Source organism: Lissotriton vulgaris, chromosome 2_1 (genome assembly GCF_964263255.1).
Source record: "Lissotriton vulgaris chromosome 2_1, aLisVul1.2, whole genome shotgun sequence".
NCBI lineage: Eukaryota > Metazoa > Chordata > Amphibia > Caudata > Salamandridae > Lissotriton > Lissotriton vulgaris.
Window position 1 is genome coordinate 1,667,855,663 of NC_141687.1, and position 238,267 is coordinate 1,668,093,929.

Consider the following 238,267-nt stretch of genomic DNA (forward strand, 5'->3'; position numbering starts at 1 on the left):
ACCATAGGTTTCACACCAGTTATAGTTAGGAATTCGCATTTAAAAAACCTATTAAATTCACTGAAAAAACCATAGGTTTCACACCAGTTATAGTTAGCTGGAAATTTTACTGACATAAAACCATTGAAATTCCCACGTTATAGTTAGTTGGACTCCCTATAACTTGCGCGCCTGCAATGCACTGCTGATGACGTCACATATTACATCACTCATGACCTGGTCAGTGACATCACTCATGACATCACTGATGACACCATCCTTGTGACAGAGTGACAGACCTCCTTTCAGTGTAATGTAACCCTTGAAACACATATTCAAACATAGAAGCTAACATTTTCAAAAAAATGGAGATACCCATACCAGTTACAACAACCAATTCAGTAATACCACCATCTATATACACATCCACTCATTCAGCAACAGTTCTATATAGTCACTCATACATATACTCACTCATCATATGCAGTGATACACATATACATCCTGTTACACACCGACAGTCTTCCAAAAGTTACTCACACACATACTCACACATGCAAATGAACTATTGAACATCCATTTATTAGCATATACAACTATACACACACTACCACCTTACTTCTAAGGAAACTTACATATACTTACTCTCTTAAACAGTCACTTATAGAAACACTTACTTATTTAAACAGGAACTCTTACAATCTCTCACTCTCACATATACTGAATTATATACATCAATACTCACATATACTAGATTAAAACATATGTTGTTACTGATAAAGACACTAGTGAGACAGTCATTCACTCACTAACACACACATATACACACTCATCCACCCATACAGTCCTGCACATATGCTGTCTTCAAAACACATACAGTGAGTCAGTCATTGATGCATCTATGTGCTAAGTAATACCCCCACCAAACCATACAGACACTCATACTGATACTAAAAAAAATCTAATAACCCATATACACACACATGTAGCTACTCCCCAACCCATGCAGCCACTTATACACAAAGTGAAACACTGATACATATATTTAAATATTTAAACATTACTCGCTAATATACGTATTCACTAAGATACACTTAATAAGCCAGTTAACCAATCAAATTTTTATTTTTAAAACATCCATTTACACACTTATTTAAACATTTATTCTTCCATCGACCTTTACATATACATATATAAAACATATTTATTTTTCAGAAAGACACACATTCACTGGATGGTGTAATCAGTGATGTCATGAGTGATTTCACTGACCATGTCATGAGTGATGTAATATGTGACGTCATCAGCAGTGCATTGCAGGCGCGCAAGTTATAGTGAGTCCAACTAACTATAACGTGGGAATTTCAATGGTTTTATGTCAGTAAAATTTCCAGCTAACTATAACTGGTGTGAAACCTTTTTCAGTGAATTTAATAGGTTTTTTAAATGCTAATTCCTAACTATAACTGGTGTGAAACCTATGGTTTTTTCAGTGAATATATATATATATATATATATATATATATATATATATATAACTCCAACTCTCTCACCAGGGCGGTCACAGCGCATGGGGGCAGACCCCCCATTATTGCATCCAGCCATAACTTCAATTCCGAGGAAAGAAGAACGCCGGACCTTAGACTTCAGGAACAGGCACTTTATTGAGCAATAGCACTTTATTGAGCACTAATGTGAACACTTTGAATGGACTCTAATACTTATTGTTCAAGCCTGCAAAACTACTCGTTTACTAATGAAAAGCAAATTTAAGAAAGGAAATGCAGTGCTTTAAAAGAAAGAAAAAGGAGACTAAAATTCGAGGTGCTTTATGGGAGTTGTATGAAGTCAAGACTACATGAACACTTAATGAGTCTGACGTGGCGCATAAATGACGTAGTTACGCCGCAAACCCAGATGCAATTTGCTCACCTGTGATCAAGGCTACGACGATAGCTGAAACGCGTAAGGAAACAAGCAAGCTGTTTATTGCTCAATAAAGTGCCTTTTCCTGAAGTCTAAGGTCCGGCGTTCTTCTTTCCTCGGAATTGAAGTTATGGTTGGATATGAGAGTCTTCGCAACATCGATGTACGCCGTGTCTGCCATACGCGTTTCGGAAATGAATATATACATATATATATATATATATATATATATATATATATATAATGTATTTGTGGGGAGGGAGATCCCCCCCCCACATCCCCAACTTACCCTAAATGCGTGATAAAAACGGGCTGTAAATTCATATATGTGGTAAAAACATGCGTGGTAAAGGTACAACAATGGTAAAAACCTTATTGTAAAGGCAGTTTCTCGCTAACAAAGCCGGATTTAGCCTAGAACAATTACACATACTGCACTAAATGTCCTACTCCTGAACAAGCTTAAAAAGAGATGGGGAAAACATTTTTTTTGATCTATGAATGGGAAGCTGTGCTCCGGTGAGGGATTTCTTCCACACAATGTGGTTATGGCCAGGTGTGGAAGAGCTTTGGGAGGGGCAGAGGGTGAGATATGTGTATATTTGGAGTACACATTAACACCAAACTGGTGCTGCTGTGTATATTGCCTCATGATATTCAACCAAGCTATAATGAAATGCTATGTAATTCGGGGGCTCATGTTCGCGCACAGGGATGTGGGAAGATTTTGGTAAAGTTCGTAAGTGCCAACGCTGATAAAAAGGATATTTAATATGAACTGGTGTATGGTTGCAAGTACATTTTGTGCAGCCCATATTACCTGGGTAATAACACAATTGGTATAATGCAATTGATGTAAGACAAAGATGTTATGCGACAGGCTTGCGTGAGCTGAAAGCTTACCTTCCTGCTTTTTGTCCACCCATATGCTTCCAGAGTAGATTCCCAAACAGCTGTCCTAAATTTAAACTATTGTATCCCCATGAAGATATAAAACCAACAACCCTTACACTCATGATAGTAATGCATGGAATTGATGCTGCTGTTGAGGTGTGGATTTCTGGCATACAATTCGCTACGTACTGATGGCATATCAGTAGGTCCAAGGGCTAGTACTCTTACTCCTGGATAGACCTAAGTAGCATTCTTTGGTTACTTATCATGACCAGTGGGATCCTTATCCCTATTGGTAGACCAGCATGATTTAACACTTGTCAAGTCCTTTGATTGTCACAGACTACCACATTGTCACAGACTACCCCATCCTAAAGATGTGGTAAAGCTCTCCAGAACACTTTTCCTACCTGAGCACAGTGACGTATACTGCACTGTTTAGTGTATCTCTATGAACCCACGCACCTTACCCAAGAAACTAGATTTAACATCCTTCCAATTTCACTCAGTGATGCACATAAAAGCTCTTTGCAGCCCCGTCAGGGGTATAATGCGCTGATGCACCAGTACAACACAGTAAGCTGAATTATTTTGCTCTCTTGAGTAGCTGTTGCCTGAACTATTATGTTTGAATGAATTTACTGTCTTCAGAACCAGTCCCTTTTTCCTTTTGTTCCCCCTTCTTTACTGCCATCTTTCAATCAGTACTACGAAATACACCTTATTCACTCAGTACTGTTATATACATATTTTCACCTAGCAAGATATTGGGCCTAATTCAACTCATAAACATTTCATATTTGCATTCGTTTGGGGTCATATGACCAAAACAAAGGTTTGGCAAATGCATCTTTAAACAAGATCACATTTTGAGCGAAGACTATCTTTTGCTAAAGCTGCCCCACCGTTTATGCACATGCACTTTATTGATCTCTATCCTGTGGTTAATGTAAGGCCACATGTTGTGTGTACACTGTACAAGCATTTTACAACTTCTACAATTGTGGTAAGGCTAGTGAGAAGAGGAGTTGATCTCGCCAATTGAAAAACCAGACAGGAAATGTATTCTTATTAAAGCACTATCTGGTCTCACGTAGCCCAAAGAATATTATCTGTGAGCTGTGTGCAATGTATTGTATTTTTACTTGTGCCTTTTATATCCCTACAGGCTGAAATAAATATGTTCGATGCATATGAGCTGCAGATTGTACACTTTGCATAGATCGACATCTGGTGTTGGGCTCGGATGATTGCATGTTGTTTTTGTCTTCGGCGAAGTCTTGCAGTCACTAGACCGGTGCCTCCTCTTTCGTTGTACAGTGGCATGGGCTTCGGCTCCATCGTTAGTTTTTTTCCGCCATCTGGTTCGGATGAAACATGCTGCGCTCCAGTTCAGAACCGTTTCCAGACCCCTTTGACGCGCAATTACATTCACCAACGGTTTCAGCATTCGTAAAATCCAACAGCAGTACAACCTGAAAGTAATACTTTATTAGTTTCCTTGCCTCAACTTCCCCTCCTGGAAATTATTCCTTATATTTAAATCAGGACATTAACCCTAACCCAATAGAAACACCAGATACAACCACCAATCCGTGTACACATGTGCCAACCGCTAGCAGACCATATAAGGTCCCAGCGACCTCAGACAAGGTTTGCTGGCCCGGGAGTGGGAAGCTGCTTCTCGTGTTCAGAATTTCCTAGGAGATAGACGGGCTCAATCCACACTTTGGACTTCTGCAGGTAAAGGCTTCACTAACTCGAAATCTAACCATACTGTTTGAATAGAACTTTACTCCCCCTGCTGGCCAAAACACGAAATGCACAGGCCCCAGTAAATACAGTTTAAACAGCTCACAGAAGCATCCTCTGATGTAGAATATCCCTGTTGCTAAGGGGTGCAAGGGGGCTAGCCTCACTGGCTTGTGAACACAAAAATGGAGGCTGGGATGCACTGTTTTAACAAACAGGTCTTAGCACAGAGCAAAAAAAGAGAAATTTGGAGGGAAAACAGATTTGTCACCAAGGAATGAGAGGACAAACTACAGAGGTTGGACTGCAAATCCCACAATTCAACACTTTAAATGCAAGCAATCATGGGCAGGGGAAAACCACAATTTTAAAACACAAAACAGGTGATAAAATATGCAATCACAGGCAGGTCAAAACTGCAATTTTAAACTGTAACAATCACATGCGAAATCAGTAATCGCAGAAAGGGAAAATCGTTTTTAAAACAACTTTTGTTTTGGGAAGAGACAGCACTAGTCTGTCTCCTTACCACTTCCTGGACTCTGCTCACTGCAATCTGGGGAACAGGTAGGCTGCAATTCACACGAAGGAGGAGAATGATTTGTGGTGCACCCAGCAAGGCCTTAAGGGGCCTGGGCAGATGTGAGAGGAGGGCTCAGACGTGCCTGGTAGCTGAATAGTCAACGGTCTGCTGCCCTGGGGGTGGGGGCTGGGCAGCTGCTTCTCCTGTTCAGAATCTCCTAGGAGACAGACAGGCTCAATCCACACTTTGGACTTCTGCAGGTAAAGGCTTATCTAACTCATACTGTTGGAATAGAACTTTACTCCTCCTGCTGGTCAAAAACCGAAGTGCACAGGCCCAAGTAAATACAGTTTAAACAGCTCACAGAATCACCCTCTGATGTAAAATATCCTTGTTGCTGGGGGGAGGGGGGACGGGGGGCTGGCCTCACTGGCTGTAGAAGAGGATTTTCTGCTAGAAACTTTAGCACAACCACAAAAATCTACTCCTGTCTTACCTATGCTAAAAGGCCTTATCAGACATGCTCCTGAGGTGTTTAAAGGTCCAGTCAAAGCCAGGGTTCTTAACCCCAGAGTTGATAAAAAATACAAAGCAGCTCCTAGTAACCCTATTTACATTAAGGGCCAACTTCCCCTAGATTTATTAGTAGTAGCCAATACACGTAAAAGGGCAAACTCCCAGGATCAAGTGACACACCACCTCCTGACAAAGGATCTAAACTGTTCGACGCATCAGGTAAACGTATGGTGTCTCAGGCTGCTAATTCATGGAAAATCGCAAACACACAAGCCCTGCTAGCAAGATATGACAGGGCCCACTATGACGAGCTGGAAAAGCTCATTCAACATCTTCCAACAGAGTAGAAGGACATAGCTAATGACCTTGTACAAGAAGGGAAATTAATTACTAATACCTCAATAAAATGTGCACTATATGCAGCAGACACTGCGTCACGTGCTATAAATACTATTGTGCTACTATATAGACACCCATGGCAAGAGGTGCAAAATACAATTCTAAACCAACCATTTGATCAAGAGCACCTTTTTGGACCTGTAGTTGATGCATCTTTAGAAAAAATAAAAAAAGATACAGAAACAGCAAAGTCTAGGAGAGCATTAGTCACCATCTGCCAGAGGGTCCTTTCGTAGCTCCTTTTACAGAGCAGGTACCAAAACTAACACATCAGAACACCAGACATCCTCCTATAAAAGTTGCAACCAAGGCTCTTTTTCTAGGGGATACAATAGAGGAGGTTACAGAGGTAACACCAACAAGGGTAGAGGCAGAGGTAACTACACCCTCAACTCCCCTAACAACAAACAGTGACTTCCCTACGCTTCCCCCGATCATCCCACACCTGTCGGGGGACGCATCTCACATTTCCTACCTGTCTAGAATTCCATCACAACAGACAGGTGGGTAAGACAAATTATCCAGTATGGTTATTGCCTGGAACTCACTTATACACCCCCAAACATTCCACCAAGACAGCCCCCAATGTCATTAGATCATCTAACGCTACTCAAACAAGAAGTCTTAGCAATGTTACAAAAAGATGCAATAGAGCCAGTTCCTCTAATTCATCAAGGGACAGGAGTTTACTCACTTTACTTCCTTATCCCAGAGAAAGGACGGCTCTCTAAGACCAATACTGGACCTCCATAGCTAAACTGTTACATTCATTCAGACCATTTTCACATGGTCACTTTACAACACGTGCTTCCACTACTGCAGCAAGGCGACTTTCTCTCCACTATATATCTAAAAGACGCCTACTTCCACATTCCAATACATCCCCCACAGGAAATATCTCAGATTTGTGGTAGATGGTCTACAGTACCAATTCAAGGTGCTTCCGTTCTGAGTCACCACAGCACCCAGGGTCTTTACCAAATGCCTCGCAGCAGTTGCAGCCCATCTCAGAAGACAACAAATTCATGTCTTTCCCTACCTAGACGATTGCCTTATAAAAGCAAACTCCCAAAACAGCTGTGTGCAAAACAGGCTTCAAACAATTTGGTTGCTTCACAACCTGGGATTCACTGTAAATCTTGCCAAATCCCATCTCCAACCGTCTACTATGCAACAATATCTAGGGGCAACAGTGAACTCTCACAGCCAAAGCTTATCCCAATCCCATCAGGATAAAAGCTGTACAAACACTAGTTCAAAGATTTCAACCGCAACACACTCTACCAGCAAGACTGTTCATGCAACTAATAGGAATGATGGCATCATGCATTTTTCTCGTTCCTCATGCAGAACTACAAATGCGCCCATTACAAGAATGTCTAGCACACCAGTGGAACCAGGCTCAAGGTCAACTAACAGATCTGGTGTTGGTAGACGACCGTACCAATCGCTCCCTGCAGTGGTGGAGCACAAAAAACATTTCCAAAGGCCGGTCTTTCCTCGAACCACTTCCACAGCTAGTACTAACAGATGCGTCGCTCACCGGCGGAGGAGCACATCTCAACAACCATACCACTTAAGGGTTATGGACCTCTCAGCAAAAACAATTCCACATCAACTATCTGGAATTGTCCGCAATCTCTCTAGCTCTAGAATAGTTTCAACCGCAACTCAACAAAGTTGTCTTAATCCGTACAGACAACATGACGGCAATTTATTACATACAAAAACAAGGACGGACACACTCTCCCCAGTTATCCCGTCTAGCACAGAGCATCTGGAGGTGGGCCATTCCGCGAAACATATACCTCCTAGCAGAACATCTACAATCAAATAGCGGATCTGCTCAGTCTTCAAATACAACAGATCCACAAATGGGAACTTCTATGGATGAACTGGCCAGGAAAATTTGCTTATGCTTTTCCGCCTCTCCCACTCATTCCATTGTTAGTGAGTAAGCTTCAACAGCATTCTCTTACAATGATCCTAGTTGCTCCAGCATGGGCAAGACAACCATGGTTCACAACTCTGTTGCAGCTATCAGTAGTGCCACATCAAAAGCTGCACCTCTCTTCCAAGTTTCTCACTCAGAACCATGGAGAGATAAGACCTCCAGATCCTAATCAGCTCAACCTAGCGATCTGGCTCCTGAAATCCTAGAGTTTGGATACCTCAATCTTCCACAAGAATGTATGAATGTTATCAAAGAAGCTAGACGCCCTAGAACAAGAGCGTGCTACGCTGCAAAGTGGAAAAGGTTTGTCATTTATTGCTCTAACAATAAAATTGACCCACTAGATGCTTCCATTCAAAACATCATTTGTTACCTTTTGCATCGTCAACATTGTAATCTAGCGTATACATCAATAAGATTACATCTAGCTGCCATAGCAGCTTACTTGCAGAACAGACAACATCTGTCGCTTTTTTAAGTTCCACCAATAAAAGCTTTTATGGAAGGGATTAAAAGAATAATTCCACCAAGAGCTCCACCCTCCCCAGTGTGGAATCTCAATATAGTCCTTCCCAGATTAATGGGACCTCCATTTGAACCTCTACACAAATGTGAATTACAATACCTTACTTGGAAAGTGGCGTTTTTAGTCGCCATCACATCTCTCAAGAGAGTGCGTGAACTCCAGGCATTAACCATTCAAGAACCATTCCTACACATTCATCACAACAAAGTGGTTCTTAGAACAAATCCTACTTTTCTACCCAAAGTAGTTTCTGCCTTTTATCTAAACCAGTCAGTTGAACTGCCAGTATTCTTTCCTCAACCAGACTCAGTGGCAAAAAGAGCGCTACACACTCTTGATGTCAAAAGAGCTTTGCTCTATTACATAGAAAGAACGAAACCATTCAGGAAAACTAAACAACTAAACAATTTTTTTGTAGCTTTCTCCCCACCTCATAAAGGCAATCCTATATCTAAAACAGGAATTGCCAGGTGGATTGTAAAATGTATACAAATATGCTTCCTTAAAGCTAAACGCACATTAACCATTACCCCTAGGGCTCATTCCACATGCAAACTAGTGGCATCTATGGCATTCTTAGGAAACATTCCTCTAGATGACATATGTAAAGCAGCAACGTGGCCACACACCTTCACAAAACACTATTGTGTAGATGTGCAAGCAAAACAGCAAGCTCGTGTGGGCCAGGCTGTATTAAAAACACTTTTTCAAACTACTGCAACAAATACAGGTAGCCACCGCTGAGAAGGATACTGGTATATAGTCTATGCAAAGTGTACAATCTGCAGCTCATATGCCTCAAACGGAAAATGCTACTTACCAGTATGCCTCTGTTCTTGACATGTAGAGCTGCAGAGTTGTACACGCCCTCCCTCCTCCCCGGATACCTCTATCTGATCCAGTATTATCTTAATTAGATACATCACGATTGGACACTCCTCTATTTCTCACTACTCCATCTAACCCTACTGGCAAAACAATCTAACCATGGAGCCGAAGCCCATGCGCACTGTACACCGAAGGAGGAGTCACCAGTCTTGTGACTGCAAGACTTCTCCGAAGACAAAAACAACATGCAATCATCCTAGCCCAACACCAGATGGCGATCTATGCAAAGTGTACAACTCTGCAGCTCTACATGCCAAGAACAGATGCATACTGGTAAGTAGCATTTTCCTTATAAATAACATTGAAAACATTTGGCCAGTGGCGTCACTAGGGTTGGTGTCACCCAGTGCGGGCAACTCATGGTGTCACCCCCTCCCAACTTACCCCATGAATCCATGATGGACCTCCTTGAGGAGATGTATTCATCTGTGCAGCACCCACGGAGGGGGTCCTTCTTCTTCTGGGGACTTTCCAAGCCCACTTCTCTACACGGGAGTCTAGAGCACTGCAGAGGTGTTATTCATCCTTTCATAACTCCTCCCCTTGCTCCATGGAGGCCATACTCAGAGTATTTCCCTGCTTGTTTTCAGTCTTCCCTGCAGGGTTGCCAGAATCCTGTCCACCCCAGCTTGCTATCACTACTCTCCCTGCTTCTCTTCCGTCTCTCTCGCTTCCCTTCACCTGCCCTCCAGTCTGGCATGACACCAACCCTAGTGACGCCACTGCTGCTGTTGTCATAATTCCAGCCAGAGCTGATGATGTAAAATAGAGGCATTCCGAAGCCTTGTCATAGCACATAAGGCGGAGTATCGAATTGTGCAGGCACTCAACATTCATGCTTACTTGCACACATCAAATATGCACACATTACTGTTGAACACACACCGGCAGGCATACATTTCACTAAATGCAGCACATATAAAATCACCCATATGTACAGGTCAACAAATATACAGCTGAACAGAGACTAAAAGCTTTTCTTTACAATATGCAGCATGAGTCATAGTGATATGCATGGAAGGGGACACAAGGTAATGTAAACAGGGATAGGGTGACGTACAGCGGAAATAGAAAGGACTAGGACTTACCCTCAGATGAGCCCCCTGTTTGATGCACATTACAATGTGCTTCATGATCGCATGGATTATTGTGCATCAAGGGTGCCCCCACTGTTAATGTTGAGCATGAGATCAACGCTGCCCTGGCCGCTGCACCACACCTCTCCCACTGCACTGAGTGGTCTTTACATGAGGGGATCAAGGCTGCATTCATCATGGAGGCCGATGGCGATATGAATTGAGGAAGCAAGCATGGAAAATCTGTCCACAACCGATAACCCCGCACCCCCCTAGTGACGCCACTGCTGTAATGTGCCCTGTAATGTGCCCTTCCGGAGTTGGCCCTCCTTAATAAATATCGCTGCCTGGGGGGCACCGTCCCAGCCAAGCGGTAGTCGACGCCAACATAAATGTTCCACGAAAGTGTCCCGTGGGAATAACAGTCCCCATCAAAGGGATCATTCATCGGCTCGTGGTTTAGGTAAGGGGCTGTTTAACCCATAACACCTTGGCTGGAGAAGAGCCGCTCCCTGGCTGTAAACAAGAGACGTGTGTAGGGAACGGTAGGCACTAACAAGTGTCACAGGCTGAATGTCCGGGAGGCCAGCAGAGCACCTCAACTTGCAGAATCTGAAGGAGCACACGGGAAGGTGGAGGGATTCCCAAAGCCCCCTTTTCATCCACTAACTGCAAGCCGGCGTTAAAGTGGCTAGAGGGTTTCAAGAGGTGAAAAGGGAGGGTCGTCTTAAGACGACCATCCCAGTAACTTTCCCCTACTGTGAAGAGCAGACACTGAACTCAGCATCGCGTCTGCAACAAAGCTAACAAAAGGGAGATTCCTGAAAACACCCTCAATATATCTGAGAAATACACCAGAGCCATGACTCCAAAAGCTTGAAAGAAGAAAACAATGTATGTAGTATCACAACCACGCTCACCCAAGTCTTACAAATAACTCAGTAGCGTGGACAGTATGCCAGGGGTCCTTGATGCAAGGAATGAACTAGGCAACATGGTTGCTGTTTTAATTAAAAAAAGGTCCCTGAGGCCTCCGGGTCGGCGCCACTGCACCTGCTGCACTAATGGAAGCTGTGCCCCAGAAATACCCATCATGTTTAGCAAGGAAGCTCACAGGAACCATAAGCATAAAAGGGACAAGATGTTAACAAATTCGTTTTTGAAACCACCCCATGCTGCGGTTCCACTCCATATTTATGGCATGTGGTATGAAATAAAGGCGTATCTGAGCTGCTGGGAAACGGCTGCACTGCTTCGGTTGCAACGAAGAGTTTGAGGCAATGAAAAAAGAATTCGCCTAAAACGCTGGCAATGTAAGGAGGTGGGAAGTATATTTACTGCTCATGATTCAATGAAACGTTTATGTCATTATGGGACAAACCGCAGTGACTATTATGACGAAATAATGAACTTGACCCAGAAAATATGACAAGTGAGGCTACAGAACGGGACGTACACAGCGGAATGTGTTAGGAGGCACTTTTGGAGAAGGTTGTTCGGGTGTGTGTGGAAGATATTTGGACTGTATGAAGTCTCTGCGGTACTGCAGTGTTTAAGTATAGATTCAAGCAGGCTGGTGAGTGACTACTGACTAGTATGCGAAGGTGAAAAGTTAACGTGCCTTCGGAAAGCCCCCACGCTCTGACGACCGGTCATCTTCAATGACAACCCTCGAGAGCGAGGAACAGACAATCAATCAGAGCGGAAGCGATCTTTTTGCAGTAAATAGTGCAAGTGAAAATGCTGCTGCATACAATGTAATTTAATGCTCTTGCACGTAGGGTTTAAATTGGCCGGACTTAAAGAAAAAACCCTCCCTGGAAGAAACCGCGGCCCTCACAGCAGTGCAGGAACCAAAGACTGCACTCCCAGAATGCAAGAGCCGGAGCGCCAACTGCAGTTCGTTAAAGTTCTAACTACTCACATATTGTCGGTTCTCCTTAGCTCTGGCGTGAAGCACGGCCCGCGCAGTTCTTAAATTTTAAGCATGTGATTGTGTAGTGCTGGGCGTGGCGCTGGGCAGTGGTGAAAAACGGTGGGTCCGGAAGCCACGTCACGTGAGTGACGTTTCGAACGTCTGGCCGTCGGCTGCGTAAGGTTCGTCAGACTAATATTTTTCATTTTGAAGGTGGACAGAGAATCTGATTCCCTGCAGTCGTTTGGAGATGAAAGGATGCTCACTGACTGTCACGGTGTCACCCCATGTGGATGGTGTCACCCGGTGCGGTCCGCACCCCCCGCACCCCCCTAGTGACGCCACTGCATTTGGCAACATTTTTAAGAGGACCGAGGTGAAGGAACGGGCCTGCGAGGGATGGAAAAAAGGTAGAGCCAGCACCCCATGCCTGAGAAGTAGGGGATCCGCAAACGATGGAGGGCCCTTGCACAAGCTTTAAAGAGGCAGTGTGAACGAGTCCCATTTTCCACACTGTTCAATGAGAGGAGGTAAAAGCAATTGTGCTGCACACTGATTGTAGTAACACAGTAAAAACACCACAAAAAGACCCCAGACCAAGTTGAAAAATAAAAGTAATTCATCTGGATAAAATAAGGCCAAAATTATAAAAATCCAATACATTGGTCGAGAGTTAGGCAATTTTGTAAAAACAATTGGGTCAAGGTGGTACTAGGTGTAAAGCATGAACAATCCAGTTAACTCAATTCAGCTGCTTTTAAAGGATGAATCTGGATGCAGTGCTTCAAATTCAGTTGGGCTTGTTTTAAAGCCCTTACGGTAGTTTCCAACTGATGGGACCTGACTGCGAGGGCCAACATTCTCAAGTAAGGTGAGAATAATGTTCCCACCGGGACCATTCTAATCCAAGATAATTAGTTCAAGTCCTTGCTGTGGCCCGATACGACCATGTAGTTTCAGGTACCAGGCATCTGTACGGATAAAATGGCTTTATAACCCCCAACCAAACCCCCACCGCACTCCCCTCCGTCATGTGTCTCAGCCCGGGCTGCTACAGCCTGTGCTGCTGTAGTATCAGCTTGTACCGCACTTGTATTTACTTCCAGTACACAACCTTTATAACCTATTTTTGATAGTTGTTACTGTCATGAATCAATTGGAGTGTACTATCTTTTAGAATTTGTTTTGTAAATTTGGTGTTGAATAGAGAGCAGTCCCCTTTACTTCCCACACTGGCACATTTGCCCTTCCAGATTGTCCGGAGTATTTTGTATGAATGTGTGTATGTGAGCTGAATGACTGTGATATGTCTGACTAGTGAAGGTGTGTTTGTAATTTTATCGTGCTGTGTCCAATTTTTCCTATATGCATCCGCAATATTTTGATTGAAATGATTCATAAGTTGCATTTTTTCAATTCAGTTGAATAAATAGCTATTAATTAGCATTACCCGGTTTTGAATTGATTTTCTTCTCTGGATGTCATTTAGTGTTTGAAATTATCATATCAGTTTTGGCATATCTTCTTATGTTGTCATATTTGCTCAGCCTTACTGATTAGAGCCAGCTCATTTTTGTTACTAGTAGTATCAGCAGGGCAGTCTCAAGTCTTATTCTCAGCCACACCTGAGATTTTCTCAGGTATTTAAAAGACCATTTACATATCTTTTATTATGTGAACTCTTAACGAGGCTTTGTGTTTTTTTACATTTGTTCCAGTACCCCCTGGGGCCCCACTCTGCCTATTACATTTGTGTTTTATTTTTACTGCCACAGTGGGAGAACGCATTTCGTGGAAATGTATCTCACAAGTAGGTATGCCACCTTTCCAAGAGAAAAATACCAGTAATTTGTTGTTGTTTAAAGAGTCTGCAAAGGCCTCGCATTCATGCTAAATAGGGCTGTAAATAAAACGGTATGTATTCATATGCAACATGACTTTTCTGTCTTTGTTTCCTTTAATTATTAGTTATGGATCAATGTAGCCCTAGAACACATTTAAACATGCCTTCTATTTATTATTTGCTGTTTGACGAATGCACAGGTAAGTGTTAAAAATACCGACTTGAGGTGATTTCGCTTATTTTTTAACTGGCTGGGACATTAAAATACTAGTGGTGTCGGTAGAAATACGGTGAGCTGACAACCGTAATTACAAGACTGAAAGTTAGTTGCAGGATCAGAAAATTATTTTTCCTCTACCCTCCATCCCTGATTGATGTCATCATAGCAGTAGTTTAATTTAGTGGTTACTGTGGCTCCCTGGGAGCCATGAAACCTAGCCAGAAGAGCTGCACACCAAGCACTTGAGTGCATTTAATGTTGAAGGGTCTGTTGGCTTCAGTTAAACTAATTTGACTGAAATGTATAATGTTGATGATTTGTAAGTGACATGCCTAAAGCTGTAAATGCATTGATTTGGAGCCAATTTTAGGAAGGAGACAGCAAAAATAAAGCTGTATGTGGTTTAAAAAATCGTGAGTCCCTCTGCTGAGACAGTTTTGTTGGCACATATGACATGGGTAGAAATGGAAGTGCATGCAAATATTCTTCAAGCACAGAAACACTTTGGCAATGGGCCCTACATTCTTAGGGGTGCTATCTAGCACTGTAAGTGGTATAAAAAAGTTTGAGAGGGTACTCTCAAAAGGGCATGGGAAAAGAAGTCGAACTAGGAATACTTTATTAGCGGCGCAACCTTAGTAATACGAAACTTCCTGTGTATATGATACCTTAATCAGCTCCATTCCAATTATTTTCAGAAAGAGAAATGCAAGCACTCCAGAGGCCGTGTTTACATACCACCCACCCTCCCAAAAAAGTAAAAGTGGGGAACCTCGGGCTATTGTCAATGGGTCAAAGGGAGCAGCGGGTCGAAAAGGTTTGGGGACCACTCGTTTAACTTGTATCTGAAACCCTATGCCAGCCATCAGTACAATGCTGAGTTACTCTGGTGTCTGGGAATACATCCTTCATTCAGACAACTTACTCCTCATTCTCACTTACACGCTCACACCCTGCACTTTCACACTCTCCCTGCACTTTCACACTCTCCCTGCACTCAGTGATCACCCTGCTCACCATGCACTCACAACATTCACCCTCCTCCTAGCCTGCACTCACACAAGCACACTGCTCGCCCTGCACGCACATGACACACTCACTTGTCACTATCACTGCTCACCCTACACTTGCAGCGATCACACTGCACTCCTGCTGTTACCCTGCACTCACATTGTTCATTTTCCTCTTACCCTGTACTCTCAGCAACCGCACTTCTTGTGCAGCTCACCGTGAACTCACACTTTTCTCCCTCCACTTATCCTGAAGTCACATGTGCACACTGCTTACCCTGAACTGATAGAGGGCACACTGCACACACACCACTCATCATGTACTCACGCTTTTTCACCCAGCACTTAGACAAGCACACTCCTCAATGTGCACTCGTGATATTTCCCTCACCTATCACTCACTGCTCACTCTGCAATCGCACTCAAACTAGCACATCACTCGCCATGCATTCATTCCTCCCACTCTGCACTTTCACCCACACCCAAACTCATGTGTCACATCACCCTCCATGTAGAAACTCCTCCCACTATTCTTACTGTCACATCGCTCGCTGTGCTTCGAGGCACTCCTGTCACTCTCACAGCTTACCCTTCACTCACTTGAGCACAACACTCGGCCTGGACTAACACAACGCAAACAAGCACGGGAATCACCCTGGAGTCACACCACTCACCCTGCCGTCCCAGGGACAAACCTCTCAGCCTGCATTCATATAGGCCCTCTGTTCATCCTGCCTGCGCATATGGACAATAGTCTACCAGAACTCATTGGGACACACCAATCACTTAGCACTAACTCCTCTCACCGTGCAATCCTCAGTCCCTCTCACAGATTCACCTTTCAATCTCACTGCTCACCCTGCACCACACACAGGCACACCACGCAGCCTGCATTACCCACCCAACACTCACTCCTCTCACTCTGCACGCACTCCTCTAACCCGACGCTCACATGGGCCCTCCACTCCGCCTTACCAACGACCCTTACCAACGACCCCGCCACCGCCAGAGCCAACCTTCACGAAGGGATGAAAGAGGTAGCCGAATGGATGAAGAACAGCCGCCTGAAACTGAACTCAGATAAGACGGAAGTCCTCATCCTGGGATCCTCACCCGCCACTTGGGACGACTCCTGGTGGCCCCCCGCCCTAGGCAGCGCACCCAAACCAACAGACCACGCACGCAACCTGGGCTTCATCCTGGACTCCTCCCTCTCCATGACCAGACAAGTCAACGCCGTCTCCTCGTCGTGCTTCAACATCCTGCGCATGCTACGTAAGATCTTCCGGTGGATCCCCACCGAGACCAGGAAGACGGTCACCCAGGCCCTCGTCACCAGCTGTCTGAACTACGGCAACACCCTCTACGCCGGAACCACCGCCAAACTCCAGAAGAGACTCCAGCGGATCCAGAACGCCTCAGCACGACTCATCCTGGACATCCCCCGTCGCAGCCACATCTCCGGACACCTGAGAGATCTGCATTGGCTCCCGGTCAACAAGAGAATCACCTTCCGTCTCCTCACCCACGTACACAAAGCCCTACACAGCCAAGGCCCAGGATACCTCAACAGCCGCCTCAACTTCTACGCTCCCAAACGCCAGCTTCGATCGACCAGCCACGCCCTCGCCGCCGTCCCCCGCATCCGTAGAGCCACCACAGGTGGACGGTCCTTCTCCTACCTCGCCGCCAAGACATGGAACTCCCTCCCCACCCACCTCCGCCTGACCCAGGACCACCTCGCCTTCAGGAAGCAACTCAAGACCTGGTTGTTCCGGCAGTAGCAGATCCCCCCCCTCAGCCCCCCCCCCCCCGGCGCCTTGAGACCCTCTGGGTAAGTAGTGCGCTATATAAATGCAATGATTGATTAATTGACTGTTCATGCAGCTCACCCAACACTCATCTGCACATTTTTCATCCTACACTCGCACCACTCACGCTGCACTTATTCACAATATTCACTATCTCCCAGCACTTACAAGAGCACACCTATTACTCTACATATAAAAAAATTGCACAACTCTAGTCATAGTCATAGGTTCTTATACAGCGCACAAATCACCAATAGGTCTCAGGGCGCTTGGCAGTAGAGAGGAAAAAAACAGTAAACAGGAGTCGAGTGGGAGGCTGAAATTACTTAGGAAAAAGCCAGGTTTTAAGGCCCTTGCGGAAAGCCCGATGATTGGACAGGGTCAACAGATGAGGCAGCTTTTTCCAAAGTAAGGGTGCAATATAAGAGAAAGCCCTGCATCCATTTCTCAAGGTCCTGGCCCGCGGCTGTACCAGGAGGGATTTGGAGCTAGATCTTAAGACTCTGGAGGGTTTGTACCAGAGAAGTTTTTCCGCTAGATAAGAGGGCCCTATGCCATGGAGAAGTTTGTGGGTGAGACTGAGGATCTTAAATTGACTTCTTTGACGCACAGGCAGCCAGTGCAGCTCTTTAAGACTGGGTAAAGAAGGAGACCTGGGGGGCAGGCCTAGCACCAGACATGCGGCGACATTCTGGAGGGTTTGCAGCTTGGTCAACAGGCACTCATTGATGGAGGCAAACATTGCTTTGCCGTTATCCAACCAGCTAACGATTAGTCCCTGAACCAGGGGTCTCCTGGACTCAAGGGGTAGCCATTGAAAAGTCTTCCGCAGTTTCCGCAATATTGCGTAACAGGTGCCTGAGACCTGGGTCACATGAGCTTTTATGGAAAGAGCACATTCGATCATTATTCCCAGATCACGCACCACTTCTTTCGGTTCGGGGCATAGTCCTAATTCTTGGGGCCACCTATCATGCGACCAAATTGTCTTTGCCTTGCCGAATAGCATAATCTCTGTTTTGCTATAGTTAAGCTGAAGTTTATTTCCCTTCATCCATTCGCTGATCTTGATCATGCACTTCTTGAATCTAGTGCGGGTTTCTAGGACATCTAAGCTACAGGTGATAAGCACCTGCGTATCATCCGCATAGGACACAGTGGAGAAGCCATGAGATTTTATAATGTTGGCCAGAGGGGTGAGATGCAGGTTAAATAACAGGGGACTAAGAATGGATCCCTGTGGGACCCCCACTGAGGGAGGGGTCCTACTGGACTCCAGTAAATTAACCTTTATATATGTGTGCCGGTCCGCAAGGTAGCTCTTAAACCAGGCTAGGGCTTTGTCTCTGACACCGATCTCCCACAGCCGTTGGTGAAGAATACTGTGGGAGATGGTGTCAAAAGCAGCCAAGAGATCTAATAGGATCAAAATTGCGGATTCGCCTCTGACCAGAGTGAGACGGATATTATCCACAACCTCCACTACCGCGGTTTCTGTGCCATGGGCCGCACGAAACCCTGATTGCGAGGGATCTAAAAGCGCATGGGCTTCAACAAAAGTGGCGACGCGCTTGTTTGGAAAGGTACTGGAACACCTAGTAAAGTATGGCAGTAGTGATATAGGCCTATAATTGGCCACATTGGTGGGGTCACTCGTGGGTTTTTTGAGTATAGGTTTAACCTGAGCTACCTTCCAACTACTAGGTATGGATGCAGTCTCAAAGGAAGTGTTGAAGATGTTGGAGAGAGAGCAAGCCAGAATAGGGAATATTTGATTGCACTTACGTGGGGCCAGCGGGTCGGTGGGTGAACCAGACTTCACTTTCCCAAGAGCTTCCAACACTTCTTCAGCCGTGGTGGGCTCAAACTCCTTAAGAGATGAACCCTCAGTGTATTCTGAGGTAGGGAAATTACGGGCTGAATCCTCTTCGACTAGGGAGACATCAGGTCCGGTGCAGCAAACGTGGAGTAAATCGACTTTATTTTGTTATCGAAGTGGGTTGCTAGTGCGTTGACCCACCCCAGGGTAGGGGTAAATACTGACTGATCCACATGCGGAGACGTAAACTCATTCAGTATTTTATGTAATTCTTTACTAGACGGCAAAGCTTTATTGATCCTATTGGTGAGGTAACCAGATTTTGTGACCTTTATGTTTTTTAAGTAGTTGGAGTGAATCCGCTTGTATTTCATACGGTTTTCCAGCGTTATGGTTTTCCTCCGCAACCTTTCCGCTGATCTGCTAGCGGTTTTCTCTATTTTCAGCTCCTCCGTGAACCACGGGGAAGCAATGGTTTTCACTTTTACTTTGGTTTCTGGAATTACCTTATCCAGAGTGTTCTTAATACTTGCTTCCAACTGATTGGCCATTTGGTCAATGTCATTAGGAGTATCCTTGGGCGGTTTAAAGTGGGTCAGGAAAGCCTCCGGCGTCAGTTTGCGCCAAGGCCATATAGCCCTGGTCTCTGGGGGCTTCATAGTCTTAGGCACATTGCGTCCGACAAAGCTAAATTTCACAAGAAAATGATCGGTCCAGGTCATGGGCTGAGGGGGTTCGCAGGTGAGGCTGGGCATGTTAGTGAAAATTGAGTCAAGAGTGTGCCCTGCCAAATGTGTGGGGCCTGACACCCTTTGCGTTAGTGCCAAGGTTTCCATAGTAGTAATCAAATTACAAGAGTCAGGATCATGTCAGGTTTTTCATTATCCAGTAGACTCCATAGCTCAAGGGCATGCTTGGGGATAGACCTGGTGTTTACATAAAGGGCAGAGAAAGATTTAGTGCCTGTGTTGCCCTTAATTATTTCGATAAATTTCCCTAGTGTAGGAGGTTTGTGACCGGTCGTGGGTTCTAAGGTGGCAGCAGCTTCAGAGGGTTTCCTCGTTAATGGGCCTGACATGAGTAGGGGGCTGAGATTTTTAGCCTTATTGTTGGGGTTAAGGGAGATTAGTTCCTGCCTTGAGTAACAGATCATGACAACAAACAATAATATCCTCACCTAGTTAGAAATTGTAAAATTTACCAGGGATCTGTGCGGCCGGCGGTGGGCGGCGTCCGGGCGCTGACGGGCTTGCCTTTGGTGCGCCGCCGGCGCGCCACTGCTTGCGTCCGCGCTGGAGAGGAGAATATGTAGGCAGAGGGGCGGGGCAGTTCAGAGTGACGCTGCCTGGTGCTCCGCTGCTTCCTGTCCCTCCGCTCAACCGGCACAAGCCGTGGCGGACCGGGGACACAGCAGCGGGAGCACAGAGAAGGTGAGTGGGCAAGCGGTAGTAATCACCGCAGTGCAACAAGTTAAAACAGAAAAGTGAGGTGAATTTTTAAAATCGGACGCAAAAGGGAACAAGTAAAAGCCCCAAATGGGACGACAGTCTAATCACTGGCGCTTAGCAATTCCCACCAATTCACATCCCCACAACGTTATGCGAGCAGAGTTACCACTAACCGCAAAATGCCGTTCTTACTGCCTTAACTCTAATGAATATAACCATATTTCCAAAGGCACCCACTGAATACCTACTCTTTTCGTAATCCTGGATGATACTTAATTTCATCTACAACAATGGGTCTGTGCAAGATGGGAGAGTGAACTGAGAATGTGGGATGGCACAAGGGGATGGCACGCGATCCTCAATCCAGCATCATACCCCAAAGCCTCACCCTTTGGGCTGAGGCTTTGGGGTATGATGCTGGACTGGGGATCATGTGACAACTTGAGCCATTCCTGGCTTTCCATTCACCACAATGCTTCATTCTGGGACTTGAGGCATTTTTCCATTGTAAGTTGGGTCTCAAAAACCTAAAAATGCAAAGTGTTGGATTAAATCCATAGCTGCCAAAATTCAAGCATTTCATAAGATCAGTTGGATGCTGTGATATTACACGTTAGAATGTGAATTTGTTCTTTTCCGATACTGTAACTGCTTGATCCACCACATGAAACATATAAGCCGGATGTATGATGTTAGCATGCACACTTTTACCACGCATACCATCACCACGCATTTTTTACAACGCGATACCTTTACAACGCATAGTGCTTTGGGTGCTGGATAGTGAATAGTTTAATTTACTATTCCAACACCAGTCCCCGTGGACACTAGGGAAGGTTATTGGATAGTAAATTAACCTATTCACTAGCCATTCCCTAAGTCAGATCGCCTCAAAGCGCTATGCGTTGTAATGGTATGCGTTGTAACAGATGCGTGGTAATGGTAGTGCGTGCTAAAAGATGCGTGCTAAAGGTTGTATACCATATAAGCCCTGTGCAGATATTTTAAAGTAGTGCACCTTTATTTCACATCATACTTGTAACAAACATTGACAAAGTAATTTATAATTATTAACGAATAGCGTATAGAGAATATGTTTTTATTAAGCTTCACTAAAAGAAAAGACCGATATAGCAGAAGTAGCAGGGCGAGCCTTTCTAACACAATAAAAGCAGATTGATTAATGGAAGTGTGAGTGGTAGTGTGTGTGAATGTGACAGCTCAAATCTATGAAAGAGTGCAGCAATAGATATAGTGAGAGAGAGAGAGAGTGTGTGTGTGTGAGTGAAAGTGTGTGTGCGTGCTAGTGTGCTGCTGGTCTAGCATTCTGGAGGTTATTCTTGCCTTATGGACAAGGGCGGCACTAATAGCATATGGATGGGAGGTGTTATTTATGATAAACTGCAGGCCCTGAAATGCTTCTAATAAGACACCATCATTGGCTGTAGGGACTTATGAACTGTCTAAATGAGAAAGCCGCTAACCTGGTCATACCCAGTGGCAGGGACATAAAACACACACCATCACACTGGGCCGAATGCCCTGACATGATACACACGGTAGCAGCCGAAATTTAAAAAAAAAATGAAATTTTCACCCACAACCATTGTATTTATTGCTTTGCAAAGAAACCATACACTGTTCGTTCTTGAAGTTTTGAACAGAACCCTTACGGGTTTTCAATCCATTTGTTGGTGTAGCTACCATATCCTGCCCTCGCTGCAAGCCAAGACAGTTGCTAAGACTCACTTGAAGAAATGTCCTTTAACCGCTTCGATGCTGATGACGAGCTCAGCTTGTCATCAGCCACGGGTGACGTGTGCGGATGACGAGCTGGGCTCGTCATGTATCGCGGTTAATCGAAAACAGCCGCACAGCGCAAAAATCACTGCAGCAGCGATGCGGTTAATAAGTGTACGCATTCCTGCAGCGTGTTAGCAACAAACGTGCTGATCTACGAAGTTTACGGACTGGTCCACATTTCCAACTGAAAGCTTGGTGTGGCCCCTGCTGGGACATGTCTGGGACCCCACTGGGAGGTATTTTGAAATAGGTCATTCTGACATAGGAATGACTATCCAAAGTCATGCTTCAATGAAATTATTCTAACAGCTATAATTAAAAAACCCTACTTAACACCATTACTGGTTAACCTTTTGTGCTATGGTTATATTTTGTATGATGTTTGCACTGAAAGTTTTTTTTTTTAATAAACTTTTTATTGGAATTTTACAAGTGGTACAAACAATCATATACATCACTTGCAGTGGTCTGGTATACCCTTAGGTGAATGATAGAAGAGGGAAAAGAAAAAGGGGAGGAGATAAGAGAAGAAACAATAGTATGTCCCCGCATATAGAGTATTGCAAATTCAGACTATGCCACACACATTTTTTTAATGGCATCTTTGTTATTTTTAGGGTCTCCCAAGATATGATTTTTTATGTCCTGAGGATGGTCTCGGAAACGCAAGAATAGAGACCGAAACGTCGACGATTGCTTTTTCTACCGGATAATAAATTAGATTGTAAATAGGTAGAAAAGCTTTTGCAATTGTTGTATAGAGAATTTTTATAGATCAATTTATTTGTATGTTCTCTTACAACGTTGTTTATCTATCATGTACCCTTGTAACAAATATTAAATCCGAATACTCTTTCATATACACCCTTTTTCTTGCTCTCTTTTGTCTCAAAAAGATCACGGTTCAGTGACAAACAGAAATTAACTTAAAAAGACATTTGTCACAGTTGTTGTGCATTAACGGCATCAAATATATCAGGTCGTACAATTGTAGATATTTAAAATAATATTCGAAACATTAAGACAATTAAAACCCTTGAAGGTTCAATTACCATAACATATCTATTGCCCAAACCCTCAAGGGTATATTGGGTTGCTCACTTTTGTGTACCGTATCAAGCACAGACATTGGTCTGGTGTGGGCCACTGTCACAAGTGGTTTTTTCTAGCTATATAACTAAAACTATATGTCTGCGGCAGAGACTTTAGCCTACTCAGAAGAGTATATTGCCAAAATAGCTGGAGGTCCTTCACTATTAGGCAATAAAACAACATCAATCCAACCAGCTCATGAGTCAGATCTTAATCAACTTGAGAGATTGAAAAAGAAACTTGTGAGAACGGAACTTCATGCGAAATTTCTCACAGATTGCTTAAGTGCAAACATAATACCAACAGGTTTGCAAATACGTAACATACCAATAATTTTCACTGACGATGAGGAATTCAAGACAGGTTTCAGCTACTCAGCCAACCGGTGCTCTCGCACCTGGATGGTGCTTAGTATTGAAACAGCTGCTAGACAAATTAAATTACTAACAGAGATAGAAGCTCTAGAGAAAAAAATCTTAGGTGATTCTACTATCACCAATAGCAAATTCCTTCTGGACAAGGTCCAACAAACAATAAAAGATTTTGAGGCATTTAATTCCCACAAAAAAACTGAAAAGCTTCAGAACGACATCAGGAGATATAATAAAGAACGCACATATCCCTATTTACAAAAGGATTTTTATGCCCCACAAAACACTAACCAACAAAACAGGGGTAGGAAAAGAATCAACTTCTCTGACACTATCTCTGAATCAGGCAGTGAAAAATCTATAGATAGCAACGCCCACCAACAGGACCAACAGGCGTCCACCTCTCGCCAACAGGTTTTTTTAGGACAGGACCGGAGGAACAACGGTCAACAACACAGACCGCAACAGCAATCTCAGAGGAGAGGATGGAACCGGAACCCTTATACACCTGGGTTCAGGAAAACTCGCAATCAGTATTACGAGTGGTAACATCTAACCAGAATATCCCTATTTTCAACCTCTCAAAGCATGTCTTATCAGAACAGGAAACAGAGGTCCTATCAGAAGGACTGAGTTTTGTTCCTACGTACAAAAATGATCTCTTTGAAACCAGACTTGAGATGTTCACATTTTTTAGATCCATAAGACTTAAAAACTACTTTGCAGATAACATCAGCACAAACAACAAGGGAACTACGGGTCTACGTAACCCGTCAACTTTTTATCCGCTTAATTCCATGGTGAAAAAAGAAGTCATAGCTTTCGAAAATACAGTACTGATTGAAATAGACAATCTTTTCAAGAAATAGATTCAGTACAAGTCCAATTTTTCTAAAGAACATCAAAAAGCCCTACGTAATCTCCAGTCATTAGAGGGTACGTTAATTAAACCAGCTGACAAAGGGGGTGGCATAGTTCTTTGGGATCGCTCTAAATATCACATTGAAATGATAAAACAACTTTCAAATCAGACGAACTACAGAGTGTTAACAACCAACTCCACACCACGATTGTCACAAGAAATCAGTACCCTAAGTAAAGAGGGTTTTGACGGCGTTTGGCTAAATGAAAAGGAGGCTTCCTTTTTGATTAACAAGACACCTACGGTGCCTGCCATATATCTATTGCCTAAAGTCCACAAGGACCTTAACAACCCCCCTGGACGACCTATTGTGTCCGGGTGTAACTCTATATTAAAACCTCTGGCACAATATGCAGATCACTTTATAAGACCATTTGCAACAGATTCACCATCATATATCAGAGATACAATGGCAGTCATCAATGAAGTTGAAAACTTTGACTTTGATCCCATGGTTGACATACTTGTCACCATGGATATAGAAAGTTTGTATACAAACATCCCCCAGCAAGAAGTACTTACTATACTTGGAGAGCTTCTAGATGGGAGACCAAGGCCACATGAGGTCCCCACAGATTTCATAGTGGAATGTGTACGCATTTCATTGTGTGAAAACTTTTTCATCTATGATAATACTTTCTATCAGCAATTAAATGGAGTGGCCATGGGGGCCGTTTATGCCCCCGACATAGCTAACATCTTTGTATCCCATTTTGAATCCCAGTATATCCACGATGTATCCAACCCCTTCCTGGGGAATATCCGGAAGTGGTTGCGATACATCGATGATGTATTTATGGTTTGGAAAGGCACTGATTTGGAATTACAGAACTTTCATGTTTGGCTAAATAACCAGAGTCAACATCTTAAGTTCACTCTCGAATACAATACCCATGAAATGAACTTCTTGGATATTTACATAAGGCATGATCTCTCTAATCGCCTATATACAAGTTTGTACACCAAACCTACATCTCGCAATACCCTCCTTAAATACCAAAGTCATCACCCTCAGGCCCTTAAGGATGGGTTACCATTTGGCCAGTTTCTTCGCCTTCGCAGAAACTGCACTCTACGATCAGATTATTTCGCTGAGGCCAAGAAGTTGAAAGACAAACTTAAGGCGAGAGGCTATCCGTCCAAACTCCTAAAACAATCCTTAAAAAGAGCCTGGTACAATCCCAGAGAAGAGTTGCTAAGAGTGAAAGATCGTCCCAAAAAAGAGAATCTAATCTGTGTCTCTACTTTTGGTACGCATGCAAATGCTATCAAGAGAATTATCCTAAAACACTGGAACCTGCTGGCATCGATTCCTGAGCTGGCTCAGAAACCACTCTTTGCCTTCAAAAGAGGTACTAATTTACAAGACCGTCTCGTGAGAGCCTATGACAGTACGAAAGACAATAATGTGGTTGATAATATGAAACAACTGGTACCTATTGTTGGACATCATAAATGTAGCAACTGTCAGGCCTGCCACACCACACAAACTGTGAAAACATGTAACATCAATGGTGTAAATTTTACATTAAGGTCATTTTCAAACTGCAACACCACTAATGTGGTGTATTGCATAAAATGCCCATGCAATTTGCACTATATTGGGAAGACAATTCAGCCCATAAAAAAGAGGATTCTGCAGCATCAATCCCGCATTAGATGCAAGGTTGAAAATGCCCCCCTGGTTGAACATTATTTGAGGACAGGACACGCCTTTAATCAAATGTCCTGGTGGGTCATTGATGTAGTCAAACCCACGAAGAGGCAACAGAATGTTGACCGGATTTTGACCTTAAGAGAAGGAAAATATATCTGTAATACCAACACGATAGAAAAAGGTCTAAACAGTGCTACAGAATGGCACTCCTTGGCTTGTCTGTGAATCCTGATGACTTATTTTGATGCATGAAATGTTGTCTCAAGATGTCTTCAATTATGCTAGTGTCCAAATTCCAAACAATTGTTTTCAACAACAGTAGTTGTAAACTGGTATGGATCCAGGAGGAATTTTCACTCTTTTCTTTGGATTGATCCGTATTGTTGTGGCACAGCTTATTGTCTACTTTGAACATCTAACATATATTATTTCCTTGATAATATATAACAATCTACTGAAGCAATTAATACTACTCAGTTGCCAAACCTATAAACCATGCTTACTGTGGAAGTTATAATTGGCCAATATGAATATAGACTGCTTTTTTCTATTAGATACAAATGGAGCACTGTTAGCAGTCTTTGTAGCCAGAAAACCTCTACGGATACTATTTGCCGGTTTAAGGACATCCTAACGATTTATGCACTGATGCCAGATAAAGTTTTCTTTGCAGTTATTAGTAGGGTTTGCGACTGTTTGGCAACCTTAGGTGAACTTTATTTTTAATTAGAGCCTGTGTAATTATGCAACGAAAAATTACAAAAATCTAACATTCTGCTTTGATGAACAGTAATTTTGCTATACTGTGTTCTTTATGTTATAAGATGAAGCTATACTTTGATTAGCAAGCTCGAATTGCATGTGAATTATATGAATTATATGTAAAATATCACCTTCCAAGATGGCCGCCAGTTTGCTATCAGACACATGGGGCCCATTGACAAACGATAGTCCTCTTTTGATCTCTAAATGAAAGTCCTCTTTTGATCTCCAAACGAAGCCCTTCAAAAAGCTTCGGGTTTCATGCATTCATTCTTGCTCCTGAACTGACTTGGAAGTGACGGGCTGCAGCAAATTAATTTCAGGTATTTGACAGAGTAGGCAATTTAGATAATTCCCCCCTAAATCCCCCCTACTTGCTTGGCTAAAATTCTATACTGAACCCTTAACTAATACACATTTTTGGTGTTTTTTAGTTGTTGAGAGCTGACTGCGATAGACTCAACGTTGTAACTACAAACGCCAGAATAATACGATAGGAGATTTTCACCAATTTTTTTAGGTATGTTACTCTCTGAATTAAGCTATTGAAAACCTCATAGTATCGGAGGTCCTACACTAGTAATTTAAATTTCACAGTTTTGTAGGCCCCCTACCATAACATTAACTTATGTGTTTTGATTAACTAAATCCTAACGGTTAATATTGGATTGGCCTGATTGAGGTACAAAATAAGATGATAGTGAGATAGACTATATTTGTTTAAGCGTAACACAAGCATAGGAATTAATCGCTTCTCTCCACCTGTCCACAGATATCTTATCTGCCCAATTCCTTTTCTATACATCTATGAAGTCAGGCGAATAAGGACTTCAAACAGGTATTTATTGACCATGCTGAGACAGTTTGTTCTTTGTCGCTTGTACGACAATGCGATCCATGTAGTGATGTTTCTTATAAATAAATTTCTATTCTTAAATTCAGTTGCTCGATGTAAAGAAATAGAGGTTCCCCCCCCCCCATTGTCTCCGGTTTTTTAGAAAAATTAGTATAAACCAGCATTTAGTAATTACACTGAGTGCTATGCCTTCAATCCTTTAGAGACTAATGTTCAGTCCCGGTTGTTTTTAAGTTATCTGAAAAACTAGCAAAGGACAGAGAGCAGTTTCATAGATCGATTTCATGGAAGACATATTTAACTTGCGGATGTCGATGTCAGTCAAAATATTGTCTCTAAGGCCAGTGTTCTCAAACAGACATTTCTTTTGGTTGTGATGCAGGTTATTCTACTAAGAGAGATACAATCATTTTGATTTATGCTGTGTCGCACATTACCACCATATTCAGAATTTTCGTGCTTGAGGTAATGATTTTTTATATATATACAAGACACTCTTTAAGGCTAAGACATCATTTTTGAAGCTCTAGTTTCAAGTAAATGCAATAAATAATGGATTACATTGTTCCAAAAGATATAGACCTTATTTAATAACTGAAATTGAGGTATTATTACAAATCAATGTTTTCTTGTAAATGTAACCACAGTTTAAGCATGAGTGACTCTTTATCCTTCTGCTTTGACAATCATGCAAACCACTTTGTTTGAAAGGTCATTTTTAAATCATTTAAGGCACTATATCATTTTGTGTTGAATCAGAAAACAATTCAATTGTGAAATAGACATATATACAATGATTGCATTTGATGGAAGCAACCATTTGGGATGTATAACTTAGATAATTCTGAATCAAATTCTAGAATGATATGTAAATAGATAAACAATGTATTTTGTTTTATAAAATATTGAGAGCTTAGGGTGTTATATTTTGATAACTGCTTATTTCCTAAGTATAGGATACTTAGATGTTTTTTTTAATGGCATCTTTGTTATTTTTAGGGTCTCCCAAGATATGATTTTTTATGTCCTGAGGATGGTCTCGGAAACGCAAGAATAGAGACCGAAACGTCGACGATTGCTTTTTCTACCGGATAATAAATTAGATTGTAAATGGGTAGAAAAGCTTTTGCAATTGTTGTATAGAGAATTTTTATAGATCAATTTATTTGTATGTTCTCTTACAACGTTGTTTATCTATCATGTACCCTTGTAACAAATATTAAATCCGAATACTCTTTCATATACACCCTTTTTCTTGCTCTCTTTTGTCTCAAAAAGATCACGGTTCAGTGACAAACAGAAATTAACTTAAAAAGACATTTGTCACAGTTGTTGTGCATTAACGGCATCAAATATATCAGGTCGTACAATTGTAGATATTTAAAATAATATTCGAAACATTAAGACAATTAAAACCCTTGAAGGTTCAATTACCATAACACACACAGTACAAAGCAAAAAACCACAACCACAACCAGGCGGTGCAGGAGCGGTCCAAACCCCGTTGTAGCTACCTTGGCTCGATCCGTCCGAGCAGTGAAAAGGATACTGGTAGGCCTTCTGGACCGGCCGTTCATGGAGGATTGCCGGGAGGGGGGGGGGGGGTAAGGAGAATGTCCAGGATCTCCCACATTCCTCTGGTTGAGGCCTTCCATAGAGAGTACTGCAATGCCAGACTGTCCGCGCCTCTCCGGTAAGGAATTCAGTTTAGCCAGGATTGAAAGGTCGCTTTGCTTGAGTCTTTCCAGTTATTCAGGACTGTTTTGACCGTAGCTGTCAGCAGGAGGTCCATAAGATCCTCGTCCTGCTCCGAGGCCAGGTCTGATCTTATACCCACTGTGACAATGGAGATAAAGTCCCTGGTCGTCTTGCGCTTAAAGATCTTGTCTATAAAGTCAAACACCCTTCCCGAGAAGATCTTAAGTGTAGGGCAGTGGAAGATTAGGTGTGCTTGGTCCCCTTTGTGTGTGTTGCAGTTCCAGCAGAGGTTGGTCTCTCTAATGCCCAGTTTGTGTAGGCAGTCCGTGGTGCAGTATGCCTTATAAAGGAGCCAAAACTTAGTTTGTGCTAGGACTGGGGTGATCTTGTTTTGTGTGGCTGAGTACCAGATCTTCCCCACTCAAGCTTACTTAGCTGGACCCTTAGCTGTTTGTCCGGCGTTGGGTTTGGGCGCTGATGTTTATAGATGCCTGATACTTGGTGGCCTAGTTTGTTTATGCTCTCTACGTATCGGAAGATCGAGGATAGTGTGTTGTGTAGTTTGGCCTTTGTTAGGGCTGCCTTGACTTTTAGAAATCTGTATAGGTCTATGTCCTCCAGTTGGAAGCTATTTTTCAGGTCCGAGAACGTGATGGGGCCCTGACCATTGTCTAATTGGTGCAGAAAGGAGATGCCCTTCTCTATCCATGTTTCGAAGTTGAGGCTCTTTCCCCTATATTTGATTCTGCTGTTTGCCCACAGCGACTCAGATTTGGAGCCCCTGATACTGATCCCCATTTTTTGTCTACTTTTTTGCATAGCTATCTTGGTGTTTTTGAAGATCTGTTTTGACGTGGTGGGGTAGGTGTTTGTTGTGAGCAGGGTAAGGGGGTGTCTATTGTTTAGTATGGCTCTCTCAACCTGAAGCCAAACTGGGGAGTATCCCCGCGAAGCGGACACCCACTGTGATCCCTGATTTGCCAGGAAAGCTAGCTGGTAGGTTTGGAAGTCTGCCAGATTTAGGCCCCCCTGTTGTTTAGGAAGTCTCAACTTCTTGATGCTGATCCGAGCCTCTTGTCCTGCCATATGAAATTTGAGATCATGTTATCTATTTTCCGGTGGAAATCGTCTGTTAGAAGGAGCAGGAGCATAGACGACCGAAACTTCTGTGAGGCTGTTTTGGAGTTGCTAGACAAGCTACCTCAAGGCGAGCTCATAATCGTATCAGGAGACCTGAACATCCCTTTAGACCACACCCTGGACAAACAGTCAACGACCCCATATCATAGCACGCGGTCAGACACACAACACTCCAAAATATTTGCATCAGGTTCAACCTCAAAGATGCATGGAGATTGCAACACCCTGACACAAGGGACTACACCTTCTATTCCTGCCCACTCAACTCCTACACCAGAATTGACTACATCTTGTTATCAGGGACCTACTAACACCTAATAGAACACTCAGAAATAGCCCCTAGACTAGTATCAGACCACTCTGCTATTAGCCTAAAACTAAGCGGAGACCACAAAGAAGACCACCTAGATAATGGCGCTATAACAAGGAAACCACCCTCAACCCAGAGGATAGAAGGGAAATAGAGACTGCCATAGAAGAATACATAAGCCACAACGATATCCTGGAGACCAGTACACAGACCCTATGGGAGGCCTTGAAGGCAACAATCGGGGGCAAACTAATAGATATCCATGCGAGAATAAATAAGATGAACATGCGTACAGACCAGCTAGAAGCAGAGATTAAAAAAACTAGAACACTCACAAGACCCAAAGAACGAAACTCTCCTTAATTCTCTCACAAAACATAAATAGGAGTACAATAAAATCCTGAGTGAAAGGGCGGGGCTCTGGTTCAACAAATGCAAAGCACGCATTCTGTGTGGGGATAATAAGGCAGGGAAACTTCTCGCAACGTACCTGAAGCACAAACGCAACCAGTGGATGATCGCATCAATAACAGACGCTAGGAACAAATCTCATATGAGTCACAAAGACATACTCCACGCCTTTCAAGAGTTCTATGCTGACACATACAGCTCAGGCCAAAGCTTTAACCAAGTAGAATGCACCAGATACCTAGCGAGCTTAAATCTCCCCAAACTTGGCCCCTCAGAGGCAGCAACGCTAGGGCAGAACATCACAGGCCCCGAGATTGAGAGAGCCATCTTCTCCCTTAAAAGGAATAAGGCCCCTGGCCCGGTGGGCTACTCAGTGGACTTCTACAAGACGTTCCAGAGACAACTAATACCTACTATGAAGAGGGTTTTCAATAAAACAACAAAGTCAGGGACAGTTCCCCCCCCCCCCCCCCCTCCTCCTCAATGGCGGAGGCAAACATAGTCATCCCCAAAGAGGGCAAGGTACATACTCTTCCAAAAAATTACAGACCCATCTCCCTAATTAATGTGGATTGTAACATCTATGCCAAGATCCTAGCGGTTGGGTTAAACTCTCTCCTCCCCCATCTGGTCAGTAACACCCAAGTCGGTTTCATGCGCAACCACTTAACTAGTGACAAAAAGCGCCTTTTCTGCCTCATCCTAGAGCAAACCGCCACTAAAACAGAGCCAGCATTGGCAATTGCCCTGTACGCAGAGAATGCTTTTGACAAAGTCTCGTGGGCCTTTCTGGAAGAATGCATGCGGGCCTTCAACCTTGGTGAGGCCTACATAAAGATGACAATGGCCCTCTACCAATCACCTTCAGCGATCAATGGCTCATAATCGGGTTCTTTCAAACTAAAGCAGGGGACCAGACAAAACTGCCTTCTATCGCCCTCTCTGTTCCTGTTGGCCTTGGAACCCCTTATCCAAGGGATAAAACTAAACGAAGACATTGCAGGGGTACAAATCTGAGACACAGTAGTAAAACTAGCTGCGTACGCAGACGACATCCTAATAGTATCCAAACAACCAAAACTGTTGATAAAGGTCCTCATGGGCACAATCACACAGGACTCCTCCCTATCAGGCTGCAAGCTAAACAATGACAAGTCTGAATGTAAACCCTTAAACATCCACTGCACTTGAGACGCGCTGGGGGACTCCGGTTTGAACTGGCTGAAAGGCAACATTAAGTACCTAGGCATATTGTTCGGAACGGACCTATACAACTCCCTACGCCACAACGAAAAAAACACTACTAGAAAAGGTTAAAAAACTTTTAGAGACATGGAGCTCTAAATTTATCACTTGGTGGGGGAGAATAGCAACCATAAAAAAGTTTATTTGTTTAATGTAAATTTTTACGTTTCTTATTTTTACAATTTTGAGGCTTTCTTTTGGGGGATGTCAATCTGTAGCATAGTGTCAGAACCGTTGAACCTTCTAACCCCTTGGCAGGCTCAGCCTGTACCTTGTCTAACTCCTGTTGGATGAAATCAAGAAAGAACTCTATGAAAGGCCACACTTGGAGTTACTGGTGGCGGAAAAGGACTTCCAAGATGGCTGCTGCTGAGTAGCGGTCTAGTTGTTCCTCACACACACACCGGGTTGGAATCTTGGCGAAGCGCGCTCTCTCTAATGAATGCACATTTCACTGAGGTGATTCTTGTGTTCGGGTCAGTTCCTCATAGCTCCGTGAAAATCTTAGATAAACAAATATATTGCTGTAAATGCTTGAAACACTCACCGCATCGTTTGTGCACGGCGCGAGTCCTCGTCCTGGCGCTTGTTTCCTCCTGACAAGTCGGAGATGTTGTGGGAACGCTCCGGTCCGTGACTCCTCCTGCCTCAAAGCTCTGGCTAAATTAACCCTTGAAGTACAAGAAAAGATGGAAAAGAAGAAAGAAACATTATTCAGCGAAGTGAAAAAACACTTGTTCTTAAAATGAAAAGACGAACAGTTTGTGAACAGTGACGTTAATGAGTATTGTTACTTACCTTACTAATAGCAGCGTTAACTACAGGAATTGATAATAAGGCATCATAAGTACCTCGATTAAAGCAAAAGAGAGATTGTTAAAATAAGACAATGACTTTAGAAGAATAATTAACTGAAAGTCTGTTCAACAAATGTAGCTACTGAAATAGTAAATAAACGAATATTACAGAGAAGTTTTATAAGAAGACATAATATTAAATAATTTACAAAGACAAGAAGGATAATACATCACAAGAAAAACCAAAAAACAGTCAGAACATTCAAATAGGAAGAGAGGCTAATGCAAGCGGATTAGGGTATTCCAGGTTTCTTCGGAGAGGACTCACTACTTGGAGTGAAGGAAGAAACTACTGGAAATCCGAAGGTCCAGAACCAGTCTCTTCTGTTCTTTATTGTTTTATCCACTCCCCCTTCCCCCTTTGGGGTTAATTGGAGACGTGATTATATCGGGCTCCGAGGAATCCTGGAGAGGGGAGGTGGGAACTTTCGTCTTCTGCTCCTGTGCAAGTATTTGGTAAGAGTTCCTGACAGTTTACTAGTGGTCTCTGACACATAGTGAATTGTGATAACATTTTTTTACACCATTTGAAAAGCAGGTACCGTGTTTTAATTAATATTTTCTGTCAAAGTGCCCAAATTACGTAATAACACTTAGTGTATGAATTTGGTGGGCATCGTTCCTTGTTTAAAAATCCATGTAAAAGAATAAAAACTAACCAAATAAATCATTTTCAATGGATGGATGATTTAAAACAGGATACTGGACAGGCATCGGAGTCCAGCAGAAAAGGGTATAGTTAATGTATAACCAACATACTTTATATTAGCCCCTTAGTTTGCCGCTGATTTGAAAGATGTTTATTTGTCTCATAAAATATAAGGAATGTTCTAGCTTGGGTTGTTAATAACATTGAAAATTGCAGCGTAATTTAGTATACAAAATATTCACACGTGGTAGCCATGGTCTTGTAGTTTTTTTTAATTTCTTTTTATTAAACAATAAAATCAACAAGGAAACACATCAGGTGGCATATGCATAGATATTCCAGGTTTCTCAATGACATTCCATACATACAAAATGTTATGCAGTTATGGCAGTAGGTGGATCAAGGGGACTAGTGCGCCTCTGATTCTTCTTGAAATGCTGGTGCGGCACAGACTTCGCCCCTGTAGTGGTTCCAAGCCTCCCAAACCTTACCCCACTTCCCTGGGCATCCCCTGGCAGAATAGACTGACCTCTCCCTAAACATACACCAATCTAAATCCTCCATCCATTTCTCAATCCGGGGAGGCTGGCTGGCTCCCCACAGTTGGGCAATATTACGCTTCGCTATTATGAATGCCAATGTTGCCCATTGCTTTTTGTATGTGTTTAGGTCCGTGGGTTCCCAGACATTCAGAAAGCATCTGCGGGCCTCTGGCTGTAGTACTATCCCCAGGACCACCCGCAGCGTGCGGTGAACCTCTCCCCAATACGCTTGTACACTTCGACAGTGCCACAGTGTTGGACAGGCCTCGTGGCCAGGCCGTCCCCTCCCCACATTGCGGGTCGCGGACCCCTGCTCCCCCTGTTCCCCGGACAAGAACCACCACTGCAACCTGCCGGGGTGACCCCCGGCCCTTCTCCGAAGAAACCCTGGCTCCTGAACCCCACCGTATCGGCTGGCCCAGGTCCCTTCCAGAACCCCGGTCTCCGGCCCAGCCGCCATTTTGGACACTACACGACCAGGCATCGTGGCCTCGGGTCGACCTCGGCCTCGGGCCCAGCCAGGCCCCGACATCGAGGCACCACCATCCACCCAGGGGGTGAAGAGACCACTTGGCAGGTCAATGGGAGAAGGAGTGTCGATGGCTCCCCTCCGCCAGGTGTCGATCGCCCCCAGCCTCCCCGGGCGCTGGCTCCACCCCCCTGCTGGGTGTCTGGACTCCCTCATCCCGGACCTCCCGACCTCCAAGTGCGAGGGTCTGTACATCAAAGGGCGCCAGACCTATAACTGGGGCACCAATCCTGAATACAAAATGAACAAGTGGACAGAGAAATAAAATACTAGCCTACTTGTTTCCACCACCACTAGATACGTATTAATTTTGACATATGGTACAACGCAATAGGAACACACAAAACTAAGAAGAAGTGTAGAATTTGTGCGAATTATGTTCCTATTGTGCCCTGGTGTTTACAGTATCTGGGTGGAGCAGGACGCCGACGCGTTTCGAACCCATTGAATAAGTTGAGGGTTCTCCTCAGGACAAGGATTGGGGGGTCGTTGTTGCTGTGAATTTAAAAAGATTGGTATCAATAGGATGTTGACTACCACCTCACTGAAACTGAAGCACTGTACATAAACATATGAGTACCTTGTACTTGAGATGTCAGGATACTCCCTGTGGGTATTCCCTGTGGGTAAGATGATATGAACCCTAATTAGTCACTTTGCCATATACAACACGTGGGCCTCCAAATGATCAAGGGAAGGTAGACACGTATCTTGATGGATACAACACTAAAAAGTGTATGGGGTGCCGATGTGCATAAAATCAAAGATTACGAGGATTATGCCTGGGGAGATAAACAACACTATGTATCAGTAACCAAACTCCAAGTGCCCTGGTTTAGTTTCGCACATGTAGCTGTCACTGCCACAAAAGGTAAAAGAGGCTCCTACCTTGTTGGGTAGACGTTCGTGACTATGCTCGAACTCGAGCGGCAGCCGCCGCTGTAGTTCAGAAACTGTGGGGACAAAGGTAAGCGGTGATCAGTAAAGGGCCGGGAAGGCGTTCACTGGCTCTCTATTAGAAACACCGGGATAGTGCGGGACTTACATTTTAGACGATTCAATCGGTCTGCACGTCGGACACACAAGCTGCAAGGAACTGGCAACGCGAGTGAGTTGGGGGCGTGTCCCGATCTTTTTAACGCGTAATGCGTTAGCAAAGGTATGATGGGACATGTAGTCCGCTGTAACGCGAGTGAGTAGAGGGGGGGGTGTCCCAATGTTGTAACGCGTAATGCGTTAGTGATGGTCTGGTTAAACATGTGGTCCGCTGAAACCCTGGCGCCCACGAGTACAATTGTGAAACTAGGATGGACATGATTCGGGAAGAGGGCAGCTGGAGCATTGTATGTGAACTAAATTGTCACTTCAAGGTGTCATGTATTTATGGCAATCCGACCCTTGTATGATCATATTAGGGGAGGCGGGGGTGACAGGTACATCAATACGTTTAGTAGTGAGGATATTTATAGACACATTAGCGACAAGCAGCAAAAGCAGACAACGGCTGCAGGCAGGCTATCTAGAGATTACTCAGTTCATTAAGATCATTCAGTCCCACCATAGCAGTGTTGAACCTCAGGATGAGGTAGGCCTCTTTCTGAGCGAGGCGGACATCGGGGTCCCCTCCAGCTCCCGGAGTATTCTTGATGTTTGCTAGGATTGTCCACTTCAGGTCATTGGATGAGTGTTCTTTTCGCAGAAAGTGGGATACCAGGGGCGCAGTCAAAACTTTATTGTTTATCCTAGATCTGTGCTGGATGATGCGTTGGCGCACCTCCTGGGTTGTTTTGCTAATGTAGACCTTTCCACAAGGGCACGTTATAGCATATACTGCGTACTTGGTCTTGCAGTTCGTGAAATTATTATGGCGCCAGAATTTTTGACCGTCCGTGAAGAGGGTTCCTTCTGTCGTCAGTGTGCAACCTGACGACAGAAGGAACCCTCTTCACGGACGGTCAAAAATTCTGGCGCCATAATAATTTCACGAACTGCAAGACCAAGTACGCAGTATATGCTATAACGTGCCCTTGTGGAAAGGTCTACATTGGCAAAACAACCCAGGAGGTGCGCCAACGCATCATCCAGCACAGATCTAGGATAAACAATAAAGTTTTTACTGCTCCCCTGGTATCCCACTTTCTGCGAAAAGAACACTCATCCAATGACCTGAAGTGGACAATCCTAGCAAACATCAAGAATACTCCGGGAGCTGGAGGGGACCCCGATGTCCGCCTCGCTCAGAAAGAGGCCTACCTCATCCTGAGGTTCAACACTGCTATGGTGGGACTGAATGATCTTAATGAACTGAGTAATCTCTAGATAGCCTGCCTGCAGCCGTTGTCTGCTTTTGCTGCTTGTCGCTAATGTGTCTATAAATATCCTCACTACTAAACGTATTGATGTACCCGTCACCCCCGCCTCCCCTAATATGATCATACAAGGGTCGGATTGCCATAAATACATGACACCTTGGAGTGACAATTTAGTTCACATACAATGCTCCAGCTGCCCTCTTCCCGAATCATGTCCATCCTAGTTTCACAATTGTACTCGTGGGCGCCAGGGTTTCAGCGGACCACATGATTAACCAGACCATCACTAACGCATTACGCGTTACAACATTGGGACACGCCCTCTACTCACTCGCGTTACAGCGGACTACATGTCCCATCATACCTTTGCTAACGCATTACGCGTTAAAAAGATCGGGACACGCCCCCAACTCACTCGCGTTGCCAGTTCCTTGCAGCTTGTGTGTCCGACGTGCAGACCGATTGAATCGTCTAAAATGTAAGTCCCGCACTATCCCGGTGTTTCTAATAGAGAGCCAGTGAACGCCTTCCCGGCCCTTTACTGATCACCGCTTACCTTTGTCCCCACAGTTTCTGAACTACAGCGGCGGCTGCCGCTCGAGTTCGAGCATAGTCACGAACGTCTACCCAACAAGGTAGGAGCCTCTTTTACCTTTTGTGGCAGTGACAGCTACATGTGCGAAACTAAACCAGGGCACTTGGAGTTTGGTTACTGATACATAGTGTTGTTTATCTCCCCAGGCATAATCCTCGTAATCTTTGATTTTATGCACATCGGCACCCCATACACTTTTTAGTGTTGTATCCATCAAGGTACGTGTCTACCTTCCCTTGATCATTTGGAGGCCCACGTGTTGTATATGGCAAAGTGACTAATTAGGGTTCATATCATCTTACCCACAGGGAATACCCACAGGGAGTATCCTGACATCTCCAGTACAAGGCACTCATATGTTTATGTACAGTGCTTCAGTTTCAGTGAGGTGGTAGTCAACATCCTATTGATACCAATCTTTTGAAATTCACAGCAACAACGACCCCCCAATCCTTGTCCTGAGGAGAACCCTCAACTTATTCAATGGGTTCGAAACGCGTCGGCGTCCTGCTCCACCCAGATACTGTAAACACCAGGGCACAATAGGAACATAATTCGCACAAATTCTACACTTCTTCTTAGTTTTGTGTGTTCCTATTGCGTTGTACCATATGTCAAAATTAATACGTATCTAGTGGTGGTGGAAACAAGTAGGCTAGTATATCATTTCTCTGTCCACTTGTTCATTTTGTATTCAGGATTGGTGGCTCAGCAAACGTTATATTTTGAGGCATAGCACAGTTGTTTTTTGTAATCACAATTGTTATATGTGTACATTGTAATTTTATGTATTGTTTTTGGTTTCAATGCATTTGTGTACTTCTGTGAATGTGGTGTGCATCCCTTGATGCCAAAAAAAACGTTTCAAAAAACTTTTTCATAAAAATACAAGTGATCAATCACAAATGGTTTGTCCGCCTAGCAATTAATTATACTAGGTGTGCATTTGTTTGTATTCATTCAGACTGTCCGGCACTTTCTTTTGTTTGGTTTATAAGAGTGGTCCAAGCCGGTCAGAGACAGGACCCAGCCTTTCCCTCTTCTCTGAGACCTATAACTGGGGCAGCTGCAGAGCAGGAAGGCAGTTGTATCCTGGAGTCGAGAGACACCGAGACAAACTCATCCTTGGAGGCCTGCTGGCGCTGCCGCGGCTCCTCTTCGTTAACGATCTTGAAGGCCTGCTGGCGCTGCCGCGGCTCATCCTCCTTCCGTGAACCATCTTGAAGGCCTGCTGGCGCTGCCGCGGCTCATCCTCTCGTGGACCATCTTGAAGGCCTGCTGCCGCTGCCGCGGCTCATCCTTTCGTAAACCATCTTGAAGGCCTGCTGGCGCTGCGTGAACAATCGTGAAGGCCTGCTGGCGCTGCCGCGGCTCATCCTTTCGTGAACCATCGTGAAGGCCTGCTGGCGCTGCCGCGGCTCATCCTTTCGTGAACCATCTTGGAGGCCTGCTGGCGCTGCCACGGCCCCTACTTGCGAACCCATCAGCTCGAGGATTGTGAGCTCCACACCTGCTACCCCCCGTACCTGTCCGGTACTGAGACTGTCCCGCTACCCTCTTCCCCAAAGAGACTAGAATTGGCAGGATCCTCGTATCCTGGTCCTGCTGTACCGTCAAATACCTTGCTTTAAGATACATAAAAGTGTGAAGAACTCATCCCTGTGTGGTGTCTATCTGTGGGGGGGAAGTTACCTGTCCGTACGATTACTGGAGAGGGCCCTCACCGGAGGCCTCTCCCCCCTGTACTCGGCCGACCCTCCGGGTCTCCGTCTAACACACAGTATATGTGCGAACGTCCCCAGTGCCCCACATCTCCTCTTACATTCTCCACTCTCCAAGCGTCCCATATGGACCAGACAGGGCCCCATGACATATGACCTGTGTAGTTTCTTGAGTTGCACCAGTCTAAGCCTCATCTGGATTGCCACCACCCGCGGGATGAAATCGCCTTGATGTGGTCATATCAGTTTGTTCCTGCACCAAAGCATATAGGACCATGTAGTACAACCTTTAAGGGAATGAGCTGTATCTCAGGAAATCCAGTTGAAAGAGAATTTCCTCATCATCTAGCTCCAAACCATCTTCGTTCCAGTGCCATATTATAACTAATGGGTCCTCCATATTATTTATGAGTTTCTTATATATCAGAGAGATGGTTTTCTTGGAAAGATGCCCGTGCAACTCTCTGTCCTCAAGGGGAGAGGCATCCGGGAGTGTCGTGCCCCTGGGAATGTGTGTGAGCAACAGATCTTGTAGTTTTTTTGCATTCAGCATCATAACTTTTTAGTGTTGTATTAATACGAAAGTACAAATTAAAGCAAATAAATTAAATGCACTTGGACTCGAGGCTTTTTGTGCAAGTCATTCAACTTTGGCTGTTCTTTCCTTACCCAACGCCTTGGATTAGGTTGTAAAGATTGCAGGAAGAGCACAGTTGTATGATCTGTGTTTCTGTTTCTAACCCCGCCTTTCAGTGCAAGTGTTACAGATAGCCACTAATCGGGCATTTGAGTGGAGAGAGCAATGAGGGAAGGGGTCACGTGTGGGAGCAGTTCCCAGTGGCTCACACTTGTGCCACAATATATACTGCTGTATTCAATGCACTTGTACAGTGCCTGTGCACAGTGCAGGCATGGACTTCACTGGTGACAGTGCACAGAGGGGATGCTTGCGAAAACATGAGGGAGCGACTGGTGGATCTGGGCCCATTTTAGTTGGATTTTAGCTCATTGCACACATGCAGCTAGTTCAGTTCAGATTTTCTTTACTCTGCATTCAGCAGCGGTGAGTGCTGTGAGACTGTTTTCTAAGTTGGAGCCTTGTGATTCCCTAACCAAAGCTGCTGGACAACAGACGTAGGCGGTTTATGGCTGATGGGAATTAAGATTTTGCTGTGTGCTAAACCGCTGCACAGTAAACTCCTGTGACTGGAATGTAGGAGAGTGTACTGCTCACCAGATGCATATTAGGTGCGGTAGGTGGGCACTGGCTGGGTGGCAGAAGTGTGGATGCAGTGCTTGAAAATCAGTTGGGCTCATTTTAGAGGAGTTACGGTAGCTTGAAACTGATAACACCCGGCCACGAGGGGAGCGGGAGCGGTATGGGTAGATTTGAACCACTCCCTCTTGGGCCAACAGTCTCAAATGCAGTTAGAATATTGTGCCCTCCAGGACAGTTATGGTCCAAGTTAATTAGTTCAAGTCACTGATACGGCCGTGGGCTGATATGACCAATTATTTGATTCAGGTACACACAAGCCAATATATGCCTCCCCAATGGTGAAGTGTTCCATGCACTGAGGTTGGGACCGCTTAGGTCCGAGTTGGTTGCTTAAATGCAAATGCACACTGATGTGGGCGTCGGCATATACAACAAAAAAAAAACCTTGCTGATCTGTAGAGGAATGGTCCTCCTCCTGCCATTGGGTGAGGGGAGGTGGCAGACGGATGGCAGAATGATTAAACACGCACTTTGATCCAACAGCTGGTACACACATGCAGCTGGCACTGAGTAGAAGGCACGCTCAAATTCCAGCACCGGGCTACGGAAGTGCTCATTCTAAATAAAAAAAATAAGTGCTACAGACACAAAATTCCATGATGAAAGTGCAAGCTGACAAGTCGGCCAAGGAGAATCCATTATCCAATTAGAAGCAACGTTTTTTAAAGGACATTGACAAAAGCCAATCAAAAGCTGGTAGGTAGGGGTCCAAAAGTTGGAGGCGGGGGGGGGGGGTCTAAGCACATAGACTGAAGGCAGCATGTCTCCAAGAGACAGTGCATGTGCTGCCTAGATGAGACCTAAAAAGGAGCAGTCTTGCAATTGAAAGCTTTCTTAACTTGATGGCCACCTAAGTAGAATAGATTTATATTAAGATGAGGATCTGCAATTAAGCATGTCTAGTGGAGTAAACATCTGTGGTGCAAACAAAAGGAGAACAGAGCCATGTGAACGTAAACGTGATATCAGAGCTAAAAGAAAGGGAACATTAAAAGTACAGAAGGGGCAAGAGGAAAAGATAAGTGACAGAGGAGAGGAAAGGCCAGATCTAAACACTGGCTAAAATAGGGAGCTGTAGAAAAAAAAGGGAAACCATGAAAGAGGAAATTATCAGTGATGAATTTAGTTAAGAGCCAAGGAGAAGTGTCTCTGGAAGAGCAGTGTCAGCTTGAGGTCTATGGTAGCAAGAGAGGTGGCAGTTTGTTGACGTGGGAAGAGATCTTCAAATTTTAGCTATATTTCTTGTGGAAAATTGTGCTATCATGCATTCCTTTTTTAAAGTTGGCAGTTCTAAATCGTGTTTCTGAACTGTGTCTAGACCCAGCAGACATTTTCCGCTTCGCTGCTAGGTATTGAAGGCTAGCAGTGTATAGAGCTGTGTGGGTAATGCACTCCATCTTATATAAATTCTGTGTTCTAAGGGTAGCCATTGAGGGGTTAGTAATGCTTTTTTGATGTGGTCATATCTGTTTGTTCCTGCACCAAAGCATATAGGACCATGTAGTGCAACCTTTAAGGGAATGAGCTATATATCAGGAAATCCAGTTGAAAGAGAGTTTCCATAGTCAGTCTTTAACAGAATGCTTTGCACTTCACAAATGTATATTCAAAATCCACAAAGTACTATGACAGTATGTTTGTCAGTACATATCCCATCTGTGTAACAATAATCTTCAGGCAATGTCATACCTTTGATTTTCAGGGGCAAAAGCACCTCCCCTCAAATTCTTGGTCCTGATTCCTTCATGTCCAAGTTGAACATGAGAAGGCCAAAATACAACCCAAACTCCACTGTTGTAATTATGGCCTTTGCCTGTTTATTTAATGCATTCAATGTTCCTTGATCAAGTTCACCTAAAAAAGTACAATAATCACTTGACACTTCATTCTACAAGGTAGCACTATCTTAACAAAAGTGGTCAAACTACAATGTAATTGCACATCACCTTCCTTCATTGTACGCGTAGTCATCAGCATAAGTGTTGCTGCATTGTTGGTCGTGAATTTACTTTTCCTAAACCTGATCTGGGTTGATGGGGTAAACACTAATAATTCTGCTAATTTCTGGAGTTCTACTGGTAAAACACAGAACGTCGACTTGGGCACCAACCCTGGATGAGCTGGAGGCTTTCGGTCTGACAGCAGGCCTAAAGGCAAATATTCGCAAAGCATAGGCCCTCAAACTGACCCTCTGGCCGCACACAGTAGATGCCTTACAACAGACTTCACCCCTTCAGTGAGCACCAACCCTATCCACTATCCTGGATCGGACAAATTGCAGCAATTAAGATGACAATCCTCCCTAGGGTTCTGTTCCTTTTTCAGGTTCTCACTGCTGAACCGCTCCTGGGGCATTGCGGTCGCTGCAGCAGGAGCTTAATCGATTGGTATGGGCCAACAAATGGCCTCGCTTCCGCAGAGACCTCAGTTACAGACCCCCAATTGAAGGAGGTCTAGGGCACCCAAATCTCTGTTGCTGCTATCTGGCTACCCAAATCAGGATCTTTGTGGAATGGGCCTCAGTAGAGTCAGAGAAACGCTGGCTGTTTATGGACTGGGTTCTGGCAGGGCAGCCCGTGTGGAGAATCCCCTTTCTCCCCAAACACGCCTGACCCAAAACCCATTTTCTCTCATCACTAAGTCTTCATTGGCTGCCTAGAATTGACTGGCGGTACAGGGGGGGCCTCACATCCTTCCCTTCTCAGTCAATGCCTACAGTTGGGAATCCAGACTTCACCCCGGGCTTACGCAACCCTTCATTTCACCTTTATAATCAAGCAGGCTGTATATCTATTGGCCACCCATTTGATCAGGAGGGTCCAGTCCCCTTCCAGTCAATATGCATAACCTCTGCGCTCCCGAAGTCTGAGCTCTGACACTACACCCAAATTTGCCATTGGGTGATGCACCCCTCTGTCTTACTGGAGTTGAGTGGTAGCTTACCCTCTTTGAATGCTGGCTGCTCTCTAAGACTTCCAATAAACGCCTTACCTCAGAGTTATGCCGCATGATAAGCCCTACTGCAGAGTTTTCCAAACCTTCTAGCCAGAAACCCTGGGATTCAGAAATAGGTAGAAGGCTGACGCTGAAAGAGTTTGGTGATATTTACTACAAGGCACGTTACACTGCTCTCAATTTGGATAGCATCGCAACGTCACCTATTGATATTTCACACCTCACTGACTGCACAAAAGTAACCCCTCTAGATCACCTAAGTACTGGCGTCAGTGTGGGTTCCCGGGTACCCTACTACATATCCCATGAGACTGCCTGAAACTCATGACTTATTGGTTGCAGGTACTTAACGCAATACCCACTTTGACCCAGAACTCGCCTGATTCCCCGCCTACATTATCTTGGTTCTCCCCAACGTATTCACCTTCCCAATTAAATCTCGCTGGGGTACACAGTTTGGATTGGCCCTGAGGGCTACCTTGCAGGATACTTTAGCACACTGGGGTATGGGGCACATTCCCACATACTTATGATGGCTACACGGAATGTGGTCCATACTTGGGATAGAACGCTCACTTTGTCCAACCAGGGTACTTCATTCCCCAAGTTGTGGGGACTATTCCTGAAGTTTCTGACGGCCGAATTCCACAAGCTTACCTGTCCAAAATAATTACGACTTCTTCGCCTGCCTGAGTCTCTCCCCACCACTACCCAACAGATTCCTACATTTATATAGGTTATCCTTGTGACAGTGCAGATTTTGTTTTCATGTGCAACCAGGTCAGGGGTTCGGAATGAGGGGAGGGACTTATGGGGATAACAATGCTCTGTGGCCTGAAGGGAATCAGGCCTTGAATAGCTGATGTATTATGTTTCATGACAATAATACTAATAAAGAAATTTAAACCACAAAAGTAGAGGCTCAGTTTTACACTAACTTCTTAATGAATCACCTGAGCCAGGGGTCTCCAACCTTTTCAGTACTGAGCGCTACTTATGTTCAATGAAACGCATTGAGAGCTACTAATGTTATTCGTGTTGCACAATCTCAATTTTTATATGTATATTAATTCAACCAAGCAAAAGCTTTCAGATTTTTTAAACCGCCTGCACACAGGTGAGCTACTCAGAGGTATCTGGAGAGCTACAGTAGCTCATGAGCTACAGGTTAGAGACCCCTTTAGACAATTTGGGTCTTGTTCCCATTAGAAAGATCTATTACCAACACAAGGTATTCTAGGATTAAGATCTCAGGACAGAAATAATATACAGTTTCATATTTCTGTATAATCGGCTTGAGATGAGCTTGAGTCACTTTATTATATGTTTTGTTGCTCTTCTGAGAGTAAATAGCTGTTGGCAAAAAAAATAGTGCTCCTATGTACTTTTAATGCAGACTTCTCCATCTGTGTTTTTCAGTTGAAAGAGTTCCATTAAGGCTACTTTGCATGGTCTTTATTTCTGGGCAGAAGAAAATCTATCTGCACGTTTATTGATCTCCAGATGCTTCTAATACGGCTTTTGTGAGGTAGTAAAACCAAACCCAGAATGCTGCAAAAAAATCAGCAAGTAATCCGCTTTCGAGGTCTCCTCTAGCATTTGTCAACCCAGCATACCACCATCTTCAAGAAGATTCGTTTTTGCATTTGTTACTCCTGCTTTCAGAAAGTATTACATGTTTTTTTTGTAAGAGATCAGCACTTTCAGTTCTGAGTGATGTTATTTACAGTAGTCAACCCTCACAGTTTCCACAGCAAATCTAGTTATGGTGGCTGCTTACTTTCGCATATATAGACGATTATTGTATTTTCCAATCTGATTGAATGGTTCGTCCATTCCACAGAAGAGGTTATTTTGATGGAGACACAATCCTCCCAACAGAGATTTCCATGTAAAAGAGAAGTCCTCCCCGGTTCCCCAAATCCGATATCTTTTAAAGGGCGGTTTTTAGCTCATCACTGGCAACTTTATTTCAGAGGCAAGTTCCAGTCTTGTGCAGTTAAGATTCAGTTTTAGTATACCTAGGTTGTGCCATGTTGTTTCTTTTGGGGAGCACAGTCACCTGCAAATTCCTAGTTGTCATGGTGTCATAATTATGGAGCTAAGATTGGGTGCCTAGAGTGGGCGAAAGGGGCAAAAACTATTGCTTGTTTTAAGCATCCCTTTTGCCCTTGTGAATAATTCTTACATCCTGGAGATATGGTTTTGTTTTGGCTCATGTTGGCTCACCTGGTTTAGGATGTCTGAAAAGGTACGTATTGAATCTTAGGGGAGACAGTGTGATGGTACCTGTATACAGAGTTCAAGATCTAGTCTGGGGGCAACCAACGCTGACCAATTCCAGGAAATATTTGGGTTGCTAACTAAACATCAATGCTTCATTGCAGGGTCGTTGCATTTGCTTCAATGAGATTACCTTGACCCTCACAATCAATGAATATCTTGAATCTGAGTTTGTCCTTCAAGTAGAACACTGTAGTCCCCAGTTGCCACTTCAAAATGAGAAGTGTGAGTCAGCAGCTTGAATGTACTATTTCTTGTTTTTAAGTTTTAGATCTAAAGTTTATTAAGTAGGGAAAGGGGAAATAAAACAGAAGTTTCACAAAATAATATAATAACAGTGTACTGAAAACATTTGAATAATAACAAGATAAAACAGAACATATTTGCAAATATAGTAGAAAACTGGATAAGGGCAGGATAAAAGAAAATTGAAAGGGCAAAAATAAAAGCACAGTTCATGTAAATGAAAATAATTGTAAACAGTAGTGGAATTACACAATGATGGAGTGGCACTATCAAACTTGTATATAGATGCAGTAGTGATTGGAAGGTGGTTATAAACAAAAACGAGTCTTTGAGTTGTGTTGGCAGCACGTGATGTCTTGTGAATTTTAAGCCATAATTTGTTCTATAAGGGAATAGGCAAGAAGGTGTGAAGATCTGCTTCCCATTGGAATTCTGGGGTTGATTTTTGTGGAGGAGGGCGAGAGGTAAGGTGGGTATATATACCAGTGGGGGCTCCTCCTCTAAGGCGGAGGAACATAGCCCACTGCTTTATGCAGTAAAAAAAGGGAAAACAAAATGATAATACCTCAAGGTTATTAATATTGAAATTTTTCATGTTGTGGCGTCTTTGTGGGGTGGGGCTGCTATCAGAGCAGGGGGCGGAGCGGTTTGAACTCCCAATGTGAGCATGAGTGATTGGCCAGCCCCCTTGCGCCGACCAAACAATCATGTTCACATAGCATGTTCTTCATGGAGGCTGCATTACAGCCTGAGTGGAGAACATGCCCACCCCTCCAGCCCTGGACATGGCTCTCAGACCAATCGCAATGCTGCATTACAGCATAATGATTGGCTACGGGGAGCCTTGGTGCTTTCTGTTTCCCCCAAGAAACCAGGAAGAGAACGCAGGACAGGTGGCGGCGGTCAGCCAGCCTGCTGGCTGGGAGGTAGGTGAGTATATATAGCAGGGAATATATACCAGTGGTGGCTCCTCTGCTAAGGCGGAGGAATGTCGGCCCACTGCTTTATGCAGTGTAAAAAAAAGGAAAACAAAATGATAACAACTCAAGGTTATTATCATTTTATTTTTTCGCGTTGCAGAGACTTTGTGGGGCGGGGCTGCTCTTAGAGCAGGGGGGGAGTGGTATGCGCTCCCTCTGGTAGCATGAGTGATTGACCAGTCCTTTTGTGACTGCCAAAGCCATGCTCACTTAGCATGTTCTTCATGTAGGCTGCATTACAGAATGCGTGGAGAACATTCCCACCCCTCCAGCCCCATGACATGGCGCTCAGACCAATCACAATGCTGCATTACACCGTTGTGATTGGCTGCATGGAGCCCTGGTGCTTCCTGTTTCCCCAAAGAAAATAGGAAGAGGGTGAAGGGGGGGGGGGGGGGGGGTGGCGGTCAGTCAGCAGGCCGGCTGGACAGTAAGTGATTAATATTCTTTTTAAAAGATAGGAGATTGGCAAATATAGATGCTGAAGGGGAAGAATATGAAAGAGAGCCTAGGTTAATTACCTTTTCCTCAAAACCAAACCATGAAAGTGTAGTGAATAAAACATGTCTAGTGTATCCGATCAAAAGCTTTCTCAGTATCCAAGGAAATGGATGCTAAAGAATGTTTTTAAGCTTTAGATTTACTCAGGAATTCTATGAAAAGCCTGGTATTGTCAGAGAGTTGACTACCTTTAACAAAACCAGCTTGTTTGCAACTAATTAAATTGGGGAGGAGAGGATCAAAGCATAATGCCAGAATGTTGGCAAAAATATTATAATCAGAATTGACTAAGAAATGTGTCTATAATTTTTGCATAAGTTATTATCTTTATTATCTTTTGATATAAGGCATATTGCGGCTTATTGAAATGTCCTGATAGCAGAATTGGAAGAAGGAAACAAAGTAAAAAATCAATGTACTTTAGGGACTAATTATTTAGCGAAATGAAGGGAGAATTCAATAGTAAAACCATTGGGCACAGGAGCTTTACTTTTTTTAATAGAGTGAATGGCACTACAAATATCATAAATTGCGATATCAAAATCAAGGGAAGAAAAATCAGTATTTAAATGTAATTCTTTATGAATAGAAGAAAGATGTGAGTTAATATCAGATTTTAGAGGATCTAATTCTGGCAATAAAGATTTTGATCGAATTTAGTAAATTTATTAAAACTATTGTTGTCTCTAAAAAGAGGTATGGAATCATCTCTTAGAATACTTTCTATTTTGGTTCACTCCTTTTTAATTTTAAGATAATTTGCTAAGAGTTTTCATCCTTTATTTTGACCACCATTGTATCTGGAACTAGATTTAAGGAGATAAGAATTAGCCGAGTCCATGGAATGTTTATTAAAATACAATTTGTCCTTAATTACATTATCTAAACAGTCTTAGATTTGGATATGAAATAGGATTGTTCTAATGATTTTATATGTTTCATAAAATCCAGTGCTTTTTTTAAATGTATTTTCTTTTTGGTGGAAACACAAGTAATGATAGAATCCTTAGAATCCCAAATAATTGGAAATTATAAGTCAGGAGATTCATACAAAGCAAAGAATGATGTTATAAAAGTATCAAAATGTTGTGTGAAAGAGGTATCCAGTAAAAGAGAAGTATTGAAGCACCCATGTCTAACTTTAGGGTGGAAGGGGAAGAAGGTCTAGCTCTAGAATTACTAGTGAATGATCAGAAATTTAAATGGTGCTTATCTCAGATTGTAAGATGTGTTGAGGTGAGGGTTTAGAAACAAAAATTTGATCAATCCTATATTGAGAGAAATGTGCAGGCGAGAAAAAAGTATATTCTTGTATACAGGGGTTGCAAATTCTCCAGGAATCAATAAGGAATCTTTTTTTGATGGCTGTGGTGAACTGTTTATGAATGTGCGAAGGGACAAAAAAAGACTTGGAGGCATACTCTAACAAGCATTTACAATGCAATGGTTTTGCCTTTGTTCAAGTTAGAGCTATTGGCATTGCTTTTGACATTCTGCACTCTGAAGCTCCACTCTGAAGCTCCACTCTGAAGCTCCACTCTGAAGCTCCACTCTGCTATAGAACATAGAATGAGTGCATTTGTTGTATTGTCAAACTACATTTGCATAGTAACATTTATGTTGTTTGTAAATAATAATGCAAAGACAAAATAAGGTTGAACTTTTTTATTTAAGTAAATATATTTATTATTGTAAGCAAATTAAACTGTACTGAAAATACTTTTACATTTTGTATGAAACATAATTTAGTTATGTTTTTTTAGTTCCATTTACAGTAAAGTTTTGTGTACTTTTTTTCAACTTATGGAAATATATCTTGTCCAAGCCACTTTTAGATGGATGCAGGCAGCTGCTTTGAAACTTCTTTAAACAACATATACAATGATGTGAAGGTCTTAGAATGCGATTGCATGTATTGTTGGAAAACATCAATAAGGCACTTGAGGATGTCACACCGAACCATGCATAAGTACAATATTGCACAGTGACTTTACTAGTTTGAAAAAACCATAACTTCTGAAGAATCGGAAGATTGATGTATAAAATGTTGCATGGATGAATGATGGATGTGTGAAAACGTGTGTGGATGTGTAAAGGATGGATGGATGTATGGAAGGATGAAAGTGTGGATGGATGCGGGATGGATTGTTGAAAGTGTGAATGGATGAAATGTTGGACGGAAGGACGGATAAAAGAAAATGTAGTTGGATGGATGTATAAAATGTTGCATGGATGAATGATGTATGGATGTGTGAAAAGGTGGTGTGATGAATGATGGGTGGATGGATGAAAGTGTGGGTGAATTGATGTATAGATGAAATGATGGATGTATGAAGGATGTATGAAGGATGGGTGGAAGAATGAAAGGATGGATAGTTAAAGTTGCATGGATGTTTGATGCATGTGTGAAAAGCTAGGTGGATAAATAATGTGTGGCTGGATGGATGTGTTGATGTGTGTATAGATTGTGGAATGAAATTTTAAGATGAATGTAGAAAATGTTGCATGGATGAATGATTGATTGATAGTTGAGAAAGTTGTTGGAAAAATGATGAGTGAATGGATAGAAGGGTGGATGTGTAAATGATGTATGTATGGAAAGCTGAAAGTGGATGGATGTATTGTTAGTAGAATGAAATGGTAGATGAATGTGATGGATGGATGTGTTGAAATGTATGTGGCTGTATGATGGGTGTATGGATTGAAGGGTGGATGAGTAAAGGATGGATGTATGGAAATGTGGAAGTGTGGCTGGTTGAAGGATGGATGAATAAAAGTGTGTATGAAAGGATGCATGGCACTGTTAGATGGATGCAGGCAGTTGCTTAGAAACTTCTTTAAACAACATATACAATGAAGTCAAGGTTTTAGAAAGTGATTTCACGTTTTGTTGTAAAACATCAATAAGGCATTTTAGGATGCCACTGAACTATGCATAGGAACTATATTGCATAGTGACTTTACTAGTTTGAACAATCCCATAACTTTCGAATAATTTGAAGATTGATGTATAAAATGTCGCATGGATGAATGATGGATGTGTGAAAAGGTGTGTGGATGTGTAAAGGATGGATGTATGGATGGAAGGATGAAAGTGTGGTTGGATGCAGGATGTATTGTTGAAAGTGTGAATGGATGAAAGGATGCGTGGAATGATGAAAGGGTGGACGGAAGAAGGACGGATGTAATAAAAGGGGGATGTATGGATGTATAAAATGTTGAATGGATGAATGATGTATGGAGGTGTGAAAAGGTGGTGTGATGAATGATGGGTGGATGGATGAAAGTGTGTGTGTCTTGATGTATAGATGAAAGATTGAATGGATGAAGCATGTAGGATGGATGGATGGAAAAATGAAAGGATGGATAGTTAAAATGTTGCATGGATGTATGATGTATGAGTGAAAATGTAGGTGGATAAGTATTGTGTGGCTGGATGGATGCGTTGATGTGTGTATAGATTGGGGAATTAATGTTTAAGATAGATGTGAAAAATGTTGCATGGACGAATGATTGATGGATCGGTGAAAATGCTGTTGGACAAATGATGAGTGGATGGATAGAAGTGTGTATGTGTAAAGATGGATGTATGGATGGGAAACTGAAAGTGTGGATGGATGTATTGTTAGTATAATAAATGGTAGATGGATGTATTAATAAAAATGTTGCATGATGGATGTGTGCAAATGTAGGTGGGTGTATGAATTGAAGGGTGGATGTGAAAAGGATGGATGTATGGATAGAAAGATGCAAGTGTGGATGGATGAATAAAAGTGTGGATGAAAGGATGCATGAAAGGATAAAAGGGTGGACGGATGAAGTATGGATGGAAGAAAACATGGCTGGATGTATGGATGGCTAAAACTTGCATGTATGAATGGTGTATGTATGTGTGAAAAGGTGCTGTGGTGAATGATGGGTGGATGCGATGAATGATGTGTGGATGGAGAAAGTGTGGGCGTATGGATGTATAGATGATAGCGTGGATGGATGAAGGATGTATGGATTGGAGGTTGAAAGGCTAAATAAAAAGTTGCATGGATGGATGTGTGAAAAGGTAAGTGGATGAATGATAGTTGATGAAAGGGTGTGTGGATGGATGTATATTTGGGAGAATGAAATGTTAGATGGATGTATGGATGGAGAAAATGTTGCATGTATGAATGATGTATGAAAAGGTGGTGGGGTGAATGATGGGTGGATGCATGAAAATGTGGGCGTATGAGCATTATAATGGGAGCAGCATTTCCAATGAACGTTGGATGTTTTTATGTTACCATTTTTTCACAATGTATAAGACAGATGAATTTGCTACATAACATCGAATGAGTGCATGTGGTGTAGCTTCTGTAAAAAAAAAATTTGCACAGTAACATTTTTTGCATTTTGCTCAATTTGCTATAGAATAATTGCATTTGTTGTAGTCTTTTTAAAGTAAAATTGTCCATTAACATATCTTATGTACTCTGTAAATAATAATGCAAATACAAGATAAAAAGCTTTAAAAATTTTATTTAAGTAAATATATTTCGTATTATTGTTTGCAAGCAAATTAAACTTTAATTAAAATACTGTATTTTTAGCCTTTTTACAGAATCATAATTTGAATATCTTCTTTTAGTACTTTTATTTACAGTAAAGTATTGTGTTGTTTTTTACAACTCATGTATTTTTCGTATGTATCCATTTTGTAATATTACATTTACATTTTTTGGCAAGATTGGCATTAGAGCTTCTTGAATGTCGTCAATGTCCGGTGGTATATTGAAGAAGTCCAGTAGAATATTGTTATTTATTTCTACAGATTGTAAATTTTCTGCATTATCAATATGTACATTTAGTGTACTGTGTTCCTGATTCGCAGTTTCTAGGCCATATATAGTCATATTTATTTCTTCTTCTGGTGGTTGTATTTTCTGTGAAGGAAAAAGAATTTAGTTAATTTCATATTTATGAAGTTCTTTTATTTCTTTTCTTGTGTTGACCTACGGAAAAATTTCTTGTTATATGCAGTCTTAAATAATGTTAATAAGTAGTGAAGATAGTTTAAGAAAGGATAGATTGTGAGTAGGTATAGTGAAAAGGTATAATATAGTGTGTATAATAGAGGATTAGAAACTGTTTTGTAATGTTATAGCTACTTTAGTAAAAGTAAGTTTTAATAAATAGTGAGTATTAGGTACTAGTTTTGTGTTTTAGAATAGTATTGTAAATAGTGATTATAGTTAATAGTGCAGTGTGAGTAGACTGAGTTATTAGTAGAGTGTGTATGATTTTGAGTGCATTGTTAAGTATTTTTGGAGTATTGAAGTTATTGGCGTAGTAGTATAAAGTTAATTTGAAAACTACCAAAAATTGTGTACTTAAGTGTTAGTATTAAAGTTATATTTGTAAGTGATAGTTGGGCATTATTAGTAAGTTAATTTGAAATAGTGAATGATATTTTTCTGTAATAGTGTTTTTTTATGGTGTGAGTAATAAAGAGAGAGTAGTTAAGATTGAGTCTGTCAAAGAGAGTTTGTCAGAGAGACAGTCTGTCAAAGAGAGACAGTCTGTCAAAGAGAGACAGTCTGTCAAAGAGAGACAGTCTGTCAAAGAGAGACAGTCTGTCAAAGAGAGACAGTCTGTCAAAGAGAGACAGTCTGTCAAAGAAAGTCTGTCAAAGAGAGAGAGTCTGTCAAAGAGAGATAGTCAAAGAGAGAGAGAGTCTGTCAAAGAGAGAGAGAGTCTGTCAAAGAGAGAGAGAGTGTGTCAAAGAGAGAGTCTGTCAAAGAGAGATAGTCAAAGATAGTCAAAGAGAGTCTGTCAAAGAAAGAGAGAGTCTGTCAAAGAAAGAGAGAGTCTGTCAAAGAGAGAGAGTCTGTCAAAGAGAGAGAGTCTGTCAAAGAGAGAGAGAGTCTGTCAAAGAGAGAGAGAGTCTGTCAAAGAGAGAGAGAGTCTGTGAAAGAGAGAGTCTGTCAAAGAGAGAGAGTCTGTCAAAGAGAGAGAGTCTGTCAAAGAGAGAGAGAGTCTGTCAAAGAGAGAGAGTAATAAAGAGAGAGTAGTTAAGATTGAGTAGTAGATTTATTAGTGGAGAGTATTAGTGAGTTTTATAGTAGTAATTAGTAGAATACATAGTATAGCTTAATCGATTTAGATAGAGAGTATTAGAAGCGAGAGTTTGAGTGAATTGTAATTAGTGAATATAGAGTTTGATGGTGTTTTAAAAAGTAGATAGTATAGATTGAGTAGTAGAGCAAGTTATTCATATTTTTATAATTTGTACTTACTTGAAATTGTGTATTCCTTGTTGTGTTTAACATTTTATTGTTGTTAAATTCATGCACTGTCAGGTGCGTCATCTTTATGTAGGATCCAATTTCTATGGGAAAGTCAGTGGCATCTCTCCAAAGAGTTATTTTTACTGAGTCCGTTGTATCTTTCACAGTTATTGATTTAAGTTTTGTATCTTGTCCAGCAATAACAATTGTTTTTATTTCTTCTTCCTGTAAGACAAAATTGGTAATAGAAATTAGAGAGAGTCTGTCAAAGAGAGAGTCTGTCAAAGAGAGAGAGTCTGTCAAAGAGAGAGAGAGTCTGTCAAAGAGAGAGTCTGTCAAATAGAGAGTCTGTCAAAGAGAGAGAGAGAGTCTGTCAAAGAGAGAGAGTCTGTCAAAGAGAGAGAGAGTCTGTCAAAGAGAGAGTCTGTCAAATAGAGAGTCTGTCAAATAGAGAGTCTGTCAAAGAGAGAGAGAGTCTGTCAAAGAGAGAGAGTCTGTCAAAGAGAGAGAGAGTCTGTCAAAGAGAGAGAGGGTCTGTCAAAGAGAGAGAGTCTGTCAAAGAGAGAGAGAGTCTGTCAAAGAGAGAGAGTCTGTCAAAGAGAGAGAGTCTGTCAAAGAGAGAGAGTTTGTCAGAGAGACAGTCTGTCAAAGAGAGACAGTCTGTCAAAGAGAGACAGTCTGTCAAAGAGAGACAGTCTGTCAAAGAGAGACAGTCTGTCAAAGAGAGACAGTCTGTCAAAGAAAGACAGTCTGTCAAAGAAAGACAGTCTGTCAAAGAGTCTGTCAAAGAGAGAGAGTGAGTCAAAGAGAGAGTCAAAGAGAGATAGTCAAAGAGAGAGAGTCTGTCAAAGAAAGAGAGAGTCTGTCAAAGAAAGAGAGTGTCAAAGAGAGAGAGTCTGTCAAAGAGAGACAGTCTGTCAAAGAGAGACAGTCTGTCAAAGAGAGACAGTCTGTCAAAGAGAGACAGTCTGTCAAAGAAAGTCTGTCAAAGAGAGAGAGTGTGTCAAAGAGAGAGAGTCAAAGAGAGAGAGTCTGTCAAAGAGTCTGTCAAAGAGAGAGAGAGTCTGTCAAAGAGAGAGAGTCTGTCAAAGAGAGAGAGTCTGTCAAAGAGAGAGTCTGTCAAAGCGACAGAGTCTGTCAAAGAGAGAGAGAGTCTGTCAAAGAGAGAGAGAGTCTGTCAAAGAGAGAGAGAGTCTGTCAAAGAGAGAGAGTCTGTCAAAGAGTCTGTCAAAGAGAGAGTCTGTCAAAGAGAGAGTCTGTCAAAGAGAGTCTGTCAAAGAGAGAGAGTGAGTCAAAGAGAGAGTCAAAGAGAGATAGTCAAAGAGAGTCTGTCAAAGAAAGAGAGAGTCTGTCAAAGAAAGAGAGTGTCAAAGAGAGAGAGTCTGTCAAAGAGAGACAGTCTGTCAAAGAGAGACAGTCTGTCAAAGAGAGACAGTCTGTCAAAGAGAGACAGTCTGTCAAAGAGAGACAGTCTGTCAAAGAGAGACAGTCTGTCAAAGAAAGACAGTCTGTCAAAGAAAGACAGTCTGTCAAAGAGTCTGTCAAAGAGAGAGAGTGAGTCAAAGAGAGAGTCAAAGAGAGATAGTCAAAGAGAGAGAGTCTGTCAAAGAAAGAGAGAGTCTGTCAAAGAAAGAGAGTGTCAAAGAGAGAGAGTCTGTCAAAGAGAGACAGTCTGTCAAAGAGAGACAGTCTGTCAAAGAGAGACAGTCTGTCAAAGAAAGTCTGTCAAAGAGAGAGAGTGTGTCAAAGAGAGAGAGTCAAAGAGAGAGAGTCTGTCAAAGAGTCTGTCAAAGAGAGAGAGAGTCTGTCAAAGAGAGAGAGTCTGTCAAAGAGAGAGAGTCTGTCAAAGAGAGAGTCTGTCAAAGCGACAGAGTCTGTCAGAGAGAGAGAGTCTGTCAAAGAGAGAGAGAGTGTGTCAAAGAGAGAGACTCTGTCAAAGAGAGAGAGAGTCTGTCAAAGAGAGAGAGAGTCTGTCAAAGAGAGAGAGTCTGTCAAAGAGTCTGTCAAAGAGAGAGTCTGTCAAAGAGAGAGTCTGTCAAAGAGAGTCTGTCAAAGAGAGAGAGTGAGTCAAAGAGAGAGTCAAAGAGAGATAGTCAAAGAGAGTCTGTCAAAGAAAGAGAGAGTCTGTCAAAGAAAGAGAGTGTCAAAGAGAGAGAGTCTGTCAAAGAGAGAAAGTCTGTCAAAGAGAGAGAGAGTCTGTCAAAGAGAGGGAGTCAAAGAGAGAGTCAAAGAGAGAGTCAAAGAGAGTCAAAGAGAGAGAGTCTGTCAAAGAGAGAGAGTCTGCTGAAAGAGAGAGAGAGTCTGTCAAAGAGAGAGAGTCTGTTAAAGATAGAGAGTCTGTCAAAGAGAGAGAGTCTGTCAAAGAGAGAGTCTGTCAAAGAGAGAGTCTGTCAAAGAGAGAGAGAGTCTGTCAAAGAGAGAGAGAGTCTGTTAAAGAGAGAGAGAGTCTGTCAAAGAGAGTCAAAGAGAGTCAAAGAGAGAGAGTCTGTCAAAGAGAGAGAGTCTGTCAAAGAGAGAGAGAGTCTGTCAAAGAGAGAGAGAGTCTGTCAAAGAGAGAGAGAGTCTGTCAAAGAGAGAGAGAGTCTGAAAGAGAGAGAGAGTCTGTGAAAGAGAGAGAGAGTCTGTGAAAGAGAGAGAGAGTCTGTTAAAGAGAGAGAGAGTCTGTCAAAGAGAGAGAGAGAGGGAGTCAAAGAGAGAGTCAAAGAGAGAGTCAAAGAGAGTCAAAGAGTCAAAGAGAGTCAAAGAGAGAGAGTCTGTCAAAGAGAGAGAGTCTGTCAAAGAGAGAGTCTGTCAAAGAGAGAGAGTCTGTCAAAGAGAGTCTGTCAAAGAGAGAGAGAGTCTGTCAAAGAGAGAGAGAGTCTGTCAAAGAGAGAGAGAGTCTGTCAAAGAGAGAGAGAGTCTGTCAAAGAGAGAGAGAGTCTGTCAAAGAGAGAGAGTCTGTCAAAGAGAGAGAGAGTCTGTGTATGAGAGAGAGAGTCTGTCAAAGAGAGAGAGAGTCTGTCAAAGAGAGAGAGAGTCTGTCAAAGAGAGAGAGAGTCTGTCAAAGAGAGAGAGAGTCTGTGAAAGAGCGAGAGAGTCTGTCAAAGAGGGAGAGTCTGTCAAAGAGGGAGAGTTTGTCAAAGAGTGAGAGTTTGTCAAAGGTGTAAGTATTGTGTGCAAGAGTTTTTGGTATATAGTGTGCGTGTAAAAGGGTGAGTGTTTTTTTTTTTCGTAAGCTTACCTCATCAATAGTCCCAGAAATGCTCATTAATGAGCGTAGTGAAGCTGCTTTAACTGTTTTTATCGGTGATATTGGTGGAGCAGGGGGTTGTAGGATATATTCTGCCTCCTGTATTATTTCTTGAGGTATAGATAAGGGCATCATGCGTGATAGTTTCGTTTGTTTCGTGATGATAATCACATTGTTTTTGGCTAAGAAATTGCGAATCATAATAGCTTGTCCTTCTTTAGTTTGCTGGTAAAATGGCTCATTGTAGCACGTTGCTTTAATGCAACTACTTTCATCAGCTAGAGCTAGATGATACATGACTTTGTGCTCTTGTTTAGCATTTGTATAGTTTGTTTTTGTCGAACATTTTATTACGTTGGCTCGGATTGTTTTTTGGTAAGGTTTGTTGTCTTCATGTTTCATTTGTTTGAGGTCTTGTATGGAAATCATCTGAAATGAGAGAAAATGTTAGTACACATTCTGAGCATAAATTTTTCCCCTTTTGCTATTACCTGTAATAAAATAGCATGTTAATGAAGTGGTTGCATTTTAAACTGCCACCCATAATGCTTTGTGATCACTATAATATGATTCTAATGTACCGTAGTGCATGATGTTGTCATTAGTATAGATGTGATCTAGTGTAGAATTGTAGTCTGTTGTGTATTGTTGTATTTTTTGCTGGCATTGAAATTGCTGCAGCATATATTCTAATAGCAAAGTTCTGTTTGGTGACATTTGTGTTAAATCTATATCGAAGTCTCCCATGATGACATATTTTGAATTTGGATACAAGTTAATTATGCTACTTAAAACTTGTAGTAATGTCTGCAAAAGTACATGTGGTGGTTTGTACAGTATAATAAATAAGTATTCTGAATCATTAAGATGCTGAGTGAAAAATAAAAAGTCAATTTCGTGTTGTGTTTGATATATTGGCGATAAAAGCATGTTTTTTTGTAGTAAATGGCAATACCATGCTTTGTGTGCTGGTTGTGAAATTTATCAAATAATACTAGGTGATATTGTTCTATTAAGAACGTATTCTTATCTGCTTTTCTAGTTGTGTTGATTTCAGTGAGGCATATAATATCACTGTTCATGATATTTTTGTCTGATTTAATAGCAGTGTAATTTCTTTGCAAGGACCGTATGTTATGGACAATTATATTACACTGTTGTCTATAGCTATCTAATTGTGGTACTGATATTTGTAATTGCATGTGTGTTCTTAAACGTGTCATTTCTTCATGCACTTTTGGATGTACAGCTATTTTGTCTTGCTGAAAGTTTCTAATGTATATGTTGTCTAAAGATTTAGCTCTGCTTAAAGCTACATAATGTAGATGATGTACTTTACTGTTGTTAAAGTGAATGTAAATGGGCTCAATTGTTTCTCCTTGTGTTCTATGTATAGTTCTTGCAGATGATTGTCGCAATGGGAATTGTTTGCGTATAATAGTTATAAATTTCTGTGTATATTGGAAATGCCGTGTAATAGCATGAATGGGTGTCCAATGAGGCAAAATATTACTGTGATATATGTGTTTGTTTTCTTGTCTTGTTAACTTGCCAACTGTTTCTTTATCAAAATTAATCCAAATTACATTTGGGCTGTTATTGATAGTTTCTACAAATTCTACTATACCTGTTGCACCATTTGTTAAACCATCATTGACATTTATATTGTTAGTTAAATCATATCTTAATTGCAATGCAATATGTAATATTGATGGCAGGCTCATTGTTTTAGTAGAATCTGTGGGCAACTGTTTGAGTATTTTTTTTTTTACTGCTTCACTTAAGTCTGCTGCAACTGTATCTATTGCTGTAGCTGTGTAAACTGGGTAATGGGTTATATGTTCTAATAAAACTGCATTATTTATGCTATTGACTTCATTGTTAGTTCCCATAATGTAAGGGATCGTTTTGCTAATGTTTTCAGGTGGCTCTATTTCTCGTGTTTTTATCTGTATAATATCCTCATTTGTTTGTTTCCCTTCTCTTAATCTGTTTAGTAGTTGAGCAAATGGCAAGTCATTTTGTTGTCTCATTATTTTAGTCAACTCAAATAACTTGAAATGTGTCTGCCATAAATTAGTACTTACTGGCCTATATGAATGTTTTGGGTTGTCAAATATGTATGGGTCAAAAACTGGCTTCAATTGGTAAAAGTCTCCAATTGCTAAAATAGATATTCCGCCAAAAGGGAGATCAGACATTTTTATTTCTTGCAATCTATTATGTATAAAGTTGAATACATTAGCCCCTACCATTGATATTTCATCAATTATTAGCAATTTAAGATGCATTAGCTGACCTTGGAGTGTGCTTCTATTCTCATGAGTTAGCTGTCTATGAGTTAGTGTTTGTGAAATAGGTATTTTAAAAGTACTATGTAGTGTTTGGCCTTGAATGTTATGTGCTGCTTTGCCAGTTGGAGCTGTAAGCAATACATATATGTTATCTGGGTTTTCTCCTGCTTTTGTATTGTAATAACGTACTAATGTTTGGTAAAGTGCTGTTATAAGGAAACTTTTGCCTACTCCTGCACCACCTGTACAAAATGTGTAGCATGGTGTTTCTTTTGTTTTAACCCAATGCAAATGATGATATATAAAGTTAAGTTGTTCTGCAGTTAGATTTTGCATTATACCATCATATTGTTCTTTTGGCATTATGTTATTGCTTACTGATTCTTCTCTACTTGTACTTCTAATCCCTAAATCAAATGATAGGTCATACAATGGGTTTTCATTATTTTGCACTTCATGGAATATGGTGTTATCTTCTTCTGTATCTATTGGTGGTAGCAATGTATCTAATATACTAGTTTCATTGCTATTAGTTGTTAGTTGTTTATTATGTTTATTATATTTATTATGGTTTGAATCAACTGCATTTTTAAGTTCTAGATAGCGTTCATAATAAGTTTCCTTGTTATTAATTATATTATGTTCATTTCGCCATGGGTAAAAAAGCATGAGCAATTCTCTATAGTAATTTTCTGAGTCATTTTTGATGTTAAATCTGCAATAGCGAATTACTCTTGCTTTTTTTCTTTTTATGCAGTTTGTTTCGTCTACTAAATTTATCTCAAGTTCTTCGTCATCTGAGCTATGAAAGTTATTTTCAATAAGGAAATTGTCATGGCCTGTTTCTTCTTTTCCTTTACATTTTTTCTTTTCATTATACATAGATGCATAGTCAGCTAATGTACATGTTTCTAATTTTACAGGGTGTTTACTATACCTGACTATAATATTATCATATTGTATTTTACAAGACTCATCTGGTAAAGAATTGATAGTTTCGATGTCTTTTAATAAGTATGTACGCTTTTCATTAGGACTTGTATTGATAAATACAAAAGATCTTGAACTTTTCCGTAAAGGAATTTGTAGTATTAGATATGCTGCTTCTTGGGCACTTATTTCTGTACAGTTTAAGAATTTGTTCCCTATATGCTTAAGTTGTTCTTTAATACTTGGATTGGCATGTACTTCTTTAGCAGCTTGGGCAATTAGTTTGCTCATTCCTCGCTGTGATTTACTAATGTATGAAACAATATACACAGCACATGCATATGCATCTAAGATGTATTGTATATCTATGTTTGCTTGCCATGCTTTCAAAATAGTTGGATTGTAGTTATTTATAAAGCATTCAGCTGGTGTCCTTTTCAAGAAAATAGTATTTTTTTGTATAATAGATTGTATACATAAAGTATATTGTTTTAGATCTATGTTCATTGAATGTAAAAACTGTTCAAAAGTATAATTTGAAAATTCTTGGCTATTTATAGTTAGATGTATTAGTTCAATTTGCTGTAAGAGCTCGTTATTTGTTTTGTCTAGCTCTATTGGTTCTAGTATAAAAGTTTCAGGCATTGGATATCTGGGATAATGATATTTGCATGTTCTTTTATGTTTGATACGGCAGTTTTTGGTATGGCCGTGTCTTTGTAGAGGTAGTAAAGACTCTATATCTGGTTCTTCTGTTTTTGCACATGTAACATACTTATTTATGAAAGTAGTGACTTCATTTCTATCAGAAGTTTCATATAGTGGAGCATTTTCTATCCATATTATAGCATGTATATGTGGTGATCCCCGTTGTTGGAATTCCACTCTATAAAAGTAATCAATAATTTTGCCAATTGGATTACTTTCATGCAATAAAACAGAATTAAATAATTTCCGAACTTGGAAGTCAAAATGTCTAGCACATGTAATGGGATTTTGCTGTATTAATTTGCATTTTGTTTCCCATGACATATTGTTAAATTCTTCTTTTGTGCATTCAGGTCTCTTTTCTGTACGTAATAATATGTTAATTAAGTGATACCATTTCGTTTCTGCAGCAGATAAAGTTACAAAAAATGTTGGTAATCCTAATTGTCTAATCATAGCAAAGAGGTCTTTTTTGCATTGCTCCCAATATGGTGGTGAACTACGGATAGTTTTAAGTATTTTGTATCCTTCATTATACTGCAAAATTGTATCTAATTTATTCTTTATGTCTTTGGCAGTTATAATGTTTCCATTATTAAAGTATTTCCTAAGAGATATAAATATTTTGCTCTGTAATTGTTTAATGTGTAATGTTTTTAATTTAAAGAAAAGATTAGTAACACACTTTGCTACTCTTAGATCATTACTTCTTACTTCTGATTGACAGATTGTGCTGTAATGTATTGGGACATGCCTTTCTTCATTAGTCGGCCTTCGTTTTCCGCAAAATATAGTTGGGAATGCCAAATATTCAGAATCTTTGTCTTCATACAGGCCTCTTGGTGTGTTATATTCTGCAGGTGCTAAACTTAAAATATTATTTGTTTCTGTAGTAATAGTTTCATTATCTAACATAGTATCTAAATTTCCTGCTGGAATGTTGTCTGAGGAATCTGACGTATTACTTGTATCTGAAGTCTCATCACAAGAATGTATATCTTGTGTTGTATAATCCCAATCTTTATTAATAGTGATTCCATATTCTTGAAACAAAGTGCTTGTAGTGGCTAAATATAAAGCTGCACGTTTAACTTTGTTTGGTCTAACATTTTCATAATGGGTATAAGATTTATAACTTAATTTCCTTTTTAATTTTATTGGAATTGTCATGTTATCATTAATTTGCCTTGGTAAAACAGTTACTGTTGTCATAACATCTGCAGGGACATTTACTACTGCACCTGATAGAGATTTTTGGAATCCACGTGGTAATGTTCTAATTTGTAAAAAAGGTATTCTTGGTGATACTAATCTTTCTTCTAAGTTATGCAAGTGTAAGACTGGTGGGATATCAGGAAATGTCATCCCATTATATACTGAACATGGAGGTATTTTGTCTTTAGATATATATGTGTAACATGTTCTGCATATCTCATTTGTTCTGTATTTGCTAATATTACATTCTATGAATTTAGCTCTCTTACTAATACTGTGTGTATTTTGAAGACTTTGCTTATGCCATAGTTGATTGCAAATAGTGCAAGTGTACTCGGGTCCATATCGTATTTCTTCCTGAAATATCCTAATTATCTCATTTGTTGTTTGACCTGCTATATGTCTATGATTAGGTTCATTCTCTTTGTTTTGTGTCCGTTTTCTTTTTCTATTACTGTTTATTTCTAGAATTTCTATATTGGTTGGTTGAATTAGTGATTCAACATCAGCTGTTAATGTGTTTATTATCTCAGTATTGTTAAGAGCTATGTGTGAAGGTAAATAACTGTCTTCTGTTACATGCAGTCTATTGTCCTGACTATTGCTGTTTTGTGTGTTTATTATTGTATTTTCTACTTGTAAGTTATTTGAAGGAATTTCCCCTAATGCATTTATAGATATATGTGTCGTATGAACATATATGTTTTTTCTAGACTTTACATTTCCTTGTTTATGATTCCGTTGTGTTTGGTGTAATCCTTTTTTGCTAATTGTTGTTATGTTCACTGTAGTTAAATCTAAAGTAATACTCTCAGAATTAGTAATTTGTTCTCTATTGCCTAACTTTAGGATGTATTCTATAATAAGATTAATAGAGTCAATTTGGATAGCAATACATGTTCCATTAGGATGTTGTATTGCATTTTCATTTTGGCTATGTGAATCAAATAGAGAGTATGTATGTATAGTTTTGAAGACTGAAATTATATATCTACCTATAGAGATCAATATACCAGTTTGTGAATTAATTGTAGAAGTTAATGCAGATATAAATTTACTATGTAAAGTTTGTGCTGATTTTGTTAGTTCTTCGCTAAAGCATTTTTTGAGCTTTGTAGAATAGATTATGTCATTGCTAACTATGTAATTTGGTAACTTTAGAGGTTGCATACAATCTTGTTCATCGACAGAGTGCATTTCAGTGTACAAAGCATCTCCAAGATTCATAATACAGTGCAAGTCTACACTATCCCAAATATATGCTGGTTTACAGTAGTTCTTTAGAATAGCAAATATACTATTTTGAAGACAATGTGTATAGTGAATAGTTTTATCACTATGTGTATTTTTTTCCTGTGGATGTGTGTTATGTAAAAAGGGAATTTCTTGTGGTGTTTGTGTTAAAATATTTGAATCTATATTGGTATTATTTGTGCTATTTTCCTTGTTCTGCAATGTGCTATTGTGTATATTATCATGAAGTAAACTGTCATTACTTCCAGTAATAAGTTTATATGTATTATAGTAATCACTTGAATATGTGTTTGTATGTACATTACTTGTGTTTATTGTTTGTTGTACATTTATGTGTGTGTTATTAATTACATTAGTAGAATATGTGTTGGTATTTAAATTACTTGCTGGTATTGTTTGTTGTACATTTATGTGTGTGCTATTAATATGTTGTCTTTCTGTGTTGCTCTTAAGTGTTTTCTTAAGTATACTTGCATATGTGTCAGTAGGAGTAGTCTCTTCTGGTGTATTAGTATATTGTGTTGTGCTGATCTGCTTGCTGTTCTTTTTAGATTGATTATTAGGCCCTGTTGTAGTGAGAATTGCACAGGAATACGTACTAGTACTAGGAGTATTATCTAAAAATGCTAATGGCTGTTCCTTATTCCAAAAAGTATTTTTTTTAGATTGACATCTCTGAATGATTTTTTTGGCATTTTCTATACGCATTTCAAATGCTTGTGTGAAAATTTTTTCACTACCTTTAGTAGAATACACATAAAAATTTTTCGGTGCTACTGCATTCTTATTTTTTTCATGACGCACCATTGCTTTTTGAAGTGATTCTTTTGTAATTGTACTTATTTGTATTGGAGTTAATTCATACGGCACACAATTCAGGTTTGGTTTCTTAAGATAGTGTGCCAGATTAGTGATGTACTCTAGAAGTTTTTCAAATGTGAACTGTATAGTAATACATGTTCCATTTGGATGAGGCATTCCAGTGTTATCACGACTATGTGAGTCAAATACAAAGTACGAATCATTTTTCTTAAAAATGGAAATAACATAAATTTCCATGCAAAGTATAACACCGGAGTTGGAATCAAGTGCAGGTTGTAATATTTTGTTGAGATTTGGAAACGAAGGGTCACATTGTTGTAATATGTCTCCATAATAAGGTTCTTTAAGTTTAAGAGAATAGATAGTAGTATTGTGTTCAATAAAATTTGGTAACTCATCTGGATGCCTAAGTTGTTCGCTATTAAGTAAATGCATATCTATATATAAAGCATCACCTAATTTCATAATGTAATGCAAGTCTTCTTTAGTCCATGTATGTGCATCTTTGTAATAGTTGTGTATAATTGCAAAAGTACTATTTGGCAAGCATTGATAACCTCTAGAATTGCATGTAAATTTGTCATGACCTTGATGATAATCTGCTGCTAGTATTTGCATCTTAGCTAATCTAATTTATGAAATAATTTGATATCGCTACAGTATTGCTAGATTTTTTTGTTATACGTGAGTCTATTTTCGTTCTCTCTTATTTAATCTATATATATATATATATATATATATATATATATATATCTATTGCTAATTTATATTTTCTTTTGTAGTTAACTCTAATGCAAGGCAATTAATTGAACACTATTTTTTTGCTTTGTATTTTAGGTAGCAGATTTAGATGTATTTTGTTTACAATTTTAGTGATGTACTAGCTATAAGTTATACTATTCGCATATATATATATATATATATATATATATATATATATATATATATTTGGATATATTTATATGTATATATATATAGTTATTTTACTGTTAAATATATTCCAAGTTACAGGTTGATAGCTTATTTAAAAAACATACTTCTAATTGTATATAATTCCAAACAATTAGCAATTGTCTTTATAAAAGAAATAATTTTCAATGGTAAGTATATAAATATATATATAATTTTTTTAATAACTAATTATATATCTGATTTGGTCTAGTTTTTTTTTCTCTAAATCCACTCTATTGTTGTTTTGGACTTGTTTTATAGTTGGAGCTGGTAGCAAAATAAAAAGCAATTAGTTTTACTTTTTTGTTACCTAATTTTTTTTCTTAAGATTAATGTTACCTATGGAAATCTTCTATATGATATTTTCGAATTCTAAGTATATACTATATATATATATATATATATATATGTGTGTGTGTGTGTGTGTGTGATATGTGTCTTGTTTTTTCCCTTGCTATTTCTATACTTACAAGTCAATACAGAAGCAAAATAGATACTTTTACCGTGATGATGTTTTCACTGATGTGTCAAACAATTATGAACGTCTGATGTTATTCAATCAATTGGCAATCTAAGGAAGAATGAAACAAGCATTAATATTGAGTTTACATATTAATATAATAAAAGCGGCTCGATACTCCTAATCGTTGTTATTATTTTAAAAATTTTAGCAAAAATGTTTTTATTTGTAATTAATTAATAGTATTAAATTGTGTATACAGTAAGTTATATTTAATACTATATAGTGTATTGTATTGTATGTTGATATATGTTTTTGAAACATTGTGACTAGAGTGCATGTGTAAAGAGTGCATGTGTAAAGAGTGCATGTGTAAAGAGTGCATGTGTAAAGAGTGCATGTGTAAAGAGTGCATGTGTAAAGAGTGCATGGCTAAAGAGTGCATGGCTAAAGAGTGCATGGCTAAAGAGTGCATGGCTAAAGAGTGCATGTGTAAAGAGTGCATGTGTAAAGAGTGCATGTGTAAAGAGTGCATGTGTAATGAGTGCCAAACGTATATGTACAAAGGCATATGTGTAGAAATTGTGTGTACAAAGTGTATATGTAGTACATACTTTAAGACTATGTGTAGAAGTTGTATGTGTAGTATGTGTGTGGACTGAGTGAAGCATATTAGTAGTCGTAAATCGAGTATTAGAAGTGTATGTAGTATAGAGTAACTAGTAAAGTATAGTAGTAAGGAGGATAAAGTGAGCAAGATAGAGAGAGATGGAGGGCAGGAAGAAGAGATGTTAATAAAGAGGGGTGGTTAGGCAATATTGAGAGTAGTGGAAAGATGAAGAGAAAGATAAGGAAAAGAGAGAAGTCTGATAAGGAAGAGAGGATATAGAGGTGTAGAATGGAAGCTAAAAAAAAATAGAAATGTAAATTACATGATGTGATTTTTATGAGAAGTTGTAAAGAGTGTATTAGATGCATTGTTTGTAATTTTAAGCAAGTACAAAGGAATAGGAGAGGTAGTGAGATTAAGGAACACTTAATCCCTTGTTAAATCTAAATAAACAATAGAAGAGACGTTAAATAAATCTGAAATTGCCACAGAGACTGAGTGATGCAACTGGGGAATTGCACACTCACTTTAGGTGGAAAAGAAAGCCCTCACACACCGACCTAGTCAGTGTCATGCTTCATCATTGGGCCCCACCAAAGAGGCCGAATGCCTCTTTGGTGTGCTACGACGCCAGAAGACTGCGGAGCAGGTTTTGTGAAAAAGGCATGTTGTGAGTTTTATAATTAAAACTGCCTAATGTGTAAGTAAAAATCTATAATTCTTGATGCTTAGTACACAAATGAAAGAGTTATGTGTCTGAATTTAATGCCCAAGGTAATGGTTTTGTTAATTTAAAATACTAATTAGTCAGTCAACATGTTTCATGTTTTACAGTTGTTTACATTTACTTAGGCATTTATAATGACAGAATTATACCCCGGCGGTATGGACTCTCTAATCGCCCACCCTGACCTGGGGGCGTGAAAGTGAAAATATCAAAAAAATGATTTAGTGCATAAAAAAAAGGGGGAAGAGCAATTGCTCATTCCAAAAATACTCCTAATTGCGGAGTGTTTGTGCACCTGTAAAAGAAATAACAGACAAACATATAAAACTTTCACACAATTAGTTGTAAATATAAGTCATTGCGTTTGTCCAGGGTGTTCTATAGTTGTTGCATAGTGTTCCTAAATAAACACTATAGTTAACATCATCTATATATCTATATAGCCTTATAGGGATGCTCACACTAACTTAGTAAAGTGAAGTGGAAAAATGTGTGTAAAGCACACAAAGTAGCTAGAAAGTGTTGATGAAGAGAGGAGACACATAAGAGATCAAGAGAGCTAGAAATCAAGAAGAGAAGTAAGTGCAGAATGGAGTGAGAAGATAGCAAGTAAAAAAAGTGCAAGTTAGAAAGTGAAGACAAGATGGAGACGTAGATAGAGAGTGAAGGCAGGAAGGAGAGAGGACATGAGAGAGAGAGAAAAAGGGAGGGTAGGATGTAGGGCATGAGCAAGAAGGAGGAATGGATGGAAGAAAGTGCAGGAGCAAGAGGGCCAGCTCAGTGGTGTAAAGACTTTCAGGTAAGCAATTTTGTGTTTTGTAAAGCTGATAATACTGTCACTTTGAATGCGCCGAATGTGACTAAATTTATTTTTCTTTTGTTGCAGTATTTGACAGCAGGGTTGGGCAAGTATTTCTTGTTGCCATTTTGTTTTGAGATCTTTGGCTCGCTGTCAGTGTCCATGGTGCAAGGACCCCCATAGAGATAGATGTAGATGGAGGGCAGTAAAGAAGAGAGCAGTTGGAAGAGGGGGCAAGAGGAAGAGTGATAGCAAAGGGGAAACAAGAGGAAGAGTGATAGCAAAGGGGAAAAAAGCGGAGAGGGAGATAAAGAGAATAATGATAGATAAGGAAGGAGAGAAAGAGTGGATGCAGAGAGTGAGCAAGAGGAAAAAACAGATAAAAGATAGAAAAGAGAGAAAGTTAAAGGGAAAACAGGGAGAATGTGCAAGAGAGAAGAATAGTAGATAGGGAGGAAGAGAGGGAGGAAGAGAGAGGGAAGACGAAAAGTAAGTGTACAATGGAGCGAGAAGATAGGAAACAAAGAGTGCAAGATAGTAACTATTTCCGGTCGGCATTTTGTCTTGGGATCCATGGCTCGCTGTCTCCATGGCACAAGGGATTTCAGGTATGCTTTTTAAATTGTAATGTAATTAGTATTTCTCTTACAGGTGTTTAACTATTTTGTTTATATTCTTATAATATGTTTTTTTTGGGCTGTTCTCTCTAGTGTTTCCGTGTTGGGTCTCCTCCTTGGCGTAACAACTTTCAGGTAAGCGATGTGTTTTGTAACAAATAAATGACTGTCTCTTTTGAATGACCGGATTTTTTTTTAAGTTTGAAAAGGATTTTTTGACTTCATTCTACCCTTACGTTTCTTTTTGTCTTTTTTTTCTCTTCCTCCCTATGTACTATTTTTCTCTTGCACTTGCTCCCTCTTTTATCCTTTTAACTTTCTCTTTTTTATCTCTTTTTTCTATTGCTCACTCTCTGCATACTCTCTCTCTTGCCTTATCTATCCTTATTCTTTATCTCCCTCTCCTTTTTGCTTTTTTTTCCCTTTGCCATCACTCTTCCTCTTGCCCCCTCTTCCAACTGCTCTCTTCTTACTGCCCTCCATCTACATCTCTCTCTATGGGGGTCCTTGCACCATGGAGACTGAGACAGTGAGCCAAAGAGTGCAAGATAGAAAGAGAAGACAAGATGAGGACAGAGATGGAGAGTGAAGGCAGGAAGGAGATAAAACGCAGGAGTAAGAAGAAAGACAGAAGGTTAAGGAAGAGTAAGAAGTAGGGCATGAGCAAGAGGGAGGGAGAGAGAGCAGATGGAAGAGGGTGCAGGAGAGAGGGATGGTAGAGAGAAAAGAAAGCATAAAGGAGATAGAGAGAAGAATGATAGATAGGGAGGAAGAGGAACACGGAGAGTATTAGAAAGAGGAAAAGAAAAGAAAAAGGAGAGTGCAGGACAGAGAAGCATGATAGATAGACAAGGAGCTAGAAGAAAGGAGAGAGCAGATGGAATAGGGGGCAGGAAGAAGGAAGAGAGCATAAAGGAGAGATATATAGAGAAGAATGAATAAAGAAGTAATTAAAAAAAGGAAGAGAGAGTGCCAAGAAAGAACGGAGTATGCAGAGAGGAGGTGAAAAGAAGATAGAGAAAGATAAGTAAGAAAGAGGAAGAGAGTGCCGGAGATAGAAGTATGATAGATAAGGAAGTAGAGAGGATGCAAGATAAATGGAGATCATGAGAGAGAACGTAGAAAGGGGGAAAAGACTGCAGAATGGAGGCAGAGGGCAAATAATATAAGGAGTGCAAGATGGAAAGGCAGAACAAGATAGGGAAGGAGATAGAGAGTGAAAGTCACAGAGTGCAAAAGGAAGAGCAAGAAAGAGAGAAAGCAGGAGTTAAAGGGAGGGTGTGCATGAGCAAGAAAGAATTAGGAAGGGAGCAGTTGGAAGAGGGGGCAAGAGGGAGAGTGATGGCAAAGGGAAAATAGCAGAAGGGAGATAAAAAAAGAATCATGATAGAGAGGGAGGAAGAAGGAAGGAGAGAGAGCAGATGGAATAGGGGTCAAGAGTAAGAAGAAAGAGAGCAAAAAGGAGAGAGAAAAGAGAAGAGAGTGCAGAATGGAGTCAGAGGGCAAGAAAGAGAAGGAGTGCAAGATGGAAATGTAGCACAATATAGGGAAGGAGATAGAAAGTGAAAGTAAGAGAGAGGGCAAAAGGGAGAGCAAGGGAGAGAGAGAAAAAGCATGATGTAAAGAGAGGGATGGAAGAAAGAAGGTGAGAGGGTAGATGAAGAAAAGCACAAGAGTGTGAATATAAGATGGAGTGGGCAAAATAAAGAGAAATAAAGAAGGAATACAAGATAGCGACATAAGGAGCAGAGAAAGAAAGGAGAGAGATGGAAAGGGTATGCAAGAAGAAGAGAGGGGCAAAAGGTAAGAGAGCAACAGGGAGAGAGATAAAGATCGAAGGAATAGGAAGAGAGGGCAGGAGAGATAAGCATGATAGAAAAGGATGGAGAGAGCAAGCAGAAAGGAGAAAGGACGCAGGGCGCAAAGGGAGCAGCTTTTTTGCGCAGGCCAAAACCTAATGAGAACTGTAGTGTGATTTTGGGTCGGCCCTCGTCATTCATTGTCTGGCTCCATAAATTGAGCCTAGCCATTGGACGAGGGGCCTGTCCGTCAATTTAAAGCAGACTCAGGGGCGTTCAAGATTCTTTGGCTTTTGCCGACAAAACGACGCCGGGAACGCCCCCGATTCTGGACCGGCATTGCCGGGACCTGCCTTTGATGACGTATCAGGTTTCTTTGTCTGTGGCGGAACAAATTGCAGGTAAGCGATGGTGTCTTTTGTAATATAAATGACTGTATTTTTTGAATGCCCCATCCGAAATGTTTAATCACGTATTTTTTGTTGTTGTTCTCTGCAGGTATTTTGCGACGGCCCGGTGGGGGGAACAATTTCCGGTCTGTATCCTTGGCTCGCTGTCTGTCTCCGTCTCCATGGTACAAGGGATTTCTTGCAGGTAAGAGATGGTGTCTTTTAAGGACAGAGATGGAGAGTGAAGGCAGGAAGGAGATAATACGCAGGAGTAAGAAGAAAGGCAGAAGGTAAAGGAAGAGTAAGAAGTAGGGCATGAGCAAGGAGGGAGGGAGAGAGAGCAGATGGAAGAGGGTGCAGGAGAGAGGGATGGTAGAGAGAAAAGAAAGCATAAAAGAGATAGAGAGAAGAATGAAAGATAGGGAGGAAGAGGAACACGGAGAGTATTAGAAAAGAAGGAGAGTGCAGGACAGAGAAGCATGATAGATAGAAAAGGAGCAAGAAGAAAGGAGAGAGCAGATGGAATAGGGGGCAGGAAGAAGAAGGAAGAGAGCAGAAAGGAGAGATATATAGAGAAGAAAGAATAAAGAAGTAATTTAAAAAAAGAAGAGAGAGTGCAAAAAAAGAACGGAGTACGCAGAGAGGAGGTAAAAAGAAGATAGAGAAAGAGGAAGAGAGTGCAGGAGATAGAAGTATGATAGATAAGGAAGTAAAGAGGATGCAAGATAATGGAGATCATGAGAGAGAACGTAGAAAGGGGAAAAGACTGCAGAATGGAGGCATAGGGCAAAATATAGAAGGAGTGCAAGATGGAAAGCCAGAACAAGATAGGGAAGGAGATTGAAAGTCACAGAGTGCAAAAGGAAGAGCAAGAAAGAGAGAAAGCAGGAGTTAAAGGGAGGGTGTGCATGAGCAAGAAAGAATTAAGAAGGGAGCAGTTGGAAGAGGGGGCAAGAGGGAGAGTGATGGCAAAGGGAAAATAGCAGAAGGGAGATACAAAAATAATCATGATAGAGAGGGAGGAAGAAGGAAGGAGAGAGAGGAGATGGAATAGGGTTCAGGAGAGAGAAAAAAGAGCAAAAAGGAGAGAGAAGAGAGTGCAGAATGGAGTCAGAGGGCAAGAAAGAGAAGGAGTGCAAGATGGAAATGGAGAACAACATAGGGAAGGAGATAGAAAGTGAAAGTAAAAGAGAGGGCAAAAGGGAGAGCAAGGGAGAGAGAGAAAATGCATGAGGTAAAGAGAGGGTGGGAAGGAGGGCATGAGCAAGAAATAAGTAAGAATGGAGCAGTTGGAAGAGGGTGCAAGAGGGAGATTGATGACAAAGAGAAAAGAGCAGAAAGGAGGGAGATAAAAAGAGAAGCATAATCGAGTGGGAGCAAGAAGGAAAGAGAGAGCAGTTGAAATAGGGGGTAGTAGGGAGAAGGAGAGAGCAGAAAGGAGAGATATATATAGGAGAGCGATAAAGAGACCAGGAGGGAACAGATTGTGATGGAAGAAAGAAGGTGAGAGAGTGTAGATGAAAAAAAGCACAAGAGTGTGAATGTAAGATGGAGTGGGCAAAATAAAGAGAAATAAAGAAGGAATACAAGATAGCGACATAAGGAGGAGAGAAAGAAAGGAGAGAGATGGAAAGAGTATGCAAGAAGAAGAGAGGGGCAAAAGGTAAGAGCATGCGGGAGAGAGATAAAGATAGGAATAGGAAAAGAGATGGCAGGAGAGATAAGCATGATAGAAAAGGGAGAGAGGAAGCAGAAAGGAGAAAGGACGCAGGAAATAGAGAGATAAAGAATGAATTCAAGAGACAGCTACATTTAGGAAGTAGAGAAAGAAAGGAGAGAGATGGAAATGGTATGCAAGAAGAAGAGGGGCAAAAGGTAAGAGAGCAAGAGGGAGAGAGATAAAGATAGAAGGAATAGGAAAAGAGAGGGCATGAGAGATAAGCATGCTAGAAAAGGAGGGAGAGAGCAAGCAGAAAGGAGAAAGGACGCAGGAAATAGAGAGATAAAGAATGAATTCAAGAGACAGCTACATTTAGGAAGTAGAGAAAGAAAGGAGAGAGATGGAAATTGTATGCAAGAAGAAGAGGGGCAAAAGGTAAGAGAGCAAGAGGGAGAGAGATAAAGATAGAAGGAATAGGAAAAGAGAGGGCATGAGAGATAAGCATGCTAGAAAAGGAGGGAGAGAGCAAGCAGAAAGGAGAAAGGACGCATGAAATAGAGAGATAAAGAATGAATTCAAGAGACAGCTACATCTAAGAAGTAGAGAAAGAAAGGAGAGAGATGAAAGGGTATGCAAGAAGAAGAGAGGGGCAAAAGGTAAGAGAGCAAGAGGGAGAGAGATAAAGATAGAAGGAATAGGAAAAGAGAGGGAAGGAGAGATAAGCATAATAGATAAGTAGGGAGAGAGCAAGCATAAGTAGAGAGAGCAAGCCGAGACGCAAGATAGAAAGAGCATGAGAGAGAAGGTAAGGAGGAGTAAAAGTGAGAGCAGAATAGAGTGAGTAAAAGAAAGTGCATGATAGAAAGAAAGAGAAGAGGGGAATACAGGAGAGAGTGTAGAAGAGAAAGGATGCAAAAGAGGGAGAGGAAAAAAAAGAAGGAAAGTAGGAGAAAGTGAGGGAAGAATAGAGCAGGAGTAAATAAAATAGAAAGACTGCTGGCAAAATTATGAAGGAGATGCAGAGTAAATGCAAGAGAGAGGAAAGGCAAGAATGCAAAATTGAAAGGGAAGGCAAGAGAAGGAGATGTATATATGTTGCATGTGCTGTCTCAGTATCTAAGCATTTGCTGCAGGATGTGGAAGAAGATATAGGGTGTGTGTAGAGACGTATGAACAAAGTCTTGGTTATAAGTTTTCCTTTAGTTTTGACCTCTCTCTTGATTACGACCTCACCAGTGCAGCTTTCATCTCCAAACTAAATTAAATGTTGTTTATGAGGCAAACTTTTGTGTATATCCAGCAAAGAATGCCCAGTACAGACAGAAAGAACAAAGTCTTAGTTATAAGTTTTCCTTTAGCTTTGACCTCTCTCCTGATTACGACCTCACCAGTGCTGCTTTCATCTCCAAACTAAATTAAATGTTGTTTATGAGGCAAACTTTTGTGTATAACTATCTAGCAAAGAATGCCCAGTACAGACAGGAAGTACTACCCAAAAATGTCTAAAGTAAAATAAGTTTTAAGTATGAACGTACCGTGTTGAATGAACGAATTTGAAAGATGTGTCCTCGATGGGGCAGTTGCACCAAATGGCAAATTTTTTGTCCTGTAAAAGTAAAATATACTGTTAGCAAAAGATTGAAAAGAGTGAGGACATTTGTGTGAAGTATATTAGAAGTTGTAAATAGAGAATTAGAAGCACTATGTATTATAGAGTAACTAGTATAGTAGTAAAGACTATAAAGTAGCAAGGTAGAAAGAGATAGAGGTCAGGAAGAAGAGAGAGATGGATAGAAAGAGGGGAGGCTAGGCAAAATGAAAAGGAGTGAAAATAAAAAAGGAGAAGGATGATGAACAGTGCAAGTTAAAAAGAAGCTTGATAAGGAGAGAACGCAAAGAAGTGAAAAGACGACAAAGATAAAGACAAAAATAAAGAAGTAAGAGAGTGCAGGAAATAGAAGTATGATAGATAGATAAAGAGTGAAGCATAATAGAGAGGGAGCAAGAAGGAAGGAGAGAGCAGCTGGTAATTGAAAAAAGGAAGAGAGAGTGCAAGAGAGAACGGGAGGAACTTGATTTTGACAAAAGAATGTGAAAAAGGGTATATAAAGAAGAAAAGCACAAGAGTGAAAGTAAGATGGGTAGAGTGTGTAAAATTGAGAGAAATAAAGAAGGAATACAAAAGAGCGAGATATAAGGAGGAGAGAAAGAAGGAGTGGTGGAAAGTGTATGGAAGAAGAGAGGGGCAAAAGGTTAAGATATCAAGAGAGTGAGAGAAATAAAGATAGAAGGAATAGGAAAAGAGAAGGTAAAAGAGATAAGCATAATAGATAAGTCGGGAGATAGCAAGCAGAAGGGGGAGGACGCAAAAAATAGAGAGCAGGAGAGAGATGAAAAGGCTGGGTAAAAGTGAGAGCTGAATAGAGAGGGAGTAAAAGAAAGTGTGCATGATAGAAGGAAAGAAGATTAAAACAGGAGAGAGAAGGGGGCGTGGCTACGCTAGCGGAGATGGCGGTCGCAGCTTACTAGAGCTCCCGCCGGCCCGCCGATTATCCGACCAGTTATCCTGTCCCCAAACCCTCAAACCCGTTACCGGACTACGACTGCTGCTCCTGCAGGCGCCGGGAATCATCCGGTGGGCCCGGGGGTGATCTTGTGCCCCCCGAACAGGACCGAGCAGCAAGGGGCGAGGTGCGGCCTGGTGGCCGCGGAGCAGCCGGGGCCTCGATTTTGGCGACGCGGCAGAGTGCGCTGCTTGGCCCGGGAGCGGACGCGGTGTTGGCTGTCCCTGGGGCCGCGACATTACTGGCGATCCTTCACCTGGGGCCAGGCTGGACCGGAGAGAGGCACAGGCGCCACGAGTGGACAGTGGCAGCGGTGGCGGCCTGGTGACCTGGCGCAGCCGGGACCTCGATTTTCGCGGCCTCGTGTCGGGCCGGGGCCGGCGGCCTGGAGGAGTGACTGGCATCCCCTGGAGACCCTGGTAGGAGACAGACGAGCGTAGGGCGACCGGCCCGGCGAGCAGCAACTGTGAGTAGTGGCCCTCCCCGGCCCCCCCCCACCTCCCCGGGCCCACTAATCAGTGACATTATTGGAGTAGCAGTGCGGGACGCTGGGAGTCCCTGCACCTCTTGAGAGGCAACGTGGGCCACGGGGGGGCCCTGGTCAGCGGCGGCTGGGGGGGCTGTTCCTGGGGGAAGTGGTTGAAGCCTGGCCCCCTATTTATCAACTGCCACTAGTCCCTGCCGAGGAGGCTTCCTTGGGGTCTCCCTGACTGTGGTCCGACGACCCTAGGGACCCTCATCCACCCGGACAACCATGACCAGGGGAGGTGGTGGTTCCACCAAGCAGGTGACCATCGACAAATTCACTGGCCCCGGTGGGGGCCCTGGATCATCGGGGGGTGGCTCATCCGGAGGAGGGCCGGACAATGCAGCCCTGATGGCGGCTATAACCCAGTCGCGAGACATGCTGGACGCGAAGATAGGGGCTGTAGGCGCAGACGTAACCCTGTTGCGCCAGGATCTTAGGAACGCAGTGGCACGAATCACGGAAGCCGAGTCCAGGGTGTCAGTGGTGGAGGAGGATGTAGGTGCCCTTAAGAAGAGAATGGCGGCGGTGGAGGAGGCGCAGCGGACCACGGCGCTCCGAGTGGAGGATGCTGAAGGGCGGGCACGGCGTAACAACCTCCGTTTTCTTGGATTTCCGGAGAACTGTGCCAAGGGCAACATGGAACTTTTTCTCACTCAGTGGCTGGAGTCATGGATGCCCCCGGGGTCGCTATCTGCGTGTTTTGTTATCGAAAGAGCACACCGCGCCCTGACGCAAAGGCCGCCTGAGGGCGAGCGGCCTAGGGCGGTGATCGCTAGGCTGTTAAATTACCATGACAGGGACGCTATACTGAGGGAAGCCAGATCCAAGGAAACCCTCCTGTTTGAAAATCAAAAGATCATGATTTTCCCTGATTATACTAGACTTGTGCAGCAACAGCGCCATTCTTTTGTGGCGGCTAAGGCCAAGCTGAGAGGTCTTAAACTACAATACTCCCTGTTGTACCCGGCGCGCCTGAGGGTGATATTCCAGTCACGGACACTGTTTTTTGATACCCCGGAAGACCTTTTCAAGTGGACGGATGAAACAGTACGGGTCAGACCGAATCCTCAGCCAGGACTTCATCCAGGCACCCCTGAGGGGTCACCGCGGGCGCAGAGGGACCAGACGCCAAAAACTGGGCGGTCCAAACGCTCTAAATCACGCAGACGTGCGGCCTCGGTGGATGGCTCACTGGACACTGGCAGACCGGAAGACTCGGAGCAGTCGGGAACAGATCACTGAAGTCTCCGGAGCCTCGGCTCCAATTTCTTGCTAGTAATGCTGTGACTCCGGGCTGGGTGCGATGAGTCGCTTGCGACCTGTGAACTACTGACCACTATGAAGTCATGAGATAGTACTGTTTTGCTCTCCTGGTTGGGGGGAGAGGTTTTGGTGGGGTTTGGGACTTGGGGACTACGATATAAGGGCTACCACTCCCCTGGTTGTGAGTGGGACGTCAAGGGGAGAGGGGTGTGTTTACGGTTTTTCTGCTTGGGATGTTGGGATCCATTGGCATGGGGGGGCCCGGGCCCTCGGTTTTGGGCTCGGGACTACCCATGCCGCGACAGGTACTTCATGGTTCATTGAGGTATAGGGTGGGGGGAGGCGGGATACGGGCGGTCGGAGATGCGACTGCTGAGTTGGGGGGAGGAACTGTTGCAGATCAAGGGCCGAAGAGGTTGATGGTTTTTCTTGGGGTAGTTAGTGTACTGCATGTGTGTACCGAAATGATGCTTTTTGTGGTGTGTGGCGGGTGGTGCGGGCCACGGGGGCTTTTATGGTGGACTCCGATTGACTATGGCTGAATCGGTCGATCGACTCCCTGTGGGCTCTATGCGGGTGGTTACGTGGAACGTCAGGGGATTGCTAGACAAGATTAAACGGGGGGCGGTGTTGCGGTGGGGAAAAAGGGAAGCGGCAGATGTGTTACTGCTACAAGAAACTCACATGATGGGCACTAAGGCACTGGGCCTACAGAGATTTGGATATCAACAGGTTTTCCACGCGGGATTCTCCAGGGGATCCAGGGGTGTGGCCATACTGATACACCGCAGGGTGGCGTATGTACACGAGAAGCAGTGGGTGGATCCTCAGGGCCGCTACCTGTTTGTCAAAGGCATGGTGGGCTCGGAGCCCGTGGTGTTTGGAAGTGTGTACGCCCCCCCTCCCCTGCAGTGGGCCCTGGCAGAGCGGCTGTTTGCGGTGTGGGAAGATGTCTCTGGATCACTGGCAGTGATTGGGGGTGATTGGAATGACGTGATGGACGTGACTGTGGATCGCCGGAGACGTCAGGAGGTGACCAGCACCACTCCCCCCTCCCTTCCACCCACCAGATTGCGTGCCATGAGTGAGGGGCTAGGCTGGGTGGATGCTTGGCGACATATGCACCCTGTAACCCGTGATTATACGTATGTCTCAGCAGTACATGGCTCGTTCTCGCGGTTGGATTATATGTTTCTACCTGGAGAATACTTGTATAGGGTGAAGGGTGCTGACATCTTGCCAAGGGGCCTGTCCGACCACTCCCCAGTTTCGGTTAGAATAGATCTCCTTCAGAAACGGCAGCCGTTTAGATGGAGGATGTCCTCGTGGCATCTCCTGAAACCGGCGTACACTAAGCACTTACGTGAAACTATTGACCATTATTGGCGGGAGAACCTGGTGGAGGGTGCTGATGTAGGTGTAGTGTGGGAAGCTATGAAACCTACCATACGGGGAGTTGATATTGCATGGTGCTCAGCGGCCCGTCGACAGCGAAGAGAACATACTGCGGAGGCAGCTGCCCGCGTAGCGACCCTCGAGCAGGAACACAGTACCGGTGGTGATGGGGTGGATCTGCGGCTTCTCCTGCAGGCACAGCAATCATATGCGTCCCTATTGCTAGACGAGGCCAAGCAGGCGTGGCTCGCCACCAGAAGTAGGGTGTATCAATGGGGGGACAAGTCGTGTTCCATGCTCCATAGATTGTGCCAACACAATTTCCAGCCCCTCGTACTACCGGGTCTCACGAACGACAACGGAGACGTTCTAACCGACCCCAACGAATTGGCGACAAGCTTCGCCGCGTACTTTACAGCCCAATATGCTCCACGTGACCAATTGCCTGAGGGCGACTTAGCCCGCTTCTTTGCGGAGTTCCCACCGGTGCCGGTGTCGGACGAGACCAGGGAGGCCCTGGATGCACCCCTCACTGCGGAGGAACTGGGAGACGCCTTGGGGCAACTCAATGCCGGTAAAGCCCCCGGACCGAACGGCTACCCATGTGAGTTTTTTAAAAAATTCCATGTACAGCTGGGATCGCACTACCGCCGAGCGCTGGAAGCGGCCCGTACCCGGGGTCTGCTGCCACCGGACTGGCGCCATGCAGAAATAGTGGTCTTTCAGAAGCCTGGCAGGCCCCCAGATAGCCATGATTCATACAGGCCCATCTCATTAATTAATATTGAGGCTAAGATACTGGCCAAGGCTCTAGCGAACCGTCTGGCTCCGCACATTACTGCTTTAGTTCATTCGGACCAGGCAGGCTTTATGCCCCAAAGGGCGACGCGACACAATATCAGGCGTGCACAGGCGGCGATCGACGCTGTTGGAGCCCTAGGGGACCAGGCGGCATTGTTGCTGGCCGATATCAACAAGGCCTTCGACTCGGTTGGCTGGTCATACCTATTCACCTTGTTGTCTTGGCTCAACTTAGGCCCGGTCTTTCTATCTTATATAAAGCTCCTCTACACTGATGTTACAGCCTCGGTGCGGGTCGCCGGGGCGGTGTCAGAGACATTCCGCATAGGCCGAGGGACCAGGCAGGGCTGCCCGCTCTCCCCCTATCTTTTTGCGCTGGCCATGGAGCCCTTGGCGGCAAGAGTGCGCCAGGATGCACAGATACGGGGCTTTGTATGGAATGCTACCCTGTCGGACAAGATCGCGCTCTACGCGGATGATGTCCTCTTTTTCCTTACTGATTTGCAACGCTCGGGCCCGCGTGTCTTGGAGATCATGCACCAGTTCGGAGAGGCCTCGGGCTTGTATCTCAATCTCCACAAGTCCACCCTGTGGGTGCTATCGGGAGACCCGGTGACGGACCCCTGGGCTTCAGGGTTGCGGATGGCCACGACTGGGCTAAAGTACCTTGGGGTGTTTCTCTCAGCCTCGGCTGACATTGCCTGGGACCGTAACCTGCAGCCCGTCTGGGAACGAGTTCAGACGGACATCAAAACTTGGTCTCGGATGCCCCTGACAATCTTTGGCCGATCTGCCATTTTCAAGATGGTTGCGCTCCCGCGCCTACTCTACCAGCTGCAAAACCATCCGTATCCTATTCCACCTCGGTGGTTTAAACAGGTTAACTCAGTGCTGGGCCGCTTCCTCTGGGCAGGTGGCTCTGCCCGGGTGGCACTGCGCACATGCTTTTTGTCCACCTACTGTGGGGGCCTGGCCACCTCGGATCTGCAGTCGTACTACCAGGCCGCTCACCTCCTTATTCTGAACGAATGGTGGTACTGTGACGGTGGAGACCCGGCCTATGCCCTAGAGCGTGCTTTGATGGGCGATAACTCGCTCCATACTATCCTATACTCACCCCGACTGCGTAACTCACTGCCAAGGGTTACCAAACTCGTGTTTGCTATATGGCGACAGGCCTTGCACCGCGTGGGCTGGTGGGGCCGCCTAACCGCTGAAACACCTTTATGGCGGAACGGCATGCTACCTGAACTCTCTAAATTGTCAGGCTTCGATGGCTGGGATGCAATAGGTATCTCGCAGCTAGGTCAAGTGATGTCTGGTACATCGCTCAAATCCTTTCAGACCCTCAGTGCCGAATTTGATATGCCCCAATCCCAATTTTTCCGATACCTACAGTTCCGACATGCGCTGACGCCCAGCATTGCCAACCTTGACTCACTCCCTGACTTTAGCCCGATCGAGGCGAAGGTCTTCATGGGAGATCTTGGGGACAAGAAAGTATCACGCATTTATCAAACCATGGTCACCCACTGCTCCCCTACGCTTCTCTCATTGAAGACGAATTGGGAAGCTGATCTCGGCCCCTTGGACGAGGACGACTGGCGAGAGGCCTTGGAATCCCCGAGGGGGGCGGCTATCGCAATGCGATTCCGACTCATCCAGTTCAAGATTCTCCATAGAGCATACTATACCCGAGAGCGTCTGTGGAAGGCGGGCCTGATAGGATCCCCGGAATGTCTGCGGTGTGGAACCGAGGTGGGTACGCTACTTCATACGATGTGGTCGTGCTCCAGGCTGGTTGGCTTCTGGAGGGGTGTATGGGGCTGTCTGTCTGAAGTGTTGGGCTGGACCCTTCCCCGTACCCACCGCCTGGGTCTGTTGCACGTCCTGGAGGGGGTTGGTGGCAATATTTATAAGCGGCACCTGCTCCTACTGGGGCTGGTGGTGGCTAAGAGGGACCTGGCCCGAGCGTGGAAGAATGTGAGGCCCCCCCCCCTGACTGCATGGAAGGCTGGTCTGGACTTCTGTATGGGCCTGGAGAGACCTATATTTGAGGCGCGAGGTTGCCCCCGCAAACACTTTAAGATTTGGAAGAGGTGGGCAGACTATAGGGGTCTGACACTGGACCCTCCTGTGGAGCAAGAAGAGGACATTTAGCCCCGCACTGGCTGGCAGAGCCCATATCCACACACATTACCCACGTCATAATCTTACATCACTACGGTTGGTACGCACATGCATGGGGTTCGGGTGGGTTCCAGGGTGGGATCGGGGAGTTGGGTAGGTAGGTAGCGGAATAAGGTGAAGGTGGGGTAACTGTTTTCTGATATCCTCAATTGCATCATCTTTTTGCTTGGACACTTGATTAACTGCTGGGATTGTATCGTAATGTCTGGTGGTGTAGTCCTGATTGTGGGCTGCCACTATATTTCATATGCTCATCTTCATCAATAAACTGGTTGTGAAAAAAAAAAACAGGAGAGAGAAGGTATAAGAGAGGGCATGAAAAAAAGAGGGAGAAGAGAAGAAGAAAGAAAGTAGGTGTAATAGTGAGGGAAGAATAGAGCAGGAGTAAATAAAAGAGAAAGACTGATGGCAAAATGGGAAAGGAGATGCAGAGTAAATGCAAAAGAGATAAAGGCAAAAATGCAAAATTGAAATGGAAGTCAAGAGAGTGAAATGTATGTATGTTGCATGTGCTAGCTTAGTATGTAAGCATTTGCTGCCGGGACCTGTAAAGAAGGTGGGGATGAATATATAGGGTGAGGGCAGAAGAGTGAGGATGCAGGAGAGAGAAGGAGAGCAAAAGAAAGAGAAAGTAGGAGAAAAGGAGAGAAGAATAATGCGAGAGTGAAAGAAAGGACAGTGAATGTAAAATTGTGAAGGAGATGCAGAGTAAATGCAGAAGAGAGACATAAGGAAAGGCAAGAAAGAAATTGAAAGGGAAGGCAGGAAAGAAAGAGATCTATGTATATTGCATGTGGTAAATGAGTCAAAGCATTTCCTACAGGGACCTGTAAAAAAAGTGTTTGTTATAAGTTTTCCTTCTCTGTTGACTACAACTTTACCAGTGCCGCTCTTGTACAAAAGCATAAGATGTGCTTTATGAGCGAAATTTTGTGTATAAGTATACAGCAAAGAATGCTCAGTACAAACAGCAATTATTAAAAAAAGAAATGTATTAAGTAAAATAAATAAAGTATTAACATACCGTGTTTATATAACGAATTTCAAATTGTGTAGTCGATGGGTCAGTTGCAACAAACGTGTACTTTTTTACCCTATAAAACAAAAATAGCATTAGCAAAATATTATGATTGCAGGCAAAAAAAGCAGTGATTTTCTCATGCAAACTGTGCAAATTGAATCTTAGCTAAAGCTTTGCGTATTAGCGATTAATGCGTTCTAATGTAATAGTATGGCAATTATTTGCGTCACGTTACTGGTTTGTATGTGCCTTTAAAAATATAGAAATCCGCGCATGCACGTAGTGAAAATAAAAGAAGGAATGTTGTCAGTGTTTTATTTAATTTCTCGCATCGTGCAAAGCAGTTTGTGAACTAAAGTTGTAACTGAACATATATATATATATATGTGTGTGTGAAAGATTATTCTTACCTAAAGAACTGAAATGGATTAACCAAAAACATGGTGAAATTGGCCAAATGTATATACAACACAATTTAATTGTAAAGTGATACGTATTCTTACTGCAAATTAGTTTCACAGAAAGGCATACTTACATGCGCAAACATTTTCATCCTAAATGCACAGTTTGCAAACATTTATATCGTAAATGTACCTATTGGCGATGTATGAAAAAGAACTCGAAGGCATTAAACAAAAACATGGGGAAATTGGCCAAATGTATATGCAAGACAATTTAAATCTAAAGTGATACGTATTATTACTGATTTGTTTGCGCGTATAAAAACTGAAAAATGTGCTCGTAATACCGCTGCTCAAAAGAACAGATTACTTTCACAGAAAGGCCTGAACTTACATGCGCAAACATTTTCATCCTAAATGCACAGTTTGCCCATGTATAACTTTGCACTGAAAGTCGTCGTGTCTCACCTTATCCTAACTGTTGTTTATGCTCTCAGTAAATGTAACGGGCCTTCATGCTCTGACTAAATCTAGTGTTGCGACAAACACATGCTTGTGCTCATCTAACTCTCAGCCCTACGATTTGAGCATATTAAATAAAAAAGGGGACAAATTACTTTCACAGAAAGGGCTAAACTTACATGCGCAAACATTTTCCTCCTTTATGCAGTTTGCCGATGTATAACTTTGCACTGAAAGTCGTCGTGTCTCACCTTATCCTAACTGGTCTTTATGCTCTCAGTATAAAATCTGGGACAAATGACTTTCACAGAAAGGGCGAAACTTACATGCGCAAACATTTTCCTCCTAAATGCTCAGTTTGCCGATGTATAACTTTGCACTGAAAGTCGTCGTGTCTCACCTTATCCTAACTGTTCTTTATGCTCTCAGTAAATGTAACGGGCCTTCATGCAATGACTAAATTTAGTGTTGCGACAAACACATGCTTGTGCCCATCTAACTCTCAGCCCTACGATTTGACCATATGAAATAAAATCTGGCATCGCACAAACAAGGCATCCAAAATGTACATAATGAGGAATTGCATTAAACAGCAAGGCCTTACAAAGTAAGCATGTGTTCGAATTTTCAAAGGCCATGAATAAAGTAGACATGCGCAAACATTTAAATCGTAAATCTACCTACATTTTTCTCCTAAATGCAGTTTTCCGATGTATAACTTTGCACTGAAACTCGTCGGTCTCACCTTATCCTAACTGTTCTTTATGCTCTCAGTATAAAATCTGGGACAAATGACTTTCACAGAAAGGGCGAAACTTACATGCGCAAACATTTTCCTCCTAAATGCTCAGTTTGCCGATGTATAACTTTGCACTGAAAGTCGTCGTGTCTCACCTTATCCTAACTGTTCTTTATGCTCTCAGTAAATGTAACGGGCCTTCATGCAATGACTAAATCTAGTGTTGCGACAAACACATGCTTGTGCTCATCTAACTCTCAGCCCTACTATTTGAGCATATGAAATAAAAAAGGGGACAAATTACTTTCACAGAAAGGGCTAAACTTACATGTGCAAACATTTTCCTCCTAAATGCAGTTTGCCGATGTATAACTTTGCACTGAAAGTCGTCGTGTCTCACCTTATCCTAACTGTTCTTTATGCTCTCAGTAAATGTAACAGGCCTTCATGCTTTGACTAAATCTAGTGTTGCGACAAATACATGCTTGTGGTCAGCTAACTCAGCCCCACGATTTCTGCATATTAAATAAAATGTGGCATCGCACAAACAAGGCATCCAAAATGTACATAATGGCGAATTTGAATAAACAGAGGTCCTTACAATGTAAGCATTTGTTTGAATTTGAAAAGTTCATGAATAAAGGAGACATGCGACAACATTTATATCGTAAATGTACCTATTGGCGATGTACCAAAAAGAACTCAAACAAAAACATGGTGAAATTGGACAAACGTATAGGCAACACAATTTAATTCTAAAGTGATTCATATTATTACTGCTTTGTTTGCACGTGTAAAACTGAAAATTGTGGTCGTAATGCCGCTGTTCAAAAGGACAAATTACTTTCACAGACAGGAAGGAACTTACAGTTTATGTCGAAAGGCTCCAGTCCGCTGTCTCGAAGTATACCTCCTGAGATCGGTCGAGAAATCGAGAGGCTCCAGTCCACTGTCACGAAGTATACCTTCTGAGCTCGCTCGAAGAAATGTTTCTTTCCGTGGCTGTAGTCCTTTACATACTGTGGAAGACAAAAAAAAACGCAGTTAGTTCATTAAATAACAAAAGACTTGCAAAGTTTGTTGTTAAGAACATGTAGGTGAGATGTTGTTTAGGATGTTGCTGTCTCGACATATGTAAATTGCCGATAGGAGGCTGTCTGGCCGAATGAAAAGGTCGTGGATGCTGTGACTCGTTAGAGTACTTAGTGGCTATGTGCGACTTTTGCCGATCTTGAATATCAAAGCTTAGTGGTAGACGAGTTGGCGCCACGCTGCCTGCAAATACAAAAAGAAGTGCTGGTGAATATCATTTTGTTAAAGTAGAAAAACACGATAGCTCTTTGCAATAATTCCCTACACAGAAAGCACACGATATAAAATAACTATTAAAGTAAGCATAATAGAATGACGACACCACGCCGCCGACAGATTCCTGCAAATAAAGGAAAAGAAATGAAGTTAGAAATTACTTTTGAAACGTAAAAAAACACTCCGGGTATTCGAAAGTGACAGTAATTGTTTAGTTACAAAACACATCGCTTACCTGCAAGTCGTCACGCCACGGATGAGACCCGACACGGAAACACTAGAGAGAACAGGCCAAAAAAGAAACATCAGAAGAACATAAACCAAATAGCCCGAACACCAGTTACGTTAAATCTACAACACCTGTAAGAAAATACAAATTACATTTGAATCTATCTACATCGAGTCGCACTAATACATGACCACAGCGCTTACCTTAAAGTCGTTCGTCCACGGGGAAGGAAACCCGACACGTCACGGCAGGCTACACGGAAACACTAGAGAGAACAGCCCAAAAAAGAAACATTCAAAGAATATAAACCAAAAAAAGGCTGAACACCTGTAAAAGAAATACTAACTACATTCCAATTTAAATCGCGTACCTGAAATCCCTTGGACCAAGGAGACGGAGACAGACAGCCAAAGATCCCATGACAAAATGGCGACCGGAAATCGTTCCCACGCCGCCGCCGTTCAATCCCTGCAAAGAAAGGAAGATACATAAACTCAAAAATACCTTTTCCAAGTTAAAAAACTCCCGGGCATTACGCCACGGATGAGACCCGACACGGAAACACTAGAGAGAACAGGCCAAAAAAGAAACATCAGAAGAACATAAACCAAATAGCCCGAACACCAGTTACGTTAAATCTACAACACCTGTAAGAAAATACAAATTACATTTGAATCTATCTACATCGAGTCGCACTAATACATGACCACAGCGCTTACCTTAAAGTCGTTCGTCCACGGGGAAGGAAACCCGACACGTTACGGCAGCCTACACGGAAACACTAGAGAGAACAGCCCAAAAAAGAAACATTCAAAGAATATAAACCAAAAAAGGCTGAACACCTGTAAAAGAAATACTAATTACATTACAATTTAAATCGCGTACCTGAAATCCCTTGGACCAAGGAGACGGATACAGACAGCCAAAGATCCCATGACAAAATGGCGACCGGAAATCGTTCCCACGCCGCCGCCGTTCAATTCCTGCAAAGAAAGGAAGATACATAAACTCAAAAATACCTTTTCCAACTTAAAAAACTCCCGGGCATTGAAAAGGGACAGTCATTTGTTACGAAACACACCATCGCTTACCTGTAAGTCGTCACGCCACGAAGGAGACCCGACACGGAAACATTAGAGAGAACAGGCCCAAAAAATAACTACATTACAATATAAACACAAGAGGCTGAACACATATAAAAAATTACAATGACATAAAAATGTAAATTACAAAAACACACCATCGCTTACCTGCAAGTCGTCACGCCACGAAGGAGACCCGACACAAAAACACTAGAGAGAACAGGCCCCAAAAATAAATACATAACAATATAAACAAAATAGACAGAATACATATAAAATAAATTAAAATGCCTTTAAAATGTAAATCGCGTACCTGAAATCCATCGTACCACGAAGCCAGACACCGAGCGCAAAATGGCGACCGGAAACCGTGACCACGCCCAAAACCGGGACCACGCCGCGACGCCGAAAAAAACCTGCAACGAAAGTGAGATAAATTAATTTCTAAAACACTTTGCAAAGTTATAAAAAGTAGAACACATAAAACAAATTACAATTACATACAAATTTAAATCGCGTACCTGAAATCCATCGTACCACGAAGACAGACACCTAGCGCAAAATGGCGACCGGAAACCGTGACCACGCCCAGATACCGGGACCACGCAGCGACGCCGAAAAAAACCTGCAAAAGAAGTGAGATAAATTAATTCTAAAAAAAGCTTTACAAAGTTACAAAAACTCACAGTCATTAAAAAGAGACAGTCATTTATTAATTACAACACACACCATCGCTTACCTGCAAGTCGTCACGCCACGAAGGCGACCCAACACGGAAACATTAAAGAGAACAGGCCCAAAAATTAAATACATTACAATAAAAACAGAATAGGCTGAACACATAGAAGAAATTACAGCGACATAAAAATGTAAATTAAAAAACACACCATCGCTTACCTGCAAGTCGTCACGCCACGGAGGAGACCCGACACGGAAACATTAGAGAGAACAAGCGCAAAATATATAAAACAAATAGGCTAAAGACTGTAGAACACATAAAACAAATTACAATTATATACAAATTTAAATCGCGTACCTGAAATCCATCGTACCACGAAGCCAGACACCGAGCGCAAAATGGCGACCGGAAATCGTGACCACGCCCAGAAACCGGGACCACGCAGCGACGCCGAAAAAAACCTGCAACGAAAGTGAGATAAATTAATTTCTAAAACACTTTGCAAAGTTATAAAAAGTAGAACACATAAAACAAATTACAATTACATACAAATTGAAATCGCGTACCTGAAATCCATCGTACCACGAAGACAGACACCGAGCGCAAAATGGCGACCGGAAACCGTGACCACGCCCAGATACCGGGACCACGCAGCGACGGCGAAAAAAACCTGCAAAAGAAGTGAGATAAATTAATGTTAAAAAAAGCTTTACAAAGTTACAAAAACTCACAGTCATTAAAAAGAGACAGTCATTTATTAATTACAACACACACCATCGCTTACCTGCAAGTCGTCACGCCACGAAGGCGACCCAACACGGAAACATTAAAGAGAACAGGCCCAAAAATTAAATACATTACAATAAAAACAGAATAGGCTGAACACATAAAAGAAATTACAGCGACATAAAAATGTAAATTAAAAAACACACCATCGCTTACCTGCAAGTCGTCACGCCACGGAGGAGACCCGACACGGAAACATTAGAGAGAACAAGCGCAAAATATATAAAACAAATAGGCTAAAGACTGTAGAACACATAAAACAAATTACAATTATATACAAATTGAAATCGCGTACCTGAAATCCATCGTACCACGAAGCCAGACACCGAGCGCAAAATGGCGACCGGAAATCGTGACCACGCCCAGAAACCGGGACCACGCAGCGACGCCGAAAAAAACCTGCAACGAAAGTGAGATAAATTAATTTCTAAAACACTTTGCAAAGTTATAAAAAGTAGAACACATAAAACAAATTACAATTACATACAAATTTAAATCGCGTACCTGAAATCCATCGTACCACGAAGACAGACACCGAGCGCAAAATGGCGACCGGAAACGGTGACCACGCCCAGATACCGGGACCACGCAGCGACGCCGAAAAAAACCTGCAAAAGAAGTGAGATAAATTAATTCTAAAAAAAGCTTTACCAAGTTACAAAAACTCACAGTCATTAAAAAGAGACAGTCATTTATTAATTACAACACACACCATCGCTTACCTGCAAGTCGTCACGCCACGAAGGCGACCCAACACGGAAACATTAAAGAGAACAGGCCCAAAAATTAAATACATTACAATAAAAACAGAATAGGCTGAACACATAAAAGAAATTACAGCGACATAAAAATGTAAATTAAAAAACACACCATCGCTTACCTGCAAGTCGTCACGCCACGGAGGAGACCCGACACGGAAACATTAGAGAGAACAAGCGCAAAATATATAAAACAAATAGGCTAAAGACTGTAGAACACATAAAACAAATTACAATTATATACAAATTGAAATCGCGTACCTGAAATCCATCGTACCACGAAGCCAGACACCGAGCGCAAAATGGCGACCGGAAATCGTGACCACGCCCAGAAACCGGGACCACGCAGCGACGGCGAAAAAAACCTGCAACGAAAGTGAGATAAATTAATTCTAAAAAAAGCTTTACAAAGTTACAAAAACTCAGTCATTAAAAAGAGACAGTCATTTATTAATTACAACACACACCATCGCTTACCTGCAAGTCGTCACGCCACGAAGGCGACCCAACACGGAAACATTAAAGAGAACAGGCCCAAAAATTAAATACATTACAATAAAAACAGAATAGGCTGAACACATAAAAGAAATTACAGCGACATAAAAATGTAAATTAAAAAACACACCATCGCTTACCTGCAAGTCGTCACGCCACGGAGGAGACCCGACACGGAAACATTAGAGAGAACAAGCGCAAAATATATAAAACAAATAGGCTAAAGACTGTAGAACACATAAAACAAATTACAATTATATACAAATTTAAATCGCGTACCTGAAATCCATCGTACCACGAAGCCAGACACCGAGCGCAAAATGGCGACCGGAAATCGTGACCACGCCCAGAAACCGGGACCACGCAGCGACGCCGAAAAAAACCTGCAACGAAAGTGAGATAAATTAATTTCTAAAACACTTTGCAAAGTTATAAAAAGTAGAACACATAAAACAAATTACAATTACATACAAATTGAAATCGCGTACCTGAAATCCATCGTACCACGAAGACAGACACCGAGCGCAAAATGGCGACCGGAAACCGTGACCACGCCCAGATACCGGGACCACGCAGCGACGCCGAAAAAAACCTGCAAAAGAAGTGAGATAAATTAATTCTAAAAAAAGCTTTACAAAGTTACAAAAACTCACAGTCATTAAAAAGAGACAGTCATTTATTAATTACAACACACACCATCGCTTACCTGCAAGTCGTCACGCCACGAAGGCGACCCAACACGGAAACATTAAAGAGAACAGGCCCAAAAATTAAATACATTACAATAAAAACAGAATAGGCTGAACACATAAAAGAAATTACAGCGACATAAAAATGTAAATTAAAAAACACACCATCGCTTTCCTGCAAGTCGTCACGCCACGGAGGAGACCCGACACGGAAACATTAGAGAGAACAAGCGCAAAATATATAAAACAAATAGGCTAAAGACTGTAGAACACATAAAACAAATTACAATTATATACAAATTGAAATCGCGTACCTGAAATCCATCGTACCACGACGCCAGACACCGAGCGCAAAATGGCGACCGGAAAGCGTGACCACGCCCAGAAACCGGGACCACGCAGCGACGCCGAAAAAAACCTGCAACGAAAGTGAGATAAATTAATGTCTAAAACACTTTGCAAAGTTATAAAAAGTAGAACACATAAAACAAATTACAATTACATACAAATTGAAATCGCGTACCTGAAATCCATCGTACCACGAAGACAGACACCGAGCGCAAAATGGCGACCGGAAACCGTGACCACGCCCAGATACCGGGACCACGCAGCGACGCCAAAAAAAACCTGCAAAAGAAGTGAGATAAATTAATTCTAAAAAAAGCTTTACAAAGTTACAAAAACTCACAGTCATTAAAAAGAGACAGTCATTTATTAATTACAACACACACCATCGCTTACCTGCAAGTCGTCACGCCACGAAGGCGACCCAACACGGAAACATTAAAGAGAACAGGCCCAAAAATTAAATACATTACAATAAAAACAGAATAGGCTGAACACATAAAAGAAATTACAGCGACATAAAAATGTAAATTAAAAAACACACCATCGCTTACCTGCAAGTCGTCACGCCACGGAGGAGACCCGACACGGAAACATTAGAGAGAACAAGCGCAAAATATATAAAACAAATAGGCTAAAGACTGTAGAACACATAAAACAAATTACAATTATATACAAATTGAAATCGCGTACCTGAAATCCATCGTACCACGAAGCCAGACACCGAGCGCAAAATGGCGACCGGAAAGCGTGACCACGCCCAGAAACCGGGACCACGCAGCGACGCCGAAAAAAACCTGCAATGAAAGTGAGATAAATTAATGTCTAAAACACTTTGCAAAGTTATAAAAAGTAGAACACATAAAACAAATTACAATTACATACAAATTGAAATCGCGTACCTGAAATCCATCGTACCACGAAGACAGACACCGAGCGCAAAATGGCGACCGGAAACCGTGACCACGCCCAGATACCGGGACCACGCAGCGACGCCGAAAAAAACCTGCAAAAGAAGTGAGATAAATTAATTCTAAAAAAAGCTTTACAAAGTTACAAAAACTCACAGTCATTAAAAAGAGACAGTCATTTATTAATTACAACACACACCATCGCTTACCTGCAAGTCGTCACGCCACGAAGGCGACCCAACACGGAAACATTAAAGAGAACAGGCCCAAAAATTAAATACATTACAATAAAAACAGAATAGGCTGAACACATAAAAGAAATTACAGCGACATAAAAATGTAAATTAAAAAACACACCATCGCTTACCTGCAAGTCGTCACGCCACGGAGGAGACCCGACACGGAAACATTAGAGAGAACAAGCGCACAATATATATAAGACAAATAGGCTAAAGACTGTAGAACACATAAAACAAATTACAATTATATACAAATTGAAATCGCGTACCTGAAATCCATCGTACCACGAAGCCAGACACCGAGCGCAAAATGGCGACCGGAAACAGTGACCACGCCCAGATACCGGGACCACGCAGCGACGCCGAAAAAAACCTGTTAAAGAAGTGAGATAAATTAATTCTAAAAAAAGCTTTACAAAGTTACAAAAACTCACAGTCATTAAAAAGAGACAGTCATTTATTAATTACAACACACACCATCGCTTACCTGCAAGTCGTCACGCCACGAAGGCGACCCAACACGGAAACATTAAAGAGAACAGGCACAAAAAATAAATACATTACAATAAAAACAGAATAGGCTGAACACATAAAAGAAATTACAGCGACATAAAAATGTAACTTAAAAAACACACCATCGCTTACCTGCAAGTCGTCACACCACGGAGGAGACCCGACACGGAAACATTAGAGAGAACAAGCGCAAAAAATACAGTCATTTATATTACAAAAGACCCCATCGCTTACCTGCAAGAAATCCCTTGGAGCACGGAGACGGAGACAGACAGCGAGCCAAGGATCCCGACCGGAAATTGTTCCCCCCACCGGGCCGTCGCAAAATACCTGCAGAGAACAACAACAAAAAATACGTGATTAAACATTTCGGATGGGGCATTCAAAAAATACAGTCATTTATATTACAAAAGACACCATCGCTTACCTGCAAGAAATCCCTTGGAGCACGGAGACGGAGACAGACAGCGAGCCAAGGATCCCGACCGGAAATTGTTCCCCCCACCGGGCCGCCGCAAAATACCTGCAGAGAACAACAACAAAAAATACGTGATTAAACATTTCGGATGGGGCATTCAAAAAATACAGTCATTTATATTACAAAAGACACCATCGCTTACCTGCAAGAAATCCCTTGGAGCACGGAGACGGAGACAGACAGCGAGCCAAGGATCCCGACCGGAAATTGTTCCCCCCACCGGGCCGCCGCAAAATACCTGCAGAGAACAACAACAAAAAATACGTGATTAAACATTTCGGATGGGGCATTCAAAAAATACAGTCATTTATATTACAAAAGACACCATGGCTTACCTGCAAGAAATCCCTTGGAGCACGGAGACGGAGACAGACAGCGAGCCAAGGATCCCGACCGGAAATTGTTCCCCCCACCGGGCCGTCGCAAAATACCTGCAGAGAACAACAACAAAAAAAACGTGATTAAACATTTCGGATGGGGCATTCAAAAAATACAGTCATTTATATTACAAAAGACCCCATCGCTTACCTGCAAGAAATCCCTTGGAGCACGGAGACGGAGACAGACAGCGAGCCAAGGATCCAGACCGGAAATTGTTCCCCCCACCGGGCCGTCGCAAAATACCTGCAGAGAACAACAACAAAAAATACGTGATTAAACATTTCGGATGGGGCATTCAAAAAATACAGTCATTTATATTACAAAAGACACCATCGCTTACCTGCAAGAAATCCCTTGGAGCACGGAGACGGAGACAGACAGCGAGCCAAGGATCCCGACCGGAAATTGTTCCCCCCACCGGGCCGCCGCAAAATACCTGCAGAGAACAACAACAAAAAATACGTGATTAAACATTTCGGATGGGGCATTCAAAAAATACAGTCATTTATATTACAAAAGACACCATCGCTTACCTGCAAGAAATCCCTTGGAGCACGGAGACGGAGACAGACAGCGAGCCAAGGATCCCGACCGGAAATTGTTCCCCCCACCGGGCCGTCGCAAAATACCTGCAGAGAACAACAACAAAAAATACGTGATTAAACATTTCGGATGGGGCATTCAAAAAATACAGTCATTTATATTACAAAAGACACCATCGCTTACCTGCAAGAAATCCCTTGGAGCACGGAGACGGAGACAGACAGCGAGCCAAGGATCCCGACCGGAAATTGTTCCCCCCACCGGGCCGTCGCAAAATACCTGCAGAGAACAACAACAAAAAATACGTGATTAAACATTTCGGCTGGGGCATTCAAAAAAGACAGTCATTTATATTACAAAAGACACCATCGCTTACCTGCAATTTGTTCCGCCACAGACAAAGAAACCCGACACGTCAGCAAAGGCAGGTCCCGGCAACCTGCAGAGAACAACAAAAAAAAAATACGTCATTAAACATTTCGGCTGGGGCATTCAAAAGAGACAGTCATTTAGATAACAAAAGACACCATCGCTTACCTGCAATTTGTTCCGCCACAGACAAAGAAACCCGACACGTCAGCAAACGCAGGTCCCGGCAATGCCGGACCAGACACGGGGGCGTTCCCGGCGTCGCGTGACGTCGGCAAAAGCCAAAGAATGTCAGGAACGCCCCCGTGTCTGGTCCGGCATTGACGGACAGGCCCCTCGTCCAATGGCAAGGCTCCATTTACGGAGCCAGCCAATGATTGACGAGGGCCGACCCAAAGCCACACTACAGTTCTCATCAGGTTTTCGCCTGCGCGAAAAAGCTGCGCAGAGCGCAGCTTTCGCTAGGCAAAACCTAAAAAGGATCCATTACCAGATTTCAATCCCCATTAAAAACAAAGTAGTTGTCAGAAATAGGCATCAGTTTGGGTGTAATTGAGGGCCACCCTGTCTTATCAGGATGTGAGGGTGCATAAATATTAAAGACCGATATTGGTATTTTGTTTACTTGTAAACTTAACAGAAGCCACCAACCTTCTAGATCTGATTCTTGTGATCACAAGGTAACAGCCATAGATGTTTGACACAGAATTACAACTCCATTACATTTCCCATTACCTGGTGAGGAAAATGCATATCCATCACAATTCACAATGTCGAACATGTTTTTTGGTCTCCAATTCAGTAACATGAGTTTCCTGTAACAAGGTAATATCAGCATTTAATTTGCTTAAATGAGTAAGAACTCATTTACTAGGTGAACCGAACACTTTTACATTCCAAGTAATGATGCATTAAGTCTTGAATAAAGGTTAAGCATGGGCGGAAAATCCGTTCCGCTTGCGGATTTTGTGGATTTTCGGTAAATTCGCAATCCGCGAACTCTCGCGAATTTACCGAAAACCCGCAAATTCACATGCAGCAGATTTTTTTGCTTGGTGATACAATATTGCGGTGTGCGGCGTTCACTTACCGTCATTCAGCATTTGCCGAGTTGTTTTTCTCGATATTTTGCGAGTGCTGCGCCATTTTGGATCTTGCTGCGGGATCCCGCGGGAGTTTGGAGACGCATCGCGAGAGTTCGCAATTGAGAACATGTAGATGCGGCGGGCAGCAACAATCTTGCACTCGCGAAATTACAAAATTTGCAATTCTGCACAAGAAATCCACCAGCAAGCAGCATAAACCTTCTGAAAATGATGATTTTTATCAGAATAACTCCTCAGGTTGACATTTGCCTGCACTTTGTTTTGCAAGGAGTCCATTTTGGGGGGGGGGGGAGGAAGGAAGTGCCCCACAGAAAACCAAGTTTTGCAAAACTGAAAGCACTCAGCAGGTGCAAAAGTTCAAACTCATCATTAGTAACCATTCCCTGTAGTGCTTCCTGAGGGGCCCCTCCAGAGTTCAGTTGCCTACTTGCAACTATTCTATGACCCTGCTCTGACCCTCACAGCAGGCTCATAGAATAGCTACAAGTAGGCCACAAAGGTCCTGGGAAAAAAATTGCACTGCAACAGAAAGCAAATTACAGATAAGGAAGCAGGTGCCAGACAGGAAGTTTAAATTCAGTGACACATTAATCAACCCCAAATTAATTAATGTCAGTTGAAGCAGGGCAGGTGTGCTTGCTTCCCCCCCCCATAATCTACAGTGATGAACCAGAAATTAATTCATGTCAGTTGAAGCAGGGCAGGTGTGCTTGCTTTTCCCCCCATAATCTACAGTGATGTACCAGAGGGTGGCAGTGATGTACCAGAGGGTGGCATGGGTGAACCAGAGGGTGGCAGTGGTGAAACAGAGGGTGCTGTGAACCTGTGATGATGAACCACACGTAGAAACAACAAAGTCGCGACCGTTGCGAGCCGACAAGTAAGTTCGCAATTGCGAACTGGTACAAAACCTTCGCGAACTGGCTAAAACCCTTGCGAACACAAAAAAAAAAATTGCGAGAGTTTGCGGATTTTGCAGATTGCGAATTCGCAAATACGCAAATTCGCGAACGCCAGATTCGCAAAATTCGCCCATGCTTAATAAAGTTAGCAGTGAAATTAGCATACTCTATATGTGGAGAATACCAATTGCGGAAATTGTTTAATCGAGTAAAAGATGAAACCTTGTATTTCTTAGCAGAGAGCGAGAAATATAAAAGAAAGTAACACGCTGAAAGAGAAGAATCAAGATGAAGAATACAAAATATAGAAGAGACAAAACATAGGAAAGAGTATGAAAATAGAAGGAAAGAAAACATGAAAAGGATAAAAGAAATAAGGATGTTGACAGAAACAAAATAAGACAAAAGAGATACCAAACACCAGGACAAAATAATCGGGAGTGGTGCGACCACAAAAGGGAAGATGACAACAACCGGGTTCCAGACAGCTGAAGGAGAGAATCCAGACCAGAGATATGGGTATAAAAATAGGAGGATTTGCTAAACACGACACAAAAAGAATGTACCTAAGAAGTAAACAAAAATATATGCATTATTATCTTATACAAAGATATACTTTTAAAAGACTAATAAAAAATGAAGTTAATAGTAGGTTAACCTAGACATTAAAAAAAATACAGCAACAATGACATGAAACATAAAAAGAGAGTTATATGAAGCCTTCAAGTGGAAGAGTATTTAGAAGTGAACATTGTTTCCATTTTACAGTTGTCTATACATTTATGTGGCATTCGAGGGACGTACACAATTGTTTTGTTATTCTAAGTTACTTAAAGAAGCACTGATGGAAAATACCAAATCTGGCTCCAAGGGAACATAACGCAGGTTGCATGTCTAGAAATTCTTACATCTGTCTGCTGAAGCTTTAGCCATATCTTGAACAAAATATAATGGGTTTCCTAACTAAGTGACTCATCCTTTGATTTTTGCTGCTTTGATCACTGTGAGAAGATCCTGATATTCTAGAAAAAATATTATGACAGCCGGAGGTTTTTGTTATGAAGAGGCATCAATGACCAAGTCTATGAGCACATAATATGTTAAACGTAGTGGATTCAGGGCTGCCCAAAACTTATGGGAGAACATTTTCGAAAAAGGAAATAGGTTGAGAACCCTCTGTTTTCTCCGCAGGACCATAAATGAGAAGATTATGGTGCCTATTGCGATTTTCTAAATCTTCAGTAACTTTCTTAAGATATGACACTTCTGCTTTGAGGTGCCTAACATCTTGAGCATTATCCTGAATAGAAAGCATCTGATGTTCTATGCCCGTAACTCTATGTTCCTTCAGAGACCATTTGTCGTCTAGTCCCTGAAGCTTTGTATCAGTTTCCTCTATATAGGGTTTCAAGGCGTGGATATTTTCTAAAAGGAGCTCCATTGAGATGGAGGAAATGAGTTTACAGGGTGATGGATCTTTTTTTGCCTTTCATTTGCTGTTAGTGGAGCTGTGGTTAGTATTTTAGAGGTTACTTAGAAGAAATGTGTAGAGGCGCAGGAGGAGCACGAATGAGAATCTTGAGATACCATATCAGGATGTTACATATTAGTTCCAGTAAAGAAAAATACGTTTTTAGTATCCACTGTATACTGAGAGTGTGTCATGCCAGGGCTGTGTAATTTTAAATTCCTACTTTTCCCCATACATAAATATAAATGATAAAATAAAGGGAAATTGCATAGGGATTATCCCCAAATGAGCTGCAGTTAAAATGTGGTTAAAACAGTCTCCGTTGGCTGTCAATTGCAATGCTTCCGAAAATAGAAATACTGACTTTAATAGATAAATTGCTGAAAATGAAACTTCCAACGGCAGTCTATTGCAGTGCTTCAGAAAATAGAAATGCTGACTTGAAGAGATACTTTTTTTAAATTAAACTTCCCAGCACACAGAACAGCAGAGAAATGTATGAGGGATGCAAGGTCAAATGGTTATGCCATTAGTACCAAAGCTGTTCTCAGTTTAATAAACACTGCTGGAGCTTGAAACAGGAAAAAAATCATCTCAGTAAAGATGATAAAGAGCACATTAAGCTGTCACCTGTGAATGCAGTTGTGTTCCAAAAGTATTCTGCTTCATGTGGAAATTAACTGGTGACAAAATTGTAGGTATGTGATGAAAAATACCTCATAGCTGGAAGAAGCTCTGTTAGCCTTCCGCCATCTTCAGTGGGGGATAAGCTACACCCTCTGAATGTACTATTTCTAACTGATCTATGTGCATTTTCATGTGTCAAGAAGTAATTCAGTGTTGACAGCCTTTTACTCAGATTGCAGCACAAGCAACCAATATCATCTCTTGCTTCCGGTAAGCCCTTTGTCAAAGCATCTTCCTCCCTAGATAATCTTTTGCTATTTAGTGTTTTGCAGCATGTTTCTGTTGAGGTCTGCATTGTTTTTATCTTACGTATAGAATGTTTTTCTTTCCTTGAAGTGTTTGTTGTATATTTTGTGCTACTTTTTTTAGTGCATGATTTGTATTGTTTTTATTAACTTGATGTATTTCTTGCTTTTATGTTCATATATGGTATGAGTAATTATATAGGGCTTACGACTCTGATGAGGCTGGTGCATAGTGTGAGCCAGTGGTTGCCAATGCAGTTCCTCTGCATTTTTGGGGACAAGAACTTTTTTCTGCATCAGAATTTTTCCAGAGCAAGAGAGTGAAAAAACACACAAAGGGGTAAGAGAATGATGGAAAAACTGCAACAAAGGGAGAAAGCAGTTAGATAAAGAGGCCGTGAGTGTCAGGTGGTAAAATAAATACCCATGAGGTGGAATCAAGACTTACAGCCATATTCATGAACCTGAATTGCGCTCGCAAATGGCCAGATTCTGAGAATCTGGCCGTTTGCGAGTGCGATTTTTGCATTTGGGATTCATCATCCCAAATGCAAAAATCGCTATTTGCGAACTCGCATATTTGCGAGGAATTGGATTTAAGGAATCTCTAATAGAGATTCCTTAAATGCAATTCATCACCCTATTAGAAATTGCGAATTCGCAATATTTGATCGCAATTTACCACGAAATCTGACTTTGTGGTAAATTGCGATAAACGAGTAAAAAGCACTTTTGTGCATTTTTTACTTTTGCATGTTGCACACACACATGTCCTCTGGACATGTGTGTGCGCAACACCTGTTCAAATGTACATTTGAGGGGTGCTACAGGGTGTCCTTTGGACACCCCTGGCACCCTTCAAATCGCAATCTTATTTGCGATTAGCAAATTGCTAATCGCAAATAAGGAATACTCCCAATTCATTACTATGGGCCTTTTGGCCCATAGGAATGAATGGGGAGTTTTTCCTTATTTGCGATTAGCAATTTGCTAATCGCAAATAAGGAATCAGTAGGAATCGCTATAATTTTTGCTAATCCTACATGAATCCCGTTTTGCGAGTCCTTAATAGCGAATCGCTATCATTCGCTATTAGGGCCTCGCAAAACGGGAGATTGATGAATATGGCTGTATGCAACCTGCGTTTGTATTGGCCACAGCTCTTGAGAGAAACTTTGGGCCCTGGCATCTACTCTTTCACAAATTAAGTACTGAATTAGCAATAAAACTACAGAGGTCTTCAAACTGTGGGGCACGCCCCCTGGGGGGGCCCATGGCTGTATTCCAGGGGAGGGGGATTTACGAATATCTGCATTTACCTGTGAATGAAGTTAGCCTGGAAGTGCCACTGGCAAGTTTCCAGGCTGTCTTCATTTACATGCTGCAGTTGAACTCCAAAGAAAAAGTGTGGGGACTTTAAATACTGAGTGCCATGGGGACAGAGTCTGTGAGTGTGGACAAGGGGTCAAAAATGTGCCTAAGGAGAAATTAATACTCTGCGATTTGTTGTTGTTTTCACCTTCATTTAGCAGCATTTGAAATAACATACATGCACCTTAAATGAAAAATACATGCAAATTTAACCGTTGAAAAATGTACTCATTTAAGTTATAAAACCTCATTTGGTTAAAGTGATCACTCTGGATGCCTGTGTGTGTGTGTGTGTGTGAGACCAGAGTCACGGAATTAAGTTCTGATTGGTGCAGTGAGGACTAGTGACTTGTTTATTTATATTGCTGACTAGTGACTTGTTTATTTATGGTGCTGCAAGGTCTGAGACTGTGACAAAAAGCACTGTGAATGTTATTATTTTAAAATTGTATTACACAGTATAATATAGGTTGCCACAAAATGTAGTGTTTCAGATAAAACAAGTGTTTTAAAATATACACTTTTGTAATAAGTAATCAGACTGTTTCTAGTGCAAACATTTTTTAAGTGTCCATTGAAAGGACAAGCTACAAACCTCCACTGACGCCACCTTTATATTACATCACAAAAAAAAATATTTCCCACTGTAGGAAGCTGGCTCTGTATATGGTATACCACTAAGTGGTTATATCGTGCACAGAGCCAGAGATTCCCGCAGGAGTGTACAGGGCTCAACTGAAACCCAAAGTGCTCTATTTGTGGTAGTGTGGGTGAGCAGCCTCAGGCCTAGCACAGCGAAGTGTAAGCCATTTGTTATGCACACAGTGATTAATAAATGGCACACAACTCAAAAAGGAGATCCACACCAATTTTGAAAAAATACCCTTCTTTCAAGATTTATTTTTAAGATCAAGATGTTCTCCAAAAGGTAAGTATTTTTTTCAGAAAAAGTGGACACTGCAATTTCAGGCTGTGCAATGTTTACCTATGGAGGAAAACAAGAATGCAGTTTTTCAGGTAAGTACGCAACTTACAGATCCAGTCTTTAGGGTTAAAGGTCAATACCAGACAAGGTTCAAATTGGTACCAAGAATGCACCACCAGCAGCACATGGGCTGCCGAGTGCGGAGGTCAAATTTGGAGGCAGGTGCCCTATGTTAACCAATGGAGACTGGGGAAGAATGAAGATGCAATGCTCACAGGTGAGTAAAGCAAACTCAGGTGTTGAACTCTTGAAGTTAAGGTAAGTACAGGGAGGGCCAGAAGGCAGCACCAAACTTACACCCTCAGTTTTTTCTTTAACTGTCTACTCCTCTCCATATTACAGGAGCCCCTCCACCTACCATACTATGAAAAGAGGTGTGAGAGGGGCATTTTCCTTGCTAGCATTAGGGACCAGTGTGCTGCGCAGGGAACACGCAACTGGGTGGGAGCTAGATTTTTTAAAAACACAAAGCATCAGAAAGTCTGCTATGTGCTTGCTTTGGGGACTGGCCAGAGTAGACGGCCTGCTTCGAAAAGCTGTAGATCCCATTGGTGCTGCAGGGGCAGAATTGTGGTTGTTTTATTATTCTTTATTTCCTGTATTTGGGGACCAGTGGATTCTTGCTGTACCAGTGCTGCTTTGGACCTTGGAGCAATGGCCTAGGGAGACCAAAGTTGAAGCATGGGAGACACCTTGGTTAGGGCATCAGAGAATTCGGAGTGAGAGCAAAAGGCGAGAGCCTGCTTCACATGGCAGCAGCTGTCGTTAGTGAAGCAGGTGCAGTGGCACCGGGGCCCAGGTGTCTAAGGGACCCATTGCATCACATTTATGAATGTCTTACTTTAAAAAGGGGTCATGGGTGGTCATTTTTCTTGCTAGAATTACAGCAGTGGGCACCCTTTCCACAAAATAGGGGCAAAAAGCAGGAGCTCATTTCTTTTTGGAAAGGGACACAGAGCCGGTTTCAAGATTAAAGTGATGGTCCAGCATGGTGTGAAAGGAGTGAAAGAAGAAGAGGAGATAGATGTGGCCCTTAGAAATAGGCTATCATTAGGGCAGCAGCTGCCATTGCATTGGAGCCCAGGAGTGTAAGGGGCTCCCAGCTCCCCAAATATGAGTAGTAGTGTTTTTGGTCAGTTCTGTTTTTGTTTGATGCATTTAATTTTTGTGTGTTACATTTAATATGGATTATGAACTCCTGAAAAGAACCCCTCAAATGATCTCAAAATCCCTGTCCGCCAGTGATCAGCCATGCCCCCCCCACTCTGCCAATATTTGCCATATAGTTTTGAGGGAGGATGCAGGCTTCAAAACATTTTGTTAAAGGGGGGGGGTGAAACCTCAGTTATAGGCGGATAGCATGCTGCTCTGTGAGAGCTCAGTGTTAGTGGCGCATAGGCCTGAAAGTTGGTCATGCTCTTTCATGCAGTCATGTATTTTCCAATATTCATCAATGCAAATGTATTGAACAGTTCCTTACATATTGAACTCAGATCATGCCCTATTCTTCTTACTGTTAGTTGTGGGAGCAGGTTAGTTGTTTAAGAATATCACAATGTCGTCAATTAGTCTGATCAATATGGTTGTTTCAACCTGTAGTAAACAACTGGTGTTTAATTGGACCGCCAAACTGAAAGTGATAAGCATTCGTTCATGCAGTTATTCAGTTTGTAGTTCATGCTTAGTGTGAATGGCTATCGGGGCACCGTGTAGCAAAGCATGCAATGAACTAAAAATTGCAGATTATCCTAATATGAGCCCAGCTCTGGTGCTCCTTATATTGCACCGCCACCATAGTGATGCCAGTATGCTAGAATTAGTTACAAATCCATGCTTAAGGACATTATTTTCCACGATAATTTTATTTTTGGCAATTAGTCCAATTGATTGGATTTGGATACAGTGAGAATGAAATAAGGAAAATTGAATTTGAACAATATGGATATATATGATGGTAATTAAATATGTAAATAATGAAGAAAATACTGTCCACAAGGAGCTCTTTCTTTCGGATGTAAGTTAATTTAATATGAAATATTTTAAATCTACATCAGCACTTCATTTTGATCTCTGGCTCGGTTTCTACTTTCATTTTAGACTTGGCGTGGCTCTGAAAGTGAGTCTGCTCCTTCATCTGGAGGACTTGGCGACGGGGCGTTGAAGCAGGCAGCAGTAGTCCGAGCCTGGTGGTTGGGGCTGGTGTGGTGTATAGCTTTGAGGGCAGCGACAGAGTTGTGCGACTGCGGCACACACAAAGTGCATCACTGTTGTACCATCTGACCAGAGTACCAGGATCCAGTCACCCTGCCCTCAGCATTTCTGGCCTCATCCCTTCTTGCCCAGTGGAGTTTTCATCCAAGGCTCTTTTACATTCAGCACCAAAACAATTGGTTAGACCAGGGGCAAGCTTGCTAATAAAACACCAACCGAGGTGAAATCCCTGATTAGGTGTTTGAACAGAGATGGGCAGACTCTTGCGGTTAATGGGGTAAGCATGATGGCGTAAGTATTAAACCGCAAGATCATACCTTTTCTTAAGAGCATATCTAAAGCATGGAGAACTGTTCTTTTAGCCCGGACTCCAGATGGTAGTCCCCTGTATCATCAAGGGGCCTTCTCAAATAAACCTTAGCCTATTGTAGCAACACCACCATGCAAAAGGTGTGACCAATCCTCATGGATCCATAAGACCACCCCCATCAGCAACATCCGGTGAACACAAGCAGCGCACTACACACACAGCCTGTGGGAGGCGGGAACCTTGTTTTAAATGGCTCCAATGTTCAACATTTAGAAAAAATTAACATGATGATCCGCAGGTCTAGGTAAAGTTTTGCTGTGAAGAAGGGGGACTCTATCAATACTGATTGCTCTCTTGCTAACCCGGCCTTACGCATGGTCAATTCCACCCCTACGACCACAACAAGTGCGTTAAACTGGCAATCTGATAAGTTAGTATTGCACATTGATTTACTCCAGTCTTAGGCCAATTATGTTGCTACAATCACTCAAATGTACAAACTTAAATAAAAAGGCTGGTTATTTGGTACTTCCGGGACATTATAAGAACTTCAGATGTTCAGGAATTGTAAAAATAACTCTGCTTGCGTCCCCAAATAATAGTTTGAAGTGGACACACAATGACCATCCTTGTAATCGGACATGAGAAGCAGGGATAAATAATGTTTTGACTCATAACCTAAAGTCCCCTCGGAGTACCTCCGGAATAGACCACAATTATCATCCCACAATCAACTACATTGCAGGGGCTACTACAGCTAATAATGACCGGAAACTACAGCTGTAGCGAAAGAAGAAAAACAGAATCACAGAGAAAAGAAAATATAATCTAACCAAAATCAAGCTGTACCCTATGTTTACAAAAAAACAGTGATATCAGTGATTATGCTGTAATAAAACCTCAGACTAGTGCACCACACAAAAACGTATTTAACCATTTGGAGAACTGGTCTAAGAAGCAAATATTAGCACAAGATTGGGACCCACACCCATAAAGGATACCTACAGGCTACATATCCTCAATGTAGCCACAAGGCAAGGTGTCGCGCCTAGCTTCCACATTCTCAAACAAACAATTTGAAGGATAAGTCTCCCAGCCAGATTGAGATTGTCTGCTTTAACGCTCTCGGTGCTTAAATCCTTTAATATTGGTATTTTATGGTGCAGGCGCAAAAATATTTTCATGCACTTTGTATCAAATCTGTAAAGCAAGGAAGGGGAACCCGATAACGCCCTGTAAGCTTGGAACCAGTGTTTACTGAAGTAAATGACCAACAAGGAGATCATTTAAAGGGTATGTTGTACAATTTTTTACTTATGTTATTTAGATATCTTAAATAAACAGGCCTGTAGAATAATCTTGCAGACAAGACCTAAACAGAACAAAATAGAAAAGCAAAAAAACAGCGTACCAAAAAGAGAGCATCCAATTAAAGAACTTTATAATAAACTAAACCAAAAACAATGAACAAATCATTGTATTGTACAAACCAGCAAGGCTCACACATTCATCATGTGCAGGTGATATGTGCTTGAATCTAGAAGAACATTTCACAAGTGTAGGACAATCCACGCTTATTAGGGGGCTGATTCATGGACAGTTTTTTTTATTAGATATAGATTTGTTTTCTAAATAATGATTCTTAAAAGAGTGATGGAGCCATCATCGACGTTTCAATTTCTGGTGTATTAAATACATGTGACCTTCCTCAGGACTGCTTGGCGTAGGGGTACTGTTAAAATTGTTAGTTGTAAACATGAATAAAACCATACTGCCATATATCCAGGGTAGATGATTCTCGAGACAGAGAATATAGTGCATTACTTTACTTTAGTTCTAGTGTCAAGTAGTGCTTCCATTTTTGTGTTGTAGTGAGCGATGAGGTCATCGGCATTGAGATCGAAAAGTATTAGGTGGTGGTCAGTCCACAGTCCAGTTGTAGGGTAGGATAGCGTGGGAAGATAAGGTGTTATTTGAGATTATTGCATCAAGGATAGAACCCTTATTGCGAGTTTGTTTATTGCAGTGTTGGGTGAGATTGTTCACTTCCAGGAGGGTGCCTAAGGCTTGTGCTATTGGATCTTCGGCCTTGTTCAGGTGCTGGTTTAGATCTCCTAGTCTCCTAGTATAATGTCTGTGCTGCCTTTTAGGGAGTTTTGAGGTATTAGGTCTGTTAAGTCCCTAAGGAGTTTTCTCCCGGAGGGTGATAGATCTCATGACATTTGATGGGGTTGGGGCCTTTTTGCAGAGCGCTGAACTCCCAAATATTTAAAGGTAGGGTATTTGGTAATGTGAAAGGGAGTTTAGTAAAGATCATTTTTGTGTACGATGGCTAAACCACCACCCAAGCGATCCTTGCAGTCACTACAAGTGACTGAGAAGCATGGTGGAGCGAGGAGTCAAGGAGAGGGGATGAGTGGTCATTCAGCCAGGTTTCTAGTACAAAGAAGATGTCATCTTTGTGTCGAAGGATGGTTTCCGCTATGTCAGTGGCAGGCCTGACTGCTGACCAACAGTTTAAGAGCATGCAGCATAGCATGGGTAAAGATCTTGGACCAGGTTGACTGTTTTGGATGGTAGTTATTTGGGCAGGAGGAATGGGAGGGCGAGTGGAGACCGAGGCCCTGCTAGTGTCAAGGATTACCGGGATCATGCAGTGGCAAGTTTGGCTTGGGACATTGCCATATGCATTGCTCAGCTTTTCAGCTTCCGGCTATGACAATTCAATTGTGGCAAGTCTAGGTTTGCCATGCTGATGCATGTAGGGACATCCTACAGCCTTTTATTTCACACATTTTGTACAGTACGTTTGTCAGACAGTTCACTTTAAAAAATCCTCCAACTTTGCAGCTAGAGAAATGAAAGTAATTGTAGATGTAAACTGACTTTTGACCTCTGTCTCTGAACACAGAATAAATGTGACAAGATAAAAGCAAGATTTAATGGCATCTTCAATGCTCCTTCACTTTGTGAGTGAACAGAACACCTGTTTGTCAGCTTAACCTGTTGCATAAGTCTGACAGCCCCCGGCCGTCTGACGTCACGGTGGGCGTGTGTGGAGGACAGCCGGGGGCCGTCTGAACCACGCCCAGTCATAAATCACCCGCACCGCGGTGGAATTCGTGCCGCGGTCAACAGGTTAAAGAAGGGGTGAGTAGGCCCTAAATATAGCTCACTCTAAGAAAATATATAGCTTGGTCTGATAGAATATGACGCTTAATAAAATATGACTCCCCATAGCCTGGGCAAGCAGATATGTCGAGACCGGACTCTAGTCCACTCTAATCCACCCCACTCTAAACCACTCCAATCTACCACAATGTACCCCACTCCACTCCAGTCTACCCCACTCCAATCCAATCTATCTCAAATCCACCCCACTCCAATCCACCCCACTTTACCCAATCTACTCCTCTCCAGTTTACCCCAAACTACCCCACTACACTGTACCCCAATCCATTCCACTCCAATCTACCCCACTCCAGTACCATCTACATCCCATCGCTGTACTCTCATCTACCCCATTGCACTCACTCTAACCCAAGCAACCCCACCCCACTCTACCCCAATCTACTGCACTCTACTCAAATGTACCCTACTCAGCTTATAATGACCCCACTACACTACAATCCACTCCAGTTGTCCCACTCCAACCTACCCTACTCGATTCCACTCTATCCCACTCCAATCTAACCCACCCCAATCTGCACCACTACACTCCAATCTACTCCACTCTATCCAACTCCACTTCACCGCACTCCTATTTACCACAGTCTACTCCATTCTAGTTTCCTACAATCTTCCCCACTACACTCCAATCTCTACTCTACTCCAATCTCCACTCCAATCTATCCCACTCCAATCTACCACACTGCACTCTACTCCACCCCTCCCCTCCAATCTACCCCCTCCAATTCACACAATCTGCCCGCTCCACTCTACCCCAATTTACACCAATCTACCACACTCAACTCTACCCCACTTCAACACCCTCTACCCTATTCCAATCTACTCCAATCTACTGCACTCCACTCATATCTATCCTATTCTGTTCAAATTAACCCCACTCCACTACAATCTACCCCACTCTAACCTACCCTTCTCAAATCAACCCTACTCCATTCCACTCTGTCCCACTTCAATCTAACCCAATTCAAACCACTCCACCCCAGTCTGCACCACTCCACTTCACTCCAATCTACCCCACTCCACTCTACCTCATTCCAATATACCACAATCTACCCCACTCCATCCCTATCCACCACATTCCACTTCACCTCTATCTACCTCACCCCCTCCACTCCAATCCACACAATCTGCCCGCTCCACTCTACCCCAATTTACCCCCAATCTACCACACTCACCTTTACCCCAATCTACCCCACTTCACCCCCTCTACCTTTATCCACTCTACCTCAATCTACTGCGCTCGACTCAAATCTATCTTATTCCGCTCAAATTGACCCCACTCCACTACAATTTGCTCTAATCTACCCCACTCCAACCTACCATTCTCATATCTACCCTACACCACTCTATCTCACTCCAATCTAACCCAATCCAAACCATTCCATCCCAATCTACCTCTCTCTACTCCAATCTGCAACACTCCACTCCAATCTACAGCACTCCACTCCAATCTACCTGACTTCATTTCATTTTGCCCCTCTCCACCCCAATCTCCTCCACTCCCATTCCACTTTACCTCCCTCCACTTAACCGCATTCCTATTTACCGCAGTCTACCCCAATTGAGTTTCCTACAATCTTCCCCACTCCACTCTACTCTGCTCCAATCTTCACTCCAATCTATCTCACCCCACTCCATTTCAATCGACCCCACTCCACTCCAATCTACTCCACTCCAGTCTACCACAATCTACCCCATACAAATATACCACAATCGACTCCAGTCCACCCCATCCACCACACTCCACATCACCCCTATGCAGCAGGATGACACTAAGCCGCTTGGTGCAGTTAAAAGCTAGATGAGCAGCAGATGCCTAGTGGCAGGGTGACAGCAGCCGCGTGCACTGAAAAGTAAATGACCACCTGAAGACTTGCGGCATCAACACTTCGGGCGGTCATCTTGAGGTGAGGACATCTCCATTTGAAAGAACAGAGGCAGCTATCATAAGGTTAGGCTCATATTCGAGCACTGACAAAAGCATTAAAAATAATGCCGATACTCTAAAAATAATTTTAAAACCCTTGATTTGTGTATAGGATGCATTAAAAGAAGTATTGAATGAGTCATGATTGAGTGCAGGTGAAAGGTGTAAAATAGTCCCTCATGCAATGCAATGGAAGACGAAAGGACATATCCAAACAGCTAATAGAATGAGGTAAGAGAGACTAGGTCTCTGAGGTATAGCCAAAGCCCACTCCATGTATATGTTACATGTTTGTAACAACGCATCTTCCAGATGTTAGAGCTTCACATAACCTGACCTAAAATGGAGGTTAGTCCAGCTGTTACTGATGCTTGGGAATACCTGTGACCTCCTTGAGTGGGCCTGGCACACAGTCTTTTCTAGTGGCGACAGCACTAGGTCCATGGCAGGAAATGTGAAACAGACATATATAATTAGTTGATGTTCATGGAGAAAAGTGTGATGTCAGTTCAATGCATCCTTTTGATTTGGCAGCAAGCAGGCTCGAGTGTGCACCCTCCCTCAGCTCACTGCCAGCACAGGTGAGTGTGGTGCTGCTGCTGTCACTCCGGCGAGGTGCAAAGCCCACCCACTCCAGGCTGTGGAGTCAGACCAGTGGGCCGCTCTGTTTGGCGGCTGTAGGGGTTGGCAACGTGCTGTATCCCAGATATGTTCAGAACGCCCATCCGTACAAAGGCTGAGAAGATGGCGTCCTTTACCTCAAGTGTCAGCCGGCACCCCCAGAGTGAGGGTCAGAGGGGCTGTTTGGCACCGCTATAATCTGAAAGTGGCTTGGGTTTAGACATTTTTTTAATTAATTACCCTTTGACAAAGGATTAACTGTGTCCCCCAAAGCTAGAAGCGAACCAGGTCTGTTTGGGCCTCTGAGTTGGCCTAACTTCCAGAGAGGGAGAGACCAGTTAGGGAACTGCCAGCTGTGACAGCAGGCCCACCCCTGGGCCTGAAGTAACCCCACAAGCCCCGTGCAGGTCTCCTTCTTACACATGTGGTTTGAAAGGACTTGAACACCTCTGAGGGGTGGACTGTATGGGAGATAGAGAGCGAGAGACCTGTCTGCCACCTGTGACGGAGCACGTGGAGGTATGTCACAAGCCCCGCCCCTGGACCTCTCGTGGCGCGTGATCTGGTGGATAGGCATTGGACAAGCTTGACCTATTCACTTTTGCCCCCAAGCGCGCCCTATGAATTCCTACCACCCACAATCCCCAGGGCCGACCAGAAATACCTGATCCCAGCCCGAGCTCCAGGGTGGATATGACGTGGTGTCTTACAGTCAGATACACACAACGAACAGGCAGGCAGAGGGGCCAGAGACAGACACACAGGAGAGAGAGCAGATCTCCGCAGCGTCCTTCCTGTACTGAGTGAGTACAATGCACTACTTCTTACTTTTAACTGCATCCACTGTACAATTAAGAACGTTTCTGGGAAATTACAATGGCTGTCACATTTTAGTCAAAACCAGATAGCCCAGTTCGTCTCCAATGTCCAGGGTGGGTTTTTATGCTTTTTTCCAGACTAAACTACGGTCACAACTCTATAAAGACTCCTCTCCACGTCTTGCACAACCCTTGCTTACCCAGTGGCGTAATCCAAAATGGAGGAGTGAGGTCTGAGAAGAGCTGGCACTCTCCCACTGAAAGTATTAACCCCCTTCAAAGAAGTGCAGGTGCTCCTCTCGCGAATCAAAGAAGTGCCGGCGCTCAGTACCTGCCCTTTTACAGCAGTACTGGTAAACAACACTGTCCCTTAGCATACTGCCCAGTAACCACTGGCTGACATGTGACCCAAGAAAAACCCTCACCCCTGCGCACGAAGCAGTGCATGCTGGCATGAAAAAACCCCATTGGATGGGAGGCATTTGTGGGTATCTACATCAGGAACTTGGCGACAAAAATGGTTTGTTTTTTCTGCGGCGAGAGAACACTTTTTGAAAGGGATTTCCGCCTACCTTGCTTATTTTCTACAAAGGCAACCTCGTCTCCATTCTAAACATTTCCAGATAGTCACCCAGGACAGCAAGCACTGCTCTAGTTCCTTGCAAGAGAGACTAGGCTCTTAGTAACAGTGTAACCTTGGTTTTAAACAATCCAAGGCTACCAGTTACATTAGAGCATCCCACGTACGGTTCCAGAAACTGCAATTATGTGGCAATGGAGAATCCAGCTGTCTGGCAGGGTTGATTAAATTATCTCACAAGAAAAGACAAATTATGCTATTTAATGTGGTATCTTCTGCGGCAGTAATCATTTTGCTAATTACTATTTTGTCGTGGTAACACATTAATACTGTATTCAAAAAGGAGGGAGAAAATGATCCAGAGGGATCAAAGGGGTGTGATTACCACTCACATGGAGTGGAAGGTCCAGCCTCAGTCCGTGCCCTCAGTCAGTATTATTTTCAAGAAAATTGGACAAGGCTGTTCCTCGAGTTGGGAGAATAGTGAGATGCACTGGTCAAATGGGAAAGTGGTGGTTAAAAGGTGTTAGCCTCCCACTGGGTATCCATTGTGTTGGATATGTTTGCCTCACATACCCTTGCAGGTGTCATGCTTCATCATAGACGTTGCTCCTCGTCGGGTAGGCGGTGCAATTCCCAACGGGCTCACCTTTAAAGAGGGGCTCTTTAGGTCCTATGATGAAGCATGACACCTGCAAGGGTGTGTGAGGCAAACATATCCAACACAATGGATACCCAGTGGGAGGCTAACACCTTTTAACCACCACTTTCCCATTTGACCAGTGCATCTCGCTATTCTCCCAACTCGAGGACCAGCCTTGTCCAATTTTCTTGAAAATAACACATTAATACTGTCTGGGCACATGTTCCAACTCCTTAGCGTCAGTATACAACCTAAATTCATGAGTCAACAACTAAACAGTGACCTGTTAACATCTGTAGAAGGTCTGCCACAACCTTTTTTTATGTAACTTTTGATCTATTTGAGCTAGAAGCGAAATTGTTTTGGTTGCAATTTGTAATTTAGGCAGCAGATGGTGGATTAATATTGCAAATCCATAATCATGCAAAAAACGCTGCAGCTGCAGAATCGCATCATTTCAGTGGCCCTTCTGATAATACATGGCTCCTGTCCCAAACATCATATTCATACAGATGAAAATGGCATAAATTAATAGTTACTTTTTTTAATAACCCATTTTATTGTTTGTGTTCCAGACATATTCATGATCACAGCAGTGATGTGCATGGAGTTCAGCTTTATAACATCATTATCTGATAATCACCATGGACAGGACCCCTGTTACAATCAATATATGTAGTGCTCGCCGCCGGCCCCAGGTCCCCCCTCCTCCGTGCCCCCCCCCCCACCACCACAACACTATTCCATTCCTTGGTTACGTATCTCTTAGCAGCTACTAGCCCCGTCCAGAGCAGTGCAGTTTGGCATCCATTACAATGCAGGTCAACAGACACACTCAGTAGGGCTTATTTGGAGTCCTTCGAGACTCTCCACCCCAACACCCAAATTAATAGTACTTTTAATAATTATGACAATGACACATCAATAATGGCGGACTCTGAATCACAGGGGTCAAACCTTGTTAGTAACAAGCATTGGCATAGACAAAAGGTCTCGCCTTTGGGACCTTATAAGTATTTAGTTATGTAGCAGGTCCCAAAGGCGAGACCTATTGGCTATGCCAATGCTTGTAATATGAGGTAAATGCTGTCCTGTGCTGAGATTTATGTTTACTTTTAATTCTCTTATCTATCGGTTGCCATTTTGTATTTATGGTGCTTTTACCCTCTGTCCATGTTGATGTGTGCGTATGTTCTGTTCTAGAGTTGGAATTCCTGAGGGGTACTTAAGAAAGTGAGGGCAGAGGGGGTGCGATTAACCACGTGCACAGAGGTGACTGTGACTGGCACCAGTACGTGATCCTATAGAAACATATAAACCTATCTGTTGTTTCTGCTTGGTTGTGATGCTTGTCGACTCCACACTAACATAAAAACACAACATCTTCTATGAGGGGTGCTGCGGGGCTGCAGCACCTTAGAGGTCAAGGCGGTCAAGGACTGTCAATGACCCCATTTTGTGATTTTCTTTTATAATTTTAAAACCGTGGCTCTGAAAACTGTCACACCATCATGTCCTGTGGGTCTTACTCCTGTTCTACTAGAGAATAATATTCACCTCCCACGCTTTGCTCATGACTGGAAGGAACACAGCTTATGTAGTGAACCACAATGATGTCACTTCTAAAGTACCTTCCACTGAGCGTACAGCATGTGATTCAGGCAGCTTAGGGACCACAAAAGGAAGCGAGCTCCCACGGAGTGAGAGGGGAACAGAGCGAGGACCAAAGAGGTTAATACAGAAAGTCCGCCGCTGCTAAAGAGCAGCACCTCCCCTATCAACATGCCCACCCCCTTCCAGGGGCGTAGCTACCATTGGTGCCCCAGGGGAAGTGGCACCGGGACCCAGGTCCGTGAGGGATCCATAGAACCCTGACAAAAAGCAGCAGAAGGACCACTTTCCTCTGGGCAGCAAGCAAGCACGTCCCGCAGAAGACCTTCTCTAGTAGACATGTCCCTACGCGACGCTCTCTCCTCCTCCCCACAGAACACCCCACTCTTTCCTCTTACACTAGCAGCTTGTCCTCCAGGGCGGTGCGGAAGTACTCTTCCATGTTAAGACAAGCCATGGTGCTGGTTGAGTGTCCAGGCTGAGGGTACAGAAGGGCCACATGTGGGATTCGAGCCGTACAAGGCAAAAGTGCACTCTGTTTTAGTCACCTTGGAGCCACCGGGCCGCATCCTGTTACCAGGGCGATGCGTCCTGGATGTGAAGGCGGGGCTAGCGAGGAGAAGGGAGGTAGGCAGAAAGGGTGTTGAACCAAAAAGTGAAGAGAAGCGAAAAGGAAGTAAAGGAGAGAGTCTGAGAAAGGCGAACCAACGAGAGGAAGGAAACATGGGGAAAAAAAGATGAAAGAAGGCTAGCGGGGGAAGAGGGAATAAAACGAAGAAAGGTTGAAGCGAGTGAATTGAGTTAAAATAATGGGAGCCTATGGAATGAGAACGTCAAACAAGCATGCGAGTGGTGCGCGTGCGCCACAGCGAGACATCTGGTTTGAATTCTCGCGCACACGTCTAGGCACGATAATTCAAACCAGATAGTGCCTGTGCGGGTAACCGCATGCAATAGACCATGGGCGGAGCAAAGGCGGGACATGCGCCCGCCTTTGCCCAATTGCGTGCTGTCTTTCTCAGAAAGACGCACGCAAAAGCCAATAGTCCGTGACGAGAACAAAACCACACGCACAAGCTTGTGGTGAGCTTTTCAAAGCCCCTTACAATAAGTCTCGCAGAGCAGTGCATGCGCGCTGCTAGGCGAGACCTAAAAAAACAAAAGTCTCCATGGCTATCACTCCTGTGCTTAGGTTTTACCCTACTGGTTTTCTCTTGTGAAGAATCTAACCCCTGTATATGTTATACATAGCTGCCAAGTTCCCCAGGTCCGTGTTTGACTAGTTTGGTCAATGTTGACTTTTTCTTAGAATTCGGGGACTAGTAGTTTTACTGAACCCAGTATAGCTCAAGGACTACAAGTCACAGATCTTTGAGAAAAAATCACCAGGACTGGACTTCCTAGTCACGCATGGACCTAAGACCTGTAGCAGCTATGGTTGTATGTATGTAGTTTCCCATTTTGTTAATTCCATACGTGTAATCTCACTTTACTGCAAAGGCCGAATGCAATAAAAACAAAAGAAAAGTGTTTAATGTAATTCACACGTTGGGACTTTCCGCGTCAGTCACAGGGTCTGGTAAATATTCCTGGAAGCAGCACCTATTTGTAGACAGAGGAACAGCATGTCTATGCACAGACACCGGACGGCAGGCTAGAACCCGCTCTCAGAAAGAGAATCCCCACTCTTCACAGCCCCAAGAGTACATGGCTGTTTCATACATACAAGCAACATGCAAACATCCAAGAGATTTTGCTGTACAACAATGTAAAACTGTATTTGCCGATTGACTAACCAACATATGCTAGTAATCCTAGTCACCATTCAGGGCCTGATTGGGAACCCAAAGAAGCCCAGGCAATTTTGATGGACTAGTCCCCATGCTGCATTTGTTACTGTGGTCCAAAATAGCAGCAGCCCCGCAAAACCAGCCCCCAGTAACAAAAACAGTTCCCACAGCTGCAAATTCGTCCTTCACCCATACAGCCTCTCAGGAAAATGCCCAATACGGCCAGTCGGCCTTGTCACCATTCTTCCACACATTGGGATGTTCTTCTCTGCAGGAAAACAGGTTGGGGTACCTGAATGGTAGCAACAGGGTAGATCAAGAGGTTTGCACCAGCACCCCTCATACCAGGTCCTGCTACCTTCCCGCTGTTTCCACAATAACCTCTTTTATCCTTCCTGCCTTCTTCACTCCACTTACTCCATCTACAGGGATGCACTACAACTGCTCTCCTAAGGAAATGCACAGGGTCGATGCACGCTCCTTAAATTTATCATGTGCTTTGTCCATTCCAACAATCTAAACTCCATTTATGCCACGCAGGACTGACCTTGTGAGTAGCTGCACCCTTTCTGACTCCCTCTCAATGTGTCCTATTAAAAGCCCTTTAGGCAGGAGGCAGAAGATACTCTGCACCCGTGGTCTCTTGACAGCAGGCCTAAGCTAAGAGGGTCTATTTTGTAAAGGAGGCACCATTATTTTCTGCATCCCACTAGTTCTTAGGCTTAATTTCAATCTAAATCCGGACATTACTTCAACTCCATCATTTCCAGCTGCCATCCACTTGACCCCTTATCTTTAACCCATAAAGGTAAAATATAATTTAGTTCAACCCCATATCTTCTACTCTAGTGCTAACAGATATGTAGTTTAATTATTATTAACTGAATTCAATAACTACATTAATATTAGATCAGATTTTAAATAATTTATACTTAACTAAGCTAATAATAATTGAATGACATTTACGTTTATGAATTCAAAAAAGGCAAACCTTAATACACATAAAGCATTCATACTAACCAATAACGTAAAGTAAATTAAATTGCGTAGTCATCCCTAATCTCATTAACGCTAAAACATAAGTATGTTAATACTCATTCAATCAAAATAAAAGTATTCTTCACCGTCATATATATATTACATACATAATCATATTAAAATGTGTTAAATAAATCTCCATTGAACAAAATTAAAATGTGAAACTCTAAATCTAATCTTAATCCTAACCCTCACAAATGTTCAAGATTTAATTATAATATTAAATAAATTTGCATGACATAAAAAGAGCAATATTCACCAAAAATGAATATAATCATCAAGTTACATTCAGTTTTGAACAGATTTCATTAGAAATGTTGATACAACATTACAAGTGAGTTTTGCCATCTTTACATTGGAGGAGTGCGGATAGCCAAGTAGATGATAGGGAGGATGAAGCCACTTGATGAAAGTGTGACTACAGGCATCGCCCACCCCCGTTACCTCATGAAGCCTTATTAAATAGAGGATCTAGACCATTAAAGGAAAAAGTCCAATATGGTCTGTATGTTTGATGCTTCATGATATTAATGTTTGTGTAAACTACTACTAAGAGTTGGTACCTAACAACCATATTTCGTAGGGATTCTACGTACTCAGTCGGCCCTGGAGAAAGCCTGCTGGCCCTTGATGGCACTAAAGGCTGAATCATGTCAACCTATTAATTCATCGATGTCAGGGGCAATTATACCCACTAAACATTCCACTGTTCCACAGCCTAAGTCACATTCAACAAAAGGGGAAAAATCGATAGGTCTCTGCACGTTAAAAATTGGTTCTCCTAACTTTTAGATCTCCATGTATCAAAATTCTATGCTTCTTTTAAATTATATGATTATTTGCTGACAATCCTTTCTAGCACAAATACTACAGTGCAGTGAGTCAAAAACAAAAATCTAAATAAAGTGGCATACAATAAATGTACCTAATGAACATATTGACACTAGAAGGAGTGGGGGACGTGAATTCTAAATTATTGGAGGGTTAACAAAATGTCAGTTTCCATTAAAATAAAGTCTATGAATTGACTCTATCTCATTAACAACAGAAATTAACTTTGCGGCTTAGTATGGGATCTCTCTACTCTGTTATGTAAGTTTTCTGGTTCCTCCATCGCCAGTCCTTATAAGGCGAAACCACTTACTTGATCTTCTAGACTAAGCACCTACCAAGTTTCCCCTCTGCTTCACTCAAAGAAGCAGAATAAAGTTTCCTATTAGAGCTAATTGTTTATCAGTGTGCGTCTTACTCCTGGAGCAAGTGAACTCTTCTGCCATTGAAACCAGGTGAAATTCACTGGTGTGGTGGGAGTTCAATATTGAAGTCGTTATTGCTAAGTCGCTCCCAGTGATTTCAAAAGAGCCTGCACCCATACTATATGCACCCTTTTTTTTAGCTTATTCCAGACTGACTAGGTTTAACCTTCCAATGCGTATAGTGAACCATCACGCTAGATCAGAAGAGATGGCAGCTGACACAAAAAAGTACTAGAGTCCTCAATGAGAGGGTCCTTGCTCTGCGGACTCAAGGAACCTCCATTCACGCATCTCTGTTTGAACAAGCAAGTACAGCTCCCCAGAGACCCTGGGACCTTTATCGGTGGGGGATTAAGAATCTACCACACTCTTGTGCCCTCGGCAGTGCAACGCTGAAGTATCAAACAATCTTTTGAGGAAATGAAATGGAGTGATTTCGGTACTGTCCCTGAAATTTTACCCGTTCTGCTTTGGTCAAGTTCAAATCAGTGGTAACTCAATTTCTGTTTTACCAAATAATGTCCTGACTCAGCCCAAAAATCTTCAGAGTGACTAGTTTTATGCACTGATTTGGCTACTTCAATTCTAAGTTCTCAGTTTTGCGGGCGGGCTAGGGCAGAAGCACGATGCATATAAAATGTTCTTAATTCTGAGAAATGTTCTTTTTAGATCGAGCCTAGGCAGCGCGCATGCACTGCCTGCAAGGCTGTTGTATCTCTTCTGTGGGCTTTTGGCATGCCATCATTGTCCTTCATTATTTGTAGTGCCATTCAGAATTGCTGCCTTATTATTGCGTCATTAGATCTAATTGTACCTCATTTGGCTGCTTGGTTCACTCCCAGGTGTTTTCACTAAGTACTATGCTTCCTCCTGGCACAGCTCATGAAGACCACTCATCCCATCTGTGCATCGCAGCCTCAGGGTTCCTTCTGGTTGTCCATCTGTTCATTCTAAATAGCTGTGACCCCTTTCTCCACCCTTCCTGCTTGTTTTTTTTCTGTCGAGGGAAGCGTCATATTTTTTAGATGCATTGTAGAAAGCATTTGGTTTTTTTGTTGCAGTTTTTGTTACATGAGCACCAGTTACGTTACACAAGAGCACATTCATTTTTGGTAGGCAGGGGGAAATTAAGTGATTTGCCCAGAATCACAGGATGTTGAGCCGACTCCGAAACCCGATTCTGGTTCCCCAGCTCCAAAGTCATCAGCTCTGGCTGTTATGCCACATCCTCTACCCTGCACTCTCCTATAAACAGCGCAGAGGGTTTGGCTCACCTTCCAAGCACTTCATCCTCTTCACAGACCAAGCCCACGTGAACGTAAAAAGTTTGAAGATTCTACTTCTTAGAGCTCGGAGGCACTAACTGGGGGCATCTGTGCTTTTTTACTCCGCACAGCTTTGGCTCTAGCCACAAAGAGAGCCATTGCTGTTTTGACCAATCATTCTCCACTTCCTCCTGTGCCCCAGCTCCTGATGCACAACACGCGGTGACCAAGACAGCAGCCTTACCTCTGCCCAGCACATCACTTCCTTGCTGGGAGATCCAATGCTGCAAACTCATCTAGGCTGAAACATCCCATGATGCCGACCATAACAGCCCCGGGAAGAAATGCTGAGACCTAGATACTTTTGTATGATGCCCGGTGGAGCTACCTCGCTAGCTATGGGGGAGATTGACTTTGGGCTCCCTACTTTCACTATCACCTACCCAGCCGGGCTTCGGGCTAACGCTCCAGCGACTCTCCTGACCTTATCTTCCCCCTCTCCCTTCCCCCAACACTCCCCCCTCTCCGCTCCTACTCTTTCCAGCTTCTGTCTTCTGCCCTCACATGCCCTTGCCCTTTGTCCCCACACTGTTTTTCTGTGAACCTCTTCCCTCGCCACTTGAAACCGAACTATTTTGTTTGATGCCCGATGGAGCTACCTGGTTTAGCTATAGGGGAGATGGGCCGTGGATTCCCTCCTTGGTCGTCACCTACCAAGTCGATCTTTCGACAGACTTACTTTCGTCTCTACGGTTGTCTCTTCCCTTAGCCTCACTTTCTCTCCTCCCCTACCCCCCACTACTTTCTCTCTCCTTTCTCTCCTCCCCTAATGTATTGCTGATTGTTTGATATAATGTTTACTTGTTGATCTTTTTCTGGTATATTGTTGAACCACATTGCTGCACTTCCTTTCATCTCTCCTGCTGTCTCCTCTCGCATCCTCCCTCTATTTATGTCTCTCCTTCCCTCCACTGTCGATGTATTGAGACCGAACTATTTTGTCTGATGCACAATGGAGCTACCTAGTTTAGCTATAGGGGAGATGGGCCGTGGATTCCCTCCTTGGTCGTCTCCTACCCAGTCAGTCTTTAGACAGACTTCCTTTTGTCTCTACAGTTGTCTCTTCCCTTATCCTCACTTTCTCTCCTCCCCTACCCCCCACTACTTTCTCTCTCTTTTCTCTCCTCCCCTAATGTATTGCTGATTGTTTGATATAAGGTTTACTTGTTGATCTTTTTAGGGCTCGGGCCTACGTCACCACGAAGTGGGGGCGGAGTTTCCGAGATCTTTTGAGTTCGAAAAAAAAAAGAATTCTGAAAGGGGTCCGGGATGCCGCATTCTTTAGTGCGCGCCGCGTTTTTAATGGCATCTGCCTAGTGATTCGTCTTCGCTGTGCTGTCTATTTAGTAGCCTTGACTTGAGAGGCTATATTTACTTTTCGTCCGTCATTTATTGCAGTTGTATGGCATATTCTGTGCGCGAACGAGCACGGCAGAGTGATTAATCTTAATTAGGAGCTGTCAGAGTGCCCGTGTAATGCAATCCAGATGGTGCAAGCGCGTTCACCATTGCATTGCATGTATCATGCGCGTGTTTAACATTTACCTTTCGCGCACGGCAGTCCATTCATTTTAATTATGAGCTGTCAGGGTGCCGCGTTCACGGCGGAGATAATGGAAAGAAGTTTCCTGTAGCTGCAAGGGCAGGCACAGTATTTTTAAGATACCTCGCATACAAGCACCCTTGCCTTGCCGATCCGCGTGTCTTCTAAAATAAAAGTGCCCAGTCTTTCAAGATTTCTGAAAAGATATTTCTGTTGTTGCACGAACATTTGCCTCTTCTCTGCGAGGAGTGATTTCCGTAGCTGTTTTCTCCTCCCTTCAATATGGTAGAGTTTAACAGAGATTGTCGCAATAAACAAAAACACCTATGTAGATTGCGGCGTGTTTTATTTGCCATCACCTTGAGTTGATTTTTACGTACGTTTTTCACACACACACAGTAGTGAGGGCAGAGTGTAGAGTAGTGAGGGCAGAGTAGTGAGGGCAGAGTAGGGAGGGCAGAGTAGGGAGGGCAGAGTAGTGAGGTCAGAGTAGTGAGGGCAGAGTGCAGAGTAGTGAGGGCAGAGTAGTGAGGGCAGAGTAGTGAGGGCAGAGTAGTGAGGGCAGAGTAGTGAGGGCAGATTAGGGAGTGCAGAGTAGGGAATGCAGAGTAGGGAGTGCAGAGTGCAGAGTAGTGAGGGCAGAGTAGTGGGGGCAGAGTAGTGAGGGCAGAGTAGTGAGGGCAGAGTGGTGAGGGCAGAGTAGTGAGGGCAGAGTAGTGAGGGCAGAGTAGGGAGTGCAGAGTAGGGAGGGCAGAGTGCAGAGTAGTGAGGGCAGAGTGCAGAGTAGTGAGGGCAGAGTAGGGAGGGCAGAGTAGTGAGGGCAGAGTAGTGAGGGCAGAGTAGTGAGGGCAGAGTGCAGAGTAGTGAGGGCAGAGTAGTGAGGGCAGATTAGTGAGGACAGAGTAGTGAGGACAGAGTAGTGAGGGCAGAGTAGTGAGGGCAGAGTAGTGAGGGCAGAGTAGTGAGGGCAGAGTAGGGAGTGCAGAGTAGGGAGGGCAGAGCAGTGAGGGCAGAGTAGTGAGGGCAGAGTAGTGAGGGCAGAGTAGTGAGGGCAGAGTGCAGAGTAGTGAGGGCAGAGTAGTGAGGGCAGAGTAGTGAGGGCAGAGTAGTGAGGGCAGAGTAGTGAGGGCAGAGTAGGGAGTGCAGAGTAGTGAGGGCAGAGTGCAGAGTAGTGAGGGCAGAGTGCAGAGTAGTGAGGGCAGAGTGCAGCATAGTAGTGAGGGCAGAGTGCAGAGTAGTGAGGGCAGAGGAGTGAGGGCAGAGTAGTGAGGGCAGAGTAGTGAGGGCAGAGTAGTGAGTGCAGAGTAGTGAGGGCAGAGTAGTGAGGGCAGAGTAGTGAGTGCAGAGTAGTGAGTGCAGAGTATGGAGTGCAGAGTAGGGAGTGCAGAGTAGTAGAGTAGTGAGTAGAGAGTAGAGTAGTGAGTAGAGTAGTGAGTAGAGTAGTGAGTAGTGAGTAAAGTAGTGAGTGCAGAGTAGTGAGTAGAGTAGTGAGTAGAGTAGTGAGTAAAGTAGTGAGTGCAGAGTAGTGAGTAGAGTAGTGAGTAGAAAGTAGTGAGTAGAGTAGTGAGTAGAGTAGTGAGTGGAGAGTAGTGAGTGGAGAGTAGTGAGTAGAGTAGTGAGTAGTGAGTGCAGAGTAGTGAGTGGTGAGTAGAGTAGTGAGTAGTGAGTAGAGAGTAGTGAGTAGTGAGGAGTAGAGTAGTGAGTAGTGAGTGGTGAGTAGTGAGTAGAGTAGTGAGTAGTGAGTGCAGAGTAGTGAGTAGTGAGTAGAGTAGTGAGTAGTGAGTAGAGTAGTGAGGTGAGTAGAGTAGTGAGTAAAGTAGTGAGTAGAGAAGTGATTAGTGAGTAGAGTAGTGAGTGCAGAGTAGTGAGTAGTGAGTAGAGTAGTGAGTAGTGAGTAGAGTAGTGAGGTGAGTAGAGTAGTGAGTGCAGAGTAGTGAGTAGTGAGTAGAGTAGTGAGTAGAGTAGTGAGTGCAGAGTAGTGAGTAGTGAGTAGAGTAATGAGTAGTGAGTAGTGAGTAGAGTATTGAGGTGAGTAGATTAGTGAGTAAAGTAGTGAGTGCAGAGTAGTGAGTAGAGAAGTGAGTAGTGAGTAGAGTAGTGAGTAGAGTAGTGAGTAGTGAGTGCAGAGTAGTGAGTAGTGAGTAGAGTAGTGAGTAGTGAGTAGAGTAGTGAGTAGTGAGTAGAGTAGTGAGTAGAGTAGTGAGTAGAGTAGTGAGTAGTGAGTGCAGAGTAGTGAGTAGTGAGTAGTAAGTAGAGTAGTGAGTAGTGAGTGCAGAGTAGTGAGTAGTGAGTGCAGAGTAGTGAGTAGTGAGTGCAGAGTAGTGAGTAGTGAGTAGAGTAGTGAGTAGTGAGTAGTGAGGTGAGTAGTGAGTAGTGAGTAGAGTAGTCAGTAGTGAGTAGAGTAGTGAGTAGAGTAGTGAGGTGAGTAGAGTAGTGAGTAAAGTAGTGAGTGCTGAGTAGTGAGTAGAGTAGTGAGTAGTGAGGAGTAGAGTAGTGAGTAGTGAGTGCAGAGTAGTGAGTAGTGAGTAGAGTAGTGAGTAGAGTAGTGAGGTGAGTAGAGTAGTGAGTAAAGTAGTGAGTGCAGAGTAGTGAGTAGAGAAGTGAGTAGTGAGTAGAGTAGTAAGTAGTGAGTGCAGAGTAGTGAGTAGTGAGTAGAGTATAGAGTAGTGAGTAGTGAGTAGAGTAGTGAGGTGAGTAGAGTAGTGAGTAAAGTAGTGAGTGCAGAGTAGTGAGTAGAGAAGTGAGTAGTGAGTAGAGTAGTGAGTAGTGAGTAGAGTAGTGAGTAGTGAGTAGAGTAGTAAGTAGAAAGTAGTGAGTAGAGTAGTGAGTAGTGAGTAGTGAGTAGAGTAGTGAGTAGAGTAGTGAGTAGTGAGTGCAGAGTAGTGAGTAGTGAGTAGAGTAGTGAGTAGAGTAGTGAGTAATGAGTAGAGTAGTGAGTAATGAGTAGAGTAGTGAGTAGAGTAGTGAGTAGTGAGTGCAGAGTAGTGAGTAGTGAGTCGAGTAGTGAGGTGAGTAGAGTAGAGTAGTGAGTAAAGTAGTGAGTGCAGAGTAGTGAGTAGAGAAGTGAGTAGTGAGTAGTGAGTAGAGTAGTGAGTAGTGAGTAGAGTAGTGAGTAGAAAGTAGAGTAGTGAGTAGTGAGTAGAGTAGTGAGTGGAGAGTAGTGAGTAGTGAGTAGAGTAGTGAGTGCAGAGTAGTGAGTAGTGAGTGCAGAGTAGTGAGTAGTGAGTGTAGAGTAGTGAGTAGTGAGTAGAGTAGTGAGTAGTGAGTAGAGTAGCGAGTAGAGTAGTGGGTAGAAAGTAGAGTAGTGAGTAGAGTAGTGAGTAGAGTAGTGAGTAGTGAGTAGAGTAGTGAGTAGTGAGTAGAGTAGTGAGTAGTGAGTGTAGAGTAGTGAGTGCAGAGTAGAGAGTAGAGTAGTGAGTAGAGTAGTGAGTAGAGTAGTGAGTAGTGAGTGCAGAGTAGTGAGTAGAGTAGTGAGTAGAGTAGTGAGTAGTGAGTGCAGAGTAGTGAGTATTGAGTGCAGAGTAGTGAGTAGTGAGTGCAGAGTAGTGAGTAGAGTAGTCAGTAGTGAGTAGTGAGTAGTGAGGAGTAGAGTAGTGAGTAGTGAGTAGTGAGTGGTGAGTAGTGAGTGGTGAGTAGTGAGTAGTGAGTAGAGTAGTGAGTAGAGTAGTGAGTAGTGAGTGCTGAGTAGTGAGTAGTGAGTAGAGTAGTGAGTAGTGAGTAGAAAGTAGTGAGTAGAGTAGTGAGGTGAGTAGAGTAGTGAGTAAAGTAGTGAGTGCAGAGTAGTGAGTAGAGAAGTGAGTAGTGAGTAGTGAGTAGAGTAGTGAGTAGAGTAGTGAGTAGTGCGTAGAGTAGTGAGTAGAGTAGTGAGTAGTGCGTAGAGTAGTGAGTAGTGAGTAGAGTAGTGAGGTGAGTAGAGTAGTGAGTAAAGTAGTGAGTGCAGAGTAGTGAGTGGAGTAGTGAGTAGAGTAGTGAGTAGAGTAGTGAGTAGAGTAGTGAGTAGTGAGTAGAGTAGTGAGTAGAAAGTAGTGAGTAGAGTAGTGAGTAGTGAGTGCAGAGTAGTGAGTAGTGAGTAGAGCAGTGAGTAGAGTAGTGAGTAGTGAGTAGAGTAGTGAGTAGTGAGTAGAGTAGTGAGTAGTGAGTAGAGTAGTGAGTAGAGTAGTGAGTAGAGTAGTGAGTAGTGAGTGCAGAGTAGTGAGTAGTGAGTAGAGTAGTGAGTAGAGTAGTGAGTAGAGTAGTGAGTAGTGAGTGGTGAGTAGTGAGTAGAGTAGTGAGTGCAGAGTAGTGAGTGCAGAGTAGTGAGTAGTGAGTAGAGTAGTGAGTAGTGAGTAGAGTAGTGAGTAGAGTAGTGAGTAGAGTAGTGAGTAGTGAGTAGAGTAGTGAGTGGTGAGTGCAGAGTAGTGAGTAGTGAGTAGAGTAGTGAGTAGAGTAGTGAGTAGTGAGTGCAGAGTAGTGAGTGCAGAGTAGTGAGTAGAGTAGTGAGTAGTGAGTGCAGAGTAGTGAGTAGAGTAGTGAGTAGAGTAGTGAGTAGCAGCTGTGCAAGCTTCTTACACTCACAAGGAGACCACAGGCAGCTGAGGTGCGATCTTCTCCCACTCACAAGAACGACATCACAGGCAGCAGCAGTGCAAGCTTCTTACGCTCAAAAGGAGACCACAGGCAGCAGAGGTGCAAGCTTCTCACACTCACAAGAAGCACATCACAGGCAGTAACGGTGCAATATTCTCACACTCACAAGGAGATCACTGGCAGCACACACCACATGAACACACTCCATAATACATAGCAACAATACATTGGCATTTACAATGCCATTAGCTCAAACTCAAATAAATCCGAGCCCGATTGCATTTCTAATGCTTGTTCTGGTATATTGTTGAACCACATTGTTGCACTTCCTTTCGTCTCTCCTGTTGTCTCCTCCCCTTCCTCCCTCTATTTATATCTCTCCTTCCCTCCTCTCTCAATGTATTGAGACTGAACAAATTTGTCTGATGCCCGATGGAGCTACTTGGTTTAGCTATAGGGAAGATGGGCCGTGGATTCCCTCCTTGGTCGTCACCTACCCAGTCGGTCTTTAGACAAACTTCCTTTCATCTCTACGGTTGTCTCTTCCTTATCCTCACTTTCTCTCCTCCCCTACCCCCTCTACTTTCTCTCTCCTTTCTCTCCTCCCCTAATGTATTGCTGATTGTTTGATATAATGTTTACTTGTTGATCCTTTTCTGGTATATTGTTGAACCACATTGTTGCACTTCCTTTCGTCTCTCCTGTTGTCTCCTCCCCATCCTCCCTCTATTTATGTCTCTCCTTCCCTCCTCTCTCAATGTATTGAGACTGAACTAATTTGTCTGATGCCCGATGGAGCTACTTGATTTAGCTATAGGGGAGATGGGCCTTGGATTCCCTCCTTGGTCGTCACCTACCCAGTCGGTCTTTAGACAAACTTCTTTCCATCTCTCCTTATTGTCTCTTCCCTTATCCTCCCTTTCTCATCTCCCCTGCCCCCACCCCCCACTACTTTTCTCTCTCCTTTCTCCCCTCTCCTAATTGTATTGCCTATTTTTTTGGATGTATTGTGTAATTGTTGAACTTTCTCTGTTACATTGTTGATTCTCATGTAAAGCGCTCTGATACCTTCGGGTCTAGCCAGCGCTATATAAAACTCTTTAAATAAATGAATAAATAAATACATAAATAAATTGTGAGCTCCGCCTTCAGCCCCAGCAGGCCTCAGGGATTTAAATCACGTCTGTCCGATCTTGTCAGGCGCATTCACCAGGTCAGACTTGGTGATTTAGTCACCAGCGGCCAGGTGCGCAGCTGTCCTCAGTGCAGCAGGTGCAGCAGCACCGGGTACATGGGTATGAGGGACCTACTTCACCATAAACACCAAGCAGTGGAAATAGGGGGGCATTTTCTCTGCTTGCATTAGTGCCCTTGTCTCCTTCCTGTTCCACTGCCTTTGGAACAAGAGATATCTAGCTGCTGTGTGAACAGTTCATCCAGCCCTTTGCATTCTGGTATGTGCTGTTTTGCTTTTCTCCCTAATAAACACAATACTGACTACAAGTTCAGCAAAGTAAAGGTAAAAATAGGGCACTCCCGAGGGAAAACTAGGCATCCAGGAGCACTTAGTGTCAGTACCACCCTTCATTATTTTAATTTGGTATACTTGTAAAATGTTGGACCTAAAATCAAGCACAATGGAGCACCGTGAATGACCAGGAGATTACAACAATTAAAGTTTGAAAGAGAAGCTCACAGTTGTGGAGCTGCAGGGAAATGACCACCCTAGAGTGGTCTGGTTGGGTGTATCTGTGAGGCGATGGAACACAGAGGCAAAGTGACTCCTCTGAATTGCAGGAGGGAGCAGGGTGGAAGTGGAAAGGCATGGAATATTGTTCAACTGCCTTAGCGAGCAGATTATGACCACCTGTGTCCACAGTTAACCTGCAGCATTGAAGCTCTAGACTGGCTAGGGTATGGCTCCTGTTTTGGGGATTGTTATTGGAGATGGTAAGTTTCTCTGGCAAGTATTAAAAAGTAATACATTTACTAATCTTGTTTGCGTTTGTTTGAATGGCTGCTTCTGATTTACATCATAGTGATAATGTGATTTTATTTCATTTTATGCCTGTAATGTGATGTTAATATTCAAAAAAGTGTTCTTACAATAGTTACTTGAAAATTAGAAATTATACCTTATACAGGCTAAAATCTCTGTGAAGAAAGGTACATTTTTAAAGTAATTTGTATCAATTGTTTGTTTACTGGATTATGTGAACAAGTTGTATCCAAGCAGTGCATCCAGCTACCGAGTGAAGACTCACTCGTTTACTACTGAGTTTCTCAGTCAGGCATGCTGGCTCTTCTGCCACGACTTCCTTATACGTATTGCAACAGTGCCGGCAGCCGCAGCCCATGCAGTCCGTAGTGTAGGACTTCTCCGACGACATGTGCCATGCCTTTTCATGAGTCAAGCAGCAGCGCGGGAGAGGGGTTGGATTTATGCCAAAAATGGGTCAATTTTTCTAACACACCGCTCAGGAAACATTTTGTTGGGAGCACTGGAAAAATTACTTTTTGCTGTTTGGGCACTCGTTCCCCTGTAACCCCCAGCAATCGCCCCATTTTTCGGAGATGATTTGGTATAGTCTATCATCAACCTTGTTGGCCGTCTTTTGGTAATGCACATAGACAGTTGCTTATTGTACTCTAGTGTCACGCTGATCAAAAAACGTAAATGTGGAATGCCTAATGCCGACAAAGGCTCGGACTTGTGCTTGCACGGTTCCTTGAAAATTTTCCTCCAGGAGGCACAATTTAACCTTGTCCAGAAGAAGGGACAGCTAAAAGCTTAGCCCTTTTTAGGTCTCGCGTGGCGTACTGCGCACATGCGTAGTCGAGCTCGCGAGATTTTATTAGGTCTTGCATGGTGTACTGCGCACATGCGCAGTCGAGCTCGCGAGATTTTAATTTTTAGAGTGACTTCACTAGCGAGGGTTAAGCCCTGCCCCTCTTCTCCATTGGCTGGCCTCCTAAACGGTGGCCAGCCATTGGAGAAGAGGTCACCATGACGTATTTCTTTCTCTTTAAGCCCCGTCCTTTTTTAGACTGGCTTACTTGACTTCCTGCTGGTGTAAAAGCTTTCTTATCTTCTTTATGGGTCCAACAGATGGCCCCATAAAGAAGATAAGGACCCTTTTACGTCAGCAGGAAGTCAGTCTGAAAGGGACGGGGCTCAAAGACAAAAGGATGTGTCATGGCGAGCGTTTGTTTAAGTGTATCATCTGTTTGCTGAATGGGTGCAGTGTGCTTTCACATATCATGTTTCTTGGCTCAGAGGAGAGGAGAATCCGGTCACTGTATGTGCAAAAAGTGCCCGATCTCGATTATGATTATTACTGTTTTTGAATTCCAATCCCTGTACGAAGTCCAGGAGCAAACTTTGACTGCTCGATGTTGCAACGTTTGTTAAGCTTACAAAGTAGCCAACCACACTATCCGAACGGAATGAGTGTCTTTGCTCCTAAAGCACCAATAACCGTGTCCTGTCATAGGACCCAACCTAAAGGTCTCCATCTAGTCTGGTTGTTTGTTAACCTATTATATGAAAATATTGAGAACTCTTACGAACAAATTCTACAGCCAGCTAGTTTTTTTTTTTTTTTTTTTTAAACCTCCAGGACAAGACAGGGCACAAGGTGGGCAAATCTCTGGACAGGGACACAGCCGAGCTCGAGGGGGTTAGACCCTTCACATGTGAGCGCTGCTTTACTACTACTGACGTATGTGTACTGTGCCAAGGGGCAGTTTTCTGGAAGGCGCCATCCTGTGAATTTGCGATCGCACCCGCTGCGGGTGAACGCTGGAGCCAGGTTGGTGCGGGCACCTCTTTAGCAGCACGGATAGGGCAGGGGGAGTCGGAGCCCAACACCAGCAGGATGCGCCCCCCACACTGCCCTTCACGCCCCCATTGCTCCAGCACAGCAGCAGCCGACCCGCAGCCCCTCCCCTCAAACTGCGCATACACCCCGAGTACATGGCAGCGCTGAGCCCCCAAGCGCTACCGACCACCATTTCACGCATTGACGACCCCCCACCTTTTAAGGAACTGCCTCTCTGTGCTCAACTGGGCCGCACAAGGAGCATACAGGCCCTCCCTCTCCCCACCCCCTGAGCAAAAACCACACAGAGCCTGCCTCGCACAATCGCGGCCTCTCCAGGATGCACGTCAGCACAGGGCCTCTGCACACAGCAGCAGAAGCAGCCCCCTGGCAATGGACACAGCAAGAGCCTGCCCATGCACAAGCACACAGCAAGAGCCTCCACAAGCACACAGCAAGAGCCTGCCCCTGCACAAGCACACAGCATGAGGCAACCCACAAAGCAAGAGCCCGACCCTACACAAGCACACAACAAGAGCCTGCCCTACACAAGCACCCAGCAAGAGTGTGTGTGTGTCTCTGTGTGTGTGTGGGGGGCTGTGTGTGTGGCTCTGTGTCTGGCTCTGTGTGTAGCTCTGTGTGTGTGTGTGTGGCTCTGTGTGTGTGTGTGTGGCTCTGTGTGTGTGTGTGGCTCTGTGTGTGTGTGTGGCTCTGTGTGTGTGTGGCTCTGTGTGTGTGGCTCTGTGTGTGTGTGGGGGGCTCTGTGTGTGTGGGGGGCTCTGTGTGGGTGTGGGTTTGTGTGTGGCATTTGCGAGAGATTAAGCTATTGGCATTGTAAATGACAATGCCATTTATTTATCTGTTTTCAAAACCAACTCATAAATGAAAATGTTGTCATTTACAATGGCAATAGCTCTAACTTTTGCAAAGGTGAGACCGTTGCAGTGTAAATGCTTGTTATGTCTTGCGTGCGAACGCAGCGCATGCGCTGCTTCACTTGGAAACTATTGCTGCCGCTTTCTGTCCTGAAGGGAGACAGGAGTTGGCACGTGCCGACAGGAGATGTGCACGCGCACGTAAATCTCCTGTCCGCGCTCGCGGCGTTTGAGCAGAACGCACGCTATGTGTGTTCCACTCTCACGGCGACAACTTGTTGCATATGAACTTCCATTGCTAGTGTCTACCGCTCCTGTTGCTAGGCAGATGCAGGCATTCACCACATAACCTACATGCATTTGCAACCCATGCAATATGCTATTTATTGTCCATGTTCAGTGGAGGAAGTGGGCATGGCTCTAGAGAGTCAGAATCTCTTGTTAGTCATAAGGGCCCTCCTTTAACACACCATTGGTAGTGAATGTTATTTTGCACATGGTACAGATGCATGTAGGATTTCTGGGCAGACAATGGTCAAAGGCAGTAAAAGAATTAACAGAGCACAGAGTAAAATAAATGTCCTCCAAGGAGGTCTATAGGTGTCAAATAGCAGTTTATGGATATAAAAAACCACTGGTTATGGATATAAAAAACCACTGGATAAATGTTTGCTTCTTACTTGTTTGGCATGTGGCCACACTAAGAAAGGATTGATGGACTGATTTGGTTAACTTATATAACATCTTAGCAAGATAAGTGAATTAATGGTGTTTGAGTTTTTAACAACGCTGCTTTTGGTGCGATTGTTGTTTGGCAAAGATGTGCAATTCCTTATGTTTGTTAGGACCAACTTTACCTTAAAAGGTTAATTTATGATCATTAGGTCCATGATCTATCAAAAAGTCGTGGTTAATCTTAAGAACGATAGCCAAGAAACAATAGTGTTTTCTAAAACTGGGGAAACAAAAAAGAAAAATAGCAAAATGAACATATAAATTAAAGGAATTAACACAGATAAATAAGCAAAAATTGCTACTTAAAAAAAGAACTTTAACAAAAAATGCATCAACAATAACAGGATGTATGCAGGTGACATTTTTCCTTAGCTTTAGAGAAACATAGATTATTAAATCAAATAAATCAGCAGATAGGGTGACCCGTGAAACCAATAAAAATAGAAAGCTTACCTAATTCATAAAAATTATTAAGATGTAAAAACTCTTGAGACATCTGCCCACTACTAACTCAAATTGGATTGTGGCAGTCCTACAGCAAAATCAAGTTTTGAAAGGCACAGGGCTGAACACATGGCATTATGTGGTAACAACAATGGTGAAAACAATTTTATAATATTGCTGCCAAGTTTAGTTTTATACTTTTAACATTCTATCTAGACACAGCTTAGGGAGTGCAAGAGTGAGGGCAAAAAGAAGCCTGATGCGTTTTGATCAAATCTTGACCTTTCTCAAGGAAAATATGTAGTTGCTGTAGCAAGACACTTTAAAATGCAAATTATGGGGGAAGAATCAGAGTACTTCCTTAAAAAGAAAATATTTAGAAACCAATGGGATATAGATAACCCAATAGCTTCAACAGAAAATTCCTCAAAAAATGATATGTGATATATGGTGTAATGGTGCAAATGAATATCTACCTGTAATTTTTCAACATGCTGCACAATATAGCTTGAAATGATTGGCAAAGCCAAGAGCTCTGGTTAAACTCTTATAAGATCCGAAAGGCAAGACCTATTGGCTATGCCAATGCTTGTTATCTTGGACATGGGCAGGTCAGTGCTGGTGGCTCGCTTGAGATCGAAAAGGATCTCTCGTCTTATTTTTGGAGTCAGTTTAATCTCTTCATAGTGAGCATGATCTAGTTGAACCATGCCAGATATGGTTCTGGTTGATTTTTTTAGAACTTGAATACATACTTTACATATTTTAAAACGTTCTAATATTTTGATGGTGAACAAAAAATACAAGGGTGCAAGGGTGGAAAATTCCCCAAACAAGATACCCTAAAAACATGCCACATAAAGAGAGTTGCTACTCCGACACCTCTTTGTCTAGAATGGCCACGTGGATTTATTTTATGAGCTGGAAAAGTAGAATGGGCCCTCAAGGTCTTGACTGCCTAATCTTTTTAGAAGTGGTTATTACGTACAGAGCCTGGCAGACTGTAATTAACAATGTCCTAGTACTTTTTACACGTGCCCTCCTAATCAGAGGTCAGGCTGAGTTTTATATTTTAATATGCACAGGCGTCTCAGCCACACCCGCAACGCTATTCTGTCCTTCACTCTCATTCGATTCACCGCTTTCCAGGTGCTGGGCCCAAACAGTCAAGAAAGGCCTCAGCCATCTTTCTGTACCAGAAAGGTAGCGTGTCTCCTTCCAGTTATCAAACTGATCCTTATCCCTAAAGGCGGGCACACCTCCTCCACATTGCAAAGGATTGGATGAGACAGGCCATGAGGAAGGAGTAAGGGAATCAGTGCTTAATTTGTAAACAAAATAAGAGCTAGGACCCGCATCATGAGGCCACTGCAGCTTGCACCACGCATTACCCCTGCCAGTGCTGCCAATGACACTACCACACAACTACTAACAATCACACTCCTATAAGTGCGACAATTCAGACTACTCTAGGCCCACAAAGCTATAAGAATGTCTTGGGCAGAAGCTATTAGTAATTTTTTATGTATGCTGCATTCAAAACTACTGTTGTGCTGATCTTTAAATTATACAATCGGCGCCACCATGTGGCAGACTGTCATAAGCGCCAGTGTTGACAATTAAGTGCCGGTGCGGAGCACCAGAAACTACTGGCTCAAATTAAGCACTGAAAGAAATTGATCCATTGATCATTGTCCGAAGTCTTTAGCATAGAGATTTTTATAACCGTGTCCTGATCCTAAGGGATATCTTCCAAGCTGTGGAGCTCTGGTCCCATTTATCATTGCAGGAAGTTGTGCTGCTTTTTACCTCTGTACCCTTCTGATATTTTATGGACTCTAGACAAGGAATACGGTGCTCTACAAATCACTTCCCTAGAGTGCAGAAACTGGTGTCAGTGACACTGGTGCTGTACAAACTGATATAGAAGCCCCCTGCTACCTGCTGGAATTGATTCTACTTTGTCAAGCAAGACTCTGTTTATGAATTTGTCAGAGGATTCTTTGGGACAAATTTACTAAGATTTCACGCAGTGATTGCATCACAAATGTGACGCAAATCGGCACAAAATCTTTTTATCCAATTTTCTTTCCAGCTCTAAACTTGTGAAGCGCTGGAAATAAAGTGAAAGTAACGTGATGCAGCGCATAGCGCTGCTTTGCCTTACTCAGCGCCAAGGGGGCGTACCATGGGTGGTGCAACCACCCGAGGTTTCTGACAGTAAATCCAATTTACTAAAATAAGTAGACGGGATTTAGGGTCAGAAAATAGTGCACTCTTCAACCAGGCGCTATAAAGGAGAAATACTTTTTTTCTCCTTTATGTTCTGACTTCGCATGTGTGCTGCACTGTACAGCACACATACAAAGTGGGAACATGTTTAAAATGAGTCTAAGCATAGTATTGTGTAGTGGAAGGGTACACTCCTGTACAAAACCTATGCTTGACTCTAGGAGACACCCTTGCACTATTGTGCAAAGGTGTTTCCATGGCGCACAGTAGCTAAGAAGAGCTTTAGCTCTAGGGAGAGGGGAGGAGAGTGCCATATTTTAGTTAATTTGGTGCTCTTCTGCTCTCTCCTTCTCATGCAGCACAGCATTTGAGGCTGCTGCACTGCGCCGCGTGAGAAACTGGTAAATCTGGCCCTATATGTCTGGGGCCTCATTTATGAGAAATGACGCATCGCTGCGTGGAAGCAGCGATGCGTCACTTCTCAGTGCGCACTCCTTGCGACATTCCTGATGCGTCATATTTAATGTATGACGCATCACGTCGCAAGGAGTTACAGATACGTCAGTATTTCTGACGTATCTGTAAGCGCAAAAGTGAGGCATTGCTGGAGTGTGTCACAAAAGTGAGCGAAGAATTGGTGTGACCTGGCCACGGTGAAGAACACTTTCGGCTTTGCCTTTACAGCTCTACATAATGGCCCATCCCTTAAAGTTTAATGATAGAAAATCTTACTTGGTGTGTGAAAGAAGGATCATACTTACTGTAAAAATGCCTGTGCTGTTAGTGTTCAGCATCACTTCTTTTAAACAACTCCCCTCCGTTCCAAGGATCGAGGAACGGTGGTGAGCCGTTTACAAGAAGGGATGCTGAATAATACCAGCATATGCTATAGTGCTGTAATCTGGCCAGGCCTTTGAGAAGGGTATGTCTACTGAGCTTATGAGGAGTAAACTCGGGACATGATTATAGCATTAGTGCCCGACGCAGGGGCTCTATCGGCAATTAAAGGCCAGCTCCAGCGCTAACGAGGGAAAGGGCCTTTAATTGGCGGTTGAGCCCGCCATGCAGGGCTCTAAGGCTATCCTAGAAAACAAAGGACCCCCTCTATTCATTCAATAAGGTTTGGGAGAAAAGGGGGATAAACACACCAAATAATCTATCAAAAAGCGTCCCACTAGACCTCTATTTCTTTAGTTTTTCAGGCTAAATCTCCTCCGCTGGGCTGTCATCGTACATTCTGTGATGTGATACATACGTCTATTAATCAAAAAATATTTGTAGAGAACTGTTAATTTTATGCAAGTATATATAGGACTTGTTGTCTGTTTATGAAATTTATAATGTGAAAAAGATGTTTTCAATGACATGTATGGCTTTTAACTTTTTTTATATTATGAATGAAAATAAGCTTAAAATTAAAAAAAGAATACAAATATTTTTTGATTAATTGATGTTGTATGTATTACATCTCAGAGTGTACGATGACAGGCCAGCGGAGCAGATTTAGCCCAAAAAACTAAAGAAATAGAGGTCAAGTGGGAGGGTATTTGAAAGATTGTTGGGCTCTAAGGCTATTACTATATTCCGCCCCCAGAGGGCAGAATGGTCTAATTTGTAAACCAAAGGCCTCACAGAGCCTGAGGGGGTTAAAATTATCTTGGGCTTCATGAGGCCTTTGTTCACAGCAACAGCTGTGAACAAACATTAGAATGTTGATGCTCAGGACTTCTACTGGTCTTTAGAACCCCAAGCCCTCCACTGTCTACAATGGAGCGCTCAACATTCCAACGTTCAAATTAGAGTTCAATGGTAAGTGAACATCTCCAAACACTTCCAAGAAATGCTAAAAACTGTAAAATACCTCAGCTGAATTTCCTCATCCATATAGTATTGAGAAGAAACTTCAGCTGGTGGGAATTTCTCCATATTTAAAGTTTAGCCCAGATATTGGAGGATCTGCCATTACTTTCGACCTGTAAATCAGACTCTTTGTCTTTATTGTTCCCCAGGGTGCTGCAGCTTCCCCTCAAACAAGTATTCTGTGTTTTGCTTTGCAAGAAGCCGGGCCGCTCTAGGGCGGTGCGACCTTTCCACAGTACCGGGTGCTGACTTCGGGTGGAGGCACCTGTTTGCAAGTATATTATGGTTTTAATAGCACTGCTGTCACATTCCTGGCCTCCAGCAAATTTCAGGCAACAATAAAAAAGTCAAGATGACTCCGATGATTAATGTTCTTCCTAATCAGAGGTTTGTCTAGTGAAAGTTTTGACTCATGGAGGTTTTGATTCATCGTAAGATTGTATAGGGGGTTAATATACCTGCTGCGAAGTACATGTACAATGCAGATCACAAAGTGAATATAATGTAAATAGGTCAGTGGGTTGCTGCTTTTGTCAGAGACTTCATATTACTTGTAGTTTATAAGTTAAAATCCTAACATAGAACAGTGAGCTGTTAACTATCATCAAAGAACTACATGCAAACTGCAAGGTATATTAGGGTGTTATTTTTTCCCTAGTCTTTCATTGTCCTAATATTGAAAAAAGGGTTAATTTGGGTAGAAATCAGTTCTTAATATTAAAGATAACCGCCAACCTTGGTGTTACGCTTTAAATTCCGAGTTGTGCTGCTCCAGACCAAGCACCCTTAAACTACCAGTAAGGATGGCTTGTGAATCCTACCCCTTGTAGACCTCTGTCTTATGTACTGTTTCCTATACACTGATTTATACACGTATGATTGATTGTCTCTGTGTAATGTGTGTGTGATGTAAAGTGCTCTGACACCCTTCACTTTTATGAGTGACGCGATAAAACGAATTAAATGCATCTGAGGGAGAGTGGTTATGGAGACTTGAGGGGCACTGTTAAAGGGTGCTAGTGTGGGAATCCGAAGCGGAAGCGGTCATTTGGGAGCGCCAAAATACATTGTCGCACCCAGCGCCATCAGTGCTAAAGCCAGCCCTGGCAGAAAGCTTTGACCAGGTCATTAGGTACACCTGCCACATGTGGAGATACATTGTTCTTGACAGATTAAAAGGATTTTAGGTCAGGGGGTGTGAGTACATTTTATTACATAACCAAAACCTTGCATAATTCCCAATTATTGACTTTTACGCATTTTGAGTCATTTTTGGATTTTGACTTTTTGTGTAGACAGGCGGCTTGAATAGAAAATGTCTCACTGAAATGTGAAAGAGTATGTGTGTTGCACCTGCATACACTGTACAAGCAAGGTTCACTGTCAGACCTTTGCATGTGTACGGGCAAACACTGAGCCGGTATCTCATATACCTTTTTAATGGGATGGAAAGCCTGGTGTGGGTGTCTAATAATCGAGTAGGGAACATTGTGGTGCATTAATATCATAGACAAAATATCAAGGACAACAGCATTGATAGGTAAATTGATATAGATTTTCTATACCTAACTCCACATCTATGTACCTTGAAGATATATCTGTATATCATGAAGGTACGTATATGCAGAGTTAAGAATAGTAAAGCTAGGCTTCCCTATTTGCACTTACTTTTCAAAATTTTTGTCTTCAGTAATTTAGCTATGGTATTAAGGTATTACAATACCCCTACTCAATATTACCAACTACATCTGATATACATCGCAAACTTTGTTCATATGGATGACCCTCAATGTATTATATGCATAAAACACAAAATCCCAAGAGATGTATGTGCATTATGCATGGAAAAGTAATTTTGCCTAAGCCTACTCGGCGAGAAAATGTTGTTGCTATACTGTATTGTATTCAAGTGGGGTTCAACTGCCCCATGTGGATCTTTATTGTGTTCACATCTAGCTAAAGCTGTATTCACTATGATGTGATAAGTGACTGTGAGCGGGACCTAGAAGATCAGTGGCAGCTCCTCCGCTAAGGCGGAGGAGCGTCGCCCCACTTCTTTTAAGCAGTGTGAGTAAAGGAAAAATACAATGATAATAACTTGTTGTTATTATCATTTTATTGTTTCTAGCTGCTTTGCGGGCGGGTGGGCTTTTTTGCTCTGCTCTCAGAGCAGTGCATGGGGAGGAGTGGTTTGCCCACTCCAAGTGTGCATGAATGCTTAAACATGATTCACAAAAGGGGGTGGTGATGAACAGAGTGTCTGAATTGAGCAGACCACTCTTACCCAGTCCAAAGATCAGGGCTTGATCCATCACCGTTATTTATCTCACTGCCCCATCCCAGCTCAGAACCTGGCTATATGCAAATCAGTCTGTCCCTGGCCCAGTGCATCATGGGAACAGGGCAGACTAAACTACCAAGCCAATTCTTCACCAGAAAGGAGACAAGCTACCGGGGACCGGTTTCTGGCATTTCAGCCGTCTTCGGCCCGGCTTGCTTGTATCCTGATGGAGCAGTGAGAAAGGGACTCATGTCTGAGTATACCCTGCCACACCTATAGTGGCCAAAATTGATTCACAAAAGGGGGTGGTGATGAACAGAGTGTCTGAATTGAGCAGACCACTCTTACCCAGTCCAAAGATCAGGGCTTGATCCATCACCGTTATTTATCTCACTGCCCCATCCCAGCTCAGAACCTGGCTATATGCAAATCAGTCTGTCCCTGGCCCAGTGCATCATGGGAACAGGGCAGACTAAACTACCAAGCCAATTCTTCACCAGAAAGGAGACAAGCTACCGGGGACCGGTTTCTGGCATTTCAGCCGTCTTCGGCCCGGCTTGCTTGAATCCTGATGGAGCAGTGAGAAAGGGACTCATGTCTGAGTATACCCTGCCACACCTATAGTGGCCAAAATTGATTCACAAAAGGGGGTGGTGATGAACAGAGTGTCTGAATTGAGCAGACCACTCTTACCCAGTCCAAAGATCAGGGCTTGATCCATCACCGTTATTTATCTCACTGCCCCATCCCAGCTCAGAACCTGGCTATATGCAAATCAGTCTGTCCCTGGCCCAGTGCATCATGGGAACAGGGCAGACTAAACTACCAAGCCAATTCCTCACCAGAAAGGAGACAAGCTACCGGGGACCGGTTTCTGGCATTTCAGCCGTCTTCGGCCCGGCTTGCTTGAATCCTGATGGAGCAGTGAGAAAGGGACTCATGTCTGAGTATACCCTGCCACACCTATAGTGGCCAAAATTGATTCACAAAAGGGGGTGGTGATGAACAGAGTGTTTGAATTGAGCAGACCACTCTTACCCAGTCCAAAGATCAGGGCTTGATCCATCACCGTTATTTATCTCACTGCCCCATCCCAGCTCAGAACCTGGCTATATGCAAATCAGTCTGTCCCTGGCCCAGTGCATCATGGGAACAGGGCAGACTAAACTACCAAGCCAATTCTTCACCAGAAAGGAGACAAGCTACCGGGGACCGGTTTCTGGCATTTCAACCGTCTTCGGCCCGGCTTGCTTGAATCCTGATGGAGCAGTGAGAAAGGGACTCATGTCTGAGTATACCCTGCCACACCTATAGTGGCCAAAATTGATTCACAAAAGGGGGTGGTGATGAACAGAGTGTCTGAATTGAGCAGACCACTCTTACCCAGTCCAAAGATCAGGGCTTGATCCATCACCGTTATTTATCTCACTGCCCCATCCCAGCTCAGAACCTGGCTATATGCAAATCAGTCTGTCCCTGGCCCAGTGCATCATGGGAACAGGGCAGACTAAACTACCAAGCCAATTCTTCACCAGAAAGGAGACAAGCTACCGGCGACCGGTTTCTGGCATTTCAGCCGTCTTCGGCCCGGCTTGCTTGAATCCTGATGGAGCAGTGAGAAAGGGACTCATGTCTGAGTATACCCTGCCACACCTATAGTGGCCAAAATTGATTCACAAAAGGGGGTGGTGATGAACAGAGTGTCTGAATTGAGCAGACCACTCTTACCCAGTCCAAAGATCAGGGCTTGATCCATCACCGTTATTTATCTCACTGCCCCATCCCAGCTCAGAACCTGGCTATATGCAAATCAGTCTGTCCCTGGCCCAGTGCATCATGGGAACAGGGCAGACTAAACTACCAAGCCAATTCTTCACCAGAAAGGAGACAAGCTACCGGGGGCCGGTTTCTGGCATTTCAGCCGTCTTCGGCCCGGCTTGCTTGAATCCTGATGGAGCAGTGAGAAAGGGACTCATGTCTGAGTATACCCTGCCACACCTATAGTGGCCAAAATTGATTCACAAAAGGGGGTGGTGATGAACAGAGTGTCTGAATTGAGCAGACCACTCTTACCCAGTCCAAAGATCAGGGCTTGATCCATCACCGTTATTTATCTCACTGCCCCATCCCAGCTCAGAACCTGGCTATATGCAAATCAGTCTGTCCCTGGCCCAGTGCATCATGGGAACAGGGCAGACTAAACTACCAAGCCAATTCTTCACCAGAAAGGAGACAAGCTACCGGGGACCGGTTTCTGGCATTTCAGCCGTCTTCGGCCCGGCTTGCTTGAATCCTGATGGAGCAGTGAGAAAGGGACTCATGTCTGAGTATACCCTGCCACACCTATAGTGGCCAAAATTGATTCACAAAAGGGGGTGGTGATGAACAGAGTGTCTGAATTGAGCAGACCACTCTTACCCAGTCCAAAGATCAGGGCTTGATCCATCACCGTTATTTATCTCACTGCCCCATCCCAGCTCAGAACCTGGCTATATGCAAATCAGTCTGTCCCTGGCCCAGTGCATCATGGGAACAGGGCAGACTAAACTACCAAGCCAATTCTTCACCAGAAAGGAGACAAGCTACCGGGGACCGGTTTCTGGCATTTCAGCCGTCTTCGGCCCGGCTTGCTTGAATCCTGATGGAGCAGTGAGAAAGGGACTCATGTCTGAGTATACCCTGCCACACCTGTAGTGGCCAAAATTGATTCACAAAAGGGGGTGGTGATGAACAGAGTGTGTGAATTGAGCAGACCACTCTTACCCAGTCCAAAGATCAGGGCTTGATCCATCACCATTATTTATCTCACTGCCCCATCCCAGCTCAGAACCTGGCTATATGCAAATCAGTCTGTCCCTGGCCCAGTGCATCATGGGAACAGGGCAGACTAAACTACCAAGCCAATTCTTCACCAGAAAGGAGACAAGCTACCGGGGACCGGTTTCTGGCATTTCAGCCGTCTTCGGCCCGGCTTGCTTGAATCCTGATGGAGCAGTGAGAAAGGGACTCATGTCTGTGTATACCCTGCCACACCTATAGTGGCCAAAATTGATTCACAAAAGGGGGTGGTGATGAACAGAGTGTCTGAATTGAGCAGACCACTCTTACCCAGTCCAAAGATCAGGGCTTGATCCATCACCGTTATTTATCTCACTGCCCCATCCCAGCTCAGAACCTGGCTATATGCAAATCAGTCTGTCCCTGGCCCAGTGCATCATGGGAACAGGGCAGACTAAACTACCAAGCCAATTCTTCACCAGAAAGGAGACAAGCTACCGGGGACCGGTTTCTGGCATTTCAGCCGTCTTCGGCCCGGCTTGCTTGAATCCTGATGGAGCAGTGAGAAAGGGACTCATGTCTGAGTATACCCTGCCACACCTATAGTGGCCAAAATTGATTCACAAAAGGGGGTGGTGATGAACAGAGTGTCTGAATTGAGCAGACCACTCTTACCCAGTCCAAAGATCAGGGCTTGATCCATCACCGTTATTTATCTCACTGCCCCATCCCAGCTCAGAACCTGGCTATATGCAAATCAGTCTGTCCCTGGCCCAGTGCATCATGGGAACAGGGCAGACTAAACTACCAAGCCAATTCTTCAGCAGAAAGGAGACAAGCTACCGGGGACCGGTTTCTGGCATTTCAGCCGTCTTCGGCCCGGCTTGCTTGAATCCTGATGGAGCAGTGAGAAAGGGACTCATGTCTGAGTATACCCTGCCACACCTATAGTGGCCAAAATTGATTCACAAAAGGGGGTGGTGATGAACAGAGTGTCTGAATTGAGCAGACCACTCTTACCCAGTCCAAAGATCAGGGCTTGATCCATCACCGTTATTTATCTCACTGCCCCATCCCAGCTCAGAACCTGGCTATATGCAAATCAGTCTGTCCCTGGCCCAGTGCATCATGGGAACAGGGCAGACTAAACTACCAAGCCAATTCTTCACCAGAAAGGAGACAAGCTACCGGGGACCGGTTTCTGGCATTTCAGCCGTCTTCGGCCCGGCTTGCTTGAATCCTGATGGAGCAGTGAGAAAGGGACTCATGTCTGAGTATACCCTGCCACACCTATAGTGGCCAAAATTGATTCACAAAAGGGGGTGGTGATGAACAGAGTGTCTGAATTGAGCAGACCACTCTTACCCAGTCCAAAGATCAGGGCTTGATCCATCACCGTTATTTATCTCACTGCCCCATCCCAGCTCAGAACCTGGCTATATGCAAATCAGTCTGTCCCTGGCCCAGTGCATCATGGGAACAGGGCAGACTAAACTACCAAGCCAATTCTTCACCAGAAAGGAGACAAGCTACCGGGGACCGGTTTCTGGCATTTCAGCCGTCTTCGGCCCGGCTTGCTTGAATCCTGATGGAGCAGTGAGAAAGGGACTCATGTCTGAGTATACCCTGCCACACCTATAGTGGCCAAAATTGATTCACAAAAGGGGGTGGTGATGAACAGAGTGTCTGAATTGAGCAGACCACTCTTACCCAGTCCAAAGATCAGGGCTTGATCCATCACCGTTATTTATCTCACTGCCCCATCCCAGCTCAGAACCTGGCTATATGCAAATCAGTCTGTCCCTGGCCCAGTGCATCATGGGAACAGGGCAGACTAAACTACCAAGCCAATTCTTCACCAGAAAGGAGACAAGCTACCGGGGACCGGTTTCTGGCATTTCAGCCGTCTTCGGCCCGGCTTGCTTGAATCCTGATGGAGCAGTGAGAAAGGGACTCATGTCTGAGTATGCCCTGCCACACCTATAGTGGCCAAAATTGATTCACAAAAGGGGGTGGTGATGAACAGAGTGTCTGAATTGAGCAGACCACTCTTACCCAGTCCAAAGATCAGGGCTTGATCCATCACCGTTATTTATCTCACTGCCCCATCCCAGCTCAGAACCTGGCTATATGCAAATCAGTCTGTCCCTGGCCCAGTGCATCATGGGAACAGGGCAGACTAAACTACCAAGCCAATTCTTCACCAGAAAGGAGACAAGCTACCGGGGACCGGTTTCTGGCATTTCAGCCGTCTTCGGCCCGGCTTGCTTGAATCCTGATGGAGCAGTGAGAAAGGGACTCATGTCTGAGTATACCCTGCCACACCTATAGTGGCCAAAATTGATTCCTTCCCAGTGTAAGAATTGGCTTTTGTAGTTTGGTTTGCCCTGTTCCCATCATGCACTGGGACAGGAACAGACTAATTTGCATACAGCCAGGTTCTGAAACTGGGATGGTGCAGTGAGCTAAAAAACGGTGTTGGATCTAGCCCTGATCTCTTGACTGGGTGAGAGCTTTCTGCTTAATTCAGAGACTCTGTCCCTCACCACCCCTTGTTGTAAATATGAATGCTTAAACATTCATGCACACTTTGCATGTTCTCCACGCAGGCTGCATTACAGCCTGCGCGGAGAACATGCCCAGGCCCCTATTCCCTGGCAGCTCTCAGACCAATCACAACGCTGCATTGTGATTGGTCAAGGTTGCCTGGGTGCTTACCAATCACAATGCTGCATTGCAGCGTTGTGATGGGTCAAGGGAGCCTGGGTGTGCTTCCTGGTTACTGTTCGGTTGGAGACAGAGCAGGGACGCGTGACACGGCGACATGGTAAGTGTTTTTTTGTTTATTTTTTTACATTCCCCTTCATCCTACAACCCCTCCACCCCTGATCTGTATGTGGCCGCCACTGTAGAAGATGCTACAGACTGAGGTATCTACAGAGAACCTGAGATCACCAAGGCTGGATAAGAGCCCAAGGAGATCGCAGAGAAGACAATAGATACTAAGAGGGTCACTGAGAAGAGATCAGAGACTGAGTAGAGGTCAACGACTATGATGATCAAAAGAAAGTGATCATAAATGACGAGATCACTCAGCAAGTATGGGGGAACTTAGGAAATTAATGAGCAGAAATGAGGGAAAGGATTATTTACCCCCCTCATTCATCCCTTATCTCTTTCTCTTCCTCAGGTATACAAAGTGTGGATGTCGCAGAGATGGCGCTGCTCCTTGGGGTGCTTCTCGTCGTTGGCTCTCTTTCGTCAGGTAAAGTAATTGGTTGTGAATGTGCAGGTGTGCTGGTCCAATGAATCAGCATGTGGAAACTCTTTGGGGAGGTGTTAGGACACATATTGAGCAGGAATCTTCAAACCCAGCCTTCAATGTAGTGAAAACCTGGTGTTAGGGCATCTGAAGACCATGCTGTTGGAACTAGGGTCATAGAAGATATCTGAAATGCCCTATTTATGACCTGTCAGGCACCTAGCTCTCTCGTCAGGTAGCCGAGCATACTCATTCTGCAAAGGACCAGGGTCTAGGTATGGAGCTGCGCGGGTGAGGGGAGAGGAGATTGTCCAAGAGATACTCGTACTCAAGGCAGGGAGTTGAGTTGTCCAGAGCTACAAAATTGCTTAGAGGGTGGACATGATCAGATTGCCAGGGTGGACAGGCTCACATCTTTCACTGTGGTGATCTGTCTTACTTTCCAAAGTGACTTTTCTCCTTGTTGTATTGGGTGATCTATATCTTCATGTATGTGGTTGTCGGTGATGCTCTCTATGGCTGTCGGCATCTTCTTGAGTTGGGTGGTCTGTATCTCTCTTTTTGATTGCCACTGTTTCACTTTGATTGGTGGGACAGCTTGTTCTATGAACTTTTATGCCCCCAATTTCCTGCCTGTCTTCCCCTCCAGGTATCTCAGCGGCCCTGGTGCCCTCAGTGACATGCAGCATGGATGGTATTGTGGTGTCCCTCGATGCCTCTGAGATGACCAGTCAGGGCTACCAGGGTTTTTCGCTTCAGAACAGTCTGGATAGCCAGTGCCTTGGATCTGCGGATGGCAGGGTCTCACTATCCAGTGCTGCCCTTCTGCGTGGAGCGTGCAGCCTTCACTTCAGCGTAAGGACTTGTCTCCACCTTCTCCTTGCTTCTCCTTCCTAACCTTTACACCCCTTGACTGACTGCCTATGCCTTTCACATCAAACCTGTCTCAATGGCTTCACTAGACATCCACAGCCACTGCCAGCATGACTATGTGATATATTCTGACTCTTAATGAAGACTGGGCATACAGTAGTCCACCACTGACCACTATCCCTTTAACATTTGGATGAGTCTTTTTTGGGTCTGGCTAGAGGAAAGGAATCTCCTTAATCAATGTCTTTTGGTAAAGCAATAAAAAGGAAACTCACCTCACATCAAAGACCGTTGCAGCCCTGTGTAGGCTTTGACGGGTGGAATGGGGTAAAAGAGGCTACTTCTTCACCAGCCAAGCTGTGCTCATTCTCCAGATCTAGAGTTCCTCCACCATAGGAGGAGCAGTTTTGGAGAAACCACAAAATGTCCGCCAGACAACCATGCGGTGTGGCTGGCAGGGAACGGGGGTGCCAGAGTACGGGGGCATGGAGGTGGGAGGGGGCGGGGGTGGGTTAAAAAACAAAGGGTTATAAGCAAAAACATTTACCTTTTGACAGCTACAGTCTCTCCTCTGTCGAAGCTCCTCTTCCTTGCGATTCCCGAAAGGAGGAAACACCCAGGTTCCTCTAAGCCAATCATAACAGTACAATTCAGTGTTGTGATTGGTCTGAGCGCCGTGGTTTGGCGCTCAGAGAGGGACAGGGAGCCTGTGCATGTTCCCCACCAGGCTTTGCTTTACCGCCTGGTTGGAAAGATGCAAAGTGTGCATGACTGTTTGGCCGGCCCAAAACGGCCAACCAAACATTCATGCGCACTTAGAGTGTGCCACCGCTCCTCCCCCAGTGACACCAGCCCCGCCCCGCCCTAACCCAGACCCAGAGCTACAAAAAAATAAAACGATAATAAGTACGTTATTATCATTACATTTGTTCACTGCTCTGAGAGCAGTGGGGCAACGTTTTTCCGCCTTAGCGGAGAAGCTGCCCCTGCAACCATGCCACAGGGACATGCTGTCCAGTCTGCATTTTGTTCAGGTTTCTAAAGAAATCCCAAAAGGTGTAGAGTTTTGTTTTTTGGAAAAAAAAGCAATGTTCTTACTATTCTTGAAGTTTTCTGCAAGTATGTGTGGGACATTTTTGATTTTTCGTGACCAGGGCCATTGCAGATTGGAAAAAAATATGGCTGACATTCCGACGCCATATCAGCCAATAGTGCAACACTGGTGAGTTTGCTTTCAATGGCAACCATGCTACCAGGAAGCTGTGATTTCCAATTCTAAGCAATGTGGGGTCGATCAAGGGATGGTGCTCAGACATCTATCAGTTTATGGCTGATATCCCATTTCTGCCCAACCCTGTTAGAGTCTGAAGTATCTTATCAGCCTTTCAGAGAGTAAGTCTGTGAAGTATTCTTAGTGCCATGTGACATTAAGTAATTTAGGAGTCGTGGTATTTGGCAAATTGGAATGTATCGAGTGGTACTGGGAGGCTGGAGAGGTCAGGTGGCATCTGTCTGTTTAAAAGTGGTGGCTGAGGATCTCTTTCTTAACCAGCAGATGTTGAGTTGCTTCTAAAAGCTGCTGTTCTGTCTTTACAAATTCGAGTTCTCGTGTTGACTGGTCTGGGGCTATTAAAAATCTGGTCTTCTTCTTGTATGATGTGATGCTTTCATGTCCTTGAATGGGAAAACTGTATCTTTTGTGAAATAACAGTGATGTCTCTCTCGCTCGCTCTGTCTTTCTCTTTATCTGTTTCTCTCTCTCCATCTTCCTCTTACGACCGCTCTTTCTTCTTTGTCCTGTCTCCCTTTTTTAATTTATACTCTGCCACTCACCTGCTGTCTCTCTCTTGGATTTATTCTTTTCTACTCACATTATCCCTATATTTTTCCTTTCGCTTTCACATCCCCCTTTCATCCTCTGTATACTGTTTGTTCTCCTTGATAATTTCCACTCTCTAACTCCCTCCATCTTGTCTTCTTCCTCTCCACTTTTTCCTTCTGTTTCACCCCTCTCCTTGTTTGTGTCCCATCTTGCCTTTCTTCCATTGTTTCTCTTACCCTCTGACCTCGTCACTTCCCTCTATCGTTCACTTTTTAAGTCTCTTCTTCCCATCCTTTATCTCTTCTTCCCCTCTCCTCTGTTTTCTGTTTTGAAATCGCCCTCGCCTGTACATCTATATTTTTTGCCGTCCCTCCTCTTCTCTTTTTCTTCTGCCTTCCATTTTTTCTCCCCGTGTGCAATCTTACCATGGCCTCCATCTGTTCTTGTTTTCTCTTGTCTCTCTTTCCCCTTACTGTTCTCTCCCCCCTCCCTTGCTCTTTCATTATTCTCCTCACATATCTCCGGTGCGTGCTGTCCTCATCCCTCCTTTGTATTGTTTATTTTTCTCCTCTGATATCTCTTCCCTCATTTCTGTCCCCCTTGTTTCCCTTTGTGTCCTTTCATTGTTCTCGTTCCCTACCTTTACCTGCTCTCTTTCTATTTCCTCGCTTGACCCTCTCTGTGCCCCGCCCCCTCTCTGCTCCGCATTGATTCTTTCTCTCCTCTGAAATCTTTCCTCACTTCTCTACCATTTGTCTCATATATTTTCTTTAATTTCTCTCTTTTCCTGCCTTAAACCCTCTCTTTCTTTTCTCTTACTTGCCTCTCTCTCTGTGTCTTGCCCTCCTTCCTTCTCTCAAACCCTGGTAAGTCACCTGTCGTTCTTCTTGCCCTTGACTTCCTATCTTCTTTATGACCCCCCCCCTTTTTCTGGGCGCACTCCTCTTGTTCTTCTACATGATCTACCCCAGATCCTGCACTCTAATTCATATTTCTTCTTTATTTCCCGATATCTTCCTCATTTCCTTTTTCGTTGCACCTTCTCTCCTCTATAATTAGTTTCTTTCTTCCCATTCCCTCATCCTTCGAATCCCCAACACTTCATTTGTAAGGCCCCTGCTCCTTCCCACTCTGCTTCATATGTCTTATTTAGCTCTTGATATCTGCCCCACCTTAATCTTCCTCTTGTCTCCGTTTCTTCTCTGTGTTGATCACATTTCCTTACATTTGATTTTCACCTTCCCTCTTTCTTCATATTCACATCAACTCTTTTGTCTCCTATGTGTTCTCCCCTATTCTTTCTTCTCTTTATCACAGTCCGCGAATGGCATTGTTACTATGAATGGCACAGTTCACCTCTTGGCTACCAGCCCTAATCCCAATGTGGACATCCCCATCTCGTGCACCTTCGCCTTGAACACATTGAGGTAAGCGTTGAGGGTCCAAATGGGCTATCACTAGGGTCAGTCACTGTCTGCCCAACGGTAATGCACATATTCAGTCAAAACCTTCCATGTTCATATGCAGAAGGTTTACAGCTATTTAGGGCCTTGTAGTAGCCAAGAACATGTATATGAAAGTTGAAAACCTGAACTTCAACCATTTTTGGATGATTCTGTCATATATTGGGTTCTACTTTAAATTACAAACATGTCATGTTTAATAAATAGGAGGGATGAGTGTGCAAATTATGGGCTTGTCTGGCACAGTCTCAGGCCAACTCTTTCTAAAGGGTGGGAGTCTTTATTTGAGGTTGTAGAGTCTTTTTATGATTGTCCCACTTGTGTGTTGTAATTGGTCTCTTTGTTTGGATGTATAATGCTTGTGTAACTGGTGTAATATGTTTTTTAAGAGTAGAGGTTAAAAAGGATGTTTTCCATGTATTAATGTCAATGAACTGACATTTATTGAATTTTACAACAAACTGAGTTGCATGCAACAATTCAGGTTTCAGAAAAAATGAACAGTAAAACCTTATGATGTGACAATTGTAAATGAGATATTCATAAAACTATCAAATGAAGGTTCAATCTGCAGTCCACGTGCCTGTGTATTCCACTCAGTTCTGGTTTATTTGAGATTTAAATATAACAGCACATTAAAACTATTACAATGTCCTCATATTTATAAGCATTGCCTTTAGATACTGTTAGACTTGTAAGCCTTAGGGTGGTCTTCCCCTAAACAGTTTGCCTACTTACCTCCACTTTTTGCTGAAATTCGTTTTTGTTGACCTTAGGACTCTGTGCCCTTTACCACTGATAATGAGTGCTAAAGGGCTTGTGCTCACTTACCTAAACATGGTTTGATTGTCATATACTTAATTGTAATATTTAATTTACTTTCACGTCCCTTGTAGAGTGGTATATCATATACCCAGAGTCTGTAAATGAAATACTACAAGTGGGCTTGCAGCACTTATTATGCCACCCATCTAAGTAGCACTAACATGTTCCAGGCCTGCCATTGAAGTCTAAATTTACACTTCCATTTTGACTTGTAATTTAAGCCACCATGCTAAGCCTTCAACTCCCCCTTTATTACATATAAGTCCCCCCTAAGATAGGCCCTTGATATTCCATAGAGCATGGAGCGAGTGCGGTGTAATTGAAAGGTTGGAAATGTACTTTTAAGTTTTACTTGCCCTTGTACTGAAAAACTCCTAAAGTCGTTTTTCACTGTGAGGCTTACACTTCCCATAACATTGGGGATTCCTCATTACATTTAATAGGATGTCATTTCTAAGTGGGAGCAGGTAGCTATCTCATGTTTGGTACCTATGAGATTGTAATGATAGACCCTCTTTAAAAGTAAAGTCTTAAGTCGGATTTTTTACTACAATTTTGAAAATACCACTGTTAAAAAGTTGGCATTCACTTGCCCTTCGCCCTTGGTGCCTGCAACCTGTCTTGGGTCATATGACTGGGTGTAGCTGACAATTAGACTTTGTAAATTCCTGCCAGACAGTCACACAATAGCAGGATTAGGTGTGCCTCAATGGGCCATCTGCTGGCAGGGTGAGGGGTGGAGCTGAGCACATCCCACTTACAGTTGAATAGACTGTGCTCTGCATTCACACAAAGGACCAAACAACCCTGCTTTGTTACTGTAGCCAGTGTGGCGCCAGGGCAGGGGAGTCATGAAATTCCATGCACTTCAAAATACCTTTCCAAAAGCTTTGCCCACCTTCCAGAAGAAGAACACCAGGTAAAAAAATAGGACTTTCAGACCCACTCGTCAGTTCACCACTGGACCTGCGGAAGGACTCTTAGAGGTATGCCTACTGCTGTGACCTGCTGATTACTCTGCCAGTCTGCTGCTGTACCTGAAATTATTGCTTTGCTGACTGGAGCCTGCCTTGGACCCTCAGATGCCAGCCCTGCTGTTGAGATCTACATCACCTGCACCCAGGACTACCATAAGTGACTCCAAGGGCTAGTTTGCTGGCCTCCTGTTCAGATTCACAGGGACATAAAAGGATCCCACCAGCTTGAACTCGCACCTGGACCCAGCCCGAGTGAGTCTTAAACCTCCAAAAGGTGTCCCATCAGACCTAGACCCTTGGTTGTGGTGCTAATTTGCCCAGATGGCCAATTTTCCAAACTGAGGACTTTAACACATTTTGGCTCAAACGTGCTCTGAGAACCAGGAAAAGACCAGGACAGAAGCTCGCTCTCCTAGTTGCCAGAGGTGCATTGCCAGTTGGATTGACTTAGCAGCTACTCCAGCTGCATTTTCTCCACAGAAGCAAATCTGTTTCTGCAGTACTTCACCAAAGGAGTATCTAACCTCATGAAACTATCTTCGGCTACAGCTCTCTACCTCGTCCCGCTGGAGATTTTCAACTTCCATTTCAGTGACTAAGTCCAAATGTAGAAATCTTCATCAAGGCTTCGACCCAAGGCCATACGCAGACGAAGCTCCATCCTTGAACTCTTCCTGCAGCCTTGCCCCGCTAAACTTTACCTTCTCAGAACATTTTTTTCAAGAATATTTCTAAGTCCTAAGGTAAGCGCTGACCAGGCCTAATCCACTTCTTGCATACGAACTGAGCTCCTTCTCACAATGGGCCTTAACTTGTGACTTTGACACAGTCTTGCTGGACTATATGTCCCCAGTTGGCACTTTGAACTGACAGGCACTAGTTTGTAATAAAAACCTTAAAACTTCACAACTCCGGTTCTACTGAGTGGATTTTAGTTGTCAAATAATTTATGAAAATGTACTCTATTGTGGGAATTTTTCTTGTGTTGGAGTTTCAATTTATTGCTGCGTGTATGCTGTATAAATACTTTACACATTAGCTCTAAGCCTGACTGCATTTTGTGCCAAGTTACCCATAGTTAAGCACATGTTGATTAATTGAATTTTTGTGGTTAACCCTGCAAGGGATTGTGGCTGTTGTTTGACCAGTGCTCACACCCCAGTCAACCAACAACCCAGTTTCTCAAAGATACAAATAATTAGGACAGTATTGAATAATGTGCATATGACCCGGATAAGTGGCTCATTCATCACAATATGAAGTACACTTCTATACCGCTATTTCTTTGCCTCTCCAATTTTTCTCAGAAAAAGGCAATTTATTTAATCTGAACCTTAAAAAAAGATTTCTCTTTCCTCAAGCCCCCGATTTTCTCTCTGGTACTTCAGCAAATTCCTCTAATTGTTTTTTCTCAGTCCGCAGTTCAGGTGTCTAATCTCTCCACAAACAAATTCAATCCACTCCAAAACTCTGCTTATGAACCCACGTACTCACAACAGTAGTGTCTATCTGTATGTGTTCTTCTCCTTAGTAACGCATATTGAGGGTAATGTGAGACATTAGCCCTTTGTCTAAAAAGATGCCATTTTAAAATAGAGTAAAGTCTTGATGCATTGCATCGAGTAATGACACCATCTCTGGTGACTCTAGGTTTGCTGTGACACAGCAAGCAACATAGCGGTCATTTTTTCATAAAACCGTGAGCCTCTCAACTGGTGATGTAAAAAAAACTCAATTGTTCTTCTGCAGTGACTGCAAGCTATCTTGTGTGCTTTATTGATTTTAATAAGTTTTTTGTGACAGTTCAATATGCCGTGCTGCTCACAATACCATTTTCACAGTAACCAATACTATTCAGTGCTTATTGAACTTTGAGACAGATGTATCAAAGGGTTTTACCCATTCTGTGTCCGTGGGGAAATGTTTCGTACATATGGCGCTCTGTAATTGGCTGGAAGGAAACGTGACTCGGAGTGTAAAAATTGTGTCCCATATGCATCATTGGTTTAATGTAAAAGTCTACTTTACATGCATTGTCCTGCTAATGTTGGATATGATACAATAGCCATAGCCAGTGGCCAGTTCCCATCTTGTACTGGACTAGTCACGGAGCAGGTCAATTTGACTTCTTGGCCATCATACAGTCATTACTGTGGCTGAGAGGAAAGCCTGGTCCTAGCAGAGATTGCAGTCTGGGGACTGGGCTACTTTTCTTTTCTGCCAAAGCGTTATCTGGTTAAAAGGTAGTACTGTCTGAAAGTATGGCAGGGCCAATTCTAGGGTAAGTCAATACCGGGTGGCTGCCCAAGGCACCATCAGCAAGGGGTCCCACATACTCATGCAGGGTGGAACTGTATCTCCATTACCATGTATGATACTATGGCAACATGCAATTTCTGTGAGGGCAACAGAAACCCTTGCACCTGTCCTGTACCTATTTAAAGGGGCCATCAGGTAACAAACTTCTCAAAACCCACTCAGACATCATCAAGGGAACACTCTAGGATGCCTATTGTTAGTGACAATGACAGTACACTCTTTCAGGTTCTATTTTTAGTTAATTAACTCATCGATGTCATTCTGCTTTTCACCAGCGTTGTTGAATCAGTTGGCACCAGACCAAGGGCTGAAATGTCTGTGTTTGTCGACTCGAATTACACAATTCCAGAGTCTGGGGCTTTGCCGCTGGGTAAGAAGGTGTACGTGAAGGTGCAGCTGGTGAGCCCCAATGAAGAAGGCATAGTGCTGCTGCTGGAGAACTGCTATGCCACTGCAACTGCTTCTGCGGATGATGCAAACAGAGTATCACTTCTCCAGAGTGGGTAAGTAGGAAGGGGCAACGGGCATGGGGGCAGAAAATGTGGGGTGTCTCTCTGTGACAGTCTCAACATATATTGTATTTTTGTTTATATTTGTACAAAAGCCAAATGTGCCAACGCCTGTATAATTAACCATGATGCAAAAGGAAGAGAGAAATCCTGACATACGTGGAAACTGTACATGTAACTGTCTTCTCGACAGTATGTTGAGCTAAGTCCTCCGCCCACATAGCCATAGACCTTTTGATTTAATGCATCCATGGCAACAATTACTGGATGCCTAGAAAGGACTTTGCTGCTATGTCCAGGAGTCTACCAAGAAATGGGGGGGGGCGTATTCCCAAGAACAAGGGTAACAAAGTACATATTTAAAGGTGTGCTTCTAGAAATTATTCGAAACAATGTTTCTGACATTAGTTCAACATACACGCAAAAATGACGGACAAATATTCACAAAAATGAAGATGGGAAATGTATATTTCAAGTCACAAAAATAAGGTAGTAGACTGATCATCCAACGTATTTATTCAAAAGTAGGTGCTCCAAATGACAGAGCAGTGCAAGGGCAGTACAGTGAGTCATAGAACCTGACAAACATATAATAACACAAAATGAATATTTACAATATATATACATGGGTTCCCACCCAAAGGATACATGAATGTATCAATAACAAACCCAATGATATGAACATTGGGGTTTGAAAATCCCACAGTTAAAGATATGCGTATACCCTTGGAAAGTCTACAATTTGACCCCCTCTTGAAGAAACACACAGGTCTTCATCAGGACATTGGACTGGTAGCAACCTAGCCACACCACCCTAGATCTTAATAACACACTGAATGTGTATGAAAATCAGAATTAGATGAGGAACGCGTAGTTGTGTTTGTTCACAGTCACATTCACAGTGAGCTTTGATTCATCATACCTCATTTAAAAAGCATTTGATTCAGTGGAAGAGCCATTTATATTTGCGACACTCAAGGGAATGAGATTGGGCAAGGAAATTATGAAGTGAATCTACGAGTGTTCTCCATGCCTCAAGCCCACATACAAATATAGTGCTTGTTACCATTCATTGGCATTTTTGGGGATACCAGACAGGGTTGTCCATTATCCCTTCTGGTATTTGCTTTTGTACTTGTACCCAGGCATGTGTGCTACAAGAACTACTTTCAGATAGAGGCATAAGAATGGGTAATAGATGATATATGGTTTTCCTTTACGTAGATAACATTTTATTACATGTGAGGTACACTGCGTACAGCCTTTCTCCTATTGTTAGAGAGTTTATAGGCTATGACAATATATCTGTATTCCAGATCAACTGGAGCAAATCAGAGGCTTTTCCTCTGATGTGGTGCACCACCAGGCTGGATTTAGAATATCCCCTGAAAAGGTGAGAACATTTAGTTAAATATTAAAGGATAAATATGCAACCAGAATTAGACATTATGTTGAAGGACAATTATGTCCCGGCTGATGTCTAAATTACAGGTTGAGATGGATTGCCAAACCTCTCAATGGCGGGCAAGATGACCCTCATTAAAATTATTGTCCTCCTAAGAATGCTATACCTATTTGTGAATATCCCCATCACATTGAATATATCCTCTTTCCAAACTCTTTGTGCTTTACTGATAAACTGGCATTGGCTAGTAAACAACCCAGATTAAGTCTGGATGTACTGACACTCCTGTATAGTGATGGAGGGTTCTTGACACCAGATATGGAGCTGTACTTCCAGACATCACAGGTGTATTTTGTGCAATTCCTGGTACACTTGGTGCCTCATGTAGTAATTAAGTCGGAAACTGTACTCCTGCTGATTACACCAATTGGTCATTGTTAGAAATAGGGTCTCTAGTTGGCAGAGGTAGGTACCTTTGTCTAAATAGGGACCCTTGCTTTTAGTCACTTCTAAAATAACCCCTGCTCACCCCCTTGGTAGCACGGCACGAGCAGACAGGCTTATCTCAAAGGCAGTGTGTAAAGCATTTGTGAACACATACAGTAATACAGTGAAAACACTACAAATGGACACCACACCAGTTAAAAAAAATATGTAAACTTTATCTAAACCAAAACAAGACCAAACAACAAAAATCCACAATATGGTAATCAAAATATGACTTTCAAAAGGTAGAAACAATTCTGTCCATAGCAAACTATAGTTGCAACACAAAGTACCTTGGTTGCGTCACAGTCACAAACAAAAACAGCCACAGGGAAGGTGATGTGTCGGTTACGTACGCCAAAGGAAGGTGATGCGTCGGTTCCTTACTGAAGGGGAGGTGATGTGTCGGCTTCTTACTGTGCGGGAATGTGATGGATCGGTTTCTTACTGCGGCCAAATGCGATGTTTTGTGCCACTTTCCAAGGCTTCGCGTCGTCTTGCGTTGGTGCTGAGGCTGTGCGGCGAGGCTTCGCATCACCCGGTGGGACTCAGCGCAGCTTCGCATCGCCTTGCGCCGGTTCCAAGAAGCTTTGCATGGTTTCATGATGCTTTGTGCCAGTTCTTGCAGAGAGCAGCTGCAAAACCCACTTCTGAGACCTTTTGACTGCAGGAGTCACCTCAGGCAAGGGTCGGACTCACAGATGGCGTAGTCCAGCAGCACCAGCAGAGTTGCAGGAAGTCTTTTGTGTCCCTGAGACTTCTTAACAGGAGGCAAAGTCTATTTCACGCCCTTGGGGATCTTTTCCTCAAGCAGGCTGCAAAGCAAACAGCAAAGTCCTTTTCTCCTTTCCTTGGCAGCAAGTAGCCACTGCAGGCCAACCTCAGACAGCAAACAGCACAGGGGCAGTATTCCTCCTCTGCTTATCCGGCTCTTCTCCTTGGCAATGGTTCCTCTTGATTTCCCAGAAGTAATCTAAAAATCTCGGTTCTTGGCACCTCTTTTTATGCACTAAAATCCTTTGTTCTCTGAAGGCAGAGAGTGTCTGTACCCAGTAAAAACCAGTTCTGTGGGGCACTTTGCAAGTGCACAACAACCTCCTTTGCCAGTGTGAGCCCTAGCTCCAGACACGCCTCAGGGGGGTGGAGCCGTCATTGTGAAAGGTAGGCACAGCCCTATTCAGGTGAAGGTGCTACTCCTCCCACCACTCCAAATGCAGACCAATCCTACCTTTCACATACAATGCACCCTGCCCACAGGGCTACCTTGGGCCTACCTTAGGTGTGATTAACATGTAGAAAAGGTTAGGTTTAGGGACTGGCAAGTGTGTGCATTTACCAAGTCGACATGGCAGTCCCAGACTGCACACAGGCTCTGCAATGGCATGCCTGAACAACATTTTACAAGCGGCTTCTGTGGGTGGCACAATCAGTGCTGCAAGCCCACCAGCAGCACTTGATTTACAGGCCCTGGGCACACATAGTGCACAGTACTAGGGTCTGACAAGTACATCAAATAGCCAATCATGGAAACACTAATCCAAAACACAATTTACAAAAGAGAGCATATGCACTTTAGCACTGATCAGCAGTGGTAAAGTGCTCTGAGTCATAAAACCACCAATAACAGGTCCGAAAAAATACAGGTGGAAGGCAAAAAGTTATGTGATGACCTTGCAAAAAGGGCCAAGTCCAGCACAACCCCCTTCCAGCCTAAAGCAAGGGTAGACTAATCAATACCTTTATAGGCTTTTCCCTGCTTGGGGCTATAGAACATGGGCCCCGGCCCCCAACTGCAGGGACATAGTCCAGTTCTACGCCAATCTGAACCCATTTGGATCCCTCTGACCATACTCTCAGGGCCCACTAAGCTAACCCATGGGGAACCCTTCTCCTCACCTGTGGACATCATCTGTGCAGCACCTAACCGTAGCTTGCTCACAGGTGTGTCTCAACAGACAGACAGTACCCACATGGCCAACACAGTTGTGTGGCCCAGTCCACCCCCGGGGAGTGACTCCTGGACCCTCCCTAGGACCCAGGCCATATGCCTTTCAGGACTCTCAAACCTCTGTGGCATCAGAGAGCGGGGGCAGTAGCCCCAGGTGCCTGGCACCCTTTGTCCACTCTCCCTCCTGTCAGGTCAGGTATGACATCCTGCCACTGACCCACCAGCCCTGGGCCTGTACCCAGCGGCTGGACAGGAGACTGGTGTGGGCTTTCCCAAACCCGGTCCTCCCCCTCAGGCTCTGCACCCTCTTACCTGGATTGGTACCCCTTACAGAATTGTCAGGGCACCTGTGGCAGGTGTCCTGCACAATTTGCCAACCAATTCAGGGGTTCTATCCTGCAACTGGGATCCCAGCCTGGGGTCTGTACCCGTACAATGAGCAGAGGTCAGGGGTAAGGCTTTCCTCTCCCTGCCCCCCTTACTGGGCCCTGCACCCTCCTACCTGGTCTCCAGCCTCCTGTCCACCTGACAGAGCATGAAGACCCCCCAGGCCAGAAGGGGCCTCACCAAGGTCAGTCCTGGGGTGCTCTGACCTCAGCGCTGGCAACCCCTGACCCACTGGTCCTTCCACTGGGGACCGCGTCCCCCTCTTACCCCTTTCTCTGGACCCATGCCCTCTCCCAACTGGAGAGGTGCTGCCAGACACCAGAGCTGGTGGAATGTTAGTTACAGCAGTCTCCCCCAGCTCAACTGACATCTTGGGATCCCCCTCAGGGAACGGCCTACCTGTACAGACCAGGCTCCCCGCCTGGTGTTACCTCATGGAACCAACCAGGCCTTGAGACTGGGTTTTAGGCACCTCAGGCACAGCCCAATCCCACTCCTTCTCCTCTGAGACAGGACATCGAACCCCACACCCTTCCCACTACTCTGGGACCTATCTGGGTTACCTCAACCCTCCCCCACCACACTGGGGGAGGGTTACCACAACCCTCCCCCACCACACTGGGTTGAGTGAAACCTGGGCCATCTCTTTCAGGATCACCCTCAGATGCCTCTTCAGACCCTCTGGAATCCACCAAAAGGTCTGCACCCAGTGGGAGCTCCCTGGGAACAGAGAACTCATACTCCACCAGGTGTTGGCATAGCTCTTGAAAACAGGGACTTAAAATATGCTCTCCATGAATTGAATCATACCACCCCACACAGGTGTTAACCAAGCCATCCTTTGCCTTACCATCCAGTGCCTCGCACAAGTACACCAGACCACTCTCCTGGGATTGGCAAGACAGTGTCTGACTGTCTCTGTCACTCAACCCACACTCTTCTGGGCGGTCTCCACACTCACACACCAGGACGTCTACCATGGGGGAACCCTTCTACCTGCACCTCTCATCTAGAGTCAGTAGAGTGTCCCACTCACCACTAGGACTATGATCCCCTGTGCCAGTTCCCCAGTCCACCTCAGGGACAGTGTGCACCACTGGAGCTACCTCATATCCCTGAACCCCCTGGTGTATGTTAACCCCCTCCTTCAAGTCAGGTGCCTCATCTGTGGGTGTGTGTACTGCTCCCTCAGCACTAGATATTTCACTTTTGCTGCCACCATCTGAGCTTGACTCCACCGGCAACCCAGTCAAGCTCACTTCCTGAGCTACACATATTTATTTTTCTTGGGCTAAGGCCCTCTTGGTCTCAGCCCTCTCGAACTTCTCATCAAACTCTCTTAGCCTCTGCTCACAAGCCAGTGGCCCTTCATCTTTCTCTGTTTCTCCCTCACTTTCAGGAAATTCTTCCTCCTCAAACTCTACTGATAGTGTTGGCCCTCAGCAGGGTAACTCATAATGAAATAGGGATGCCTCTAGATCCTCCCTGGATCATCTCTTCACAGTCACCCCCCTTTCCTTGCAGAACACACATACCGCCTGATTCATCATGCTCCCGTTTTGCGAGGCCCTAATAGCGAATCGCTATTAAGGACTCGCAAAACGGGATTCATGTAGGAATATGCAATAATAATGCGATTCCTTACAATTCCTTATTTGCGATTAGCTAATTGCTAATCGCAAATAAGGAATAACTCGCCATTCATTCCTATGGGCCAAAAGGCCCATAGGAATGAATGGGGAGTATTCCTTATTTGCGATTAGCAATTAGCTAATCGCAAATAAGATTGCGATTTGAAGGGTGCCAGGGGTGTCCACAGGACACCCTGTAGCACCCCTCAAATGAAATTTCACACAGGTGTTGCACACACACATGTCCAAAGGACATGTGTGTGCGCAACATGCAACTTAGAAAAATGCTTTTAAAAGCATTTTTCTAAGTTTTTGCTATTTACCGAGAGGTCTGACCTCTCGGTAAATAGCGGCCCGAAATTGCGAATTAGCAATTTAAAAATGGTTGATGAATTGCATTTAAGGAATCTCAAATAGAGATTCCTTAAATGTAATTCCTCGCAATTTAGCGAATTAGCAATTACCGATTTTTGCATTTGGGATGATGAATCCCAAATGCAAAAATAGCGCTCGCAAAGGGCCAGATTCTCAGAATCTGACCCTTTGCGAGCCAATTTCAGCTTGATGAATCAGGCTGATAGCTCCCTCATTGAGTAGATGAACATGTGCCAGAAGTCAAGTTACATTTTGCAACAACTAACCAGAGTCTCAGTATCAAATAGCCAATCATGGAATCACTAATCCATAATACAATTTACAAAAGAGAGCATATGCACTTTAGCACTGATCAGCAGTGGTAAAGTGCCCAGAGTCATAAAACCACCAACAACACGTCAGACAAAATACAGGAGGAAGGCAAACAGATGAACCTCCAAAAAGGGCGTAGTGAAATAGTCATGTAAATATGATGCATTGTGTGGGCATGGTATCAGTTGGCATCAAGCACCGAATCTTGTCATACTATATAGAACAGAGATACTTCGGACAAATAATGCTAGATTGTTGGTCACGTCAGAACGCAAGGTGTTGTTACAGCAGATGAGACGGAGGTTTATGAAAATGGCGGGCCTTTACTTCAGTTGTACCTTTATGACAATTTACTGTTTAAGGACTTCACTTGTGTATCCCCTGCTAGATATCTTCTGTACTGTTGGTTCCACTAGGCTATGCAAAGCTGTTTTCCGGGCTTAACTGTAAACCCCGGAGCTTGGCGTTCTCTTATAGATCATTGTGATCTCCTCACCTTGAAGGGTTAAATCCCATAATTGGTCTATACAAAACTGATTACTATTACAATAATGGCCTGCTCCTCATCAGCTCAAAGGCTAAACAAGTGGAAAAAAGGTTTATTCTTGTGGTAGAGAGATTATTTGGCTTCTATCCACAGTTTTACACAACGTTGTGATGTTCAATCTGGCAATGTTGCCAGCATGTGTGTGTGTATGTCAGTGTCACCACCTTACTACATGTATGTCCTCCCATCCGACCGTGAAAAAAGGGGAGGGGAGGTTGACAGTGTCTCACGGAAGCAACACCAAGGAGAGGATTATATCAGACTGGTACTCGCCTGATTCCTCACTTCTCATCATCGACTACTGTCAACCTTTTAAAGAAAATTGGGAGAAAAATAAACATAAAGAAAGTGCATATAGGTCCAACAACCGTGAGGTGTTGTGAGTGCTGGAAACCCAGTGTGATATTGTTGTGCCCAAATACGTGAAAAAACAAAATACCACGTTAAAACAAGTGAAACTAACTGGCAACTCACAACTTTATTCTGTGCTGTTAGTTCACTCTGATTAAAAGTCAACCGACATGTTTCATCACTTTGTTTTTAGTGATTTCTTCAGGGTTTTGTTGGTGGGTCAGCGTTTAGCATGCACCTTTCACAAGTCTTCCCTTATTGTACCTGTAGTTCATGGTGGGACACAACAGACAGACACACACAAATATTAAAAGTCTCAGCAATAAGCACCGAGCCCAGTGTTCACTGACATATGACAATTTTCAGCTGTATCAATTTACCAGGTGGCCTGCCGTGATGAGCCTACCCGGCCCCCGTGAAAGACTGCGTCACGAGTGTTGTTCCCTGTCTGTGTACTGGGACGCTTTGAACCGCCAAATGGTCGGTATCTGTTATGAGAGAGCAAGGCAAGGCAATATAAAATGTGCTGTGCCTCGTTAGACTCGTGTCTGCTTAGTCACGAGCGAACGAGACCCACACACGAGGGGTGAGCCCGAGACCACACCAGCACACCTACGCGGTAAGGAGTTTCGTTAGCCAGACTAACGGGAGCGGGGGCAGAAACTGTATGGACAAAGGGATCGCACTGGGTCTCGTTCGCTCGTGACTAAGCAGACACGAGTCTAACGAGGCACAGCACATTTTATATTGCCTTGCCTTGCTCTCTCATAACAGATACCGACCATTTGGCGGTTCAAAGCGTCCCAGTACACAGACAGGGAACAACACTCGTGACGCAGTCTTTCACGGGGGCCGGGTAGGCTCATCACGGCAGGCCACCTGGTAAATTGATACAGCTGAAAATTGTCATATGTCAGTGAACACTGGGCTCGGTGCTTATTGCTGAGACTTTTAATATTTGTGTGTGTCTGTCTGTTGTGTCCCACCATGAACTACAGGTACAATAAGGGAAGACTTGTGAAAGGTGCATGCTAAACGCTGACCCACCAACAAAACCCTGAAGAAATCACTAAAAACAAAGTGATGAAACATGTCGGTTGACTTTTAATCAGAGTGAACTAACAGCACAGAATAAAGTTGTGAGTTGCCAGTTAGTTTCACTCGTTTTAACGTGGTATTTTGTTTTTTCACGTATTTGGGCACAACAATATCACACTGGGTTTCCAGCACTCACAACACCTCACGGTTGTTGGACCTATATGCACTTTCTTTATGTTTATTTTTCTCCCAATTTTCTTTAAAAGGTTGACAGTAGTCGATGATGAGAAGTGAGGAATCAGGCGAGTACCAGTCTGATATAATCCTCTCCTTGGTGTTGCTTCCGTGAGACACTGTCAACCTCCCCTCCCCTTTTTTCACGCTCGGATGGGAGGACATACATGTAGTAAGGTGGTGACACTGACATACACACACACATGCTGGCAACATTGCCAGATTGAACATCACAACGTTGTGTAAAACTGTGGATAGAAGCCAAATAATCTCTCTACCACAAGAATAAACCTTTTTTCCACTTGTTTAGCCTTTGAGCTGATGAGGAGCAGGCCATTATTGTAATAGTGATTTTTGAGTGGGGGGCGGCCTGTCTCTGTTTCCCCCTTGGCTCCTGTTTTTGTGAGACTATACAAAACTGATGGCTGGTCCATAGGATGGGTGCCAGACAACACTGGGACATAGATATAAGAACTCCATTAACTATAGAGTAATGACAATATAGACATATGAGCCACACTTTTACCAAGTGCATCGTCCCCTAGAAACATTTGGGGGCCCCTCCGAAGGATATCCGCTGAGGAAGTTAGGGTATTCATCAAGAAGAACAAAAATGGGACAACAGCCTGGAGACCCAGGCGACTCGAACTGACTGGTCTATATGATAAAAACTGTATGGAAGTATGGAGCAGATATACCTTGCTTAATAAAGTCACCATGACATGAGAAGCTGTAGTTCGACAGCGAAAGACACCTTTTTGCAAGCTAAAGAATCAGTATGATAATATCATAGATAATACATAAATAAATTAATGTTGTGCCGCTTGAGTTTGATGATCGCCCAGATAGCTGAATAATGGTGATATACTATGCAATATGGATGCATGATTGAAGATAAAACATTTGCTCACCAAGAATACCTCTACGTCTGACTGGTCACAAAAATGCCGTTGTACCTCAGATGTTACCTGTAGTGTTCTTCTGAAAACTTGAAGGAAGTTAAAAAAAAGATTCATAGTTTGTTAGGACCTGGTCAAACTAATATTTGTCCTAAAGAAGATTAACTGTGGAGGGAAGGATGTTGGTTGGACCAAGTTGGGCGAGAGGAACAGACCAGTCTGAAGATATCAGGAGTATGCTGTGGGACAAAGCAGGGCTTTGACAAGGATGTGGCATTTTGTCACCTGCCTGCCCTCTTCAGGGCCCTGCTCTGCTTCTTAAAAAGTTATTCATTCATTTTTAAATAAAGGAAAGTTTTCTATCTTTATTAATAAAGAGGCAGCATCTGTGGAGTATTTTGTTGTTGTTGTGCACTACTAAACCGGTGCTTCTGGCACCTGGGCAAATTGAAGAAGCCTCCGGAGGGCACACATTAAGTTTTGTCCCAGGCCCCCAAAAGATTTTGACAATCCCGGGAGAAAGTAGGGGAAGAGGAAAGGTTTTAATGGGTGTTGTGAAGAAATGTAAGCTTTGTGAATTTGGACATGGTAGATTTTAATTCAGGTTGCGGGTTTAGCTGGCCAACTATTCCACAGTTTTGATGATAGAGAACAAAATGTAAACAACGGTACTCACCATGCTATCTCTTCCTTCATAGCACCTCTGTCCCAGGGCCTTTTTCCGCCAAAGTTGTCCAGAACGGAGATTCAGATCAAGGAAAATTTACTTTCAAAATGTTTAAGTTCAGGCAACAGCCGAGTGACCTCTACCTGCACTGTGGCGTCCATGTTTGTGTGCAGAGCAGTGGAGCCTGCCACCAAGAGGTGAGTTTAAGCAGCGGCGGCTCTTCTGCTAAGACAGTGGAGCATCGCCCACCGCTCTCAGAGCAGTGCCACAAGGAAAGATAAAATGATAACACATTTTATTTTTCTGCATGGAGCCAGGTTGGGGCGGGGCTGGGCTGGACCACAGGAGGAGAAGTGTTATGGTTTCTACTAAGTGCCAAGGTCTTGGGGCGGCCAAACTGTCATGGGCGCTCAGCATTTCTCCACCCGGCTATGATGCACAGCTGGGTGGAGAACTGTCCCAAGGCTCTCAGGCACTGCCTGAGTGGTGGCCAAACAGGCCGCTCAGACTAATCACGACCGCTGCTATCATACTTGTAACAGCAGCACCGTAATTGGTTTAGGGGAGCCTGGAAGCTTCCTGCTTCCGGGAGTCAGGAGGAAGAGAAGAGGATGGAGGAAAGGCGGCGGCTGTAACCAGGTAAGTGATTTTTTTAACCTCCCCACATCCATGGCCCACCACCCCCATTCCTTAGCAGCCGCCACTGAGTTTAAGAGCAAAGCAGCAGTCATTACTACTGCAGTTGAATGTGTATTTCCAGAGTAGCCAGTATTGCGATTTCTTTAAGTGACTGAGTGTATGTGTGGGTGTTTGTGTGTGCAGCACAGCTGGAGCTCCTTCATTAAAGGAGTGTTTTTATTCAAGCAGTCTGCACTGCAACTTGCAGGTGAACATGTGTGAATAGCCAAGCCTGGTGCCTCAGTGGACTAATGCATCCACTGCACAAATTTGTGTTTTACTGCATGGTCACGGGTTCAAATCCCGATGGGTCCACTCAGCCTTTCATCTTTCTGGAGACTGATAGGTGTCTGTGAGCAGAAGAGTAGGCACAGCCGCTGGGAGTGAAGTGTGTACAAAGCAGATGTTAAAGTCATGGAAATGTGAGGGTGTAGGTGCAGAGTAACGGGCACAGCCGCTGGAAGGAGAGCGTGTTTGGAGAGCAGTGGAAATCGCCACTAACAGGTTAAGCTGTTTGCAGAGCAGTAACAAGTGGCGCAGGTAAGTGAGTGCATGTGCAGTGGCAGTCATTTGCAGTTCACTAGGAGACGAGTGGGCCTGGTACACAGTGGTAAGTAGCCACTGAGAGCTGAGTGCGTAAGAAACACAGGGGCAGAGTTTCTAAGAAATCACACAACGCAGCACCAAAAATGCTGCGTTGCATGACAGGGAGGGCGCAGGAGAGTGCCATATCTACGCTGATTTCAGCTGCTGTGCACCAGGCCCACACCTTAGCGCTAAGGTGTGTCCCTGAGTCTAACATAAGTGTTGTTCTAGAAGGGTACCCTTCCTGTACAAAATAAAATGCCTAGACAAGTTCAAACACTTTTCCCACTTTGTATGTGGCTGCACAGTGCGGCATGCATGCAAAGTAGGAAAATAAATGAGAAATGAAAACATTTCTCCTCTTAACGCCTCCTTTCAGATGGTGTTTCAGATGGTGTTAACCTTTGCGCTAAACCCTGTCTACAATTGTTTGTAGATAGGGTTTGCATCAAAAGACTGGGGGTGGTTGCATGGTAACACCCATGTAACGCCCCCTTGGGGGCTAAGTAACTCAAAACAATGCTTCATGCTGTTTTGCATTCCTTGTAGGGTACTTTCCAATGCAAACCAAGTTTTGCCCTGGAAATTGGTAAACAAAAACATTTTGTGCTGATTGGCATCACTTTTGTGACACTAACCCAGTGCAAAATGCTTGAAAATCTACCCCACAGATGTCAAAGTACGGGAGTGCACCAGAGAGGGGAAAGGAAAGGGATGTTGGGAGCAAACATGGAAGAGGCCCAGAAGTGAGAATTAGAAAATGTGATGGCTGCTAGACAATGGAGGGCTCTGCCAGTGAGACTGGAAGATTTGGGGTATCCATGAGGAGGGTTCTGTAATTCTCTGATGTTCACCTGTCCTTTCTCCTATACAGAGACGTCGCAGAAGGTCTGCCGATGGGAACATACGTCAAAGTTCTATTATCGTATCCCAAGGACCATTCTCTTGTAAGCTATTTCTGTGAATCCTTTCAAGTGCATTATGTGCTATTTGGTTGCGCTGTTGGATGAGTGTTCAGACACTGACTGACCAGGAACAGGCAATACAATCCTTTGTTCACCAGTAAATCAAGGTGGTAGTTACATAATGGCATACTCACATGAAAGTTATTTGCCATGACCTTTCACATATTTTGAAGGAGTTCTTGTTAGGGCAGTTAAAGGATTTTTGCTTTGATAAATAAAGTGATATTTTGCAGCACAAAACCTAAAACCCTTTTTTAAGAATCTTGATGAACCCTAGATCCTTAAAAAAGGGAATCCACATTTGTAGCCTATTGCTTGAGTCCATTCTGGATCTTCTTTTAATCACAGAAACTTGGACGAGAGATGTTATGTTATAATGTTATGTTATTAATACTTGTAGAGCACACGTTCACCAAAAGATTCTTGGCGCTTATAATGCTGGAGCGATTGAGAGCCTTACTAGAATGTACTTAATACCACCAGCCTGTTTAAAGAACGTAGGGGCATACCATCTGATGTTGTCTGGAAAAGCACTGGGATGCCCAAGGGTAACTGCGCGCTATATAAAATTTTAAATAATAATAATAATAATATTATCAAGAACGGAGTTAAAATTATCGTCGCTTTATTGGCAGGAAACTGCCGCTAAAGCGACGATAATGGGCTTGATAATATGCCCTTGAGAATTCCCATAAAAGCCCAGGTTCACACCAGAACCTGGGCTCTGATGGGAATTCACAAGGGCCTATTATCAAGCTCATTATCGCTGCTTTAGCGGCAGTTTCCGGCCGCTAAAGTGGCGATATTTTAATGCCGTTCTTCATAATATGCCCCGAGGTTTTTAGCAAACTACTAAAAGTCTCAAGCTCCTGCTCCAAACATTTTGTCTAGTAAAGCATTCCAAGTAGGAGTGGCCACTACTTAAAAGCCTTGACCACCTGATCTGTGTTTACGAACTGTAGGTATGTATGATAAGACGGTTTGCCTTACTGTATCTCAGGTTGAGGGAGGGTATATACCTCTTAATTTTCTCTGCCTGAAATATGGCACCAGTATTGTCCAGACTTTTGAACACAAGACAGCACACTTTAAAGCAAATTCGTTCCTCCATTGGAAGTCAATGCAGCTCTCTAAGCAAGGCTGTGGAATGCGAGTACAGAGGAGGGAGAAAGATCCGCCGTGCTTCTTCAGTCTGGATCAATTGTAATTTGTGAAAAGGAGTGCGAGTAAGTCCCGCATAGACAGAGTTAGCATAGGCGAGTTGAGTTAATAACAGAAGTTACAAATAATTTGCTTGCTTCAAAGGACAGGAAGGATATCATTTTCTCATAGTTTTTATCAGAAAGGAACATTTTGATACCATAGTCCATATCTGGGAATTTATCTTCTTGAGATTGGTGTCTATCACAACTGCAAGGGCCTTGGCAGCAGAAGCTGGAATAGGTGCTGAACCAAGGTCGATAGGTCAAGTTTTATTGCTCCAAATATTGGCCTTATATATCAGCAAGGCTATTTCAGTCTTATCAATATTTAACTTCAGCTGATTAGCCGCCATCCAGCTAACAATACATTTCCTTGTGTTTTGGAATTTTTCATATGCTGCAGGGGTATTATCTATGTGAAATAGTAGTTGTTAGTCAGTTGCGTAACTATATATGCTGCATCCCGAGATTGTCACTGCCTCTATTCGCGGTTTCGTGTCCAGATTAAACATATCAGGGACAAGGAGGAGCCTCGAGGCACTCCGCATTCAAGTCCAATCGATTTTGAGGTTACATTTCCAAGTTTCACTGACTGTGACTTTCTAAAAAGGATTGAATCCACCCAAGGGATCTGCACTGCACCCCTGCCTCAGATACACAGTCAATCAAAATCCTGTGATTGACCTATCGAAGACTGCGGAAAAGTCTAAAAGAACCAGGGCAAAATTCCTTCCGTAATGCTTTTACGGTCTTAATTCAACCACTATTGCTGCTATCACAGACTCTGTACTATGAGACGGGCTAAAATCTGCTTGCACTGGATGAAGGAAGGCAGTTGTGTGTAAATCTCAGCTCAGATCTAGATCGGCATGTGCTTCCAATAGTTTAACTGGAAAAGGAAGTAGTGAGACAGGATGATAGTTTTTCAAAACCATCCGATCATCTCCTTGTTTTTTCAGTGGGGTAATCACTTATTCATGCAGAAAGGCCATGGGCACGAGCAGGCAGTACCAGCACATGTAAGAGCAGTGGGGCGGGGGCGGGGCGGGGTGGAGTCGGCAAACGACGGAATAGGTAAAATTAAATAAAAAAATGTATAAAACCACTTATCTTGCGCTCGCCCCATTGCGGAGTCGACAATGTGTCTAGCGCAAGGTAAGTGGTTTTATCATTTTTTACATTTAATTTTACCTATCATGGCGTCTGTTGACTTCCCGCCCCACCCCGTCTCACCACTCTTACCTGTGCCAGCCACGCCTCTACACAAGTCCTTGCTGAAGAGATTTATTAACTAGCATTAGAAGTGGGGGACTTATTGCACAAGACATATCTTTTAGAATGGCAGGTGGGCAAGGATCCTTGGGTGATCCTGACTTGACCTTGTTTAATAGTTCTTTTAGACGATTCTCCTCAATGTCAGAAACGCGTGTAAGAACAGTGCCATTGGTTTCCCTCTTAACCTCCGGACAATTGATAAAGTTAGGAGGCATAGTGCTGTTCTTAATAGTCTGGATTCTATCAATAACAAATAATTTAGTTTGTCACCTAAGTCTTGAGAGGCTTTCACATTAGGGGTTAACGTTTTAGAGGACATAAGATCGTCTTAGATTTTAAAGGTTTATTTCTGTTAATTAGTTGTCTCCAGAATTCTATTGCTACAATAGTTAGAAGATTTCACTTACTGTAGCTCTGTTTTATATTCAATGTGTCCCTCTTTGTATTTTATTCTTCCTGGTAGTTATGTGCCACTGGCATTCAAGCTGGCAAGTTTCGCCCCCTGCTGTTCTTTATTGAACCATGGAGCAGCCTTTGCTCGTTTGGTTACACATTGCTGTGGCAGTGATGTAAATCTCTCCACTGCTGCTGTTAGCCAATTTTTATACTCCCTTTCAGCCTCCGACACTGAATCTCCCAGTATTGGAGTTGTCTGAATAAGCATAGATTCCATCTCTTTGATGTTAACTTGCTTCCATTTTCTATTGTTTGTGAATCGGGGAGCTGGCTGCTTGAGTATTTCAAGATTGGAATAGATGATTCGTTCAAAGGAAGGTTTGACCAAATACATAGGTGTCTGATTGTCTGTAATCTCTGCATTTAGTGTCCAAACTAAGACCAGTGCATGGTCTCTGTTATGGGGAGGCATATGACTCTCCAACCATCCTCCACCAAGCCTGTCCCAGGTGATAAGTACAACTCCACAGAAATCAGCAAATGCAGAAGTGTGTGGGACATCTGGCCGTAGCGTACAAAATACCCAGACTACCATAATCGACTACCATAATCAACACCAGCGTGTGAATCCGTACTTTTTGACTGATCACTATCCCGAATTTCACTACTGCATTCCTTCCAACCTTCTGTCAAGGCACCCGCGCAAAGTGATACATGGCCACCCTGGTATCAGATATCACAATCGATTTGATCACCCTAAACTACTGATCCTAGAAGTGTTCAATACCTGGCTCGGCATACCACATTTCCATCATACCACAGGCCTACTCAATAACCTTTAAGTATTCAATTACAATCAGGCTTTTTTTGAGCCACACGTAATGTGGCCCATATCGTCAATGCCATACTCACCTCAGAGGACATCATCTCCGTCAAAGGAACACTGTCTATCACCTGTGGTAATTATCACATGATTTGCTTCAATTTAAATGTGCCAATATCACCCTCAATGTTCTTATCATTTATTAAAAAGTTTCAAAATTGATTCTTTCCCAAAGGAATTCACAGGAACACGACCATTGAATCCCCCATTGACTGCCAAACAGTTCCACCACTCGCTGTCTTAGGGTTTTTGACAAAGTGGCACACTAAAAGCCTGAAAGCCTGACAGCCAACCACTACAAAATGTGGAATGGGTCAATTAAAACATATGCTTACAAAAAACATAAATCACAATCCTAGAAATGCACAGGAGGAAAAACAAATAACCCAGAGGGAAGAAAACGGATGCAGAAACAATATAGAACCCACAAGGAAACAATTACAAAGGTGAAGCACTCTTAGTCCTCCCAGCATATTTCAGATGTCCCCAACTCAACGAAAGAACTATTTGAAATGATTACCGAATTTCAAAAACCAAATTACAACTTAGACAAGACTAATCATTCTCATGAGCTCCTGCCACACCCAGGTGGTCTCGTGTTGAAATAAGGTCTTCTGTGAATTATGGGAGGGTTCCTAGTGAGCAAGCTCCCATTTAGTCATGGGGTTTCCTATGGTCATATGGAACATTGCACACTACTGGCCATCCGGAAAGTCAGTCTTTTGACGGTTGCTTTGAGGGGAGTGGACCGTCGCTCCAATACCGAGAAGGTGATATACCAAGTAAGAGTGTGCCCTGTTAAGCATCAGAAGATAAAATGTCCTGGTTGGGACATTAGGGTCTTGGTGCACCATGACGTTCCTAACCGACTCTGTGCATTATTCATATGAGTTCCAGTGACTTCATTTTTTAATGCTTGTGGGCGTCTATTTATTTGTTTCTGCACTGCCTGAAACCAATTAATAGAGTTTATAAAAAAAGAAGTATTGGCCTATATCACAAAAACCCTCAAAAAGGCTAAAGATTTTGAGAGCTATTTTTAATATTCACCCCCCAAACAGCCTGAATTCTGATCACAATAAGACAAAACCAAAATCATGCTCCTTCTACCTACTATCCATAAAAGATACATGTTCTTGTTTTTTTATGACTATGAAGATTGCTGAATCCTTTACTACCCCTAGCCGCCAAATAGATTAAAGCGAATCCTAGCAGCAACCTCTGCTGCCTCACCAGGGAGAATCATCATAAATGAGTCAATATCATCAGGAGAATTTCGAGTGAAATAAACATATCCTACATCAAGCCAGTCGTAACAAAACCGAATTGGGCACCGGGATCCAAGGAAATTTCAGGCTTATATGAAAGAGACCAATTTTGGCAATCTACTTGAAAAGACAACCTTCAATCAGATCTCAAATATCATTGAGAAATATGACCTAAAAAATTGCAACTTGGGAAAACCTTTAGGCCACAGTAGACTCACACACAGTTGCTGCATACTTTGTTATTGATTTTTTCAGCAGCATTTGATAAAGTGAACTATCAACTTCAGTTTGAAAGTGTAAATGACAAGGGAGCACGGGGTGCAGCCCTAAAGTAGATTCAGTCCTCCCTCACTGAGAAAACATTCATCGTATCGCTGTCTCCTTGTCTGTCAGCTGTATTCTTGCAAACATTAGATGTTGTCAAGGCCCAATGAGTGCCCCCTTTCTCCTCAACATATACTTATCTTCATCACTTGAACTCATCAGTTGTTTTAGGATGCCCTGCAACAGCTACTGAGACGGCAGCACACACATTGTTCTTAAACTGGACAATCCATCTACTTTTGGGACATCGAGGCTTACAAAAGGCCTTGCAGGCAGGTGACAGATGGATGTTACAAAAAAGCTAAACTAAGTCCCTCCAAAAACTAGTAAGTGGCAGTTCTTTCTGGGTACAAACCTTCAAACTGTTAAATACATTACCCAAGAAACTAAAGTCAATAGGCAGCAGCTAAAATTCAGAAAAGAAATATAAATGTGGCTATTCCTTTAAACAGGACTCAATTTCCTGGAGGTTTTCTATGATCTCACTCTCCAGGTCCCTGTGATTAAGGCCAAAGCTCAGCAAAACTGCGGTAAAGTTACTGATACATAACTCACCAATAGAGAAGCACGTTAAGCTCGGTAAGGGGAATAAGACGTGCTACATAAATGGCAATGCAAAACAGTAAAACAACAACTTTTGCTGCTTGTATAGACAATCTGCCCCCCTTACCAGTGACGTATCTAGCACTTCGACTGCCCGGGGCGGGCCATCGTCTACTACCTCGCTGCGACTACACTGAAGAGCGGGGGCGCTGACCAATTCCGCAGACTGTTGCCGCCCGGGCTTTGAATGGGGGAGGTGGGGTTGCCGCCCGAGACAACACGTAAGAGCTGAGGGGAGAGAGCTGCCCCCAAAACTCGTGCTCCCTGGGACGGACCCCCCGCCCCCTTGCTAGCCACTGCTGGTGCCTACCAATAGGGTGAAAGGGAGCAGTGATGAAGTCTATATTTATGAAGAATGACCCCACAGTACCAAAAATTGATTGGTTAATGAGTCTACTTGATATGGCAGCCAAAGTTGATTCCTTTTTAGGTCGAGCCTAGAGCAGCGCATGCGCTGTTTGCTCGACTTTTAGTAAAGGATAAAAAAAAGTACTACCTACCAGAGGCTTTTGCTGGCCTGAAGCTTGAGTACACATGCGCGTGCACATGCGCACCCGCCATCTGTCTCCTCCAACATGGGTCACGATCACTTTAACTTTAACTTTCATGGCTTGGCTTTTTTTTTCATTTGCTTTCAGCACTCAGCCTTCAGCTTCATTTGTGTCTTCTAGCTGTGAATCATGCTCTTCTGCTCCACTCCCCCTCCATTACCCCTCTCCTTCCCCTCCTCTTTGTCAGTTTCATGAGTCTTCTATCACTGTGAATGCTCCTGCTTCCACCAAGCACACACACCATCAGTCATCAGTGCACGCTTTCACCAGGCACACACACCACCAGCTGTCAGTCCACGCTTCCACCAGGCACACACAACACCAGCCGTCAGTGCACGCTTCCACCGGGCACACACACCACCAGCCCTCCGTGCACACTTCCACCAGGCACACACACCACCAGCCATCAGTGCACACTTCCACCAGCACACACACCACCAGACGTCAGTGCATGCTTTCACCGGCCACACACACCACCAGCGGTCAGTGCCCACTTTCATGGGGCACACACACCACCAGCCATCAGTGTACCCTTTCACTGGTCACACACACGACCAGCTGTCAGTGCATGCTTCCACCAGGCACACACACCACCAGCCATCAGTGCACGGTTCCACCAGGCACACACACCACTAGCCGTCAGTGCTTACTTTCAACAGGCACACACACTACCAGCCGTCACACACAACCAGCCGTCGGTGCATGCTTATACCAGGCACACGCCACCAGCCGTCAGTGCACGCCTCCACCAGGCACACACACTACCAGCCGTCACACACTACCAGCCATCGATGCATGCTTCCACAAGGCACACACCACCAGACGTTGGTGCTCGCGTTCACCAGGCACACACACACCACCAGCCATCTGTGCACGCTTCCACCGGGTGCTGTCGCTGCACGCTTTCACCGGGCACACACACCACCAGCTGTCAGTGCAAGCTTCCATCAGGCACACACACTCCCAGCCGTCAGTGCATGCTCTCACTGGACACACACACCACCAGCCGTCAGTGCACGCATTCACCAGGCACACACACCACCAGCCATCAGTGTAGCAGGCAGGCTCTTCTCAGAGTTTCTTGGTAAATATGTGCTTGATGCCTGGGAGTGAGTGGGTCGAGTTTCCTTAAACCATGCTGAGTATGCAGGTGCAGTGCATGAACTCCTGTGTGAGTGAGCCATGCTGCATGGGGCTCACTCACTCCACACTTGTAAATTGCGCCTGCACCAGGCTTTTTCTCATTTGCAAAGTTCGGTGCATGCTCACAGCTAGGCAGCCCCCACACCCCTGGGAGAGACTGCTTCCTACAACCAGAATGGAAACAACATTCAGAGCAATGAAAACAAGTTCATTTGATGCAAAGAATTGTTAACAAAAACCATGTCCAGCTATTGTAGATCTGGCAACTTAAACAAAACAGCAACAAAAACAAACAAGCATTGGCATAGCCAATAGGTCTCGCTTTTTGGACCCTATAAGTATTTAGTTATGCAGCAGAATATCCTTGGTGCAACAACACCAACTGTTGCATGGCTAAACGCGTATAAGGTCCCAAATGCCAGAACTATTGGATATGCCAATGCTTGTTAATTAATCTATAGAGGTTAAAAGACTAGGGTCTCAATTAACTAATTATAAATTGAGTTGACCTACCATGAGAATTTGATACTTGGAGGTTGCAGGATCCGCAGATGGACATGAGCTGTAGAACTGCAGAGGTGGGAAGTCTTGCATGGTGTGAACAAGACATGTGAGACGCTTCATGTGTCGGGTGAGAGTTGAAAGATAACAGGTAGTGCTTTAAATAGACAGGCACTGTCAGGAGCTGAGTACCAGCACATCCCAGGAGCAGTTCAATGTTTTTAATGGGAGAAGCCCAGCACTTCTGAGTAGCAAAAAGGCACTCTGAGATAGTGAGTACCTGCACTTCTACATTTCCTGTTTATGCACGTAACAGAAATCAGTGGCTTGGAATGGTGATGCTTTTTTTACTAGATGAATTGTAAACTTGTCTGTGTTATACTGTGAGAAAAAAAATATTTTGTGGACAATAGACTGAAATAGACCCCTTTCTCTCCCTGCAGATTACGAGGAATAGATGCCGGATTCAATTTGCGGTAAATGTGTTCACTATCTCTGAATTCACATGCAGCGCTATCAGCGGGGCCTTGTGTAGTATGCACGTGACCATACCTCTTCATGACATGACACCTTGCTCAAACAAATCACTCCATTTTATAATTATGTTTCATTAACAGGATATATATTTGATATCACTTGAGCTTATTTACAACCAGATCATTAAATATATGCTAGTTTATAGTACTAGAGAATGATGCATAAGGAAAAGGTCCAGCTGAGGTAGAGATATGCTGTGTTCACATCCTCAAATGCACAAAGCAGGCAGGCAACGGGCGGCAAAGGTGCCTCAGAGGCCCATAAAGTGTGTCTTTTGTTTCCTAAACAAATTGTGTCATATTATATAACCGTGCGGGCTGCAATGCAGACATCCAATACTAAGACATGTGTAAAAGATATGACGTCATAAATGTACAATACAAACTTGATGATAGTTGACATAATGAAAGGACAAAATACACTAATGAAAGAAAATAAACTCACCGATAAACAAAAAAGGGAGTCCCAGTAGCTAATATACATACAATATGTAACAATACTAATTAAAGAAAAATATCTAAATATCAGAGCAAATGTAACATAGTATGGTATGATGATATGCATAATATGAGTGCATTTATTAAGTAAAAAATAATTGAGAGAGATCCTATTAAAATAACGTGAACTAGAAGCTCAAATAGGAATCACATGATGGTGGAATAGGACTCCAAAATAGAGCATTATTACTTTTTAGGTCTCGCCTTTACCATTCCGCAGGAATGGGAAATGGGGAGAATTCAAGTCGGCAAAATCCTCTTCAAACCAAGGGCTTTCAGCCCCGTGGTTTTCTTGCAGTTCACGTGAATCACGTGAGCAAACATGCACGCGCATTCACGTCCAGGGCTTCTCCTCCCCTAGCAGCACTCCTCCCACACCAGCAACTCCCCCCTCCCACACCAGCACCTCCCCTCTCTCTCCCCGCAAACACAGCCTTGCCGTAGCAGCACTCCCCCCACACTAGCACCTCCCCCCTCCCACACCAGCACCTCCCCTCTCTCTCCCCGCAAACCCAGCCTTGCCCTAGCAGCACTCCTCCCACACCAGCACCTCCCCCTCCCACACCAGCACCTCCCCTCTCTCTCCCCGCAAACACAGCCTTGCCCTAGCAGCACTCCTCCCACACCAGCACCTCCCCCCTCCCACACCAGCACCCCCCCTCTCTCTCCCCGCAAACACAGCCTTGCCGTTTATTTTTTAATGCAGTAACTAAGCTAAAAAAAAATGCCTAAAAGCGGCAATATTTTCAATAGAGACCCGTAACATGCTAATTCCTCAGATACGGAAGTAAAACATTAGCCACTCTTCGACCATTCCCACAAATAGAGGTGTTGGGGCTGGTGGGGCTCGCCTGTCACACGGACCACCCCGTCCATAAATAGGGACTGTTGCCGCAAGTCTCTGCTTCTACAACTGACTGTTTATCTCATTATACACATGTGAATGTCAGTATGTCACCTTTCTAAAATATGAACCGCCACTAATAATCGGTGTTACGGAAAGCCTCACATTTCTGAAGATACTGAGAAGAGGGGTAGTTCGGGCATGAATTCACTATGCTTTACCTTGAAAAAGTCGGCCCCATACTACAACCCTAGGCTTATGCCCACTGTTTACCAGATTTCTGGAGATTCACAAAAATTGTCTGGAATTGCAGACTGTAATTGTATTGATGCGCGCGCCAGCACCTTTCAAGTGTTTGATTTTCTCTACCAATATATTATTTTTCCTGGTGGGGAAATGAAACGTAAAGTTATCGACCTCCATGTTCAGACGTACTAAAGCTGTTACTATTTTTTTGTCAGCCATTTGAGCGGAAATACCACTGGGAAGGTACGTGAATGCACGTAAAGTTTCAGATGTACTGGTCTTCGCGACCTCCCAATGGCCCCTCTACTGCCCCTCCTCTGGAAACACCCACCCTCTCTCCCTTAACTCTAAATGTACAGTATTACTGCCCAAAGTTTATCATATTAGCACATTTGCCGTTGTTTAAAATGCAGATGCCGACAGATGCAGGGAGCTGAGGTTTACGCGGCTGGTTTAGCACACTTAAATTAAACACAAATCTGCATCTGACTCAAAGTGATCTGCCCAAGATCACACTGAGCTGGAAGCTAGGAGAAGAATCCCCCGGGTGCCAAATTAGGCAATTTAAAGGAGGGAGATAGGAGCTTTTTAATTGAAGCGTAACATCTGTATTTTGAACAATTGAAGCACACACAGACACAAACAACGAAAGCGATGCGTTGGCATTACAACAGGGCAGTAAAGCCCATAGATTAATAGGTAAAATGATTCTGCCTCGAGCATCTCCTCGGCAGTGGCAGATGTGCCCCTCTGTCGCCAGTGACCGGTGTTGCCGTGTCCCTTTTCTTGCTCGGGGGTGCCCTGTGAAGCCCCCCGGTGTGCAAGCGATGCCGCAGCCATGCGCAGGATTACTGTATTGTACTGTACTCTGGAATGTCATAGAATGTTCTGGAAGACATATAGAAGGATTCGATAGGCATGTAAAGATCTCCAAATTTGCAATAAATCGTTTTTTTACCACTAACATTTATCAATTTATACCAATAATCAAGAAGTAACCGAAGAGTACTCTAAGTGTTAAAGGGGTACTTTTAAGGACACTCTTCAAAATAGATTTTGGGCGTCATTCTGAGTACCCCAGTATTTTCAATTCGAGGATAAAAGGGAGCGTGCATTCAAACCACCGAAGCAAGCCATGCACAAACTTCACACGGACCCGGCGGGTTTCCCTGCACGGACTACGTCAGAGGAAAATGGTAAAATGTATAAGCGAAAGAAAAAAAATACGATGTTTAGAATTTTGCTAATCTAAAGAGGAAAAACTGAGGTATTCCTGTGAATCCCCCATTCTGTCCTCCTGGCCTTGGACTGGCCAGGTTGGAACCCAGGATACACTGCTTTAGCTATGGGCTTTCAATTCAATTCATGAAACTTTATTCGGCACATTAAAAATGACCATAAAAGCACAAAACATGTATAATAACACTTTTACAAAATACAAAACATGTTAAAAAAAGATACCATAAAATACAGACAGCATTCCTAAAATAGCATACTATGGGCTTTCATTTGCCAACACATGTCATCTCCGGCCATAGTTCAGTTTATGTGACCTCTTTCCATCCGCAGTGAAATGGGGTCATGCAAAGCACGCGAGCTCAACCAATCAATGTATTTGGCTTTTCTGCACTCCAATGTGCTGTCCGTATGCATCGTAATATTATATGTTCCTTTTTGACTAAAAAAAGCGATGCGCTCTTCAAAGCAAATATTTTTAACATTAACTGGAGAGGCCGGGGATTGAACCCGCGGCCTCATACATGCAAAGCACGCAAGCAGAACCAATCAATGTATTCAAATTATGTGTAAAGAGAAAAGTCCCAATCCCGCAACTCAGTCATGCCGTCCCCTAATCTCGGGGAGTTCTATAAGTGAAGATATGTCTCTCCCGAGGACACTCTTATGTCCCGGACATAACAACAAGCACTGGCGTTGCCAATAGGTCTCGCAGTAGGAAAGTTGGAGCTATTACAATTGCAAATAACAATGCCTTTTATTTTTGTTTTCATTTAAAAAACATAAAGGGCTTTGTCATTTACAAAACCAATAGCTCCAACTTTCCTACTGCGAGACCTATTGGCAACGCCAGTGCTTGTTGATGTATATTCATGACTTAAGGAAAGCATCACCTCTCCTCTTGGAACATATCCAAGCCTCCAAGTGATGCAAGCTTCACTCACAAACATGAAAGAAGTACTGTATAGACTCATTAAAAGAATATGTGCAGCAGCAGTTCAAACTTTCCTCACTCTCACACTGAACAGGTACAGGATGTTCAGTAGTAGTGCAAGCTTCCCTCAGCTTCACACAGAATTGGTACAGAATGGCCGGCAGTAATGCAACCTTTCCTCACTCTCAAACAGACCAGGCACAGGGTGGGCAACAGTAGAGTAAGCTGTTGTCACTTCCACAGAGAATAGATGCAGGATGGGCAGCATCAGTGCAAGCTTCCATCACTCACACACAGAACAGGCACAGGTTGGGCAGCAGCAGTGCAAGCTTCCATCACTCACACACAGAACAGGCAGAGGATGGGCAGCATCAGTGCAAGCTTCCATCACTCACACACAGAACAGTCACAGGATGGACAGAAGCAGTACAATCTTCCATCACTCTCACACAGAACAGGCACAGGATGGACAGCAGCAGGACAATCTTCCATCACTCGCACAGATAACAGGCACAGGATGGACAGCAGCAGGACAATCTTCCATCACTCGCACACATAACAGGCACAGGATGGACAGCAGTGGTACAATCTTCCATTACTTGCACACAGAACAGGCAGAGGATGGGCAGCAGCAGTACAAGCTTCCATCACTCACACACGGAACAGGTACAGGATGGGCAGCAGCACTTCAATCATCCCTCACTGTAGCACAGAACGGTCTCAGGATGAGAGCAGCAGTGCAAGCTTCCATCACTCATGCACAGAACAGGCACAGGTTGGGCAGCAGCAGTGCAAGCTTCCATCACTCACACACAGAACAGGCACAGGATGGACAGCAGCAGTGCAATCTTCCATTACTTGCACACAGAGCAGGCACAGGATGGGCAGCAGCACTTCAATCATCCCTCACTGTGGCACAGAACGGGCTCAGGATGAGCAGCAGTAGTGCAAGCCTCCATCACTCACACACAGAACAGGCACAGGTTGGGCAGCAGCAGTGCAAGCTTCCATCACTCACACACAGAACAGGCACAGGATGGACAGCAGAAGTGCAATCTTCCATTACTTGCACACAGAGCAGGCACAGGATGGGCAGCAGCACTTCAATCATCCCTCACTGTAGCACAGAACGGGCTCAGGATGAGCAGCAGCAGTACAAGCCTCCATCACTCACACACAGAACAGGCACAGGTTGGGCAGCAGCAGTGCAAGCTGCCATCACTCACACACAGAACAGGCACAGGATGGACAGCAGCAGTACAATCTTCCATTACTTGCACACAGAACAGGCACAGGTTGGGCAACAGCAGTGCAAGCTTCCATCACTCACACACGGAACAGGTACAGGATGGACAGCAGCAGTGCAAGCTTCCATCACTCACACACGGAACAGGTACAGGATGGACAGCAGCAGTGCAAGCTTCCCTCACTCTTACACAGAACAGGCACAAGATGGCCAGCAGCAGTGCAAGCTTCCATCACTCACACACAGAACAGGTACAGGTTGGGCAGCAGCAGTGCAAGCTTCCATCACTCACACACAGAACAGGCACAGGTTTGGCAGGAGCAGTGCAAGCTTCCATCACTCACACATAGAACAGGCACAGGTTGGGCAGCAGCAGTGCAAGCTTCCATCACTCACACACAGAACAGGCAGAGGATGGGCAGCAGCAGTGCAAGCTTCCATCACTCACACACAGAACAGTCACAGGATGGACAGAAGCAGTACAATCTTCCATCACTCGCACACAGAACAGGCACGGGATGGACAGCAGCAGGACAATCTTCCAGCACTCGCACACATAACAGGCACAGGATGGACAGCAGCAGTGCAAGCTTCCCTCACTCGCACACATAGCAGGCACAGGATGGACAGCAGCAGTACAATCTTCCATCACTCACACACATAACAGGAACAGGATGGACAGCAGCAGTGCAACCTTCCGTTACTTGCACACAGAACAGGCAGAGGATGGGCAGCAGCAGTGCAAGCTTCCATCACTCACACACAGAACAGGCACAGGTTGGGCAGCAGCAGTGCAAGCTTCCATCACTCACACACGGAACAGGTACAGTATGGACAGCAGCAGTGCAAGCTTCCATCACTCACACACGGAACAGGTACAGGATGGACAGCAGCAGTGCAAGCTTCCATCACTCACACACAGAACAGGCACAGGATGGACAGCAGCAGTGCAATCTTCCATTACTTGCACACAGAGCAGGCACAGGATGGGCAGCAGCACTTCAATCATCCCTCACTGTAGCACAGAACGGGCACAGGATGAGCAGCAGCAGTGCAAGCCTCCATCACTCACACACAGAACAGGCACAGGATGGACAGCAGCAGTGCAATCTTCCATTACTTGCACACAGAACAGGCAGAGGATGGGCAGCAGCAGTACAAGCTTCCATCACTCACACACGGAACAGGTACAGGATGGGCAGCAGCACTTCAATCATCCCTCACTGTAGCACAGAACGGGCTCAGGATGAGCAGCAGCAGTGCAAGCCTCCACCACTCACACACAGAACAGGCACAGGTTGGGCAGCAGCAGTGCAAGCTTCCATCACTCACACACAGAACAGGCACAGGATGGACAGCAGCAGTGCAATCTTCCATTACTTGCACACAGAGCAGGCACAGGATGGGCAGCAGCACTTCAATCATCCCTCACTGTAGCACAGAACGGGCTCAGGATGAGCAGCAGCAGTGCAAGCCTCCATCACTCACACACAGAACAGGCACAGGTTGGGCAGCAGCAGTGCAAGCTTCCATCACTCACACACAGAACAGGCACAGGATGGACAGCAGAAGTGCAATCTTCCATTACTTGCACACAGAGTAGGCACAGGATGGGCAGCAGCACTTCAATCATCCCCACTGTAGCACAGAACGGGCTCAGGATGAGCAGCAGCAGTGCAAGCCTCCATCACTCACACACAGAACAGGCACAGGTTGGGCAGCAGCAGTGCAAGCTTCCATCACTCACACACAGAACAGGCACAGGATGGACAGCAGCAGTACAATCTTCCATTACTTGCACACAGAACAGGCACAGGTTGGGCAACAGCAGTGCAAGCTTCCATCACTCACACACGGAACAGGTACAGGATGGACAGCAGCAGTGCAAGCTTCCATCACTCACACACGGAACAGGTACAGGATGGACAGCAGCAGTGCAAGCTTCCCTCACTCTTACACAGAACAGGCACAAGATGGCCAGCAGCAGTGCAAGCTTCCATCACTCACACACAGAACAGGTACAGGTTGGGCAGCAGCAGTGCAAGCTTCCATCACTCACACACAGAACAGGCACAGGTTGGGCAGGAGCAGTGCAAGCTTCCATCACTCACACACAGAACAGGCACAGGTTGGGCAGCAGCAGTGCAAGCTTCCATCACTCACACACAGAACAGGCAGAGGATGGGCAGCAGCAGTGCAAGCTTCCATCACTCACACACAGAACAGTCACAGGATGGACAGAAGCAGTACAATCTTCCATCACTCGCACACAGAACAGGCACGGGATGGACAGCAGCAGGACAATCTTCCAGCACTCGCACACATAACAGGCACAGGATGGACAGCAGCAGTGCAAGCTTCCCTCACTCGCACACATAGCAGGCACAGGATGGACAGCAGCAGTACAATCTTCCATCACTCACACACATAACAGGAACAGGATGGACAGCAGCAGTGCAACCTTCCGTTACTTGCACACAGAACAGGCAGAGGATGGGCAGCAGCAGTGCAAGCTTCCATCACTCACACACAGAACAGGCACAGGTTGGGCAGCAGCAGTGCAAGCTTCCATCACTCACACACGGAACAGGTACAGTATGGACAGCAGCAGTGCAAGCTTCCATCACTCACACACGGAACAGGTACAGGATGGACAGCAGCAGTGCAAGCTTCCATCACTCACACACAGAACAGGCACAGGATGGACAGCAGCAGTGCAATCTTCCATTACTTGCACACAGAGCAGGCACAGGATGGGCAGCAGCACTTCAATCATCCCTCACTGTAGCACAGAACGGACACAGGATGAGCAGCAGCAGTGAAAGCCTCCATCACTCACACACAGAACAGGCACAGGATGGACAGCAGCAGTGCAATCTTCCATTACTTGCACACAGAACAGGCACAGGATGGACAGCAGCAGTGCAATCTTCCATTACTTGCACACAGAGCAGGCACAGGGTGGGCAGCAGCACTTCAATCATCCCTCACTGTAGCACAGAACGGGCTCAGGATGAGTAACAGCAGTGCAAGCCTCCATCACTCACACACAGAACAGGCACAGGTTGGGCAGCAGCAGTGCAAGCTTCCATCACTCACACACAGAACAGGCACAGGATGGACAGCAGCAGTGCAATCTTCCATTACTTGCACACAGAGCAGGCACAGGGTGGGCAGCAGCACTTCAATCATCCCTCACTGTAGCACAGAACGGGCTCAGGATGAGCAGCAGCAGTGCAAGCCTCCATCACTCACACACAGAACAGGCACAGGTTGGGCAGCAGCAGTGCAAGCTTCCATCACTCACACACGGAACAGGTACAGGATGGACAGCAGCAGTGCAAGCTTCCATCACTCACACACGGAACAGGTACAGGTTGGACAGCAGCAGTGCAAGCTTCCCTCACTCTTACACAGAACAGGCACAAGATGGGCAGCAGCAGTGCAAGCTTCCATCACTTACACACAGAACAGGTACAGATTAGGCAGCAGCAGTGCAAGCTTCCATCGCTCACACACAGAACAGGCACAGGTTAGGCAGCAGCAGTGCAAGCTTCCAACACTCACACACAGAACAGGCACAGGTTGGGCAGCAGCAGTGCAAGCTTCCATCACTCACACACAGAACAGGCAGAGGATGGGCAGCAGCAGTGCAAGCTTTCATCACTCACACACAGAACAGGCACAGGATGGACAGCAGCAGTGCAAGCTTCCCTCACTCGCACACATAACAGGCACAGGATGGACAGCAGCAGGACAATCTTCCATCACTCGCACACATAACAGGCACAGGATGGACAGCAGCAGTGCAATCTTCCGTTACTTGCACACAGAACAGGCAGAGGATGGGCAGCAGCAGTGCAAGCTTCCATCACTCACACACGGAACAGGTACAGGTTGGGCAGCAGCAGTGCAAGCTTCCATCACTCACACACAGAACAGGCACAGGATGGACAGCAGCAGTGCAATCTTCCATTACTTGCACACAGAGCAGGCACAGGATGGGCAGCAGCACTTCAATCATCCCTCACTGTAGCACAGAACGGGCTCAGGATGAGCAGCAGCAGTGCAAGCCTCCATCACTCACACACAGAACAGGCACAGGTTGGGCAGCAGCAGTGCAAGCTTCCATCACTCACACACAGAACAGGCACAGGATGGACAGCAGCAGTGCAATCTTCCATTACTTGCACACAGAGCAGGCACAGGATGGGCAGCAGCACTTCAATCATCCCTCACTGTAGCACAGAACGGTCTCAGGATGAGCAGCAGCAGTGCAAGCTTCCATCACTCATGCACAGAACAGGCACAGGTTGGGCAGCAGCAGTGCAAGCTTCCATCACTCACACACAGAACAGGCACAGGATGGACAGCAGCAGTGCAATCTTCCATTACTTGCACACAGAGCAGGCACAGGATGGGCAGCAGCACTTCAATCATCCCTCACTGTAGCACAGAACGGGCTCAGGATGAGCAGCAGCAGTGCAAGCCTCCATCACTCACACACAGAACAGGCACAGGTTGGGCAGCAGCAGTGCAAGCTTCCATCACTCACACACAGAACAGGCACAGGATGGACAGCAGCAGTGCAATCTTCCATTACTTGCACACAGAGCAGGCACAGGATGGGCAGCAGCACTTCAATCATCCCTCACTGTAGCACAGAACGGGCTCAGGATGAGCAGCAGCAGTGCAAGCCTCCATCACTCACACACAGAACAGGCACAGGTTGGGCAGCAGCAGTGCAAGCTTCCATCACTCACACACAGAACAGGCACAGGATGGACAGCAGCAGTACAATCTTCCATTACTTGCACACAGAACAGGCACAGGTTGGGCAACAGTAGTGCAAGCTTCCATCACTCACACACGGAACAGGTACAGGATGGACAGCAACAGTGCAAGCTTCCATCACTCACACACGGAACAGGTACAGGATGGACAGCAGCAGTGCAAGCTTCCCTCACTCTTACACAGAACAGGCACAAGATGGCCAGCAGCAGTGCAAGCTTCCATCACTCACACACAGAACAGGTACAGGTTGGGCAGCAGCAGTGCAAGCTTCCATCACTCACACACAGAACAGGCACAGGTTGGGCAGCAGCAGTGCAAGCTTCCATCACTCACACACAGAACAGGCACAGGTTGGGCAGCAGCAGTGCAAGCTTCCATCACTCACACACAGAACAGGCAGAGGATGGGCAGCAGCAGTGCAAGCTTCCATCACTCACACACAGAACAGTCACAGGATGGACAGAAGCAGTACAATCTTCCATCACTCGCACACAGAACAGGCACGGGATGGACAGCAGCAGGACAATCTTCCAGCACTCGCACACATAACAGGCACAGGATGGACAGCAGCAGTGCAAGCTTCCCTCACTCACACACAGAACAGGCACAGGATGGACAGCAGCAGTACAATCTTCCATTACTTGCACACAGAACAGGCACAGGTTGGGCAACAGCAGTGCAAGCTTCCATCACTCACACACGGAACAGGTACAGGATGGACAGCAGCAGTGCAAGCTTCCATCACTCACACACGGAACAGGTACAGGATGGACAGCAGCAGTGCAAGCTTCCCTCACTCTTACACAGAACAGGCACAAGATGGCCAGCAGCAGTGCAAGCTTCCATCACTCACACACAGAACAGGCACAGGTTGGGCAGCAGCAGTGCAAGCTTCCATCACTCACACACAGAACAGGCACAGGTTGGGCAGCAGCAGTGCAAGCTTCCATCACTCACACACAGAACAGGCAGAGGATGGGCAGCAGCAGTGCAAGCTTCCATCACTCACACACAGAACAGTCACAGGATGGACAGAAGCAGTACAATCTTCCATCACTCGCACACAGAACAGGCACGGGATGGACAGCAGCAGGACAATCTTCCAGCACTCGCACACATAACAGGCACAGGATGGACAGCAGCAGTGCAAGCTTCCCTCACTCGCACACATAGCAGGCACAGGATGGACAGCAGCAGTACAATCTTCCATCACTCACACACATAACAGGAACAGGATGGACAGCAGCAGTGCAATCTTCCGTTACTTGCACACAGAACAGGCAGAGGATGGGCAGCAGCAGTGCAAGCTTCCATCACTCACACACAGAACAGGCACAGGTTGGGCAGCAGCAGTGCAAGCTTCCATCACTCACACACGGAACAGGTACAGGATGGACAGCAGCAGTGCAAGCTTCCATCACTCACACACAGAACAGGCACAGGATGGACAGCAGCAGTGCAATCTTCCATTACTTGCACACAGAGCAGGCACAGGATGGGCAGCAGCACTTCAATCATCCCTCACTGTAGCACAGAACGGGCACAGGATGAGCAGCAGCAGTGCAAGCCTCCATCACTCACACACAGAACAGGCACAGGATGGACAGCAGCAGTGCAATCTTCCATTACTTGCACACGGAACAGGCACAGGATGGACAGCAGCAGTGCAATCTTCCATTACTTGCACACAGAGCAGGCACAGGGTGGGCAGCAGCACTTCAATCATCCCTCACTGTAGCACAGAACGGGCTCAGGATGAGTAGCAGCAGTGCAAGCCTCCATCACTCACACACAGAACAGGCACAGGTTGGGCAGCAGCAGTGCAAGCTTCCATCACTCACACACAGAACAGGCACAGGATGGACAGCAGCAGTGCAATCTTCCATTACTTGCACACAGAGCAGGCACAGGGTGGGCAGCAGCACTTCAATCATCTCTCACTGTAGCACAGAACGGGCTCAGGATGAGCAGCAGCAGTGCAAGCCTCCATCACTCACACACAGAACAGGCACAGGTTGGGCAGCAGCAGTGCAAGCTTCCATCACTCACACACGGAACAGGTACAGGATGGACAGCAGCAGTGCAAGCTTCCATCACTCACACACGGAACAGGTACAGGTTGGACAGCAGCAGTGCAAGCTTCCCTCACTCTTACACAGAACAGGCACAAGATGGGCAGCAGCAGTGCAAGCTTCCATCACTTACACACAGAACAGGTACAGATTAGGCAGCCGCAGTGCAAGCTTCCATCACTCACACACGGAACAGGTACAGGTTGGACAGCAGCAGTGCAAGCTTCCCTCACTCTTACACAGAACAGGCACAAGATGGGCAGCAGCAGTGCAAGCTTCCATCACTCACACACAGAACAGGTACAGGTTAGGCAGCAGCAGTGCAAGCTTCCATCGCTCACACACAGAACAGGCACAGGTTAGGCAGCAGCAGTGCAAGCTTCCAACACTCACACACAGTACAGGCACAGGTTGGGCAGCAGCTGTGCAAGCTTCCATCACTCACACACAGAACAGGCAGAGGATGGGCAGCAGCAGTGCAAGCTTTCATCACTCACACACAGAACAGGCACAGGATGGACAGCAGCAGTGCAAGCTTCCCTCACTCGCACACATAACAGGCACAGGATGGACAGCAGCAGGACAATCTTCCATCACTCGCACACATAACAGGCACAGGATGGACAGCAGCAGTGCAATCTTCCGTTACTTGCACACAGAACAGGCAGAGGATGGGCAGCAGCAGTGCAAGCTTCCATCACTCACACACGGAACAGGTACAGGATGGGCAGCAGCAGTGCAAGCCTCCATCACTCACACACAGAACAGGCAGAGGATGGGCAGCAGCAGTGCAAGCTTCCATCACTCACACACAGAACAGGCACAGGATGGGCAGCAGCAGTGCAATCTTCCATTACTTGCACACAGAACAGGCACAGGATGGGCAGCAGCACTTCAATCATCCCTCACTGTAGCACAGAACGGGCTCAGGATGAGCAGCAGCAGTGCAAGCCTCCATCACTCACACACAGAACAGGCACAGGTTGGGCAGCAGCAATGCAAGCTTCCATCACTCACACACAGAACAGGCACAGGATGGACAGCAGCAGTGCAATCTTCCATTACTTGCACACAGAGCAGGCACAGGATGGGCAGCAGCACTTCAATCATCCCTCACTGTAGCACAGAACGGGCTCAGGATGAGCAGCAGCAGTGCAAGCTTCCATCACTCACACACAGAACAGGCACAGGTTGGGCAGCAGCAGTACAAGCTTCCATCACTCACACACGGAACAGGTACAGGATGGACAGCAGCAGTGTAAGCTTCCATCACTCACACACGGAACAGGCACAGGATGGACAGCAGCAGTGCAAGCTTCCCTCACTCTTACACAGAACAGGCACAAGATGGGCAGCAGCAGTGCAAGCTTCCATCACTCACACACAGAACAGGCACAGGTTGGGCAGCAGCAGTGCAAGCTTCCATCACTCAAACACAGAACAGGCACAGGTTGGGCAGCAGCAGTGCAAGCTTCCATCACATACACACAGAACAGGCACAGGTTGGGCAGCAGCAGTGCAAGCTTCCATCACTCACACACAGAACAGGCAGAGGATGGGCAGCAGCAGTGCAAACTTCCCTCACTCTCGCACAGAACAGGCACAGGTTGGGCAGCAGCAGTCCAAGCTTCCATCACTCACACACGGAACAGGTACAGGATGGGCATCAGCAGTGCAAACTTCCCTCGCTCTCACACAGAACAGGCACAGGATGGGCAGCAGCAATGAAAAAGGCACAGGATAGGCTTTAGTAGTGCAATCTTCCATCACTCACGCACACAACAGGCTCAGGATGGACAACAGCAGTACAATCTCCCCCCACTCCCACACGGAACAGGGACAGGATGGGCAGCAGCAGTGCAATCATCCCTCACTCGTGCACAGAACAGGTACAGGATGGGCAGGAGCAGTGCGATCTTCCCTGAGTCTCGCTCAGAACAGGCACAAGATGGGCAGCAGCAGTCCAATCTTCCCTGAGTCTCGCACAGAACAGGCACAGGATGGGCAGGAGCAGTGCATTCTTCCCTGAGTCTCGCACAGAACAGGCACAGGATGGGCAACAGCAGTGCAATCATCCCTCACCCTCGCACATAACGGGCACAGGATTGGCAACAGCAGTGCAATCATCCCTAATTGATGGACAGACCAGGCACAGGATGTACAGCAATGGTGCAATATTCCCTCACTCTCGCATAGAACAGGCAGAGGATGGGCGGCAGCAGAGCAATCTTCCCTCACTCACACACAGAACAGATTCTGGATGGCCAGCACTCTCACACAGAACAGGCACAAGATGGCAAACACTCTTGCACAGAATAGCCACAGGATGGGCAGCAGCAGTGCAATTTTCCCTCACTCTTGCATGCAACAGGCACAGTATAGGCAGCACAATACAATCTATCCTCACTCACACAGAGAACAGGCACAGGATGGGCTGTAATGGTGCAATTTTCCCTCACTCTCGTACAGAACAGGCACAGGATGGGCAGCACTCTTGCACAGGATGGTCAACAGCAGTTAATTTTCCCTCGCTCTTGCACAGAACAGGTACATGATGTGCAGCGGCAGTGTAATCTTCTCTCGCTCTCGCACATAACAGGCATAGGATGGGCAGCAGCAGTGCAATTGTTCCTCACTCTCGCACAGAGCAGGTACAGGATGGGCAGCAATGGTGCAATCATCCCTCATTGATGCACAGAAAGGCACAGAATATGCAGTAGCAGTGCAGGCTACCCTTACTCTCACACAGACCAGGCAGAGGATGGGCGTCAGCAGCCCAATCTTCTCTCACTCTCACACGGAATAGGTACAGGATGGGTAGGAGCAGTGTAATCTTCCCTCACTCTCGCTCGCACACAACAGGCACAGAATGGGCAGCAGCAGTACAATCTCCCCTCAATCACATATAGAACAGGCGCAGGCGGGGCAGCAATGGTGCAATCTTCCCTCACTCTCGCACAGAACAGGTAGAGGATGGACAGTAGCAGTAAATCGTCCCTCAGTCATATACAGAACAGGCATAGGCTGGGTAGCAATGGTGCAATCTTCCCTCACTCCTGTGCAGAACAGATACAGGATGGACTGCAGCAGTGCAATCTTCTCTGAGTGTAACACAGAACAGGCACAGAATGGGCAGCAATCTCGCACAAAACAGGCACCGGATGCTCAGCAGCTGTGTAATCTCTCACTCTCACACAGAACAGGCACAGAATGGGCAACAGCAGTTCAATCTTCCCTCACATTACCGCAGAGTAGGCTCAGGATGGGCAGCAGCAAGACAATCATCACTCACTGATGCACAGAACAGGCACAGGATGGGCAGCAGAAGTGGAAGCTTCCCTCACTCTCGCACTGTACAGGCACAGGATGGGCAGTGCAACTTTCCATCACCTCACACAGAACAGGCACAGGCTAGGCAGCAGCAGTGCAAGCCTCCCTCACTCTCGTACTGTACAGGCACAGGATGGACAGTGCAACTTTCCATCACCTCTCACTGAACAGGCACAGGATGGGCAGCAGCAGTGCTATCTTCCCTCACTCTCGCACAGAACAGGCACAGGATGGACAGTGCAAGCTTCCATCACCTTGCACAGAACAGGTACAGGATGGGCAGCAGCAGTGCAATCTTCCCTCACTCTTGCACATAACAGGCACAGGCTAGGCAGCAGCAGTGCAAGCGTCTCTCACTCTCGTACAGAACAGGTACAGGATGGACAGCAGCAGTGCAATCGTCCCTCACTAGCACAGAACAGGCATAGGATGGGCAGTGCAAGCATCCCTCACTCTCGTAGAGAACAGGTACATGATGGGCAGCAGCAGTGCAATCTTCCCTCACTCTCGCTCATAACAGGCACAGGATGGGCAGCACTGTCACATAGAACAGGCTTAGGTTGGGCAGCACTCTTGCACAGAACAGGCACAGGATGGGCAGCAGCAGTCCATTCTTCCCTCACTCTCGCACATAACAGGCACAGGCTAGGCAGCAGCAGTGCAATCTTCCCTCACTCTCGCACAGAGCAGGCACAGGATGGGCAGCAGCAGTTCAAGCTTCCCTCACTCTTGCAAAGAACAGGCACAGGATGGGTAGTGCAAGTGTCCCTCACTCTTGTACAGAACAGGTACAGGATGTACAGCAGCAGTGCAATCTTCCCTCACTCGCACAGAACAGGCACAGGATGGGCAGTGCAAGCGTCCCTCACTCTCGTACATAACAGGTACAGGATGGGCATCAGCAGTGCAAACTTCCCTCGCTCTCACACAGAACAGGCACAGGATGGGCAGCAGCAATGAAAAAGGCACAGGATAGGCTTTAGTAGTGCAATCTTCCATCACTCACGCACACAACAGGCTCAGGATGGACAACAGCAGTACAATCTCCCCCCACTCCCACACGGAACAGGCACAGGATGGGCAGCAGCAGTGCAATCATCCCTCACTCGTGCACAGAACAGGTACAGGATGGGCAGGAGCAGTGCGATCTTCCCTGAGTCTCGCACAGAACAGGCACAAGATGGGCAGCAGCAGTCCAATCTTCCCTGAGTCTCGCACAGAACAGGCACAGGATGGGCAGGAGCAGTGCATTCTTCCCTGAGTCTCGCACAGAACAGGCACAGGATGGGCAACAGCAGTGCAATCATCCCTCACCCTCGCACATAACGGGCACAGGATTGGCAACAGCAGTGCAATCATCCCTAATTGATGGACAGACCAGGCACAGGATGTACAGCAATGGTGCAATATTCCCTCACTCTCGCATAGAACAGGCAGAGGATGGGCGGCAGCAGAGCAATCTTCCCTCACTCACACACAGAACAGATTCTGGATGGCCAGCACTCTCACACAGAACAGGCACAAGATGGCAAACACTCTTGCACAGAATAGCCACAGGATGGGCAGCAGCAGTGCAATTTTCCCTCACTCTTGCATGCAACAGGCACAGTATAGGCAGCACAATACAATCTATCCTCACTCACACAGAGAACAGGCACAGGATGGGCTGTAATGGTGCAATTTTCCCTCACTCTCGTACAGAACAGGCACAGGATGGGCAGCACTCTTGCACAGGATGGTCATCAGCAGTTAATTTTCCCTCACTCTTGCACAGAACAGGTACATGATGTGCAGCGGCAGTGTAATCTTCTCTCGCTCTCGCACATAACAGGCATAGGATGGGCAGCAGCAGTGCAATTGTTCCTCACTCTCGCACAGAGCAGGTACAGGATGGGCAGCAATGGTGCAATCATCCCTCATTGATGCACAGAAAGGCACAGAATATGCAGTAGCAGTGCAGGCTACCCTTACTCTCACACAGACCAGGCAGAGGATGGGCGGCAGCAGCCCAATCTTCTCTCACTCTCACACGGAATAGGTACAGGATGGGTAGGAGCAGTGTAATCTTCCCTCACTCTCGCTCGCACACAACAGGCACAGAATGGGCAGCAGCAGTACAATCTCCCCTCAATCACATATAGAACAGGCGCAGGCGGGGCAGCAATGGTGCAATCTTCCCTCACTCTCGCACAGAACAGGTAGAGGATGGACAGTAGCAGTAAATCGTCCCTCAGTCATATACAGAACAGGCATAGGCTGGGTAGCAATGGTGCAATCTTCCCTCACTCCTGTGCAGAACAGATACAGGATGGACTGCAGCAGTGCAATCTTCTCTGAGTGTAACACAGAACAGGCACAGAATGGGCAGCAATCTCGCACAAAACAGGCACCGGATGCTCAGCAGCTGTGTAATCTCTCACTCTCACACAGAACAGGCACAGAATGGGCAACAGCAGTTCAATCTTCCCTCACATTACCGCAGAGTAGGCTCAGGATGGGCAGCAGCAAGACAATCATCACTCACTGATGCACAGAACAGGCACAGGATGGGCAGCAGAAGTGGAAGCTTCCCTCACTCTCGCACTGTACAGGCACAGGATGGGCAGTGCAACTTTCCATCACCTCACACAGAACAGGCACAGGCTAGGCAGCAGCAGTGCAAGCCTCCCTCACTCTCGTACTGTACAGGCACAGGATGGACAGTGCAACTTTCCATCACCTCTCACTGAACAGGCACAGGATGGGCAGCAGCAGTGCTATCTTCCCTCACTCTCGCACAGAACAGGCACAGGATGGACAGTGCAAGCTTCCATCACCTTGCACAGAACAGGTACAGGATGGGCAGCAGCAGTGCAATCTTCCCTCACTCTTGCACATAACAGGCACAGGCTAGGCAGCAGCAGTGCAAGCGTCTCTCACTCTCGTACAGAACAGGTACAGGATGGACAGCAGCAGTGCAATCGTCCCTCACTAGCACAGAACAGGCATAGGATGGGCAGTGCAAGCATCCCTCACTCTCGTAGAGAACAGGTACATGATGGGCAGCAGCAGTGCAATCTTCCCTCACTCTCGCTCATAACAGGCACAGGATGGGCAGCACTGTCACATAGAACAGGCTTAGGTTGGGCAGCACTCTTGCACAGAACAGGCACAGGATGGGCAGCAGCAGTCCATTCTTCCCTCACTCTCGCACATAACAGGCACAGGCTAGGCAGCAGCAGTGCAATCTTCCCTCACTCTCGCACAGAGCAGGCACAGGATGGGCAGCAGCAGTTCAAGCTTCCCTCACTCTTGCAAAGAACAGGCACAGGATGGGTAGTGCAAGCGTCCCTCACTCTTGTACAGAACAGGTACAGGATGTACAGCAGCAGTGCAATCTTCCCTCACTCGCACAGAACAGGCACAGGATGGGCAGTGCAAGCGTCCCTCACTCTCGTACATAACAGGTACAGGATGGGCAGCACTCTTGCACAGAACAGGCAAAGGATGACCAGCACTCTCACACAGAACAGGCACAGGATGGGCATCAGCAGTGCAATCTTCCCTCACCCGCACATAACAGGCACAGGATGGGCAGCACTCTCGCACAGAACAGGCAAAGGATGGCCAGCACTCTCGCACAGAACAGGCACAGGTTGGCAGCAGCAGTGTTATCGTCCCTCATTCTCGCACAGACCAGGCACAAGATGGGCAGCAGCAGTGCAAGCTTACCTCCCTCACGCACAAAACAGGCACAGGATGAGCAGCAGCAGTGCAAGCTTCCCCCACTCTCGCACAAAACAGGCATAGCATGGGCAGCAGCAGTCCAATCTTCCCTCACTCACACACAAAACAGGCACAGGATGGGCAGAAGCTGTTGTAAACTTCCCTCAGTCTCGCACAGAACAGGTCCAGGATGGAAAGCAGCAGTGCAAGCTTCCCTCACTCTCACACAGAACAGGCACAAGATGGGCAGCAGCAGTGCAAGCTTCCCTCCCTCACACACACACAACAGGCACAGGATGGGCAGCAGCAGAGCAAGCTTCCCTCACTCTCCCACAGATCAGGCACAAGATGGGCAGCAGCAGTGCAAGCTTCCCTCACTCTTACACAGAACAGGCACAGAATGGGCAGCATCAGTGCAAGCTTCCCTCACTCGCGCAGAACAGGCACAGGATGGGCACCAGCAGTGCAGTCTTCCCTCACTTTCGCACATAAGAGGCACATGATGGGCAGCAGCAGTGCAAATTTCACTTACTCTCGCACAGAGCAGGCACAGGATGGGTAGCAGCAGTGCAAGCTTCCTTCACTCTCGCACATAAGAGGCACATGATGAGCAGCAGCAGTGCAAGCTTTACTTACTCTCAAACAGAACAAGCGTAGGATGGGCAGCAGCAGTTCAATCATCCCTCACTCTCCCACAGAGCAGGCACAGGATGGTCAGCAGCAGTGTAGTCTTCCCTAACTCTCGCACAGAACAGGCACAGAATGGGCAACAGCAGTTCAATCTTCCCTCACATTACCACAGAGTAGGCTCAGGATGGGCAGCAGCAAGACAATCATCACTCACTGATGCACAGAACAGGCACAGGATGGGCAGCAGAAGTGGAAGCTTCCCTCACTCTCGCACTGTACAGGCACAGGATGGGCAGTGCAACTTTCCATCACCTCACACAGAACAGGCACAGGCTAGGCAGCAGCAGTGCAAGCTTCCCTCACTCTCGCACTGTACAGGCACAGGATGGACAGTGCAACTTTCCATCACCTCTCACAGAACAGGCACAGGATGGGCAGCAGCAGTGCTATCTTCCTTCACTCTCGCACAGAACAGGCACAGGATGGACAGTGCAAGCTTCCATCACCTCGCACAGAACAGGTACAGGATGGGCAGCAGCAGTGCAATCTTCCCTCACTCTTGCACATAACAGGCACAGGCTAGGCAGCAGCAGTGCAAGCGTCTCTCACTCTCGTACAGAACAGGTACAGGATGGACAGCAGCAGTGCAATCGTCCCTCACTAGCACAGAACAGGCATAGGATGGGCAGTGCAAGCATCCCTCACTCTCGTAGAGAACAGGTACATGATGGGCAGCAGCAGTGCAATCTTCCCTCACTCTCGCTCATAACAGGCACAGGATGGGCAGCTCTGTCACATAGAACAGGCTCGGGTTGGGCAGCACTCTTGCACAGAACAGGCACAGGATGGGCAGCAGCAGTCCATTCTTCCCTCACTCTCGCACATAACAGGCACAGGCTAGGCAGCAGCAGTGCAATCTTCCCTCACTCCCGCACAGAGCAGGCTCAGGATGGGCAGCAGCAGTTCAAGCTTCCCTCACTCTTGCAAAGAACAGGCACAGGATGGGTTGTGCAGCGTCCCTCACTCTTGTACAGAACAGGTACAGGATGTGCAGTAGCAGTGCAATCTTCCCTCACTCGCACAGAACAGGCACAGGATGGGCAGTGCAAGCGTCCCTCACTCTCGTACATAACAGGTACAGGATGGGCAGCACTCTTGCACAGAACAGGCAAAGGATGACCAGCACTCTCACACAGAACAGGCACAGGATGGGCATCAGCAGTGCAATCTTCCCTCACCCGCACATAACAGGCACAGGATGGGCAGCACTCTCGCACAGAACAGGCAAAGGATGGCCAGCACTCTCGCACAGAACAGGCACAGGTTGGCAGCAGCAGTGTTATCGTCCCTCATTCTCGCACAGACCAGGCACAAGATGGGCAGCAGCAGTGCAAGCTTACCTCCCTCACGCACAAAACAGGCACAGGATGAGCAGCAGCAGTGCAAGCTTCCCCCACTCTCGCACAAAACAGGCATAGCATGGGCAGCAGCAGTCCAATCTTCTCTCACTCACACACAAAACAGGCACAGGATGGGCAGAAGCTGTTGTAAACTTCCCTCAGTCTCGCACAGAACAGGTCCAGGATGGAAAGCAGCAGTGCAAGCTTCCCCCACTCTCTCACAAAACAGGCATAGCAAGGGCAGCAGCAGTCCAATCTTCTCTCACTCACACACAAAACAGGCATAGGATGGGCAGAAGCTGTTGTAAACTTCCCTCAGTCTCGCACAGAACAGGTCCAGGATGGAAAGCAGCAGTGCAAGCTTTCCTCACCCTCACACAGAACAGGCACAAAATGGGCAGCAGCAGTGCAAGCTTCCCTCACTCTTACACAGAACAGGCACAGAATGGGCAGCATCAGTGCAAGCTTCCCTCACTCTCACACAGAACAGGCACAAGATGGGCAGCAGCAGTGCAAGCTTCCCTCCCTCACACACAGAACAGGCACAGGATGGGCAGCAGCAGTACAAGCTTCCATCATGCAGAGAGCAGTTATAGCGTGTTCAGTTGCTGTGCAACCTTGCCTTATACTCCGAACAGGGCATGCACGGGATAGGCAGTAGCAATACAAGCTTCCCTCACTTTCCCACAGAAAAGTCACAGGATAGACAGCTGCAGTGAAGTGTCTAACAAGCACACCGCAGTTGTAGTATGGACAGTGAAAATGCAAGGTTTCCTCGCGGTGTGTACTGCTGAGGCACAGTACACGTGTGATGTATTAGAGTAAGACTATTGACATGAGAGTGCAAACATTTAGAGGAAGCTTCTCTGAAGAGATACAGAGGCAGTCCGAGGTAAGCATAACTAAACCAGGACAAAACATTACATGTTCCTGCCCATTTAAGCCAAGAAGACAACATGGATTTTTACCGGCATCGGCAATCACAAGGACAAATATTCCAACATGAATCATTTTGCATGAGGGCGTGGCTTGGGCGCCGATGGCGATGGTCGCCTGAGCGCTCGGCTCCGGGACTGAGCCCGAGATTATCCTGAACATCGGAGGCTGAGGGGCACCCCAAACCCCGCATTCGGTTGAGCGAGGCGACGACACCCTGCCGGGGGCCTTGGTGAAGTTTGGACGAGGGTTGCTCCGGAGAAATGCCGAAGTTTGCGGAGCTGCGGAGTGCGCCCCAACATGGCGCCCGGACCCCGTTGTCCCCTTGATCGAAATTACTGAATTGAAGAGGTCTCGCGGGTGTCGACTGGCACCCGGCGTCACCATCCTCGGTTGTTTTAGACATTGGACATTGACAGGCTCGGACCTTTTGCAACGGGCTCATACTCGATTAGACGACCGGGCGGGTGCCCACGCACTAGAGGGCACCGGGTGCGGGTGCCCTATGATCCAGGCGGTGATCCGCATCGCGACTCCGCAACTAGCTACGATCTCCTGGCCAGTCCAACTACATGGGAGGCGCGACACTCTGGCGCCACAGATCAACCGAGGGAGTTGGTGGCCCTCACCCCGGAGCTATAGTGGGTGAACGGGCCTGCCCGACCCGGCGACGGTTGTCTCCGCCCCCTCATCGGTGCCCTCGGACGCCGTGGCGGTGGCGTGAGCCGAAGCGGCGGAGTCTCCACAGGCTCTGGAGAAGGAGATCGCCCATACCCGAAGTGAGAACGAACTCCCGGGAAGGTCGTGATCGACACCTGTACACGGAGACGCCTACTCCGGGACCCTCACGGAGAGCCCCTGGCAGCATGGGGAAACCTAAAGGAGCCAAGGGATCCAACCAGACCACCTCGGACTCTGAAGCCCAGGACAAGGAAGAGCATGGCGACCCAAAAAGACCTGGTGGCGCACCGCTGCAGCAACAGTTCGACCGTGTACTGGAGGCGATAGAGGCTACGCGGTCGGCCCTCCAACAGGACATTGCTCAGGTGGCGACGGGCCTGGGCCTCCTTAGGGCGGACCATGGTAAACTCTCAGACCGGGTCAAGGAGGTGGAGGGCACGGTGAAAACTTTGGAACCGGCGCAGAGAACCCTGGCTGCGACGATAAAGGATGCCTTATCCCGAATCGAGACCCTCGAACGGAGGGCGGAGGATGCGGAAGGCCGCAACAGGAGAAATAACATTCGAGTGGTGGGCCTGCCGGAAAAAATCGAGGATGGCGATATGGTGCGATACTTGGAGACCTGGCTCCGAGACACGGTGGTCCCGGAGGGTCTGTCCTCCTTCTACACTCTAGAACGGGCCCACAGAGTCCCAGCACGGCCCCCACAGCTGGGCCGTACCCCAAGGCCGGTGGTGGCGCGGTTGCTACATTTTCGGGACAGAGACTTGATCCTGAATGCCGCCAGGCACAATGGCCCGTTCCAAGTTGCGAACAGTCAGGTGAACATCTTCCCTGACTACACCTACGAGACGCAGCGCAAGCGGTTCTCCTTCCTGGCGGTTAAGCGCGAACTCAGGAGTGAGGGCATCCAATATTCACTCCTATTTCCTGCAAAGCTCCGCGTCATTGTCGACGACAAAACCCAGTTCTTCGACACCCCGGAGGAGGTCTGTGACTGGCTCGAACTGTACCGGACAGGGAAAGATGGTTTTGGCGCCTCGACCCAACAGGCGGATGAGCCGGAACAAAGGAGGCGATCCAAGAGGGTCAGGAATCGCCGCGGCCGCACGGGAGGGCCCTCGACTGCGGAGACATCTTCGGAACGGAGGGGAGTGTTGGAAGTTCTGTCGGAACTGTCGGGAGCAAGAGACGGAGCCATCGAGGAGGAGGAAGAAAACCCGGGTGCTCAGGGGGCACCATCGGACTCGGAGGATTCAGTGGCAGACAGTACCCATACACCGGTGATCACACCGAAATCGGTGGAGGACCTTCTGGACGGACAAGGGTAACGGGGTATGCTGCCCTGTTTTGGGTGGGGGCCCGGCAGGGGGGAGGCGGTTGCCGTCCTTTATTGCTGACAACGAAGGAGGGAGGGTTGGGGGGCCTCTGCTCTTGCCCCGGAAGGTTTTAACACCGGGGGGGGCTTGCTATAGTCCTGGTAGCCTGGGCGACGAGGGCCCACTGCCTCCGCCCAGCCCGCACCTGGCCCATAAGGCCTTCCTACGGTGGCGACCGTAGGACTAGTGGGGGTTTTGGGTTGATATACGCCGAGGTTTGGATGGGATCTAGATGGTGTAGTTTGGGTCCTGTTCTGGGGTGGTTGGGGGGGGGGCTTTGTTGGTTTTTGGGTAGTTTGGTTTTGGTTGGGGAAAATGGCCGCCATCAGCGCTGGGAGGATTGATGCTTTTTCTTTGTGGGGACCCGAACGGGGAGACTGTGCAAGAACACTCTGGGACAATGGCTGATGTTGCTAACTTGAAATGTGTTACTTGGAACGTGAGGGGGCTTCACACTATGTCCAGGCGTCACAAGGTCCATGCTTATTTAGTGCGTAGGGGAGTGCAAATGGCGCTGCTGCAGGAAACGCATCTGAACAAGGCGGAAGGGGCGGCGCTTCAGCGTAGGTGGCGAGGGCAGGTCTTTTCCACGGCGTACTCTGCTTATGCCAGGGGGGCGCTAATATGGATTAGGGCAGGAGTCCCCTTCCAGGTCACGAGGACGGTGTTGGACCCAGAGGGGCGTTTCGTGGCCATCTCAGGCACGCTAGGAGGGAGGGACCTGAACGTTTGTTGTGTGTATGCTCCTAATGTAGACCAGACTGCCTTCCTTTCCAGGTTATCGGGCTCGTTGGCCCACTTTTTCGCCGGGCCCCTCCTGCTGGGGGGAGACTTTAACTCCGTAGTGGATGTGGACATAGACCGCTCGCATCCCCCGCTCCCCGATTCCCCGGTCCGGCGTACGGCTAAGGGTCGTCAAGACTGGCAGACCCGCTGGGGTTTGACGGATATTTGGAGGGCGCATCACCCCGCGTCTAGAGATTATTCTTACTTCTCGAGCCTCCATGAGCTGCATGTCAGGCTAGATGGCTTTCTTGGCTCGCCCGAACTAGTTTCGGCAGCGATCCGATCAGAGTACTTATCGCGGACCATCTCGGACCATAACCCCCTCCTGTTGGACATTCGTTGGTTCCCCGGGACGCCGGCAGTACCCACCTGGAAGATGCGCCCCGAGATCCTCGAGGACAGTGTCTTCAAGGCGGACCTAGGGGAGAGAATCACGGATTATTTTGCGTCCAACGGCGGTTCCGCGAATACTAGGGCGTTCGAATGGGACGCTTTTAAGGTAGTGGTGAGGGGCTACTGTATCTCTAAGAAGGTGGGCATGAGGCGTGTTATCCTGGCTGATTTAGACACAGCGGACCGGGCACTCCGCGAGCTTGAAGTTAGCCGCCCCGGACACCCGGAATTGCAAACACAAACGGTAGAGGCGAGGGAGAAGGTAGCGGTGGAGGTCGAACGGCTCCGCTGTTTTGATTATAAGGCCTACACGGTCCGGTCTATTGCGGAGGGAGACAGGTCGAGTGCGTTGCTGGCGTGGTTGGCCAACCCTACGCGCCAGTCCCAGACGACGACAAATATGCGTAGGGCAGATGGGACCGAGGTATGCACCCAACCGGAGATTCTTAGTTGCTTCCGGCATTACTACGAAAGTTTATATCGCAGTCGCTCCGCACGTGACCCAGACCGGATTGATAACTATCTTAGCCCACTGGAACTCCGCACAGTAGGACAGGAAGTAGCGGAAACCCTGGGTTCTGATATCGACTTGGGGGAGATCCGCGGGGCCATCAAACGGATGGCGAGGAACAAGACCCCGGGACTAGATGGCCTTCCGGTGGAGTTCTATGCAGCTTACGCTGACCTCTTGGCCCCTCGGTTACTGGTGGTCTACAGGGAAGCGAAGAGGTTGGGTCGACTCCCTGGCTCGATGTGTGAGGCGTTGGTGGTTCCTCTCCTCAAACCGGGCCGAGACCCATCTGACCCGGGGTCCTACCGTCCCCTATCAATGTTGACGGTGGACTACAAAATATTGAGCAGCATCTTGGCCTCGAGGCTGCTGGGACATATGAGTTCCCTAGTGCATGAGGACCAGGCCGGTTTCATCCCACGGCGGAATACGACCATGAACATCCGAAGGTTGTTTCGCTTGCTTGGGGAACCATTCGTGGATGCCCCGTCCCCGGTAGTCTTGTCGGTGGACCTGGAGAAGGCTTTTGATAGCCTAGAGTGGGACTACCTATGCACGGTTTTACGGAGATTCGGCCTCGGGGAGGGGTTTGTCAAATGGACTGCAGTCCTCTACGCTTCCGCTTCGGCCAGGGTCAGATCGGGCCCTTTGATTTCATCGCGATATCCGGTGGAGCGTGGCACGCGGCAGGGGTGCTCCTTGTCCCCGCTTCTTTTTGCGCTGGCGGTGGAGCCACTGGCGATGCGCCTTCGCTCGGGAGCCCACTATACGGGCCTGTGGACGGCGGCGGGCCCGCATTATGTCTCGCTATATGCGGACGACCTGTTGCTCTTCCTGGAGGAGCCGGTCGACGCTTTGCGGGGAGCGGAAGTAGCGCTAACGGAGTTCGGAGCGGTCTCAGGCCTCCAAGTGAATTGGTCTAAGACCTGCCTCTTCCCGATGCGCAGGGGTACCCCCGCCCCTGCGCTAAGTAAGGAGATCAGATGGGAGCCCGACTGCTTTAAATACCTTGGGGTATTTGTGTACCACGACCAACCCGACCTCCTGGATGGGAACATTGCCCGTTGCATGCGAGCACTCCGAGGTTGCATGGACTTTTGGGCCACGCTGCCGCTCTCAGTGGCAGGTCGTATCGCCCTGCTCAAAATGGTGGCGCTCCCCCGGCTATTGTATTACTTCCGAACTTTGCCGATCTGGGTCCCACCGGCCACGTTTCGCCGCCTGCGTTCTATGGTGGTCGGGTTCCTTTGGGGAACGGGCCGGCGGCGGGTAGCCCTCAATACCCTGATGAGGCCGAAGGACGAGGGGGGGCTCGCTGTGCCGGACTTCGAGAAGTACTATCTGGCGGCCTAGCTCCAGACCTACACCCAGGAGATAGCCAGGGAATTCAGAGGCCCGGAAGGCGGTAGAGGGACGGGTATGGCCAGGCACGTCCTCTCCTTTATCGCGCTGCGACAACGCTTGGTCCTACGGGACTTGTCGATGGAGGAGCGGACTATCCGACTATGTTGGAATCGGGCTCACGCTAGAGGACACCTACGGACGCCATATGCGCCTGAAATACCGTTGGGGATGCTGACGGCCCTCCCACACGGAGGGGATTGGTCACGATTGGCGGACTGGGAGGATTCCGGTTTACAGCTCGTCGGGGACCTGTACGAGGACGGAGCGCTCCTGTCCTTTCATGATCTCATTGACCGCTTCGGGATCCCCCGGGGCGACTTTCTGCTGCACTCGGCCATTGTGCGAGCGATCCAGGCGCACTGGCAGAACGGGCTAGAGGAACCCCAATTGTCTCAGGTGTGCCAGTACGTAATGATGTCAGCGGGCACGGTGAAGGCGGTCACTTGCCTCTACGGCAGGTTGATTACCGAGGGGTTGGTTCCTCTCACCACATTGAAGTCCCGCTGGGAAGAGGACATTGGTAGGGAGATCCCGGAGACGACCTGGGCCCAGTTGGTGAGGCGTGCCTGGAAGGGTACACGTAGCGCCCGTTTCCAACTGGTCCACTATTATGTTCTCCATAGAGCGTACCTGACCCCGGTTAAGATCAGGCGTTATTTTGCCACGGCTTCAGCGGAATGCCCTAGGTGCCCGGCTCAGGAGGCGGACCTCCTACACATGCTATGGGCCTGTCCAGGACTGACGTCCTACTGGCAGGAGGTAGCGACGACTCTGGAGGGGGTGACAGGGAGGCACTTATCATTCGAGGTGGCGGTAGGGCTCTTGCACTGGTTCCCCCATACCCCCCGGAATAAAATTTCCAGTAAATTTATCGACCTGGGGCTCCTACTTGCTAAGCGAGAGGTGACCAGGAACTGGAAGGCACGAGCTGGTCCTGCAGGCAGCAGATGGCACAGTGAGCTTTTGAAATGGGCGGCGGGTGAGAGCGCGCTAAGATACCAGCTGGCTTGGAGGCAGGGCAATGAGAAGGCGCAGGAGGCCGCGTTAGAGTGGGAAACGCTGGTGCAGGCCCTCAGGGATTATTGTACCCCCAGCGACTCCGAAGGTGAAGAAGCAACTCGCCCCGAGTCCCGATAAACATTAGCATTGACAGCACTATTACCTTCCCCGTGGGTCAAGCAGTGGATCCTATGTTGATGAGCTCCCTGGCGCTGATGGTGGGGGGGGGGGGGAGGGGGGGTTCACAGTTAATGGGTGTTCCGAGGGGGGGGTTTATTTTGGGGGTTTTGGGTTTGTTTAGAAAAGCAGATGACGGACAGTGTGTTATCCGGACCAGCTCCAGCACTCTATTGACCCCTGCTGCATTTGCCGCCCAACCCCAGGGGTATGGGCTAATTGGCTGTGTACAAACGTTATGGAGGAGGGTCGGTAGGCCTTATTTTGTATATGTTGTTCATAATACAATGCTGGTCGCTACTGTATTGATTTACTGATTCCTGCAATAAAAATATATTTAAAAAAAAAAAAAAAAAAAAATGAATCATTTTGCATGTCAACCTCCAGCATCCTCCACTGAGAAGAGCAGCCTGTGTGAGGGCTGCAAAGGGGGCTTGCAGCTGTGGCAACACATGTGTAATCCACAAAAGGCACAGTACTTACAGTACTTACAAGTGGCAGCTAACTGTTACTCCTGAGGCGTGCATATGAGAGGCAACTGCACCACAGGAATGCAGGGTGCCACATAATTGCACTTATATCTAGAATATTACGCAGTTATAAACCAGGGCCAGACTGAGAACACAAATCAGCTCTGGCAATTTTATCGGACCTCCCCCTGGGAGGCGGGGGTCGGTGGGGCAGGGAGGGGCGAGGGTGCAAGTGTGGAGCACTGCTGCATAACTAAACCGGCCCCCAGCACTGCTGCTTTTGTTACTGGGGGGGGGGGGCGGTGCAACCCGGCCCCAGGTAACAAAACCGGCGCCCACTGCTGCAAAAACAGCCCCCAGTAACACAACTGGCCCCCACCCTTCCAACCTCCCAGGGAAACACCCAGTGCCAACTATGGCCAGTCCGGCCCTGATGTACACCTTTTGCTCTCTCTGGTGGAATGGCTGTTATACAACTGGAAATAACTTGATCTGTGCATTAAAAAGTGGGCAGGATTTTGCACAGGACATTTAAGGAAGTTCTACAACGTACTAAACAAGTTTTGTGTGACGCTCCTCACTTTTTTGTGGCACAAGTTGTAAAAAATGTTTACTTGACAATCATTTTCAAAGTCAAGGCACAATATTCGTGTGTTTGAAAGGAAACCCATTCCAGAAAGGCTGACATGTGTCCTTTTGCATGCGCATGCACACGTCACGATGTAAGCTTGCATGTGCATCATGCCACGTGCAAACATGCATTATGACGTGCATAGATTGCAAAGTGGGCGCCATATTTTGAAATTTACTATTCAAACATCTTGGAGCAGGACATTAAAAAAAAAAGTGTGTGCAAAAGTGCATTACAGAAAGGATCTATAATTTTTACACAAATAGATTTAATAAAAGATGAGGGGTGCAGAGAAAGCAACCTGTGATCTTGTGGGGATGCCTGGGAGAATGGGGGCGGGAGGACGAACAGAAGGGGATAGAGTAAAAAAAAAACATAGGCACTTCTTGGGGTGTTGAAATCTAAAAGAAGCAAGTAGTTTCCTGAATGCAAGCAAGGTCAAGCAGGGTCAGCAGTGGAAGCATACAAGTCAACCAATCACAGCACTGTGAGACCCAAAGGCTCCTGGGTACGGCAAACCCAAGACTAGGGAGGAAAGGTGTTGATTGAAGAGCAGGGAAAAACACACCGAAAACAACGCCCTCCAATCATGTGCAAGGGGCTGACCAAAAGTCTACTCTGTGTATATTGGAAGTAATAGGTCTGGCCAACAGACAGCTTATGCTGACTGTAGTCAAAACCTAATAAGAGTAGTTCACCTAATTAATCAAGTACATTTGCTCCCGTTTTTGCTACCAATGACCAAACCACATCTACATGCTCTATTTAAATACAGAGTCCTTACTTACTTCCACGGTCCTACAAACTAGTGATATTGAGAGGGAGAAGATTGTACCCTAATTCACTTGCATTCTTTTCCTATTTGTTGTGGCTCTTAATAAAAAAAAGATTATGCAATTAGGGCCATAATGTTAGCACTTGTATAAATCAATAAATAATTCCCAATTTAAAAAGTACCCACAAATAGCAAGCCTGACCAAGCCATTGGGTCTGGTTTGTAGTTTGTAGTTTGAATCCCGACTGAAACCTTTAAGAAAAGTGTACTGCAGTGAAAACAACAACACAAAAATGATGTATTTGTAATGTAATGTAATGTAATGTAATGTAAATACCCATTTATAACGCGCGACAATCGCTCCAAGGAGCATCTAGGCGCCCAGAAAAGGACCACCAGATGTTAGGTAGTTCCTATGCTTACTTGACTTACTTATTTCTGTATACAATGCATATATGAGACAAAGAATGCAATGTGTGATGATGTCATGCACTTTGAGATGTTTAAAATAGTCCATCATGCATTCCATTGAAAGCCCTTCCTAGAAAGCGGAATGATACACCAAATAGCCAGTGGCATTATGTGAGACTCCTCTGGGTGGAGCCACAGGCCAATCTATGTACAGTTTAAAGCACAGGCAGCTATAGGTCTTACAGACAGCTGCTCTGTCAAGCCAGACTTAAAAAGGTTCCTTTCACTAACAAGATTTTTAGAACAGTTCAGTAATGGAGAAAAAAGTCTTCACTCGTGGAGACCTGCAACATTCATAGAACAAGTCAATAGTATACGTATCATGAGACCATGGATCACCAGATTTTATTTCACATAAACTCTCTTTAATATTAATCCAGTATATACGTGGAAATATCACGTGTCAAAGGTCAGACTCGATTCCATTTAAAGCAAAATGGCCATGTCTGTTCATTAGTGGAATCTGGTGAAATAATACTGCCTGCTTGTTGGGGGACTTGTGGCTTTAGCTCCTGAAGTCCTCTGCCTCCCTCAAGAGACCAAGAAAGCAGTTGCTTCCTGCGTCATGCTCCAAAATATGGACTCTCATTGAGTATATATTTAAATTCAAGATCACTGCCACATTCATGCACTGAACATAATTTATCCTATACCAACTGAAGTACACCCCAAATTCACGTGCATCCATTCACCATATAGGCCCAGAAGCCACATCCGATGGTCTCGGTACTGGAGATGGTACGAGGGCAATGGGCATACACAACAGTGTTATTTCAAGGGACGAAAGTTACTAGTTTATAAAGCATCACATTGATAGCTAAACTGTATCAACATGCAGGGCACCACACATCCAGATTTGGCCGCCATGTTGGAATCAGGACGGAATTCCTTCCATTGCAGCGAATACTTCACTGCGTCTCTAGGCCCACATCACACATATTATGGACTCCATTATGAATTCTAAATGAATTTCCTTGTAGCCAGAAAGACAAAAGGGCACCTTTTCCATATTGCTACTATACAGGGTGCTTAGAACTGGTTATGCAGAAACCATCCTTCACAAGGATGCACAAGTAACCTCAGTCGCCATGTTGAAATTATTTCAGATTTCCATTTTATTGCCCATGAGGCTCTGTAATGCATCACAAGAATCACCTCGCATAACGTTGGTGGATTTCAGCGCCATGTTGGATCCCTGGCTGATTTTTCTTGCAACCAATAAGAACAAGAAAGGTAATCTCCTGTTTCTCCAGTGGGACATGAGTGCTATAATAATTATAGCAAGGCATTTCCTACTAATCTGGTGATACAGTCAGGGCCATCTTAACAGCATTATAGGCCCCCAGGCAAAGCAGTGCACTGGGCCCTGCCTACACAACCACTCACAGGAATAGAAATGTTTAACTGAAAATGAGTGTTAAATTTTGGTCTGCACAGGGCCCCTATGCTTGTAGGGCCCTCGGGCAACTGCCCAGCATGCCCATGCACCGGATACAGTGTGATGTAGTGCCGGGCCCACGTTGCTGCACAGCTCACTCGCTCACGCGCCACCACAATCTTAAAGTGGTGTGGTTCACTTTCTGCATTTATCTAGTGATCAAAGAACAGCGTGAGTGATGCTTTGTGCTTGAGTACGCTTCAGAGACAACACCTTCCCTGCAGTTCATTCCCCTGTACGGCAGCAGCGCTGTTGTCTCTGGTCTCAACCGCACACTGAGCACAACAGCTCCTAGGGCTTGCGCGAGTTTGCTGTGGTGGCGGTGGACAAGGACTCATTAGCTTCTCCCCTTACCAACGTGGATTCAGACACAAAGAGGAAAAATGCCAAAATTGCTGTCACTCAATATGACTGCCATTGCAGTCCAGTGGAAATCATCCAAAATGAGACTGGCAATGCAAAAAGAACCAATGGCGGAAGGGAGCAGGTCTGTGCCTATGCTCTTCTGTGGGCTGAAACAACATTTGAATGACACTCCAATTGAGTAATCGCTGAAGGAGCCGGGCCCAAATCTCCAATATGTATTATTATTTTTACGTATGTCTATATTTATTATTTCTGTTATAAAATCATGGCACACAGCAGAAGATAAACAGCTAAAGCTGTCTATAGACCATGCCTAAAAATGCCTCCTACTCGGTTCATAATGGCATCCTATTCACAAACTGCATTTTGTAGTATGTAAAGAAGTACTAAAACAGTGCTAGTCACATTCTACAAGATGCTATTCACAAACCTACAGCCGGAGACCTCTGCCTCTCGTACCTCTTCTGTACAGAGATATCTGCCACGGAGACGGAGATCTCCGCGCAAGTTCGAGTACCTAATAGTAATGAATGTGGAATGGAAAAGAAGTGACTCAAAAATGAGGAATACTTTCTACTAAATGGAAGGGGTTTATGATCATTTAAAGATGGGGTTAGGTAGTAACACACCCACACAAGATTAAGGCCATTGCTATTCACAAACTACAGTCTTAAACTTACTACAGCCTTAAAGCTGTAAAAACGTACAGATGTACCCAGCCTTGGACTAAGTCAAGCTCCACAAATGGCCCCTCATATTGACTGCAACACACTACCATAAAAAACAACTGAGGCAGAGAAATAAAATAACACTCCATAGACATTAATGTTAAATACATTTCATTATTTCAGCATTTGTATTTAATTTGTATATGTATTTGTATAATAAAAATTACATGTATTTTTTAATTATTTAATTCTAAAATGTAAAAATACTTCGTATAAAAAATTAAATAAAACTTTTAAACTCATAAAAATAAAAGTTTACTTAACATCCATTTTTGACAGCTTTTATTAAATAAAATAAATAATATATATTAGTGAAGGTGTTTTTAAAAATAATTGTTTACCTTTTATTACTTATAATTTGAATTAATCAATTATTTAATCCCATTTTATTTTATTACTTCTAGGTTAAAAGTTAATTTATCTTAAAATATTTGTAGTATTTTCTAAAATCTGATATGCTTTAATAATTATCCCTATACTTTCCCATAGGGAGATCTTCACCGCAATTGTGGGGATCTCCACCTATGTGTGCATAGTTACTGGTAGTAACTTTGGTACTCATAAAGCCTATTGTAGGAGGCTCCACCTGCTGATCTGAGGAGGTGGAGACAGGTAAGTCTACATTTAGAGGTAGGTCTACATTTGTTATGCTGAATAGCAAAAAGAGTAGCGATACACCTACGCGTAGGAGTAAGTATACATGTGTATATTTATCTTTGTGAATTGACCTTCTTGTCCCAAACAGTATCCCTCTGTGATGAAGTGATAACTGCTTCTGACAAAGGTTAGGTTCAACCTGTACTAAAAAGCAACCACTCTGATCAGCTCATTGATAGGCATTTACGATTCATGAATAAAGTATTTTGCACACTTCTCAAGGAATCCAGACATGCACTTATAGGTTGAGTTTTTGTTAGGCCTGTGTACCAGTTTAAGTGCTGAACAAAGCTGTCTCCTTAAATTTATGAATTAAGACTGGTATTTCGTGGGTATTCAGAGACATTTTAAAGCGTGGGCAAAGTGGGCAATTGCCCAGGGTCCCCACCTCCGAAGGGGCTCCCTGAATAGGTGAACTTGTTCTCTATTTGATATCTGCCTATTCTATTTTTTTTTATCTAAACTTATCTATCTTTACTTCTGACTCTTTCTCTCTCTACCTAGTGTCATCGTAAGGATTTTGGGGGTCCCCAGACAAGATATATTTAAACAAATGTTAAACAAACATATCATTTAGTATTGTTGGCATCGTGGGCTTGAATTAGGAGAACATTGGTGACAAAATTCAAAACTTTTCCGACCGGAGGCCCCCAAAGAATGTCTTGCCCGTTGCTCCCACAATACTTGATATAATACTGAGTGGGTTCAGTTTCCTGAGACCCACAGGAGCCTGTAGAAAAGTTCAGTTGTGATACCTGCCCTCTACTACCCGCTGCTACGTACCTCACTAGTGTCTTGCATGTCTCCTCTGTTGCAGGCGTCCAGCTCTGGTGCGGGTTCTTCTCGTTGACTGCCCATGGTTCTACGGATGATGGCGTGGTGAACGAATTCAAGAGAATCTCTTGTGCCAACCAGAGATCACAGGACTTCTTTCCGACTGTCTAGGACCATTTTGACTCACTCTTGTAATCTGCACTACACAGGGACAGGGCCTTTCTGCTTTCACTCAGGGACCTTTTTCACCCTGAGTCTGTTATCCAAACCCCCTCTTATCCCAATCACTCTCTCCACTTGTGTGGAGGGTGCAGGCTAACTCTGCATTTCACACACACGTTAGGAACACCGAGGCGTGCACCTACACATCCTCCTATGGTGTGCACCCTGCAGTGTAGATGCTCCTTTCCCGTTTAGCATAATCAGCCTTTATGATATCGTTAGTTAAAAAAAAGGCAAAGGCTCTACTTGATTTGTGAATGTTCATGTTTTTTTTTATAGAGTAGCCAATGGGCAATTTCGCCAGACTAGTAATAGCCAACTAGGCAATTTCTCATCGATTTGATTGTCAAAAGACCAAAAATCAAATAAGTACATTTATGCAAATGTAAATTTTAACCAATTGATTCTGTGATTAAAACTAAATCCATCAACAGTATTGATTGTTTTACACGAGTGCTGATTACTTCAAATGTGCTGATTACTTTTGGTGTGCGTCTGTGGGGGGAAGAGGGTTGTATGTTCCGATCCTTTGATCTTAGTGGATTACTTAAAAAAATACTCTGCAGGAATGTGTAAAAAATCTTACTTTATCAATGCATGGAATATAGAACTTCCCCTGGTATTTCCAACTTTTCATCTCATTGTAAAATGGCATCCCAAAACTCAGTCAATTCACTTTATTTAACTAACTGAAAATAAAGTTAGAAGTTGGTACACTGTGTTTGTCTTCAAGACTACTGAGTTATTGTTTTTAAAATACATTCAACAAGTATTGTCAAAGCCAAGAGGTCTTTTTTGTTTTTAAATAAGCACTGCTAAAACAAAAAGACCTGGCTTATAACCTGAAATACTAGCCACACCACTTGACTTTGGCAATGCTTAATCTTGCACGCTGGGCTCTTTACCTGACTAAGACATGATATTTAAATACACAGAAAATACACAAGAAACCCCTAAGTCAAATGTTTTGACAAGCTGCAGTTGGCCCTTTCCTGATGCAGTCAGCAGTACCATAGGCTGGTACTAGAGGTCCCTGAAGCCAAACACAGGCCCTTTCTTTAGCAGACTGCAGTACATTATGATTAGGGCTCCTGGTTTTATGTTATTTTTTTTTTAACAATTTCGTCTGTATTTATCCATATTTCTTTTTGGGTAATTTTTTCTGTATTTATCCACATTTATTTTTGTTGCAAGCAAAAGAAGAAGCTGCAGCTAGTATTTTTCCATATTTATTTAAATAGACAATGCACACTTGAACTCGGTTGTTATAGGTATATATATATATATATATATATATATATGAACAACAAGTCCTGACCGCCAAGAGTAGCGGTTACAGCAGGCGTAGACCTCCACTCCAAAAAGGGTGTTTAGTACGTGCAGAAACACCAAAGAAGCCACATCATTAGTTCGGGTGCAAGCAATCCATGTTTATTCACAGCAAAGTGAAAGAGCAAGTGCCCTCCTTGACGCGTTTCGCTCCGCAAGCGGAGCTTGATCACATGACGCGTCAGCATTTAACTTTAATGGCAGATTTACAACCCCCTTGCGCCTCTTTTACACTGCAGTGGCGTCACTTTTGTGACACAGCGGCAGCGCAAAAGATGCGCCATGGTGCGGGGTATTTACAACGTGACGCATCTGGGAGATGTGTCACGTTGTAAAGCCCTGCGCCATAAGGAGGCGCTCTGGCACAGGGGGGGGGCGCGTTCCTTCTCAGGAATGCCTCCTAAAAGTGGCTGAGTGAAATGTACAAGAATTCACTCAGTCACTTTTAGGCCAATGCTGCATCAAAACGCTGCGCCTGCTTGAAGCAGGCGTAAGGCTTGACCCAGCATTGGACAGATAGGGCACCCCCAAGCCTTGCTGGAGCTGCGTTGCGCTTGCGACGCAAATCCAGCAATGCTCCGCCTTTATGGCACAGATGCGTCACGCATCTGTGCCGTTTTTGCCCCATGGTGCGCTGCATTGTAAATGCGGCGCACAATAACTGGCGGATCCCTGGGGATGCGCCAGTTATTGTAAATCTGCCCCTAAGTGATTTGCCCAGAATCACGGGATGGGTATGTCAACACTGAGACTCAAATTGTACTTTAATTCATCTCATTTCTCCATGTTCATCATGTTCATCTTGAATGGTTACCTTTTGCTTGGGGAGGGTTTTTTCTCAAAGAAAATAAAGTTGAGGTTTTACATCATTGTGCATCTTTGCCTGTTTTGTATTGCTTGCACCAAAGGCATTGAAGCACTTGACATGAGCGCAAGTCTGATTACACAAGATCACTCTAAATTTTACAGGCACAGATAAATCAAGTGATTTGCACAGGATTACAGGATGGTGAGCTGATGCCAATATTTGGGCCTGGTTACTCACTTCAAGATAAATAAGAGTGCTGCCCATGAAGGCCCAGTCTAATGGTCTTGACCTAATGAGAGAGCCCTACTTGCCTATGCCCTTAAGCCGTCCCTTATTGGCAACAGTGTGAAGTTGTTAAGAACTCCAGTAGAGGGACGACACTGCGTAGGACTCAAGACCAGAAAGGATTTTTTTGTGGTGATACTAGAGAGGAGTTGCAGATAACCCCTACTACTTAAACAATTTTTGAGTGGGTCAGGACAGCGTTATCAATGTTGGCACAGTCACTTGAGGTCATATAATAATGACCTTTGCACTCCTTGAAAACTTCCCCCAAACAAGAATAGTAAAGATACTGAGAGGTCACCATCTACCTCCTCTGACATAATGATGACCCTCCTGGTATCGCTCTGTGCCTCTTGCACTCGACTTGTCCTGGGGTCCCTACCCCACTTACCCATGGTGCTCCATCCTTTTCCTTTCTAGCGAGCCACACAGGCACTGAGTCCAGTGAAAGAGCCAGCTAATTCCATCCTAAGCAGCAGAGTGTGTATTCATAAAAGCTGATAAGCGCGCCTGGCCTGCTGCTCTCAGGGCGGTAGAGGCGCACTGGAAACAAATCAGCCTCGCTCAGCAGGGTAGTGCTCAGGGTGATGTGGATGGGAGAATAGTGTGCAGGAGATTCTGGCAACGATTTTAAATGTCTTTCTGCAGTCCCTGTGCACCTCAGACATGGATAGACCCATCGCACACATTTCTGTGTCTATTTATAAATGCAGACAAAGGAAAAAAAAATCCACCTGTATTTATATGTAAAAATCGGTTTAAACAGAAAACCGGGAGCCCTATTTATGATGTTACTAGAGGTCCCTTGAGCTAGACGCAAGTCCTTTCTGTGGCAGACTGCAGTACCGTAGGCTGAGAGAGGCCCTGCAACTCAAATTATGTAGCAGGTTGACTGACCATAGGCTGGAATTAGAGGTCCCTCGAGCCAGAGGCAAGTCCTTTCTGTAGCAGGCTGTAGGCGAGTACCAGAGGTCCCTGGAGTCAGACAGTAGCTCAAACCTCAATTGTGCCTTTTTTTTACCAGGCCAGGGCATAGACCCAAGTCTTTTTGATACATAACTACGGTAAGAACTGTATGCTCATTTAGCCCTACGAGGCGCGCACGCATTGTCCTTCTTACACCCCATCACTGGCACTCAGCAATGGCGCGACATTATAGCAGCACATAAGCACCCTCAAAAGATACTCCCACTCACCCACTTCCCACTAGTAAGCTAGCCTTGTTAAGGAACAGGGCGACGCTTTCTCCATAACGGACCAATAAGTGCATTCTTAAATAGGGATCTTATCGGTTGGACAATCGTGCTTCCCGTCAACTAATCATGCCACATTTCATTTATTTCTCCAATCCGGACTGGACCTTTGAATTTGATTCTTCAATCCGTCATGGCACACGCCACAATGTCACTGCTTTATTGTGTTTTATTGAGCTTCTTGCTCTTCACTGTCTCGGTTTTTGTTTGATAATGTCATTGTTATTTGCACTTTATACCCATGATGATGCTCTCTTTTGACTCTACCTTTGGATCCACCTTCTTCCTGTTGTATGCCTCTATCATGAGGTACTGCACCCTTATATAAATCATCGTGTTTAAATGTACAGCCCTGAGGAAGCCCCAAGCTGGATGGCCACCTAATGGGGCGAAACACGTGTTGGCTGTCTGTCACTTCTTTGCACACCAACTCAGATGTCGTTTTATGAATGACAAAACCTATAAAAAATAACTATCACAATGAATCCGGCTTATTGGATTTTTTTCTGAAATAGTACGACTACTTGGACTTGCCCTGACGCCCACCTTGGAACCAGATCATAGAGAGGGCTTGACTTCTACATATGTACCTGTAAATATATTTATTCACTTTTTCAATATGTTTTCTTTGCCTTAGATAAATAGCTCAGCGCTGATTTATGATGGAGATAGTCATTATTACTGCTGTGAGTGCACTCCGGTAGGTTCTGGAAGAAATCACCGTAATTTCTATGCATAGTACGAGTCACGTACGTAGATTTGATTCAGTATCTAGCACTGCTCATTAGCTGTTTTCTAGAAGGTGTTTTGCGATGAGGTAAGGGGGCGATGAAGTGTGGCGAGGATGAACCAAATGCAGGAAAGTAATGTTGTGAGACCGAAAGACAGAGACGAGGTGTGTAGGGTTCGTTCTTGGAGTGCATTTTCAAAACCTAATGGGAATGGTATTGGGTCAATGTAACCTTCTATGAAATACCATAGGCATAATGGACAGCTCGTCCACGCACTGGGGGAGAGAGAGGGAGGGAAAGAATTGACAGAAACAAGGGGGTGGGATGATGGGACACAGAGTGATGGAGACACGTTGTGTAAGACATAGGGCCTGCTTTAGAGCTTAGTGGATGTGTTACTCTGTTACAAACGTAACAGTACCCCATCCGCAGTATTACAAATGCCATTGGATATAATTTGGTTGTAAAATGGTGGACGAGAAATCCTTCATATTTGTGACAGAGTAACCCCTCCATCGAACTCTAAATCAGGCACAATTCTTGAAGCCCACCAAAGAAACCTAAAGGGAAGAGTAATGCAACAATGTAACCTTCCATGAAATGCCTTGGGATTGATGGACATCTCATCCATACAATGGCAAAAGATGAAAAACTCATGGGAGCAGATGACTGAAGGATGCTCAATTCGGGGCCTGCTCTCTAGCTGTATGCTCGTTCTTATTGTTTTTAAATGTATTCGTGACTTGGGCGCACCTTGGTAGCTAAAACTGTCTTTAGCAACACCTAAAAATAGCTTTTTAAGGATGAATATAGCCGAAATGGATGCATTTTTGTCCACTAGGATTTGCTTCAAGTGGGGGGAACATAATGTTAAATTAGTGCCAGACATGCACTCCGCAATGGGCCCAGTGTTTTTAGTAAACCTTGAATTCTATCTACAGCCCCAGAGATAATACGGTAGAAGTGCGCGTGTGCTTAGAGGTAAGTCACAAATGCCGGAAAGAGATGCATTGAGATTTCCTTGTGAATTAATCACCTAAGAGTCTGCACTGAATGCGGCTGTAATGATTACAGCCGCATTCAGTGCAGACTCTTAGGTGGTGTAATGTAGACCGTATATTATGATTTGTGAAATTCTGTATTGTGATTTAGTGAGAATGGATCTGAAACAGAGAGCCACTGTGGAATTCATTACTTGAAACCCATGTCTGGGAAAAAGAAAGGCAGACAGTGTTGTGTTCTTGCACATAAAGTTGTGCTTTATTATTCATGGTATCCGATTAAATCTATAATGTACAGCATTCCCAATGGTTTTCTGTATGCCCATGCGATTACCGAAAAAGAGAAGGGACGATGCTGGCGTACAGGTTTATGCTATAGCCAAGTCATCAAATGTATTTTTTCATTTAGAAAAAGGTGTTTTTTTGTGCAAACCATGGGTGTACCTACTGAAGCCTGTATAACCATACTGCCCCGCTGGATGTTGTTTCGCCAAATTGGCCATATGTAGCATAAGTGACATCACTGCCCCCTCCCTACTGTATTATCACAGAAAGTGATATCATATGACAAAATACCCTAATGGCGTCACTCAAAGTGATGTCATGGAACATTTAACCTTGATGCCATTAGAAGAAGTGAAGTTTTTGTCCATTGAAAGAGCATCTAGGGTGGGTTTCTAGAATGTAAGCATATTTCTTGCAGGTTACATAAGAGAAACATTGAAGGGATTGGCAACATTTGCCTCACCCACGCACACAAATCTCTCCACGACCTGGACCCCAAGTACCTCAACGACCGCCTGACCTTCTACACGCCCACCCGCCAGCTACGTTCGACAAGCCTCGCCCTCGCCACCGTACCACGCATCCGAAGAGCCACCGCTGGTGGCAGAACCTTCTCCTACCTGGCGGCCAAGACATGGAACTCCCTCCCCATCCATCTTCGGCTGACACTGGACCATCTCGCCTTCAGGAGGACAACTCAAGACCTGGCTGTTAAAACAATAGCAGACCCCTTCCCCCAAGCGCCTTGAGACCCTGCCGGGTGAGTAGCGCGCTATACAAGTGTTATGATTGATTGATTGATTGATTGATTGATTGCCGTGAGAGGCAGGTCTGAGGCATGACCACTCATTTCTCTGCGGGTGGACTTAGTTGATATTTTGTTATTCCTGTGGTAAAATAATGCTGTGAAAGTCGACACAAAATACAATGTGAGCGAATAGCTTCCTTGAAATGCTAAGTAAGGCAATTGTACTAATGACTATCAGACGTTGGTGCAACTATGCAGTAGGGTGGACCTTTCTTTAGAGACCAAGACAGGTCTATAATTGGCTTTGTCAGAATGTTGTGCATATGTGTGTGAGAAGCCTTCGATATGTGTAGAAAAAAGAAAGAGCACTGCTAATCAGTGCAAACAAACCCACCGAAAAATATTATCCTTGTTGGTCTGCAGCTGTAAAATCATATAATGCCTTTTAACAATATCGCCCAGAGAAAAGGAGGAGTTCGAAAATCATGTACAACATTTTGCTCAAAATATGTTAATAGATGACACCTATGTTTGGAGCTCACATTTCCAAGAAACTTAGCAGCCTTACTGTAGTGTCGATAAATGGAAGTTGAAAAAATGAAAGAGAGTTTATAACCGAAATGAGTGCTATTTGCTAAGTTTGTACAAAATGGCGTTTCTACATTTACTCTGGCACATTAAATATAAAAGGCGGCTAGGTACAACATATAGAATAATCCTTGTCTTGGAATGAACCTGGGTGCAGCAACACAGCTTCCCAGGGGTCGCATAAAAATGCATTGGCCAATTCACTGACTGAAACACTGAGTCTACATATGTTGAAGGACATCCCTTGCTGGTCTAGACACTGGTCTGTCAACCCAGGGGTTGAAGGCGCCCGACATCTGTCTCTTATGATTGTCCATGTGTTTTTTATTCTGGAATAAAGAAAAATAAATCGGATTGTGACCGAGGGCAATTAACCTAATCATCATTTCATCTATGAGTGACTGACTTTGGGTTCTTCATACATACACATCCTTCCCTTGGGTCCAAGCTACTTCCGAGATGTAAGTGTCTTTATAGAGAGCAGATGTGACTTGCAGGTGACATGTTCAAAAGCTGATAGTACTGGCGTTGGCTTTCATCCCTTTAAGATCCACAGTAGAAGTGCTGTTGACTTGGCTAAAAAAAACATATTTTTAAAAGGACCATTTGTGATCTATGCTTTACTGTTGCATTGACCACCACGACTAATTGGGCACACACCATAGAAGTTTCGTGTTTTATTTTTCCGCATCGTTCTGGCAGCCTGCAGTTTATTTTGGCCCTATTGAACGTGCATTTTTGTGTGCTCAGGGCATGGTAGGAGGCAATTGCAATGGTGGCAAAGGATAACCCCCTTGTGACAGAACCACTGTGCATCTGTGTTGGCCCCTTTTGGCCATATGAGGGGCTTATTTATCAGCCCTTACGTCACTTTTGCGCCGCCGGTGCGTCACTTTTTGTGATGCACTAGCGGCGTAAAATATGCCTTGTTGCACCATATTTACTAGGTAGATGCGTCACTTTGTAAACCCCTGCGCCACATTATACCAGCGCCAGGTATAATGTATGCAGGGGGGGGGTTTCCAACGAAAGAAAGGGTCGTAGAAGTGACGCAGTGAAATCTATAAGATTTGACTGCGGCACTTCTAGGACGCAAATGCGTCCATATCTTACGCCTGCCTCATGGCAGCCATAAGACTGACGCAGGCACATTTAACATGGGACTTGCCCATGTGTAATGACCCATTGCTGGAGTTGCGTCACTTTTGTGACGCACTCCAGCAATGCGTCATTTTTGCGCCTACAGATAAGTCAGAAATACTCCTTGGGACATGATGCATCATACTGTAAATATGACGCATCATTGGTGTCGCAAGGAGGGCGCAATGAAAAGTGACGCATCGCTGTTTTCTCGCAGCAGTGCGTCACTTTTCATAAATGAGGGCCTGAGCCCTTAGATCTTGTGAGCCTCCCCCTTAAGAGGCCGCAGTAGGTTCTTTGAAGCCCCTGCTGCTGCATCAGAAAATACGTAAACAGCCCATGTAACAACACCGGGCAATGAGATCTGACGGACATCTTGCATGCCATGTTTGCGCCCCCCTCCCCCAACCAGCGAATCAGCCTGCTTCACAAGGTGGGGCAGTTCTAAATGCTCATGTACATATCATGATACATGGTGGGCAGGCCTATGACTCAGCCCTCTTCCTGGAAGAGGCTGTTCCCATTGCTCACTTGTGGGGGCTGGCAGACCTCACTGTACAGGGTGGTCCTTTCCCTGTTTGATGATCACGCACGAAATCGTTTTTTCCTTCGCACTGGTCTGTGTTTGCCTAATGAACAAATTCTGTTACTCAAGTGAGAAATACCTCTCCTCTAAGAAGACCTTGCTTCCAGACTGACCATGAGTACTCAAGCTCAGCTCCCCGCGAGCAGGTCCTAAAGCCCACCCGTTTACCAAGCAGGGTCTGCTCTTCAATAGTCCAGAGAAGCTACCTGATTACTACCACAGCCACTCACCATGTGTTCTAACCACAACTATCATGAAAACCTACTAACCATGCGTTCTAAGCACAACCTTCACCAACAAAACCTGATCATTGTAGATTCTAAATACAGCTGTCACCAACAAAACCTACTGACCATGGGTTCTAACCAAAACCATCACCAACAAAACCTGCTCACCTTGAGTTCTAACCAAAATCATCACCAGCTAAACCAACCATATCTTCATTGAAATCTGCTCACCATGAGTTCTAACTACAACCATCACCAACAAAACCTACTCAGCACGAGCCACAACTGGCACCAACTAAACATACTCACCACAAGCATGAGCCGCAACTTTGACAAAAAACCTACTCACCACAAGCATGAGCAACAAGTGTCGGCAACAAAATCTACTCACCACAAGCACGAGCCACAACTGGCACCAACAAAACATACTCACTACAAGCATGAGCCACAACTGGCACCAACAAAACATACTCACCACAAGCACGAGCCACAAATGTCAGCAACAAAACCTACTCACCACAAGCACTCACCACAACCATCACCAACAAAACCTACTCACCACCAGCACGAGCCACAACTGCCAGCAACAAAACCTACTCACCACAAGCACGAACCACAAATGTCAGCAACAAAACCTACTCACCACAAGCACTCACCACAACCATCACCATCAAAACATACTCACCACAAGCATGAGCCACAACTGTCACAAACAACCTACTCACCACAAGCACGAGTCACAAATGTCAGCAACAAAACCAACTCACCACAAGCCAGAACCACAACCATCACCAACAAAACCTACTTACTACAAGCACGAGCCACAACTCTCACCAACAAAGCCTACTCACCACAACTGTCAGCAACAAAACTTACTCACCACAAGCCATACCGGTCACTAACAAAGCAAACTCAGCACAAGCACGAGCCACAACTGTCACCAACAAAACCTACCAAGCACGGGCCACAACTGTCAGCAACAAAACCTACTCACAACTACTGTCAGCAACAACACCTATTTACCACAAGCACGAACCACAACTGCCAGCAACAAACAATACTCACCACAACACGAACCACAACCATAAAAACAAAACCTACTCACCACAAGCACGAGCCACAACTGTCACCAACAAAATGTACTCACCACAAGCACGAGCCACAACTGTCACCAACAAAGTATACATACCACAAGCACGAGCCACAACTGTCACCAACAAAACCTACTTACCACAAGCACGAGTCACAACAATCATCAACAAAACATACTCCCCACAAGCACAAGCCACAACTGTGAGCAACAAAACCTACTCACCCCAATCACGAGCCACAACAATCATCCACAAAACATACTGACCACAAGCACGAGCCACAACTGTCAGCAACGAAACCAACTCACCACAAGCCAGAACCACAACCATCACCAACAAAACATACTAACCACAAGCATGCGCCACAGCTGTCAGCAACAAAACCTACTCACCACAAGCACTCACCACAACCATCACCAACAAAACCTACTCACCACCAGCACGAGCCACAACTGCCAGCAACAAAACCTACTCACCACAAGCACGAACCACAAATGTCAGCAACAAAACCTACTCACCACAAGCACTCACCACAACCATCACCAACAAAACATACTCACCACAAGCATGAGCCACAACTGTCACGAACAACCTACTCACCACAAGCACGAGTCACAACTGTCAGCAGCAAAACCAACTCACCACAAGCCAGAACCACAACCATCACCAACAAAACCTACTTACTACAAGCACGAGCCACAACTGTCACCAACAAAACCAACTCACCACAAGCACAAGCCACAACTCTCACCAACAAAGCCTACTCACCACAACTGTCAGCAACAAAACGTACTCACCACAAGCCATACCGGTCACTAACAAAGCAAACTCAGCACAAGCACGAGCCACAACTGTCACCAACAAAACCTACCAAGCACGGGCCACAACTGTCAGCAACAAAACCTACTCACAACAACTGTCAGCAACAACACCTATTTACCACAAGCACGAACCACAACTGCCAGCTACAAACAATACTCACCACAACACGAACCACAACCATAAAAACAAAACCTACTCACCACAAGCACAAGCCACAACTGTCACCAACAAAATGTACTCACCACAAGCAGGAGCCACAACTGTCACCAACAAAGCATACATACCACAAGCACGAGCCACAACTGTCAGCAACAAAACCTACTCACCACAAGCACGAGTCACAACAATCATCAACAAAACATACTCACCACAAGCACAAGCCACAACTGTGAGCAACAAAACCTACTCACCCCAATCACGAGCCACAGCAATCATCCACAAAACATACTCACCACAAGCACAAGCCACAACTGTGAGCAAAAAAACCTACTCACCACAAGCATGAACCTCAACCATCACCAACAAAACCTCCTCACCACAACCATCACCAATAAAACATACTGACCACAAGCACGAGCCACAACTGTCAGCAACAAAACCAACTCACCACAAGCCAGAACCACAACCATCACCAACAAAACATACTAACCACAAGCATGTGCCACAGCTGTCAGCAACAAAACCTACTCACCACAAGCACGAGCCACAACTATCAGCAACAAAACCTACTCACCACATGCACGAACCACAACCATCACCAGCAAAACCTACTCACCACAAGCATGAACCACAACCATCACCAATAAAACATACTCACCACAGGCATGCACCACAGCTGTCAGCAACAAAACCTACTCACCACAACTATCAGCAACAAAACCCACTCATCACACACAAGAACCACAACCATCACCAACAAAACATACTCCCCACAAGCACAAGCCACAACTGTCAACAACAAAACATACTCACCACAAGCATGAGCCACAATTGTCAGCAACAAAGCCTACTCACCACAAGCACGAACCACAACCATCACCAACAAAACATACTCACCACAAACACGAGCCACAACTGTCACAAAAAACCTACTCACCACAAGCACAAACCACAACCATCACCAATAAAACCTACTCACCACAAGCACGAACCACAACCATCACTAATAAAACATACTCACCACAAGCACAAACCACAACCATCACCAATAAAACCTACTCACCACAAGCATGAACCACAACCATCACCAACAAAACATACTCACCACAAGCACGAACCTCAACCATCACCAACAAAACCTACTCACCACAAGCACGAACCACAATCATCACCAATAAAACATACTCACCACAAGCACAAGCCACAACTGTCACAAAAAACCTACTCACCACAAGCACGAGCAACAACTGTCAGCAACAAAACCTACTCACCACAAGCACGAGCCACAACTGGCACCAACAAAACATACTCACCACAAGCACGAGCCACAACTGTCACCAACAAAACCTACTCACCACAAGCACGAGCCACAACCATCACCAACAAAACATACTCACCACAAGCACGAACCTCAACCATCACCAACAAAACCTACTCACCACAAGCACGAACCACAATCATCACCAATAAAACATACTCACCACACGCATGAGCCACAACTGCCAGCAACAAAGCCTACTCACCACAAGCACAAACCGCAATCATCACCAATAAAACATACTCACCACAAGCATGAGCCACAACTGCCAACAACAAAGCCTACTCACCACAAGCACATACCACAACCATCACCAACGAAACCTACTCACTACAAGCACGAACCACAATCATCACTAATAAAACATACTCACCACAAGCACGAACCACAACTGTTACCAACAAAACCTGCTCAGCACAAGATCCAAACAAGAATTGGCGTTTTCTTTCATCTTTTCATGTGTGCAGCATTCTGCCGCACACATACAATCAGGAAATTGCTTAAATCATTGCTTTAGTGCAGTAATACAGTGCTGAGCACAGCACAGATACCCATGCACTAAGTCCCTTGGCACACGGCTGCGGAAACTGCGCCACAGAAGTGAAAGAGCAGATATGCGCCACTTTTTCATAGATATGGTACAGTTCTGGTCTCCATTTCACGTAATGAGGCGCAGCAACTTTGCCTGCAGCCCTGCGCTGTGTGAACTCTTTGTAAATCTGGAAGCAAGTTCATAGAAGTCCATCAACAACAATGTATGCCGTGATTGACCAGTACAAGCATCACCCTTCCACCTCGATCTACATCTGTCTGCTGGGCGACCCGAACTTCTGACTTCAGAACAACTAGGGGCCTTATTAATGAGGCTGTGGGTCACTTTTACGCCACCGGTGCGTCACTTTTTGTGACACACCAGTGGCGTAAAAAAGCCCCTTGTTGCGCCATATTTACAAAGTCACGCATCTAGGTAGATGCGTCACTTTGTAAAACCCTGCGCCACATTATACCTGCACAAGGTATAATGTATGCAAGAGGGGTGTTTTGACACAAGAAAGGGTCATGGAAGTGACGCAGTGAAATCTATAAGATTTTACTGCGCCATTTCTTGGCCGCTAATGCGTCAAAATCTTACACCTGCTTCATGGCTGGCGTAAGACTAACGCAGGCACTAACAACATGGGACTTGCCCATGTGAAAGTACACATTGCTGGAGTTGTGTCACTTTTGTGACACACTCCAGCAATGCGTCACTTTTGCGCCTACAGATACGTCAGAAATACTGACGTATCTGTAACTCCTTGCGACATGATGCTTCATATTATAAATATGACGCATCAATCATGTCGCAAGGAGTGCGCACTGAGAAGTGACGCATTTGCTGCTTTCACGCAGCGATGCATAATTTCTCATAAATGAGGGCCTAGATGTTTTTGGAAGGTAGGTCGACGTGGGCGGGATCTGAGGGGCAACACGTGCCCTTATTTCTTTAATTTGATAAAAACAGTTCGCCTGCTTTGTGTTCAACAGCAACCGTCCTGGGATGGTTACTTCCTACATTGAAGGTGCCTCAGCTGAAGTGGACTGGAGAGTATATCTGCTGACGGAAAGAAATGTAAATGTGTGCATTAAGTTAACCTGCAAGTGTACAGACTGCTTGGAAGCTGGTATTGGCTTTAATTGATTCAGTCTATTGAATAGTATTCTTTTTGGGAGGTATTGCAAGGTTACCTGATGAGCTGTGGAGAGGGTGCATTTAATAGACAATTATAAAACATGTTTTTACTAGGTACAGCCTGCATGTTTCTCAGATCTATATTTTATCTTAAACCGGAATCTTTTTGACCACTTTGCAGTAGCCTATCTTATACTGTGTACAATGAAAATGTAAAATAATAAAGTACATACTCACAGAGATTTCTGTCACAGGCTGGGATCTTGTAATATTCAAAACTCACCAGTCACTATTCCCCACTGCATCAACCAGAATTTAATTCTGTGGCTCTCTGTTTACACACAGATATCTGCAGTGATTGCCTTAACTAATAGAGGTTTCACAACATAAAATAGTACATCCTTCCCTGATTAGCTTAACTTGTATTTATTTTTCATTTAATGTGTGGTTATTTTACATGCAGTTATTTGAAAGACCAACAAAATAGTTACAGAATATTTTGGGGCATATTATCAAGAATGGCGTTAAAATTATCGCTGCTTTAGCGGCAGGAAACTACTACTAAAGCGGCGATAATGGGCTTGATAATATGCCCTTGAGAATTCCCATAGAAGCCCAGGTTCACACCAGAACCTGGGGTTCTATGGGAATTCTCAAGGGCATATTATCAAGCCCATTATCACCGCTTTAGCAGCAGTTTCCTGCTGCTAAAGCAGCGATAATTTTAACGCCGTTCTTGAAAATAAGCCCCTTTGTTCTTTTTAGAGATACATTTGTTCTCGCCCCATGCTCACTGACCCCGCCCCCATTGGATGCAGGATCACAGTTCCCATACTTTAATGCACTTCGACCTCTGCTTTGGGCAAAGAATGGTTACAAACGTGGACAACTTGGGCTACACTTAACGTGCTGACAAATCGACCTGCACAAATGCAATCCACTGAGGCATATTCCTCTTTCTATGTGTGCTGCATGATGCAGAACACATAAAAAAATACAGTGACGGAGAGAAATAAATATTTTTCTCCTTGTTGAATCTGCCTTGGGAAGGCGTATCTTTTTGGCGCTTTCACAGGTTGGCCGATTCTGGCAATCTGGGAATGCATCAAAATCTATGAGAGTTGCATTGGAACCCCCACACAGCGCACATGGAACAGGGCAGAGGAAGGCAGCGCAGCAATTTGCGCTGCATTGCTTTACTCCATATTTTTGAAGCCATGCAAAGCGGCCTTGCGTGGCTTTATGGATCTCACTTAAGGTTTGAGTTGCGCATGTACCACGTTGCGTGGTGCAAACACGACGCAATCCGCATCACAAATATATCTCAAAGTATTTGAATACAATTTAAAAATACTTGTATTGGAGGCTTGGTTCCTGCCCTTTTCTTCGCCAGCACTCCTGCTCATGCAGTTACACACCCACCTTTCCAAATTGTAGCGTTTGTCTTTCCAGAGATGGATATTTATCGAGAGATGAGTCAGGTCAATGGATCTTGACACCAGGGCATGAAATGACCTGTGCCCCTGCAATTGAGTGAATGGAACATTCCTGCTAGCCCGACGCACGTTCCTGACCCAGCGCGGTGCGTCATTCCTCTGCTGCCACCCACAACCTGCTTCTAGTTTTAGCCAGGGGCGTATCTACCAATAGTGCAGTAGGTTCAGCAGCACCGGAGGCATGGGATGTTAGGGCCACTCCACTCCGCCGTAATTATAGCTGTGTGTTTTTTGCTACCAAACGAGAGGATATTTTGTTTTGCTTACACTAGGGCGCTTGGCATCCTTGTTATGCGACTGCTTTAACCCCTTCCATGCTGCCGCGATTCTGCGCCTGTGCGGCAGAATCGCGAGTGGGCGGGTTTATGATGGCCCCCAGCCGTCATCAGCACAAGAGCACCTATGTGAAGAATGAAGCAAAGAATAAAAGAATGGACAGGAGGTATAATGGACATAAAGAAAGATTGAAAGTGGAAACAAGGACATAAAAATGGAAATAAGTCATGAAAGACAGAATTAAAGATGGAAGGAAAGACGTAAAAAAATTAGAAGCAAAGAAGGAACCAATGATTGAAACCAGAAATAAAAGATGGAAGTAAAGAGGGATGAAAAATAAAACCAAGTTGGAGAAAGACATGGACAGAAGGATGAAAGAAATATGAGAGAAAGATGGAAAAAAGGAAATATGGATTGGGGGATTGCCTCCCCTCCCTTTCCAATCAAGCCCGGCTCCAGGAATTTTTATTTGGGTGGGCCTAGGGTGCATTTGGGTGGGCCACTGCGGGCTGGATTTATCGCATATATGTCTAGGCAGGCCTACTTCAGGGCCCTCCTTTATATCTTCTTAGTTTTACAAGGCCCAGTAAAACGCACTCTTTTCCAAATCTCTTTCTAAATGTTATCACTCTCAAAAAGTGTTTTTTCCATGTAATGTTCCTTTGATGGGAAGAGGAGGTTTCTGAGGTGGGGCCATCAGGCAAGTGACACTTCTCGGGCTCCCTCTGTGCGAGCCTTCAGGGAGAATCCCTCTTCATTACTACCTCCAACTGACCCCGGACTCCGCAACGCACTCCTGTACGGGCTTGATTATCCACTACTCCTCTCCAGTGCACCTTATCTTACAGCTGACCTTGGGCCCCAGCCCCATATCAGGCACCGTCAGGCTTCACTCTCATTTTTCCCGGTAAAAACATTAGTAAAATCACCCTCAAACTTAAACAATTGAATATAGCAGTAAATATAATTAGAACACACTTTAAAGTATGTTCCACAGAAGCCCTTATGACCTGATTGCTAATTAAATAAACAGAAACAGAAAGGCCATGACAGGGCCGGCTTTAGTGCTGATGCGAAAGTCTTTTTTGGCGCCGCACCAATAACCTCTTTCTCCGTAAATACCTTTACTACCACCTTCCAGCAGTGCCCCTCATCCCTCCATGGCCCCCCCTATTGTCCTCCTTCTCAGATTCCCTCACTGCCACACGCCATGAGTGCCCCTCATCTCTCCATAGCCCCTCCCCCTCATGACCTCTTCCTCAGATTCCCTCACTGCCACCCTCCACCAGTGCCCCTCATCTCTCTTTAGCCCCTCCCCTCATGACCTCCGCCTCAGACTCCCTCACTACCACCCTCCTCCAGTGCCCCTCATCTCTTCCTAGCTCCCCCCTCCACCCCATAACCTCTTCCTCTGATTCCCTCACTGCCACCCTCCATCAGTGCCCCTCATCACTCCTTAGCCCCTCCCCCTATTGACCTCCTCCTCGGATTCCCTCACTGGCACCCTCCAACAGTGCCCTTCATCTTTACGTAGCCCCTCTCGCATATGCATTTCATTTGTTGTATAGCGCTACTCATATCAGTGTGGTGTGCGTCAGTACTTCACCACGCACACATTATACAGAGACAATGAACCATACAAGTATGTAACTCAGTCTACAGGGAATGTTACAGAAGCCAATGAGGATTACAAGGTGTAGGAATCACATGTCATCCATACTGGTGGGCAGTATACTTTAAGAGGGTTTGGTCTGGGGAAACACAACTTTAGGATTTAAAGAGTATTCCATGGGGTTCCGCTTTACAGACAAAAATGTACATCTGCCCAAACATTCTCATTTGAACTACATTAGAATAATGAAAGACTGAGGAAGTTCTAACTAGATCACAAAACAAAAAACTGAAGTTCTAATTATACCATTCATGTTTGTATGCAACTCTTTGATGACAGTTCATTGGTCACTGTCCTGTGTTAGGATTGTATTCTGAACTGCAAATAACACAAGGATCTTTGTGACAAAGGCAGTACCCCACTGAGCTTCCACATAAAATACAGTTCATCTGCATTTAAAAACTACTAACAGACAAATGATTGCTCTCCAGCAGGATCATTAATCACCAGCATTATCTGGGCAGTTTATATTGTCTTTTGTTGTCCTGCATCAGCCATGAAAACTGTTTCAATGAAGTACACACGGAGTATGTGTCCTGCTGGGCCTGCGCAGATTTTAAAAAGAAAAACGAATAGTAACACATTCTCTTACCCACTCCATTAGTCAAACTTTGTGTCACAGCCTGATGTGATAAGCAGCTGCAGGGGTCAGGAAAGGTGAATAGGAATAAACAAACTTCTTTTCTCCTGCTCTGCATAGAAAAAGAAATATCCATGCAGCAGAACAGTAGGCAAAGGTTACCGTTGTCAAAGAAAGGATTTGTGGCATGGTCAAAGAAAGGATTTGTTGCCTTTTGCATGTGTAGATGAAGGGGTGAAAAAATAAACAAAGCCTCGTTAACATGTAAATGATCTTTTAAAGACCTGTGAAGTACTCAGGTGCCGCTGCGATAATCTCAAAAACTGTCTGTGGTGTGTGTGTGCCCGGGAAGCTGTCTCAGCCCGGGCGGATATACACGACGAGGGGGGGGGGGTTTGAAGCCCTTTGAGCCGAATGGCATTGCGCGCCTGCCGTCAAGCCCTCACTGCGAGGGCCAAGGCTCCTGTTTGGGTGGGCCAGGTTCATGTTTGGGTATGCCTGTCCCACCCGGCCCACCCACTAGAACCGGGCCTGTTTCCAATATTCCTCTGATGGATAAGCCTTTTCTTCGACAATATAACAGGCAATTGTTTTGAAAACTGTTATTTAAAATTCACATTGTGGCCCCTTTTATATTTTTTTGAAAGCAGTGGCACTTTCAACATCTCAGAGGAAGGTCAGTCTCAACTTGAAGTCACTGATGAGTTTGTTTTGTGAGTTACCCTACTGAAAATCTGTTAAACCCTATACCTTTTTACCAAATTCTTTCAAAACTGAGGTGTAAAATGCACAGTTGGTCACAATGGAACATATTTATGAGACATTTGTGTCACTCTTGCACCACGCAACGTAGTGCAAGAGTGACTCAAATAAAAAATTTGATTTATGAATCCACGCAAGCCCACCTTGCATGGCCCTGAGTGGCTTCATAAATCTAGAGTAATGCAACACAGCGCAAATCGCTGAGTTGCATTAGTCTGCACCAGGGAGGGGTCTCCATGGATGTTGCATGGGTGTTCCCACACAGCGTCCATAGATTTTTTACATATTCCCAGATTTACCAGAAGAGGTAGACCTGAGAAGGTGCCAAAACCCTACACCTCGCCAGGTGAGGCGGAACTAAGAGAAACACGTTTATTTTTCCTTGTTTTGTCCTCTTTCGATGTGTGCTGCATTCTGCAGCCCACGTAGAAAGAGGAAAAAGCTATAGGGCATTGTTTGCGTGCAGGAGTCTGCCCCTTCCTGCACAAAAACAATCCTCCTTCCAACGCCGGTACTCTTGCACCATGGTACAAGGGTACTTGAGTTGGTTCTGGGCTGCCAAAAGGGTGCCAGCACAGAAGAAAAGCCAGGAACATTGCATATTCTTTTTACTACAGCACATTCCTGCCCTGCCCTGTAGCGCAGTCCAGCGTAGCATGGTGACTTGCTGCGCTGCGTGACTTGGCCATAAATACGGCCCACTGTTTTTCAGATTTCCCATAAGTAAACAATCCCCGAAAGAGTGCCAGGTTTACTCGCCTCACTTGCTCACTCAGTGGTTACTCCCCAGCTACTGTAAAATCTGATGATTCTCCTAACCACACCCTTAACCCCTTGCATGCTGATGACGGAGCGGTTCCGTCATCAGCTACGGGTGAGCTGTGCTGATGACGGAACCGTTCCGTCATGACTCCGCCCGCGCAAGGCGGAGTCAGCATGGGCGGGGAATTCCCGCCGCACGCAAGGGGTTAAAGGAGTCATGAAGGAGTAGGTCAGACTTGTGTGTGCATGCCCTGTACCCATATGCACAGCGTATACCAACTAATGGGTTCAAGTGGGCAGTGTGCAGCACATCCATGGTGTACATGTGTACATTCACACTGGGCTGGGGACCAAGATTTACATACAATTCACGCAACGCAGAACAACTAGTAAATATGCTGCATTGCGCTGTGTGAACGAGAGACAGCAGTACAGCACCATGTATACAAGCTGACTCAAACAAGTCAATCAAGAGCTACCAGTAGCTCGCAGGCACCTTCAGAATAGCTTGCAGCCTTGAGTTCATTTTTAAATAAGCACAGCGTCATAATTTCCTTTAAAAGCTAAGGCAATTCTGTGTTTATTTTACATTATCATCATTATGCTGCAGAAAGCAGGGTCTGATAATGAGCAATTCTCAGTCAGAATTATGACCCAGGATGGGACACAGAAGTGAAGAACTGAGGCACTGAGCTATTTAACTTTTAAATAAAAGTTCTTGTCAACGCAATATTGGAGCATGCAAACAAAATGATGTTTCTGAATGCTTTTAGAGGAGAGAAAATTAAAATGAAAAGTTACCTTATGATTATATTACCTCTTCATTTTAATGTTCTTCAATTTCAAAGTGTGGCATTTAGAAACAGCAGATCTCTTGCCAGTAGACACTGTGCCATATTTATAACTGAAAATGCTGTATTTTCGTTTTATGGGAAAACTTTAAAGTGAAGAAAAATATTTCTATGAAACATTAAGTCTTGTTTTATCCACTTTCAATTAAGCCAATGACGTCATACTTTTTTAAGAAGCAAGGGGCATATTACCAACAACTAGCGATAATTATCGCTATGTTGGTTTAGCGGCGATATTTTTATCGCCCAGCTGCGGCGATTTTTATCGCTTAGGAACCTTGCTATTATCAAGGTTTATCTCCTAGGCGATAAAGATCGGCCAAAATGCATGAATATCGCTGAAAAGTCAGCGATATTTATGCATTACCGAGCTAATGCTCTTAGCCATGTTATCCACATACCATTGGATAACATGGCTAAGAACTGCTCTGGGGCAGGTGTTAGCTTTTGGAGATATTCGCGCTTAGCGCGAAAATCTCCAAAAGTTGGTAATAGGAGATAGCGATGTTAGCGACTGTTTCCAGTCGCTAACATCTTGGCACGCCCACTTTGCATGTCATTAGTGATAAATATCACTGACATGAAAAGCGGGGCCCAAGATGGTCGCTATCTCCTACCAGCTGTCGCTAACTGGTGTTAGCGACTGCTAGGTAATAGGGAGATAATTTTATCTCTGCTTTCTTGGCTTTTAAAGCCAAAAAAGCGGAGATAAACCCCCTTGATAATATGCCCCCATGTTTCTTCACTTTCAATTCTTGCCATTTAAACAAATGGCTTTATTTTTCTCTTGTAAATATGGCACTGTGTCCACAGGCCCCTAGGAGCAAGGTGCCTACTGTTTGTAAATGTGACACTTGAAAATGGAGAAAAAAATTAAATGACGAGTTTCATGGAATCCTTATAGTTAACTTTTCAGTTTAAGGCTCTCCCAATTCAAAGTGTCGCCTTTACATACAGCAGGCATCTTGCTCCCAGTGGCTGGTAGACACAGTGCCACGTTTATAAATTATTTTGAGTGGAAGGAATTGAAAATGCAGAAAAATGGTCCATATTAGCAACATTTTAGCAGAAAATGTGTTTGCACTTCCAATTCCTCCCATTAAAAAAATGGTTGTACATCTGAATCCTACATTTACCAGTGCCACATATAGCAAAAGGTATTTCCTGTGTCACAAGTACACACGACACAGGATCTCAGTCACCCATCCACATATATCCCATTCATAAGCACACATGTTCATACATCCCAAAGAACATGCTCGCATTGACACACATGGCAGCCCTCTGTAAGTGCCCCGTCAATGTATTTTGTTCAAACCATAGTATCTGACTCTGTGGACATTAGGCTTAAAGTCAATAAAGCTGGGCGTGGAGGTGTCTGGTAACATTGTGCGAGATGCTTGGCCTTCAGTATTTCACAATGACTGTCAATGATAAGAAGTTGCTCTCACTGCAGAAAAGGTTTGAGATCCCTGGCATAAACTAAGGAGTGGCAATGTTCATCTCTCCCTGCAGTGGCGCACTTTTGGCTACCTGTGCCATAGTGCAAGGGTGTCTCCATTGTGTAAAGCATCGCTTTTGTACTGGAAGTGGCCCCTTCCACAAAATCTATGCTTAAAGGTGTTTCCCATTTTGTAAGTGTGCTGTAGAATGTAGCACTCACGCAAAGAGGGAAAAACTAGGAGAAATTAGAACATTTCTCTTTTTTGCCCCTCCCACAAGGAGGTGTAGAATTTTGGCCCAAATCCCTGTCTACAGTTCTTTGTGGATATGGTTTTACATCAAAACCCATTGGTGATTGCACGGGAACTTCCATGTACCACTCATACAACGCCACCTTGATGCAAAGTAATGTTAGGCAGTGCATTGCTTTGTGGTTGTTTGGCTTACAATCCAACGCAAATTGCTGTTTGTGTTGGATTGCAAGTCCTGCGCAACACTTTGCATTGGGTTTGTGTTAAAAAAGTACGGCAAAGCTGACACAGAGTGTTTGTAAATCTGGGCCAGGGTGCGATAAAAGCGCATCCCATTTTACAGGAGGAAGTGACAGAAGGAGAGAAAGGTTTGCATGGTTGTCCAAAAGCACTCAACCCTGGCAGCAAAGATCTCAACCCAGCGAACGTGATCCTGCGATTGTGGGCTAGGTAATGCAGTCACAAGCTGTGACTGTGCAGAGGTCACAACAGACTAGAAGGCCCCTTTTTGGAATCCTTAGTGGAGAGTACGAGAAGCTAGCAAGGGACAAAACCTTTTGCCTTGCCCTTGAATGAGCCCTGCTGCCAAGAGATCTGAAGAAGCTCTTTACAGATCTACACTCTGGGATGAATTGCACCCAACATGTGACTGATGCCACCCACATAAAAGGTAATATTCTTGACCAATCTGGGCATCTAATCTGACGATCTCCAATCTACCGATCTCTCCGTGTACTCGGTCAGACCATTATTTTATAACATTCACCCTCGCCAATGTTCACCTCACCATGCCCTATTTGAAGGGGAGCAGTAGGACAAGAAACTGGTGATGAGTCAATTTAGGTGATTTCTCTAGGCTGCTGGCTACTACAGCCCCTTCAGATCAGCAGCCACTTAACAGCCAAGCAGAAAGCATTAAATCCTGGATTGAATCTGCTAGTGACAGTGTCACCCCACTAAGATAACCAAAATTATGAGACCTCATGATGCTCAATGTTGGTTCTCTGATTAATTAAAACTATAGAAACTCGCCCTGCGTCAAGCCAAACGCAAGTGGAGGTGAAATTATTCCCCAGACAAAAAATATATATTCCTAACTCAGCTGAAGGAATACAAAAATGCCATTTTGCAAACTAAGGCAGAATACTTCTCCAACAAGATCTTAGCAGGTCCAAAAAAATCTTTGCTATTGTGGATGAATTATCCAAACCAGACAGGGTCACAGTAAAACTCGCCCCCACTCAAACCCTATGTGACTCTCTAAACACCTATGTCATCGAAAAGATTGCCACCATCAAGTCCAGTATTCCTACCAATACTCCCCCTACATCCTTACCGCTCATAGGTAGCGATCTGTTAGATCAGGGATATGTTGGATCAGATCCCTTTTATCTCTAAGGAAGTTTTTTTTGCCTTTTAAGGAGGGTTGGATCCGGCTCTCCTAATGATTACCGTTCCCCATACATTTATTTATTTATTTTGTGTTTTATAGAGTGCAAACTTGACCCGCTAGGGTATCAGAGCGCTTTACATAGTCAGGGGTTGTACAATAGGAAGGGAATCATGGGAGTACAAGGGGATGCAAGGAACATAAGTACAGTTAGCATTACTATAGCGTAAGACAACGGAGGGAGGAAGGATACAAGTATGTGTAACAATGTAGTTGTTGGAGGTAGGCCCCAGGTTTCACAGTGGGGCGAAAGGTCGATGGAAGGAGGCAATAGTCTTTGTGGGGTTATGGGTCTAGGTTTAGACGAGGAAGGATTTGGCCTCCTTTTTTAAACGAGCAGCAGAGGGTATTGCGGAAAGCTTTTCTCACCTGTCCGTATCCTCTTCTCTAGCTCCTGAATAACTCCCTTAAACAGGGCATTTTTCCAAATGCATTCAACGATACGGAAATTGTTCCTATTCTGAAGAAACCATGGCCAGATCCCTCAACCTTAACCAACTAGTGCCCAATCTCACTGCTCCCCTATCTAGCTAAAGTTCTTGAAGCTCACGTGGCTAGTTGCCTCAGCTCCTTTATTTAAAGCTCCTATTATCTTGACCCTCAACAAGCAGGCTTCCGACCGGCGCAGTCAACAGAGACGGTCATCCTTACAGTCAGGGATGAACTTAGAAGGGGCGCAGATAGGGGGATCACCCAGGCCTTGGTACTTCTTGACCTCTCAGCGACTTTTCTACACAGTTGACCACAATGTTTTCATCAACCGTGTTGATATCACCAGGATTCAGGGTTCGGCTCTTGAATGGCGCTCATCCTTTCTTAGTAACCGCTCTCAAGCAGTCCGTCTTGCCAACTTCTCTTCCGACAAAATGAAATTGACCTGCAAAGTACCGCAGGGCTCCTCCCTTCCACCTCTCCTTTTCAATCTGTATCTTATACCCTTGATTCGATCTCTTGGAGAAAGGAAGGTCACCACTTTCAACTATGCTGATGACCTTCAACTTATATTTGAAATCGATCAATCACCATCTTCTGTCCTCAACTTTCAATCTACCATGCGATTCATCAGTGAAGGGATCTATAGTAATCATCTAAAATTAAAACCTGATAAAACAGAGCTGATCCTAACAAGTGGGCTAGACAGCCCATGGAATTCCTAGTTCTGTCCACCCCAATTTGGAAACCAGTAGGCTCCACCATAAGTCTGGGTATTGTTATCAGCAGTGACCTGTCTATAAAAGCCAAGATTGGGACAGTGGTTTCCTCCAGCGTCTTCCAGCTGTGACAAATCTGGAAGATTAGTAGATTTCTGACTACAAAAGCCCTAATCCAGGTCATCTTGGCATTGGTAATCTCCCGCATTGACTAAGCCAACTCACTTTATGCAGGTATTTCAGTTTATCAACTAAATCGCCTGCAGGTGGTGTAAAATCAAGCGGGCAGATTCATTTACCATCTGCCAAAAGGCACGATGTTAAGCCATTATTGGAAAGTTTACACTGGCTCCCAGTTGCCAAACGCTGTGCATTCAAGCTGGGGTGTATCACATTTAAAGCTCTATACAGCAACAGCCCAGCATTTGTATCCACCAAGATTCAGCGTTATGTTCCCTCCCGGGACCTTAGGTCTTCGGATTTGAATTTGTTTGTCATTCCATCCTGTAAACGTAAGAAACATGGAGGACTAAGGTTTGCGGTCCTGGCCTCTCTTTCATGGAATTCTCTCCCTATAGAGATCAGGTCACTGACCTCTTACGCACAGTTTAGAAAACAGCTAAAGACCTGGCTGTTCCACCGGGCGTATGTCTAATGCCCTCACAGCAGCATCACTCCCTGGACTCTGGCGCCATGAAACCGTTTGGTGTACGTGCGCTTTATAAGCTCTTTTAACATAACATAACATCCAATCCGTCAGGACACTTCAAATCGACTACAGTTCACAGTCAAGTTAACGTTTCCAGCAAGTTTGACATGGTCATTGACCTCTTACACTATATCAATGAATTGAAGTTCAAAGGTCAACCCACATTCAATATGGTGCCTAGGGACTATGCAGAATTCCAGCCTCGGACACAGATAGTTTGACCAATAGGGCTGCAGACGTGAGATTACCAGGATTTGCTCCAACACACCCCTCCCTTATCTTCACCCCAGGGCCTGTTGCAATGTTGCTACTGGTGGGGGTTGCAATGGGCTGCAGGTGTAAGACGTTATATCAAGTAGTTGGAAAGCTGTGTTGAATTCTCATCCCTGAATGTTGCGGTTGGACATTTGCAGGTTAATTGGCAGCCTGCTGGGAGGCCAGGAGTTGTGGGAACCCAGGGTTCACTACTTCCAAGCATGGTACTGCTTCTGTTAAGTGAGTACAAACAGCACCTACGAAATCTGACAAAAGGAAGGGCACCAGGATTTTCAGAACATGCCAGTCTGTTACTAACAGTCCAGCTTTGAAAACCTGCCCCTTTCACGTTTAGTTTCTGAAATATTCTTTAATGAAAATCCCTCCAGTGGAATAGATCAAGTTTATGTCAGTGGTTCTGAAGGCACTACAGTGTCTAAATACCAGGCGTGCTTTAAAAACCATCTACATGCGTTTATTCCAAAAGACAGAGTGCATATGTAAATGTCACATGCCTGTAATCTTGTGAAAAACACCCAACAAGCCCTAAAGGAGAAAGACACGTAAACCCTATGATTAACCAGCATCCTATCAGTGAAATGCTCTGTAATCCTATGATAGCTAAACTTCCCCTTAGGTAAAAGACCTCAAACAGCCACGTACTTGTAAGCTTGTGGTGATTCACATGTGCAGCATACTCGAGTGATTCGACTGAAAAATACATCTTGTTTTTTTAAAACCAGTGTTGCACAGATCCTCACTTTTTAACACCACCTTCAAAGTTAGTGTCTTAATTGTGTCACTCTAGATCCCCCCATAAATGTTGTGTGCAGTAGCTGCCTCCGTTTGCAGTGTGAATCTGTAATGGATTCACATGCTCCGCCTGGAGTGGTGCACATTTGTGTGTGCTGTGTGGTAGCTTTGTACAGCAATTCGTAGGTATGATGTGATTCCGAAGAGATCCGATTTCCATCGGGATCCTGGGCAAAATTTCAGACCACACGACTGAGACAGTGTGCCCGAGACAGCATACCCTCCGTGGGCCATGCTGGGTGAGATGCGGGAAGTCTGGAGATGTGCTGTTAACATGGCGTGGTGGCGTCACTGTGTGTGTGCATGGAGAGCTCAGGAAAGGTGTGACAGAATGTTCCTTGGGACTTTGAGAAGCAGGGTACTGAATAAATAATTTAGCACTGCCAGTCCCTACCAATGGACCCTGTGTACAGTACTATCCATCTATATCGACAGAGTAATGTTTAGCGGGTATATGCACCGAGTAACAAGGCGTTGCCCTTGGGTTATCCTGGAGATCTATAAATGCAGTTGTTGCCACAGGAGCTCTTGTGCAGTATGCTCTGCACCTTATATGAAAAGTATGCCCTATATTGTTAGAAAAAATTTGCATGCAACCGATAAATCAGCTTTTTTCCCTAGTATTCTCTTGGTTTTTATGTCCATATGAATTAAAACGTGGTTTTAGATTTGTATATTTTTGTGGTTGTACCTAAGTAGTTGATCACAGCCTGTGTTCTTTTAGTGCACCTAAATGACATCCGAGTATAGTCTGGGGATCTTTGCGGAGCATCAGTCCCTCAACAGTCTGGAAAGATGGCATTGACTCTGGGATGTATCTTATGTGAGGTAGAACAAAATGCTCATCTTTTACCAGCTCTTTTACATCTCCTAAGTGCAATGACTGCCACTAGTAAGACCCCATTGTGTGACATCTCTAAAAGTGCATCTCTGCACTGTTTTGAACTATTATCTAATTACGAAGGAAAGTACTGTGTTTGTGCCAATCTTTTAACACCTTTCAAAGATGGACATTTTAAACAAAAATCAGTTATATCTTTTCTGGTTCATGCTTTAACAGAGTCATGTGCACACCCCGTCTTCGTCAGATAAAGTATATGCATCAATATATCCTGCATTGTGTACTCTGCTAGCCAGACACCACTTCTTATTGTCCACGTTAAACAATAAATCCATTTCAGGAAGTAGCAGTGCCTTGTTGCAGTTTCTTGCTTCTTTAGCTTGTCCTTATACCCATCTGATAGACTTAGGTGCACAAATTATGTGATCCTGAGAGAAACCGCACTAAGATATTAGATTCTGTCTTCACGTGTGTGATGCTCCATTAGCAGCCTAGCATGTGGCCCTAATTCCTGTGTGGTTTGATTAACATCACGTCCAACTGTGAGGAACATTGGGGCTTATTTACAAGCTCATTGCCCCACCCGCGGTGTGTCACTTTTTTAGAAGCACAGGTGGAGCAGTGCGCCAGCCCATATTTACATGGTCACGCAAAGCCACCCTGCGTGACTTTTCATGGACTTGTAATTATGGCCTCTTTTCACGCATTATTTTGTGTGAAAGGTGTGGGCAGTGGGTGTTTCTGAGGATGTTCCCATGCAACACCCATGGATTCTGCCGTATTCCCAGATTTACATCCTGGGAATTTGTCAGAATCCTACGCCTCCTCAGGGGAGGCGTAGGAGTGGCCAACGAGGACAAATACTTTTATTTCTCCCTGTTCTTTCCTCTTTTTCTTTGCCTTCTGCAGCACACATAGAAAGAGGAAAACGCCATCAATGATTGTTTTTGTGCAGGAAGGTGTCCCTTCTTGTACAACAACAATCATGCCTGCAACCCAGGCACCTTGTGCAAGGATGCCTGCATTGGCTCACGGCTGATGTTTTAGCACTAGTGCAGGGAAGAGCACAGGGATGCGCGCATTGCTGTAAATATGGCGCATCTCTGTGTTTTTAAAATGATACAGGATGGCGCAGCACAATGGCTTGTGTCGTGGCGCCATTTCCTCGTAAATGGGGCCCATTGTTTTTTGTGTTTACATCAGTGCTTCAATATCTTGTCATCTTGGGTGTTGTCGCCCTTAGAAGGTACAGTTGTAGCAGTGGGATTGGTGGAAAACTACAATGCATTCCACTATAACTCTATTTCCCAAGTGTTTGCGACTTGAATCGTATACTATTTCGGAGATGGTTGTCAGTGAATTTGATTACTATGGGCAATGCGTAGTGCCAAATCTTGGGCCTCCTGTGATAAATGGTGTGAACGTGCCCCTACCTATCACGATGTAGCCCATCAGTGTGGTATCGGTTGTCCTTGTGGATTACTCTATGAAAGAACTCTAGCATTAGCTCTACACTCATTTGTTTCAATGTATCCATGGGTGGGGATTGGTGTCGTTACAACGCAGGCTATTACAACGCCTGCTGTTACAACGCGGTTTTTACATCGCATACCACTACAACGTATAGTGCTTTTAAGCGCTGGATAGTGATTTATTTAATTTACTATTCCAACTCCAGTCCCCGTGGATAGTAGGGAAGGTGTTGGATAGTAAATTAAATATATTCCCTATCCTAGAGCGCCCCCCAGCGCAATGCGTTGTAATGGTTTGCGTTGTAATGGTTGCGTTGTAATGGTAGTGCGTTGTAATAAATGCGTTGTAAGTGATGTTTCCCATGGGTGGCTATGCCTAAGCTGCCATCTACCTTCTGTGCACCTACCTGCTTTGCAATTGTTCTTCCTATCCTATAAAGGACGCATGTGTTGAGATGGTCACATGGGGATCTGGATGGGGATCTGGATTAGTGACTGACCTTCTTACCAGGAGATTGTGCATCTTACCCTCTAGATCACAGCATTTTGTCAGCAGTGACAATTCAGTTTACATAGCCACAACTCCAGCTAACAATAAAGTCAGTCAAGGTGTGTTATTCCCTTTAGTTCACTGTGCTCATCAAGTGGTGTGTGGTTTGTTTTTTACGGTCTAAGTATCATCAGCATTTTTGAAGAAAGTTCACCCTGACCAGCCAGTCATCTAGGTAAGGATCCACATACATGTTATTTCTTCTCCGATCAACCACCACAGACACACGCTGGGAGTTTGTGCTGAGCTGTAGTGTCCTTAACCTGCTGTGTATCATAGACATTTAGGGCCTTATTTATGACGTTTTGGAGCAGGGCAGCATCGCAAGCAATCTTGCTGCGCTACCCTGCACCAAAAGAAAAGGGCAGGAATGCGCCGTATCTATGAGATACGGCGCATTCCTGCCCTTTTCCCCTTCCTGCACAAAAACAATCACAAGAGGGGTTTTCCTCTTACCGTGTGTGCTGCAGAATGCAGCACACATGGAAAAAATTCCGAAGAGAAATAAGGATATTTCTCCTCATTGGCCTCTCCCTAACACCGCTCATGGGGTGATGTTAGAATCTGACGCATTCCCAGGTTTGCGGTTCCGAATAAATCTGGGGGTGCTTCAGATTCCATGGGTTTTTGTGTAGGAACAACCACAGCAACAGCCATGGATCACTCCTTTCAGCAGTGTCCTGCATGAAAGGCCATGACAAGGCAAGTAAAGTGGCTGTGCGTGGGCTGGTAAATATGCTGCAGCACATTGCGCCACCAGAGCGTAAAAAAAAGTGATGCTCCTGCAGCACAAACGTGCTTTATAAATGAGGCTCCTATTGTGCCTGTGATGTGTCACTATGTTGATAAGAACTTCCTCAAGGGCTTTCCTTGTCGTAAAGTCATGTTTAGCAACTGACGGTCTGAGGGTTTGAAGGTTTGAAGGGGTGGCACCTGGAGTTTTTGAGTCTACATTGATGTGTTCAGCGGTCTGAGGTTAACTACAGGTCTTTCCAACCCCTTCTTGAAACTGTACTTCTTGTGCCATCATTTTTTGCACTTCTACAAAGGTGGGATGTGTTCGGTTTTGCCCACTTGTATTTTACTAGTGCATTCTTTGGTTTCGCTCTAGATCTCTGCAGAATTCCTGTGTTACTATCCCTGCCACCCATCTGACAATAGTGAAAACTTCAATTTAAAAAAAAAACAAAAAACTTGAGACTTCCCCAACCATGGCCCTGCTGTTGGGAAGGCAGTAGTTTGTGGTTGGGAAAGTGGTACAGTTGCGAGTCCTTGTGCTGTGATGTGCAACCTCTTTTGATTCGCCTCTCCCTCTGCCCTTTCTCTCTCTGCCTTTCTTGTTATGCCTCTGAGTACTCCTTTCTAGCGAGGTGGAGTTCTAGACCACTGATGTAAGGGCTGCTTACAGGAATTTGTCTTGGTTATGACCCGCTTTGGAGTGTGTATGGTGGTCTTCGTTATGGATAGACACATCTGTGATGACTTTCTTAGTTTTGGTGGCAATGTCCTAAAGAGTTTGATGTGTCTGTTCTATCTTGCATATTTTCTAGGGCATCATTCACTTGCATTCAAAGAGAGCGTGTATAC

General features: G+C 44.7%; 2 protein-coding genes and 1 long non-coding RNA gene across 4 annotated transcripts; 1 reads left to right on the forward strand and 2 right to left on the reverse strand.

Annotated features, from left to right (window-relative positions):
• Positions 1-12,542: 12,542 nt before the first annotated feature.
• Positions 12,543-207,739, forward strand: LOC147733052 (uromodulin-like). 2 transcript variants are annotated; one of them, XM_086957618.1, is made up of 9 exons: positions 12,543-12,758; positions 142,521-142,595; positions 143,242-143,447; positions 146,605-146,714; positions 151,147-151,374; positions 161,692-161,857; positions 163,798-163,870; positions 172,478-172,510; positions 207,125-207,739. In XM_086957618.1, the coding sequence occupies exons 1-8, from the start codon at positions 12,599-12,601 to the stop codon at positions 172,489-172,491; spliced, it is 1,032 nt and encodes a 343-aa protein (XP_086813744.1). In that variant the 5' UTR covers positions 12,543-12,598; the 3' UTR covers positions 172,492-172,510; positions 207,125-207,739. The 2 variants fall into 2 exon arrangements, with proteins under 2 accessions (XP_086813744.1, XP_086813745.1); XM_086957619.1 differs by lacking the exon at positions 12,543-12,758 and adding an exon at positions 109,808-109,937.
• Positions 52,871-58,414, reverse strand: LOC147733053 (uncharacterized). Its single transcript, XM_086958905.1, has 3 exons — positions 57,696-58,414; positions 54,485-54,700; positions 52,871-53,131 (listed from the first exon to the last, which is right to left on the reverse strand). Exons 1-3 carry the CDS (start codon positions 58,131-58,133, stop codon positions 52,871-52,873), a joined length of 915 nt encoding a protein of 304 aa, XP_086815031.1. The 5' UTR covers positions 58,134-58,414.
• On the reverse strand, positions 66,411-86,116 carry LOC147733054 (uncharacterized). Its single transcript, XR_015308699.1, has 4 exons — positions 85,173-86,116; positions 82,706-82,775; positions 74,475-74,545; positions 66,411-66,449 (listed from the first exon to the last, which is right to left on the reverse strand). It is a non-coding gene; the product is annotated as an uncharacterized LOC147733054 (long non-coding RNA).
• Positions 207,740-238,267: the final 30,528 nt, after the last annotated feature.

Bases quoted from the DNA above. Each gene is read 5' to 3' on its own strand.
- LOC147733052 (XM_086957618.1), top strand. From the start codon at position 12,599: ATGAAAGGATGCTCACTGACTGTCACGGTGTCACCCCATGTGGATGGT. The intron at 12,759-142,520 runs GTAGAGCCAGCA...TCTCTTCCTCAG, and splicing joins CTGCGAGGGATGGAAAAAAG to GTATACAAAGTGTGGATGTC. The intron at 143,448-146,604 runs GTAAGGACTTGT...TCTTTATCACAG, and splicing joins CGTGCAGCCTTCACTTCAGC to TCCGCGAATGGCATTGTTAC.
- LOC147733053 (XM_086958905.1), bottom strand. From the start codon at position 58,133: ATGATTTCCATACAAGACCTCAAACAAATGAAACATGAAGACAACAAA. The intron at 54,701-57,695 runs GTAAGCTTACGA...TTTGTCTTACAG, and splicing joins TTTCTGGGACTATTGATGAG to GAAGAAGAAATAAAAACAAT. The intron at 53,132-54,484 runs GTAAGTACAAAT...TTTCCTTCACAG, and splicing joins CAAGGAATACACAATTTCAA to AAAATACAACCACCAGAAGA.